Below are 281,698 nucleotides of genomic sequence, written 5' to 3' on the forward strand. Positions count from 1 at the left end.
CCGCTGTCCCCCTGTACCTCCCTGTCCCCTTGACTTATCCCCCCTTGTGTCCCCCCCCTCACCCGTATTCCCTCCCCGCTGTTCCCCTGTACTCCCGCGTCCCCGGCATGTCTCCCCGCTGTGTCCCCCCCGCACGTCCCGTGTCCCCTCCCCGCGTGTCCCCGCCGCCCCGCGCGCCGGCGGAACTGTGGGATCGCCGCGCACAGGAAGTGGCGGGGCGGCGCGGCCGAGGGCGGAGGGCGGCGGGCCGGGCGGGGCGGGATGGGGGCCGGGGGCGGCGGGCGCCGCACTCGCTGAGGCCCGACGCAGGGCCGGGCGCGCCCAGGGCCGGAGCGCAGCGGCCGGAGCGGCCCGGAGGCGACGCCGGGGCCGAGCGCGCGACGAGCAGGTGGCGGCGGCTGCAGGTGAGCGGCGCGGCCCCCGAGGTCGGCCCCCCGCCCGGCCCGCCGCCCGAGGTCGGGGCTCCCTCCACCGCCGCCCCAGGTCGCCCCCGACCCGGGCCCCGCGCCGCAGTGGGCCGGCCGCGCTCCGCCCGGCGCGGGGCCTACGGAAGGACCGGGACTGGGGCCCGCGGGCCCCGGGTCCCCTCCCGGCCTCCCCGGGGCCTCGTCCGGCCAGGCGCAGGCCCCGTTCCCCTCCCCGTCCCCGCAGGCCCGCCTGGGGCGCTGCAGCCGGGCGCGCGGGTCCGGGCTGGCGCGCGGCCAGGGCCGGGGCACCCCAGGAGGGGCGGGCGACCCGGCTGGGCGAGGGCACGACACCCCCGCCCCTCTCCCCGCGGGGTTTCTCGGGCCCCGCTGCTCCCCGCGGATGCGACGTGCCCCCCCCCACCCCCCCGGTTTCTGGGCGCTGGGGACCTGGGCCCCGAGCGCTCCCCCGACCCTGCGCTCTGCGGCCCGGGGTTAGTTTCACTTTTTGCTCGGCCAGGAGGGAGGGCTGCAGGTGGGACTGCGCAGCAGTGGTGGGTGCTGAGTGTTCAGATTTGACTTTGGCGCTTGGACCAAAGGCCGACTGTGAATTTCCACGGTTCCAGTCAGGTGATGAGGCCGGTCAGTAACCCAAGAGGCATTTGAGAGGAAAACCACCGCCACCCCCAGGGCCGCCCAGAGCACCCAGGTCGGTTGATCCTGCCCGAGGGTCTCAGGAAGGAAGGATGATCTAGCAGTTGAAGCTACCTTGAAAATATTGTGCAGGTTCTCTCTTTCTTTCTTCCAACTTTTTTTTTTTTTTTTTGGCTGTGTTGGGTCTTCGTTGCGGTGCACGGCCTTCTCACTGTGGTGGCTTCTCTTGTTGCAGAGCACTGGCTGTAGGTGCGGGCTTCAGTAGTTGTGGCATGCGGGCTCAGTAGTTGTGGCTCACGGGCTCTAGAGTGCAGGCTCAGTAGTTGTGGCGCGCAGGCTTAGTTGCTCCGTGGCATGTGGGATCTTCCCGGACCAGGGCTCAAACCCGTGTCCCCTGCATTGGCAGGCGGATTCTTAACCACTGTGCCACCAGGGAACCCCCCCCCCGCCAGACTTTTTTTTAAAGCACACTATATACAGTCTCCTCTAAGAGAATACTAGAGCAGTTAGGTTCCTTTTCATAGGAAATATGATCTTATGAGAAGGAAAAATGAGGTGGGCCGTTGGCCTTGAGATAGACTGGAATGAGAATTGCCACCCATATTAAGGGTGGAAACCACCCAGAGATCCCAAACCCCTAGTGGTGTGTGGTGGCCTGGTGATGGCTGTGTGCTGAGGGGCCCAGTGATGTTGGACTAAGCTGGGGGGGATCCCCTACGTGTTCTGAATTACAGCTCTGCAGGCTGACTGTACTCATTTAGGGACTGCTAATCAACGTTTTCTCCATTTAAAAGCTTCATAAGGGATCTCAGTGAGATTCTGAACATTCTCTAATTTGATCATTTCCTTACTGCTTTCCCTCCCCCTTTTCTGGATCATCCTGACTCCACCCTCCTTTCCCTCAAAGTTGCAGAGTTGGCCTGTTACAACTCACTTCTGTACCCCTTTCTCAGCCACTCTGAGGGAATCTTCGTGATTACATTGTTTAAAAAAAGGTGCTACATGTGATTGACATTCACACACACACGTGATTGACATTCAGAATGCCCACACATGTGGCTAAGGTTCAGCATGCACAGGCCCTCCTCTTGGCCTCGGAAGGGGCAGGCCTTGATGTTCTGAACCACACTTCACGGGCACGCAGACCGGCTGTGTTGGCCGGGGCATGCTGCTCACCCCACCTGCGTGGGGCCTGCGGGGGCATGTCTGCCAAGAGGGCTGAGGCTGAGCAGTAGCCTGGAGAACGTGCGGGGGCAGGGTTAAAGTCCCTGTCGTAGGAGGTGAAGGGAGGTGCAGGAGGGACACTTGCATTGCCAGGGTGTGGACTCTAGAAGCCGCCTCCCGGGAGGATGGTGCTACGCCCTGGCCGGCAGACTGATGTTCCGTGTGCCTGTCTCACGTCTAGGTGCCAGGGCCAGGGAAGCAAACTGAAAGCAGTTGTTTATTTTGGAAGTCAGAAAAAGTGCATCCACCAAAGTGATCTGGTCTGTCCATTTTTACTCCAGCGTCCCACGTTAACTAGCGTGGGTCCTGATACACAGGGTTAGCCCTTTATTTACATGTGACACCTCTGATGGCACTTCCACCTTGGAAAAGAGTGGTCTGAGAAAACCCAGAGGTTTGGTTACCCCCTGAAGGTTGGGTCGCAAATCGGCGTGGCCAGAATTTAAACTAAGTTCTATGGACTCCCACCCGCTCAGCCCCATCTGTCTGCTAAAAGTCTGGAAACACTTTTATCTCTGGTCAAATCAGAGGTAGGAGGGAAATGTTGAAATCAACATAAACAAGGAAAATGAGAAACAGAAATTGTGTTTGAGAAGAGCCAATTTACTGGGTTTCCCGGGGCGGGGTGGAGGGGAGGGTGTGGTCAACGTGTCCAATCGCATTGGACCCCCAAAACACGCATCTTCCCCTGGCTTTCAGCCTGACCTAGCGTGGGAGACAGGAGAGGGGGCTTCAGTGGAGATCAGTGGCGGCCCCTCGCTGTTAGCAGTTAGCCCCTGACCCCATCAAAGTCCACCTGGGGCAAAAGCAGTGGCTTCTGCTTCCATCTTTTTCTTCCCTCTCTTGGGCCTCATCAGAAACTCTTAATATTTTACTGTTAACAAGTTGTGGCGGATTGATATTTATAGAGCAAAGCATTGGATGCAATTGGCTACATTTGTCTGTTCCTTTCTTAATGATTTGACTATATGACATAAGATCTTTAGTTACTCAGTCTTCTCATTGAGAAATGTGTGTTACAGTCAGATTGGACTGAATTTTGTAAAACAATTGCTTGGAAATTTCATGGATTTTACTTTTGGTTGACCAAGGAATGCTTGAGGTTTTAAATGAGTTGTTTCACATTGTAAAGCAAAATGACTCTGACTTAATCTGTTGTTTCTAAAACCACTTCGTAATAATCTTAAACTAATCCTAAATTACTAATTTCAAAATGCTGGATTTTAGGCAAACACATGAGTGGTTCAGCCTGGGACAGTCTCTCATTTAGTTATTTAGAAGAGTTCACCATGTCCTGATTATCTTTGTGGAGCAAAGTGCTAGAAACCGAAACACGGATCATCTGGGGGTGGCATCTGTGTTTCTCTTTGGAGGTGGAGGAGCAGATGCCCGGGGAAAGTTGGCCCAAGTTCCCACTGCAGGGCTGCAGCCTTTGGCCCTGGACGCTGTGCTTTAATTCGCTATGTCTTTCCGCAAGTGCAGCCAGAAGGTCACAGATAGGATACATTTTAAATACTAGTGTTGAAAGAAATTGTATCCTTCAGTATGTGACAGGCAGAAGTCTTCTTCCAGGCAGGAATGCTTTGCGTCGCGCAGGACGACAAACCGAAGCTGAAGCTGGGCGCTCCTGGTGGGGGCTGCCTGCCAGCAGCCGAGAGGCCTGTCCTCAGGTGGCCCCAGGATGCCATGCATCATGGATGTGGCTCTTCTCAGTTCCCTCTGAAAGTGGGTGGGGAATGAAGGCAGCGATAAGAAGGATGGTAGTGAGTTCTACCGTGAGCAGCAGTGAGAAGCTGCAGCGAGGAACACCTTTACCGATCTGCTCTCACGGGGCCTGTGAGCCCCGCTGGCTGCATCCCAGGGGGCGGGCGTGGGGTGGGGGGCTGAGTTCCAGAGCTCCAGCAGCGGGGGCTCTTTTTCTCTTCATCACTCGGTTTGCTGACCTGAAAACTTTATAAGTGTATGCTGACGTTCAGTGTGTCCCTGCTTTGCGTCTAGTCTGATGACAACAGCTCCAATTATTGCATCTCCATGAGGCGTCTTATGGGCTCATTATGTTGTTTCTGTGAGGACAGGGTATTGCCCCATTACACAGTTGGAGGAACTGGGTGGGAGAGCTTGGCCGCAGTCCCTCGGCTGGCAAGTGATGCCTCTAGATTTCCAACAAGGTCTCATTGAATCCAAACCAACGCGGTGCTCAGAAAACTCAATCTATGAAAATCTGCATTTTTGAAGCAGAAACTCAGTGACTGGCTTCACAGAAGTATTCATTTAAAAAAACCTTTTCGCTTGTAGGAGGCAGGCGAGACTTGGTGGACTGGGGCCCAGAAACCCCCACTGAAGACGATAGAAACAGGTACACGCTAGAAATGATGTTGCCTGGGGAAGAAAGAAATTCCATTTATGCAGATTCATCTGTGCTCAGCTTTTCATTTTCCACTCTGTAGCAGTAAAGTGAAGAGCTGCCTATTGACTCTTAACATAAAGAATGTGCTGATGATTGGGTTATGCTTTTCATACATTGATTTCTAATTAGACCATCGTCCCAGGCTAATTGGAGTGATTGATTGAATGAATGAATGAAGATACACATCATCCTTATGTTCAGAGAGAAATTAATCAATTGGTATACCTTCCAAAATATGGCTTGCTAGGAGTGATTTTTGCCAAAATAAGACAAGTCAGATTGTTAGATGAAGCCGTCACCTGTTTGGGTTCCACGTGAGGAGGACGCAGGCACCCCCCAACCCCCGGAGGCAGCTTCTCTCCTGAGGGGAGTCTGAGTGTCAAAGCACCCTGACAACCTCAGAGACAAAGTTTAGTGACTTGAAATCCACAAAAGTAGAAATAAATAATCGCAACAGTAAAAATAATCCCAAACTGTGAACAGTCCCTTGGCCCTCGGCAGCGTTTTGGTTTAGTTTTAGGAAAAGCCCTGCAGTCTGGCAGGTCCCCTTGAGCTGTTATTTGGGCTCCTTTGCTATAACTAGTGGTGAGCTGGTACACAAAAGTGAGTGTCCAGCGATGAAAGGAAGCAGAGTGCTTCTAGACGGGGGGCAGAGGTCAGAGCACACGCGTGCTAGCGCACGGCAGGCAGCTATCTTCAGCTTCCTAAATCGAGGCACTAACTACCGTAACTTTAGTTCTAGAACGTTTGTTAGAAAATGCTTTGGTGGCCTGCGGTGCAGTTCTAGCTCCAAGCCAACAGGGTGTTTTCCTGGGGTCCCAACTGCTTTGTACCTGGCACTTCTTTAAATTTTAATGAGTTATTGGGTATAAATGTTTCTACTTTGGTAAACAAAGCTATATGTGAAAGCTGTAGACACACATCTAACAAGTGCCAGGCAGGGCTGGCCATGCCGATGAGTGATGACTGTACGTCTGTTTTCTCGGAGGTGCCTTGCCTGACCCCCAGCCTCTGACCCCTCTGACCCCCAGCCTCTGACCCCTCTGACCCCCAGCCTCTGACCCCTCTGACCCCCAGCCACGGACCCCTAGCAGACATGCCAGGCAGGTACGGGACCAAAGTCACTAGCTCTTTGGTCTGCTGAGACAAGACAAAAATCTAGATCTTTCTATGCAATTATTTATTTTTAACAAGCTGCAGGCAAACGAAAAAATGTTCCTGCCTGAATTTAGCCTCTGGGCCACTATTTTTACAACCTCTGGTCTACAATATTTGTTTAATTTTCAAAATAAAGTAAGTGAGCCAATTAAATGAGGACTAAATGGGCACTTTCAAAATGCATGCAAGAGAAGCAAAACAAGAATAACAGAAACCCAAGACTTTATGTACGGATGAAAACCAAAAGAGTTGTCTTTCTTATCTCAGCCATGGCTGCTGGAAACAGGATGGGGTTACGTGATACTGGGTAGAGGAAAAGAGAAGATGGTACCCAGAGGGGTGTCAGTCTGGGAACAGAGGAACTCCATATGTCTCCAAGTGTGTGCAGGAGGCCCTCCTGAGGTCCATGGAAAGATGAAGTAATGTTTACAAAATGCATCGGGACTTTTACCAGAAGGCACTCCTCATCTTGCTCTGTTTTGATGGCATGTTCTGTGTCCACGCCTCTCGTTACACGTGTAGAATGGGACCACTGGGCGGGGAAATCCAGGCAGGTTAAAATTTACACAGTGATATTTACACTGGGCTGTTTCCCAGAGTGATGGGTAAGACTCAGACTAAGGGTGTAAGTGGACCCACATACTCCATAGCACGTGGTATTGTCATTAATTTTTGCAAATAGATTGGATGCAAAATGTTACTGTCTGATTGTGGCCTTGATTTGTGTTTCCTGGTAGATGGAGTTGATACTCTCCCTATATTTACTGGTAGACGTGTTTCCTCCCTTGTGAATTCCTTCACCCATTTTCCTGTTAGGTGATAACTTTTTCTTATGTATTCCTTACATATAATTCTATATGATATGTTTCCTTATGTATTCAGGATAGTGATCCTTTGTTGTAATGTGTTCATCAGGTACCTTTCCTAGCCGTGTCTTGTCTTTTTACTTTATTTTGAGGAATAGAAATTCTTAATTTAATGTAGAGTTTATCCATCTTTTCTTTTGTGGCCTTTCGAGTGTTGCTGAGAAGTCCTTCCCAGCCCTGGGGTCACTCGTGTGTTCTCCTGTGTTTTCTCGTGGAAGTTGTAACGTTTGCTTTCCATGCTGAAGCCCTTAGTCCCTCGGGAGTGGACTCTGTGGTGACGAGTAGGGAGCTCTGTCCCCATGTGGAGAACAGTTGTCCTGACACCAGCCTCAGCCGCTCGGTCCTCTTTCCCTGCTGACCTGTTGTGCCACTGCGGCCATGTGTCCAGTCCCCTCGGTTGGCTTGTCTGTCCCGCCGGTCCGTGTGTCTGTGTGAGTCGCGCCTGCCCCCGTTGCTGTCTGGACATTCTCCCCGCTACCGCCCCGCTGCCCCCTGGGTTCTCTAGAGTGCCTGGCTATTCTTGCTCTGTGTTTATCTGTGTTAAAATCAGCTTGTCAGGTTTCATGAAAAACTTTGTCAGGATTTAGATAGAAATTGCACCAATTCCATAGATCAGTTGAGGGGAATTTCTATTTTATAGTATTAAGACTTCCTGCTGTAAACGTGGTGTGTCTCAACTAATGTAGATCTTCTCAAATGGCTTTTAATAAGGCCCTGTATATACTATAAGTATATGCTCTTAGACTCTGTGGTTAAATTTATTTCCAGGTGTCATTATTTTTGTTACTTTCATACGTGGTATTTTTAAATTTTATTTTTTTATTTAAAAATGTTTCTAACTCTTGTTGGTGTTGAACAGAAATGCAGTTGATTTTGGATATTGATTTTATATCCAGTCACCTTGCCAATCTCTATTTCTTATAATTTACCTGTACATTTCAGGGATTTTCTGCATAGACAGGGAATGGTGATGGCTTCATTTCTTCCTTATCCCTTTAATATTTTTCCATCCTGTTTTACTGCCTGGGCCAGGGCCGTCAGGACCGTATTGAATGGAAATGTGATGGGGCGTTTTTGTCCTATTCCTGATTTTCAGGAAATGCTGCTCAGTTTTCCCGTTTGGTGTTGGTACAAACACGGAGGCCGCTTAGTTCAGAATCTCCCTATGGCTCCTCCTGGGAACAAAGGAGCAAACAGATGGAAGGAAATAAGAGGAGAAGAGATTCAAGACTAACCTTCATGGGTCATCAGGGAGATGCAAAAATAAAAGCACAGTGAGATGCCGGCCTACCGCACCGGGGGAGTCAGAACGTAGAGAGAGTGCCTGGGCCAGGTGTGGGCACAGACGTGAGTCAACGGAGCGCAGGTGTGGGTGTAGACTGGTGGGCCATGTCTGCACAGGGGGCTTTCACCTCTTGGCGCACCTGGCACGTGGTCCCCGGGACCTCTGGGCGCCCCCAGTATGGGCAAGGTGTCCCCAGCAGCACTGCTTACTAACGGCCCCGGGGACACTGCTGGGGGAGAGGCCGGGGTTAGGGCTAAGCATACGGCATGGGGGCCGGTAAGAACACCTTTTCAAATTTCTTGTATTGAAGTGAGGATGTACTGGGAGGAGACTCAAGGCTTCACATAAGGGGTGGGAGGGTGCAGCGGGGAGGGGCCGCAGTGTGTTATGTACCTCCTTGGACTATGTTACCTGTTTACAATAATGAAATTATAAAAAAAAAAAAAAAGAGAGAGAGAGAATGCTTATTTTTCTTTAGATGCCCCCTTTCCGGTTAAGAAAGTTGTCTTGTTTATACAAATATTTGATTGAAAATGTTTTATCAAAGACTTTTTCTGCATGTATTAAGCTGATTGTATAAGATTTCCTCCTTTGATAGGTTGATTTGGTGAAGTACATGAATAGATTTTCTTGCTTTTCTGGAAATGTCCCATCTCGGCCATGATATATTATTTTGTATTGCATTACCACGTTTGGTTTGTTAATGTTTTATTTAGAATTTGTTGCACCTTTGTTTAGAAGTGCGCATGGCTTGTAATTGTCCTTTATTATACTGTCCCCGTCTGGTCTGGGTTTGGTGCTGGCTGATACTGGTCTCACCATATGAGCAGCCAGGATTGCCTCCTTTTCTGTGGTATAAAAGAGCTTATGTGAAATTGAGGTTATGCGTTTCTTACATAATTTCTTGGTCTGGGCCTGGCTTTCGTGCAGACAGATTTTTACATCCTGGTCGATTACTTTAATAGTACAGATCTGTTCAGCTTTTCCAGCCTTTTAAAAATAAGATTTGGTATTATTTTCTAGGGAGTGATCTGCATTAGTTATCTGTTGCTATATAACAAATGACCCCAACACTTACTGGCTGTCAACAGCACTTACCATCTCACCGTTTCTGTGGTCCAGGAATCCAGGCTCAGCTTAGCTGGGTCCTCAGGCCCGGGGTCCCTCACAGGCGGTGAGCAAGGTGTCGCCTGGGGCTGCAGTCTTATCTGAAGGCGCCACGGGGTAAGGATCCCTCTTCAAGTTCATTCATGTTTCTGTCAGGATTCAGGTCCTTGCCAGTTGTTCCTGCATCAGTAATGTTTCCTCTCTGCTGTGTTTGTGGTCCCTTTTACATCCAGTATTCTTCAATTTCATGGTGGCATCTCCGGGGTGGATTTCTTCTTATTTTCCTGCTTTGGAGTCAGTGTGCTTCCTGAGGATAAAGTTTTGTGTCTCTCAGTAATTCTGGAAAAATTTCAGCCATTGTTTTGTTGAATTTTGCTTCTACCTCATGCTTGACTTTCTCACACCATCTTCCGAGCCTCTTCAACTCTTGTTCATGTCTGTCTTTTAGTCTTTTTTTTTTTTTTTTTTTTTTTTGCCACATTCTGGGTGATTTCCTCAGCTTTCCTTTCCAGTTTTCCAGCTCCATCTTCATCTCTGTCTAATCTGCTGCTTAACCTGCTCATTAAACTGTTCATTTCGGTGATTATAGTTTTCATTCTCAAATGTTCTCTGTGGTTCTTTCCAAACCCGCCTCTTCTCTTGCTTGGTGTTCTTTTCTTTGCACATATTTCAATTTCCTTTTTTATCTCTAAGCATATTATTCTATATGCTGCAAAGAATAATGCCAAAGTAATAATAGTGCTCCAAGTAATACCGAAGTCTAAACGTCTTGGGGGTTGAATTCCACCGTTTGTCATGCTGCCTCTCACTCCCTGAAGCTAGTTTCTTGTGTGCCTTGTCACTTGGACTGTGATCTTGTATTCAGGAGGACTTTGTCTGCAGATTCCCTGGAGCACATCTCCCTGGACAGGTTCTGCCTTCAGGAGTGCTGCCTGCTTCTGTCAGGAGCCCAGGAGTGGGACTGATCTGGAACCATTATAGGTTAATTTTCTGGACTCATAAAAGGGAACTTCTGAAGACATCATTGACAAAGAAGGAAAATGATCCCAAAACAAAACTCTGAGCTTGAAGAGATTGCTAAGGTGAATCGATACAAATCCTGATGAATAAACAATAATGAAAGTTAAGGAATGCCGTAGGTTCGAGTATACCTAAGTGACTAAGCTAACTTGGGGTAAATTTTATCCTGGCATACAACTGCCTGGTGGAAGACAATTGTGGTGTCCAGGGAGCTTAAAGCCGGGGGCCCCTCCCTCCCAGTGCACATCTTTATCAAACGCTTTAACCAGTTTGGGACACAACTGCAAAACCTGTCTCAGATTTTGTCTTCAATGAACTTAACTTCCCGTCAACTTCTCTGTCATCCGTACAACTGAGGTGGTGTCTGCTTTTTTAGAACTGGAGACTAAGCCACCATCCAAACAGTTTTCTTCAAATGACGTTTTTGGTAGCTGGAAAACTACCTATACATGTGCAGTGTGCAGTATATGCCAGTAAAAGTGAAAGGGCATGATTTTTTAAGATGCTTAATACATTTTAGCATGTCTGATTTCAAAACTGGAAAATAAATGTCGGGACTTCCCTGGTGGTCCAGTGGGTAAAACTCTGCGCTCCCAGTGCAGGGGGCCCGGGTTCGATCCCTGGTTGGGGAACTGATCCCCGCATAGAGGCCGCAACCAAGGAGTCTGCACGCAGCAACTAAAGATCCCGCGTGCCGCAATGAAGATCCCACGGGCCACAACTAAGACCCAGTGCAGCCAAAATAAAATAAATAAATAAATAAATAAATATTTTAAAAAAGGAAACTAAATGTGAAGGGAACGACTATTAAGCATCTGGGATGGTGTTATCTGGGGGGCTCTGCCTGAGGTCGTGTCTGCCAGGGGCCTCCCGTCCCTCCTTGTTGTTTTAATTACCTGCGAGGCCGTGACCCCAGCTCTCTCTCCTCTCAGCTCCGAGCCCTAAACCTCAGGCCCACAGGTTCCCCCGCAGGCTGTGTGTCCTCAGCCCAGGCGCCTGATCTTTGCAGGCCTCCCCTGTCCACCCGCAGCTGTGAACCACCCCTACCCTCTCCCCATCTCCTGCGGTGAGGTCACCGTGCTGGTGTCCAAGCCAGGCCCCTGCCCCGCCGGGACCCCTTCCTCCGTGTCTCTCCCCCAAACCCCCACTGTCCCTCGTGGAACCTCACTGATTCCCCCCGAGACAGGCCACACACGGGCTGCTCCGGTGCCCCCAAAGGCCCCCAGCCTCCAGCTCTGCTCCCGCCAGATTCCTTCCCTAGGGCACGTCGAGGTTCTGTTTCAGTAGCCCCAGTACTGTTGCCGTCACTCCCTGGCTCCAGCCCCCGTGGTGACGCCCCACCGATGCCTGCTCCCCTTCCTGGTCCTCGACGTCCCCCAACCTGGTCCCGGCTTCTCCCCCGAGGCGCGCTGCACCTTGGACCTCTCACTTCACCAGGAGGCCTTCCCCATCCCGAGTGTGAGTCGGAATGCACACGCACGCACACATGTGCTCACACATGCACACACGTATGCTCACATATACCCACACGTGGACCACGTCATACAGGCTGTCTTTGCGGCCCACTTTCCTTGGTTCACGTCACACTGCTGACCTTTGCCATCTGCCCCTGTCCCTGGGTAAAGACCGCGAGGGCCGTGCTTGACTCCGTTGTGTGGACAGCGACGCCTGCAGCCAGCCGTGCCGGCGGCACCGAAGCTGTTTCTGTCTCCCTGTCGGGAGTCCGGCGGGCACCCTGCACGGCTCTTCCCTGGTCGGCTTCCTGAGGGCAAGTCCTCCCGGCGATCGCTGAGCCAGGGTCCTCACGGCCAGACACTTCCGAGCCCTGTGGCCGACTTACCCCCAAAGAGACCACGCCTGTTTCCACTCACACCAGTAATACTGGAAAGAATAACACCATTCTAGGTGCCTAATAGTTTTCTCATTTCCACTTTGTTTTGCAGTTTTGAAATCCAGCCTGCTAGGGCTTTGTCCCTGCGTTTCACCGTGCACTGCGGCAGTAGGCAGTAGCATAACCGACGCTGTCCCCTGCGTGTTAGGCCCGCAGTGCAAATACGTGGCAGGTGGCTGGCCTTTCCCCGTGGGAGCTGCGGGATGGGCCGCGGGCTCGAGTGGCTCCCGGGAGGCGACTTCATGCCTCTCGGTGGTGGCCCTCTGCTCATCGCTCCCCCAGGGGCTGGTGAGGGTTAGAAAGCATCACGTGTGAAGGTACTGTGCAGAGCGGTGTCACACACGAGGTGCCGCACGCGTGTCGGAGCAGCGATGCCGCGTGGGGGGGTGAGTGGCGCGTTCCGGCAGGGCCGCCCGGGGACAACAGCACGTGGACAAGCGACCCGAGGCCGTGAGCGCCGCAGGGAGGGCAGAGATGGACATGGCTGGGCTCTGCACAGGCTCGTTCCCAAAACGGCCACCGTGTCCTTAGGCAGCTGACAAGGGTCCCGGCTGCCTCTCGTCTGGTGCCCCTCAGGTGCAGAGCAGGAGAATGGTGGGTTTTGTCCGTCCGCGTTGCTCTCCGTTTTTGCAGAAGCCTGTGGCGGAGGCCTTAGGCTGCGTCCTGCTGTGTCCAGCGCGTTTCTGGAACACGGGAGAGGCCGCTGTCCTCCAGCCCGCGCCCAGACCGAGCGCTTGTCTGACGTCGCAGAAGTGCTGGCTTTCTGTGCCAACTTGACGTGTCCCTTGGTGCTGAATCACTTCATGGCTCAGCACACCCGAGAGGAGCTTCTCTTTCCTCTAAAGCATCCTGAGGGCAGCAGGGATGCTGGCCGCCGGGCCTCAGGGGCCACCTGCCCTCTGTGTGGCGGGAGCGGGCAGGGCACCTCGTCTGTCTGTCCCTGTGTGGCTCTGAGGTTGCTCCTCGGGGGTACGAGGCTGTGTTTGTGAATCACTGGGAGAAAATCAAGCCGGGACTTGGCATGGAGTCCTGATTGTTTAATGCTGCGAGTTCAGTTTCAGGCCTTTGGTGGAGTGGGCCTAAAGGAGCCTGCCCCGCTTTGTCCTCAGGGACTCTGATGGGCTCAGAGTGGAAAAGCTCCCTTTCTCAGCAGTTTTCTTGCCATGTGTGTGTGTGTGTGTGTGTGTGTCACATACACACCTGTGGCCCTTTGAAAATAAATGTCAAAATGTGCAATCACGTGGATGGTAGCACAGTTGTATTTAAAGCAATGACTTTTGCCAGTTACTCTTCTTATTCACACTCACATACATCCACCAAAAACCGAAATAAGCACATAGGTAGAGGGCGGAACCCGACCCCAGTGCGCTGACGTGCAGGGAGCAGGCGGTGGTGGCCTGGACGTTTCAGGTGAGCTTTATCGGGCATCGTGTCTAACTTGACACGTGTGACAAGTAGCAGTGTGTTAGCCGTGCTCAACGAGAGAGATTTGTTCTGGGCTCGGGGTGTGATTACAGGGTTGACCCTTCCAACCTGGGTGATGGGGGGACGGGGAGAGAGACACAGAGACAGGACAGAGACAAAGAGAGACAGGGAAGGGGAGAGGGAGAGAGAACATGAATAAGAGAGAGGTTTCTTGTAAATAAGACTTTTTTAGGAAGAAAAGAAAATTGAAGAGGAAGTGAATTGCTAGGTGTTCGTGCTTTGTCAGGTACAGTGTATTTATTTCCAGAGAGGGATCGGTTTCTTCTTCTCCTTCCAAATTTTATACAAGGAAAAGAAAATTGGAAATATTTAATAATTTTGTCATAATTGTTATTTGTAACTTGTTGATTATATTGTACTTCCAGGAATGGGTTAGCTTCTTTTTTTCAAATTAAGAAATGCTTTAGTATCTGAAACACATAGAATACTGAAGCCCCTGTACCTACCGTCCAGTGGAGGAATTAACCATTGTGGATACATGGGAGGCCAAAGAGCTGGTGGAACTAAAAATTTCTAAAATTCTTAACATGTAAGCAGAAAAGGGAACGAGAGGGAAATAACAGCAAGTATGTTGTGTCTGAACCTGTGAGGCCACGAGCCACAGAGCCACACCTGAGACGTGGCTGGTCTGGATTGAGATGTGCTGTTAGGGAGGAATGCACTCTAGGTTCACAGACTTAGTATGAAAAAAAAGTAAAATATCTCACTGATTCTTTTAGATTGAATAGATGTCAAAATGATAATATTTTGGATATACTGGGTTAAATAAACTGTATTATTAAATTATTTTTGCCTATTTCTCTTTTTTATTGAAGTCTAGTTGATTTACAATATTGTGTTAGTTTCAGGTGTACAGCAAAGTGATTCCATTTTTTATGTATATGTATACACACACATACACACACACACACACACATATACTTTTTCTCAGATTCTTTTCCATTATAGGTAATTACAAGATATTGAGTATAGTCCTCTGTGCTATACAGTAGGTCCTTGTTGGTTATCTATTTTATATATAGTAGTGTGTATCTGTTAATCCCAAACTCCTAATTTATCTCTTCCCCTCTTTCCCCTTGGTAACCGTAAGTTTGTTTTCTATGTCTGTGGGTCTATTTCTGTTTTGTATATGAGTTCATTTGTATCACATTTTAGAGTCCACATATAAGTGGTATCATATGATATTTGCCTTTCTCTGTCTGACTTACTTCACTTAGTATGATAATCTCTAGGTCCATCCATGTTGCTGCAAATGGCATTATTTCATTCTTTTTTATGGCTGAGTAATATTCCATTGTGTGTGTGTGTGTGTGTGTGTATGCATGTATATTTCAATATATACATATATATATCAATAATATATATATATTCTTAAACCAGTCGTCTGTTGATGGACACGGGTTTTTCCATGTCTTGTTTGCCTGTTTCTTTTTACTTTTTAATGCGGCCCTAGGAGATTTAAAATTGCATTTTGGCCCCTGTCATGTTTCCCCTGGACATGCTAGTTGTGGTTCTGAGTGGCCTCATGAGGGTGGAGCTGTATGACCTGGGCGGGTCCTTCATCTTTGGGCCCCGCGCCCCAGGAGTCACGGGAGGTTTCTCTAGTGTGTAAGTCTCTACCCTGCGGGACCCTGTGCCTCTGGCCAAGTGCACTTAATACACGTGAAATGCTCAGAACAGGGTCTGGCAAATACTAACCACCAGGTGTGTCTCATATTATTATTAATAGAATATTTGGTAAGATCTTCTTTGCTGTGTAGAAATGGATTTCGTAGATCGTCCACACCCAGAATTTCAAAAGGATGGGTGTTCCAGTCCGGAAATGCCTGGGCGGGTCGGAACCCCGGCCCTGGCGGCTGTGGCGTGGTAGGGGGACAGGCAGAGGACGCCCCCGGGCGTGTCTCCCGGGGAAGTGGCTGCTTTCCTGGACTGGTCAGCGTGTGCAACAACCCGGTCGTGGTGTTTGCTCCAAGTGGGGTCGGGCCGTGAACTCTTGAGAGCAGGAGTCCAGGGGGACCTGCCCCCCAAAACCTGCAACAGGCACCGACCCCGGTAATGCATTCCCTGCACAGCGAGCGGGAAGGTCCGGGGGCCCCGCCGGCCCGAGAGCCCCTCGGCGCGGCCCAGCCCCACCCTTGTCTGTCCTCGGGGCCCTGGGGCTGCAGCCCGAGCCCGGCCTCGCTCTGTCCTTGCTGCGCGGCCCGCGAGGGCCCCGCGGAGGCTGGACAGCTGGAGGAGCAGCGCCTGCCTCTGTCGTGAGAGTTCGTGCGGGGCGCTCGGAGGAGAAGCCGGGGCGCGCGGGGCTCCTCCTCGTCCACTCCTGGCGGGGATTCTGGGCGGGGCTGGGGCGCAGGGCCCCCACGGTCTCAGGGAGGGACGCCCCCAGGGTCTCTGGGAGGGACGCGCCCAGAGCGCGGTGGCCGTGGCTCCGGGCTCCTGAGGCCCCTGTAGCCCCGCTGGGAAGGCCAAGGCCATCAGCCCCGGGGCAGCTTCTCCTGCCGCTCAGCCGCCAGCCCTGGAGGCTCTGCCGTGGTCCTGCTCACACCCCCTGGGGGGCACGGGGCCCTGGGGACCTTCCTTTCCTCTCTGCCGGGGGCGTGGTGTCTGTCTCCTGAGACACCCTTGACCCAGCTGGGCGCCGCTGTCACCAGGCATGTGCTACCCTGTCCCTGACAGCCCAGAAGAGTCCCTGGGCTGGGAGGACTGGGGGGGGCTGGGGGCCCCTCCCCCGGGGGCCCCTCCCCCTTCCCTCTTCTCCAACCCCACCCTTCCCCTCCCCCCTCCCCCGTCTGTGTCATGAAACATTTGATTGTGAGCCGGCGATGGGGGTAGTACCTTTCTCAGCATATAAGCTTTCATGACCAACTCATCGATGGAAACATGTGGAACGTGAATCTCGTCTTTGTGTACCTCCTACTCGTGCTTCCGTATGTTCAGCGGCTTCTCACTGGAGCGCGATGGTCTCCGCAGCTGAACGACCGGCAGCCCGTCCCGCCCCTCGCTGGCCTGCGTGGGCCGTGCGGGCTGGACGGGGCGGGCCTGGCCGGGGCTGCGCTCTGGGGCAGTTGAGGGTTGACCTGGAGCGCGGGCCTGGCCTGGGTCGGCGTTGGCGGCTCGTTGTACATGTTGACTCTCTGTCTCTGTCCTCGCTTCTCCCCCGTTACCCTTAATAATCAGCTAACAGTGAGGCTCTGTGTTTCCTTCAGAAGCATAACCTTCACCCCCAGAGACCTTGTTGGAATGGAAGCACTCGTCTTACCGAAGAACAGGGGTTTGCTCCAGCCAGGGGGCGGGCGTGGCAGTGGGACTGGGGTCTGGACAGTGTCCCCTGGCCCCGCAGGTGGCGTGGGGCTCGGGCCCGAGGGAGCCCCGGGTGTCCCGACACCCGTTTCGTGCACAGCTTGCTCTGTCTCCACCGCGGTGAGATTAGATCTCCAAGCTCACACTTGGTTCTTGAGTAACCAACTTTCAGTTAAACGTCTTCTCCACTCGTGATGGCTGGTTTCTTACACAAGGCGATTTGAGGGAGACGTTGTCATGCTGTCCTTTGGGTCTGAGGGCCCAGGCTCCAGCCGGGCAGGCCCAGGGGTGCCGGGCGTCTGTGAGGGTGGTGGTCCCCAGGTGAGGGGCACAGGCAAGGGCCTAGGTTTCCAGGGTCCTGGCGGCGGCTTGTGACTTCTGCTTCAGGTTTTTAAAGTTAGCCTGTTCTTTGGGTTTTCTGTATCTTTTTGGTCAATTGCTCTTCCTAGGAATTTGTCCTGTTAGCTCTGTTTTCAAGTTTATTGCTCCAAAGCTGCTCATAATTCCCTCTTAAAAATTTCCGCAGCGTTTGCTTATACCTCCTCCTCCTCGCTCCTGACGTCGTCCATGCCATCTCTCTCTTTATCTTGATTCTCTTGCCAAAACTCTGCCACTTGTACTGATCCGTTCAAAGAACCACCTTTGTGGTTTTCTGTATGCTTTATATTTCATTAATTTCTGCTTTCTAAGTTATTTCCTTCCTTCCTTTTGATTCACTTTCTGTTTTTCTAACTTATGTTTTAGGTCATTTGTTTTCAGCCTTCTGAAATTTTCTACCACACGCTTAAGTATAACCTTTGATCCCTTTAAGAACTTTTAGCTGCAGCCTATAAGTCGTGATATGACACATTTTTGTTACTCTTCCATTCAATAGATTTTCTAGTATCTAATTGATTTATTTTTTGATTGTCAATAACTGTTTTGAATTTCTAAGCATATGAGAATTTTTCCAAATATCTTTTTGTTGCCTTTTTTTTTTTTTTTTTTTTGCATCAGTACATTTTGGTCTAAGAATATACTCTGATACTGATGCCTGTCTTCTGAAATTTGTTAAGACTTGTTTTATGGCCCAGCATATGGTCAAATTTTGGAAATGCTCTGTGCATCTTTGAACAGACTGTATTCTGCGGTTGGTGAGATTAGTTTTGGTAGGTTCGTTATCATGCTATTTAAACTGTCTATGTTAGGCCTCGGCAAACTGTAGCACATGGGCCAAATCTGGCTCGCCACTTGCTTCTAGAAATAAATTCTTATGAGATCACATCCACACCCATTGGTTTATGTATTGTCTATGGCTGTTTTGCACTGTGACTTGGTTGAGTAGTTTCAATAGAGACCGTTTGGCCCAAAAAATCTAAAATATTTACTATTTGGCCCTTTCCAGAAAATGTTCGCCAACTCTTGTATCCTCGTTGATTTCTTGTATCTATCTATTTTATCAAATACAGAGAGAGGTCCGTTAGACTCTCTAGTCATCACTGTGTATTTGCCTATTAATTCTTGCATTTCTATCAATTTATAAATTGAATTTTTAAAAATTAATTAATTAATTAATTTTCGGCTGTGTTGGGTCTTTGTTGCGGCACGCGGGCTTCTCACTGCGGTGGCTTCTCTTCGTTGCGGAGCACGGGCTCCAGGCACACGGGCTTCAGTAGTCATGGCTCGCGGGCTCTAGAGTGCAGGCTCAGTAGTGGTGGCGCACGCGCTTAGTTGCTCCGCGGCATGTGGAATCCCAGACCAGGGATCAAACCCGTGTCCCCTGCGTTGGCAGGCGGATTCTTAACCACTGCACCACCAAGGAAGTCCATCATTTCTATTAATTTTTGCTTTATATGTTTGGGGCTGTGTTATAGTAATGACACAGTTTTTAAATTGTGGTATCTTCTTTATGAATGAAGTATCTGTCCATCTCTTCTAGTGTTTTTTGCCTGTAAGTCTGCTTTGTCTGAAATTCATGTAGCTGAACCTTTGGGTAGTACTTGTCTTGTAGACTCTTTCTATTCTTTTATTTTTAACCCTTTTGTATTTTTATGTCTTAGATGTACCTCATAAACAGCATATAATTAAAGTGTTTTTTTTAACTGAAGTTTGATAATCTTTTTAAAAAATTCTGACAATAAAAATTTTTTTAAGCTGGAGTCTTTATTTGGTTTACTTTAAATGTAATTACAGATAGATTTGAGTTTAAATCTACCATCTTATATTTTACTGACTGTTTTATCTGTGCTATGTTTCTTTTTTCTTCCCTTCTCCTTTCTTGGTTTTTTTTGAATTGATGATTGATCCTTTCTTTTTTCTTTGTTTCTTTTTTTTTTTTTTTGGCCACTACCACTAGGAAGTTATAGACTCTTTCTGTTCCTTTGATGGTTTTCCCAGAAATTACAACATTCTTACTTATCGAACATCAAATTAACTAGTACTTTACTTTTCAGGGGCGATCCAAGGACTGAGATCACCCCTAACTTTCCCTTCCAACTCATGTGTTATTGTGTATTTAATGTTTTTAACCTCACAAACCTTTGTTGCTGTATCCTTAGTATTACTTCTGTTTTTGATTTGTAGATATATCTGCCACTTTCTTTGCTCTTTATTTTTTTCTCATCTTTGACTTTCCATCTGAGATCACTTCTTCCTGCTTGAAGTGTACGTGCATTAGAAATTCCTTTAGTTAGATTCTGCTGGTGGCAAGCCTTCCCCACTTTTGTTTAGTTTTCCCTGCTCCTTCAGAGATACATTTGCTGGTTGTAGACTCTGGGTTGCCAGTCGGGTCCTTTCATCACACTGATGACAGCCTGTGCTGGCCATTGACATCCTTCATATGCGAACAAATCATTGTCAGGCTGTCTCTCCTTTGCAGGTAATCCGCCTTTTTTCTCTGGCTTCTGAGATCAAAATTAAAAGCCTTTGTGCTTCAAGAAAGTGAAAAGACAACCCACAGGATGGGAGAAAATATTTGCAAATCACACATCTGACAAGGGGCTGGTACCGGAATGTAGAGAGTTCTGACAAGGCTGAGCGGTCGGTGCCTGCGTGCCAGGCCGTACGGAACGTCTCAGGAAGGGGCAACAATGGGGAAGGCCCTGCCATCTGCCGCTGGTTCTGAGCTGCGCCCTCCTGCCTCGTGCTGTCGCCCCCCCCCCGACCCCCCTCCATCCACCCGCGTGCAGGAGAGTCGCTGGTCGTCTCTCCAGACGTTGCAGGCTTCTCCGTTCTGTGCAGCTGCAGCCTCTGCCTCTGACATGCTGATCAGCACTTCTCAGCTAAGGTGCAGCGGTCACGTCCGCTAGCGCTGCCCACTATGGATGAGTGAGAAATGGAATGAAAATGCAAGATCCCAACATCCACATCTAGCCGTGATGGGATGAAAGGGACCAGACCGCACATCCCACCTTAAACAAAGGAAAACAAACAAAAGTGTGTGAGGCTACCGACTTCAAACATGCCCAGCAGGAGCACCGGACGGTGACCCCACGAGAGGGTGTGAGTGGGGCACCCCTCTCCCAGCTTATCACCTGCAGCGGCCAGCTGAGCACAGGGAGGGCAGGTGGAGACAGAGGCTGGCGTTCAGGGACTCCGTGAAGGCTGGAACTTGTGGGGATACCGGAGGGGATAGGATCGCATGACTCAGGAGCTCTAGAGACCTGAGAACGGTACCTCCCGACTCGTTCTTAGACTGTGGTGATCTGCGCACGTGTGTGGGATGCCACCAAGGTCGGGGGAGCCTGGAAAGGAGTAGATAGAACTGTTCCCTCAGTTCACACGGGCTGTGAATGAAGTTGTGTTCTCACCAGCCAGGCGGAAAGACCTCACAGCTCAGAGGGTGTCGGGTAGGGACCTCAGAGGCCATCGCCTCCCCCCGAGATGCAAGCCTGCTCAGGACCCACAGAAACAAAGCTTGAGAAGGTCAAACAACTCTGAGAAAGTTAATGACACTCCCAAACAAAGCCTGACAATATTTGAGGGACCACGACAAGCTCACCCCCCGACACGCCATGTTCACAGTGTCCAGGAACCAAGCAAAAATTACTTGTCATGCAAACAGGTGGGAAAACATAACCCAGAAGTCAAGAAAAATCAACTGGAAACAGATCCACGTGGATCCACAACTATCCAGATGGTAGAATTAGCATAGAAGGATGCTAAAAATGTCTGTTATAAATATGCCCCATGTGTCCAATGACACAGAGAAAATATGCACAGAATGAGGAGAAAATAGAAGATATAAAAAAGACCCAAATCTTCTAGAGAGGAAAATGCACTGGGTGGGGTTCATAGTGGGTCAGACACTCAGACCCAATATTTATCTTCAGTATTCTTGAAGACATGTCACTAGAAACTTTCTGAAATGAAACACAGGAAAAGGACAGGGGAAAAAAGCTGCAGCATCAGTGGAACCGTATAAAAAGGGATAACAAACATGAAATTGAATTCCAGAAAAGAGGTGTGTGTGACGGAAAATATTTGAAAAAAATAATGGCTAAAATTTTGCAAATTTGATGAAAACTGATTTTCAAGAAGATCAGTAAATCCCAGGCAGAAGAAACATGAAGAGAACTACACCCATGTACATCAGAATCAAATTTCTGGAAATCTTAAAGGCAGAAGATCTTAAAAGAAGCCAGAGGCAAAAACCTACACTGTACAGAGGAAATAGAGATGAAGTCACAGTGGACTTCTTGTCAGAAGTGGTGCAATTCAGAAGAGGATGGAAGGGCATCTTCAAGATACAGAAAGAAAAAAAGCTTCAGCCTACAATCCCGTAGCTAACAGAGTCTCTTTCCAAAGTGAAAGCCAAATAAAGACTTTTTTAGACATTTAAAAGCTGAAAATAATTTATCACCAGCTGACTTGAACTCCAGAAAATATAGAGGAAGTCCTCTGGGGACAAGGAAAGTGACACCAGACAGGAATTTGGATCTGAAGGAATAAAGAGTAGCAGAAATGCAGGAAAATGTAAAAGAGTTTTGTCCTCTCATTTTAAAAAGTCCTTTAAAAGATAATTTACTGTTTAAAGTAAAAGTACTAACAATGTTTTATAGAGTTTATAAGTAGAAGTAAGAGGTATGGCAGTAATATAGCCGAAAATCTAGAAGTGGGGAAATGGAAACTAGTAAAGTTCTTAAAATACATGTGAAGTATTATAATATTATTGGAAAGTAGACAGTGATATACTAAAGATATACATTGTAAATTCTAGGGCAACCGTTAAAAAAACAACAGAGAGGTATAGCTAATAAACTAATAATGGAAATAAAATGGAATCTTAAAAAAATCCCTAATCCAGAAGAAGACAGAAAAAAGGAGAAAATGAAACAAACAAATCCAGATAGGACAGATAGAACGATAATAGATTTAATCCCAACCATATCAATAATCACATCAAATATGGATGGCCTGAAAACTCCAAATAAAAGGCATTTTGTCAGAGTGTCAGAGCAGATAGAAAAGATTAGGTAAAAGTGCTTTCCACATTAAATATGAAGACAGAGATAGGTTAAAAGTAAAGGGTTAGAAAGATAGATACCATGCCAACATGAATCACAAGATAGCCCAAGTGGATATATTAATATCAGACAAGTTATATTTCAGGACAAGAAATATTGCCAGGGAAGAGAATGTCTCCTCATAGTGATAAAAGGGGTCAGTTCATCAAGTGAACATAATATATTGAATATATGTGCACTTAACAAGAGCTTCAAAATACATACTGCAAAAACTGATAGAACTGAAAGGAGAATTAGACAAATCCACAATTACAGTTGGAGATTTCAACACGCCTCTTTCAATAACTGACAGAACAAATAGACAGAAAATCAGTAAAGACAGAGAAGACTTGAACAACACCATCAATCAGTTTGACTTGACTGGTGTTGATAGAACACCCATCCAACAACAGCAGGACACATATTCTTTGCAAGTACACATGGAGCTTTCACCAAGGTAGACCAACTTCTGGCCCATGAAAAAAATCTCAGTAATTGAAAAAGGACTGAAACCATAGGAAGTATTTTCTGTGATCAACAGAGAATTAAACTAGAAGTCAGTGATTGAAAGATATCTGGAAAAATCCTCAAATATTTGAAAACTCAATAAAGACACTTTTAAATAGACCATGGTCAAAGAAAAAGTCACAAGGGAAGTTTGATAACATTATGAACTGAGGGAAAGTTAAAACATAAGGTATCAGAATTTGTGGAATGCAGGTAAAATAGTGCTTAGGCATCTATAGCATTAAATGATCATATTAGAACATAAAACAGTTCTCAAATCAATGATTTAAGGTTCAACCTTAAGGAAAAGTAAACCAAGGAAAGAAATAACAAAGAGCAAAAATCAATGAGATAGAAAACAAACGGTAGAAAAATATCAATGAAACCGAAAGTTTGTTCTTTGAAAGAATCATTAAAATTGGTAAACCCCTAATTAGACTGATCAGAAAAAAAAGAGAGAAGAAAAACTACCAAAATCAGAACTGAGAGGGGAAGAGTCACTAGAGATCCTAAGGGAATATTCTGCAATGCTCCATGCCAGGAGATGTGACAACACAGATGAAAGGGACACATTCCTGGAGCAAAAGAAATCACTAAAACGTATTCAAGTCAAAATAGATAACCCAAATAACCCTGAATCTATCAAAAAATTCAATTTGCATATAAAAACCTTCTAACAAAGAAAACTCTTGGCCCAGATGACATCGTTGATGAATTCTATCAAACATTTAAGGAAGAAATAGTACCAATTCTACACAAAGTCCTCCAGTAATTAGAGGAGGAGGGAACACTTCTTAGCTCATTTTATGAGGCCAGCATCACCCTGGTACCAAAACCACACAGGCTATGGACCAATATCCATTGTGAACAAAATCCTGCCTGAATTAGAAAATTTTAGCAAATCAAACCCAGCAATATGTAAAAAGTCTACTGCACCATAACCAAGTGGGATTTATCCCAGGAATGCAAAGTTGGTTTAACATTCAAAATCAGTCATTATAATTCACTTTATTAACAGACAAAAAAGAAAACCATATGACTATCTCAGTGGTGAAAAAAAAAAAAAAGCATTTAATACTCATTTGTGGTAAAAAAAAAAAAAAATCTCTCAGCAAACTAGAAGTAGATGGCCTCAGTCTAATAAAGGGCATCTATGAAAAACCTACAGCTAACATCCTACATAATGGTGAAAGACTGAAGCTTTCCTTCTATATAGGGAGCAAGGCAAGGACATCTGCTCTTATTCACCACTCTCATTCAACATTATACTAGAAGAATAAGGCAAGAAAAAGAAAGAAAAGACATACAGAAGGGGAAAAAAGAAGTAAAAATATCTTTATTCACAGATGGCATGATGGCCTATTTGGAAAATCCTAAGAAATCCACAAAGTTACTAGAACCAGTAGGTGAGTCCGGTGAATTTACAGGACACAAGGTCATTATAACAAAATTAATTTTATTTCTACATACTAGCACCGAATAGTTAAAAGCTGTAACAAAAATATGAAATTCTCAGGGATAAATATAACAAAATAGTGCCAAGAGAAATTAAAGCAGACCTAAATAAATGGGGAGCTATACTATGTTAATGGACCACAGGACCCAATGTTACTAAAATGTCAATTCTACCAAAACTGTTATATAGATTCAGTGCAATCACAATCAAAATCCTGGCAAGGCTTTTTTGTAGAAATTTACAAGCTTATTCTAAAATTTACATTGGAAATCTAAGGACCTAGGAGAGCTCCAATAAATTTGAAGAGGCAAAGAAAAGAGTGCCTGGCTTTAAGACTTCCTCTACTTCTATGGTAATCTAGACATTGTGGAACCGCAAAAAGGTATACATGCAGATCATTGGAACGGAGTAGATTCCAGAAACTAACCCACACATTTATAGTAAATTGATTTCCAACAAAAGTTTCAACGTAATTCAGTGGGGAAGGGATACAGTATTTTCCACAGCTGCTGCCAGGACTATCGGACAGCAACACGCAAAAACGGTGAACCTTCGCCCAACTTCATCCCATATTAAAAAACTAACTCAGAATGGTCTGGTCACCCAGACCTAAATGTGAAAGCTAAAGCTATTAGGTTTATAGAAGGCAAAAATGTTGTATTTGCATACAATGTAATATTATTCAGCCTTAAAAGCAAAATTATGACACATGCTACGACATGAATGAACCTTGAGGACATTATGTGCAGTGAAATAAACCAGACTCAAAAGGACAAATACTGTGTGATTCCATTTATATGAGGTCCTTAGGGTCATCAAGTTCATAAGGACAGACAGCAGGACGGTGGGGGCCAGGGCCTGGGGAGGGGATGGGAGGGAGTGTTTCATGGGCACAGAGTTTCAGTTTGGGAAGATGGAAAGTTCTGTGGATGGACCGTGGTGATGGCTGCACAACAGTGTGAATGGACTTAACCCCACTGAACTGTACACTGGAAAATGGTTTAAATGGTGATTTTTATGTGTATTTTACCACAACTCAAAACAAACAAACAAAAACAAGGACTAAAATTAGCCAGTAGGCCTGGGTTTGGCTTTATCAGTGGCAGGCTGGGCTGGCCTGGCGGGAGCCCCTCCTGCAGGGTTAGTGGGTTTGGGAGGGAGGAGAGTGCAGGCGAAGTCGGCACGGTTGCCGTCCTGGGAACGGGAGCCTCAGCGCCCAGAGGGGCCGGGAGGCCTGGAGGCTGTTCTCCTTGTCCATCCGTCAGGAGGTGGCCTACCTTCAGCTGTTCCTGTGAGCCTGCAGGGGAGGTTGGAATTGCTTCGCGGTCCGTCCTGGGGTGTGGTCCCTGCGTCTCTCTGGTTTGTTCATTTATGGGCCATCTGTTGGGCCTCCTTATCAGGCGGGGGGAAGTAACAGCACTTGGAAAGACCTGATAGGCTGTGTCCCTGGTGTTTGCTTAAGTTAGTGGACCGTTCAGGTCATCGGGACCTGAATCAAGTTCATTCATAACTGTCTGCTTGCCTGATGTGCAGTCTTTTTGATTTTAAAGTAACTGCACGTAGTTTATTCACTGGGTATTTTTCCAGTCCTGCCTAAGTACATTTGTGTTTGTCTTTAACTCTCAGGCCTTCAAGTTGGAAACCTCTGAGGACGATTGCTGACCCCGCTGACCCTGCTGACCCTGGGCCGCGGTGAGTCAGGAGAGGGAGGCACCTGATGCTTGAGCCGTGTGCGTGTGTGCGTGCGTGTGTGTGTATGTGCGTGCGTGTGTGTGCACATGTGTGTTTATTCCTGTTCCCTGGAGCAGCCCTGGAGTGGGTCCTGCCCCAGCGGTCTGGACCTGGCTCTGTCAGCAGACACAGAAGTCTATCGCCTTGAGAGCCAGGCTCGCTGATCCAGCTTCAATGACATTGAAGGGACCGAGCAGGGCACAGCCGGGCCTTAACACATTGTTGGATTTTCTTAAAGGTGTATATACTTTAAAGTTTTCTTACAGCCAAAGGATATTTATTATAATCTGAATACAGATGAAAAAGTCCAGGTAACGCGGTTCCCCTTCTGTTTGTTCCTGGAGGGATGAGTGAAGGGGCCAAGCTAAAACTGCTGCTGGGTGGAGGGCATCTCGGGAAGTGAAGAATGGGCGTCCCCCCAGCAGAGCTGGACCCCGCTTTTGTTAGCAGACCTGCAAGTCCGTGGGTCTTTTGGAGATGGACGTAGCTGTCCAGCTGAGTCGTCCAGGGCTGGAGTGTGACCCGGAGGTCGGGGAGCATGTTTGCCGTCAGGATGTTCTGCTCCTGTAGATAGATCCTCTGGGAAGCCCAGTGGTAATCGGCAGCTGTGGCCGAGAACACTGGTCAGGTGGCCTTGGTTCCTCCGGGGCTGAGGACAGAACCTGGCCGCAGAGTGACCGCCAGTGACCCGGCCCTCTCCTGTGCTCCCGTGTCCTGGCTTCGGGCCGTCCAGGACCTGCCTTTCAGGCTCCACGCTGACCTCACCTTCTGCGCGCAGACGTGTTCTCGGGGATCTGCTGCGTTAGGTGACTGGGTGACAGGTTCCTTTTGTATTAATCCAGCCTTGACCAGAAGGCCTCCCCCTGCCATTTCTTCTTTGGACCCAGGAGACATCTGTCACTTAAAGTGCTTTCTGCAGAGAGCGAGTGCAGCCATTATGTTTGGAAGTTTACAAGTTTCACTGCGGGATCCCAGCTCTCGGTGGGCAGGCAGTTTCCCCTCATGTGTAATAGTTACACGGTGTGCTGATAGCGACTAGCCTAGCCGGTTAAGAACAAGCGCTGGGGATGTGAATAGCATGAATGCAAGCCGGTGTCAGTCGCATACTTTTTATATTTATAGTCATGGCTTATTGAAAATAATGTTGCTTAAATATATGAGTGGAGCACTGCAGTTAAAATTACTTTGTTTAGTGTCTCTTTATAATTAAGTATTTTATTATGAGTGCTCACTGGATAACTGGAAATATAAATATGACGTACATGGCAGCTCTCAGCTACTGCTTTCTCTGAGCACCTCACCTCCAACATTCTGAATCAACAAAAGTTTATTTGCTTTTTTTGCTCATTATTGATTGAGTACACAGCTTGTGGTTTTAGCTGTTAAATTGTTGCAAGCTTCTGTTCTGTGCAAAAGAAAATCAAACTACATTGTATCCTAAAGTTGAGCTCTCCATGTATTCCCTTCCTTTTGATTATCATCTGGCAATGGGTGAACTATACTTGGGGCTAAAAGGATTCTCTCCCTCGTAACTGCCACTGCCCAAGATGTGGCCTGCGATGGCCGCGGGGGCTGTGGGTGGCACCAAGAGCCTTTTGATGTGTGAAGCATGTTGCATCGTACGTGGCAGGCATGTGTCCTCAACACTGGTTTGTTTCTGGAGGAGAGTGACCGGGGGCCCTGGTCATCAACCAGACCTCTCCCAGAAAGACGGGATTGGGGGAGGTTGGAGATGGAAATCAGTTTGCTCTCCCTCTTTTCTGGGGACGGGACCTCAAAGTTCTGTAGCAATTGAGGGCTGGGAAAAGGGACGGGGAGAAGAGTGGTAAGTTGGAGACGTGCTTTTCAGCTCCGGGACAGTCAGATTTATAACCAAGCATCCAGCAAGATTAACTCAACATTTACAAAAAGAAATGACTTTTCAGTTATGCATTTACGACTTACCATTTTTTAGAGGCAGGAAAGATATAACCACCCGCCCCCCACCCAAGCTAGTAATCATCAGTATTGAAATTTAAGGCAAATCATTCGTTAGTGACTTGAACTGGCACCTCTCAAAAGATGTCCAAATGTTTAATAAACACCTGAAAAGATGTGCAACTTAATTAGTCATCAGAGAAATGGAAGTTACAAACCACAATGTGGTTTGATGAGTGGAAGGATGAGGTGAGTGGAGCAGGGTTGGGGGGCAGCGGGGCTCATCCATCACTCTTTTTTTTTTAAACATTTATTTTATTTTTTAAAATTTATTTATTTTTATTTTTATTTATTTTACTTTTGGCTGCGTTGGGTCTTCATTGCTGTACGCGGGCTTTCTTTGGTAGTGGCAAGCGGGGGCTATTCTTCGTTGCGGTGCGCGGGCTTCTCATTGCGGTGGCTTCTCTTGTTGGGAGCACAGGCTCTAGGCACATGGGCTTCAGTAGTTGTGGCGCGCAGGCTCAGTAGTTGTGGCTCGTGGGCTCTAGAGTGCAGGCTCAGTAGTTGTGGTGCACGGGCTTAGTTGTGGGATCTTCCTGGACCAGGGCTCGAACCTGTGTCTCCGGCACTGGCAGGTGGATTCTTAACCACTGTGCCACCAGGAAAGCCCCTCATCCATCACTCTTATCATTGCTATTATGCATGTCGGCTCTGAGCTGAGCACTTAAAAATCCCTCACTGTTCAGTTCTCTTCCCATCGTGTGGAGCGAATGTTACTTGTGTTTTTCTGATGAGGACGCAGGCTCAGGATGAGTCCTTTGCCTGTGCTCACGAGTGGCCCCCTGGGGCTCAGAGCCCTGCCGTGCCCTGAGGGCAGGTGTATGTGGTCCTGTCCCTGCCGGCCCCTGGCACCCTGGTGGACACTTGTGCTGGTCGTCAGGTCCTGCGCCAGCCCTGCAGGATGTGCGGTTGCTGCCCGGGAGGGAGAGGCTGGGGGAGAAGCCGGGAGAGTGCTAGGACCTCGGCTGCGCGGACCCTTGGGCTCTGGGACCTGAGAACGCCCGCCTCCAACGTGGCCCCAAGGCAGCATGTTTAGTGGCTGGCTCTGTGGCCCCCCTCACTGATGAATGGTAGAACAAACAAAACATCTCTCCTACGTAGCTTATTGCAATTTTAGCTCCCACGAGTTTTCCATTAACTTTTCTTACAAGTTTTAAGATGACTGGAAGGTTTTCCTTAGTCTTTCTTAGGTACTGATGCTGAAACAGTGCCTTTCCCTCCCCCGCTGTGGCCCACGTGGACTGCAGACTCAGAACTCAGTCCAGGGGTGGGGGGAGGGGGGCAGGGGGAGGGGCTGCGAGGGTGGGCGAGGTGGGAGGCCCCCGTGTGCAGCCCCCTGCGTGGCCGTGTTTGAGGAGGGGTTCTCTTTGCTCTAAAGGTGACACGAGGGGCTGAGCAAAGGGCTCAGACTTTGACGGGCCAAATTGTGTCTGGAGGAGCCCGGTATCCTGCAGGGTAAGCTTTTTCCCTTAAAAAACAGTCTTAACAGTGTTCAGCATAATTGTTTAGACTTCGAAACCGCTGGAGAGACAGAAGGTTGGAGCTTTATAAGCCAGGAGGTAATTTTTTGTTAATATTTAAATTTTAATTAAAGAAGTGATACGTGCTTATAAAAATTAAACGCAGAACCAAATCTAATAAGTAATCAAAATTCCATTCTTTACTCCATCCCAAATCCCACCCTTTCTCCTGGAGGGAACCGCTATAAATGGTTTGTGGTTTATCCTCTCAGAGCTTGCCAAAATACACGTAAGAACACACGGGCACAGAGTTCCTAAAAATGTGTTCATGTGTCGTGATATCCATCTGTGCAACTTAATCTTAACTTGCTTGGGGGTCTTTTACTACACATAGATCTACCTCGTTTAAAAAGACTTAGCTTCCTCTTTCATGCATGTTCTAAAGAGCATGGCTATATATACATATACGTACACACGGGTGCACACGCTTTATAAGAAGTCTTGGTGACAGTTCCAGAGCACAGTTACCCGGTTATCTGTTTCTCAGAGCCAGAGTGTGCTTTCAAGACTTGAGATGTGTTTGTGTGTCTCAGAAAGTGTCATAACTGGCACACTCATTCTTGTATTGAGGGGCTGGGGGGGTTGGGTGAGTGCAGGGGAGACAGTCCTCCGGGAGGGTGACGATGGGCCTCGAGGCTCTGCAGTGTCTGAGCGGCCCTGCCCGGCCCAGATGCCTGACCTGCTGGAAGGTGGACTTTGCCCCCTGCCCGTGTGGAGTCTCTGGCTGGTGCTGTTTGTAAGGGGGGTGGGGGGGTGGGCGTGGGTAGGCTCTATATGGACAGTGGCCTGGGCCGGATTCCCTTTCCACCGAGGAGTGTCTGTTTTCTGGAACATTCCAGGCTGCGTTCCTGTCATTGGGACACATGTAAAGGGTTGTGTGCACACGTGGTTACATGCGCTTTATCGCCTGGCCACCAGTGTTCGGTAGCAAAGCCGGGTCCTTCACGTATCTAAAGTGCAAGCACAGCAGAAGCAGAAACGGGCCGGGGCCTCCGTCTGGCTCTGCTTGGCCACAAGGCCACCGTGTCCCACAGACGCCGTCTGCTGGCGGCTCCTTATCTCTCGGTGAATAGAACTGAAAGTGGAAGAATCCTCTCGAGCCAGGACGCTTGCTGCCGGCTGGCCGGCTCTGCTCCACGGGGCCGGAACAGGACGAGCGGGGATGGGCGTCCGGGGAAGCGCCTTCTGGAACCGGGAGTTCCTGCAGCCGTCTCGCGCAGGCCTTGCCTGACGTTGTTTCACACTGGCTTGTGTGTGAATTGAAATTAGGAAGCGTGTCCATGGAAACATAGAAACCCCAGGACCGAGGCAGGCGAGGGACAGTCCAGCTTGCACGGCCCAGCGCAGGTGCTGGAGAGAGGCCTGGCCCACGAGTGCCTGTCGGGTCGCGCACGTGTGGCCCCTTCTTGGGTTTAGGGCTGCTGGGCTGTCTTCCTGGTCCCCCCAGTGACGTGAGCTTCTCTCAGGGGAGCTGCTGGCCGGGAGCAGACCCGGGAGGAGGGAGGCCCTGCCCGGCTGCCCACCTGCCGGAACCCTCGCTGCCCTCCTGCCATCGCCAATAACCTGCCTCAAGAACTTCCTGGATTTCCTGTGTAGACAGTCATATCACCTACAAGTGACGAAAGCTGGTTTCCTTCTTTTTAACCCTGGTTTCTCTTATTTCTTTGCTTGTCTTGTCACCGTGGCTGCAGTGAGCTTTCTGGGGAGTCGGGGCCTTGACGCCGGACGTCCTTAAACAGTTATGGGTGGTGCCGAGTGTCATCAGCTGCTTTTCCTGAATCTCATGAAATAATCGTGTTGTTTTTCTTCTTTTGTCTCTGTTGACAATCACTAGACTAATTGACTTTCTATGGTAGACCATTCCTGTGTCCTATCATAAACCAAATTTGGTCATGATGTTTTTTTTTCCTAACTATGTGACTGGAATCAGTTTGCTAAGGTATGTTTATTGAGAATGTCCAGTCTGTGTTCACGCATCTGATTGGCCTGTTACGTAACAGGCGTCTTGTCTTTTTCCTGATGTTTGCTGGATGCCTCTCGTGTTTCTCCATTAAGTAAATGCTGATTTGGAGTCTTAGATGTTATCACCTCACGGAGAAGTATATGGTGAGTGTATCATCTTAGGGGGAAGCATATAATGAGTGTATGTAATAATTTTAAATTGCTCCTACTTTATTGAGTGTTCTCATCAGGGAGTGAGGTTAGATTTTGTTAAATTACCTGCCCAGAGTTCTTTTTACAGAAATATAATGGATTTTATTAATAGATTTCCTACTATCAAACCATCCCTGCATTCATGGAGCAGACCCCACTTGGTCATGATGCATTATCTTTTTAATGTGCTGTTAGATTCTGTTTGCTAATTTTAAAGGAATTTTTGTATTTATATTCATAAGTAAAGAGCAGTGGGTCTCAAACTTTTGGTCTCTTTACACTCTTAGAAAATTATTGAGGACCCTAAAAAGCTTTTGTTTTTGTGAGTTATAGCTACTGTGGTTCTCGGCTGGGGGTGATCCTTCCCCCACCCAAGGGGACATTTGGCAACACCAGGAGATGCTTTTGGTTGACACAACTGGTGTGGTGGGGTGTCTCTACTGGCATCCAGTGGGTAGAAGTTAGGGGTGCTGCCGAATATCCTACAATGCACAGGATAGTCCCCTGACAGAAGAGTATCTGGTCCCAAATGTCAATAGTGCCGCATTTGAGAAACCCTGCTCTTGATAGGTAATAGTTTAGAAATCAACACAGAACATTAAAAAATTTGATTTAATAATTCATTTAAAAGAGCAGCAATAAACCCATTACATGTTAACATAAATAGCATTTTTTAATGAAGAAGAACTATATTTTCCAAAGCTGAAAAAAAAAATGTAATGAGGAGAGGGCCATTATTTTATATTTCCACAATGTAATTAATCTCTCAGGCATCTGACCTAATAGGAGACCCCTGAACTATCTGCTTCTGCATTCAGTCTGTTTTACTGTGTTGTTTGGTGGAGCTATGTGATGAAAATTCTGCTTCACCAAGTATGTGCTTGGAAAACAGACGACTCTCAGCCTCCTCCCACCCCACCCCGGGGTCCTCACATCACACTTGAGAACTGTTGATTTAGACAAGTCCCCTTCTTTCTGCTTTCACTCTCACATTGTGGATTCAGCGTCACACTTCCTTCATAAAAAGGCATTTGGAAATTTCCTTCCTTCTCTGTGTTCTGGACAATGTTAAGTTGTGTCAAGATAATCTGTTCTTATAGGATTGGTAGATTTCTCCTGTGAGTCATCTGGGTTTGGTGTCTTTCATTAGAGGTAACTCTGACAGACAACTCTTTTAATTCTATAAAACTAGGTCTGTTCAGACTTTCTATCTTTTCTGTGGTCACTGTTTTTGTAAATTTTTCTCTCTTAGAAAATTATCCACGTCATCCAAGTTTTCAAGTTTATTTGCATAGAGATGTACGATTATTTCCGTGATTTTTAAAAAACTTTATTTTTTTGATGGTTTTTCTCTCTTTTCTTATTTTATGTATTTTTATTCCCCTTTTCTTAATTTATTTGTATTGCTCTAGGGGATGTATCTGTTTTATTAATATTTTTGAAAACCAGTTTTTAAAGATTTAACTATTATAATGCTTTTTTTTCTAACTCATTTTTTGCTTTTACCTTATTAATTCCTTCAGTTACTTTTGTAATTCTAACTTTCTGAATTGGAGGCTTAACTCTTATTTTCATGCTCTCATTTCTAAAGATTTAAAGTATTTAATGTGATAAATTTTCCTCCAAGCACTGCTTTAGTTTTCATTATGTTTTCTAGAAATTCTGCAGTTTGGGTTTCTACTTCCCCTGGAGAGGAGTGTCTAAGAGGAAAATATTCATGTTTGGGGCAGGCAGTGGGGTGGGAAAGGCCTTTTCTGTTTCCTGATTTCTAGGCAATATTGTTTGTGTTTTAATTACTGTTTGGGATTTGTTGAAAATTTCTTCGTTGCTTAATTTATGGGCACTGTTCATGAATGTTTCTGTGAGCAACTGAGAAAAAGTGTGTCTTCTCTTATCAAGTGCAGGATTGGCTACCTGTCCTAAAGATCCACTTCATGTCTTGCTGCTGCAGCGTCTGTGGTCTCTCTTAGTTCTTGACCACTGTTCTTTCTTGGATTAAAAGAGATGTACTAACATCTCCTATTATTAGCATGCTTTGATTTGTTTCTGTGGCATCCCTGTAATTTCTGCTTTATGAAAAGTAAAGCTGCATTATTTGGTACATAGATATTAAACTTATATCTTCCTTGAGAATTTTAGTTTCTAGAATTATAAATAGTCCTGCTTTGTCTCATTAATTTCATGTGCCTGATATTTTATTCTCTGATACCAAGATTTTGAACCCTATTTTTTGGGCATTTCCCAGTATATATGTATTCATTATTTTCGACCCTGATGAATTGTTTTGGTTGAGGTATTCTCTTACACCTAGCAGAGCTGAATTTTTTTTCACAAGCCAGTATGAAAATATTTCCCTTTTTGTAGCTGATCTTAGCCCATTTGTATTGACTGATATGATCTATGTGTTTGGATTAGTGCTGTCCCTATTTTGTGTATTTCAAGGGTAAATACAGATAGAATGATGCCCATACATAAACACACTCACTGATTCTGTATGTGGTGTCTGTTCTTAGCCTTTCTGGTGCTTTGTTTTGTGTTTGGTAGCCGATAGATGGGAAAGTGTGTTTCGCCTTAGTGGTCACCGAATACAAGTAGCTTTATGTCAGATCCTGGGTCCCCTCCTTCTGGATAATGTCTATTGTTTCTCTAGTAGGAGTGACAGTAAGATGCCCTGAGACCTCCCCTCCCCGCGGCGTTCCCCTGCCTGGCACCTGCTCCCGACGCCCCTGCACGCGGGCTCCCCGTCGGTGTACCCGCTTCTGCCCGCAGAGTGACGGGTCACCCTGCTTCCACCCGCCCCACCCCTCCCCCGACTGTCCTGCTTGGCTGCCATCCTGTCGGGTCAGCCGTCTCCACCTGGTCTTCTCTCTCCCCTGGAACACGCCAGAGCTCCTTCCGGTGGCCAGGGCGTGTCCTCCAGCCGTGTGGTGGGCACAGGTTCAGAACCACTTGTCCCCATGTGCCAGCCCCCTTCATGGCTTAGGGCCTCTCTGCTTCAAGTCTGCTTCTCCATCTTCCTCTGCCATACCAGCATTCTTCCCATGGGTGTTTGTCTGTGTGTCTCTCCTGTGCCTTCAGTTTCTGTCTTTCTGTGACATCGCGTCTTAGCTTTGTCTCCTGTAAATCTAGCAGACAGCCGGAGTTTTAGACCGCTCTTCATACTTGTCGTGATCAAGTGATATACTTGTTCATCACTGATAATGAAGGACTTTCTACTTCATTATCATCACATCATCATTATTTACCATCCTTTTCCCTTGCTTTCCTGCCTGTTCTTGAATTTAACCTGTTAAATCTGTTCACCTGTTCCTCTCCGTGGAGTGGTACCCTTCTGACACTAGGATGCCTGGAGACCGAGACAAATGGTATCTGTGTCTCTACTTTCTTCCCAAATAGTGTGAAGACCTGAGAACCAGGATTTGGGCTCACGATGTTTTCACAGCTTCATTTCTGGGCACGTACGGCACCGTGCCAGGCGTTTGCACCTCTGCTCTCTCAGAGTCCCTACCGTGGCCGGACAGGCTCTGGGCATCGTCTGCAGATGAGGGACCGAGGGACCGGGAGGCCGGGGAAGTGATGCTGGAGCAGATGGCAGGACACACGGGCCCCGGCTGTGTCACTCCCCGCCCACTTCTCACTTTCCACCCCTGCCCTCCCCGGATGCTCGGCCTGCCTTTTTATCCTGTTCTTTCTCTATCCCAGATGCCCATACAGTTCTGATTGCAGCAGCCCAGCGGACGCTGAAGTCCACGACCAACCACAAGCACCACATTCACCGTCGCCCGCACCCCCGAGCGTGGGGACCCTTCCCAGGGCAGCCTCTGCCACCGGCTCATTCTTCTGGGGGCGTGTGTGTGTCCCCCTGTGGGAGGGTGGGGCTCGGGGCTGCCCGTCCCATCCCGGCTCTGTGATGCCAGGAACTTGGCTTTATCAGGGCTTTATCACGGACCTCGGAGCAGCTCCGCTGTTCGGCGCCCGACAGCTTGTTTTCAGTTGATGGTTGTGCTTCTGTTAATCAGTAACCAGCCCCGGGCTGTTGGTTCTCTGAGGAGTCTCCAGGGGTCATGCTTGTGACCCCTGACCTCTGGAGTCTGGGGATGGGCCAGTGGGTGTCTGGGGAGGTGGGCGTGTCCACAGCCACGCTGCAGGACAGGTGTGGTGAACATTCCAGGAGCACAGGGGGATGTCACGGGAGACCAGCGGTAGGTGCGAGTGTCAGGATAGTCCTTTATGATTTCTCTGTATCTTGATGCTGTTTTTGTGAAGGTTTAACAAACACTTGGTAGATTGTTGTGAGGATGTAGGCTTCTTTATTTGGGGTAAATTCTGTCTAGTGAAAACGATTTCCCCTTTAGTAAAAGAAAATCCTCACACCCAGGATCTGGGTGTGGGGAGCTAAAGCTTGAGGAAGGAGGGAGTTTTGGTGGGGACATGGGACATCCATTTGGGTGTTTTTTCTCTGCTCTAGGTACCTCGTGTTGGACGTGCTAGAAAAATACCTCCACCAGCAACACGTGTTGTCTTTCTCAGAAGCCATGTTGCTCATAAAGGACCTGCCGTTTAATGCTTTGCAGTAAAGACAGACTCTGATCTGGGGTTTCCGGGGCCGCTGGGAGGGTGTGTTGCTCTTTGGGGTTGCAGCCTTGGTGTCCACTGTGCTTTGTCAGTGAGGAGAGGACCCGGTCACCATGACCGTGCACCTGCCCAGGCCCCTGGCGGGCCGCCCCTGCGGGAGGTCAGGTGCCCAGGTGGGGGAGGGACCACGAGTACCTCGTGGGACTCCAGTGCATACCCGAGGCACGGTCCTGCAGGCCGGCGCCCGGAGCCCACAGGTGAGGGCGGGGCTGGTGAGCTCTTCCCCAGCAGAGCCTTCCTCCTCCCTCTCGTGGGGAGAGCGGATGGGAGTTCAGGGCCGTGCATCTCAGGCCCGCGGTCTCCAAGTCTGCACCCCCTGTGGGCTCCCCTCTTCCTAAGCTCTGGCTGCAGAAGAGTGGGGTTGGGTTAGTTGTTTATCCAGGGATCCCTCCCCACCTTGGCTGGCCTCGAAATTTGAAAATTTGCTCCTTTTTAACGTATGGAAGGTCCCGCAGTTTGTGTGTCCTAACCCTGAGCTTCAGGAGACGGGCAAGGACCGGGGACATTAGAGGTCTTGTTTTGACACGTCGTGTGCCCGACTCCAGTGCTTCACACTCGATGCTGGACTCCGTCAGGCTGTCGCAGCAGATTGATTTCTGGGTCTGTAGTGTCTCCCTGGTCAGGGTGGTCAAGAGCTTTCTTCTGCCACAGATGTCACGTGAGTAACCGGAACGACAGAGCCCGACGGTCCAACGTGGGACCCCACGGCCCACATGCAGATGCTGAGCCCTTGAAAGCCGAGGGGCCGCGAGAGTTAAAAACATACACGGACTTCAAAGACCCAGACAAAGGGGTGATATACAGCATCTCATTATTGCCTTTTTAGTATTGACTGCATGTTAAAACGATGATATCTTGGCTATATTGGGTTAAATAAAATACATCATTAAAGTGAATTTCACCTTTCACTTTTTAAATGTGGAACTAGAACATTTAAATTACACATGGGGCTCACGGTGTCTCCCTTGGCCAGCCCGCTTTGCCTGCGACGGACTCTGAGTCTGCTGAGAGAGAAGGGGGGCCGATCGGCTGTCACTCCTGCTTGCGCCGGCTGAATGGCCGTTTCTTCGGCCATTAATGCATCCATACGATGAAATACTCTGCAGCTGATCTTGCAAGAATGAAATCGGTGAAGCTGATGCTGACACTCCTGGGCCCTGGGCCTGTCCCTCCTCCAAGTACTTTGCACGGTTCGCTCATTTCACCTTGTCTTCCCCACTGTACAGATGAGGAGATGGAGGCTCAGAGAGGTGCATAACTTTCTCAGGGTCACACAGCTCGTTGGTGGCGGGGCCAGGGCTCGAACCCAGGTAGTGCTCTCCTTGCTCTCCACTACTTTTGCAGAAGAGGAGAGGTTTGTACTGACCCGAAAGGCTCTCCTGCTATAGTGCTTAGTCCATTCAGGCTGCTATCACAGACTCCCATAGACTGGGGGCTGATGAGCACAGACCTTTATTTCTCACAGTTCTAGAGGCTGGAAGTTCAAGATCAAGGTGCTGGGACTTCCCCAGTGGCGGAGTGGTTAAGAATCCGCCTGCTAACGCAGGGGGATGTGGGTTCGATCCCTGGTCCGGGAAGATCCCACATGCCACGGAGCAACTAAGCCTGTGCGCCACAGCTACTGAGCCTGCGCTCTAGAGCCCACGAGCCACAACTACTGAGCCCACGAGCCACAACTACTGAAGCCTGCGCGCCTAGAGCCTATGCTTCGCAACAAGAGAAACCACTGCAATGAGAAGTCCGCGCACCGCAACGAAGAGCAGCCCCGCTCGCCGCAGCTAGAGAAAGCCCGCGCGCAGAAATGAAGACCCAATGCAGCCATAAATAAATAAATAAAAATTTAAATAAATAAATAAATATAAAGACATAATTAAAAAAAAAAAGATCAAGGTGCTGGCAGATTCGGTGTCTGGTGAGAACCCACTTCCTAGTTCACAGCCGGCCATCTTGGCACTGGGTCCTCACATGGTAGAAGGGGCAGGGAGCTCTCTGGGGTCACTTTTATAAGGGGCTACACCCTCATGACCTAATCACCTCCCAAAGACCCCACCTCAAATGCCACCCTACTGGAAATGACTGGGATTTCAATGATGAATCTGGGGGGAGACGAAACCATTCAGTTCATAGCACAGCGCATGGAGGGAGAAAGGCAAGTTACAGAGCCCACAGTATCACAAAGTGTGACCATTTGAAATCACCACATTTGAAAACTACAAGCGTCAGAAGAAGAGACACCAGACTCCACAGCAGTCAGCCTGTGGGTGGGACGGGGCCGCGGCAGACACTTCCCTTCTTACTGTGCACTTCTGCACGGTTTCACATTTTTACAGCCCAAAATTCCTTACTCCCTGCTCATTTACAGAACCTTGTTAATTTGCAAAATCTTTTAAAAAACAGAGTTCAGAAGCTGGGGTGTTGTCTACTGGAAACATTTCTCTGGAGCTGGAGAACTGGGCGGGCTGTTCTCCCCCAGGCTAAGAGGTGCAGCCTTGCGTGTCCCGCTGAGTGGGGGGTCCAAGGAGTTTCCCCCGTCACTCAGGCCTGGTTTTAGGAGTCAGTGAAACAAAGCTACTTCTCTAATCTCCTTCCACCCCACCATCTTCTCTGCTCCCCGCAGAGACTAGCAGGTTTCTTTGCAGCTGTGAGGCTCAAATGTTCTCAGATCCAGGGGAAATCTGCCTTTCAGTGGATGTGGGAAAAATAGTTATTTCCCGAATGTTTTGGTTGGTTTTTGCTCCTTGCTGTTTAAGACACGATTCCTATTTCTGGTTTTGCAGTTAGCTGGCCTGGCTTCGACTCCTGACTCTGCTGCATATTTGCTGTGTGACTCTGGGCAAGTTGCCTAACCTCTCTGAACCTCAGTTCCCTCATCCATAACTGAAACTCCTAGGAGTGCCCGCCTCCCGAGAGAGCTGTGAAGAGTGAGGGAGCAGACTCGCAGAGCCGCCAGGACGCACAGGGATGGTGACCTGCGTGCAGGGCGCTACTTACAGACAGCGGTCACCGTCACCGGGCAGGACCGTGAACTCCAGCTGGTGTTAGGGGTGTGGACTGAAATTCTACAACTCAGGTTCCCCCTCCAGTGAGCTGGGAGGGTGGGGGGTGGCCCACGCTGGCCTGCTGCTTGCGGCAGGGGCGGGCGGGTCTGCCAGTGTGTCCAGCTGCCGTCCACTGGCTGGGCCGCTGAGCCACCTGTGGATGCAGCGGGCTCGCGTGATAGCCACCCAGCCAGTGGGGGCAGCTGCCCCCGAGGGAGGAATGAAGCCTGTCTGCAGGTGAGGGGGGGCTTCGTGGTTCCATCCTTTCAACTCAGCAGCCTCGAAGGTCCTTCTCTTTGCTACTTCCTGGAGCTCAGAGCAAGTTGGTGGCTGTGTGTCCCGTGTCTGGGAGCAGTGCGGGGACGGGGCCGGGCACGGGGGAGGGGAGTCCCTCCCCACTGTTGGGGACGTGGGAGGTTGGGGTCCAGCCCGGCTCCCTCCTCCTCTTCCTGTGAGAGGCTGCCCAGCCCCCCACCCGGGGCAGGCATTCTGCCACTAAGAGGAGTACACCGTGTGCGGTGCCGTCGTGTGCTCGCCCTTATTCTCACTGAGTACATCCAGGGTTGGATAAACCCTTCCCAGGCTGCTTCAGGGTTTCTGTCTACACGTCATTCGAATGGATGCAGAGTATTAAGTCACTTGGGCACATCCTTGTTGTAGACACCTGGCTCGTTCCTGTGCTCTGACATCTGTAAGCATTGCGGGAAGAGCCTTGATGCTTGCAGCATTATGACGTTTACAGCTTCCCGTGTCTGTTTTCTTGCACTGGGATAACTTTCACCAGGAGGTTGTGAAGACCAGAGTGAGGGTTATGTACACCCCCGCCTGGGAACGGGGGGCCCACAGGCTGCGGTGTCCGTATGCCGGTCACTTAGCTGAAGGTTAGATAGAAATTTTAATAGTGATTCTTCGTTGAAACGATTAGGAACAAAGCAAGCTGATTCATATGAATTTTAAGAATCACGATAATTGTTCAAAGAGATTTCATGACTGAAACTACGTTTTGTTTTAAAATTGCTTTCCCTGTAGGAGTTTTCTTTCTGGGATGAGTTTCAAACGGGTGGTACTAGTTCCTGGAAACTGTGAGATTCACTAAGAAGGGTGTACACGTGTGTGTAAACTCCGTGCAGGATGCTGGGCTGTTTAATGTTATCTCATAATGAACTGAAATTGTCCGCATGCCAGTTCTCTTGGTTACTGTGCTGTCATTTTGCTTCTTTAAGGGCCACCAGGTACTTCTTGCAGGGGCTTCCATGCTCTGTGCACGTCTTCCTCACCATCACCTACCACTGAACTGTAAGTGCCTTTGGAAGGCCTACCAACCAGTCCTGACAAAAATAAGGGTGTCCCCATTATCTGAACGCCCGAGGTGGCCGAGGGCCAGAGAGCCTGGTCCTTAGAAGGCTTAGAGGGCTTTGCAGGCGAACCCCCTGACTCAGAGGGAGTTGGTCATCTAGCCCCCCTCCCCACGTAGCAGAGCTTTCCCAGGACACCTACTGTGGTTGCCCCCTCTGCCCTAGTTCACCCGACTGGCCCGCACAGATGCTGCAGAGTCACTGCGGCCGCGCGGACGGCGCTGGGGGAGTTCTGAGCTGCTCCGCAGCACCGGAGACCTGGCCGCTGGCTCTCCTGGGCTCACACTTCAGGCTGTTTACTCGCGTTTGGTTTGCATAGTAACCTGTGTTCTCCAAGGTCCCAGTTTGGTTTGGAAGGCTGTTGTATCAGTGGGTCCCTGAGAGCCCGGCGGCCTCCTTCCTGGGGCCTCTGCCACCACCGGCTTGTTTACCCCAGAGCTTTTCACGCATGGGGTTTATCTTTGTTATTTACATATTTATTCGTGTATTTAAAGCTGTGGGAGGGCAGATCGGGTTGAGTGAAATATAAAACCTCCAGGTGAGAGGGCAGGAGGTCGCCTCCCCCAGGTGCCACCATGTGTGTGTCCCAGGCCGGTTCCCAGCAGAACGTGTGGACGGGCCCTCCTCCAGGACGCGTGGATGGGCGTGGATCAGAGCACCTTCTCTGGGAAGTGCTTGGGTTGCAGACGCCACAGCTGCCTGCTTCCTCTGGGACCAGTGGAGAAAAACCGAGAAACTCACGCCCTTTCCAGTTTCGAGCTGCCTGCAGACACCAGGAGCTCAGCGTCCAAGCGGTCAGCGGGAGGGATGCCCTGGGCATGGGAACAAGGTGTGGGGGGGCGGGGGGAGGGAGGGTGGTGTCCTTGGTGGGAGGGAGCCCAGCAAGGCCTTCAGGGGCCCGGAAGTCATGAGTGAGTGCTTTTGGCAACGTGTCCCCTGGTTGACCCTGAGGGTTCTCCCCCAGCTCTGGTGCCGAGCTAACTGGATAAACCAGCGCTGAGCTGGCCCTCCCAGTGGGCTGGCGGCATCTCGGCAGCAGACTCCGGGAGCGAGAGGCCCGCCACCTGGGACAGAGCAGAGGAGGATCCGAGCTCTTTCCTCCCCAAACCCGTGCCTTGTCGCTGCCCTTCTGCGTGTGCGCCGGTCCCATCGTCCTGAGCCAGGGTGCTGGGATTGACACAGTGTCTTTGGGGAAACTGGGCCAGAGGGTGATTGACTGCCATTTAACAAGCGTCTGAGGCATGGAGACGTGGGGACCAACTCCAGGACACCCCGGCCCCTGGGGACTGCAGGAGACAGGATAAGCCCAGCTCGCTCATTCCTGGGGCGTCTTGGGTTGGACCGGCCGGCAGGGGGCAGCAATGTGCTCAGAGGCCGCCTTGACCAAACTGGTTTCAAATCCTGGTGACCTTGGGCAGAATTCTATGGAGTGGGCAGCAGTATGGAGATCGTGCAATGAGTAATCCTTGTACAGTACCCGTCAGCTAGTGTGACCTTGGTGTGGCCCCCGTGGCCTCCCACCCACGTGTCTCGGCATGGTCTACTTTCAGCTTAACTCTTGGCTCCTTGTTTCTGGGTCAGGAGCTCGTGGGCCTGCAGATACCAGGGAAGCGGTTTGCCTCTCGTTAGGGCTCTACCTTGCCTGCTGCCTTGCGGGCCCTGCCAGCCAGCCTGTGGTCCTTGGGGTCCGCCACTGTGGGCAGGCAGTGTGGGGTACCCTGCTGGATGAGGGGGGTCAGCGGGGACGACAAAGAGGACTGCTGTTTGAAGCTACACAATGATAACTGCATATTCTTCATATGTGCCCAGGTGTGATGGGTGTAATGATTACTACTAGTTTAGCAGGAATAATTAGTTATACCTTGAGTTCTGCTGAGCTGCGTAAGAAAGGGAACGTGGAAATGTCATGAGAAGAGTCATCAAGTCAGAAAAAAGGTTTCACCAAGTTTTTAAAACATTCCTTTTATGTTGCTGCTGTGCGGAAACCGCCAGGAAATTCTAGCAACATTCTCCCTGGTCTTTTAATACTTTGTATAAATCAGTAATTTTCAGGTCCAGGGAAATAGAGCCATTATATTCCTGTGTCATTTTCTTGTGTAGTATTTGTTCTCCTTAACTTCAAAGAAGAGACGTGGAGAACCAAACCCGAGTAGTTATAGTGAGTGACGCTGGCCTGTGGGCCGCTCTCAGCAGAGGACGGAGAGGACCCTTCCCTCCGTGGGTCCCAGTCACACACAGCCATGCAAGCGCAGACGGGCCCCCCACGGGGAGTCTCCGTTCAGCAGAAACGCTGCTTATAGCAGGAGGGTTTTGGCAAAATTCCTATGCCAACCTTTAATTCAAAATAAATAAAACCAAGTTACTGAATGTTCTAGGTTTGGTGTGTTTTACACAAATCACGTAAAGGGCGTCATAAAAACCTGCTGCAGTCCCCACGTCCCACGTGGTCAGTATAGCCAAAACCAGGGTTGAGGTTTTGCTTCCCCTCTGCTTCTAGCCTGGAGAGACATCTCGGGTATTTCTTTAATCTCTGCTGATCTGTTGCCTCCAAAGGAAACGATTTGGGGCCAATGAGGTTGTCATCGTAAGGGCTAACTGCTTTTGGCATTTGCCATGTCAGGTGTTTCTCCATGGGGCCCTTGACATAGTAGAGTGGTCACTCCCACGTTACAGTGGAGGAAACTGAGGCTCAGCCGGGAAGCGGGGGCGGGGTGCAGGGATCGGAGCCCAGCGACAGCACGTGTGTACTGTGCACCTCTCCCTGGGGGCTCTTTCTAGGACGCGCTGAAGACCCCAAAGGTCCACAGCCCAAAGGAGGGCAAGGGCCAGGGCTGCATCTGCCAGTGAGCCGCCTTCCCCAAGCCGGGACTTGGCAGGCATAGGACCAGTGGGCTCAGCCTGACTGTTCTGTTCTGTCCCCGACACATGGCCGGAGAGTCTGGGCCCAAGGGGCCATCTAAGGCCCGGGGCCGAGGGCAGGCCCGTCACTGCTCCCCAGGGTCCAGAGTCCAGCGCAGAACAGAGGAGAAGCAGACACGACACAACCCCCGGAGGAGCCCCTGGGGGTGCGGTCTGAGGACAAGGGCGCAGAGGCGTGTACGTGGGGTGCGCAGGGACCCAACCCCACCCCACTCACCCACCTGCCTGCCCTCCGAGCTTGGCTCCAGCCCTGAGAATGTAGCAGGAGGCTGGGGACAGGACAGGACTTGGGAGCGTCCCCAAGGCCTGGAATCGAAGGTGACCGTTGGGATGCTGGCAGTGGCAGCAGGGTGGGCCGTGGCCTGATTTCGCTTCAGACGAGCAGTTAGTTCTGGCTGCGCGTGGAGAAGGCCTGGAGAGCCTGTCAGGAGCAGGGCAGAGCCAAGTGGGGCTCAGGAAGTCCTCACAAATAGCTTTTTCTTTTTTTAAATTTATTTATTTATTTTTGGCTGTGTTGGGTCTTCGTTGCTGCACGCGGGCTTTCTCTAGTTGCTGTGAGCAGGGGCCACTCTTCATTGTGGTGCGCGGGCCTCTCATTGCAGTGGCTTCTCACGTTGCGGAGCACGAGCTGTAGGCGCATGGGCTTCGGTAGTTGTGGCATGTGGGCTCAGTAGTTGTGGCTCGCGGGCTCTAGAGCGCAGGCTCGGTAGTTGTGGTGCACGGGCTTAGCTGCTCCACGGCATGCGGGATCTTCCCGGACCAGGGCTCGAACCCGTGTCCCCTGCATTGGCAGGCGGATTCTTAACCACTGTGCCACCGGGGAAGCCCCACAAATCGCGTTTCAAATGGTAACTGGCCTCAGGGGAAAGGTTGAATCCAGGTGCTGCCAGTCAAGGGTCAAGTCAAGGGCGACTGCCGCCTTCCCTGGAGACCCGGGAGAGACCTCCGCTCGGTGACAGGTCACAGCCTCACCGGCAGCATCCTTGCCGCCCCACGAGCACACGCACCCAGGGCCCCAGGCTCTCAAGGCTGCGTCTGCCCGACTTTGGGGGCTGGCTCTGCGGACGTAGATCACTGGGCAGCTCTGGGGGAGGAGGGCTGTCATCACTCATTGGGAAGGCAGAGGCGCGTCCTCTCCTGGGGCTCCGCGCGTCTTCCGAGGAGCTGGCCTCCCAGCTCAGCAGCTCCTCCACTGCTGTAGGGATTGAGGACTGGAAAGCCTTAGCCAGTGGGACCATGCTGGGCTGTGCTCGGAGCCCCGCCCGTGGGCTCAGTGGCCGAGTGATGACTGCCTCCTCCCCTGGTAGCTTCTTGGGCCGGGAGCCAGAGGCTGGAATGGCAGAACCGTGCATCTAGAAGGAGCCTTACAGAGCCTGTCCAGAGGCCCCAGGTCAGCTGCCTCAGGTCACTCGGGGATGTTCACACCCCGCAGACTCACTGTGGAGCTCGGGGCCTGAGCAGGCTTCTCCCGCTGTGGGTCCCCCCACCATGCAGGGCGCAGGGCTGCGAGGGGGCCAGGCAGGCGGCAGCCGGGGCAGCTGCCGGTTTGGAAGACGGTGTTTTGTGCCGAGTGCCACGAAGGTGGACAGTGTAACGACTGCCGTCCCATCCCAGTACGGCGTGAAGAACCCTCAGAAAGACTTCCGCCGCTCCTCGCGTGTCTGTGCCCTGGGAATGGGATTCGCGGGGGCCACCTCTGCCCCTGGGTCACCTCATCTCACCTCGGACCCTCGCTGCAGGTTCAGACATCGCAGGCTGGGGAGGCATCGGAGGACAGCAGCCCCCAGTTTGCTTGTTCCCTTATTCAGTTCATTCCACATCCTTCCCAAGAGCAAGAGGGGCAACTCCTCCCCACGGTTCTTTGCAGAGACGGGGCCGGAGCGGCCATGCACCCAGCGCCCGGACTTGGAACTGGGCGGCGCGTGTGGCCTGGCGTCCGGGTAGGGGGCTGGGGAGCCCGTGAGCCCGGACCCAGCCCCGCATAGAGGACCTCTGCCTGTCACCTTTCCAGCCCGGGGGCCGAGCCAGGCCCGCCCGGCTAGCTCACCGCGTGACCTGCCCCAGGCCCAGCGGGGTTGGGGGGGTGTTGCGCTGTCGGGGTTCCCGCGTGTGCCCTCCATCCGCAGTCGGGTCGGGGGCTGGGGGGGCCCGCTGACCTGTCTCCTGGCCGAGCCCCGTGACGCCACCCGCTTACGTCGGCTCCAGGCTGCAAGCCGCTTACTGGATTAGCGTGCGCCCGCAGCGCCCCCGCCGTGGCCGAGGAGAGGCCCGCAGTTTCTGCCTGGCTCCAGAAGCTCCGTTTGCACCTGCGCTGGGGCCGCTGAGACCCGCAGGCCGCTGCTGGGAAGGCGGGACCCAGAAGTGCTGTCCCCTCTTTGCAGGGCAGATGGTCTGCGTGGCTGAGGCCCGACAGACCCAGGCCGTGTGGGCCTGGCCGTAATCGCTCTTCTCATCCTCGGCTGGAGGCTGACCCGCCCCCGCTGCCAGTCTCCTTTCGCCGACTTTCAGAAGGATCCGAAGATGCTGGCCAGCTACTCGGCCTGCCTGTTCTGGGGGGTCTGCGCCGCCCTGCTGGCCGTGGTTCTGGCCTATTATTTCTACTGGTGAGCGTGGCCGGCGCCCGGGCCGGGCTGTCCCGGGGGCGGGGGGCGGGCAGGGGAGACCGTGCTTGCTTCTGCTTTTGCTGCGGCTCTGCCCCCTCTGCTCTCCGCACTGACAAACAGTCCCTTCCCTCGGTGGGGGCCTGGCAGCAAACAAGGGAAGCGGGTCACCAGAGCCAGCTGCGTCTCCCCGAGGCGAGGCTGCCACGGCTGCTGATGTACACGGTGGTCTGTAAATTAAGTGGAAAACAGGTAGTTTCCATTAAAGGGATGCCACTCGTCGTAGCCGTAAAGGACGAGCTGGCTTACGGCGAATCACCCGGACCCTGTGCACAGTCGCGATGGGAGTGCCCACCAGTTCTTGCTGTGAACGCAGGGAGGTGGCGAGTCGGAGACCACACCCGCCTGGGCTCCCGACGCGTCTTTCCAGCCTGGCCCCTCGCGAGGCTGGGATCGTAAACGGGGCCTGTGAGCTCCAGGACCCCAGTTTCCGTCTGGAGAGCGAGACACCGATGTCCCGTCTCTGCAGGTGCCAACCTCGTGCAGGGGGCTGACGGTGATGCCACCGAGTTCAGGGAGCGACCCACACAGGGCGGCGCCCACCCGACAGCGGCCGCTAGCGGGGCGGCCGTGCGGAACCCAGACCCCAGGTCCGGGGCTGGCTTTATTTGCTAGAGCTGGAGAACGGGGTAGCTTCCCGTGAGGAGACATCTGCTCTTTTGAAGGTTCTGTCCCGGGATTATTTTTGTTTCCTTCCTTTTTGTACTTGTCTGATTGGGAATTCAGTTCTCTGATCTGGAAGCTTTCTGTCCCACAGATCCGATTAGTGCTGGTTCTGTTTCTGATGACGAGGAGGGACCAGGCCTGCAGGCGGCAGGTGGGGAGGTGGGGGGGCTCCCCCCACCGGCCCCGGAGAGGCTTGTCCTTGGCCCCGGGCTCTGCAGCACCACCCCCAGAGTTAATACAATTTACAAATGAGGATTACACAGAGCCAAAAGATAAACACATGAGTGTGGGGAGGAGTTAGCCCTAATTCCTAATTAGACTTGTGTCCCTTGTTAAATGGGTCCCTGGCCTCTTCTGAGGGTGAGTAGCAGCGGTTGTTGGCCAGGAGTGGCCCCCAGAGGAGGAGTGACCAGTAACCTTACCACAGACTCCGGGACACTGCTGAGGGTGAAGGACCACGGCACAGGTGTGCAGCACCACTGCCCACAGGTAGCCTCCGCGGGGGGCCGGCCTCGGGTCATCATGTCATGGCAAGTCAAGGCGGGGGCGGGGGGGCAATTTGTGCACTCCTGCTGGGCGTGGGGCAGGGGAGGGTGGCAGCCCTGGCCAGAGGCTGCATCACGCGGGGGAGGGCTGGCTGGTTTCTAGTCTGGTCTGTCCTCCCACGTTCCCTCCGCCGACGCTCCTTCCAGCCACTCAATGGTTGCTTGATCCACAAACGGGTAGAGACCCAGTTCAAGGAACATTCTTGAAGCAGCCATGATCCGACCAGAGAGTCTGGCAGCCCCTGTCGGGGGTCCCCGAGGCTGAGAACTGAGAGGGGGTGTCTAGGTTTTTATTCTCTGGGTCTACAGACCTGTCCTCCCCAGCCAGTGCTGGACTCGAGCGCCGCCTTCTCCATGGCCGTTGTCCCCAGGGACCCCGCGCCCTGCTCCGGGCGGGCACGGGATCAGCGCTGGCGGAAGGGCCCCTGCGGAGGGGCGACTGGGGGCTCGCAGCTCGCTGGACAGACGCAGCCCAGCTCCCGGTCGGAGGGTGCGGGGAGGAGCGTCCTGCTCCGCGAGAGGCCGGCGCACCTTCGTGGACGTGTGCACACTTCAGGGCCGGGGTGGCGGCCTCCGTGCTGCCCATCATGTAAGTCTCGGCTCCCCCTAGGGAGCAGCACGGGAAGTCCAGCGGGAGGGAGCTTCCCCTGGCGGGCCCCTGGGTGGCTACAGTCACAGCCGCCCGGGCCGTCCCAACACCCAGGACAGAGGCCTCGCCTCCTCTGGTTCTCTCCGTGGGCAGGGACTCCGGCCAGAGCGGTCTCCGTCTCCTGCTGGGTGTGAACCCGCCACACACAGGGCGCTGGAAGCGGCCAGCATGGTCTGGGGGAGAAGGCGCCCTGCCCCGTGAGGGGGGCCCCTTTCGAGGCTTTATGCGGGGGAGTCTGGTCTGGCAGCCCTGCGGGGTCACGGAAGGTGCTACGCAGAACCTCTGACCGGGGAGTGAGGTGGCGGAGAGCCGCCACGTCTGGGCTCCGGGGCCAGGATGGAGGCCCGCTTTTCTCAGGAAGCCTTGCTAAGTTTGATAAGTTTCCCTCCCTGTTGAAGTGTGTTTATCGCTCTGGGGTTTTGGGGTGTTTTGGGGGGAGAAAAAAAAAACCTAGCGCTGAAAACCTTGTTTGAAATTATAATGGTAGCTTGTTTTTCATGTTAGTTATTTATAACCATGTCTAATAATCAGATTTCAACCACGCCCTTCGAAATGAAATGTGTAGAGAATAATTAAAACCTCATTAATGTAGAGCGAGGAGGGAAAGTGAGTCTGAATTAGTGAAACTGGCAAACAAGAGACACTAAGGCTTCACTGAGCTCACAGTTTGGGAAGCAACTGGTCAGCCCACCTCTTCCCTGCCGAACGTCTCAGAGTGTGTATCCGTTATCTTCAGTGTGGAGTGGGGCACACAGGATTTCCCAAACTAATCTGGCAACAGGACCCTCTTGTACAAGCCGTTTCTTGGGGTTAGCAGCTGAATTATGCGGTTTTACAGACGCTCAAAATGATTCAGATATCTATAATTTGTAGGGAAAAATAGCACCTTTGTTTGCTGACCTGGGAACTTGAATGCCCTTTAAAACTTGGCTTACAAAGGCTGTTTCAGACCTCAGCTGTTTATAAAGGAAGGAGGGAGGGAGGCTTATTAACCCTCAGAGCTGGCCTGTGCTACTGCACGTAAAGGCTGCCTCATCCCCACCTTCAAACAGATACAGAAATTCAAAAGGATCACGTCACCTGCTGAGGCCACAGACACGGGACAAGAATGCAGTCCTAAGCCCCAGTGCCAACACACTCCTTTTTGGTGGAGAAAACCGCGGCGGGCGGGCGGGACCCTGGGCACTGAGGGTGGACACTGACACATTGACAGAATTCATCTTCAGAGTCGACACTGAGAATGAGTCCTCGGGCTCGTTCCACAGAGTTTGCACGTGCCTCTCTCTCTTGACTTAAACTTTATCCAATTCCCCGACAGATTTTTACTGAGTATCCACCGTGTCCCAGGCACTGTACTAGATTTCTGGTTATCAGTGTGTAAGATGGACCTTTAAACCCCCATCCTCATCAGCGGTACCTGTCGACTCCTCACACTGAGTGATGAGGGATTTAGTCAACTTACATGCCTCCCACCTTCTCTCCAATGCTGCCACTAAGTTTTGTTACTCATACTATTGTTTTTAGTTATTTTACTGTTCCCTTAAAACTTTAATGGATTCAAATTTCCACTTTTTGTTGGATCAACTTAGACAAAAATCTCTAGACCCCCATTATGTAAAATAATTTGGGTTTATGATGTTCATATTCTGTTGTGTAATTATAATTAAGTTCTCCATGCTGCTTTCGTAGGTTGATTGTAAATATTAAAAGTCCAGAAACAGCATTCACAATAAAATTTTTAAAAATTGGTTGCTGCAGATGCTGCAAAGGAAGAACTAGAAATCTAAGCCCTTAAGTCTTTGCTGCTTGAAGGAGGAAGTTTTAAGCACCTCATTAAACCCCCCTGTTAATTTGATTTACATTTGGATCACAATTTCCTTGCATAGCATTTTTATGACTTGAAAAATCTTAATTGGTTTGTTTTTTATTTTTGAGAAAAGAAACATATTCCTTCTTCAATACCAAAAACTTCCAGCTCCTTAGTTATATTCTTTGTTGAACAAATTCTATTTTCTTCTTGAAAGATTTCCTGTTTTAATTTGGACCAGTTTCTTTCCAGGCCATCTATAAAGTTGTTATCTTGGCATTTCTTTTCATTGCAGAGCTGCCTATTTCTTCTTCTTCTTAAATTCCATGTCTTCCTCTTCATTAGATTCCTTCTTGTTTTGCTGGACTACATCCTCAAATAATCTTTTCACAAAGGATGAGTGGAAGTTAAATTTTCTGAAACCCTGCCTATCATGAGGTTGCCATAATTTTTGTCTCCTTTGTATGAGTCAGCGTCCTGATAGAAAACAAATGTGTGAAGGGAGGATTAGTAAAGGGGCTGCACAAAGGTGTAGGCAGAGATTAAGAAAGCAAGAAGAAGGTAAAAAAGAACTTGAGTTAACAAGTTCTTGCAGATAGTGTGACTTATTTCAGCACATTTTTTGTGGGGAAGGAGAGTCCAGGGGAAAGTAGGAGGAGAATCATGGAATTAAATTTTACTGTTCTTGGTCACAGGGTCCAAATTCTGTGAAATTTGTAAAGTGACCACATTTTGGATTGTGCTCAAGCATCAAATCCTAGAGGAAAAACCTGCTGTGTTCCACTGCTATTGACCTAAATAAAGGTTTCAACCTGAAAGCACTTAGGAAGCGGCTGCTGCTGGTAGTGAGATAACCATTTCAGTACATTTAATATGAAAATAAAGCGTTTGTCGTACAAATGTATGATTATTTCTTGGTTCAGTCAATAGACCCGTCACTGGTATGTATGTTACAATTTAGAAAAATCCATAGAACGGGAGTGAGCGAGCTGTGCAGGAGATAAGAAGGAGCAGCTCAGAGAGGGCGATCGTTCCCGGTGCTTTTTCCAAAGGGAACTGGACAGAGTGCGTGGCCATTCATGCAGGGGCAGGGGGCGGGGCGGGGAGCGCTCCCGCCGTGTTGGGACCTTCCGTCAGCAGCGCCAAATGTAGAGGGACTTGGAGTTTCTATGCTGACTGGAAGGGATTAAAACTTCATAAGCAATTTAACATTTTAAATGTTGCAAAAGCATTGCCACCATAACGGGGTATCATTTAGTAGATGAAATGAATCCTTAGTGAATCTTTGCCATTTCATGAATTTAATTTTCTTTTCTTCCGCTCAGTGCATTATTCTATCTTGATACTTGGTCTTTCTGTCAAGTAGAGCATCACGTCCTGAACTTAGGTGGTCTGCGCCATTATCTCTTGGGATGCAAAAACTGGCTGCCCACAGCAGGTGCTTCGTAAGTATTTGTTGATAAAGGAGAAAAGTCCAGCGCTAGAAAGAGCTAGAAAGGTCATCATCTGTCTTCTTGCTCAGGCTTCGGTATTAACTCTCTGTCACAGCTGGACAAATCTGTAAAGGTCACCAGATTCCCTGGTAACTCTTTCCGTGGCTGTATTAACATTAAACTCAGAAAATGTTTATCTATTGTGCCTTTTAAATACTAACAAATTTTGTTATAACTCATATCTCTGGAAGTAGATGTGTTACCTTACATAATGGGGCCATCGGAGGGAGGTGTGTGGCTGGTACCTTCACATACAGGATTCGTCATCAATTCCTGTGCTGTTTCTGTTGAGGGCTGGGTGCTGGGTGAGGTCGGGGCAGAACGGCAGCCAGTCTGCTTGCTGCAGGTTTGCCCCGACGTTTAGGGAAGGACACTGTGGGACGAGGTCTGTCCTAGAGACAGTCGTCCTCCCTCAGCTGCTGACCTGTCCTCCCCGAGCAGGATCATCTGAAAGTGATCACAGAAAGAGGTTGGTTCCCCGCAAAAGAGCAAAAAGCAAGGCCTGTTCCTCAGATACAGCCGTGCTCTTTCTAGGGCGCCCTGCAGGCCTCTGATTGCGTCGCGTCCAGTGGTCTCGGGTCTCCTCCCCCACCCCACCCCCTGATGCGCCCGCGTTGCCCGCGACCCAGCCGTCCTCAGGTGCTGCTGTCGGTCTTGCCTGCTGTGGAGAGGTGTCCTTGGGGTAAACTTGAGAACAAAGGGCTTTGGTGAAACTTCTCGGGATTGGGGGGAAAACAGAAGAAAGACAAAGCCTGAGAAAGGGGTGAATTCAAGTTCAAGGAAACGAAGTGAGGAAGAGTTTAGGATTTACCTGTCTGTTTATAGATCACCTCTTACCTCCACCAAAGGGTGTGAGGGAGCCAGTGGCACTGCCCATAAAATCTCATCAGACTCCACTAGCGGTTCCCATTTGTACTGGAAACACTGATTTCAGGGTGAGAAGCTCCGTTGTGGGGATGCAGCAGGGAGGGGGCGGCCATCGGTTCCCGGCACCTGCCCCCCACGCACAGGAGAGGTCTCCCCAGCGTCCAGCGCCCCCTGCCCCGCCCGGGACTTGTAACCCGAGCCTCCAGGTGGGGCAAAGTGGGGGTGGAGCAGCCCTGGAGGCGGGAGTGGGCTGCTGCCCTGTGGCCTTGAAGGCTGCTGTCCAGCCCCACCACAGAGGTTTTCCACTTTCCAGTCCGGCTACTGGTAGGAAAGGGAGGAGGAGCTCAGGGCTTGCCTCCCGGGGTCCCGGGGTCCCGGGGTCCCGGGGCTATGCCTCTGCTCTGCGTCAGGCCGTGTGCAGCAAGTGGGTGCGAGGCGTTCGTGACAGTCTTCGTTTCACTTTCTACCTAACGTTTCTACCTAACATCTGATTAATGTTCTCGGAAACCATCCTCTACTTCACAACGTGCATGTCTGAGATGCTCTGAGTTTGTGCTCTGGCCAGAAGCTCAAATGAGAGGCAGACGGCTGAGTGACAGGCGACCCTCGTTCTCCGACTTGGGGTGAGTCTGACCTCTTCCGAACGCCTCTGGGTCGCGGCTGCTCTGGGACCCGCGAAGTGGGCTCTTCCCTCTGGACAGAGGCCGAGGTGGACATTTGAAACCCGTCGTGTTTACTCCATTTTGAATCCTACCTTTCTTTTTTTTTTTTTTTTTTGAATTTTTGAATTTTATTTTGTTTATTTTTTATACAGCAGGTTCTTATTAGTTATCTATTTTATACGTATTAGTGTATATATGTCAATCCCAATGTCCCAATCCTACCTTTCTAAAAATCTTATCTTTTTAAGTGTGTGAAACATGATGCCTCTTTAATGGCAAATGTGACATTTTTTATCTTTGTAAGTGGCCTTGTTCATCCTTTGAGATTTGTGTTCTGCTTACTTAAAAAGCACTGTCAATTACCTATAGATTCTAGAGTTTGTGTAGGAGAAGCCTTTCCCAGACTCTCTCAGGCATGCTGGTTGGGAGTCATGGAGAAAAAGCCTGCGGGAGGGGACACTCCCTCCGCACTGGCAGCTCTGGGACCTCACACCCTCCCCAGCTGCGTGGCCTCCTGTGACCAGCTCCTCCTGGGTCTGTCCCCGGGAACCAGGGGCTCAGTCCCGCCCCCTGCAGGCGCCCACCTCACTCCACATTTTCTGTTAATTGCGTGTCCTGTGACCTCACATCTCTGATGGGGTCAAGAAAAGCCATGAACTTGCAGTTTGTCTGGCTTTATCTTGTTGCAGGCTGGGAGTGACAAGCTCTCTGCATTCCTAAGGGAACACCAGGACTCGATGTAACTTCTTAAATTGTGAAATATATTGTACATGTAGAAAAGTGCATTAACAACCAATTTACTGAATAATTATAAAGCAAACTCCCATCTGTTTCTCTAAGAGTAAAACGTCTTTATTATAAAGGGCAGATCATTGTCACAAAGTTACATCCAAGGCAACTTAGCTGTGCCTGTTTTATGTGTGCACGTGCACACATGTGAGCGCACGTGAGCGCATGTGTGTGCATGTGCCTACAGGCCAGGCAGCCACCTTGGTGTAGGGGGTGCCTGCTGTGTCCTCAGGCCTAGAGGCTTGTCACAGGCCTGCTGTGCAGGCATCGGGCCTGGGAGCTCTCCACGTTCCTCCCACCCTGCACCGCAAACATCACCACTTTGATGTTTAACTTCCACTCATCCTTTGTGAAAAGATTATCTGAGGATGCAGTCCAGCAAAACAAGAAGGAATCTAATGAAGAGGAAGACATGGAATTTAAGAAGAAGAAGAAATAGGCAGTTCTGCAATGAAAAGAAATGCCAGGATAACAACTTTATAGATGGCCTGGAAAGAAACTGGTCCAAATTAAAACAGGAAATCTTTCAAGAAGAAAATAGAATTTGTTCAACAAAGAATATAACTAAGGAGCTGGAAGTTTTTGGTATTGAAGAAGGAATATGTTTCTTTTCTCAAAAATAAAAAACAAACCAATTAAGATTTTTCAAGTCATAAAAATGCTATGCAAGGAAATTGTGATCCAAATGTAAATCAAATTAACAGGGGGGTTTAATGAGGTGCTTAAAACTTCCTCCTTCAAGCAGCAAAGACTTAAGGGCTTAGATTTCTAGTTCTTCCTTTGCAGCATCTGCAGCAACCAATTTTTAAAAATTTTATTGTGAATGCTGTTTCTGGACTTTTAATATTTACAATCAACCTACGAAAGCAGCACAGAGAACTTAATTAATTATAATTATAATTAATTATAATTAAGTGTTTTTTTTATGTGGACCATTTTTAAAGTCTTTATTGAGTTTGTTAAAATATTGCTTCTGTTTTATGTTTTGTTTTGTTTTGCTTTTTTTTGGCTAGGGAAGTCCCAACTGTATCCTATTTATTGTACACACAGTAAAAATACAAGTCTGCCTAAAGGCAAGTGCGAAGAAAGCCAGTCATGTGAGACGTGTCCTGTGTCGTCTGCTCAGCCTGCAGCAACACTCAGGCCACACGGCTTCCATGGCTCCCACCGGCGGCTGCAGGCTTACCTGCTCTAGGTGCCCAGGGACTCCAGGAGGCCAGGTCCACACTCTTAATAGCAGAGGCTTCGTTGTATGTGATCGTATCTTGCAGGCTGTTCCCTGGTTCTTTCTCATGGTTGTCTTGGTTTTCTTTCCTGTTTGTTTCTCCATGTGGAATGCAGAATCAGCATTTCTAGCTCCAGGGCTGAGGGATGGGGGACCTGTTGGTATTTTAATTAGGGTTCAATTACATTTGTAAATTAACTTAGAAAGAATGGCTTGTGTGTTATTTATGTATTGCTATCTAAGAAACCACCTCAAAAGGTTGTGATTGAAAACAACCAGTTTTCTTAGCTCACAGCTGCGGGTCAGCACTTTGGGCTGGGCTCAGCAGGGCGGCTTTCTGCTCGTCTCACCTGGGGTCATTTGCGAGGCTGCGGTCAGCCGGCAGCCTGCCTGGGGCCGTGGGTCCATTTCTGCTCCATGTGGGCCCACCTTCCAGCTGGCTGGCCCGAGCTTCCTCCTCTGGTGCCTGGAGGGTGCACGGGGAGATGCAAGGGCTCTGAAGGCCCAGGCTCGGGAGTCAGTCGTATGACGTAAGGCCCACTCCAGTCTGTTTGGGGGTGAGCCCTGTAGCCAGCCTGCGTTCCGGGGCCGGGAAGCCGACCCCACATGTTGATGGGGAGAGCGGTGCTGCTTTACCCGGCCGTGAGCACAGGGGGGCAGTGTTGCCCCGGCTGCACAGCGTTTTCCCATTTGTTTAGTTCTGCTTTTGTCTCTTTCTGGATGTTCTAAGGTTTACCCGTATAAACCTGTTTATTTCTTCTGAAGTTTGTGATTAGGTATTTTGTCTTTTTTACTGCACATGTACACAGGGTCTTCTTCACTGTGTCTTCTGTTTTTGTGTGTTCATGTGGAAGTGTGCCCGCTGGGCCACACTCTCTGCTGGCCTGGACATACAGCAGGGCTCTGTGTCCTCATCGTTCTGGTCACCAAGGGCTTGGATCGTGAGTTTGCACCCCTCTTGCTTTAGAGGAAATGCCTAGTCCTGGACTTCCAACTTTACCCCTTTCTACCTGCTAGAGAGGAACGGTGGAGCAACCCAGGAAGCCATGCATTGAAGATGGCAGGGCTCCTGGCAGCCTGGGCCCCAGATGGCCAAGGGGGGGGGGGCGGAGCTGCCAGGCCGCATCTTCAGTGCATGGCTTCCTAGGTTGCCCCATTGTCCCAAATAGCCATCTGGGGCCAGCGACCTGGATCTGTTAAGTCAGAAAGAAATAAACTTCTCTACTGTCTTAGTGCCTCCTAATTACTTCAGGTAGAACTAGTTATTGAACATTATTAGAATGTTGACTTCTGCCATTGTATTAATTTCATCCCGTTCAACATTACTGTAAGCCTTTACTGTTTGTAGTGGCACTTTGGTTACAGTGGACTCTCTCGGGTCTATACAGTACCAACCCACCAGCTGCAAGCAGGGATGATTTTACTCCTCCTATTCAATTTTTAGGCTCATGAGGTTGGACCAGCAACACATGATTATTAGCAAAGAAATGTCATATTTTTCAGCCTTATTGAAAGACAAGGTGGTCCCTGTAAGTGAATTTACCCAAGAACTGAAGCCAACCCCTTTAAACCTCAAAAACAGGATTGTGTTGGTCTAATCTAAAATTTTCGTTAGACTCATGAAAATCCTTCTCTGCCCCTCGGCCGCCATCAGTGCCGCGGTGAGTGGCGCAGCCCCCCTTGTGCGGGGGCGAGGTCAGGGTGGACAACAATTGCTGCATTATGTTCTCATTCGTGATGTCATCGTGGGGCCGCTGGGTCTGCGAGCTGCCCCAGCCCCGGATGCCCTCCAGGTGGTGCTGTCTCCGGTCGCGGGCTTGCCTCTGCCCTTGTGCTGCCGTCAGCAGGATGCCTGCCTCCAGCGCCCGCCGCCCCCTCTTTTCTCGTCTGGCACTTCGGCTTGGCTGTGGACCAGGAGAACACGCAGTCCCACACGTCCCAGCTGTGTTGACAGCAAGAGTGGGGAGGAGCCCATCTAGGAGCTAAGGAGTCCCTGTGAGTGACGTGTCTGCGTCCCTGATACCCAGACTGGCTGCTCAGAAAGCGATGGAGGTTTATTCCCATTCTTGGTTATGTTCTGAACAGTAGACGTTGCCACCTAAATTATCTTAAGATACTTTAAAAATATTAGAGATAATGTTATCTCTCTACTGTCCTTTGTTTCCAGTAGTCAGTCTTGTTCATAGACTTTTTCTCCGGTATTTCCTGACTCGGAAACAACAGAACTGTTCACACGCAAAACAAAAACCTAGGGCTTGCCCCCACTTTGCCCCCCATGCAGCCAGCCAGCGTGGCCTTTCTGTTCTGCTGCCTCATAGCAGACCACGTCTGCTCTGTTTACTGCACATATAGGCACTCAAATATGGGACAGATGGATGGGTGGGTGGATGGATGGATAGGTGGATGGATGGGTGGATGGATGGGTAGATGGGTGGATGGATGTGTGGGTGGGTGGGTGGATGGGTAGGTGGATGGATGGATGGGTGGATGGACGGATGGATGGAAGGATGGATGGATGGATGGATGGATGGATGGATGGATGGTTGGATGGATGGATGGATGGATGGATGGATGGATGGATGGATGGACGGACGGATGGATGGATGGATGGATGGATGGGTGGGTAGATGGGTGGGTGAAAGGATGGATAGGTGGATGGATGGGTGGATGGATGGGTAGATGGGTGGATCGATGTGTGGGTGGGTGGGTGGATGGGTAGGTGGAAGGATGGATGGGTGGATGGATGGATGGGATGGGTGGATGGGTGGGTGGATGGATGGATGGGATGGGTGGATGGGTGGATGGATGGATAGGTGGATGGTTGGATGGATGGATGGATGGATGGATGGGTGGGTAGATGGGTGGGTGGAAGGATGGATGGGTGGATGGATGGATGGGATGGGTGGGTGGATGGATGGATGGGATGGGTGGGTGGGTGGGTGGGTGGATGGGACAAAGGAATGAAGAAGGGAAGGTAACAGCCTTGGTTCTCCTTCATTATGGACTTTGAATTTGGATCACATATAACTAAACCGTTCTTTTAATCCTATAATCCAGACTTCCTATCTAGAACATCAAAAACGAGGCACTTTTGGCATGTTTAATGTCTTCTCCCTTCACCAGCCACTGTGCTCAGGGTCAGATCTGCTCAGGAGAGACTGCCCTGACAGGGCAGGGTGAGGCTGCCAGGCCTTGACCTCAGCTCCGAGAGGTGGTTGGCCCAGAGTGGTTATCAGTGGCGATGCCTTCTCCCTGGATCTCAGGAACAGGGCAGCAGGTCAGCTGAGGTGGCGTTCCCCAGAGCTGGCCAGGTCCTGCCCCAGTGGAGAGCCAGAGTGCTGGCTGTTTCAGGCTGGGGGTGCAGTTTCCGATCAGGTGCTGCTCCCCCAGCTGTAAGATTAGACCGCGTTGGCAGAGGCTGGAGGGACTGATGTGGGCCCTGTGTGTAAATGGAATAGCGGTCTTCCTCGTGCAGAGAGAGCCATTCACCTTCCCTGCATGGAGCAAGGAAGCACTCTGATGGGCCCTCGACTACAAGTTTGGTTTCTGTGGAAAGGCGTTGTTGGAAAGATGAGGGTTTGGGCAAAGATGGGGGTGTGCCTGGTAAGGAGATCTGAAGACCGTACCATCTGACGGGCTAGTTCTTGAGGAAGAGGGACAAAGGGACCAGTGCCGGTCCTATGGGCATCTGGGGGTGGGCCCTGAGGCAGGTGCAGGGGACGTGAGCAGGGTGAGGCTGGGCCAGGGTCCCCGGCAGACCCCGGGCCTCCTGGGCAGCAGGACGTGGGAAGGGGCCTGTGCATGCCCAGAATTACGGGATCTGGGAACAAGGCCTGCATACTTCTAAGAGCTGTGTTCCTCTGCTCGGGGGCCCTGACACACACCGCAGGCTGCGGGCTTAAACAGCAGACATCAATTCTCCCTGTCCTGGAGGCTGGAAGGCCGAGGCCAGGGTGTCGGAGGCTGTGAAGGAAGAAGCTGCGTGTAGAGACCGCCTCCACCCTGTGTCCTCACGTGGTCATCCCTCTGCACGTCTGTGTCCTAATCTCTTCTTATAAGGCTGCCGGTCAGATTGGATTAGGGCCCACCCTAGTGCCCCCGTTTAACTTGATTTCCTTTGTTGAGACCATATTTCCGAACACAGCCACACGCTGGGGTGCTGCCGTTAGGACCCCAACATACCCTTGTGAGGAGACACAGTTCACTCGTAACAAGAGGTGCCAAGGTCGGGGCTGGCAGTGGCAGCGGCAGAGCCCAGCAGCGGGCCGGGCCCTTGGCGGGGTAGTGGGGAGCCGGTCCAGGCGCTCCGGGCTCCCAGGTCTCCCCTTCACCACCCTGAGCCCCGAGCAGCGTGGCCACGGGAACTAGCTCGGAGCTAGCAGCCAAAGCCCTGGAGGGACAGTGTCAGATCCACGAGGGTCCTGCTTCTGGGGCGGGGGAGTGGGCAGTGCTGGAGCTGGGGGGAGGGTCTGGTCTGGCTCCCGGCCCTTCCTGCCCCACCGGGGCTCTGGCAGCTCCCGAGAGGCCCCGGTCGGTGTCTCTCAGGGGACGCGTGTCGTGTTGCAGCTCCGGGAGCCTTACTCGCCTGCCCTGGAACTGCGGGCAGCGCGGCTCTGCCGAGTGCCTGGCCCCTCCGCCTCCCCCGGCCGGCCTCTGTTCTGTGCCCCTTGTCCCCAGGTGGCAGCACCACCCTCTGGCTCCCCTTTGGGGAGGGTGAGTGCACCTCGCCCCCTGCCCCAAGAAGGTGGGGTCCCGGCAGCTTGTACGGGGCCCCAATACCCTTAGGACCAGGCTGTGCAGGTGCCAGGCTTCTGGAATGACCTAAACTCTTACCTAATGATGGGACTTGGGCTCAGGTTTCCTTGCCAGCTCAGGAACAGCATCTGAGTATTAATGAAAAGGGGCCGATGTCTTATATTTTAAAACAAAACTTTGTGGAATAATAGCGGTTATCTTGGGGGTGTCGGGGCATGGATGGATACCAATTATGCCTCATAATTTCTACCTTAGGTGCATTCTTTTATTCTAGGACGTATCACGTGTCTTCTAAAAGCTTACACCAACGTCAGTGGAAGAGCTGCGTGTTGCTGCAGTTTTGAAGCATCTCATTTGTGTCGTGAGGTTAAGTGCATCACACGGGCAGGGGTGGTCCCTACAGCACCCATTACAGGGGAGTGGTTATGGACCAGGACAAGCTCTGCCCACTTAGCGCTCAGGATGTGAGAGTTAGGCGTGAGGAGGCCTTGACGGAAACTGGGGTCAGAGATGATTGGGGGTGGATATCAACTCAAACGTCTCCCATCAGATTGGGGGGTGAGCCCAGCAGGCTGAACTTTTGCCTTCAGACACCTAGGGGCGCTGCCTTCACCAAGCTGTGGCAGGAAGGGGACAAGGGGCAGTGCCCCTGGTGGGACGCCTCCAGCGTCACCCTGAGCATGAATTAGTCTCAAGGAAGCAGAGCCAGACTGCGGACTATCTACAGGACAGCTGTCCCGGGCTCTTCCAGTGGGGGTGGGAGCGTGAGTGTGTTAGGTCAGAGGAGAACAGGGGCGTGCGATCGAATGCCACACTGGCCCTCGACCGGGGCCTGGACGGAAAGGAGTGACACAGGCCATTTTGGGGACCACAGATGGGATATTCAGTAATATGCTCACGTCAGTGTTAAATTTCTCAGATGTGATCATGGCGTTGTGGTCAACCAAATGCCCAGATTCTAAGGTGACATAGGCGGAACTGGTTAGGAGTGGATTTTCATCATATATTCCAGAAGAAGTTTTTAAACTTAAATTTAGCCTATGCACAAGAAATGTAAAAATTAAATTTAAATATTCATACATATTTTTGTTACATAATGTTAGGTTAAGATGATTGGTAAAAGACTCTCAGTCATAATAAACTGTATTACAGTGAGATCCTGTAGAGGACGTACAATGGAAATACCAATTCAAAGAGAAAAGGGAATGAATTTCCTGACTTTTAAAGAAAAGCTTGCTTTCATGTATTTTGAAAATGGCTGGTGACATGGCTATCACATCACTGTGGCATTTAGAGCCCATTTTCTACATTTAAAAGTATAAAGTCCCTGACTTACGATGATTCAGATTATGGTATTTTGACTTTACGATACACGTTCAGTGAAAACCATCCTTCGAATGGTGAATTTTAACCTTCTCCCAGGCTGGCAACACGCGGTGGGATCCTCCCGCTGATGCTGGGCAGTGGTGGCCGCAGCCCCGCCAGCCCCGCCAGCCCCGCCATCACGAGGCTGAACAACCGGTACACTGACGACCATGGTGGACCCGGAGAGCCATTCTGTTTTTCACTTTCAGCACAGTATTCCATCAGTTACAGGAGATATTCACTTTACTATAAAATAGGCTTTGTGTCAGATGATTTTGCCCAACTGTAGGATACTGTGAGTGTTCTGAGCACGTTTAAGGTGGGCAAGGCTCAGCTTTGATGTTTGGGAAGTTAGGTGTATTAAATGTATTTCAACTTAACAAGATATTTTCAACTTACGATGGGTTTATTGGGATGTAACCCCACTGTAAGTTAAGGAAGATCTGTATGTTTAAAAGTAAAAGTTCACAGTATGACAGAATTTATGCCCCTTGCATATTTAAACTTGGGTTTAAAAATGTAGAAATCAACTTAGAATTGTCTGATGAGATATATATATATATATATATATTTTTTTTAATGTTTTCAAGGGCTACACACAAGCCAGTGCTCTTGGGGGCTGCCGAGTCGATGCTTTCCTGCTTGACAGTCTGCAGGCCTTGGGGGAGAGCCGGGGAGGGTGTGGGCTGAGTGGGGAGCAGGGTGTCTTCTGCGGGGGTGGGGGGGGCTGGTCAGCCCCCCCCCCCCACCGTCATTGAAGGTCCTCCAAGTTAGCACGTGTGACTGACGTGTTACCAAGACTGTCAGGCCCAGCTGCGTCAGAGGCGGTAGGCCGAGAGACAGCCATGTCCAAGCAGATGGTGGGCACTGGTGCTCCTGTGGCGGGGGCAGGTGGGAGGGGCCTGGACTGCAGCTGCTGACGTGCCTTAGGACGGGGTCTGGCCCACAGGGAGCGAGGACACCAGACCCACATCTGGGCACTGGGGACAGACTGACAACCAGGGAGGACAGCCTACTGCAGCCAGGAGCCCCGGCCAGGCTCACCTCCAAGCGGGGCTGGGGGGCCATTCCAGATGGGGGTGCAGCTCTCTGGGGCCTCTGGGGATGGACTTCCTCGACCAGAGATTCAGGAGATGGACCAGGGACTGGCGCTTGTTAAATAGATTCCCGAGTGAAGGCCTGTGTCCGCACAGAGGCTCGCTGGGGAAAGTGCGGGGCCAGAGGCTGCACACCTGCTGCCGTCGGCAGGTGAACAGGTGAGCGGACAGACTGGAGACCGCCCTGCCATCAGAGGCTGGACTGCAGCCAGGCAGGGCCCTTGGGCAGATCCCATGCGGTCCTCTGTATGTGAATCTCTAGCAAAGGAAGATTGATCCAGTGTCAGAAAGCCCAGAGGGGCTGCCAGGGGCTGGGGGGCGTGGACTGGGGGGGTGATGGAGCTGCTCTGTCTTGATCGGGCAGCAGTCTGACAGGTGCCCTCACACTGCGCATGTGTGAGTGATATCTCTGTGAAGCTGATTCTCCAGCAGGTCTGGCACGGACCTGGGGAACCTGCTTTTAACAGCATCACAGCTGATGGGCCGGTCTTTGAGCCGGCTTTCGGGGACCCTGGTTATTGTGGCCCACACGGGTATTGTGTCTGACCCAGGATGGCGGGGTGGGGAACAGCCTGATCTCCTGGGGCCGGGGGTGCAGGGAGCCGGCCGGGTGGCAGGTGTGGGCCCAGATGCCGGGCGGCAGCGTCAGGTCTGGTCAGAGCCGTTACCTCTGGTCCCAGAAGGCAGCTGGCCTCAGGCCTGGCCTGGCTGATGTGGGAGCCTGTGCGTTACAGAGGGGTCCCCGCCCACGGGGGCACGGACGCGGGTCTCCCTGCTGGGACTGGAGTCCGGCCCTCCTGCTTTGCGCTGCATGGCCCTGAACAAGTCACAAAGCCTCTGTGCTTCCTTTGCTCACCCGTCACATAGGGGCAGTGACGGCGTCCCCTGGGGTTCGTGCGAGTTTAGGAGGCGGTGGCAGGAAGTGTGTGCAGCGCCGCACGTGCGTCCTCTCGGGGCCTCTTGGGGTCAGAGCTTTGGACACGAAGGCCGGGGGCTGGGGCTCTCGGGGGCTGCGGGCATCAGAAGGCCTGCCCGGCCCTGGGGGCTCCCACACCCGGCGCCAGGCCTCGGCTCCTTCCCTGTCCTCCCGGGCATCCTCCCCACGTGGCTGCCGGCTTATCCACCCCCCCCGCCCCCCACGCAGCCACTCGGGGCCAAGGGCGGACGGAGGGCGTCCTCTGGAGTCACGCGGCCTCATGTCTGGCACAGCAGCCAGGCCCTTGTGCCCCGGTGCGCCCAGCGTGGCCACCCTGGAGGCCTCTGGAGCCCACTCCACCCGCATCGCAGAGAGCGTGGGGCGCGTCTCTGGAGGACCCAGCCGCGGTCGGGGCAGGCGGCCACCAGGCTGCGACGCTGCCGGCTCTGGGAGCGCCGGGGCTCCGCCACAGCCGTGTGCTTGCTTCTGTCCACACGAGATCAGGGCAGCTCGCGGAACAAGTACAGCCATGAAATGCGAGCCTCCGGCTTCATCTCTGAAACCAGGAAACCAGTGTTGAAGGGAAGCGGGAGACGCTGGCTGAATCCCGGGGGGTCACCGCTTCTGCGTTAGAGACCAAAACAAAAGCCTTTCAGCTAAAAAAGGGTACAGCAGCTTGGGAGTTAAAAGACAGTAGTTGAAATGTTTTTATAGAGATTGAGTGTGCAGTTTTGATCTTTTAAGTAAGATGCTAAAAAAAGAAAAGAAAAATTACCCATCATGCCTTTACCTAGAGATACTCACTATTAATATTTGTGTGCATTTCTTCTAGTCTTTTCTTTCTTCCTTTCTTTTATGCATGTGTGTATATGTTGTGTGGTGTGTATGTAATGTGTGTGTGTGGTGTGTGTGCATGTTGTGGGTGACGCCTGCGTGCACGATGTGTCAGCTCCCCCGTCTGCCCCATACGTACGTCGCTCTCGGGAGGCAAGGGCCTGAGGACGCCGTGGGGGGTAGCTGCAGATCTGGGCTCTGGCGTGAGCACCGTGGACCCCTCCTCCGCCCGCAGCCCCTCACCCCTGGGGTCCCTGGCGCCCCACCTGACCGCCGGCCCCGTCTTTGCAGGACGGCCGTTCTCAGTGAAGGGCCCTGCACTCGCTACTGAGCTGTGGCCATGGGCCTGCTTGCCTTCCTGAAGACCCAGTTCGTCGTGCACCTCCTCATCGGCTTCGTCTTCGTGGTGAGCGGGCTGATCATCAACTCCGTCCAGCTCTGCACACTAGTCCTCTGGCCCGTGAACAAGCAGCTGTACCGCCGGCTGAACTGCCGCCTCGCATACTCGCTCTGGAGCCGTGAGTACCACCCGCATGTGCACGGCGGGGATCGGGGGGCCACGGACAGTCAGGACAGCGACCTTTCTGCTGGATGATCCCAGACAAACCAGTGCAGGGCCCCTGGGGGTGAACGCCTGTGGTGGTGAGATAAGACGCAGTGGGCTGGCTCTCGCTCCCCGGCAGGAACTGGGGGCTGCTCCTGGCCAGTAGATGTAGGGGGGGCAGGGTTTGGCCCGAGCTTTTCACTGGGCTGAACCACGTGACGTCCCAACCCCTGAGCCTCTGGACCCACAGAGGTGGCAGTTCCACATGGTCTCACACGGTACTCTGGATATTTGAAAACGAGCAATGATAAAGTCTGTTCACCATGACCAGGCCCTAACAGCTGCCGCCGGTACGTGGCCAGTCTTGGGTCACCAGACCCCCAGTCACCCTAGCACCAGAGTACAGTGAAGCTACCCTCGGGGGGCCTGTCATCACATGTAAATGTTGCGGTATCTCTCTGCGAAAGGCAGGGACTCTCACCCGTCTCTTAATTAAATGTATGTGTTTAGGCATGTACAGGTGTTACCGATACGCCCTTGTGATGTGTGTGCATTTGTACGAATAGAATCAGTCTTCACCCATCAGCTGGACAGAGACTTAGAAGCTGCTGACGGGGGGCGGGGGGGGCCGCTCGCCCTGCGGGTTGGGGTCACGGGGCAGATCTTTGGACGGCAGTTTGCCGGTAGCAATGCACAACTTAAACGGTTCCATTTTTTGACCTAAATATTCCACCAAATAAGAATGTAACCTAGAAAGATATCTGCAACAGTACATATGTGTGCAGATATTCTCATGTTACCACTTTTATATTAGCACAAGACTAATATAAAAATGAGCAGCCTAAATGCCCATTAATGGAAGCTTACTGTGGTGTGTCCCACACGGCCACTAAGAACAACAGGGAGAACCTCTCTTTCCTGATAGAGAACCAAGTTCAAGGTACATTTTTAAGTGAAAACGGAAGCTATAAAACAAAGCACAGAGGGTGCTTTGCCTTTATTTACTTTTAAAAGACATGTGTGTGGGCTTCCCTGGTGGCGCAGTGGTTGAGACTCTGCCTGCCAATGCAGGGGACACGGGTTCGAGCCCTGGTCTGGGAAGATCCCACATGCCACGGAGCGACTAAGCCCGTGAGCCACAGTTGCTGAGCCTGCGCGTCTGGAGCCTGTGCTCCGCAACAAGAGAGGCCGCGATAGTGAGAGGCCCACGCACCGCGATGAAGAGTGGCCCCCGCTCGCCACAACTAGAGAAAGCCCTCGCACAGAAACGAAGACCCAACACAGCCAAAAATAAAAAAATAAAATTAAAAAAAAAAAAACTCAATCAGAAGGGTTAAAAAATAGGTTGAGAAAATCTAAAAAAAAAAAAAAAAAAAAAAGACACGTGTGTGACGTGTTTGCACTTGTGTGTGGCCACCCCTGCTTAGAGAAAGCTGAAGGGTGAACAGAAAACGTAACTACCGCGGGAGTGAAGGAAGGCGGGGACTCATGTTTATTTCATACTGTGTGCTGTTTACACTTCTTAGCATAAGAACACATTTCTTTTACAATGAAGAGAAAATAATAGACATGTTACTTCCTGTGGGAAGTGGTGAGTCTGCGTGCCTGTCCCTGTGACCCCTCCCAGTGCGGGAGCAGGAAGAGGGCAGCTAAGCAGGCCGTGGGAGTGTCCACGCCCAGGTGTATGTGCCCCACACAAGGGGCGGCAGCCCCGCCCATGCTTCCAGCCATAAATAGTTTAAACTGCAATAAATAGCATAAACTGCCATAGTTTCAGTTCCCAGGTGGTTTTTTCCTAAATAAAAGGCCACCTTTGTGTGTGTGTGAGAAGGAGAATTAGAAATCCTATCATATAGGACATACAGGTGAGTTATTTACGAGTATCACCGTGGGGGATGAGTACATACCTAAAGGGCAATAGCCAACTAGATGAAAATCATAGACTCCACCTCCGGCAGTGTTCTGAAGTTAAAACACTACAAAACAGCCAAATTCTGGATTAAGCCAGCTTTTTAATGCATTGCTGTGTTCATGGTAAGTAAAGGCAATCCCTCAGCCTCGCCCCCACCCCTTCACAGAGGAGGGCACTAAGGTGGGGTGTCAGCACTGCTTGCCAGGGGCCCTCGCCTTGGCAGCTGCAGGAGAGGGGCTGAGTCTAAACCAGGATCCTGAGGATTCGCTGAAGTGAGCAGGTTAGCAGTGCCCACGAGGTCAGCAGAGGCAAATGGACATGTGCTCTCGGGAGTGTCTCTGATTCAGGCCTGAAGAATCACACAGATGGAGACAAATCATATATGAGCTCCGAGTCAAAGAACAACAAACATGCAACAACAGATTTAGACAAAAGACTACCCAAAGTCACCAGATTGGAAAAAAAAACCAAGTAGAACTTCTGTGAATAAAAATTGTAATTATAATATTTTTTAAAAGTAAAAGCTTAGTGAATGAATGTTACATCAGATTAGATACAGCTAATGAGAGAGTGAGTGAACTGGAGCTTACTATGAAGAAATCATCCCGATTGCAGTAGAATGACAAGATGAAAAATATAAAATAGGAGTTAAAAGATGTAAGGGGAGAGTGAAAGTCTGTGAAACAGGTCTTGGACTCCTGTCCCCGAGGAAAGAATAAGCAGAAGCACCATTGGAGGAAATGATGGCTGAGAATTTTCCCGAACGGATGAAAAACAAGATTCTGTAGCTCTAGGAAGCAAATGTATACGAAGCAGGGTATATAAGCTGAAATTCACACTTAGACCCATCACAGAGAAATCACAAACCACCAGAGACAAAAAAGAAGATCTTAAAAACGCCCAGAAAAGAAAGCTAGAACACCTACAAAGATTGACAGACTCCCAGCTGACTCGGCAGAATGTATGTAATCAGAGCCAGAGGCAGTGGGCTGTCTCCAGCCTCGGCCTAGAACTCTACATCCAGCAAAGTGACCTTTCAGGAATGAGAATGAGATAAAACAGCCTGAGGGGAACAGAAAGTGAGCATATCGTCACCTGAAATTTTTTTAAAGAATATTCTTTAGTAAGAACAAAAGCCATCAAAAAAGTAGGGTCTGAGTTACCAGAAACACTGGTGGACTGAGAAATTGGTAAGTAGGTAAATCTAAACAGTCATATAAAATAATAACGATGCCCAACCCGCGTGGCTGCGAGCAGACAGGACCAGCGGCAGGCAGTCTGTCAATCAGGAGTGGGGACCAAAGTTAGGACTCCATCATTCTTGTATTTGTCAGGAAGACAGCAGAGATCTTTCCTTAAGACTTTGTTAACTAAGTATAGGGTAGAAAACAGAAATCAAACATAACTTCTCAACTATTTGAAAAAGATGGATTAAAAAAGCAAAGACAAATTCATTTTTTAAGACAAGAAAGTATAAAAAAGCATAAAAATAAGAAAACTTGAGATTTATGTAAAATCCCACAATATTTGGAAGGAACACAGGTGCCCACTGAACCCACGTGCTGTGAGAGTTTCCCCCAGGACCCGGTGAATTTGGGGAGCTTCTCCACTTGTTTATTTCTTAAATACACGAGCAGGAGTCCTTCCCAGATTTGAGCTGGTGAAACCTTTCCCCGATTCCGTGGGCATGTGGGGTGAGCGAGAGTCACACAAATGTGTAGACCAGCGGTCCCCAACCTTTTTGGCACCAGAGGCTGGTTTCGTGGACGACAGTTTTTCCACGGATGGAGGGCGGTAATGCAAGCGATGGGGTTTGCTGGCGGGCCAGCCGCTCACCTCATGCTGGGCGGCCCGGTTCCTAACAGGCCGAGGACCGGTACTGGTTTGCGGCCCGGGGGCTGGGGACCCCTGGTGTAGACGACCCTGAATCACTGCTTTATTTTCAACTCTGCAAGCATCCCTGTGTTCATTCTGTGATGCCAGGTGTCTTTTGCTGTCCCCCCGAGCCCAGGGTGACTCTGTCGTCCTCAGGCCCGGGGAGTCTTCGCGCTGTGTTAAGGGCACAGATGTGGAACCAGACAGCTGGCTGGGGCCCTGGCTCCCTGCTGACCTCAGCCAAGGTTCTAACCCTTCTCGTCTGTGAAACAGAGACGGTACCTCTCAGCTGGACCATCAAGATTAAATTAACGCATAGAGTGTGCGTACAACACTGCTCAATACACGATTACTATTAGTAGGCAAGTTTGAATTTTTCAAAACATCATTCGTTGAAATGTGCAGAGCATGGCTTGCTCATGTGTGTAAGGGCCAGCATACGTTAGAATGAAGGAAATCACAAAAAAAGTCCTCATTCAAAATGTTCTCCAAATTGACCGTGAGAAGATTCACGGCGTCAGCCCTGGCCGCGTATGTAGCGATCTACGATCTATGATCTACGAGAGAAAAAGCGACTGGATGTGACTGGAAATGGGCTGAGCAGCCCACTGGGCCGTGCCGGCAGCTGGTGGAACAGAGCTGCCTTGACACGCCGCTTCCCTGCAGGCAGCCCTCTGCTGGACCCACTCTGCGGGCGGGGAGGGGGCAAAACGCCTGCAGGGGCTGCCTGTGTTGTCTTCAGTTCATTCCTGCTCACCCGCCCCACCTGGGCCAGACCTCTCGCGCTGGACCAGAAATGCCCAGGTCCCAAGTGCTGCCAGGAGAGGGTGTGCGGCCAGGGGAAGGCACCCCGCCCGCACCCCATGCGCACTTTCTCCCCTGCATCCTGGCTGCTGGCCGGAGCTCCCGCCCATAGAAGCCTGCCGTGTGGCGAGGAGGCCGTGTACCCGTGCCGGCCGCCCAGGGATGAGCGCACAGTCCTCGCAGTGGTCCTCGTGTGCCTCGACGGTGCCGCGGGGTCGCAGCTCCGGCGTCCTTTCCACCTGTGCGTGGCCAGCGGACATGGTCCGTCCCCCGCAGGTGGCAGCTCTGAGCCGGCGCTGTGGTGTCCAGCAGCCTGATTTGCAGGTCATCCTGGGAGGCAGTCGTGGAAACAAGGGGCCTTTAGATGCGGCGTTGGCGCCCACGTGAGTGAGGCACGTGTTGTCAGGCCTAAGTGAAGAAATGACTTTGAAAGTAGCTTTTTTAGCAAATTCCGTGTCTGGGGGGTTCTGAGACTCGCACCCCTCCTCGCTTCGTCCAGGGCTTCCTCCATCACCCACGGGGCGGCCGGGAGGGAGAGCCGGGTTCACTGGGGTCCTGGGCACCCCCGCGGGCTCTGCATCCTCCCCAGAGGGCGGCTGAGGTCCCTGCTCCTCAGATGAGGGGCCCGCGGGTTGGAGCAGCCCATCCAGGCCGCCACCCTCCCTGCCGGGTGAGTTTTACATCAGCGGGTTGAGGCTGTACTGATTCCTCTCAGACTCGTGGTGAGAAAGCATCGCAGGATTTCCCCATCAAAGAGACGGCCACACCTCAGTGTTAACTGAGGCATCGTTCACAGTAGCCAAGATGTGGAAACAACGTCCGTGTCCATCAGCAGACAGACGGACGGGCAAAATGTGGTCTGTACGTGCAAGAGAATATTATTCAGCCTTTAGGAAGGAAATCCTGCCGTACGTGACAACATGGGTGAACTTGGAGGACAAGATGTGGCGGAGCCAGTCACAGAAGGGCAAACTGCACTTATCCCTCTTATATGAGGGGCCTAACGTAATCGAGCTCAAGGAAGCAGAGGAGAGAACGGGGGCTGGGGGAGGGGAAGGGGCGAGCGCTGTCCGATGGGTGTGCAGCCTCAGTTATGCACAGTGAGTAAGTTCTAGAGCCCCGCAGTTACCAGTACTGTACTGTCCGCTCAGAATCTGTGAGGAGGGTAGGCCTCAAGTTAAATGTCCTCACTACAGGCTTCCCTGGTGGCGCAGTGGTTAGGAATCCGCTTGCCAACGCAGGGGACATGGGTTCCAGCCCTGGTCCGGGAAGATCCCACATGCCTCAGAGCAACTAAGCCCGTGCGTCACAACTACTGAGCCTGCGCTTTAGAGCCCGCGAGCCACAACTACTGAGCCCGTGAGCCACAATTACTGAAGCCTGCGCGCCTAGAGCCCGTGCTCCGCAGCAAGAGAAGCGACTGCAATGAGAAGGCCGCACACCGCAACGAAGAGTAGCCCCTGCTCGCCTCAACTAGAGAAAGCCCGTGTGCAGCAACAAAGACCCAATGCAGCCAAAAATAAATAAATAAAATAAATGTCCTCACTACAATAATGAATAAACCCTTCCTTGTTCCCAAGCAAATTGCTTCAGAAGCAGCGGTCTCGGCCACAGGCTCCTACTTGACCAGCAGACACATGGAGGTTTGCCCAGGCCTCCGTCATCGAGAAAGGAGCAGGCCATTGCCGAGCTGCACGCGGGTCTGTCTCAGCCCTGGTTCCCGCCGCCTGGGTGGGATGGTTGGCAAGCCCCCAGCAGCTGCCTGTGCTTCCAGATGGACAGGTCAGCCTAACCTTGGGCCTCTTTATTTCTTTTTTCTTTTTCTTTTAATATTTATTTACTGGGCTGTGCCGGGTCTTAGTTGCAGCATGTGGGATCTAGTTCCCTGACCAGGGATCGAAGCCGGGCCCCCTGCATTGGGAGCGCAGAGTCTTAACCGCTGGAGCACCAGCAAAGTCCCTGTTTCCTTCTGCTTTGTAATTCTTAAACAGCTATCGGGGGTGAAATTCACCCATTTAAAGCATGCAGTCCGGCGGTTTTAGTGTATTCACAGAGTCACGTGCCCATCAGCACAGTCTAATCGTAGAACATTTTCACCCCATAAAGGAGCGGTCACCGCCCCCATTCTGCCCCCTCCCCAGCCCCTGGCAGTCACTATTCTACCTCCTGTCTCGGTGGCTTTGCCTCTTCTGCACGTTGCATGCAAATGGAACCATGCATTGTGGTCGTCGTGTCTGACTCCGTTCACTCAGAGCTCGTCCACACCGTAGCGCGTGTGAGGCCCACGCTCCCGCGTCACTGAAAGACGTCACCCTATATGGATATGCACTGTCTGTTCATGCATCAGCTGACGCACATTTGGGTTGCTTCCCCTTTGTGGCTTTGTGAATAACGCTGCCATGAACATCCGTGTTCAAGTTTTCGCACAGACATCTGTCCTCATTTCTCTTGGGCATCTACCTAGTGGTGGAATTGCTGGGTCCTCTGGTTACTCTGTCTGGAACATAGTTTTCCAATGCGGCTGCACCTTTTACGTCCCCACTGGCAGCGTCAGGGGTCCTAGGCACCCTGTCCTCACCAGCACTTGCTATTTATTGTCTGTCTGTTAGATGACAGTGTCCTGGTGAGTGTGACGAGTTTGCCTCGCCGTGGCTTTGGCCTGCACTTCCCCGATGACTGGTGATGCCGAGCATCGACGCGTGTGCTTGCTGGCCGTCTGTAAATCGTCTTTGGAGAACGTCTGTTCAGGGCCTCTTGTCTTTCCATTCCTTGGGTCTTTCTTCGTGCCTTGAATGCTGGCTGGAAGTGGCCAGGCTAACAGGTTTATCCCGGGGGGGAGTTTTCCTCTGTTGACCGGGCCTGCGTCCCCTCAGGGCCCTCTCTGGTCCCTTGATGAAGCTTATGGCGAGCATGTCCTGGAGCTGACCTCTTTATGACCCCTCCTCTGACTGCCCCGAGGGTAGAAGGGACCGCGGTTTGTGGTTTGAGAGCGTTCAGGTGTTACCTGAGTCGGCCTTCCGTCCAGTCCCCGCCTTGTGTAGAAAAGGAAGTTGAGACACCAGCACGTGGGGTGGAGCCGTGTGTCCCCCCACTTCCACGTGGGCTGGTGGGGACACTAAGTGGAAGGAGAAACCAGGCCCCGTGCCGAGTCCCATGCAGTCCCCCACAGCCCTGCGAGGAAGCCACTACTGTCTCCTGTCAACAGGGAAACTGAGGCCCAGGCAGTCAGGCTCAGAGCCCACTGTCTAAGCGCTGGGCTGTCCTGCCCCATCAGCCTTCCCTGGCCTCCCTCCCCAAGGGCCGGTCTCCGGAAAACCGACGGCTTGGTGTCCAGCAAACAAAGGACAGGCTGTCTGGTGGGCGTCCTGAGCCTGGGAGCCATGCTTCCTGGTCTGAGGCCACCGTCCTCGGGCGCCTGGCCGTGGTGGGTGTGATGCTGGCTGGCTGTGGGCCTGCAGCCTCCCCTTCCTGCTCTCCTGGGGATGGAACGTGTGCTATCCCGTCGGTCCACAGCACCTGTGAGACCTGCAGTCGGACATGACGATAAAGGTATCCACCTAAACTCTTGTAAAGAGTAATGTGGGTAAGAGTAACAGTGCTTAACATACATAAACTGAGGACCCCTCTGTAGCCCGATGAGGACCCTAGTCTATTTGTCTATTTCTGTGTTTTTAAGCTTCCTCTGAAACTTTCCACAGAGCCCCGGGCTCAGTGTGTTGGGCTGAGATGGGAACTCCACCACTTTTTATCTGTGCTTTGGGAATAATAATAGCACTAACTCAAGTCGCCTGAGGAGTAGATGACATAACGTATGTAATTTACATAGCAGAGCACGTGGTATACTGTCGGTATTCGATAACTTGTAGTTGTTGATAATAATAGTAATATAATGATGATGGTGTATTCTCTTAATAAGCGAATGCTTTGCTCACCATGCCATCCTATGGGATATTTGATTTTTAAGAAAAGCGAAGATCTGATTTTTAAGAAAAAATATTTTAAATTAAGTCCTTTAGATATGTTGGTCAGAAAAACATCCACCTAAAGTGGGTTCCCTCCTCCATCTCTTGTGCTTTCATTTGACTTCTCCCCTGACTTTTGCTTAGAGAAGCGTAATTAGAATTTTAGAAAACTTAATTTTAAACATCAACATAAACCATCAACTCATTTCTAGCCGAAAATCCCAGTCGGGCTGGTACCGTATAAGCCCTGCCCACGTCAGGGAGCGGGGAGGGAGGGCCCGGCCGGAGTGCGTTGGTCTGCACCTTGCCGACGTTGCTGCCTGTGCGTCCGCAGAGCTGGTGATGCTTCTGGAGTGGTGGTCTTGCACGGAGTGTACCCTGTTCGCCGACCAGGCCACGGTGGGCCACTTCGGGAAGGAGCATGTGGTCATCATCCTCAACCACAACTTCGAAATCGACTTCCTCTGTGGGTGGACCATGTGTGAGCGCTTTGGCGTGCTGGGGGTGAGCGATGTGGGGCTCCTGGGAGGGAGTGGGGTGCGAGACGTGGGGGTCGCAGGAGGGTGGGGTAAGTGACATGGGGTCCCACGGGGGTGCTGGCATGGCTGCCTGGGGTCTGGCCTTCCCTCTGGGCTTAGCCCCTGGTCCCTCCAAGCTAGGAGTCCGAGCATGGCTGACCGCAGGGCACCTGGGACTGCAGGCTGCCCCCAGCTGCCCCAGGGCTTGCTCATGAGACCAGGTGTTACTGCGTTTCCTCTCAAATCCTTCCTCCCCCGGTTGGCTCAGCTGCCTCAGATGAGACAGGATGAGGGGTCCCCTGCGGTGGAAGCGCAGTGCGTGGTGGCCCTGGCATCTTCCTCGGGGAGCCCCGGGCCTGGCGGCCAGCGCAACCTCTACGTCCTTGGCTCCCCTCCTGCCCGCCTGCCTGCGATTTCCCCGTCTGGCGGTGCCTGCACTCTGGGTCCATGCTTATCCAGGGCGTCACACTCAGAGGCAGGGTCTCCCGAGGACAGCCAGGCCTGGGGGTGGCCTGCGGGGACGTGCCCTCGGGGACCTTGTGGTCCTGATGCGCTGGCTGCTCTGCCCTCCCCCCAGAGTTCCAAAGTCCTGGCTAAAAGGGAGCTGCTTTACGTGCCCCTCATCGGCTGGACGTGGTACTTCCTGGAGATCGTGTTCTGCAAACGGAAATGGGAGGAAGACCGGGATGCCGTCATCAAAGGGCTGAGGCGCCTGGCCAGCTACCCCGAATATGTGTGGGTGAGTGAGGGGTGAAGCCACACGGACTGTGTTGTCTTGAGTCTCAGGGGCGCAGCCCGAGTTCTCAGTGGCGAGCCGGCAAGAGCCTCTGAGCACCAGGGAAGCTGTCTGAGGCGGGCCGGGGCCCCGCCCCTCTGAGCCTGCAGGCTTGGGAACCCCTCTTGGACCACCTGCTCCCACCTGCCCCAGGTGGGACCCGCCACGCCAGGGGCACCGCCGCCCCGCACACCCGGCCCCACTCAGAGGACAGCCTGCTCGGCTGAGCCGGGGCTCCCTGGAGACGTTAGCTGGCCGGCTGCCCAGCGCCCAGGCTGTTCTGCCGAGTCAGGGCTCAGGACAAGCCCTCGTGAGCTATAGTTCTATGGGTTGACGTGGACTTCAGTTGCTAGAAGGTTTGCGCTGCACTTAAAACAGCCACCCTTCAAGGGCAGGGCAGGGCCCTGGGGTGGGGCTCTGGTGGTCCTTTCTGAGCCCCTGGATGGAGTTTGATGGACAGCCATCTGAAATGATCGGTATCGATCAGTTTGCATATCAGTTCCGGTCTCTGACGGCAGTTCTTTGAGAACTGGCTACTTACTTATTTGGTGTTTGTAACTCATCAAGGCAAAGGGAAAGAAGACTTTGTTTTCCACTCGCCATCGGAAGGCTGCTGCCTAGGGACACCTTGTCTCACTCTCTCCAGGAAGTGTCTTTCCATTCCCTGAGAATAGGTGCAGGGCTGTCGCTGTCTGTGAAGGAGTTGTGTGCGGAGTGTGATTGCGGCATCTCTGGTCATGCCCCGCACTGGTCGCTGGGGGGCGTCATTTCCACAAGACTTTGCCGCCAGGCGGGGGGCACGTGCAGGGGCGATGAGGAGCCTGTGGGGCTCCAGTCCCGGTCGCCAGCACCGCACTGACCTCCGTCCCCTGTCTGTGTCTTAGTTTCTCCTGTACTGCGAGGGCACGCGCTTCACGGAGAAGAAGCACCGGGTCAGCATGGAGGTGGCCGCCTCCAAGGGGCTGCCCGTCCTCAAGTACCACCTGCTGCCTCGGACCAAGGGCTTCACCACCGCGGTCCAGTGCCTCCGTGGGACAGGTAAGAGCCACCCGCTGGGACTGTCTCCAGCCCGGGCTCCGAGCAAAGCAAGACGTGAAATCAGTGATTTGCCAAAAACCAGATCAGTGAGTTCCGTGTAAAATACAGGATGCCAGTGGCATTAAAGGGAGAACTGGGTACTCGGATTTACATGTTGTAAGATTCTTGTATCATTTTTTGAGGTGATAAAATACTAGTTAATGGAAAACAACGAAAATGATAATAAAAAAGGTATATAACTGAAAACCTTATAAAGGAAAAAATATATATCCAATTAATCCAAAAGGAAAGCAAGATGAAAGGGACAAAGAACAGGATGGATAGGAAACGGTGGCTTTAAACACAAACGTGCCAGTAAGTACAGTAGATGTGAATCAACTAAATGCCCCAGCAATCCAGGTAAAGAGCCGCGGGGGGCCCTGCTGCGGGGTGTCGTCTAGCACCTGCCACCCTCTGCCCCTCTCCCTGCAGTCGCAGCTGTCTACGACGTCACACTGAACTTCCGAGGAAACAAGAACCCGTCTTTGCTGGGGATCCTCTACGGGAAGAAGTACGAGGCGGACATGTGTGTGAGGTGAGCGGGCAGGCGCCCACAGGGGCGGGGCCGGCAGGTGGGCGGGACTGGGGCCGGCTCCTCCCACCTCCTGGAGGTGGCCGGCATTCCACCCTCCAGGGCCGGCACACGGTGGGGACAGTACAGAGCAAAGGAGTGGGTGCGACTTACAGGAGGAATGTTCCAGAAGCTCCAAGGGAGGCGTGACCCCTCCCACTGGAGGGAGCAGAGGCTTTTTGGAGGAGGCGTCTGATCTAAAACTTGGACAGCAAGTAGGACTTTCATAGGAGAAGGACAAGCTGTCCCCGTCTGAGTGGGACGCACACGTGTCCCCCTTTTCATGGTGTACAGCCACGCAGACCACCTAGGAGAGAAGGTGGGTCAGGGCCACGTGCTGGGCTTCGGGCTCCTGGCTGCCCGGTCTGAGCTGGGAGGTTCCACCCCGCCAGCCTCCACCCCATTGGCTCAGAGGCAGCCCCGCCCGCACTGGTTAACGCAGGGCAGCTCTGGATGGCCGCCGCGGGACCCCCGAGGATCCCCGAGAAGCGAAACCCAGCCCGAGGAGGGGCCCCATATGGCCCTTAAAATGTCCCCAGGTTATCAGAAACTATTCCCGCTGGTCTGTGCAGTGAGCATTTATTGCGTGTCTGCTGTATGCACAGTAAGGGGGTAGAGGGATCAGAGAGAAGGGAGCTTCTGAAAGGATTCACTGCTGCAGAGGCAGAAACGTGCTCGGTGGGCGGGGCAGCTCCCAGGACCCATCCCAAGCCCTGCCCTGGGGCCGACGATGCAGAAATGTGCTCGGCGGGCGGGGGAGCTCCCAGGGCCCATCCCAAGCCCTGCCCTGGGGCCGGCGATGCGGAAACTTGCTCGGCGGGCGGGCGGGGCTCCAGGCGCCACTCTGGGAGCAGAGGAAGGGAAATGACAAAGTGACCGTCTTTCTCTCTAGTTTGTTGGGCCATAATGGGAGAGGCCACCTGCACCCTGTCCTCCCACCTCCGCGGAAGCCCTTGCGGCTGGCTCCGCCCCCTCCCCGCCCCCCCACGGTGCTGACCTTTCACCCCCGGATAGAAACCCGCATCTCTCTGAGCTGATCGGTGCAGGGTCTCCGTCCCGCGGAACCTTACGGCCTGACGCTGCACTGCTTATGGCGTGACTTTTTGCTGGCACTGGTGGCTTTGGCCCAGAGGGGCAGGGATCTCAGGGTCAAAGGGGAACAGAATCCCTTTTGGGGGCCATCCCGAGTGACTCGTGGTCTCGGTGAAATGTCCAGACGTCCAGGGCCACCGGCAGAGCCTGAGGCGCCACTGGGAGGGCGGGCTCCATGTCTGTAACACAAGATCAAGGTCAGGGACTAGGGCTGCGGCCGGAGGTCGCCGTGCCTCTCCACCACGCTCTGATGCTCCGCGTTCCTCTGCCTCGTGAAGAGAAGATAATCCACCCAGAAGTGTTTTTACCTTGAAGCACAGCCTGGGGGCTGCTCTGTTCATTAAGCGGTGTTCTGACCTGATTCCAGCTCCAGGCCTGATTCCAGGCAGGCCCTCCAGGTCCGCGTGTTGTCTGGACCATCCTGCTTGAACTCGTCAGTCTCCTGTTTCACTCACATGTGCCCAGAAAGGCAGGACGTTCCTGTGTGTATAAACCACATAGCCCCGTCTCTGTGTCAGCCCCATGTCGGCCACTGACCACCACCGACTCGGTCAGTCTGACCCAAGGAGGCTCTGACCGGCCCTCTTCATGTTAGTCTTGAGAGCTTGAGCCAGGACAAGTTTAAAAAAAAATACCACTCAGTTCTCCTGCCCCAGTGTAGGAAGTTTCCAGGAATAATTTTGTGAAGATAAACCGGAAGCTGGGTGGCTTTTTCTCTCTGACGTTCACAGAGGACTAGCTCAAAGTCGCTGTAGGGTCTCTTATTCCATCCCGGGATCAAGGGAGAGCCCAGGACCCTTGCCCTTAGCTCTCTAGAACCCCTGGCCGGGGGCTGACCACCGATGGCCAACAGGGAATGGGTGATCTTTCTGGGGCCCTGGATGGTCCCGGTCATCTTCACGGGAGCCCTCAGAGGCAGATCCTGCTCTGGTCCCTGGGTAGGAGGGCTCTGGCAGCCTTAGCCGCCCGAGAGCAGAGCTGGTAGGTGGCAGAGTGGGGGGAGCCCGCCTGGTCCAGCTGCAGGCCGATGCTCACACCACCCTCCAGGCTATACCGCCCCTCCACGTGGGCACTCAGCTCCAGCTGGAGAGGAGTGGTGCTTTAATCTGCTCATTTTCCCCTTTGTTGCAGAAAATGTGAGGCTATATTTCACCCAATCATATCTTAATAAATGTATTCTTAGAATGTCTAAAAGCTTCAACTTATTGTTTTGTATTACCAAACGGGTGTCTTGAGTAAAAGCAATATCCCAGTGAGTCCAAAACATACCTGTAATCAAAGAAGACAAGGTTCCTGTGACCCAGTGGAGTTGTGCCTCATTTCCCCGGGGGCCTGAGACTGGGCATGGCCAGGGCCTTGGGGATGGTGGCTTGAGGCTCTCCTGTGTCCATGCTGGCAGTTGGGGCCAGCGTCCTCAAAGTGGAGTCAACTCCAGAGTTGTATTTATGTTTTATCTCATCATTTAAAATTCTTATTTTATATATTTTGTCCTGCATATAACAGACATACAACAGAACCTGTATGTGGTAATGTGAAATCAGAGGAGAACGGTCACGTGAGTTTGACACTTTTGGCCGTCATCTCTCTGTGGACAGACCCCTTCCAACTTCCTTTCCTTCCTGAGACAGCACCTGTGGCAAACCCTTCAAGCGCTACTTCTCACCGTGTACTCCTGGAGGTCCCCAGCACCTTTCGGGTCCACAGAGTTAAACCGTTTTGTTTACTAGGAGGTTCTAAGTCTTCTTCTCTCCTCTGAGCCTACAGCGGAGTCTCCCAGAGGCTGCGTGACATGTGGCCCAGCATCGCTCGGATGTCTGGTTGCGTGTGTGCTTGTAAAACTGGGAAGTTTTACAAGATGGATGGTAAAGATGGATCGGTATAACCCACAAAAACCAAAGTTCTCAACTTTTAGAGACAAGAAGGTAGGGCTTTGGGCTTTTTGGTGGCACAGTGGTTAAGAATCCGCCTGCCGGGACTTCCCTGGTGGCGCAGGGGTTGAGAATCTGCCTGCCAATGCAGGGGACACGGGTTCGAGCCCTGGTCTGGGAAGATCCCACATGCCACGAAGCAACTGGGCCCGTGAGCCACAGTTACTGAGCCTGCGCATCTGGAGCCTGTGCTCCGCAACAAGAGGCCGCGATAGTGAGAGGCCCGCGCACCACGATGAAGAGTGGCCCCCACTTGCCGCAACTAGAGAAAGCCTTCGCACAGAAACGAAGACCCAACACAGCCATAAATAAATAAATAAATAAATAAAAATTTAAAAAAAAAATCCGCTTGCCAATGCAGAGGACATGGGTTCGAGCCCTGGTCCTGGAAGATCCCACATGCCGCAGAGCAGCTAAGCCCGTGTGCCACAACTACTGAGCCTGTGCTCTAGAGCCCGCGTGCCACAACTACTGAAGCCCGCATGCCTAGAGCCCGTGCTCCACAACAAGAGAAGCCACCGCAATGAAAAGTACCACACCGAAGAGTAGCCCCCACTCGCCGCAACTAGAGAAAGGCCGTGCGCAGCAACAAAGACCCAACGCAGCCAAAAATAAATAAAAATAAATTTATTAAAAAAACCAAAAAAACCCCAAAAGGTTGAGATCCCTAAAAACATGGAGATTTGCCTCTGGCCGTGGACTTGTCTCCTGGCTCTGCTCTCACTCTGGCCCCTCTGAGGTGGGCAGCCAGCCCCCGGGATGACCGCGGTCCCTTGTTAAATTACCGTTGCTCACACGTGCGCTCAGCGGCCCCTCCTGGCGATCCCGGGGTACTACAGTTGCCGTAGAAAGCGGTCCTTGCCCTGCTTGTGTTACCGGGTAGACACCTCCCCTCCTGGGGCTGGTGATTCAGCTGGTGATAGGGCTTGTACAGAAGTCAGTGTCACAGCTGGTGATAGGGCTTGTACAGAAGTCAGTGTCATCATTGAAGCCAGCCGTTTGTTAATTGAGATTAAAGTTTCGAAATCTCTACTGCTTTTCATATTTGAAGCAAATGGATTTCATCTGTGAAACACAAACTCTTCTTTGCCTCATAAAAGACACTCTCAGCCATGGTCACTCCCAAAGAACAAACTATTAAGAAAGACCAAAACTGCTTAATGAACGGTCAGTTTTCCCAGTGGAGCTGGGGGCACGATCTGCTCAGCTGACTGCCCCTGGGTGTTCCCGGGCAAGGCTTCTGCGCTCCTGGGCACGTGAAGCACCTCCCGGCCCCTCCCTGGTTCCCTGCAGTCCCACTGGGCATGGCGGAATGCCTGAGAAGTTACTTTGATGTGTGTGTGTTTTTAGAAATTGAGAGTCAGATTTGAATAGAAAAGGCAGGGCTGACAAGTAACCCTGACGCATAATGATTTGTTTTTCCCCTTTTCAGTTTGATGTCATCTGGTAATTCACTTTGCTTTCAATCTTCTTAATAAAACAGGAGATTTCCTCTGGAAGAGATCCCGCTGGATGAAAAGGAAGCGGCTCAGTGGCTTCATAAACTGTACCAGGAGAAGGTAAAGGCGCTCAGCTCTCCCCACACCCACCTTCCTCTCGGGGTCTCACGAAGAGGTTTCAGAGGGGCAGCTAACGGGGCAGGCAGGTAGCACACTGGCTTCCTCTGGAGACAGGAGCGCTGTGCCACTCTCAGATTCTTCTTTCCAGTCCTCTTCTTCGTCTTTCATTTCTCCTAACTTTTGAGGAATTAACAAACTAGAGAAAAGTGTAATGGATATCATAATGCTTGTATAACCATTGGCAATAACATTTTATCACATTTGTTTCATTTTTTCATGGAAAAGAAATTACAGACATATAACACGCATTATGTATGTGTGTATGTGTATATATATGATTTAATAAGTAAGGCACAATATAGATGATGTGACAGGCTTCTTATGATGACCCCACCCGGTCCCTCCCCCATCCCCCCAACATGCCTCACCCTCGACTTTATACTGTGTGTATAAAGTTTATTTTATACACAAACAAACAGGACACTAGGTTATCACCTTCAGCAATAGGGGAGGCTTGGATAATCAGAAAATCCTTCTAGTATAAAACACATATCCTTTTAGATGCATTGACAAGTGCTGAAGAAAGTAAGGGAAATCTCTAGGGAGCAAAAGAGGAGGTGGGACTGAAATCCAGGTGGGAAGGCTGCGAGCTGAAGCTCGTGGAGTTTGCCGGTCCACCCAACCTGAAGTCTTGAGTTTTAATGCCTACATGGAAGCAGAGAACAAAGATTTGACCTCACTTGGGGCTGGAAGTTGGAACTGAAGACCCTAATGAAGCTGGGACCCTCCGGGAGTTTTGCCCTCAAGTGGTTAAACTGGAAAATGTAACTGCCAGCATAGGAAGTGACTTTGAAGTTGCCTTTCCCCCTTGGTCTCTAAACGTCCCCCTGGTAATTCATAATCACAACACTGTCCTCAAACAGGTGTGGGGATTGAAGTTATACTAACAGCATAGTTCAAGAAGAACTAAGCCAAAATATCAGCATAAAAAGTGGTTCTAGGTGAATCTCTCTAGAGTCCCTGAGAAAAGCACATGTAAAACTAGAGGAACACGACTCCAAACCTAAGCTGCCCGAGATTTCTTCAGAAAAATTCTGCTGGAGATGCACTCATAACCAAAATCCACGATGGGCAAGTACAACAGACAAACAGAAAAATTAAACCCTCCCGAAACTTCAGCTAATGGAACTACCAGGCAGAGACTCAAATCAGTATGTTTGAAATGATTAAGCAAAAAAGAAGGGATTGAAAACAAAAGAACAAGACCTATTAAAAAATGAGACAGATTTGAGAAAAACCAAGTAAAATGTATAGGCATGAGAAATCTACTAACTGACAGCAAAATCTTAGTTAACAGATTAGATAGCAGATTAGATACAGCTGAAGAGACAATTAGTAAGCTGGCAGGTTTTGAGGACATTACTCAGAATGCAGCACAGAGGAAGTGAAAATGTAAAAAGGAAGTTTAAAAGATCCACAGGATAAACAGAGGTCCAGAATGTAACAATTAGAAAGTCCAGGGGAGAAGGTGGGAAGAACGGTGAAGAGCAGTTGTCAGAGATAACCGTAAAACTTCTAGAGTTGATGAACGTGGGTTTCATCAGCTTCAAGAAACCCAAGTCTGGAATAGGATAGATAAAAAGAATGTATATAATGTACATATACGTGTGTACACATATGCACACATATACATTATTACAAACATACACAAGATAGAGTAAACCCAGAGAGAGAACAAAGAAAATAAAAATAGCATAAATTATTTAAGCACAAAGCAAAGCTACAAAAGAGTGAATCTACTGCACCAAAAGCTTTTCTTTAAAAATATTAATAAAATAGAAAGCCTTGGGCCAGACTGACCAATTAAAAAAGAGTGCCGGCATTAAGGGGAATAAAAACGGTGACACAACCAAAGAGCAAGGAGTGAAAATAGTATGAGAGCAATATGACAACTTGATGCTCCTACATTTGAAAACTTGGATGAAATGTGTGATTTCCAAGAACAATAAAACTCTCCAGAAGAAAAAGAAACCTAAATAAAAAGGAATAGAGTGTGTGTGCATCATATGGTGGATGGGCAGAAAGACGTTGTATACACGAGGCTGCAAAAGAGAATGCATCTCTGGATCAGGGTCAAGTTTTAAAAGTTTGAAGGGACTTCCCTGGTGGTCCAGTGGTTCAGAATCCACCTTCCAATGCAGGGGACACAGGTCCGATCCCTGGTCGGGGAACTAAGATCCCACATACCGCGGGGCAACTAAGCCCGTGTGCTGCAACTACTGAGCCCACGGAGCTCTGGAGCACATGAGCCACAACTAGAGAGAAGCCTGCGCGCCGCAACGAAAGATCCCGCGTGTCACAGCTAAGACCCGACGCAGCCAAATAAATAAATAAATAAATATTTTTAAAAAAAGTTTGAAACTCTTACAAAGAGTGACATTTGCAAGCAACAGTATTTGTTTAGCAGGAAATGAGAAATAACCTAAAAGTGCCTTATTAGGAAGTAGATACATTATGTGTATTCATTTAACTGTGATTCAGTTAAAATGAATGAACTGCATATTAGCAATCTAAATGAATCTTGAGAAAGTAGGTGTTAAAAAAAAGCAGCTTGCAATAGGCGTATAGTGTGATGCTATTCACAGAAAATCACAAAGCGCAGGCGCAGTACCGTGCATTATCGTAGAGGTACCCGAGCACAGGAGTGCAGGTGTAAGCCCTTCCTGGGGATGGAGACCACCAGCTGAAGTGTGATGACTCCTGGCGGGGATGGGACCACAGGCCTTGTCTTCATCTCTAAGGGTTACTTTCTAAAACAACCTGATGCAAATACAGCAAGTGACAGGTTTTGACATAACTGATTTATTTGGGTATTTTCTATTATTTGCTATGTTTTTCCGTAATATTGAAACATATACATTTTTTATCGCTTTTCATGTCACTTACACTGTAATTTGCATCAGGGACCACACTGTGTGTCACGTTGTCCCATTTATTCTGTTTTTAGTGACCATTGTTTGTTACATCTGCAACGTTGACATAGATTTAATTCACCCCTTTAGATGCTGTGCTCCACCATGCGTGTTTCCCATGTGATGACGCCCCGTTTTGGCTAGTCGTCTTCCTACCTGTGAACAGTTATGAACTTTCTGCTGTTCCCTGTGCGGCAGGGCACGTGTGGGAGCGTTTCTGCCAGATGTTAACGCTGTGACTGGTGGTAGGAGGCTCTGGTCCCTTGTGAAATGTCTCTAAGTTGTGCTTCAAAGAGCCTGCCCGTTATGTCCCCAGCTGAGCATGAGAAGCCCTTTCTCCCCGTCTTGTGAGTAGGGGGTCTGCACCGCCTTCGGCCCTATTGCCCCCTGCCAGGGAATACGCAGACCCTGAAGCAGCCAAACTGGGTGCTTTGGTCCTGCTGTAACACACGTGTTTCTGGAGACACTGACGCCTCTGGTCACTTACCAGTGAGCTCCGGTCGTAATGTGGAAACAGACCTCGGTGTCACCAAAGGGCCTTGAAGGTCATTCCAGACAGTTTCCCCATTTTGCAGATGTGGGAACTAAGGTCCTGAGAAGGAGGTGACTATCCTGTGGGTGAAACTGTCCCCAGGTCTCCCGGCCTCTGCCCCTCCGCCATGCTCCCCCATGCTTGCTGTGCTGACCAGGCGGGGTCGGTGAAGGAAAGGGGCCTGTAATGACAGAGGGCCTGGAGCCCCCGAGGGATGGGGCGAGGGAGGGACTGGAAAACGGTGAGGGAGGCTGGAGATGTTGATGGTTTAGGTGGTGTCAGTTTCTCTAAAGTTCCACAATAAGCACGTTCAACAGAGGTTAGAAAGAGGAAAGAGGAGATTGGTCAAGCAAGGCATCAGGGTTAGGAGAAAGGACGTGATATTTGAGTGGCACGGGCAGCAGTGTGTGTGGCAGGTCCCTCCCCAGGAGAGCGGGTGCTCTTCCCCTTGTGTAACCCCACCTGCACCTGCGAGCAGGACACGGACAAGGGAGCTCTGCTCCTGGAGTTGAGTACCTGGCTGGAGGTGGCCGGACTGGCCTCTGGACCCTGCTCTGTGCCCTCCCGGAATGACGGGGCCCGGGAAGGGGGGAATCAGGGGCATGTGGAGAAACGTCGGGGAGCAGGAGCAGGCCCGTCGGGGGGCGCAGGGTGCTGTCTGCTGGTGGGAGGGGCGGCGACGGGGGAAGCCTTTGGGTGTGTGTGGAATTACTGACAGGTCAGGACGGGACAGAGGCTACCCCGACTGCCTGGAGGCCCACCCCACAGGGAGGACGGCCAGGCGTGGGTGCCAGTGGCAGGCAGTGGGTGAGATTGCACATGAGCATCTGCGTTAGGGTCACATGTGTTTTATTCAGGTGATCAAAAGGCCTGTCACAAACTTGGTGCAAATCTGTAACCACAGTGCACTCTCCTGCGGGGCTAGGTCCTGCCTTCTTGTCTCTGGGTGGCCTCCGGGCCCGGTTCACCTGAACCGTGAGCTCGCCGAGAGCCCCAGGGCGCCCCTGCTTTCCTCCCAACAGGTGCTCTGGGAGCAGGAGGCATGGCCTGTCTGCATAGGGGCAGGTGGTCAGAGCGGAGCTGGCCGAGCGAACCAGCTTGAAGACGTTCTGGAGCTGCACAGGGGAGCGCCTTCTGGGGGTGGGGGGGGCTCGTGTGGTCGCCCGGAGGTGTACACACGGGCGTAAGGGTCTCAGCGGCTCCTGACCACACAGGGCCTGTGGTGCCCGCCCTGTGCCCCGTCGATCAGCAGGGGCAGTTGGTGCCTGACCACAAGCTGCAAGAGGCCGCGAGGCTGGGCATTTGTTAATCCCCCTGCCCTGTTTTTATGTAATACACAACACAGCTGTAGAAAGCTAAATGCAGAAAATAAAATAGAAAAACAATGAGGGCAGGTGAGATTTACTCCCCCGGGTAATTAAGATCGTGTGGGTGTGCATCTTTCCAGACTCCGTCCTAGACAAATATATAGGCGTACATATTTTTACTGAAGTGGAGTTATGTGGCACTTAACTTCTTTCAGAAAACAAACTATCGTGAGTGTATCTCCTTGTTAGCATGTCACGTGTCGTGGCTGCAGAGAAATCTCTGTCAGCCTCGCCGTTTCTCAGGCAGCTGGTGCTCGCTGTTGAGCGTGTGTCCCGTTTCCCTGTTGAGGATGTTCTGATGTCCTCACCCGGTCCTCTGTCCGCCCATCATTAGCCACCAGGACGCGGAGGAAGGAGAGGTTAAATAGCTTTCTGTGGGTGACACAGCCGGCGGGGGGTGCTGCCAGGCCGCTGGACCCCCAGCAGGTGGTGGCCGCCACCCTCGCCCTGGAGATGTCACAGGAGACAGCGAGGGGCCGGCCGACACCGCAGTCCTGGGTGTTGCAGGTGCGTGTCGTGCACCAGGCACCGGCTGACAGTTTTCCTAGGCAAGTTGTCCTGTCGAAGTTTGTATTTTTCAAGCTTTTGGTACAAGCCACCGAGGTTCTCCACAAAGGTCATGCCAACTTCATCTGCCACCCGCAGCCTGCATGGTCCGTCTACTTTATTTATAGGGTGAGTCATTTTTCACTGTGGGGTTATAACAACAGCACACGAAGAGGCCACTTTTCTGGTTGACTGTTTCAGGATGCGCTGCAGGAGATGTATAACCAGAAAGGTGTGTTTCCGGGGGAGCAGTTCAAACCCGCCCGTCGGCCGTGGACACTCCTGAACTTCCTCTTCTGGGCCACACTTCTCCTGTCTCCTCTCTTCAGCTTTGTCTTAGGCGTCTTTGCCAGTGGATCCCCCCTCCTGATCCTGACGTTCCTGGGGTTTGTCGGGGCAGGTAATGAACGGGCACGATGGCGTGGCTTGAGGTTGGGAGACTTCCACGTGCCGGCCGCGGCGCCCAGGCCTGGAGATGGTCGGCCACCTGGGAGCCGGGATGCAACCTGAGCCTTGCCGGCCTCAGAGAGCTGCTCTGGCCACTGAGCCACAGGGCCGTGAAGGCCACAGCCAGATTCCAGGGCCATCTGTCCAGAAAGCTGGCCGGCCATCCGCCCGCCTGGCATCTCGTTCTGAGAGCTGTGTGGGGAGGGCCTGGGCCACCGGTTTGCATTTGGGCAGTTAGGGGCGTGGGCTGGTGTGACGGGCTGAGGTTCCCAGGACGCCTTCGAGGCCCTGCAGCCCCGAGTGCACTGCTGGGCACCCGGTCTGTCGGGCACCTGGCTGGGCACCAGGGCCCTCAGCCCCGGCTGAGAACTGCCCCCCGCAGCGGGCGCACGCTTCCCTGGGCTGGCGGAGGAGCAGAGCCGGCCGCCGCCCGGGGACAGGCTGAGTGGCCAGGCGCAGGGAGGGGGCGGAGGGGGAGAGAAGGCCGGCCTGCCCCCCCCAGGGAAGTCTGAGGCCGAAGGTCCGCCCGCCCCCATGACAATTTTTCCAGCTTGCCAGCAATCAGTCTAACCTCACCTGTTTCCTATTTTAAAGCTTCCTTTGGAGTCCGCCGACTAATAGGAGTGACTGAAATAGAGAAAGGCTCCAGCTATGGAAACCAAGAATTTAAGAAAAAGGAATAATTAACGGCTGTGATTGAACACACATAAACCTGACGGTGGTATCCAATTAACTCAATTAAAAACAGAACAACACACACAGAGCGGGGGGGTAGGAAAAAAAGACACTTAGAAACTATTTTTCTTATTAACTGGTGACTAATATTGACCAATAAAACTTGAACCGAGAGCAAAGCAGTCGGAAGGCCTGCAGATGGAGACAGACGCCAGCCTGGCACCTGCGCGTCCGCTGCCGGCAGAGCGGCCCGGGGGGGGACCCGCTCCCGGGACAACGGGTCTCACCCCTGCCATCCGTCTAGAGCTCTGCCTGACTGAGGCAGCCTCTGGATGCTTTCTCTTCTCACACTTAGATCCAGTTTTTGGTTTTTAATCTGTTATCTCGGGAGTTTCCCCCTGCCCCTCGCCTCCTCCCCTGTTCTCCCTGCAAACTCTCCTCCCCCGTCTCCCCGGGGACGGTGTGCCTGGGTCCCGGGGTCCCCAGAGCACCCGCTGGTCCCGACCTGCTGGCGCCTCGATTCCAGGCGATGGGGGCGGGGCTCGGGGGCGTCCCCTCGGCGATAAGCACACTGGGCGGGGCTGGCGGCGGGACACGCCCCCTGGTCGTTTCCGGAGCGTCCTGGCGCTTCCCACCTAGGCCTGCCTGACACACCTTAAATCGGTTTTAAAGTGAGTGGAGCCCGAGAACGCGGTGAGATGTCGAGTCCTTCCCGAGCCTGGAGCTCGGCTCCTCTGTCCCACCCGGTCGCCCCGCCGGGAGCAGGGGTGCAGGGCGGCCCCCTCCCCAGCCGGCCGGAGCCGGAGGCGCTGAGTGCCGGGGAGACCGCAGCCCGCAGCCCGCAGGACTGTTGGACTTTTGTAAAGTCAGTGTCACCATCACCCTGTCTTCTGAAGGAGGCTGTTAACACGGAGCTTTTAGAGAGTTTATTTTCACAGTTGATCTGTTGATGGCTCTCAACTTCCTGATGGAAACTAGAGGTGGTGAGCCCTCCCTTCCTCCGCCACCCCCCGTCCGAGCAGATGCACTTGTCCTGGGGGAGGGTGACCGGAGTGCCCTGGCCTCGTCCCCCTCCAGCCTGCTGCCCTGGTGGGAGCCACTTCTTCCTCGGAGGGAGGTACTGCGTGCGCGCTTGGCCGCTGGCCTGGCCGGGCTGGAAGCCGCTGGGCTGCTGGGCAGAGGTGGGGGGGGGGGTACTGGGACGCCCTCCCGGCTCCCGCCGGAGCCCCGCACTCCGCCAGGCCATTCCACCATCACCCTGCCTGCATCGGACTTTCGTCTTAAACGTTCAACTTGGGTTTTTTAAGTCACATTCCCCTCATCTTTTTTAGCAAGGGAAAGAAAAATAATGGGTGTTATCTCTGATAATACTGTAACCAGCGTTCAGAATAGAGGCAGGTTGAATTTTCTAGGGGAAAAAAATGGAAGAGGCATGGAAAACATTATAAACTAAACTGGAAAAATGCATTGGCCCTAAGTATGCATTCTGGGGAGACCTATGGAAATGGCATATACCCTTCATAATGACACTACTGAATTGTGCATGGTGACCTTGGTGAAGGGACCAAGGTCACAGGGAAGCGAATCACAGTTCCGGGCTTGCTCATGAGTGGTAGTGAATGCACACAAGTCCTCATGAGGTTGAAAGACAGCTTTGAAGTGCTTTCTCAGAAGAGAGCTTCCCTCTGCCACAAAGCACGTCCCCCGCTTCCCTTGGAGCCGGAACCGAGCAGGGGAGCTGCTTCCACTGCGGTGAGCGGCACCTTAGATCTTATTTTTCTTCACACGGTATGCTGCTCATCTGTCTCTGTGTGTCTGTGTCATTTGCTAATTCACTAATCCCTAAAAATCTTAAAGGAAAAAGTTGAAGGGTACTACTGTGAAGATATACTACCTGGAAAATGCGAATTTAGATCTTTTACCATTTAATTAATAGTTCTTGCTTCCCAGCTAAGTTCCCTCCCCTTGAAATTAATACACAATGTGTAAATTCTATACTGAGTCAGTGACCAGCTGTGAAGACTCCTAGATGAATGGAGATTGAGACCACATGTAGGTTTTAAATCTCAGTGACTTCCTTCTGATTTAACAAAGATTAGTTTGTGCATTTGAATACCAAGCCCTCTGAGAGCAATAAAAACTACACCATGAATGTTTGGGTTTTTTTTTTTTTGGAGGGGTGGATTTTGCTTTTCATCCACTTCAGAAGGGAAGGGGGAGGCTCCTTTCATTTTTTAAATGAATAAATCCCAGAACAGTGTTTTTCTTATTTCTTTTCCTTTACCCCCTTTTGTTTCTGATGTTACCATTGTCCAAATTCAGGCTGAATGTTGGGACAGTCGTGCTTGTCATAGTCGGGGAGGGTGTGCTCTAGATTGAAGTCGTTGACAGCCTACACGCTAGGCCCTGGGTTGGGCAGGGCAAGAAATTTCTGTGGTGTTTGCTGACCTCTCTGCAGGGGAGGGGTCTGCTGACCTCTCTGTAGGGGCAGCTCTGTGGCCTGGGGCAGTCTCCAGGGCCAGCCCCCCTCCCACTGGAGATACACAAAGGGCAGGGCCTCAGGCCTTGGGCCCCTCCCACAAGTGCCCGATAGGCTGAGTTCTGAGCCAGGGGGCTGCTGGCCAGCGTGTTTCTCAGCTCAGGTCCTGGTGCTGTGTCTTTTGTCACCTGCATACATATCCTGGTGCAGCCTGGCGAGTAGAGTTTGGCTTCTGGGCCCTCCCCGTGTGTCCAGCAGTCCCCTCTGGGAAGTTCCAGGGGGCTTCTAGGGTGCCTGCGGCATTTCATGGTGACCTTGTGACAGCTACCAGCACCTGGGGACTTTCTGGCCCCTCTCGGGGTCTTTGTGACAGCACTGAGCAGAGATGGCCTCACTCCTGCAGGTGAGCAGACGCTGGGGAAAGGCTTATCTGGTCGGGGAGACCACTGACAAGAGTTTTAACCCCAAAGGAAGAAGTGATGCCGGTCATCTGGTCTTTGGTGATGGCGTACGGGATGCATGGCCCTGTCTGTCCACAGCCGCTGCCTGAGAAGCACAGAGTCAGGCTGAAGAGTGGTCTCTATACAAACCACTCAGTAATGACACAAGTCAGCGACGTGAACAGAACTTTCTTGCAAAGGCAACGCAGGCATGATGGCCAGTCAGTTTGGAATCTCCACCCCGTTGGCCCCGTCACCCCCGTGTGCACCGTGGCAGACGCTCTTTGTCACACTAGTTACTGAGCACCGAAATCGATCTGGGGAGAAAGCGGTGCGTGCAGTCACGTGCAGGTCAAGAGCTGTCTCCAAGCCGTCCACAACCATGGGACCCCCCATTTGTGTCAGATTTGGGGTGAAGAATAAGTATCTCTCTGCATGTTGCTTTGTCTCTGCCCAAGACACCTATAGACAAGCCAAATAGAATCTTCTCAGCCCAACTGATTTTCAGCTGAATTGTCCGACCCTGTGTGTGAACTCGTGCTGCAAATTTCTCACCCACAGCTGCATGCAGCCCCGGCATGCGACACAGCGGGCAGTGGTGCCGCGTGGCTCTCAACCCTCTGCAGTGTAACCAGGCTTAGGGTTAAAACCATGCGCCTGACGTGCCTACCTGCCTTCCGTCTGGAGACAGCATGTCCCCGGCCCACGTGTCTGCCCCTCTAGCAAGTCAGCTCCCGAAGCAAAGGCAAGCCTCTCCCCAGCACCTGGGTGTGGCCCGTGGCGCCGGCCTCACCCCGGCCACGGCCCTGACTTGGCCCCACGAGGTGAGTGGTGCTGCCGGGTGTGTGCAGATGTTCGTGCGGGTTCTGCAGCCTTGCATATCAGGGCCAGGACACAAAAAGGCAGGGACATTTTTCGGGTAGGAGATGTCACACTGCACTCTGCTTGATGGAAGGGGTGGACACACGTGAATTAAGTTCACTGCAAGCATCAGCCACTAGCTAACTCAGTGGCAATGGTGGCGATTCCCACAAAGCACTTCGGGGAGCCCAGGCAGTCACAGGGTTGCTGACACCAGTCAGCCTGGCAGCGGCCGCATATTCTTTTCAAAGACAATTGAATCGCTTTAAAGTTTTAAGCTTTGTGATGACAAGTTCACTTGGAGTTTTCTTTTCCCATAAACGTTTCAGTTTCTTAACTTTTTGTTGCAAAAGTATTTTGGACAGAAGTTGAACTGTGAATGAGATGCTGAAATGCACTAAATTGTATTAAACTGGAGTTACTTGATACCATGAAGAAATGCATCTGATCTACTTGTATTTATTGTCTCAGAATTGTACGTGGTGACAATCAAATGATACTTGCCTAAACGCCAGGAAATTCAACTGGCTTCTTAATCATAAGGGTCGTCAGCAAGTACTGTAGCTGTAAATGAAAATATGTCTCTTTGGAAAATCACACAAACCATCGACTCAAATGTGTGGGACAGATGTCGGGGTTCTTTTTCTATTATCGATCCTCTGCCGTACCTGACCGTTGGCCAGCTTCAAAGGGTGATAAATTGTATACAGGGTGCAAATGTATTATATGGATGCTTCCTTTTGTACACTTCACTTTTACAATTTTGCTACAGCTTTGTGTAGTTGAGGAGAGCGGTATTTTTGGTCTGTGGGAGCTTGTGGGGGGAGGGAGTGGGGGGAGCTATAACTTCGATTCTAAAAGCCTGTATCCCGAAAAACTGGCTGCATTTGCCGTGTGCTTGCGAAGGTCACTTTGTACACAGGCGTGCTTGAGCCTGCCTGAGTGGCAGTATTTTCTAGATAAAATGCTGTGGGCATCATACTTGTTTATTAAAATTGCTGCTGTGAAAGAGAGGGATAAAATATCCCCGCTACAAGAAAAAGTGACTGCCTGCCTCCTTCTGTCCCTTTGCTTCTGGCCCGCGAAGGGTTTTCCCGGGGAAGGAAAGGCCCTCCAGTCACATCCTGGCCCGCGGGGTCCTCGCCTGAACAGACCCTCCCGAGGCTAGAACTGTTTCTCCGAGGCTGTCTTGTGAGGACACTTTCTGAGCCTTTCCATTTCATGTAAGTTCCTCTCGGAAGGGAAATGGAGAAGGAGAGCGATCCTCAGGCAAAAACAAGGGGGAAAAATCAGTTGGTGCATAAAGCATGCTAAGTGACCCTCTGCCTAGAAACGGGTCTTAAAAGCCATCCAGGACTAAAGGTTTCCAAAGTAGGCATGTATATATCAAAAACTATTTTTTTGTAAAAACAAATGCATTCTGTGGAGAAAACCCAGGAATGCTTTTTCTTCTTTATAAAGAAAAGAACTCTTGTCAGAACCAAGAGCTATTCCAGGGTCTGATTTGTCTGTCTTGTGAAAATAAATCGAGCTAAAAGAACCGTGGTGTCACTTATGCTCTGGGAACGGCCCCTGAGTATGTGCTTTTCTGCTCTGGGGCCGGTGCCGGCAGTGGGGACGGGCCCACGTCTGCCCTGCGACCTGGGAAAGCCGGGCTGGGACCGGCGCTCCTGACACGCATACGTCTACCCACAATTTAGCTTTAAAAATATAGCCTGAATTCAGAGCATGCGTGTACCAGCACATGCCTACAGGCGCCCCCCCATACACATGTGTATGGGCACACACACACAGGGACACACACACCCCAGAGAGCAAGGGGAGAGCTTGGGGTGGTCATACAGGAACAGCCCCATTAGGAAATGGGATGACACCCCAGGCCTGCACTGGGGGCTACCCCCTCCCGTGTCTTCTCCCAGCGTGGAGCCTGAGAGCACAGCCTGGTCCAAGTGGCCGCACAGCAGGGGGTCTGAAAGTGCTCCCCAAAGGCTGCAACCTCAGTGGGGAGATGGAATTGTCCTGTGACAGCTCAGAGGAAGGGGGCGATGTTGCGTGCTCTGGGCTCCAGATCCACCAGCTGGTGGGGATGGTCCCCCTACAGGAGCCCCGACGTCCTGCCAGGGGTCAGAGACTTGGAGGTACTCCAGGTACGGCGAGGCTGGGAGCCGCAGGGCAGGGGTGCACTGTCTGGGAAGGTGCTGCTCACCGGCCCCAGGGGCTCCGCCGGCTCCCCCCACCCCAAGCTCCTCAGTCATGACTCGAGACCAGAAGGCCTCTGGAACATAGTTCCCCGCAGACTGTGTTAAAACATCACCACTTACTGGTAAAGGATTCCACTGATGTCTGAGTAAACAGTCGGTCCCACCTGCCCAGGACTTTGTAAGAAAGCTGCCCCACTGGGCCAGCCCAAGGCCATGGATATGCCCTCCACCCTATGAAAGGCAGGGCGCTGGCTGCCACCCTGGGACTGTGCCATCCGGACACAACACGGAGCTGTGCTCCTGGTCTCAGGATGGACCTTCACTGCCCAGAGTCAGCCGGGTAGGTAGGCATTGTCGGCCGCCCCTCCTGCTCAACCCCGTTTTCTGCGGCTCCAAACAGAAAGTAGGGTTTGGGGCCAGCCTGCATCGGCTCCTTCCCCAGGGAACGATTTGGTGCAGAAGGAGGTGGCGCTATGGGCCCTGGTGAGGCTCAGGGCTTCGGGGGGGTGCGTCCGGCATGGGGCTGCCCCTGCGGTCACGCAGGACTCCGGGTGTGGAGCGGCGCCCGCCCTTGGGCGTGGGAGATACGTAGTCCAGACGCCCCTCCCCAGCCCCGCTGTTCCCCCGGGACAGCCCCGCACATCGCCAGTGTCCTCGGCGCCCGGATGGCGCTGAGTCAGGACAAGCGTGAGGAGAAGCGTTTCTTCCTGGCGGCTCAGTTTGCTGCACACTCTCCGGGACCCGATGACCCGCAGAGCTGCTGGGGGTGGAGGTGAAAGCACACACGTGCCGCTCCCTGGCAGCCCGCACGGCAGACGCGCCGCAGGGTCTAGCCCTGCGCAGGGCCATCGGAGTTGGGCTGACGCTTCTGTTGTTCCCACGCCCTGTCCCCAAGGAGGGAAACTCATTTTACTGTCCTGAACGCTGTTCCCACTTAGACTTCTTTTTTTGGCTGCACCTCGTGGGATCTTATTTCCCCGACCAGGGATTGAACCCATGCCCTCGGCAGTGAGAGCACAGCGTCCTAACCACTGGACCGACAGGGAAGTCCCCCCACTTAGACCTTTTGCAGTGCCTTTTCCAGTGTCCTTAGCACGAGTGAATTCCGTCCTCTGTCACAACCACGTGTTAACAGATCACCGCGTGGAATCTCCCGGGGAGACCTCCAGAAGGGCCCTCGCACTTGTAGGATGTAAGTGACCCACGCGGCATCGTTGGGCATTCTTCCTGCTCGTCCCAGAAAGGGCTGCTACCCCACCCCAGGCGGGCGCTGGCCCACAGTCTGGAGGTCGAAGGCCGCCCTCCCCCAGGACACAGCAGCAGCCAACAGGGCGGACGCCTCTCGGCCGGGACATCCAGGTCTCCAGGGTTGGGGGAAGCAGGGGGCCGGGAGACGTACCTTGGGTCTCAGCCAACAAATGGCTCCCGGGTCCCTCAGGCCTGCAGCACCCAGAGAAGCAGGAGAGCTGGCCTCGTGCCGGGCACGCCTGGCGAGACCTGTGCTGTCGGCTCTGTCCCAGCAGGAGACAGACAGAGACGCGCCCGCCCAGTCAGGAGGGGTTAATAGGGGGCCGCTCCCGGGACACGGTGGTAGCCAGTCACCAGTCAAAGGCGGCCAAGACAGGTTTTCTTCCGCGACAGCTGCTGCAGGAGGGGGAGAGCCAGGGGGACCTGAGCCCTGCTCCCCACGCCAAGGCAGGAGGCTCCGGAAGGCTGGGCGCCCCAAAGGAAGGGCGCGGAGCAGGGCGGGGGCCGTGAGGCCAGGCCACCCGGGCGCGCTAACTGGACGTGCCCGAGGCACCCTGTGGACAGGAGGCCGTGGTGCGCCTGGAGCGAGGGGCCCGGAGGGTAGGCCCTGACCTCCCCCGGGACGGGACGGGATGGGGAGAGCGTGGGGTGCCCTGAGCATTTGCTCCTTGGTCCTCAGGGCAATGGCTCCGGGCGGGGAGGTTTACGTCTGAAGGTGAAGGGCGGGGGAGGATTTGTAACCACAAGCCGGCGAGAAGCCGCCCTGAGAGGGGCTCCAGGGGCCCCCGCCTATCGCCAGGTGGCGCTGGAACAGGCAGGGGTCAGCAGAGCCGGGTCAGTCTCAGTGTGGGGTTTGGACAGAGCCCTTGGTCCCAGCGTCTTTGCAGATCTCACCACCCTGCGGAAGGAGCTGCGGGACAAGGGCCATCCTGCTAGCTGCCCCCTGGCGTGGTGCATAGGGGCACGGAGCCCCTGAAGTGGGGTCACCCGGGCTGGAGAGCAAAGGGAAGCCAACCTGCACAGAAGCTGCCGGAGGGAGCTTGGGAAGGTCACGGCAGAGTGGGAAGGCGGGGAATTTCCAAGGGGAATCGCTCCACTACAGAGGAAGTCCCCCCGCAGCACGCGTGACCCGCGCTCTTGCTCTCCCAGGGCTGTTCTGTGTCGCTGTAAAGGCCTGGAGCTGGGAGGGGGTGGGGTGGTTTGGAAAGGAAGCCGCAAGATGAACTTTCGGAAGGAAAAAGAGCTGAAGTGAAAACAAAGCACCCCCAACAAAGCAACCATACAATCAAGCGTTTGAAACAGACAAAAAGATGGAAAGAATAGTGAAAAGATTGCCCATGTGCCCGTCCCTAAACCATACAGCCTCGGGCGTCCTGCCCATCCTAGCCGGAGGCCCATCCGTGGTGATTTCCGTGGCCAGGCCGTGCTCTGGGCGCTTCACATGTGGTAACTCAAATGTCACATCAAACCAGGAGGAAACACTGCCGCAGTAGGTGGCAGAGCTAGAGGGGCCGGGCCGTGGTACCCCGGGCCTGCAGCCCCTGCCTTCCACGGGATTGGTTCTCAGGACGTCACCCAGGTGAGCGGCATGGGGTCGCACTGAGGGGTCACCCTGCATTTTGCTGTCCTCCAGCGTTGCTGGGGGGACTCACGCAGGAGCTGTGGTCCAGCTTTGCTGCCGTATCATGCTTCTTTGTGTGAACATGTCAGAGTCTATTTTCCTGTTGGACTCGCACGTGCACCATTTTTGGCTGCAGTGAATCTTCTGTCCACGTTTCTCTGCACTCTGGTTCTGATGCGAGAGCCTCGGGTGTATGTTTGGGGCTGGAACGGCTACATCTAGGAGGAAGGAGGCCCTGCTTTCCCAGATCTTCCCTTTGTTCCCAACCCCCAACCATGGGTGTGCGGTCACAGGTCCACGGCGAGGGCAGGTGCTGCCCCTCCAGGGGTGCGAGGGGTCCCGTGTGGTTCAGCCTATGTCTCCCTGACCACTGCGGGGAGGGGGCCAGCCCCAGCACATGCGTCTTGGCTGTGGGAGCTTCCTCTGCAGAGGTGTTGTAACTTCCCTCCCTTTTCGAATTTGTTGCTGGCCTTTTGTTTATTGATTCCTAGACTTTCTTTATGTAAGTTGGATGCACTCATTTTTTTGGCGGCGTTATTCATTACCAAAGTCTTCTCATTTCTGCTTTGTTTTTTCCCTTGATTTTTGTGTCTTTTGATGCACAGAATTTTTTTCATTGAATGGAACTGAATGTATTCATCGTTTCCTTTGTGGTTTTGGACTCTGTGTGTCTTGCTAAGAGATCCGTTCCCTTCCTGAAGTCATAACTGATTCTCTCACACTCTATTTTGAAAATTGTAATGTTTAGCTTTCATTTGGAACCGAAATCCACCTGGAACTGAATTTGGGGGATGGCAAATAGAAGTAAGTATCCTATTTTATTTTACGTTTTCTGCCTGGGGAACAGGTCGCCCCAGGACCATTTGAAGATCCTGCCCTTCCCCACTGATCAGCAGGGCCCCCAGGGTCACCGCAGGCCTCCTGACGTGACGTGCGGGGTCTGCTTCTGGGCGCTTATGTCATGCAGTTGGCCCACTGGCCCCGCGTTTCTGATGGCTGTGGCTTCACAAGAAGTCCAGGCATCTGGTAAGGCAAGCCCTTGTGTTTTATTCTTCAAATTTTTCTTGGTTATTCAACAACCTTTATTCTTCCACACAGATTTTAGAATCAGCTCCTAAGTTCTATTTAAAAACCAACAAACCCTGTTGGAACTTTCCCTGGCATTGTGAGGCTGGATTAACCCGGGAGGATGGCCGTTTCCAACACTGATTCTTCCTGTGTGTGAGTATTCTATTCCTCCTCTCATATAGTCCTCTTTCATGTCTTACAATAAAGTTTTATGATTTTTCCATATAGATTATGCACACCTCTTGTTCATAAGTACCAGCCACCCATTCTGGGCTGTAGAGTCTCATGTGTGTCCCTGAAATCAAGCTCGCTACTTTTATTTTTGCAATTTTCTATATCCTTGCTCATTTCTACCTGCTAATCTATCATGAAGAGAAGGATATTAAAATTCCACACAAAGTTGGCATTGTCCATTTCTCCTTGAAGTTCTATCAGTTTTTGTTTTCTATGGCTTGGTGCCTATGAATTTACAATTGCTCCGTTTTCTTGGTGAGCTGCTTTTTGCTCTAAATCTAATCTAATGTTAATAGAGCTACATATTACTTTTCTTGCCTAGTGTATAACTTTTCCTTCCTTTTAACTTATCTGTGTCTTTATATTTTGAGGTTTGTCTCTCGTATCTGTTGTAAGCATGTAAGCAGCAGGTACTGGTCTATTTTGGTATTAATCCAGTAAGAAAATAAATACCTTTCAACCGGTGAGCTTAAACTATGTACATGTATTTTTATTATGGACTTTATTTTTACCATCTTTTCAGCATTTTCTGTGTGTCTCTTTTCTGCTTCCTGCTTAAGGTTTTTTCCCCCACTTTTCCTCCTCTACTGGTTATTTTTATTCTTTTAGTGGCTACTCTTAACATACTTTTTCTTCTTTAAAATTTTTATATTGAAGTACAGTTGATTTACAATGTTGTGTTAATTTCTGCTGTACAGCAAAGTGACTCAGTTATACACATATATACTTTCTTTTTATATTTTATTTATTTATTTTAAATATATTTATTTATTTATTTTATTTATTTATTTTTTGGCTGCGTTGGGTGTTTGTTGCTGTGCGCGGGCTTTCTCTGGTTGCGATGAGCGGGGTCTACTCTTCATTGTGGTGCGTGGGCTTCTCATAGTGGTGGCTTCTCTTGTTGCGGAGCATGGGCTCTAGGCGTGCGGGCTTCAGTAGTTGTGGCATGCGGGCTCAGTAGTGGGGCTCGTAGGCTCTAGAGCGCAGGCTCAGAAGTTGTGGCGCACGGGCTTAGTTGCTCCGTGGCATGTGGGATCTTCCCGGACCAGGGCTCGAACCTGTGTCCCCTGCATTGGCAGGCGGATTCTTAACCACTGTGCCACCAGAGAAATCCCTATTTATTTATTTTTATTTTCATTTTTTTGGCCGTACTGCATGGCTTGCAGGATCTTAGCTCTCTGGCCAGGGATTGAACCCAGGCCCTCGGCAGTGAAAGCACAGAGTCCTAACCACTGGACCACCAGGGAATTCCCGTACATTCTTTTTTATATTCTTTTCCATTATGGTTTACCCCAAGATATTGAATATAGTTCAATACTATACAGTAGGAGCTCGTTGTTTATCCATTCTATATGTAATAGTTCGCATCTACCAATCCAGAACTGCCACTCCACCCCTCCCCCAGCCCCTCTCCCCCCTTGGCAACTACAAGTCTGTTCTCTACGTCTGTGAGTCTGTTTCTGCTTTGCAGATAAGTTCATTTGTGTCATATTTTAGGTTCCACATATAAATGATATCATATGGTATTTGTCTTTCTCTTTCTGACTTACTTCAGTTAGTATGACAATCTCTAGGTCTATCCATGTTGCTGCAAATGGCATTATTTCATTATTTTTTACGGCTGAGTAGTATTCCATTGTGCATATGTACCACATCTTCTTTATCCATTCATCTGTAGATGGACATTTAGGTTGTTTCCATTTAACATACTTTCTTAAGGTAACGAGCCCTGAGGTTCATGGGCATTTTTCACTCTCCTTCCTACCAATGCATGTGCCTAAGGCAGTGTCACATCTGTCGCTCCCCTTCCCACCCCGAATATTTTCCAGCATTTGCAGTTCTTTCTCATTTTTACCCCCAAAGTCACTGTTGCTATGTTCAGAGAGTTCCCATTTGCCTGGATTTCCCCGCATCTGCAGCTTCTGGGCTCCTCGGCCCTCTTTCATCTTAGGACCCCACCCTGGGCTCATTCTCCTCGAAACAAACCTTTGGGAACTTCCTAGAGTGGGTCCGGTGGTAGTAAACATCTCAATTTTAGCTTTTCTGCAAATGTCTTTATCTCATCCTGGTTTTGAAATGGGAGTTTAGCTGTGCAATCATTACAAGGTATCATTGCTTTCTCTCAATATTTTAAGACATTTTCCACTTTTCTTGCCTGGAGGTCAGCGGACAGGATCTTATCGTCCCCCCCTCACCGGTTGCTAATCCATCCTTTCTCTCTGTCTGATCTAAAATTCTCCCCACTCTTTATCTTCGCTGTCTGTAGTGGCACTAGAATATGTCTGAGCATGAATTTATTTTTATCTGGCTTGAAATTTGATTTGCCCCTTGCATCTGAGAATATAGTCTTTTATCGGTTCTAGAAATTTCTCAGCCATCATCGTGCTTCACATATTGCCTCTGTCCCATTCCCTCTCGCTTTCTCTCTGCAGCTCCAGCCAGGTGTGCTATACCTGCCTTTCCAGCCCCAGGTCTCAGACCCTCTTTCCCAGGCTCCACCTCTGTGTCTCTCTGCACTGCATCACAGACATTTCTGTTCACCTGTTGGTTTGCACATTCTCTCAGCTGCCACAGCTAATCTGCTCTCTAAACTGTCCACCGAGTCTTAAAATTTACATTTTTATCACTATGTTTTTTTTTTTTTTAAAGGATTTTCTTATTTATTTATTTATTTATTTATTTATTTTTGGCTGTGTTGGGTCTTCGGTTCGTGCGAGGGCTTTCTCCAGTTGCGGCAAGCGGGGGCCACTCTTCATCGCGGTGCGGGGACCGCTCTTCATCGCGGTGCGCGGGCCTTTCTCTATCGCGGCCCCTCCCGTCGCGGGGCACAGGCTCCAGACGCGCAGGCTCAGCAATTGTGGCTCACGGGCCCAGCCGCTCCGCGGCATGTGGGATCTTCCCAGACCAGGGCTCGAACCCGTGTCCCCTGCATTAGCAGGCAGACTCTCAACCACTGCGCCACCAGGGAAGCCCCCTCACTATGTTTTTTTAAAAGAGAAAAAACACTTCTCTTTTTCATATAGTATCATGTTTCCGCCTTGTGCTTTTTCTGTTCTTTCAACACTTGAAACATCTTGGACCCACAAAACCACGAATGGCTAAGCCCCAAGAGTCCCTGAGTTCTGGAAATACTCCTCCTCACCCAGCACACTCAGGGCCAAGCCGTTCTCCGGGGAGGTACCTCCTTTCTTGGATTATGAGGCCGTTGGCATGAGGAACGCTAAGTGACCGGAGGTGGCCGTAGCTTTATTTCTGTGCAATACTTAGTGTATCCCCCATGGAGTATCCCCCACGTTTCCCCCAAACCAGAACCTCTAACCCAACAGGATCCAAGGTCACAGGGATGAGAAGCACACATTTTGCAAGTGGGTTTCTGGGATCGATGGTGAGAGGACCCAACCCTACCCCCCACCGTGGGTCCCTGATGGCGTATTACTGGGGAGTCTGGTTATGGGGAGACATTACTGTACATTCCGCTATTGGCTAAATACATAGACCGTGTCCTGGAGCTTAACGTCCTACCCCCGCAGTCGCTGAGCTTTGGCTCCGCACGGCCGTTTTCTGAGGCTGGCTGCCCTGGGGGATGGGGAACCAGTGACAGAGCAGTGGTCTCTGTGGTCACAGCTCTTCTGCTATGAAGTGAGTCCCCGACCTGAGGCTGTGATGCGTGAGGTCTCCTGACTGTGAACTCGGCACTTCAGGAACCCTTGGATAGCAGGGCGGGCCCAGGCCCTGGGGGCAGGAGAGCAAGCCCCTGGCTGGAGCTGATGTCACCTCTGGTGGTGACGACTCGCTGCCCTCTCCAGTGTGGATGGAGGTCTCCTGTCACCAATCTACCCCCAGCTGGCTGGTTGGGCTCCTTGGGAAAGAGACCACTGTCACGGGCTCAGCATCAGAGTCTCCTGCTGGCAGGCTGGACATTCGGCCACACCATCCTCAGAGAGCGGGAGGAGGAGCTGTCTCGTGCAGGGGCCAGTGAGTGAGGTGCTGACACCCGCCCGATGGCCCGATGAGCCACCTGTCCACCTGGTTTTCTCTGCGGTGGAGGTCCTCTGTGGACGTTGGCGGGACACAAAGGTCCACACGTGTTGTGCCACCCCCTTAGACCAATCCACTTTCCCTGAGGCATCCCACGGATGCCTTTCCCCCAAACCGTCTGGATCTGGTCTTCCGATTTCGCTGCTTCCAGGCAACTGAGTAGTGAGCCAAGCCATTCATCGCTGCCCAGAAGTCCTCCCATGGCATCACCTGAAGCCACCGCTCCCTCTGTCCACAGGCACGGCACAGTGATCCCTCCAATCGCTGCCCACTGGCCTTCGGGGCCACCTGCGTGCGCTGGGGTGCAGTCGCTGCGCATGTTCCTTTGGCGTCATCATACCAGGCTGAGCCACTCATGAACCAGACCTAGGATGCTCCCTCTAGCAGCGTCTTAGGACTTAGGGGACACCCCCAAGGGGCAAGGTGTGGCTGAGAGGGAGGTGTCACGGTGACAGAGGTGACACGAGGGGCGGGACCATGGTCTGTGTAACTTCTTCGTGCTCAGGCTTCATACCAAACATCCCATTTCCATCTTGGGACAGACGCTGTTGCACCTGCCCATCCTGTGACCCAGGGGTTTGAGAGCACCCAGCTTGGGAAGGACGGTGGTTTGGTTTGAGAGCACCTAGCTTGGGAAGGACGGTGGTTTGGTTTGAGAGCACCTAGCTCGGGAAGGATGGTTCCAGTCACACCTGACATCCCATGTTGAGGCCATCAGGAAGTACCAGGACCCAAGACCCGCTTTGCAAACAGTGTTTAGTTCCCTGATGCAGAAGGCATGGCATCACTCCAGAGTCCTAGGGTCCTGGGCTGTGACGTTCCTGTGGGGCTGTTCCCGCTGCCACCAGGGAGCTGAGGTTGGTGGAAGCATCCTCGACCACCATACTGGCCGCGGAGGGCGGCCACCTGAGCTTCTCCGCGATGGCAGTGCCCCATGCTACTGCATCCCCTCTGCCTTAGTGGAGTGGGGGGCACCTCTGACCTTCCTCAGAACACTAGTCAGATGGCGGGTTCTCCAACCGCACGTGTGAATCTGCTAGAACTCTTCACCTCCTGAGCCTCCAGGCCCCTCCTCCACACTCTGCCCAGGCAGTGCTGGCATCTCCGTGTGCTACAGGGCGTCACCATGGCCGTGCCCCAGGGCAGCCCGTCCACAGCACGTCGGGAGCACCCCAGACACCCCACCCAGCATGCTAGTGATCCCGAGCTCTGGGGCAGAGCGCCCAGCTCCTCAGCCACTTCCCTACCCGGCCGTACGCTCTGCACCCCTGCCCCTACCGTCCAGCCCCCTAAGGACCACTGCCACGCAGGAGCCAGACGCTGCAGCGAAGCGAGCAGAGCCCGCGTTCCCCGGCTCAGGCTAGGCTCAGGCCTGGCCCTCGTGGCTGTTCTGGAATCAAGGACTGGTGGCAGCTGGGGGACGCCTGACTCAGGGGAGGCCCCTGCAGGTCTCCAGGGAAGGGGGAATGCTCTCCCGCATAAGGGAGACGGAGGCTGCTTTGCCGGCCCAGAGCTCGGGGCAACTTGGAGTTCACGACTGGGTGAGCTTTTCCCTCCTGAGTCTCAGGGTCCCATTCCCACCCCATGCCTTGTCCTCAGCACAGGAGACCCGTCAGAGTCGCATGGCTAGATCGCCTTGCGGCTGTGCCTCTCTCGTGATTCAGGTGACCAACCATCCCAGTGTCCCTGAGACTGTCCTGATTCTAGCCCTGAAAGTCCCACATCCTCGGAAACAAACGCCCCGGTCACGGGCAGTCAGTCACCTGGGCCCGATTTTCAGGACAGGCCAATTACAAGTGGGGTGACTGACTGTCCAGGGACAGAACCCGAGAACCCCGCTGAGGGCCCGGCCAGTGCGCTGCCTGAAACCAGAACCAGCCGGGACCATCATCATTTAAACCAGGGAGACACATCTCATAACTAACAACACTGTGTTCAGATAAGGGGAACCCGAGGACCCCAACAGTGAGCAACAGGTGGTTTCATTTACTTTAAAAATGCCGAGTTCAGAATTCACAGATGTACAGGGGGTGAGACTGGTTAGTTCGGGAACCGAGGTTAGATTCACCTGGGGGACTCGACTGTGTCCCGGGCGCAGCGTTCCTCTCACTCACAGCCTGATTTTCCAGCAAAGATTGAGAAGTCATCTGGGGACACGGACAGAGCGAAGATAATAAGCACAGAGGCCTGTTTCTGGAGGGGTAACCACATCCTGCAGCCGCCCAGGGCCTTCCTGGCACCCAGCTGGTGCGTCCGTGGCCGCACAACCCACTTAGGGGGTGGCCCAGACTAATGGCCACTTAAAAACGCATGACCTCGGCTCCGGCCAGGTGCTGGGTGGTGTTGGGAGGATCGATCCCTGAGGTCTCTCCCGAGGGCCCTGGAATCAGCATCTGCTCCACCTCCTGCCCACCTTCCCTCGGGGCAAATGCTGCCGCCCTGAGCTTTGTCACCGGCTTCTCTCATCTCGGGGGTGTCTGCCGAGCGAGCGGGTTTTAGGGTCTGCACGGGTACACGGCACCGAGACGGACGCCGGGCTGCCAGCGCTGAGGCTACCGTTTGGCCCGTTTCCCACCCGAGTGCACCAAGAGCACCACACATACCGTTTCCCATCCCTGCCCCCTGCGGCTCCCAGTGAGTCCCAGCCTCAGCCTAGGCTGCAGGATCTGGCTCTGGCGATCCTGCGAGGCGCCAGGGTACGGGACACCGTGTGGACGGGGGTCGCAGCTCCCGGGCGGGGACGGAGGCTCCTCTCGGGTGGGAGCTGCCTCTGTGCGTCTCTGCTTTCACAGTGGCCCCTCTGGTCTGAGTCCAGCCTTCTCTTGCAGGACTTTGCAGTGACCAGCGCAGCCCAGAGCACCCTGCCGTCACCTCGGGGCCCCAGCCGGCCACGCTCTGAGCCCAAGCCCAGCAGGTGGCGCTTTGTCTGAGTACTTAGTCATCACAGAGCACAGCCCGCTCTCATGGCGTTAGCTGCAAGTGATAGGAACCCTAACAGTGGCCTAAAGAAGGAGTGAGTCATTTGCCCGCAATGAGAACAGATCCAGGTCCGTGCTGACCTGCTCTGCAGCTTGACAAGGTCAGGGCCAGCGCGTTGTCTGTGCAGCCAACCCAGGCTGGAGGGCAGCTGGACACGTGCACGCGTGGCCTGGCAGTGTCCACGGCAGAGGCCGTGACAGGCTGTGGGGTGTCAGGCGACCATCTCCCCAACGGGTACGGCCTCCCAGCACCTGTGTTCTCAGGAGGGCTGCCTGGAGGGAGTCTTAAGAGCCCCAAAGCCCTCTAGGCTGAACCTCCACTGGTGGAAGTGAGTCCTGAGCAAACTGGCTGGCGAGGAATTTGGGAAGTGAGGGGCCCGTGGGCCCAGGACCCTCCAGTGAGTGACAGCAGGAAGTGACAACTGCCTGCGAAAGGCTGGGTGCAGCAGTTGCCGTGGTTACCATACATCCTCTGCCAGGGACACAAGGGCTGTGCCTCTGAGGAAGGGGCCTGCCTGCTTTTAAAGACAGTCCTTAAGACATCGCTTTATTATAAAGAACCTCAAACCCACCCAGTTTTATTGAGTGGGATGTCTGTCTGCGTGTAAAGTTCAGATGAGAAAAATCACTCCATTTCGAGGAGGGTTCTTTTTTTTTTTAATTTTATTTATTTATTTATTTATGGCTGTGTTGGGTCTTTGTTTCTGTGCGAGGGCTTTCTCCAGTTGCGGCAAGCGGGGGCCACTCTTCATCGCGGTGCGCGGGCCTCTCACTATCGCGGCCTCTCTTGTTGCGGAGCACAGGCTCCAGACGCGCAGGCTCAGTAGTTGTGGCTCACGGGCCCAGCTGCTCCACGGTATGTGGGATCTTCCCAGACCAGGGCTCGAACCCGTGTCCCCTGCATTGGCAGGCAGATTCTCAACCACTGCGCCACTAGGGAAACCCTCGAGGAGGGTTCTTAAATGAGAGGAAAGGTTAAATAAAGTCGATCCAGTTTTTCTGAGTAGTTAATGCACTCTCCCTATAACCCAGCACGCATAGAGAGGTCCCAGTCTCCCAGGGCCTGTCTGCCCGTGTCTCCTGCCCCTACTCCCCATCTACAGGCAGGCTTGGCGGCCACACCTCCTCTGAGCAGCTGGCGGTCGGATCCGGTGGTGCTGAAGGCTCTGCCATTTTGATGGACACGCCAGTCCACACCCACGGAAGTGGCGGCATTTCCCCCTTCCACCAGCATTGCACGTGAGGCCGGTTTCCCACCCTGTCACCCATTCAGTGTGTTGTCAGACTGGATTTTTGCCAGTTTGATGGGTGTGAGATAACAGAAAATTTATATTGGGCTCTGTCCTGGGTTCATGGAACAGAGCTCCTGAAACCCTTGTCAATTCCCCAGTGACAAGAACAACAGGAGCATCTTTTGTCCTAATGAGGTGACTCTGGGTGGCTCCTGGGTGGGGGCAGGTCATCAGAAAGACCAAGCCAGGATGAGGACCTTGGAATTTTCAGCCTTGCCTCCCATCCTCTTGAGGAAGGAGGGGGCTGGAAATGGAGTTAGTAATCAGTTACACCGATGTGAGGAAGGCTCCTAAAATCCCACTAGTGTGGGTTTGGAGAGCTTCCAGTTTGGTGGACACGTCCACATAATTGGAGAGTAATGCACCCCAACTCCCCGGGGACAGAAGCCCCTGCACTCAGGACCCACCCAGACCTCGCCCTGTGTATCTCTTCATCTGGGTTTTCATCTGTGTCCTTTATCATATCCTTTAATAAACTGGTAAATGAAAATAAGTGTTTCCCTGAGTTCTGTGAGCCACTCTAGCAAATTATTTGGACTCAGGAGGGGGTCACGGAAACTTTCAATTGGTGGCCAAGTTGGGCAAAAGCTATGGGTAACCTGAGGAACTACTTCTTACAAACTGGCTTGGGGGTGGTTCCTGTCTTCACCTCTTTTTATTGGGTTATTCTTTTTCTTCTTGATTTGTAGGAGCTCTTTATATATTATATATTAGGAAGATTAGCCCTTTATGATATATGTTACCATTTTTTTTCCAGCTTGTCTTTTATCTTTTGACTTTGCTTATGATATTTTTTCCCAGGCATATGTTTTTATTTTTACCCAAATTCATCAATCTTTTATTTTTTGGTCTCTGGATTTTGACACATTAGAAAGGCCTTCTTCACTCCAGGGTCATAAAGAAATTTGCTGTGTTTTCTTCTAATGATTTCGTGGTTTCACTTTCTACTTGTACATTTTTAAAAATTCATTCATTCATTTTTGGCTGCATTGGTTCTTTGTTGCTGCACACAGGCTTTCTCTAGTTGTGGCGAGCAGGGGCTCCTCTTCATTGCAGTGTGCAGGCTTCTCATTGCAGTGGCTTCTCTTGTTGTGGAGCACGGGCTCTAGGCAGGCAGGCTTCAGTAGTTGTGGCACACGGGCTCAGTAGTTGTGGCACATGGGCTCAGTAGTTGTGGCTCACGGGCTCTAGAGCACAGGCTCAGTGGTTGTGGCGCGCGGGCTTAGTTGCTCCATGGCATGTGGGATCTTCCCGGACCGGGGATCAAATGGAATCCCTGGCGGATTCTTAACCATTGCACCACCAGGGAAGTCCCTTCTACATGTAAATTTTTGATCTCCCTGAGGCGAGGATTTAATCTGATCTTTTTCTACTTGGGTACTTAGTTGTCCCAACATAATTTATTAAATGTCTGTCTATTTGATGACTCTTTTTCAAATATCTGATAAGCCTCCCAGAAGCTTTATAAGATTGGTATTGATTCCATTTGATAAATAGATCCAAAATGATACAATGGAGATAAGAGCTATTTTATCAGTGGTTGGGATTCAATTAGATACATGTATGTAAATCCCTTAGCACACAGTAACTGCTAATAGATGGTATTTTAAAAACTCACTGCAGGGCTTCCCTGGTGGCGCAGTAGTTGAGAGTCTGCCTGCCAATGCAGGGGACACGGGGTCGAGCCCTGGTCTGGGAAGATCCCACATGCCGCAGAGCAACTGGGCCCGTGAGCCACAGCTACTGAGCCTGCGCGTCTGGAGCCTGTGCTCAGCAACGAGAGGCCGTGATAGTGAGAGGCCCGCGCACCGCGATGAAGAGTGGCCCCCGCTTGCCGCAACTAGAGAAAGCCCTCGCACAGAAACGAAGACCCAACACAGCCAAAATAAAATAAATAAATAAATAAATTTATTAAAAAAAAGTTTTAAAAAAAAAAACAACTCACTGCACTCAATGAGAATCACTCTGAGACACAGAATCACAGAATCAGCCCGGGTGGTGTGGTGGCCACAGGGCAGCAGGCAGATAAATGAACAGGAAAGTCTTCTTGCTTGTGTTGTTGCACTAATTCGGCCCCATTGCTGAAAATAGTTATAAAAAGAACAGAAGTACACTCTATACTTCTTTATTCAGTGCCTCTCAGTCTCTCCTTATACTTCCAAATGATTTTCATTTAAGTCCATTTTTTTACCTTTTGATTTGAAATTCCAACTTTATCACATACTAAATCCCCATATGTATTTGGGTCTATTTCCGATTTTCTAATTTTGTTCCACTGCTCTGTGGGTAGCACATAATCCCTTGCACTCGTTTTAGTTACTAAGGCTTCGTGGAATGCTTTACAAGGGTACTTTAGGGTTTGCTCGTTACTCTTCTTTACAGGGTTTTCCTGGCTGTCCTCTTTTGTTTAGTTTTCATATCATTTTTTTGAAATCAGCTTTTCTAGAAGAAGAGAAACAAGCTTGTTGGTACTTTTAATTATAAGGCTTGCATTAAATTTAGAAGTCAATTTAGGGAGAATCAACTCCACGATGTTGAGTTGTCCCAGCCAAGAGCATGCAAGTCAACTTTGGGGTATTTGAAGGTTTTTCTCATACATATTTCACACATTCCTTGTTACAGGTATTCACAGATACTTTAACTTTTTTGTTGTTGTTGCTATTGTGAGGTTCTCTCTCCCATATCTTCTATACGGTACACACACACACACACACACAATCTGCCGATCACTATAGACATATATGAAGTCTACTGTATATTAACACAATATTAATTAATTTTAATATATTATTAATTCTAATATATTTTAATTTATTTTGGGGGGGCTTTTTTTTTAACTTGCTCCAGTTTATTTTATTTTATTCTTTTGTCTGCGTTGGGTCTTCATTGCTGTGTGCGGGCTTCAGTAGTTGTGGCACGTGGACTCAGTAGTTGTGGCGCACAGGCTTAGCCATTCTGCGGCATGTGGGATCTTCCCGGACCCGGGCTCGAACTCATGTCCCCTGCATTGGCAGGTGGACTGTTAACCACTGCACCACCAGGGAAGCCCTTATTTTAATTTTAAAAGAAATCTGCTAAACTCTCTTATTATTCGTGCTCATTTAAAATGGATTCTTTATTGAATCTGATTTCCAAAATAGTGATCGTTTTTATGCCCCTAATTTCTTTCTCTTGCCTGATGGCGCTGATGATGGGTATCTATTCAGTGTTACACAGGGGTAATGGTATTGGGGATTCCTGTCTTGTTTCTGACTTTAATGGGAATAAGTCCAGAGTCTCCTCATTACGTACAGTGCTGAGTTTGGGGCTGGTATTTATATGAGTATAATGTTATACATGTGGCTAAGTTAAGGAAGAATCTATCAATTCCTATCTTATGAAGCATTTTTTTTTAAATTCAAGAATGATGAATTTGGGAAATGCTTTTTCTGAATTAATAGAGATAATCATAAGGGTTTTATCCTTAAATCTATTAATATGATGGGTTATATGAATAGATTTTCTAATATTAACTTGCCTTTTCACTTTTGCTTCGAACTCTACTTGGTAATAGATTATTCTTTAAGAGTTGATGGATCGGACTTCCCTGGTAGCAGAGTGGTTACGAGTCTGCCTGCCAATGCAGGGGACACAGGTTTGAACCCTGGTCGGGGAGGATCCCACGTGCCACGGAGCAACTAAGCCTGTGCGCCACAACTACTGAGCCTGCGCTCTAGAGCCCACGAGCCACAACTACTGAGCCCGTGCGCCACAACTACTGAAGCCTGCACACCTAGAGCCTGTGCTCCGCAACAAGAGAAGCCACCACAATGAGAAGCCCATGGACCGCAACGAAGAGTAGCCTCTGCTCGCCGCAACTAGAGAAAGCCCGTGAACAGCAACAAAGACCCAACGCAGGCATAAATAAATTAATTTAAAAAAAGAGAGTTGATGGATCCTATTTGCTAATATTTTATTTAAGGGTTTAGCGTTGATATTTGTAAGTTACACTGATTTCTAGATTTCTCTTTGTGTGCAGTCTTCATCAGGTTTTGGCATCAATAGTATACTTCTTCAGTTAAAAAAAGTTGCAAGTTTTCCTTCTTTGTCTATGTTATGGAGTAGTTTAAAGATGGGTAGACTTTCCCTGGGAAACTGTCTGATTGGGTGGGATTTTGGGGTGGGTCTTAAACTACTTTTTCTATTTCTTATTTGGAAATTATCTGTTTGGTCTTCCTATGTTTATGAGTCAATTTTTTCCTAGAAAATTAAATTTCATCTTGGTTTAAATTTTATTTTAAACAAATAGTTGCTTAAATTAATTAGTACAAATTAGTCATTTAAATTAAAGACATGTTTTTGTCTCTGTGGTTATTTCTCACCTTGTCATTTTTATTTTGTATATTTGTACTTTCTCTCCCCTTTTCCTTCACCCAATTAGCTAGTCACTTACTTATTTTTTCCAAAGTGCCAGATTATTTCTTTCTACAGCTTTCTATTTTATCACCTCTTTTGTCTTTATTAACTCCTTCCCTTTTTTTTTTTAAACATCTTTATTGGAGTCTAACTGCTTTACAATGGTGTGTTAGTTTCTGCTGTATAACAAAGTGAATCAGCTATATGTATACATATATCCCCATATCCCCTCCCTCTTGCGTCTCCCTCCCACCCTCCTTATCCCACCCCTCTAGATGGTCACAAAGCACCGAGCTGATCTCCCCGTGAGATGCAGCTGCTTCCCACTAGCTATCTATTTTACATTTGGTAGTATATATATGTCAATGCTACTCTCTCACTTCGTCCCAGCTTCCCCTTCCCCCTCCCCGTGTCCTCAAGTCCATTCTCCACATCAGCATCTTTATTCCTGTCCTGTCCCTAGGTTCATCAGGACCATTTTTTTAGATTCCATATATATGTGTTAGCATACAGTATTTTTCTCTTTCTGACTTACTTCGCTCTGTATGACGGACTCTAGGTCCATCCACCTCACTACAAATAACTCAATTTCGTTTCTTTTTATGGCTGAGTAATAGTCCATTGTATATATGTGCCACATCTTCTTTATCCATTCGTCTGTTGATGGACACTTAGGTTGCTTCCATGTCCTGGCTATTGTAAATAGAGCTGCAATGAACATTGTGGTACATGACTCTTTTTGAACTATGGTTTTCTCAGGGTATATGCCCAGTAGTGGGATTGCTGGGTCATATGGTAGTTCTATTTTTAGTTTTTTAAGGAACCTCCATACTGTTCTCCATAGTGGCTGTATCAATTTACATTCCCACCAACAGTGCAAGAGGGTTCCATTTTCTCCACACCCTCTCCAGCATTTATTGTTTGTAGATTTTTTGATGATGGCCATTCTGACCGGTGTGAGGTGATACCTCATTGTAGTTTTGATTTGCATTTCTCTAATGATTAGTGATGTTGAGCATCTTTTCATCTGTTTGTTGGCAATCTGTATATCTTCTTTGGTAACTCCTTCCTTCTCTCCTATCAGTTATTTTTGTTTTTCATTTTCTAATCTTTTAATTCAGTGATGAATTCATTTGTTTTCATTCTTCCTCTTTTAAAAATTGATATATTTGAATTTAAGGCGATGTGTTTTCCATGAAGCACTGCTCACAGGTCCTAACATGTAGTGCTTTCATTATCTTTGATTTTTAGGAATTGTGCAGTTGGCTTTATATTTGCCCTTTGACCCAAGTTGTTTAGGAAAAAATTTGTAGATTTCCAAGAAGGATGCCTTTTCTGTTTCCTTATTTTGTTATCAATTTCTGGTATTATTGCATTATGATCAGAAAATCTTGTATTTTCCTACAGTTTGGAAAGTTACTGAGGTTTTCTCTGTGGCTAAGCATACGGTCGGCATTTGTGAATGTTCCAGGGCCACGTGGAGAGGTGGTGCCTGTCCCTTAGCTATGCTGGAAATGCCTCCCTCACGTCCACCTTTCTGATCATCTTGTTGGGCTGTGAATATGGTTGCTTTTGCACTGGTTCTGCCATGGACTAAGAGGCAGAGTCAACGCCCCTCTTACCAACAGAGCCAGCATTTCTCTGTGTCTCCTGACATGAGGATGTATCTTTTTTTGGGTTTTTTTTGGCCATGCCGCGGCATGTGGGATCTTAGTTCCCTGACCAGGGATGGAACCCGTGCCCCCTGGAGTGGAAGCGTGGAGTCTTAACCACTGGACCGCCAGGGAAGTCCCTGAGGCTGTATCTTAAACAACGGTCTACTCCTTTCCTCCATGCAGTAGCCTTGAAGAAAGAACATGCTCTGTCTGAGGTTTCTGGGAGGACAGCGTATCTTCCTTCCCCCACGCCATCTTATCTGGCTGCCTGGGTCTGTAGAAATCTCTGCAAAGGAAGGGCAGGGGCGAGGAAGAGCCGGGGGTCAGAGGTGGCCGCTGGGCCTGGGGAAGCAGCCCTGGGGCCCAGACAGCAGCAAGGACCCCAGAGACAACAGCGAGCCCCTCACTCAGAAAACCTACCTGGGGCCTCTGTGCCAGCTGCGGCAAGAGCAGGGCAGACAGACACTGGCAAGCTCACCACCGACACTGTGTGGGCCCAGCTCTGTCGCCTTCCGTCACCTTCGTTCTGGAGCTCCTGGCCTGTCCGGTCAGGGACAGCTGACAGAGACGTGAGGGCGGCCAGGCCATGCCAACTGCCAAGCCTCCTTCAGGGCCGTGTTCCTCAAATATTGCTTCCACATTCATTAAAGGATTCAAGGGAAAAAAGGGTTTTCTATTTATTAAGTACTCTTGATGTTCAAAACAAAGCATTTGGGGACTTCCCTGGTGGTCCAGTGGTTAGGACTCCGTGCTTCCACTGCTGCGGGCATGGGTTTGATCCCTGGTCAGGGAACTAAGATCCCACAAGCTGCGTGGCAAGGCCAAAAAAAAATTTTTTTAAAATAAAAATACAAAGCATTTATTACGTGTGATTTTTCTGAGCCAGCCAAGTTCCTGGTCAGCACACTAAACATGTAACATTTAAGTAATCAACGAATCACTGCTTTTCAGTGACCAGGCCATGGATGCGTCTCTTTCAGACTTTAGGGCAGCACGCCTCCTTCACGACACGGAACAGGCTGCGTCTTAGGTCGGGTGTGAGCCAGACTTGGCGCAGGTGGGTTTTCTTTGTCGGTGGCCCCAGAAAGAGGAGGAAGAGCATGGGGGAGGGGGGGGGGCAAGGACCAGGCGCGCGACAGTGACTGTCATTGAGCTGGCTGTCTCCGTGGGCTCGACCCGCCGCCGGGCCCACTCGGGAGCCGTGCACCCCACACCGTGAGGTTTGCACATTGATCCCCCAACTCACTGAGGGAGGGCCTGCTGGTGTCAGTTTCCCACCACTTCCTGCTCAGCCTGCTCTGGAGGCCCCAGCGGGTCCTGGAGGGGGCACCCTACCCGTGCCAGGGCCGCCCAGCTGCAGTTGAATCAGAGCGAGCTGTGGGCATGGGGCCTGGGGCACCCTATGCGTCTGCTGGAGTCTGAGTCACCACGCAGGCCACTGTGACCGGACGATTACGGGGGAAGAGACACACCCGGAGATCTGGGTTAGCTGACCCCACCCTTCCTGCTTATGCCCATGGAGCTTGGTGCCTTTGGAGGCTGGCATTCTGGGTGGTTCAGCCTTCCCGCCCACCTCTCTCTTCTGCCCCCGGTCCCAGATATTAGGTGTGCCAGGAGCTGGCACAAGAGCCACTAGCCCTGCTCCCACAGCTGGCTTCTGCCACCGGGGAAGAGGGCGGCCCCCTGGGCTGGAGAACAGCCCGAGCAGGTGGAGGGAGGACGTGTGGGGACCTCCCGCACGGTGGTGGCTCCCGCCCCTGCCTCCCGTCCGCATCCGGCAGGGACCCAGGTGAGGGACAGGAGGTTTGGGCACGGAAAGGCCTCTTGGGGGATAACCTCAGCTTGAAAGGAGAGGGCGAGAATCCAGGCTGTCGGACAGCCAAGAAAGAAGCAACTGAGCTAAAAATAGGAGCATTGAACAGAATGTCCGGAAATGCCACCCACAGTGCCAGGCTGGATTTCATTATCGCTAATTATTTAAGTCACATTATGCAGAATAAAACCTGGGAAGAGGATACTGTGTCTATACAAACAAATGTGGAAAGTAATGCACAAAGCCAGTAACAGTGAACAGTGAACTGAGCCCATTATTGAGACTAAGAGGAGGGCAGGTGGGCTGGGGCTTCCGCCCGGTTTGTCCCCCAGCTCTGCCCTTTAACCCGCTGTGCCTCGGGTTCCTCGTGTATAAAATGGGATGAGGTGAGGCACCACCTCCCGGAGCTGTGGCTTCCGGGAGCTCCCGAGCGCCACTCACCGTGTTCCCGGAGAGGCCCAGCACCGGGGGCTCTTCTCTGAGCTGCCACCCGGCGAGCACTTCCTCTGTCTGTTCCTCCACTTCCCCATCTGTGAAATGGAGATAGGAATACCTGTCTCAAGGATTTTGAGGGAATTAAGTGCATAGCACACGTTTTGGAGGGGAAAATTCTATCACGATCCCTGCTTTCAGCTGAGAAAATTGAGGCTCAGGAAAAGGGAAGAATGATTTGGAATCCAAGTATCCTGCTCAGAATCAGCTACCTAACCAACGGTGCAGTGCGGCTCTGTTCTCTTTTGTACACAGTTGGGCTCCTTACAGACAAGTGGAAATGCAGATAAGGTGGAAAAAGGGCGAGGAAGTCACTGCCAGGGCAAGGCAGTTTGATGCATTTCCCTCCAATCTCTTTTGAAATAGTTTTTTTCTTTTATTTTTTTACTTTTATGTAGTGGTGATCATATCACACTTTCATGTTTGTTAAAGACTTTTTTTTTTAAGCTTTTTAAAAGCCAATGTTTATTCCTTTTAAAATGCTCCAGAGACTTCAAAAAGGTCCAAAGGCCTTAAAGATATCCAGGTTTCAGATAAGATAACAGGCAGGCGCTGACTGTTGGTTTCTCTGTTGCTAAAGCCTCAGTTTCAACCTGTTCAATTCTATCTCTCCACGACTCTTCCAGCTGGGGAGTGGCGGATTCCTCCGACTTTCAGCATACGTCATCAAAGGTACCACGCCAATAAGGAGGGGAAATACAGTGCTAGTAGCAATCATCGTCATGGCAAGGGAGAAAGTTTTATGATCCAGGGATCCACTTTAACAGTCAACATTATACGATTTTCCAGACTATCATAAACACCTTCTAAACACTATTTTGATGGTGACATAATCGTTCATCAAATAAACACAGCATAATTTATGTAACACAGTCATTTTTATTTATTTTCATTGTTTTCAATGTTTGGCTACTGCCAACAACGCTGCCACGTGTGTTTTTATCCATAAAAGTTTGGGAGAGACTGTTTCCTTAAAGAGATCTAGAAATGGAATTGTTGGGTCAGAGGATGAAAGGGTGTTACTGCTGTTTGAAAAGGTGGCATCTCAGAGAATCCACCGAGGCAGAGAAACCGCTGTCCAGGTGTGCTAGGCTGCTTGCTTTCCCACACTCTCACCTTCCTCAGCCTCCCCCCACCCCCCAAACAAGTTTTTATTAATTTAGTAGAAAAAAAGTTTATATGGCATTTCCTCTATGACTCATGAGGGAGATTATTTCTCCACATAATTATCACTACTCTTATTTCCCTTTTGTGGACTATTTGCTCCCCTGAGGCTACCATTTAGGGAAGGCTTGGTTAAATGTAAGGAAACACCTGCCCCAGAGGGTCAGGACCACTCTGCCTTGCCCAGCCGAGCGCTGCCCGTGGCGATGTTCCTGAACATCTGGTGAGTGAAGGAGGTGCAGTTAGAGGAGCTGGCATCTGTGTGGAACGGTAAAAGCAATACACAGTTCACCTGGTGGATTCTTTGGAAACTCGTGTGTTACATCTTGAAAGTCAGTTGAGTTTATCAAACTTCTATTTTGAGACCATGTAGATTCATATGCAGGTGTATGTAGAGCTCCCACGCACCCTTTATGTAATAGGGAAAAACAAATCTGACTTCATACTGGATCTTTCACTTTAATCTTTATGTTCTATTGCTTTTGCTACAAGTTAATCAGTAAAGGGATGTTGCCTATAACTTAAGGTAAACATAATGGCCCATCTCTGGGAACCCTGCCTCCCATGCGTGAGCTTAAGCTAAAATACCTTTTCTTCAGTGCACCAGAAACACCCTGACCAGGCCCACCTGTAAATGGCTGCAGGAAAGCAGAAATTGACACATCCCCTCCGGGAGTCTGGCTGGAACCAGGAAATATTTGCAACAACTTACAGCCTTTATAACTTTACCTCCTCACCTCCCCCTCTTTGCTCTATAAAAGAAACTAGCATCCAAACCTGGGCAAGACGGTTCTTTGGGACACGAGTCCACCCTCTCCTCTGTCTGCTGACTTTCCCAATAAAGTCGCTCTTCCTGCCCCAACACCTCATCTCTCGATTTATTGGCCTGTGTGCGGCAAGCAGTACGAGCATGGACTTGGTAACATTTACCCAGTTTCCCCCAGAGGCAGCGTCTTGTAAAACTCTAGCACGATATCACAGCCGGATGCCGACACTGGTGCCGTCCAGACTCACAACATTCCAGGCACACAAGGTCCCTCCTGCTGCCCTTTTACAGCCACATCCACTCCCTCATTACCCCCACACGCCCCTTAACCCTTGGCAACCAATAAACTGTTCTCCACATCTATAATTTTGTCATTTCAAGGCTGTTCCATAAAGGGAATCATATAATATATGACCTTTGGGGGTTAGAGTTTTTTCTTTCTTTTTTCTTCTTTAAAAAAATTTTTTGGCTGCATTGGGTCTTCGTTGCTGCGCGCGGACTTTCTCTAGTTGCAGTGAGCGGGGGGCTTCTCTTGTTGCAGAGCACAGGCTCCTCACTGCAGTGGCTTCTCTTGTTGCAGAGCACGGGCTCTAGGTGCGCGGGCTTCGTAGTTGCAGCACGCAGGCTCAGTACTTGTGGCGTGCGGGTAAGTAGTTGTGGCTCGCGGGCTTAGTTGCTCCGCAGCATGTGGGATCTTCCCAGACCAGGGATCGAACCCATGTCCCCTGCATTGGCAGGCGGATTCTTAACCACTGCACCACTAGGGAAGTCCTAGAGTTTTTTCATTCAGCATAATTCTGTCAAGATCCATCCAGGTGGTTGTGTGTATCAATAGTTCAGTCTTTTTTGTTGCCGCGTGGTCTTTCACAGTGCCGGTGGACCACACATCGTTTAACCAGTCAGCCATCAAAGGACACCTGGGTGGTTTCCAGTTTCAGCTACCAGTAATAAACCTGCTGTGAACATGTGCTGGCTCACCTTCGGTTTTAGCACAGCCCTCTGTGGAGAGGGCCTGAGCAGTGGGGCAGAGCAAGCCCAAGGGGGCCTCCCCTTAGACAAAGCATCTGCAATATCCCAATACATAATTGAACAGGCTCTCTGCAGCCTGAAGACAATGTAATGGGCTACCAGGAAAGAGCATTTGGGCTCAAGTTCCAGCAACCTTTAAAAAAACAAATGCTGTCTCAGCAGAAAAGGATCGGAAAGAAAAAAGAATGGACATCGATTAATAGAAATAGCATCATTTTCACCAATATTGAAAGGAATTGCTAAACCAGTATGTGTGCTGAATTCAAGCATTTTCTAAATTCCCATGTGAAAAAAAAAAAAAATCTCTGATAGGTCTGCTCGGGGAATAAATAGCCCAGGAGTCCCCTTACTGCCTTTAAGCCAGAGTGTTGCCTGGTACAGAGTGGAAGAGCTTTGACCTCCCCTTCCCTCCATCCAGAAAGAAAATTCTTCCAAACAAGAGTTGGCCAGTGGGGCCAGGCCACAGCATTGCCGTGAAGGAAGAATTGTTAGTGTCTGTCTTCTCAGAGTCTCTCTGGACTTAGTTCTCTGTTAGAATAGACTAAAGACGTGGAGACCTGGCCTTGGAGTCTACATTTGGTATCTTCTGTTTCATATTTTATTTTTGTTATTTGAGTAGACGTGAAGTGATATGTCGTTGTCACTTTAATTTGCGTTTCCCGGGTATCTAATGGATGCTGAGCATCTTCTCATGTGGTAACTGGCCATTCGTGGTGGTCCTCTCTCTCTTTTACCTTTTATTATCTTTTTATTTTGGCCTCACCGTGTGGCACGCGGGATCTAGTTCCCTCACCAGGGATTGAACCCGTGCCCCCTGCATTGGGAGCGTGAAGTCTTAACCACTGGACCGCCAGGGAAGTCCCTCTTTGTAGGTATTCTACTGAGGTTTTCCTGAGTTTCTCGATCTGTAAGTCAAGAATTCAATGCTTTCCATCAAATTTGTGGATTTCTGCCCTCTTCTCACTGTCTTCCTGGTAAGCCCTGTGGAACCTCATCCAGTGAGTGCTGAGCACAGCTGAGGCTGAGCACTTACACTGAGCCCCACGCAGACTTCTGGCTCCCATCCTTACCTCCTTCTTCTCCGCTGCCCTGCCTCACCGGCTCCAGCTGTCCTAGACCCTGCCCTCTGCCTGCTCACCCAGCCTCAAAGCACAGCGCTGCCCTGTGCACGCACATTTAGCAGCTGTGTTCACACTCAAACTGTTTCACATACATTTACCTTATTTCATTTGCAAAAGTTACCCCAAACCTACTTTCCTTGCATAAGAAATGTTCATGCAGTTAAAGTAAGGTTTTATTTTGTGGCATTCCCGTAAGGTGCCTACTCCGTGGAAGGCCCTGTGTGGCTGGGTGTTGGGGGTGGGGACACAAGTAAAAGGCAGCCCCTAGTTCAAGAATTTTACAGTGTCACGGAGACAGGAAACTAGTGGGAATGCAGAGAAAGGTGGCTGCTTCCAACCGCGGGTCAGAGTCTGTGGGAGTCGGCCTCCCAGGTGCGCCTTGAGGAGGACCGGGGTGCTGGAAAGTCTAGGTTGTACTGAGAAGATATATAATCTTGTTCTACTTCATGGCAGCAATCATAAAACCAATGTAACGAGAAACACAAGACCAAGAGTGTTGCAAGGGGTAACTGCCATTCAGCTCAGTGGTGGGAATTAACCCGGTGTCCTGATTCCCCCGAGGCATCAGGCCTCTGGTAGAATAGCAATGCTAGGCTATGGGCGGCAGTCCCACACAGGTGAGAAATGGACACGCTCGTGTCCACTTGCTGATGTCGGTGACTCCCGGGGTCCATGTGTCGGTGTCAGCGACCCCCAGGTGGTCCCCGTGTCCGGGTGTCTGAGACCCCCGGGTGGTCCCCGTGTCCGCACGCGGCTGTCAGCGACCCCCGGGTGGTTCCACGGGCCCCCGGTCAGCGACCCCCGGGGCCGTCCTCGACGTCGGGCACTCCTGCGGGCGATGCTTGTGGGCGCCCCGCGGCGAGTCCCGGCTGCCCCCCCCCCCACGCCAGCCCCGTCCGCCCGAGGGCGCCGGCCTGGGGAGCGGCTCCCGGCCGTCCAGTCCCTACGGTACGGGCCCCACGCGGCACCCACAGCCGCCCACGTCCGGCCCGCGCGGACTTCGGCCCCGAGGCGTGGAGAATACCTCCGCCGACACTCGCGCAGCCCGGATCGCCTTTCAGTCGGAGGACCGCGTCCGCGCGGCGGAAAGGCCTCCCCTTTAAGGTGCGCGCCCCGGAAGCGGTACCACCGCGCGCCGGCACCGGAAGCGGATGCGGCCGGCGGGCGGCGACGGCGGGCGGCCGGTTCGGGAGCTACCTCGCGCGGCTGGGCGGGCGTCGCTGTCGCGGTTGCGGCGCCGCTTACGCTCGGGCTGGCCCGGCGCGGCCTCGGGCTGCCCATGGGGCGCAGGAGGCCGGGCCGGTGACGCCGGACGCCCATGGACGCCCCTGAGGAGCCGGTGCCGCCGGTGATCTACACCATGGAGAACAAGCCCATCGTCACCTGTAAGTGCCCGGCGGCGCGGGAGGGGGCGGCAGCCGCGGCGTGCAGCCCGGCCCCGGTCGCCGGCCCCTCGGCCCCCGCGGCCCGGCCCCCGCGCTCTCGGCCGGGCCGCTTCCTGGAATGGAGGTGTGGCCGGGGCGGCGGCTGCGGCGGGGCCCTGACCCCGCGGGCGACCTCTGACCTCCCCGGGGCCGACTTCATATCTCTCACTCCTGGAGGCGACCTCTGACCTCCTCGGGGACGCTCTTCCGGTTGTCCGGCTGCAGTTGGACAGCGCTCGGGGCGCGGGCGCCCAGGACGGAGGGCGCGCCCCGAGGGGGCCCCGCTGTGCGCCCCGTCCGGCCGCAGGCTCGGCAGCTCGCCCCGCGCGGGCCGGTCCTTCCCGGCGGGGACGGTCTCCTCCAGGCGCACTGTTTGCTCCGGTCCCGCAGAGGGTCTCCCGGCTCTCGGTTGCGAGCGTGGACGAAGTTTGCGTGCGGTTGTCGTGTTTGTTAGGAGACGGGGGTTTGTACTTCAGTAACGTGTTAAGTAGTGTAAGACGCAGGGGACCCGTCGGCCGTGCCTAGCTGCACTTGCCTGGGCACAGCGGCTCTGCTGGGCCGGGACCGCGACCCAGGGCTCTTCCCCGCAGGCCGCTCAGGCACTTCCGAGACGCTGGCACAGAGCAGAAACCCATTTCACAGATGAGGCTGCAAAGGTTCGGTGAGCTCATCCACGCTCTGGACCAGTGGACTGGTGCCTCTTCAGTTTGAGTGTCGGTTTTTTTTTTTTTTTTTTGACGCCACATTTACGCATCCACAAAGGAATTGTTTTTCTGTTACAGAAAATTTTCCTCTAATTTTTACAGCCATAACTTCGGAATTAAATACTTTGAAAAACACTGAGCTTATGGAAAGTGTTGAAATGTTGGCTGACATTTTGATGACTTGCAGACAGTTGTTTCAGACTATTAGGACTTTTGACCTTTGACAGTGTTCTTATCTTCGGTTAATTTTTTCAGATGGTCTTCCACACTTTGAAAGGAAGCACTCTTTCTACAGCAACATCCGGGCAGGCACTTAGGCCTTAGTAGATGGTTCTGTAGGTCTTGAGCCCTCTCTTGTTTCTTTCTCTCTCTTTCTTTTTCTTTTTTCTTTTTTTTTTGATTAATGGATACTCTCTTTGTATGCTTTCTCTTGTCAGATCCCTGAGAAATTGTATATTGAAAGTTGAAGTTTGTTGCTTTATCTTTAGCTGATAAATTTTCTCCGGGAAATGGACGGTGTCACATCTAAATTTGGACACTTGCATAGTTCGAAGCTGTTTTCTCTTTTCACCAGGACAGCTGCAAGTCTTGCTCAAGACTACACCTTTAGTCGAGAGAACAGGTGTGTGTAGAGCTGATCTGGAGGCCCTGCAGTTAATTCCCAGGTGCTTTCTGTACCCTCAGGGAAGAGGAGCCAGGCTCGGGGTGGTCTTACTGTTAGGTTTCAGTGTCTTCCAGACCCTGGAGACTCCTCCCCACGTGCCCTGCACACTGTGAGTGCTGGGTCAGTATTGCCCGTAGAGACATTAACAACTCTAATTATATCTCATACATACCTCTTAGCTCTCATCTCATAGCAGTGTTTCCATGGGCGTTATGTAAATACATATCTGAAGAGAAAGTTCAACCTTGGGTTGGGTTCAACCTTGACTAAACAGGTAAATCGTTATCCTAGTAGTGTTTGAGATATGGGTCTAGTGTTTAGTTTCATACCCGCATGTATGACAGACAGCTAAAGGATAGTTTCCTTTCCTACAGATTTATTGTAAAAGCTATGTTGGTGGAGGTTTTTCCGGTGTTTAAAACTGTTGTCTGTACTGATGGTATCTCTGTTTTAAAAGGCACAACCATTCATTCATTGGAGTCTCAGAAAAGAAAGTGGCTTCAGTAAACTTTCAGAGAAAGTTACCTTGAAAAATAAAGATCCCTTTAAAAGTTAAAGATTTTTTTAAGTTTTAGGAAGGCTGACTTCATTTTGGTGTGTCTGGGACTGAAGCTGCGGTAAAGCACTTGCTGTCCTGGTTTCACGTTATACTTTCTTTATCTTGTTCCATTCTTTCAGCTGTACATGTGTTGAAGGGAGCTGCTAGTGTAAGCAATGTAGACAAAGGTAGTAGGAAAATTGCTTTAAAAAAATCCATCTGGGGCTTCCCTGGTGGCGCAGTGGTTGAGAATCTGCCTGCCAATGCAGGGGACACGGGTTCGAGCCCTGGTCTGGGAAGATCCCACATGCCGCAGAACACCTAGGCCCGTGAGCCACAACTACTGAGCCCGCGCATCTGGAGCTTGTGCTCCGCAACAAGAGGGGCCGCGCTAGTGAGAGGCCCGCGCACCGCGATGAAGAGTGGCTCTCGCTTGCCGCAACTAGAGAAAGCTCTCGCACAGAAACGAAGACCCAACACAGCTAAAAATAAAAAAATAAAAAAAAAAGGAATTCCTTAAAAAAAAAAAATCCATCTGGAGGCTTTGCTGTTGTGTACATAGCTCCCTTAGTATGCAGCATTTTAGTTTTCTGTCTGTTTAATACTTTTCCAGCCATTGCAGACCTCTGAGGAGGTCTGTGTTTGTTTATTGTAAAATGATAGCAGAGTTTGTGCTCGTTTTCCTTTTTTTTCATAGGATTTAGAACGTTTTACTTTGAGTGAACGCTAATTGTGCATCAGCCTTTCTGAGAAGAATGTAGAATGTTACCAGTTCAGGTAAATTTAGGAACTGTTCATTTGTGGCCATGAGAAGAGTGGAAAGTCTCCAGAGATTAGGGGTAAACAGAATACATCATTCCTTGAAAACCTTGCTAAATTATTTTAATAATATTCTGAAGCTACCTGAAAGTATTAATGGCCTTTAGTCTGTAGTTAAAATTTCCCGAAGCTGCTGCCTGCCTGCCTCTGGTGCAGAGTGACTACCTCTGTGGAGGATCTGCTTAGGCTCCCAGGCCTGGTGAAGCTTCTGAGTACTGGAGGCTGTGTCTGAAATGCACAGCGATGTCCAGCGAGCAGTGTGCGGTACTAGTGGTGTGATGACATTGGGCGATAAATCACCTGGTCATAGCAATGTGAATACCTGTAGTATAACTGACTCATCATGGAAGATGCACAGTGAAACTGAAACAAATCCAGCAGATCCATTTGATCTAAACTTAAGTTAGAGCTTAGATTTTTTTTTTTCAACCACTGGATCAGTTCTCTGCTTTGGAATAAAGACTGAGGTTTCTGATCCAAGGGTATGTTAGGAAAGAGATGTTCCTTTTCCAGCTATCTCATTTAGTAGACAAAACTATTGTAATTCCACTGATTTGTGGCTTTTCTTTATTGGCTGTTGGCATCCTACCTAAGATAGCACATAACTATCAACGTGGAATTGTGTAGTATCTGAAAAACAACTGTTCATTCGAATGATCTGTTTTCACCCAGTCACATCGGATGGTGCTGCTTTAATTTTTCTCAATCTCTATATTTAGGGTTCCGGATCCGACATTATGAATTTTCAAAGGGGGAAAAACGCAACATATCTGAGCAGATCCATAATGCTTTTTACCTGGTTGGGTTTTGTTTTTTTCCCCCCTGTAGGTTAAAGTTTCTAAATTTGCACATTGCAGTTTTCTATCAAGTGTGAAAGTTTGGTGCTTGTGATTTTACCACTCTCAGTTTCATTGCCGGAAAAGTAACTTAAAGTGTTCTCTTTTTAAACTGATACACATAAATGCAGGTCTTGGTCCATATTGAATCCTTAAGCCAGTAGGGAATCAGCTATTGAGAAGTGGGAGAAACATTTCTCCTTAGGAAACCTCGGTTCCATGGGGTGTATTTGGAGGGCAGGGACTGAGGCATTAGTACCTGTACTTCCCTTCATTTAGAAATCACTTCAGACTTCCCTGGTGGTCCAGTGGTTAAGAATCCGTCTGCCAGTTCAGGGGACATGGTTTCGATCCCTGGTCTGGGAAGATCCCACGTGGTGCAGAGCAGCTAAGCCCGTGCACCACAACTACTGAGCCCGTGCTCTAGAGCCCGCAAGCCACAACTACTGAGCCCGCATGCCACAACTACTGAAGCCCGTGTGCTTAGAGCCCATGCTCCGCAACAAGAGAAGCCACCACAGTGAGAAGCCCGCGCACCGCAACAAAGAGTAGCCCCCGCTCGCCGCAACTAGAGAAAGCCTGCGTGTAGCAACGAAGACCCAACACAGCCAAAAATAAAAATAAAAATAAAAAAATAAATATTTAAAAAAAAAAGGAAGAAGAAGAAATCACTTCTACCTGTGCGTGGTTAGAAACAGGCAAGACTTACTGTGTGACTACTTCCTCATCTGTGAAATAGAGGCAGGGATGGTACCAGTCTCAGAGGGTTGATATGGGGATTGAATGAATATGTGTAAAGCACTCAGAAGAGTGATGAATGTGCAAAAAGAATGTTAGCTACTCAGGAGGGACTTCTCGGTTTTCTCTGTTCATGGTGGCCTTAGTGTCTTCAGTAATTTTTTCATGGCACCTCTAGGCTAAAAAGAATATTTAGTGATTCTATTTATTAAGTAGTTAGGTTCAAATAATTTTATTAAGTATTATGTCCTAACAGTTACTTGAAAAAAGATACACGTAAATTGGAAGAAAATTTTTATTTCATTCTTAGATAACCACAATAACATATTAGGGATGGTTGCACCTGTTGGGCACTGCACAACTTCTCTAACCTGGGAATCAGATTGGACACTGCTGCTTTGTTTATTTGGCGGGGGGTGGGGTGGGGGGGTGGGGGGTGATTCTTGGCCTTTCATTACAGCAGTTACCCTGTTTTGTGATGATAATGATGTCATTGAAAGAACTGTAGCACGATGTAGTATTGAGACTGATTAACTCAGCTGGGGCCTGGGACATCTTCAGTATTGCTCTTTCCCCTCAGAAATTTGGAACATCCTTTGGGCCCTCTCTGGGTTTGCTGCGGTACCCTGAGGCACCTGGGTACACATTTGGGAACCCATGTTACTAGTATGTTAGCCCAACTCTAGGGTGGATTCAGTTGAACCAATAATTCAGAAGTCAAAAGCTTCCTTTTCCACTTGAACGTCAGCTCATGTGCCTGATTTACAAGATGTGTTTCTGAAGAGTTTCTAGTAAAGTTTGGTTTATGCAAATGAGACTCAGGGGTCTGATTTTTTTTTTTTTATTTAAGCACTGATGAATCTTTGAAGTAATCAAGCATGGCAGACATAACACATGAGCCGGTCTTTCCCTAGAAAGGAACTGACAGCATGGTGGTTGGTCCACACAACAAGAGGTAGGAAAGGCCACCTTGGTTACCTTTTATTGAAAAGGCCAGTGACTTAACGAAAGAATTTTTTGTCTAAAAAAACTTTTTTGTCAGTTGACGGAGTGGAGTGTCTTTTCACATGGATTGCACAACTTGGTGCGTGGTCTCCCAGGGGCTCCCTGTTGATCTCCAGGCCCTCTGCTCTGGCCTGGGGGCTTCGGATCTAGATGACAGACCACGGGATGGGGACCGCGCAGCCTCAGATTCTCCCGATCACCCCTCTCTCTCTCAGCCTCCTGGGCTTTCTCTCCTCCCTTTATATCACCTTTCCTTCTGTCTTTCCTCCCTTCTGTCCCCGCCTTCAGTCAAGTCATTCCTTTGGAACTGCTCTTAATGTGAATTTAAATGTATTCACAGTATTTTGCACTTAGAGAATATTTGGTTTTTAAATTTAAAATTGATGGCCTTGTAGTCATTCCCAACTTCTTTTTTTTCTCTCACAACCGACATTCAGTCTACCAGCAAATAGCATTCTGTCTTTGAATTGATCTAGAATTCAGCCCCTTCTCCCCACCTTCACTGCTGCTCCCCCAAACCCTGGCCCCCTTCATCTCTCCCTGGGACCCCAGCAGCCTCCCAGCTGGCCACCCCATTTCCAACCTGGCCCTTGAAGCTCATTCTCTCTGAGGTTGAAGGCAGTCTCTCTAAGAGAGAAGTACAGCATGTAATTCCTCTGCTCAGGCCCCTGCAGGGGCCACCCACCTTCTCAGCGTAATATTCCCAGACCTTCCCATGGGCTCTGAGACCCTCTGTGGCCTACCGCTCCCTGGCCCCAACACTGGCCTCCTGGCTGTGCCTTTTACCACTCTGTCCCTGCAGCCCCTGTTCCCGTGGTGCCCGCATTGCTCTCCTGACCCCATGGGTGCTTCCCTCCCGCTCCCGGGGCTGCTCATGTGCCACTTCCCAGGCCTGCTTAGGGTTTGGCATCGCTTCGACTTTATTCAGTCTTATTGGCTCAGCACCCCCATGATAGAACATTTGTTTTTTCATGGTTGATTGTTTCTCTTCACCCCTAACCCAGGCTGCCCGCTCACTAGAATGTGAGGTTCAGAATTGCGGGAACTTTATCTGTTATGATCACTGCTGTGTTTCTGGCACCTGGACGGTGCAGAGCACGTAGTTGGTGCTCAGGACGTATTTGTTGAAGAAATCAAATCAATAAATGAGTAAACATTACTGTAAAGGAAAAATTGTGTTATGTGTCATTGAATGCTTCCATAAGGTAGGCGCTTCTGATGGTGTAAAGTTACTTTCTTTAAATACACGTCTTCATCAAGATCGTTTTGTAGAGTTTGAATCCTGATCGCTCAGACTTGTTTTTAGGTAAACTGCTGTGCCCTTAGTTTGTTTTTTTCTTTTTGATACTGGGACATTCTCTGTTTGGAGTTTTTGAATTGAGGAAATACATGTTAATCCAGTAAAAGAAAAGCTCAGTCGTATGGTAGGGACCATAATCTTTGACATGGTCCTTCTGAGTTGTGTTCAGATATGTTTTCTTTACTACAAGTCAGTAGAAATTTAACTATGACCAAAACAAAGCATTCTCGGGTCGATCATTCAGCTTCTGCTGTGGAACATTTAGGATTGAGGGACTGTCAACCTGGCATTTGGATGAAGCCTTGAAAGAAGATACAGCTGTAACTTTTCGAAATGAAACTTTAACCTGAAATGTGTATAAATAAAAGCAGGAATACATTTTCATTATAAAGAATGGAATCTGGAAGTGTAATTGCTGGGTCAGAAGGGGGGAGCAGTTTAAATTTTGAAACCTGCTCCTGAATGACCCTGTGAAAAAGCTATCCTCTGCCCCACTGGATGGGAGTCATCTTTTTAATTTTTGCCAGTCTGATGGATGACTTTTTCTGAACAGCTTTATTGAGCTCTAATCTACATACTATAAAATTAATATCCATTGTACATGTACAATCCTCTGACTGCTAGTAAATATTCAGAGTTGTGCAGCCATCACCGTAATTCAGTTCTAGAACATTTCCATCACCCCAAGAACTTCTTAGTAGTCAATCTCTGCTCCTATCCCCAGACATAGGCAGCCACTAATTTGCTTTCTGTCCCTATAAATTTGCGTTTTCTAGACATTCCAAAGAAGTGAATCATGTAATATGCTGTCTTCTGTCCGGCTTCTTTCACTCTGCAGTGTTTCTGAGGTTCATCCGTGTTGCACCAACTATAATTTGCTCCTTTTTTTTATTGCTGACTAGTATTCCACTGTGTGGATGGACCACATCTGGTTTATCCATTCGCCAGTTGATGGACATTAGGATCGTTTCCAACTTTTTGTCATGAGTAATGCTGCTCTGTACATTTGCACGAGTTGTAAGGTTTCGCTATATTTTCTTGATATATGTCCTTTATCAGATATATGATTTGCAGATATTTGGTCCTGATCTTTGGTTGTCTTTCAGTTAATGTGTTTTGAAGTACAAACATTTTAAATTTCGATGAAGTCCAGTTACCTTTTTTTTTTTTTTCTATGGATTGTACTTTCGATATCATACCTGAGAACTCTTTGCCCAGCCCAAGGCCATCAGAGTTGTTTTGGTGTTATATACCTGACAATTAATGAGGTTCTTTTTATGTGTTTATTCGTGCTTGGACCTCTTCTGAATTGCTTGTTCGTCTGGGTTTACTTTGACATATGAGAAGTATGGCCAAAAACATACCTAAAAGATGAATTGGTATAGCACTAGGAAAGATGTACATTCTATTTTTGTATTTTATACCATATGTATTAGTTTTCTAGGGCTGCTGTAACAAGTTACCGGAAACTGGATGGCTTAAAACAACAGAAATTTGTTCTCTAACAGTTCTGGAGACCAGAAGTTGAAAGTCAGGGTATCAACAAGGCTGTACTCCCTCCCAAGGCTTTGGCGGGGGCGGGGGGGGGGGGAATCCTTTCTTGCCTCTTTCCAGCTCCCAGAAATCCTTGGCATTCCTTGGCTTGTAGCCACGTCACTCCAGTCTCTGCCTTGTCTTCACACGGCTTTCTCTCTCCCTGTGTTTTCCCTTCTGTTTCTTATCTGACCTGACAAGTGACCTCTTGTCATTGGATTTAGGTCCCATCTGTATATGATCTGGAATGATCTTATTTGAGAGCCTGAGCTTAATCACATCTGTAAAGACCCTTTTTCCAAATAAGGTTCATTCTCAGGTTCTGGGGGGGTCAAGACGTGGACAGATCTTTTGGGCGCCCCGTTCAGCTCCTTCATTACAGTGTCTGCATTGGCATTCAGGTGCACATCGCCGGCATCCATCGTGTGTCTTTGGTTTTATATCACTTCTTCTGTCCTTGGAGGCTTGTCCTCATTGTGCTCCGGACCAAGGAGCAGTTCCCTGGTATCTGGAATTTTGGGCTTGAGATGTTGATACAAGGTGGGATGATCTCTTAGGAAAAGATGAACCTTTTCTGCAATCTCTCTTTCCCTCTTTTTTCCCCTAGGGAAATAAATGCTTTTGTCTTCCTGCACAAGTGTTACATGATGTTTCATTCCTCAATATTATTTTAGGCCTTTGTTTGCAAAATTTTTAAAAAAGTGAGCAGAGAAATTATGAAGAAACTGACAATAGGCTTAGACGTTGGTTTCACCAGGGAGTGGGATATGTTTGGAAGTTTTCTTATTTTTAACAGATCTGTTTAGTGTTTGGAAGTTGTTGCATAAGTTTCAGAGCTGAAATTTTAGGTAGAACCTTGTAACTAACAGTAACCCCTGTGGTAACAATTTTTACTACATCTGTGACTCACCGTTTGTAGGCACTCTTAGTCTGGCTGGGTCAGCTCAGAAGTTTCTAGGCATTGAGGTGCACAGTGGGAAGGGCTGTCAGGTCATTTTGAGGTTGAAGACCTGAGGGTCAATTTCGCTGTGCCTGACCAGGACCCCTCAGTGTTTGGTGGCGCGGCGAGGACCAGCAGCCAGGTGGCGACTCCTCCTCCACCACGGCCTTTCTTCGTGGTCGGGGTGTCAGACACTGTCTGCCCACACGGAAGGGGGGATTGTCCCTAAAGTCACCCCTGGGAGAAAGCCTTTGCCATAGAGTTAAGTAAAATAAAAATATCACTTCCTTTAGTTCAGCAGTCGAAGAACTGAGTAGGGCAGCCGTACTGGAAATTTTTAGTGTAATCTTACTCATTCTAAAATTAAATTCATACTCTGAGAACTTGACAGCCAGCACCGTCATTGCATCTGCTGTAGGATATCCTGTCCTTTGGGGGCCCTGAATTGTCTAGCGTAGAACGTGAGGGAGTTGGGCTAGATTCGCCATCCGCGAAGGTGTACTCAGCATCTCTTCTGTGCCAGGCGCTGTTGCAGGTGCTTGGGTTACACCTGCGAGCAAAGACCCCAGCCCTCTTAGAGCTTACGTTCCAGCAAGAGGAGATAGACAGTGTACATACATAGTAAATTATGTAATGTAATAGGTGATACGTGCTAGGCAAAAAAGGAGAAAGAGAAAAGGGTAAGAGAAATGGCAGAATTGTTAACATTTCAAACTTTTTATTACAGAAACTTGCAAATATGTAAAAAGAAATAGAATTGTGTGAAGAAACCCCACAAACCTATCACTCAACTTCAACAATTGAATGAATGTCAATCTTGCTTCTTTATACCCCCCATTCCTTACAATCCTGTGTTATTTTGAAGCAAATCTCAGGCATCACACATTTATCGGTAAATGTATGTGTTATGGACTGAATATTTGTGTGTCCCGCCCAAATTCATATAGTGAAGCCCAAGCCCCTAATGTGGTGGTATTTGGAGATGCGACCTTCTGGGAGGTCGTCAGGTTTGGCTTGGGTCATGAGGGTGGAACCTTATGGTGGGGTCACTGGCCTCATAAAAAGAGGAGGAGAGAGTGGGAGGGCGCTTGCGCTCTGCAAGTCAGGAAGGAGAGCCCGCCCCGGGGGCCCAGGCAGGCGCCTTGCACTGCAGCCTCCAGAACGAGGAAGACACTTGTGTTGTTTAAGCCGCTCCATCTGGGGTGTTTTGTCATGGCAGCCTCAGCTAAGACAGTATGGATCTCTAAAAGATAAGGACTTCTAAAAAACATAACTGCAAAACTTTTGTGGCATCTAAATAAAACAATTCCTTAGTATCAAATATTCAGCGTTTACATTTCCAACATGTCTGAAATGTCTTTTTTAAAAAAATTCTTTGAATTATTTAGTATCCAAATAAGGTTTTTAGATAAATGTCTTCAGTCTCTCTTGACATCTTGATTTCCCCCCATCCATCTTTTGTTCCTTGCAGCTTCTTGAAGAGCCCAGGGGGTGTGTCTTGTGGTCCCCTCCCTGGACTGTGCCAGCTGTGTCCTGTGGTGTCCTTGAACACCATCCTCTGTCCTCTGTTTCCTGTAGGGTGTCAGAGCCCGAGTCTGGATCAGAATGCAGTTGGGATTTTTCTGGCAAGACTTGCACAGGTGGTGGTGTGTTCTTCCGTCAGTAGGCGCAATAATGTCTGGTGGTCTCTTTGTGTTGTTAGCAGATATTTATTCTCACATCATTAATTCCCTAAGGGTTGCAAAACCGTGCTATTTATTCTAATTTTACCGTTTCTTCATTTATTATCTGAAAGATTTCTGTAAAGAGTGTGTATTTGTACACACACACACACACACATTTGTTTATGTTACTCGGTTACCTAGTGGTATAGTTTGTATAGGAAAGGCAGACCAAATGCTTGATTCTTCTCCTTTACATAACTTCTCAAAATGAGTTAGTTCACTGGTATTCTTCATTGGTGATCAGTTAGCTTTTACTTATTTTTATTTTATTTTATTTTTGTAGTATCATTATGAACTTAAGGATTTAAACGTGCTTGGTTTGTTTCAGTCCATCGCACTTGTTATCCTTACTGATGGGCAAGTGCCCTCTTTGCCAGCGGGCTTGTGAGTGTAGGAATCTTTGTTAGTTTCCTTGCTCTCTGGTATGACGCAATGTTCCGGACTCATTTTATGCATTTCCTGCCCTGGACCTGGAGTAGCCATTCTCCAGGGAGCCCTGATTACTTCTAGTGGGAGATGGTATTTGGAGACCCCAGTCTGTGTGCTTGGGCTTCAAGTTGCTGCTGGGCTTTTTCAGGGGGCAGAGCTAGGAATTTAAAGGTGGAAGCACCTCCTGAGTTCACTTTGATCTTTTCAATTCAAATTCAGGACTTCAAGGTTTTATTTAACCGCTCTGTCCTCTGTATTTGCTCTCTTCCTGCTCTTTTATGTTTTCTTTCTTCCAGTTTTCAGGGATGCTTGGGGATGATAGTGTTAGAGCGAGGTTCTCAGACTGGATCGGAATCCAGTAGAGCGCTCGTTGGAACCTGAGGCCAGGCCCCACCCCAGAGTTTCTGACTGAGCAGGTACGGGGTGGGGCCTGGGGGCCAGCACTCGCAACAAACACCCGGACAGTGCTGGTGCTGCGGGTCCGGGGAACTGCTTACTCCACCTTCCACAGCCTCTGAATAACACTTTAACTCTGCCATCAACAGTGTGACTAGTGAAGACAGACTTAAAACCTTTTCAGTAGTTCTTTGTGGCATTTGGATCTGTTACCCCACTAGGAATGAATAGTCAAATTTCTGCCAACTGCACATACATTTAATAACCTCATTTGTTTTATTTTTTCCTGATATTTTTAGGGAAAGCTTTTTTAAAATTTAATTTGTTTTATAAGTATATAAAATACATGCTTCCAAAGGCAAGTCTACCAACACGATACATTTAAAACAATCTAGCATATACCCCTGTCCTCTCTACCCTATCCCTGCCCTTACCTAAATAGTCTCCTTCTATAGGAGACATTCATACATATTTGTATTTCCCTTTCTTACATAAGAGATTACAAACTACATACACATTTTCCCACTTCGCTTTTTTCCCTCAATGTTTCCTGGTGGACATAGCGTGTGGAGATCTTTCCCATTGCTTTTTATAGTCCCCTAGAACTCTGTCGTGTCCGTGTGCCGTGGTTTATTCCACCGGTCTCCCATCAGTGGAATTTGAATGGTTTCGTCTCTTGCTGTTTGACATAGTCTTGCATTGAATAGCCTTGCGTGTGCGTCTGTCTTCTCACCTTCCCTGTGTACCTGTGGGGTAGAGCGCTGCAGGGATTGCTGGGACTGTGGTAAACACTTAGTTTTGCTAGATATTTTCACACCCCCTTCATAGTGGCGCACCTTTTGAAAACTGCAGTTGGACCACATTGAGAAAGAGAGTGATCTTTGAACAGACCTTAAGGAGGTGAAGGGGAAATCCAGGGAAAGAGCGGTTTGGGAACCCTTCTATCCAAAGCCTCGGGTCAGGGGCGTGCCTGGAGTGAGCAGAAGCTCTTCCTGAACTTGCAAATGCTGTGATTCAAACTGCTACAATCTTACTGTATTTCCTTTATTTTAAAAATATGTAAACCTTCAAAGGCTGATTCTTCAGTCTTCTCATATTTAGATGCATTTATCCGATCTTTCTTTTTCTGTTGCAACTCTTCAGTTTTAAGTCTAGTGTGGTGTCTGAGTGCTAGAGAAGGTGACTGCTGTCCCCCTGGTTAGAAGTGTGTACTCAGACCTCCTTAACGCTTGGCATGTGTGCTAACTTGTTTCATGTCAAGAAAGAAAGACTTCGGGACTTTCTGTCTTGTGAGTGGTCTCTGTGTATTGGTTGTGGTTCCTTTTCTGCAAACTCCCACAGTATGAAACTTGATTAACACTCACATTGTACTTTGTCCCTTTGGTCACACCTGCGGGGTGGTGACTGTTGCGTAGACTGGGTACTAGGAGTGAGGGACACAGGGTGGGGGAGGGGAGCACATGTGTCTGTCACAGTCAGGCTCGGGGGAAACCTGGATGGAACAGCCTAACATGAAAGCTAGTGATGACATGGCAGGGCGTGCTGAGTTGTGATTTAACATCACCGTCATTTTGGAAGGCCTGACGCAGGGGATCTGTGACGACTGACGACCAAGCGTAGACGATTCCCATCATGTCGACTGGAGGAATTACTGTCCTTTAAGCTTGGCCTGTGCGGCGCAGAGCTGTGGGAGGGTTCATTTGCTTTTCCTCTCAGTATGTGCCTTCCAGTAAAGGCAGCGCAGTGTTTACGCGTAGAAATGGGCCATCAGTTGCCTGGTTGTTTTCGGGCACAGGCTGAACCTTACTTTCTTTTTTTTTTTTTTTATTTTTTATTTTTTATTTATTTATTTATTTATTTATTTATTTATTTATTTTATTTTTGGCTGTGCTGGGTCTTTGGTTCGTGCGAGGGCTTTCTCCAGTTGCGGCAAGTGGGGGCCACTCTTCATCGCGGTGCGGGGACCGCTCTTCATCGCGGTGCGCGGGCCTTTCACTATCGCGGCCCCTCCCGTCGCGGGGCACAGGCTCCAGAAGCGCAGGCTCAGCAGCCGTGGCTCACGGGCCCAGCCGCTCCGCGGCATGTGGGATCCTCCCAGACCAGGGCTCGAACCCGTGTCTCCTGCATTAGCAGGCAGATTCTCAACCACTGCGCCACCAGGGAAGCCCTGAACCTTACTTTCTATCAGTACTTGCAGAATCTGGATACCATCTGGGTCTTTTTTGTTCTTTCTCATTAGCCTTCACTCCCTGCCCCCACCCCCAAATGTGAAAGCCTTTCATGTACAGATATGCTGGGAAGACCCCTGGGGAGGGCTTCCGTGTTCCAGGAGTACACATTTGATATTAGTTTTCCCCATGAAAGAGCTACCAATTTGAGGCATTAATTCAATTTTATTACTACATTGACACTACACATAAATTATGGCAAATACGTTTTACATATTATTGAATAGGCTGCAATGACTTCCCAGTTTGTGACTTTGGACATTTTTTTGTCCATTTGAAGGTCTGTTGTACTAGAAGCTGCTGAGGAGAAATTAAGGAACGTACGGTCTGAGGGTGAGCGCACGTGTGCTTAGGGTTAAAGACAGTGCCCTCCTTAACACTTATTGTTTTCAACTAGGAGTCAGCTGCCTAACTGTGAAGCGTAGCTTTATTTTGTTAACAGCATATTTAAAGAATGGCTGTTTTTATAAACTTTTATATAAAGCAAATATTAGATAAATTATATATTTCCTCTGATTTTTTTGAAGTAAAATCATAGCATCTCTTGCTTGGAAGGGCCTGAGGTAGGTTACCTGGTCCGAGTCCGGCCACTCCACAGCGGCCTAGTCTCCAGAGACCCAGCTAGGAGATCGTCAGGTGCGGATGAGCCAAAGGCAGGTCCTCTGTCTACACCACACACTTCTTCACGTGGAGCCGCAATCCACCCACCAGTGCTGTGGAGCCTGCGGAGCCCTAAGGGGTAAATCTGACCCTTTGTTTTTAAGTTGAGACGTTGCCCGCTAGATAGTTGAAGACAGCCATCGTATTAACAGACTAAGTAATCTGGATGTCTTCAACAATTTAAGATAAAACGCGAGATGCATTTTATTAGAAAAGTTACTCTTTCCTTTTACTGAGATTACTTACACTAAAGAATTTGAAGAAGAATTGTACTGTATGAGAGTATCAACAAATATTTAAAATCTTTATTTAAGATCTTTTATCCAACATAAGTCTCCGAATAAAGATACTGATATTGAAAATATATGGTAGCAGCTGTTTAGGAAAGCTGTACCTCAGCGGCAGATTGGCTGAACACTGGGTTTTATTTGCCACTTTCTCATGGTTGTAACTTCCTGATCCTTTCATACTTTTGTGTGAGGACCTTCACAGTTTGCATGTTTAAGCACTGGTAACAGTGGGATGCCAGTGACAGAAAGGTGCACTCTTGTTGGTGGAAGGTCTTCTGGAACCTGTGTTTTCAGCCAAGCGGTGTCAACACAGTCACTGCAGATTCCTTAGGAAACAATAAAATGAGGCAGAGAAGCAGCTCGGAGCGGCAGCCAAGAACGTTGAGTTCAGAGTGGGCTGCCTGGTGCGGCTGGGCCCAGCTCTGGTGCTCGGGAGCCGCTTGACTCAGCCGGGTGGGCAGATGCCGGGTGCCTGGGCCCCCACTTGTGGGGTGGCCCTCGGTCCTGGGGCTGCTGGGAGGGCTCGGGGCGCCTGTGCAGAGTGCTATCCGCGAATGCACGGTAAACAGACGGGCCTTCTTTTGACTTTCATTAGCTAGTTCTCACCTGGGGCCAAACCCTCTATAGTTAGCACATCCTCCCGGATCATCAGATCAGATTACATAGTTTTTTTTGGGGGGGGGCCGGGGGGCGGCAGTGCAAATCAAATGCTTTTAGTTTTCCCTTTTAAGTCTGTTATATACTCTTTTCATAGTTGTGTCAGTTTTTTGCGGCTACTGTAACAAATTACGTAGACTTTGTGCCTTAAAGTAACACAGAGATATTCTCTCAGAGCTCTGGAGACCAGAAGTCTGAGGTGGGTCTAGTTAGGTTAAAATTAAGATGTGGGCAGGGCTGATCCTTCCCGAGGCTCCAGGGGAGAATCCATTTCCTGCCTTTTCTGGCTTCTAGAGGTGCCCGCGTCCTTGGCTCTCTGGGCCCCTCCGCCTTCAAAGCCAGTGACACCAGTTCAGTCTTTCTCGTGATGCCATCTCTTTGGTTGTGGCTCTTCCGCCTCCCTCTTCCCTACTTAAGGACCCTTGTGAGTACAATGGGCCTGTCCAGATAATCCAGGATCATCTTTTTAAGGTCAGCTGACTAGCAGCCTTAATTCACCTGCAGCCTTAATTCTCCCTCACCATGTAATGTAACATGTTCCCAGGCCCCAGGGAATAGGCCAGTTACGTAGATTTCCGACTGCCCGTAACATGCGTCTGGGAGAGAACCATTGGAAGTAATGATTCTATAAGTATGAAAACCCTGTGTCTTTCCCAAATGAGAGGTGACTTTTTTCAGTTTCCCCCGAGGCATAATTGGTAGCTCTGGAGCATTCAAACCACGTTTGGTAACTTACGCTACTTTTTCTGCAGACTGTTTAGTGCCAAATTCAATCTTATGTCATAACCGAGTCCTAAAATCTTTAAAAAATTATTACATAAACATTATAGGAACATTAGCAACAACGAATGTATGGCTTTTTGAACATAGATACAAACATTTTTCTTCTAGATTAAGAGAATATGTGCCTTTATTTTAGTCTAGTTTGGACATCGCACATTCCTGAGATGCAGACTGTGAGCCCCTCTGAAATCTCCTCCCCCTGATGGAACCACTTTGCGCGGTTTGGTTTGGCTGTAGATTTCCAGGAGGATGAAGCACTCACTGCCTGCTTGTCTGCGGGAGGCGTTTTCACACCGAGCAGGGCTGTGGACTCAGTCCTCTGCTCTTTACGTATCAACGTAAGACTGATTCTGTTCTGGTTGCAATTGACTGTTAAGAGTTGAAAATCTGAATTTTAAAAATGCTTTGACACTAAGTAACTTTGTGGATTTGCAGTTCTAGTGGACCCTAAAATAAAAGTTTTGTGCGTAAAATGATTGAAAGTTTTCATTGCTCTTTAGGTTGGTGAAGGGTGCAACAGATGATGTGTGACTGACAGTTTGTGACTGGCCCTGGCCACGGCCGGCCGAGCTGGGTCTGCCGCATCCTCATGCGTCTGTCTGGGCCTGTTACTTAGCTTTGCTTAGACTCTCATCTTAGTGATAGCATCTTGGGTCTAAAAGACTGTCTCGCCTACACGTTTCTATTTTTAGGTATAATCGACTTCTTTGAAAATTAGAGTTGTTTCAAAAATAACCAGCTTTTTACTGTCTTAGTGTTGGTCATCTAAAATCCAAATGAGGGACTTCCCTGGTGGTTCAGTGGTTAGGACTCTGCGCTTTCCCTGCTGTGGTCCGGGTTCAATCCCTGGTTGGGGAACTAAGACCCCACAAGCCGCACAGCGTGGCCAGAAATAAACAATCAAATAAATAAAATCTGAATGATACATCTTTATCTGTAGTTATTTATGTTTTGTTGGACATGTGTTAGTGTCTTTTTATGTTGGTAAAAGTTAACTACTTTATAATTGTTCTTCTGTTTTAAAAATTTTAAGAAAATGTTAAGCTGAGTTTGTTGAAATATGACCCATTTATGCTTAAGTCACTGAAATCATCTTTCTGAATTCTTCCCCCCACCCCGTGTTTAATTAGTTCTTATCTGCTTTTAACATAGAAAGTTTAAAATTACATGATTAATACATGAAATGTGTGCTTCTAAAAATCTCAGAGCATGCAGTCATAATTCAGGAAATAGTGAAGATCTGCATCAGGCATCTGATTGCATGGAACAGCAAATCTAATCGCAACTGGCATAAATAAGAAAACAGGTTCAGATAATCAGAAACCCGGGGCTCTGCCCCCCTTTCTTGGGGAGCGTCTGAGCTGGGCTTTCCTCAGCCTTTGGGCTTAGGCCCAGCCTGGGGTCAGGTGCCAGCAAGCCTGGGCACCATCCAGATGGAGTGCCTGCGTCCCTTTGCAGAGCAAGGCCACTGTCCCTTGATGTTTCCCTTTACGTTTGAGTGGCCCCTCTGCCTGTCGTCAGTCATTGCTCCTGCCTGGGTGCTGCCACGCGCCGATGCTGACGGTCCGCAGATGCCCCTGGAGCTGCCTGTGGGTGCCCTGACTTGCCCCAGCCTCATATCCACGTGTCCCCAAGTGAGTGACGAGACACACACGCACACAGGGAGAGAGAGATTTATATTGGGTTGACCGAAAGGTTCGTTCCGTTTTTTCCGTAAGATGGCTCTGGTAGCGCCTAATTGTCTTTAACTTCATTTGAAACAATTTGGTAGATTGTATTGTGACGGCTGTCATATCAGCGTGCGTTTTAAAAAAAAAACTTACCAAAATTGGTGAATTTTTGTGTAGCCATTTTAATGTTGAAGGTGGAAGAAAAACAACATTTTTGGCATATTATGCTAGATTATTTCAAGAAAGGTAAGAACGCAACTGAAAACACAAAAAAAGATTTGTGCAGTGTATGGCGAAGGTGCTGTGACTGATCGAACGTGCCAAAAGTGGTTTGCGAAGTTTCGTGCTGGAGATTTCTCACTGACCGATGCTCCACGGTCGGGTAGACCAGTTGAAGTTGATAGCGACCAAATCGAAACAATAATTGAGAAACAATCAACGTTATACCACGCAGGAGATAGCCGACATACTCAAAATATCCAAATCAAGCATTGAAAATCATTTGCACCAGCTTGGTTATGTGAATCGCTTTGGTGTTTGGGTTCCACATAGGCGAAAAAAACCTGGACCATATTTCTGCATGCGATTCTCTACCGAAACATAACGAAAACATTCCGTTTTTAAAACAAGTTGTGATGGGCTGTGAAAAGTAGATACTGTACAATAACATGGAATGGAAGAGATCGTGGGGCAAGCGAAATGAACCACCACCAACCACACCAAAGGCCGGTCTTCATCCAAAGAAGGTGATGTGTATATGGTGGGGTTGGAAGGGAGTCCTCTATTAAGAGCTCCTTCCGGAAAACCAAACGATTAAGTCCAACAAGTACTGCTCCCAGTTAGACCAGCTAAAAGCAGCACTCGACGAAAAGCGTCCAGAATTAGTCAACAGAAAACACATAATCTTCCATCAGGACAACACAAGACTGCATGTTTCTTTCATGACCAGGCAAAAACGGTTACAGCTTGGCTGGGAAGTTCTGATTCATCCGCCATATTCACCAGACATTGCACCTTCAGATTTCCATTTATTTCGGTGTTTACAAAATTCTCTTAATGGAAAAAATTTCCATTCCCTGGAAGACTGTAAAAGGCACCTGGAACAGTTCTTTGCTCAAAAAGATAAAAAGTTTTGTAAAGATGGAATTATGAAGTTGCCTGAAAAATGGCAGAAGGTAGTGGGACAAAATAGTGAATACATTGTTCAGTAAGTTCTTGGTGAAAATGAAAAATGTCTTTTATTTTTACTTAAAAACTGAAGGAACTTTTTGGCCAACCCAGTATTAATGGGATTGTGCTTTGAATTACTTTTTTTTTTTTATAATTTTTTTAAATTTATTTTTATTTATGTATTTATTTATTTATGGCTGTGTTGGGTGTTCGTTTCTGTGCGAGGGCTTTCTCTAGTTGTGGCAAGCGGGGGCCACTCTTCATCGCGGTGCGCGGGCCTCTCACTATCGCGGCCTCTCTTGTTGCGGAGCACAGGCTCCAGACGCGCAGGCTCAGTAATTGTGGCTCACGGGCCTAATTGCTCCGCAGCATGTGGGATCTTCCCAGACCAGGGCTCGAACCCGTGTCCCCTGCATTGGCAGGCAGATTCTCAACCACTGCGCCACCAGGGAAGCCCTGAATTATTTTTACAAATTAAAGTCTCCCCTCTCTCACCAAAAAAAAAAAAAAGAAAGAAAGAAAGAAAGAAATCTTAGTTGTTGAAATAAATAGTCTGAGTTGACTCTTTTAATAGGCCTCTTGGGTAAGAAAAATAAACACAGCAGTTTTCTGAACAGGGTTCTCTGAACATATCAATCTTAAGCCTCATTTTTGCTTCTAGTAGCTGTTTTCTAACAACTGAATCCTTATTGGGTTTTCTCATGCCCCTGTTGCCCATGGGATCAAAACGGAGTGGCTCTTACAATTCAGACCTCAGAACTCGAATGGCTTTTCTGCTAGGTGGTTGGGCTATTTTGGGGAGCTACAAAGTATACACTGTTAATTTAATTACCTATCACATAAGCCTAGATTTAATTCTTTTGGGGTTTTACACCTAAGCTCTTTCCTGTCCCTTTCTTTTAGAGCTCTGGCTCTCTATAGCTCATTTTCAAAGACATCTCTATTTTTCATAATACTCAATATAAAGACTTAGGAGTATTATCGTTAATAATAGCTATATATTCTGAGAAAATCATGGAGGCTTTTCTTCATGTTCAGTCAATGTAGAATTTCAATGGGTGAGAAGAATTTGACCTTCAAATGTAAATCAGGGGTGCTGTATCAGTTGCCTAGGGCTGCCATAGCAAAATACAACAGACTGGGTGGCTTAAACAACAGAAACTTGTTTTCTCACAGTTCTGGTGGCTGGAAGTCCAGATCAAAGTGTCGACAGGGTTGGCTTCTGAGGCCTCCCTCCTTGGCTTGGAGGTGGCCAGCCTTCTTCTTGCTGTGTCCTCATGTGGTCTTTTCCCACCCCAGAGTCTGTGTATCCACATTTTCTCTTATAAGGATGCCAATCAGATTGGATCAGGGCCCATTCTAAAGCCCTCATTCTAACTTAATCAGCTTTTCAAGACCTTATCTGCAAATACAGGCACATTCAGAGGTACTGGGGGTTAGGATTTCAACATATGAATTTTGCAGGGACACAGTTTAGCTCCTAACAGGCGCTGAGATCAAATGGTCACTTGTTAAGTCCCCAGTTATTGTCAGATGACGTCTTTGCCCTTGACAGATGTGCTAATTGACCTATAATCTTTTAAAATTAAATTTAGGACACAGATTAAAGATTTATTTCATGATTGAATATAAGAAAAATTGTTACTTTATAGTCTCCACTTAGACAAGTTTTATATCGTATAACAGGATTTCCTGTGGGGGACACTTGGGAGGGGGCGTGTAAGAGGCACTTCATTTGTTTACTCTGTACATAGGTTTTTCTTTTCTTTTCTTTTTTCCCTTAACATCTTTATCGGAGTATAATTGCTTTACAACGTTGTGTTAGTTTCTGCTGTATAACAAAGTGAGTCAGCTATACGTATACATATATCCCCATATCCCCTCCCTCTTGCGTCTCCCTCCCACCCTCCCTTTCCCACCCCTCTAGGTGGTCACACAGCACCGAGCTGATCTCCCTGTGTGATGCAGCTGCTTCCCACTAGCTATCTGTTTTACATTTGGTAGTGTATATATGTCAATGCTACTGTCTCACTTTGTCCCAGCTTACCCTTCTCCCTCCCCGTGTCCTCAAGTCCATTCTCTACGTCTGCATCTTTATTCCTGTCCTGCCCCTAGGTTCATCAGGACCATTTTTTTGTTTTAGATTCCATATATATGTGTTAGCATACGGTATTTGTTTTTCTCTTTCTGACTTACTTCACTCTGTAGGACAGACTCTGGGTCCATCCACCTCACTACAAATAACTCAATTTCGTTTCTTTATATGGCTGAGTAATAGTCCATTGTATATATCTGCCACATCTTCTTTCTCCATTCATCTGTCAATGGACACTTAGGTTGCTTCCATGTCCTGGCTATTGTAAATAGAGCTGCAATGAACATTGTGGTACATGACTGTTTTTGAATTATGGTTTTCTCAGGGTATATGCCCAGTAGTGAGATTGCTGGGTGGTATGGTAGTTCTATTTTTAGTTTTTTAAGGAACCTCCATAGTGTTCTCCATAGTGGCTGTATCAATTTACATTCCCACCAACAGTGCAAGAGGGTTCCCTTTTCTCCACCCACTCTCCAGGATTTATTGTTTGTAGATTTTTTGATGATGGCCATTCTGACCAGTGTGAGGTGATACCTCATTGTAGTTTTGATTTGCATTTCTGTAATGATTAGTGATGCTGAGCAGCTTTTCATGTGTTCCTTGGCTATCTGTATCTCTTCTTTGGAGAAATGTCTATTTAGGTCTTCTGCCTATTTTTGGATAGGGTTGCTTGTTTTTTGGATGTTGAGCTGCATGAGCTGCCTGTATATTTTGGAGATTAATCCTTTGTCAGTTGCTTCGTTTGCAAATATTTTTTCCCATTCTGAGGGTTGTCTTTTCGTCTCGTTTATGGTTTCCTTTGCTGTGCAAAAGCTTTTAAGTTTCATTAGATCCCATCTGTTTTTTTTTTTGTTTTGATTTCCATTTCTCTAGGAGGTGGGTCAAAAAGGATCTTGCTGTGATTTATGTCATAGAGTGTTCTGCCTATGTTTTCCTCTAAGAGTTTGATAGTGTCTGGGCTTACATTTAAGTCTTTAATCCATTTTGAGTTTATTTTTGTGTACGGTGTTTGGAAGTGTTCTGATTTCATTCTTTTACATGTAGCTGTCCAGTTTCCCCAGCACCACTTATTGAAGAGGCTGTCTTTTCTCCATTGTATGTTCTTGCCTTCTTTGTCATAAATTAGGTGCCCATATGTGTGTGGGTTTATCTCTGGGCTTTCAATCCTTTTCCATTGATCTGTATTTCTGTTTTTGTGCCAGTACCATACTGTCTTGATTACTGTAGCTTTGTAGTATAGTCTGAAGTCCGGGAGCCTGATTCCTCCAGCTCCGTTTTTCTTTCTTGAGATTGCTTTGGCTATTTGGGATCTTTTGTGTTTCCATACAAGTTGTGAAATTTTTTGTTCTAGTTTTGTGAAAAATGCCATTGGTAGTTTGATAGGGATTGCATTGAATCTGTAGATTGCTTTGGGTAGTATAGTCATTTTCACAATGTTGATTCTTCCAATCTAAGAACATGGTATATCTCTCCATCTGTTTGTATCATCTTTAATTTCTTTCATCAGTGCCTTATAGTTTCCTGCATACAGGTATTTTGTCTCCTTATGTAGGTTTATTCCTAGGTATTTTATTCTTTTTGTTGCAGTGGTAAATGGGAGTGTTTCTTAATTTCTCTTTCAGATTTTTCATCATTAGTGTATAGGAATGCAAGAGATTTCTGTGCATTAATTTTGTATCCTGCTACTTTACCGAATTCATTGATTAGCTCTAGTAGTTTTCTGGTAGCATCTTTAGGATTCTCTGTGTATAGTATCACATTATCTGCAAAGAGTGACAGCTTTACTTTATCTTTTCTGATTTGAATTCCCTTTATTTCTTTTTCTTCTCTGATTGCTGTGGCTAAAACTTCCAAAACTATGTTGAATAATAGTGGTGAGAGTGGACAACCTTGTCTTGTTCCTGATATTAGAGGAAATGGTTTCAGTTTTTCACCATTGAGAACAATGTTGGTTGTGGGTTTGTCATATATGGCCTTTATTATGTTGAGGTGAGTTCCCCCTATGCCTACTTTTTGGAGGGTTTTTATCATAAATGGGTGTTGAATTTTGTCAAAAGCTTTTTCTGTGTCTATTGAGATTTTCATATGATTTTTTATCCTTCAATTTGTTAATATGGTGTATCACATGGATCGGTTTGTGTATACTGAAGAATCCTTGCATTCCTGGGATAAACCCCACTTGATCATGGTGTATGATCCTTTTAATGTGCTGTTGGATTCTGTTTGCTAGTATTTTGTTGAGGATTTTTGCATCTGTGTTCATCAGAGATATCTTTTTTTGTGTCATCTTTGTCTGCTTTTGGTATCAGGGTGATGGTGGCCTCGTAGAATGAGCTTAGGAGTGTTCCTCCCTGTGCTGTATCTTGGAAGAGTTTGAGAAGGATAGCTGTTAGCTCTTTTCTAAATGTTTGATAGAATCTGCCTGTGAAGTCATCTGGTCCTGGGCTTTTGTTTCTTGGAAGATTTTTAAATCACAGATTCAATTTCAGTGCTTGTGATTGGTCTGCTTATATTTTCTATTTCTTCCTGGTTCGGCCTCGGAAGGTTGTGCTTTTCTAAGAATTTGTCCATTTCTTCCAGGTTGTCCATTTTATTGGCATGTAGTTGCTTGTAGTAATCTCTCATGATCCTTTGTATTTCTGCAGTGTCAGTTGTTACTTCTTTTTCATTTCTAATTCTGTTGATTTGAGTCTTCTCCCTTTTTTTTCTTGATGCGTCTGGCTATGGTTTATCAATTTTGTTTATCTTCTCAAAGAACCAGATTTTAGTTTTATTGATCTTTGCTATTGTTTTCTTTATTTCTTTTTCATTTATTTCTGATCTGATCTTTATGATTTCTTTCCTTCTGCTAACTTCGGGTTTTTTTTGTTCTTCTTTCTCTAATTGCTTTAGGTGTAAGTTTAGGTTGTTTATTTGAGATTTTTCTTGTTTCTTGAGGTAGGATTGTACTGCTATAACCTTCCCTCTTAGAACTGCTTTTGCTGCATCCCATAGGTTTTAGGTCATTGTGTTTTTTTATTGTCATTTGTTTCTAGGTATTTTTTGATTTCCTCTTTGATTTCTTCAGTGGTCTCTTGGTTATTTAGTAAGGTATTGTTTAGCCTCCATGTGTTTGTATTTTTTACAGTTTTTTTCCTGTAATTGGTATCTAGTCTCATAGTGTTGTGGTCGGAAAAGATACCTGATACGATTTCAGTTTTCTTAAATTTACCAAGGGTTGATGTGTGACCCAAGATATGATCTATCCTGGAGAATGTTCCATGAGCACTTGAGAAGAAAGTGTATTCTGTTGTTTTTGGATGGAATGTCCTATAAATATCAGTTAAGTCCATCTTGTTTAATGTGTCATTTAAAGCTTGTGTTTCCTTATTTATTTTCATTTTGCATGATCTGTCCATTGGTGAAAGTGGAGTGTTAAAGTCCCCTACTATTATTTATTGTGTTACTGTCGATTTCCCCTTTTATGGCTGTTAGCATTGCCTTATGTGTTGAGGTGCTCTTGTGTTGGGTGCATAAATATTTAAAATTGTTATATCTTCTTCTCGGATTGATCCCTTGATCATTATGTAGTGTCCTTCTTTGTCTCTTGTAATAGTCTTTATTTTAAAGTTTATTTTGTCTGATATGAGAATTGCTACTCCAGCTTTCTTTTGATTTCCATTTGTATGGAGTATGTTTTTCCATTTCCTCACTTTCAGTCTGTATGTGTCCCGAGGTCTGAAGTCGGTCTCTTGTAGACAACATATATACGGGTCTTGTTTTTGTATCCATTCAGCCAGTCTATGTCTTTTTGTTGGAGCATTTAATCCATTTACATTCAAGGTAATTATTGATATGTATGTTCCTATTACCATTTTCTTAGTTGTTTTGGGTTTGTTTTTGTGGGTCTTTTCCTTCTCTTGTGTTTCCTGCCTAGAGAAGTTCCTTTAGCATTTGTTGTAAAGCTGATTTGGTGGTGGTGAATTCCCTTATCTTTTGCTTGTCTGTAAAGGTTTTAATTTCTACATCCAATCTGAATGAGATCCTTGCTGGGTAGAGTAATCTTGGCTGTAGGTTTTTCCCTTTCATCACTTTAATTAAATATGTCCTGCCACTCCCTTCTCGCTTGCAGAGTTTCTGCTGAAAGATCAGCTGTTAACCTTATAGGGATTCCCTTGTATGTTATTTGTTGCTTTTCCCTTGCTGCTTTTAATATGTTTTCTTTGTATTTAATTTTTGATAGTTTGATTAATATGTGTCTCGGTGTGTTTCTCTTTGGGTTTATCCTTATGGTACTCTCTGCGCTTCCTGGACTTGATTGACTGTTTCCTTTCCCATGTTAGGGAAGTTTTCGACTATAATCTCTTCAAATATTTTCTCAGTCCCTTTCTTTTTCTCTTCTTCTGGGACCCCTATAATTTGAATGTTGGTGCATTTAATGTTGTCCCAGAGGTCTCTGAGACTGTCCTCAGTTCCTTTCATTCTTTTTTCTTTATTCTGCTCCCTGGCAGTTATTTCTGCTATTTTATCTTCCATCTCACTTATCCGTTCTTCCACCTCAGTTATTCTGTTTTTGATTCCTTCTAGAGTATTTTTAATTTCATTAATTGTGTTGTTCATCACTGTTTGTTTGCTCTAGTTCTTCTAGGTCCTTGTTAAATGTTTCTTGTATTTTCTCCATTCTGTTTCAAGATTTTGGATCATCTTTACTATCATTACTCTGAATTCATTTTTAGGTAGGTTGCCTGTTTTGTCTTCATTTATTTGGTCTTGAGGTTTTTACTTTGCACCTTCATCTGTAACATTTTTTTGTCGTTTCTTTTTTTTTTTTTTTTTTTTTGATGGGTGGTGCTGTATTCCTGTCTTACTGGTTGTTTGGACTGAGACGTCAAGCACTGGAGTTTGTAGGCAGTTGGATAGAGCTGGGACTTGGTGCTGAGATGAGGACCTCCAGGAGGCCTCACTCCAGTTAATATTCCCTGGGGTCTGAGGTTCTCTGTCAGTCCAGTGGTTTGGACTCAGAGCTCTCACCACAGGAGCTCAGGCCTGATCTCTGGCCAGGGAACCAAGATCTCGCAAGCTTTGTGGCACTGTGAAAAAAAGAAAGAAAGAAAGAAAGAAAAGGTGCAATACAATATCAAAGAATGAAAAAATAAAATTGGAAAGATAAAAGATATATTAGGAAAAATAAAACTATAATTGAAACAACTGCCACAAGGTAAAATAAAGCCACAACAGAAAAAAGAAAAAAAAAAAAAAGAAAGAAAAGGGGGGTCGAACAAGCCAAAAGGAGAAATCACTAACAAAGTATAAAGAATAAAATAAAATTAGAAAAATAAAAGATTTATTAGGAAAAATAAAATTCTAAAAGAATTAACAACAGTGAATCAACAAGGTGAAACAGAACCCCAGTCTAAAAGAGGGAAAAACAACAACAACAAAAAGAAGCCTTGGCTATGAGGGTGGAGTTCAGGTGGGGGTGGAACTTAGGCAGGGGTGGGGTTTAGGGTGGGGCGGGACCTAGGCGGGTGCGAGGGTGACGCTTGAGTGTGGGGCGGGACCTCTGCTTAGGGCGGAAGGGGACAGGCAGCACGTGGAAGGAGGGGCTCTGGAGTGTGGAGCTCCGGAGTCTGGAGGTAGGGCCCATAGTGGGGGTGTGTGGGCGGGGCTTGGTCCCAGTGCCTTGGAGGGGGTTTCAGAGGGGGTCTCCGAGTGTAGGGGCGGGGCTTGGGCTCTGCGCAGCAGGAGGGAGGCTGGGAGGGCAGAGGATTAGGCCCGGGAGCCCAACAGGCTCCCTGGTGCCTAAGTGGACAGGGCAAGTACTGGCCCCGTTCCCGTCCGTTCCTTCGCACCGCTCCCCACCATCTCTCCCAGGATCTCCCGTCGCTGCTGGATCCCTAACCGTGGGTGGGTCCCGCTGGGTGTAGGAACTCCTCCCCTCCCCCAGCCGCCCCTCAGGGGTGCAGGTCCCGGAGGTCCAGCCTTTACTTTTGCTCCCCCTTCTCTCCCTCCCATTCCCTCAGGACCCTCGCGGCTGAAGGAGGCCTCGGTGGGCACAGGATTGGGCCCGGGATCTCAGCAGGCTCCCGGGCAGGGGCAACCTGGCCACGCTCTCTTTTGATCCTCTGCCCTCCCAGTGGTCCCCCAATTTCCCCCTTCAGGCGTGGGATCCCTTCCCCTCCCCCAGCCGCCCCTCAGGGACGCCAGTCCCCTCCTGCCTCCACTTCTCCTCCCCCTTCACTCCCCCCATGCCCCACGTCCTACCCGGTCGCTGGGGGTTCCTCCCGTCCCCTTAGGTGTCTGTGGTCCCCCACCGGTGCCTGGTAGCTGCCCTAGTTGTGCGGAGACGCGAATCCGCGTCCTCCTAGTACGGCACCTTGACTCCGCCCTCTGTACCTTTATGTGAGACTTTATTGCAAGGACCATATATATATATATATAAGACCAAGTGAAAGAGGAGAAAGCTTCTATGTGTTTGCCCTAATTTCTATTTAGCAAAGTGTAGTGACTTTTATATGTTAATCTTAGAACCTTTAAAAGAGACAGCAGGGGTTGGCACTCAAAGATAAGAAATCTGAAGCTAACTGAAGGTTTTCTTACTTTGATTTCTAAGACAACTACCAAATAAATGAACATGATGAAAAATGATGAGTTAAAACATAAAAGTTGTTTTTATGTCAACAATAAATTATTAATAGTAACCCTTATTAAGGATTTACTTTGTGTCAGGCCTTGTTCAAGGATTTTTGTGTTGACTCACTCAGTCTCACCACAGCCCTGTTGGAGGCTGTTCTTATTTTCCCATTTCACAGATGGTCCCCGAGGCACAGAAAGGCTCGGTGGTCTCCCCGTGCGTACTCAGCTGGTAGGTGGTGGAGCTCAGGTGGGAGCCAGGCCATCAGCCTTTCAGCATCTGTGTCCAGTCACCGTGCCCCACTGCCTCTCGGATAAGCAGCTCAGCTGCCCAGAAACACCGTTCCTCTCAGCAATCACTTGACAGTGTTATGTGGTTTGGGGAAGGTTTCGTTTTGTTTTGGTTTGGTTTTTTTGGGGGGCTCATGATAGCAAAATAAGCAAATGTGTTAATGGCCCACATCAATTCCCAATGATTTCTTTAAGATCAATACAAAAGCAAATGGAAAATGGTTTTGCTTAAAGTTAGAGGATCCTCTGAGTATAAGAATTTGAGTCATCTACTGAAAGGTTCTTTTTTTTTTTTTTAATTATTTATTTATTTATTTATGGCTGTGTTGGGTCTTCGTTTCTGTGCGAGGGCTTTCTCTAGTTGTGGCAAGCGGGGGCCACTCTTCATCACGGTGTGCGGGCCTTTCACTATCGCGGCCTCTCTTGTTGCGGAGCACAGGCTTCAGACGCGCAGGCTCAGTAGTTGTGGCTCACGGGCCTAGTTGCTCCGTGGCATGTGGGATCTTCCCAGACCAGGGCTCGAACCCGTGTCCCTTGCATTGGCAGGCAGATTCTCAACCACTGCGCCACCAGGGAAGCCCTGAAAGGTTCTTTTTAAGCCTAAGTACGATATGGTTATGCTATCATTTTATGAGAGCTAAGTGGATTTTTCAGTTCCGTCAAAGCTAGGATAAAAGAGTTGAATTCACAGCTTAGCATGCGAAGTCAGACACTCCTGGGTTCCTCAGTGGTCTCCGCAGCCAGCCAGCTTCGTGCTCCCCCTCCTCGGCCGTGAGGTCGGGTCTGCCTCCAGGACTTCCTGTGTAGACTGGACGAGAGCAGACGTGTCCGGTGTCCTGGGTGGCATGGGCACAGAGAGCGTATTGTACTTCTCGGCTCCTAGTGGCATTTGGATGCGTATCGAGCTTATTTTGGTGAAGAAACTCATGTTCACTTGTCCGGGTTTCCTACTCTGCCTGGAGTTGCATGGCTGTTTTGTCCAAGTTGAAGAGAGCAGCGGCTGTGTGAGCTGACACAGAGGCGAGGCTGGCTGGAGCTGGGCCCGCTCCGCCTCTCCTTAGCTTTCAGACCCCAGGCGGGTGACTCCACTTTCCTGATACTCCTCCTCCTCCTCGTCCTCGTGGGGAGAATCATACCCACCTCAGAGAGGCCAGGCGAGGGTTAGTTAGATCACATGTCAAGTGCTGGTTTTCTTGAGACCACTTATTTAAAGATATGAAAAAATCTTGTTTTGTGATGTCATTCTGCTAAATTATTAAGTTGCCTAAAAATACCAATTCATAAATTTTAGAGCCATTTTTCCTATATTTACCTAAAAATGCCATTTTTATCCCTGTTGTAGGTGCTGGAGATCAGAATTTATTTACCTCTCTCTATCCGACGCTCTCCCAGCAGCTTCCAAGAGAACCGGTGGAATGGAGAAGGTATGGCGCCTCTGGGTGTGCTGCATCTCCCTCGTTTTGTGGGCTTTTGTGTGAGCAGGTGAAGTAGTGAGAGTTAAAGGCTAAGTTCTCAGGAAACTGAGTGGAGCCACGTAATCGTGGGCCTTCTTCTCTAAGGGATGTGTTGATTTTCTTGACAAGCCATAGGACGGTAGAAATGGGACACTTCTTCTGAGCTGAAGGCCCACTTTTATAGGAATGGCTTCTGATCCCTCATGGCATTTTGGAAAGGAGACGCACACTCCGATTCCACATTAGAGCAGGTGCCTCTGTCTGCTGTCTTATGAGGCCTTCTCTCTGCCCTGAGCTCCTGGCTCTTCTCTCAAGGATGAGAAAGTGTCCAGAAAGATGTTACTTAAAAATTAGGAAGGAGGGGCTTCCCTGGTGGCACAGTGGTTAAGAATCCGCCTGCCAGTGTAGGGGACATGGGCTCGAGCCCCGGCCCGGGAAGATCCCACATGCTGCAGAGCAGCTAAGCCCGTGCGCCACAACTACTGAGCCTGTGTGCCACAACTACTGAGCCTGCATGCCACAACTACTGAAGTCCGCACGCCTAGAGCCCTTGCTCCGCAACAAGAGAAGCCACTGCAATGAGAAGCCCGCACACTGCAACGAAGAGTAGCCCCTGCTCGCCGCAACTAGAGAAAGCCCGCGCACAGCAATGAAGACTCAACACAGCCAAAAATAAAAATTAAAAATAAATAAATTTATTAAAAAAAAATTAGGAGGGAAACCAGATCAATCCTCCCGTTTGCCCTATTGTTTGTAATTGTTCCTCTAATGACTTGTTCTGAGGAAATAATTGACTTTGAATTATCTTACTGGAAGACTAATTTCTGGTAAGATTAGATATTATTTGTAGAAAATGTTTGGATTGTGACTTGTGAATACCGGTAATCTGATTTTAACCAAGGTGTATGAAGAATTTCTTGTTGTTACTTATGTTCGTGTAATTCTGATTCTTGCTGTGTTATTCCTTTCTGATCACCAGTTTGTAATCTACTAACGTGAAGAGTTAACATTCTAGGTGACTTATCTAGGCTCTCTAATGAATCTAGTCTAATTTTTGTGCCCAATTATAGTGTTACAAGGAATGTATTTAATTACCTACATGTAATATGAAGAATGTACAGAATGTGGGAGAATTCTCTTACAGAAAAATTATTCAACATCTCAAGAGGCACAGTGCTTTGAATGAGAGAAAACAGTCCAGCAAACGGAAGAGTTTTAATACCTGAAGAAATGGAGTAATCTGTAGAGGGTTTCCAATAGTATATGTTATTTAAACATTCAGAAAGATAGAAGAAACAGGAAAGGGGGTTATGAGGAAAAAAATGAAATAGAGACACTGCATAGATTTAATACGTATTTTCATCTCTTCACCTTCTTGAAAACTAAATGAGAAAAAAGAACGAGAAATGTTCAAGGACAGAGAAGGGCAGAAGTGGCGGCAGCAGAGACGTGGATGCCTCTTTGGGAGAAGGAGGATGGACAGAGGAATAGGAGGGAAAGCTGAGCCCATGTGTCTGCAGAGGTGGCTCCCTGAGAAGCAGGCGAGTCCCTGACAGGTGACAGGGCCCAGGGCCCAGGACCTTGGTAGGTGAGGGGTAGAAAGGGGTGATAGAAGGACTGGGCAGGGTTCCTTCTGCCGTGTGTGTGTGTGTGTGTGTGTGTGTGTAAAGCTCTTTAGTACTATTTGACATATTAAAGTGTATATATATTACTTTGATGAAATTTTAAATTAATTGATTAGATCTTCGGGGAAAAAAATTGAAGCAGAAACTTTACTTGATGCAGTGAACTGCTGTGTAGCTGAAAAGCAAAGTAATGAGTTGGGAGATTGCGTTTGGAAACTCTGGAGTTGAATGCTGAGAGCTGGAGTTGGAGGTGTGAAAGGAAAGCTGAGCCGTGAAGGCCAAGTCCAGAAGTTTCAATGTCCCTGTCGAAGCTGTTTCAGAAGGAGAGTATAGAGAGGGTGGAGGACAGGCGATACTTGAAGAACTGGCATCAAGATTTTCCCAGCAGTGAGTTCGGAGATTGCAGGGGCCGCTGAATGTCAAGCGGAATGGAAACAAAACAAAGCAAACAAAAAGCCATGCTAAGCAACAAGGAGAAAAGAAAAACCAAATTTGCAGTCTCTAACAGCATTTAAAATGTAGCATAAAATATAGCATTTAAGAAGAGTCTTGAGGGCAAGTACCTCTGAATCTAGAGTTCTGTATTATTGACACTCATACAAGCGGGAAGACTGCCTCAGCCTCCCCCGGGCCTTGGGAGAGACAGGATGCCAGCTGGGCCCAGGATGGCTGGGGGCCCTGATCTGCCGCTCTGGCCGCACGGCACCACACGTGTTCTCTCCAGAGTGCTGCTCACATCTTACATTTGCTGCTTGCCACTGGACGGAGATCGTTGGGAAACATTTTCAGACATGTATGATCAGAAACTGTACTACTCTCTGTGAAATAATTAAGGAATGTATCTCAAGAAAAAGGGAAATGAACCATGAATTCACAGGATAAAGGAAGCAGCTGCCAGCAAGCAAGTCATAAATACTGTGCTATATTATGGTGTCAATGCTTTTAAGAATTAAAAAATCTAAAATTTCAGATTGTGGAGGAAAGCAGAGAGAAGACAGTGTACCATCTTTGTCTTGTTCAAGGAGAGGTAGACATTTACTGCAGTCTTTGAGAGGGAAATTTAAGTTTATGCATATTAAAAACTAAAATGTAACCAACAGCAGAAAAGAAATAGATGGTTAAGCTTTCAAACTAACAGAGAAAAAGGATGGAAAAAGAAAACTTGATTAATCTCTCAAAGGACAGAAAAAAATAGAGAGCCTGAAATAGAAAATCCACAAGTTCAAGCATAATCACACATTAAATTTGGTTGGTTTCAGCTTATTAATCACCGAGACTCCTTAGATTGGATAAAAAGTACAAAATCCAGCTATAGATATTTAAAAGAGATACAAGTACTAGAGGTGGAAAATAGAGGTATGGAAAAAAGATGTATGTAGCATAATTTATTTTTATAAGTATAATAAAACAGCATCCATACCCTCTGATAGCCATAGATTAGATGAGTGCAGCTTGTGGGATTTCTCTATGTGTCCTTTGTTCTTGGGTTGAGAAAAAATGGAGGAGGGTGGTTACCACTATTTTATTTATGCTATGTGAACGAAACCTGTTCTTTTTCACCAGACAGTTCTCTTTTTTGGATAATATGGGTTGTCACAAAAGTATTAGAGCAGTTTAAAGCTTTGATAGCTTCACACAGCACTTTTGACAATTGGGAAACTCTTTTCTTCTTTAAAAGTGACTGTAGGTTAACATCCGTTTTTCTTAGAAGTCTGTGTTGCAAGCAAAGTAAAGCCGACAGATTTATGGGGAGCCTTGACATGTCCATGTGGGCTGTGTTTAAACTAAGTTACAGCGTCTTTTCGGATAGCATATGTAATCGCTACAGTTCAGGCTTAGTGCCCTATGTGTACTTCTGAACTCATAGATATGATTAAATTGTTGTTGTCGTTTTCTCCTTTTCTTTCTGCTAAACATTCTCATTTTTCTCAGTGACTTGTTAAAAATTGTTTATAGGTCCTATGGCCGAGCTCCAAAGATGATTCACCTAGAATCTAACTTTGTTCAATTCAAAGAGGAGCTGCTGCCCAAAGAAGGAAACAAAGCTCTGCTCACGTTCCCCTTTCTTCATATTTATTGGACGGAATGCTGTGTAAGTATTCATTTAAAGGGAAAAGTTACAAGAACGTGTCTTGGAATGGGGTTAAGAGTCAGAGGTCTGGGTTTTGCTAAGACAGCTATACTTTTTGAAATTTACTTTTTAATTTTAATTTTTTGGTAGTCTTCTCTTTTCTCCATCCTTCAGCCAAGCGTGTGGCTCTGCCGTGGCCTATTTTCTGCTCTGGCCCAGTGCGGGGCACTCGTGGTGATCACCAAATATAGTCTTACTTGTGTTTCCAGTTCTTGTGAGCCATCTCACTGTGGCCTAGTGGGCACTAGGTATTTTTAATATTTACTTTGAGCTTTGTTTTCATAACACCCTGTACTCACCATCATGACAGTTACTGTACTTGCGAATCCTTGTTTGTCTCTGGTTCTGGTTTGCGGGCTCTCTGGGGGCAGGGGACTGTGTCTCCTAACTCACGATCCGTGTCTGGTGCAGGAGGCGCTCTGGGACGCCCATTGAGGGAGGGGACGCTGCAGCTGCGGGCACTGCGGCCTTTACTCGTACTTGGCAGTTCTGTGTTCGTGAACCCATTCTTGACGGAATTCTTCTTTCATGAACGAATAGAAAATTCTGTGGGTCATTTCTTCCTGTCTGTTTGACTGTAATAAAACAAGCATTTAGCAGTATACAAAATATATAAATCGTTACATATTGTGACATTTTAACCTGAAACTGAGGATACAGAAGTAGTTTTTGTAGTTTTAATGAGAAAGGACTTGAAGCTCACGCCTGTTCTCCCCTTCACACCGTGCACCTGTTGCCCTTGCTGACTTTGCTTTGTAGCCTTTCCCAGTGGAGTCATGTGGGATGTGCTTCCTCCCGAGAACAAGTGTGATAGCACATGTGAGATGCTGTCCACCAGGGGAGCTCGTTGGGGACTTGGCGCCCAGGGTTTTTATTGGGCCAGGCACATAGGCAGCCTCCGCCTGGCACACAGCAAAACTCCAGGGGTGGCTAGACTCCCGGGGGAATGCAGATGTTCAGCATAAGCCATGTTGTTTGCACAGTTTACGCCCAGGGAGGCACCCCTATCGCACAGTGACGGGAACCCCTCCAAAATCCAGACTAGGTTTAGCCCCCAGTGATGATTCTTCCTGCACCAGTCATTACCAAAGCTTGCACATACCACTTCCCCAAATTTATCAGTCAGCTCTCTACTCTAGGGAAGAGCCTGTGTGGGCTTCTGTTTTATTTAGTGCTTTATAGTCAATTATCCTTACTTATTTTGATGTTCAAGTTGTCCCAGATTTGGCCAGTGAGAGTCACTTCAGTCTGGCTCCTGTGTCCTTTTGAGCACTTTCTAACTTTCCGGCACAACAGGGTATTCTGGGTTCTTGTCCCTTTGCTACCCTTGTGCTGGCATCAGCCATTTTTTCACAGAGCCCTGGTTCCCTTGGCACTGTGGGAGTGTCCCCGCTTCTATGCCTTTTGACTACACAGGGCTAGGGAAGCATGTGTCTTAGAAATCATGAGTTAATACTGATGCCTCTGATTTTAGCCTAACCCCACAGGGCTCTTTCTTGCCTTACCCTGTTCCGTGTTTATATCTACCCTGGCTCTGACGCATCAACACGTTCACTCATCTGCTCAGTCCTGCAATATGCACAGGATAGTTTCAGAATTGCTACACCTGTACTACAGCCGGAAACAAACCTGCTGTGAAGAGTTCAGAGTTTGTTTGCAGTGCTTTCCCTAGACTGACAGTCCACATTCATACCTGCTCGGTCTGGTCCTCTCTCAGGGGTCATGCTCTTCAGTGTTTGCCTAGTTGCTCTGGCATGTTTATTTTTCCACATGGATTTTAGTATCAAATTACTTTTCTAAGTATTTTACTTTTTAGTTGCTATTGTCAACGGGGTTTTCTCTCCCATTATATCTTCTAGTTGGTTATTTTTTTTGTATATGAAGACATTGATTTTTTTCATGTTAACCTTGCTGAATTCTTTTATTGCTTGAGTTAGTTTTATCATTGGTTCTCTAGGCCCCAAAGTCTAGGGTTTTCCAGATATCCTATCCTGTCACCTGCAGAGAGTCTTATTTCTTCCTTTTCAGTTCTTATGCCTCAAATTACTTTTCCTGTTGTAAGACATTGTCTAGTAGCAGTGGAGACAGTGGGTATCTTTTCCTTGTTCCTGACTTCAGTGGGAATGCCTGTGGTGTCTCCCCACAGTAGGGCGCTGGCTATGGGAATAAGGTAAATTTGAGCGAGTGTGTGAAGGAACTTCCATCCGTTCCTATTTTCTCGAGGGTTTTTATTAGGAATACACTGTTGAATCCTATTAAAGGCTTTCTCATACCTGGTGGAGATAATCATATGATTTTTCCCACTTATGTCTACTAATTTGTTGAATTACATTAATGGGTTTCTTATTATTGAACCATACTTGCATTCCTGGTATATTCCACTTGGTCAGAGTATTATTTTCTTAATGTGGTATTGGTTCACATTATTTAGGATTTTTTGCATCTATCAATGTATTCACAAGTGATTGGTCTATAACTTTTTTTTCTGCTGTGTTTATCAGGTTTAGGTATCAATGTTATACTTGATTCATAAAAATAACTTGGAAGTTTTTGTTTGTTTTCTATATCTGAAACAATTTATGTAGCACTAGTACTGTCTGGTCTCTAGGGTTTGATGGAGTTCTCCTGAGAAACCATCTGGGCCTGGTACTTTCTTGTGGGATAGTTCCTTGATCACTTTCTGTATCCCTTCCATGGAAATTGGTCTGTTTCAGCCATTTGTCAATTTTGATAAACTGTATTTTTCTTAGAAATTATACATTTCAGTTTTAAAATTTCTTTTCATTGAGGTGTATGAAGTGGTCTTTTTTCAACTTTTAAAATATGCTCTGTGTCAATAGATATTTCTCCATCATTATTTCTTTGTATATTTGTGTTTTCTTCCTTTCTTCCTTGATTAAATTAGCTAGTTGTTTCTTCCCCCCCCCCCAGAGAAACAGGAGTTTTATTTATTAATCTGATATACTAGTAGCATGTTTTCTATCTCATTAATTTCAGCTTCCATTTTTATTATTTCCTTCCTTTTGTTTTCTTATAGTTTACTTTGTTCTTTTCCTAGTTTTTTTAAGTTGGGAGTGCATTTATTTTCATTCTTAAATTTTTAGTGATATAGGTCTTTAAAGATGTGAATTTAAATATATCCCCGTGTTCTGTTATTATTTTTCAGAAATTCTCTATTTTCTGTTTGTATCGCCCCTTACACTCAGTAGTTTAACAGAAAGTTTTTTAATCTCCAGAAGGAAGTTTAAAAATATTTTCACTTTAACATTTCTAATTTTATTGCATTGTGATTAGAGTGGTGTTTTTAATATTTTCTGCTATTAGGAAAATTTTTTTTCTTTGTGACCTAATAAAGTGTTTGTGGATGTTCCATGTGTACTTGAGAATGTATTTTCTTTGTCTTTAGATTGTAATATTAAATACGTACCCATAAGAGCTATTGTACTGATTATGTTGTTGAGGTCGTTTGTATTTTGTTTTGTCCACGTGATCTATCTTTAACTGACAGTGGTATGTTAAAGTCTTCTATTATTAGAATGTTTCTATTTCTCCTGCATCTTCTGTAGTTTCTGTTTCATATAGGTAGTTGATGTATTATTTAGTGCATGGATATTAATAACTATTATAATCTTTATGGAATGAAATATGTCATTAAAAACATGGTTTCTGAGTAGTGTTTCATGTTTAGGAAGGCCTTGTCTATCTGAAGATAATAACTGATTTTCTCCTATATTTTCTTTTAATATTTTTATAATTTGTGTTTTATATTTGGATCTGTATAGCTTCAAGTTATTTTTGTATATGGTAGGAGCAATGTGGGTTCAGTGTCTAATTTGTAGTCTAAATGGGGAGCAACTTGACCCAATATCATTTCATAATCTACCTTTTCCCCACTTATTGAAAATGTCACCTTTATTTTATTTATTTATTTATTTATTTATTTATTTTTATTTATATTTTTTGGCTGCATTGGGTCTTCGTTGCTGCGCGTGGGCTTTCTCTAGTTGCGGCGAGCAGGGGCTACTCTTCGTTGCGGTACACTGGCTTCTCATTGTGGTGGCTTCTCTTGTTGCGGAGCACGGGCTTTAGGCACGCTGGCTCAGTAGTTGTGGCACACGGGCTTAATTGCTCCGCTGCATGTGAGATCTTCCCGGACCAGGGATCAAACCCATGTCCCCTGCATGGGGGATGGCAGGAGGATTCTTAACCACTGCGCCACCAGGGAAGTCCCGTCACCTTTATTTTAAAGCAGTATCCTTTATGCACAATATTCTGGACACATCAGTTCTATTAATCATTGTCTGTTCTATGCCTGGACTAGACTTTTAATTACATGTAATTACATTTTTATAATATGTATTGATATCTGTTCTTTTAAAATAAATCTCTTGGCTAGCATGCATTTTCTCTTTCATATGAATTTTAGAATCCGATTGTTAAGTGTACAGATTTTATTTTCCAAAAATGTCTGTACGAGTATCTCCCATCCCACGTGTTCTTCTCTGCACGGCAGTGACATTCCTGCCATGAAAGCCTGGGTCTGTGTTTCCTCCAATTGAATCTGCGTGGGTCTCACTGGCAGAAGGGAAGCTGTGACTCTTGAGACTGTCCTGAAAGGGAATATATCTTCTGCTGCATCCTCTTGGGATGCTTGCTGTCAGATCCCGGCCACCATTCTCAGAGGAAGTCAGTGCCCCTGTGGGAAGGCCATCTGGAGGTGTGCACTGCCAGCCCCAGCAGATCCTGTCAACAAGCTAGCGTCCACCAGCAGACGTCATTGCCTTCGCGCTCCCAGCCTTCCAGTGCCACAGCTGACACCATGTGGGGCACACGAGCTGTCCACCAAATCTCCAGGGTGCAGGTCTGTGAGCAAATCTTCTGGACCACTGCGTATTGTAGTGGTTCGTTACAAAGCCATAGGTAACTGGAACAGTGACTGAAAAGAAAACAACAAAAGACTGAGGTGTTTTGATTGGGATTGTCTTGAAAGAGTTACACGTTCATCTGAGAAGAATTTTAATGATCATGAATCTTCTCCTCTGGGAACCTGGTTTGTTTCTCCATTCTTTATGGCTTTTATATGTTTTCATAACATGTCATAATGTTTTTCATAAAAGTCTTGCATTTTTTTGCTAGGTGTAGTTTTTGTGGGCATTATGGATGATTTTTTTTTTTTTCCTTAAACTTGTTTTCTAGTAGGGAGCCTGTGGGGTTTTTTTGTTTTGTTTTAGTTTTTTGTTTTGTTTTATTGATAGTCTTTTAAAATTTTAATTTAATTTTAATTACTTAATTAATTTTTTTGGCCGGGTTGGGTATTTGTTACTGCGCGCAAACTTTCTCTAGTTGCGGTAGTGAGGGCTACTCGTCGTTGCGGTGTGCGGGCTTCAGTAGTTGTGGCACGCGGGCTCAGTAGTTGTGGCTCGAGAGCTCTAGAGCGCAGGCTCAGTAGTTGTGGCGCACGGGCTTAGTTGCTCCACGGCATGTGGGATCTTCCCGGACCAGAGCTCGAACCCGTGTCCCCTGCATTGGCAGGTGGATTCTTAACCACTGCGCCACCTGGGAAGTTCCTATTGATAGTTTTGATTACCATCTGTTAAGAAAATTTTTTGGAGCAAGTTGACAATGTTTAGGAGTTTAGATTTAAAAGTAAAAGTCTTTGTTATGTTATTTCACTAGTTGCTTTAGGGTTTATAGCAGCGGTCCCCAACCTTTTTGGCACCAGGGACCGGTTTCATTGAAGACAGTTTTTCCAAGGACGGGGGGTGGGGTGGGGGGATGGTCCAGGTGGTGATGCCAGTGATGGGGAGCGATGGAGAGCAACAGACGAAGCTTCGCTCGCTCGCCCGCTGCTCACCTCCTGCTGTGTGGCCCGGTTCTTAATAGGCGCGGACCGGTACCAGTCCTTGGCCCGGGGGGTTGGGGAACTCTGGTTTACAGTATGCACTGGAAGTTACACCTCTTTCCTCCAAGTCATATTATACTACTTGAGACATAGTTCCTTCCCTTTCCATCCTTGTGACTCCCCCTTCTCCGGCTTGGAGAAGCCAGGCACTCATTATCCGCCGTAGATTTGCTTATTGGAATCATCGCTGCCTGTGACCCTTCTCCCGTCACTGTCGTCCTGCTGCCCTGTGGCGTGGGGGCCCCCCCCCACCCCCGGCTCTGGGGCTGACGCTCTGCTGGATCACCCCCTCCCCACCTCATGTGACCCATGACCCCCCTCGGAGGCCCTGTTTGCCCTACTTGGCCTGGGACACCCCAAGCCAGCCCCCAGTCCTTCGTCATCTGCTCTATGATGCCCTCCTCACCTGGCTTGGCTCTGGCACCGGGGCGGCTGCTCCCCACTAGGACCCCCTCGTCCCCCTTCCTTCCCTGTGATGGCGTCTTCCTCTCTTCGCTGTGGTTTCCTGAGAGACCCTTAACCTCAGTGGCTCAACTTGGGTTCCTCTTCTGCAGAGTCAGCGAGTCTTTTTAGGAACGTTCGCTGTTTGCTCACCGTAGTGAGTGATGGACTGGGTTCTGTCCTCCCGATTCCGCCAGAACTTTGGGGGACTCTGTCCAGCCGGCTGCTCAGCGAGGCCTCTTCCCGAGAGTCCCCACAAGCTGCCACAGGATGTCCCCAGGAGAGGGACTGGTGTCCCCTTGGGGTGTGGCCACCTCTCCTCAGTGTGGATTCTGGTGAAGGGCGCCCTGAACTGGCCCCGGGACGGCCTTGGAGCTTGTCAGGGCTCCTCACCGCCCCTTGTCCGCCCTGTGATTTGTGTCTGCGCCTTGATTTTAAAGCTGCCGGGGTCTGTGGCTGCAGCCCCCTGGCCTTTTGGTTTCACTTTCCAGGCGTCATGCATCTGGGTTTCGACAGAACACCAGCATTGTAAAATCTAAGCTTCCAGTCCTAAGCACTGCCATTGTATGGAAAATATGCAGTATATGTGTATGTTACTGTTGGATATTAATTCACAGAAATTAGATTTTTGCAGGATGGTTTTCCTTTTAATTTTTAACCAAAAGATCTTTTTCAGATTGTACTTATTTCAAATTTAAACTGAGGACATAGCAGTTTTTAAAATTTTTAAGTACTGCCTTTTGGAACTTTTCACTATTAATTAAAAGAAAGGAGGGACTTGATACAGAATTTGAGATTTAACTCATTCATGGATCAATCACATGAGTGTTGCTCGATAGAGCCTGAAAAATCCGGAGAAAATATAGGCAGGATAGTAAGGAATCTTTCTATTAAAAGAGGGGAAAGCATATATTTAGACAGTAGCTATTAATTATAGTTTCCAAAGGTTTTCAAGTGCCTGATATTGAAATGAGTTAAGCATCTTGGTTTTTTCACTCTGAATCTGCTAAGTGGATTGATGGAGCATAACGTCAGTCGTAAACAGTTACAAAGCAAGGAAGACTTCCGTTTCCCTGCTTCTGCCTGGAAGAGAACCGAGGCTCGCCTCGTTGGCGTTCGTGCAGGCGGGGGGCGCTCTTTAGCAGGCTGGGGTGTGGTGCTCTGAGTCAGGAGCAGCTTTGATTTTTAGGCCCAGGCCGGCTCCCCTATCGGTCCACGTGAATGAGAACAACTTTCACAAGCCCTAGAGTGTCCTCTTTACTCGGGTTCGCCTCTGAAGCTGCCTTGCCCCTGACGTGGCCTGCACGTGGCATTGAGGTTAGAGTGGTTCTGGGGGCTCCCAGAGTGCTGAGGGGCTGCGGAGGAACCATGGGGCGGCTGCCCCCCCGGGATGGCAGCTGGCCTGCAGTGGGACGAGCCACTCGCCTCTCCCATCAAGGCGGGGCTGTGACTGTGTTGGGACCCTGTTGTGCTTGGGCCCAGGGCCTCTGGCCCTGCAGACCTGGGGGGCCTTTTAAAGTCCCAGCTTACTTAGCAGACTGTGTTGCTGTGGGCAGCTTGCTCGGCCCTCTGCCTCTCCACCTCTTCCTCTGAAATGCTGGAAGACCTCCCCTCGGCGTCCTGGTCTGGGGGACGGTGCACACCTGGGGCGTGGTGCTGAGCCTGCCCGGAGCGCCAGCAGCCGGGACCAGCGCCGGGCTTTCCGTGCAGTCTCCCCGTCCCGGAGCAGAAAAGCACGCTGTCTTCTGTTATTAGACACATTTGGCATGTAAACTAAAGGATATTAATTAACGTGCTTTCACAGTGAATTATTTATTTTCAGGATACTGAAGTGTATAAAGCTACAGTAAAAGACGACCTCACCAAGTGGCAGAATGTTCTGAAAGCTCATAGCTCCGTGGACTGGTTAATAGTGGTAGTTGAAAATGATGCCAAGAAAAAAAACAAAACCAACATCCTTCCCCGAACTTCTATTGTGGACAAAATAAGAAACGATTTTTGTAATAAACAGAGTGACAGGTAAGTGTATGTTTCATTTTACCTCTTTGGGCTGATGTCTGGATGATATAGTTTACTGGCTTCCAGGTAGTAGTAAATATTTGCTCTGTGAGCACGTGTCCTATGCCTGACACTTGAGCATGTGATGGGTGCTGAAGAGAAGACCAGGTCCCTCTCCTCGTGGAGTTCCTGGCTGGCTGGCGAGAAACTCTGAACAGTCATCTGCAGCGGGTTGCCTGGCAGGGGAGGCCCCGAGGCCTGGTGACCGTGGGAGAGACCACAGTGGGTCCCCTTGGAAGGCCGGTGATGGGTGTTAGCACAGGAAGGGCTCTGAGAAGTCTGCAGCCTGTGTACAGCAGGGCCCCTTGGGCGTTCCTTGGTGCTGGGACCCTGTGTTTTGTTTACCTTAACACCTAGTAAGAGTTCCTTAAGACAGAAGTTATAAAATGCTGGCTTAATCTTCTTCAGAAACTTTAAAAGGGAACCTGAGACGTTGGTGGCTACTTCAATGCCTGGACTGACTTTCCCCTCTTGCTCAGCCGTGTCTGGGCCCTGTTCTCTCCTGCTGGTAGCTCACTTCCCGCCTCTCCAGTGAGTCCACGCCTAGCCGTGCCGGCCTGTGCCTCTCTTAACACCCGGCCAGTTTAGCACTTGAGGTGCTGGGGATGCAGTGGTGAGCCTCGTCCCTGCTCTGGTACTGCGTGGTCTAGTGGCAGAGGCGGGCATTACTTCACACCCAAGTCATCACACTTGTGGTCACCACAGTGGCAAATGCTCAGACAGAAGGTTCCAGAGTGCGGCAAGAGCTAGGAGTACGGGAGCTGGCCTGCTCTGGGGGCTAAGAAATGAAGGACGTGCGAGGAGTTAAGGGAAGAGATCCTGGGTGTGTGCGGCCAGGAGTCCCAACCAGACCCTGCCACGTGGCTGCCACATGACCGCATCCTGTGTCAGGGCCACCTGATGAGCTGACAGTTCTTCGGGGAGGGAGCCATGTGTGGGCTTCCTTTCTGTGTTCCACACAATACTGGGTACACAGTAATGTTCACACTTGCTTTATTTAAAGTTTGAATTAGATGGTTGAGCTTACAATTTATCTTAGGGAAATCTCACTCAATCTGGACTTCTGGAGATTTTTTTCTGAGGTCTGTTATTCATACGTTAGTTATCTCAAAGGAATCAGTTTAACATTCTGCTAGATGCTCCATTACTGAGTGTCCTTTTCCTCTCTGTGGTTAGGTGTACTAACATTTTTGTTCTGAAAGAAGAGTGGACAGCCGTAAGGCCTGGAGGGAAGAGAGCAGCTTTACCATCTGAGAGGAAGTGGGCCGCAGGGAATGCTGAGATGGGGGGAGCCCAAAGTCAAACCCGAATGGCCTCTGAGTGGTGTTTTTTTGTTTTGTTTTTTAATTAATTAACTTATTTATTTTTTGGCTGCATTGGGTTTGCGTAGCTGCATGCGGGCTTTCTCTAGTTGTGGCGAGCAGGGGCTACTCTTTGTTGCGTTGTGCAGGCTTCTCATTGCGGTGGCTTCTCTTGTTGCAGAGCACGGGCTCTAGGCATGCGGGCTTCAGTAGTTGTGGCACAGGGGCTTAGTTGCTCCGTGGCATGTGGGATCTTCCCAGACCATGACTAGAACCCATGTCCCCTGCATTGGCAGGAGGATTCTTAACCATTGCGCCACCAGGGAAGTCCTTGAGTGGTTTTTAATATAACAAAAGAAATCATATTTGTTTGGGATTTTGTTAAGTAAATAAATTGGTACTAATGGGGTGTGTTAGTCTAAACTTACGAAAAGTTCAAATTGTGTAATAATTTTTTTGAAGTGCTTATTGATTACTTTTGTCTACGTTATAATTTTATCTAATTTCCAAAAGTATGTTTCTGCTAGGCCCATTTAAAACTAACTTGCTTTTAATGACTATTCTTTATACGAAAAATTTAACTTACTAAAATTTTTAACATTTCATCTTCAGTATTTAGAGATGCCTTCTAACATTTTGATTTTCATGAATTTGCAAAGCCACCTTTGACAAATCTGTACTCTTAAAGTATATATTTCACTTAATACAAAATGTTTTCTCTGAACAGTAACTGTGTTTCTACGCTATTATTGTTAGTTAGTATATAGTAGTCCATAGTATTAATGCACTGTAAGTTATTTATACAGTCCTCTGCTGGACTTATAAGTTATTGCTTACTTATTATTATAAAATTATAAACATCATTCTAGCTCAGATGTTATCTACATCCTTAATTATTTCCTTAGGATAACTCCCTAAAAGGAAAATTGCTTGGTGAAAGTTTTTGTGCATTTTCAGGCTTTTGGGAAGTGATGCTGAAACAGAGGGTCGTGTGTTAATTGTCTGTCCCAGCAGCGTCCCCGTGACTGGCGGAGACCCTGGCCTGGAGCTCCCTGCCATGCAGCCACGTGCCCTGTGGGCGCTGCTCTACTCCAGATCGGACTCCACCAGCCCTGACTCGAGGGGCTGTTTTGGGTTCTCCCTTTCTCAGTTAACGACGCTCGATGTGAATTTCTGAAGCATAGTTTGTTGTGTTAATTAATAAGAGAAGAAGAAGATGTAGTAGAAACAGTAAATGTTGAAGGGCATAATAAAGGATGGAGAGTGTAATGAATATATTTTCTGATGGATAAGCTCCAGGTCACTGCAGGAAAATATCGTTTTGGTGATTGATGTTTGTGTCAGTTTCCTTTTTCATCTACCCCTTGTAGGTATAGAGAACTCTGTGTCTGGTCAGGAATAAACATGGATTATACTCCTTGAGAATGCCTTAAGAGAAACTACTGAGCTGATAGACCCTCGCAGCTCATATAGTGAATAAATACACGTTAGTCCTTTGAGGGAGGGGGCTTAGGAGTGAGCTGACTGGACCCCTTTATCTTTCAGGGGAAGAAACAGAATCTAGTGGGGATGGAATGACTGTATTAAAGCCGGCCACCGACTTAAAAATTTTCTTCTTGGTACTGATTACTCACCTGGTGGACCACCTAGACTATGGCTGTTTCACCCTTTGTCCACTGATTTATAATCCATAGCTTTAGTCCTCCCTCCAAGAGGTATGATGGGGCCCAGAGAAAATGAAACTTAGAATCTGTTCATTTTGCTACTTGCTGGTAGTTCAGGTAAAATATTTACAGAGGAGGAATGTTGAAACTCATAGCATCAATATTTAAAAGTTATTTCTGTGTTCAGATGTATTCATCTTTCTGAATTATTGTTATCAAGGATAAAGAAAGTTACCTCTTCCAATCTCTCGGATGAATGTGTTGCCTTTTCCAAATCCATTGGAAACACTTGTAATTTTATGCCTTTGATATTTTTACACCATGCATACAAAGTCTTTTTGTAGTGAAATTGTATTATACCTACAAGTTAAGCAATATCTTTCTAAGCCTTTATTTATCAAGTATTTATTAACGCTGCTCTCGAGGAGCTCACAGTCTGGTGGGAGAAACAGACCAGCAAAGAGAGGAGGCGTTTCCAGGGCACACTGACTGCTGCGGTCGTGGAATCTTGGAATCGGCAGTGGGGCCAAGCGCAGCGCAGCGGGGGCGGGGCTGGGGGAGAGGTTCAGTGAGGGTGTGTCGGCTGAGCAGGGCTGTGCGGGGAAGGTGCTGGGTAAAAAGACGGGAGAGCATGAGAAGCTGAGAGGGCTTGAGCTGGAGATAGTAGGAACCAAAGCTGGACAGCTGGGTTGGTCCGTGTTGTCATGGGCCTCGTGTGCCATGTTAAAACCTCTAAAGTTTAGTCTGTCAGTTACAAGGAACCAAAAGGTTTTTGAAGGGGGCAGGGCAAATGGGGTTTGGGAACTGAGTGAGATACTATCACCTTATTTTACAGAGAGCCCTGGAGACAGGATCTAAGACTCAAGACTCATCATAAATCCCTCTCCCCCTTTCCAGTCCATTCTACAGCAACACTCTTGGGAACAGCACCGACTGCTCATGTGGCATTAGACCAGTTCACGATGAAGCCTTTTCCTAATCTGATTTCTCACCACCTGCCTAATGTTTTTTACCCGTTAAAGAAAGAAGAAAGGAAGGGGAGGGAGGAAGTCAACCTGCAGCCCAGGAAAGTGGTAGCCGTGGGGCAGCGGTTCTGTGCTTGCGGTGGTTTCTCCACAGTCCGTTCATCTCTCCACAGGTGTGTCGTACTCTCCGACCCCTTGAAGGACTCCTCCCGAACTCAGGAATCCTGGAATGCTTTCCTGACCAAACTCAGGACGTTGCTTCTTATGTCTTTTACCAAAAACCTAGGCAAGTTTGAGGATGACATGAGAACCTTGAGGGAGAAGAGGACTGAGCCAGGCTGGAGCTTCTGTGACTATTTCATGGTGCAGGTACTTGGCTGATAATATAGAACTAGGCTGTTTCCTTCTTCTCTCGTTCCCTCTTTCATTCTTTATGAATAAGGCAGCTCTCTTTTGGTAATTCATATTGACATAGTTTTTAAAACCAAAAGACAATACAGTAGGTAACAAATGATGCTTCATTCTCTTGGCTTCTTAAGCAGAGGATCAGAGATGGTCTGCTGAGTAATCATTCTGTCAGCTGCCCTGCTGCTTCAGAGCTTGGCATCTAGACTTCTATGAAGTGGCCTTGTCCTCAAGAGTAATTCTGGTTTTGTTAGTGTCTCGGGCCTCCTGGGGTGTCTACCGTGGACATGGCTTAGGCAGAGGAGCCCCAGCAGTGGTGATGATCCTGATGATAAAGACGTCCACTCCCTGCCTGGTGCTGTGATTAAATTGTGACTTCCCAAGAACGTTTCCTCTGTAGTTTTGTTTTATAACCTTGGGTTCCAATAAAAGATTGTCTTAAGCTGGTTTCTTTACTCTAGTTTACAGAAGTATGGTCTGTAATCAACTCTTTCTCTCTTTTTAAAAAAAATTTATTTATTTATTATTATTATTATTTTTGGCTGCGTTGGGTGTTCATTGCTGTGTGCGGGCTTTCTCTAGTTGTGTCGAGCAGGGGCTATTCTTAGTTGCGGTGCACGGGCTTCTCATTGCGGTGGCTTCTCTTGTTGCAGAGCACGGGCCCTAGGTGCGCGGGCTTCAGTAGTTGTGGCTCACGGGCTCTAGAGCACAGGCTCAGTAGTTGTGGCACACAGGCTTAGTTGCTCCACGGCATGTGGGATCTTCCTGGACCAGGGATCGAACCTGTGTACCCTGCATTGGCAGGCGGATTCTTAACCACTGTGCCACCAGGGAAGTCCCAACTCTTTCTCTTTTAAGAAGAAAAGTCTTAAGAGAACAAAGGGATGTGTAATAGAGTAGTTTGGGGGAGGAGACCGTCTTAATACTGCAGAGTGATAAGAATGTTGCTCTTAGGGTTCCTTGTTCTTGTTCACCGTGTTTTGACTGAAAAAGTGTAATTTTCATATTTAAACATCACTTGTATATTAATCACTGAAGAAATAATGCACTTTGAATAAGTAAAAGACCAATTCTCATTAGAAATTTTGAAGTTTATCTCTTATTCTGATGCTTCTGTCTTAGTGGTATTTGGATGATTTTGGTCACATAAGGGAATTTGAATGTGCTCATAATTCCCTGTATGCTTGACCAATGACAGATCTTTCAGATTTCCCTGTCTCTTTACCCTTCAAGCTTATTAAGCTTATTTTTTAAGAGTAACAAACCAGGAAAGAGGGAGTCTAAATGAACCCAGTGGTGCTGGTTTAGAATCAGTGTGAACCCATGGTTGGATGGCTGCTGGCTAGATAGATTCACAAATACAGAGGTATGTGTAGGTGAGGATTAATACATATACATCTATTTCCTTGCTTTCTCCTCTGATGGGGCCTAGAAAAAAATGACACCTCAGTAGCAATGAACACACTCAGTGCCAAGATCTTGGTTTCTAAACTGCATTCTCCAATAAAAGGTGCCAGGGCTCCTGTGGAAGTGGTTGATTGCAGGGCTGGTGTAGGGAAAATACAGTATCGTGTAGAACCAGAAAGTTAAGAGGTGCACAAGAAAGGTGGAGGTCTGTCAAAAGAAGATATGCACCACCTCCAGGAGCCCCCTCAATGGCCAAAGCGGGAACAGTTTGTGCAACAAAATAAGTACTAACAGACTTCGGTTTTAACCCGTGGGGTAAAATTCATATCCATGAGTCTATATAGATATAAATAAATAGGTAAATGGAGGAGAAAATTCTGCTCTTCCATATAGCAGAATTCTAATGAAAAAGTGTGTGTCTGGGGGCCAGGGAAATACCGAGGACGAGAGGCTGACCAGTCAGGCCCCGTCTGCTGGTAGGTCACGCAGAGACTCGGGGGATCATGTTGGCCGTTCCCTGCTTCTTTCTGGTCTTCTCTCTGTGTGTGCATAAATGTTGACATGTGTGGTCATTAAATTGATCTTTTCTTGGTGTAGCACAAGCGTTATTCATTATGCTGCATGCTTTTCTCTGTTGTAATCTTTCATAGCTACTTGTTTCAAAACACTGATTTATATTTTTGCTTTTTTTTTTTTTAACTTTTTTTGGGTAAATAGGAGGAACTTGCCTTTGTTTTTGAGATGCTGCAGCAGTTTGAAGATGCCCTGGTGCAGTACGATGAGCTGGACGCTCTGTTTTCTCAGTATGTTGTCAACTTTGGTGCTGGGGGTGAGTAATGAAATTTTAGAAACAAATTCTTTTCTCAGTATAGCTTTCCCCGCTTTTGAATAGTATGGAAGCTGCTGTTTATTTACCTAATGATTAACTCATCTTTTGTTGTTGTTTTTTAAAAAACATTATATACAATATATTCGCATGGTTCCTATAGGAAATGAAATGAGAATTAAGAATTAGTCACCTACACTTGTAGAAGACTCTTGAGTAATGAAAGTGTTTAAGAAGTTGTTTTTTAGATATAAAGTGTCATTTCTACAACCTACAGCTGGCTAGTGAGGCTTCTGATTCTGTGTCTCCTTGCTAGCATAAGAGTGGGAATCTTTTTCTTCTGTTGAGAGGTTGTCTTTGTAATATTTGAGAGTTCATTACAGTGAGTCCTACATGACACCATTGTAAAGGGTGTTCATCTTTCTTTTAAACTTTTAAATGATGTCTTAAAGTCTTCTAAAAATACAGAACTAGCACAGTGACCCATATACAAAGAAAAAGTTTATAATTGTGCTCACTTTTCTTTGCTTGATGTTTATTTTGAAGGAAATGGCATCATATTATCATGACCTTTGTCTGTAGCTTGTTGTTCTTACTAACAGTCCATCACAGGCATCTCTTCAAGCTAACAGATCAGGTTCTAAGCTATTTCTGATAATAGCTGCAGAGTGCTTCACGGTGTGGATTCATTAGACTTTATTCAGCCCACTGGTGTTGGACATTTGGGTTGTTTCCGCTCTTGCTACCACAAGCAGTGCTGTGATAGACATCTTTGTTGGGGGTTCTTTTGAGAAGCCTTGTCACAGTGTCTGAAGAAAGGCACGATTCCAAGGAGCCACCGTAGTGTCTGCTAGGAGACCTGTAGGGAGTGAGGTGCTGGGACAGTCAGCGTGGGCTGTGGGCACTGCCCTTGTTCTGGGAGTGATGAAATGTCACCCATTGAGTCCCACCCCAAAACAGTTTTTATGCAGTTCAGGTTTGGATCTCCTTACTTTGCTGAGACACAAACATAAGCGTATAACCAAAGCAAAGTATTTACCAATTAAGTTTTAAAAATTTAGAAGAGGTAAAATTCCATTTCTTATATCTTACATATCCATATTAAACATGTATATCTCAAATAGCTCACATGTTTCTTACATTATATTTCACATAATTTCTTTGTCCTCTCAGTTTTAAAATAAACCTGGAGCAATTTAAAATCCAAAAGTAAGCCTGGACCAACTTTAGCAGCTAAATAATATTGTTCATTTTTGTTCATTCATACAACAGATACTTCCTGAGAGCCCACTCTGTGCCAGGCCCTGTTCTAAATACAGTAGGGAACAAAACAAAATTCCTTCTTTTATGGCGTTTACGTGAAGGGGAAACAGAAACAGAAAAACAAAAGTGTGACTTAAAGTCAGGTAGTGAGACTAGTAAGTGTGGCCTGCAGAAGAGGACACAGGTGCAGAGGTAGGGTGACGGTAGGCGCTGTTCAGTGTTAGACAGATGGCCTGGGAGGCTGTCCGAGGAGAGGCCTGACTGAAATGTGGGGGGAGCCAGGAGAGTGCTGGGGATGGGGGCCCCGGCAGAGGGACCTGCTGGGGAGGGGACCCTGATGGGTGGGGGACACCTCACTTAGTGGGCACTGAATCAGCTGAGTCTAAGTTCAGATCAGTAAAGGATGCTCTGCTGTATTTGGCACTTCAGACATATAGTAACGTCAGTGTGCCAGTGTTGAGTCACTTCCTGAAGAGAACGTAGAATTAGATGGCCGTGACACCTCTCTTTTGGAGTGAGAAGGGTAGATTAAAAAATTTTTCATAAAGATCGAGTGACTTGTTATTGTAGATTCTTATATTTATTTTAAGATCACATTTGAGTCTTAGGGCTGTAAGTTAAAATCGAGGAGTCTTATTGGAAATTTTTGACAGTTAAAGAATTTTTCTCCTCTGCTTCCTGCTACTACGTCTTCCTTGTGCCTGCCGTCCCTTCCTCTAGGAGCGTGACTCAGGTATTGACATGGTTGAGCTGAGGCAGGCACGAGGCTTAAATAAGTCAGGAAAAGTGTGGAAATGAAGGAAGATGAGCCGCACAGCACACTCAGCCTGCTCCCGCCCGGGCCTCGCCCCTCCTCCTGGGGCCGACCGACCGCAGAGCCTGAGGTGTCCCTGACCCTCGGCCTGGCAGCCTCTGGTTGCATCCTGACCTGCTCAGGACCTTCTGGGCCTGGTACGGCGTTGTGCCCCGTGGCCGACGTCCTGTCCCCCAGTGCTCGTCACCAGGTGCCAGGTACCCAGTGGGTGTCCTTGCGGTCACCACCCTGTCCCACATCCCTAGACGGGGTCCCCGCAGACAGAGGGGTGGGCCGGCGCTTCGGGCCTATCCAGTAGATGAGCCGCCTGTCGGTCCACGAGGGCTCACGGTCCTGCGCAGTGAGGTGGAGGAATCTGCAGTCAGCGCCTTTCACGATGTGTGTTTGTTTAGATGGTGCCAACTGGCTGACTTTTTTCTGCCAGCCGGTGAAGAGCTGGAATGGATTGATCCTCCGAAAGCCCATAGATATGGAGAAGCGCGGATTGATACAGAGGCAAGAAGCCACCCTGTTAGATCTGCGCAGTTACCTGTTCTCTCGCCAGTGCACCCTGCTCCTCTTCCTGCAGAGGCCGTGGGAGGTGGCTCAGCGCGCCCTAGAGCTGCTGCACAGCTGTGTGCAGGAGCTGAAGCTCTTGGAAGTGAGTGGTCTCTTTTCCCCATTTACCCGCTTCCCGACTGTTGGCGTAGAAAAACGCGGAACCTTCGATCCCAGGCATTGAACTGTATGTGCTTAGGAAAGAGTTTTGTTTTTGTCAATGTCCTTAATTTTCACTATATTATTTGCATACTTACTCTTTACACTGATTAACTAATTGCTCGAAAATGTAATTTCTGCTCTCAACACGGTGGAGCTCACTCACGTTGGCCCAAAGCGAGCCTCTTAGATCACTTTCTTTTTAAGGTAACTTTGGCTTATTCTGTGGAAGCTGGTCTTCACCGATAAAGCTTACTTACCTGGTGGACACACAGAGTTAGGTTTTGTAGGTAGACGTTTGTTTTATTTCAGAACTGTCTCTTCAGATAAATGATTTTGCACGTGAACGTGCCGGTAACAACGTGAGTGATACACAGCAAGCTGTACCATGTCACTTAGCAGCACGAAGTTTCACGGAGGTGTGTTGTGAGCGCGTTATGAGCGCGTGTGTGCATGTCTGCAGGAAAGAAACCAGTTAGCGAGGCCTTACATTGTGTATTTATAGTGAAATATTTGTCTTCATAGACCAATATCCCCCAGGGCTACTGAACTCTTTTCTTGCCCATAGCATCATAAACATTTTAGTGAGGTAAGGGAACTTTAATGACTGTCCAGTCTGAGGGTTCTCACCTTTTTTGTTTCAGTGACCTCTTTACACGGAAAAATGCACATATGCACATACAAAATGTTACACATAATTTCAGAGGATTCATAGGCACCCCCATTCCCTGGTTAAGAACTAAGTGGATGGTCTAATTCCATCTTGTAAATGAGGAAGGTGGGTCTGGAAGTGGTTAGGTGACCTGTAGGTAACATAGCTAGGCACAGAATCAGATCCTCCCAGCCAGGCCACTGTCCTTTCTGTCGTGCTCCACACCAGGGCTCGCAGGGGCTCAGTTACGAAAGACCCAGGGTAGCCGGCGGTAGGGGTAGTTTTCATGTTATAGTAATTTCTGTTTTGTGTTCCCTAGAAAACTAAATAGCTGGCTCAGCACTTAGTTTGAAATGACCTTAAGAGGTCTACACATTTTTTTTAAAACCCAAATGAAGAGACACTGTTTTAGTTAATTTCTAAGGAAGAGCTGCCTAGCCTAGCTGAGTCACAAACTTGAGAATTTAAGACTTTTTATCAAATTATTTTTTTTCCTTGGACATCTAATCAAGCGTATGAGGAAAAATAACATTTTCAACCTTGAGATGATATACTTGTGGCTGCCTGTCACCGAGTAGATTTCGATAATCTGCTTTGGCTACTCCTGTGTAGCTGTACAGACTGGGGTGGGCGGGGGCTTTGCTTCATTTAATGGGGCAGGGCCGCCTGTGTTCATGGGTGCCTAGAGAGTTTACTGACTTAGAGATTTTGTCTTGTTACTGGATTGGGGAAAAACATGGGATGTGTATTAGAGTCCAAGCAGTTCAGCTGTGGCGCTTTCAAATTGGGGTCACCCCAGGAGGGACTTTCAGGACGTGCACGGATGTGGGCAGGTGTGGGAAGCCACGGACGGTGGTCGGAGCCAGCCTGTTCAGTGCTGGGCCCAGCCGGTCACAAACTCTTTTTTTCAAATTCTTTTTCTTGCCTTAGACAGTTGACTAGTCAGTCAACTGCCAGGCTGCAGAGAGGAGAGGGAGCGTCGGGGGGCCTCTGGCCCTGCAGGAAGGAGCAGGGTGCCGCCCACACTTCTTTCTCCTCCCCTCCAGGCCTTCTGGAAGCTGGAAGGCAGGGCGCCCGGGGACGGGGTACACTCAGCTCCGAGGCAGGCGGCCAGGACAGCCAGCGTGGAGCGGACACTAGCATCTTTGCCCGCCGCATGTGGGGACGGTGTCCTACTCACTTGCTGTGCGGTGGGTCCCCTGGCTTGGCCTGTGTCCCGAGTTCTGTAGAAGTCGCTGGAACGGGTCAGTTTTTACCCTCTTGGCTGGAAAGAGAACCGAGTGAGTGGTGGCGGGCGGCGTGAGCCAGGGCGGGGGCAGCGGCCGGGACGCCGGTCCTCCAGGGCGGCTGCTGCCGGGCCGGGTGCTCCCTGCAGCTCCCGCCCCGGCTGGCGCTCTTCCCCTTCCCCAGCGAGCGGGTGGTCGCTCCCTGCGTGAAGGCGCGCCCCCCGCTCTTGGTGCTTGTCTGCTGCCGCTGCAGAGCGAGCTGGGCGCTGACGTCGGGGAGAGGGCCGCACTGTGGTCCCCTCCTCCCCGAGGACACGGCTTCCCGTTCCCTGTCCCCCTCATGCTGAGTGACCGTGCCCCGCTTGGTGTCCCCTGGTGTCAGGGCAGCAGACGGGGCGGCCGGGCCCGTTGAGGTGCCTCCTCAGCCACCGTCGCTGGTCCCGGCGGGCGCCTGGCATGCCCCGGGCGCGGCGCTCCGTGGGGCCGCCTGTCCTGTCTGCTGAGCTTCAGAGGTGCCTTCCGCTCTCGCCCCAAGCCTGGCTCCTGTCCCGAGTCAGGCACCCTTCGTGAGGGGCAAGCTGCAGGGCAACAGTGCAGCTCGGAGGCCAGCAGCGTGGGCCCCGAGCAGCCCGCCTGCACGGGACGCCGCCCGCCTTCCCGCTTGGCCCTGCGGATGGGCGCCCAGCAGTGGCTGCCTGTGGGTCGGGGACCCACGAGGTGACGCGAGTTCAGGGCGGTCAGCCCGTGGTCCTCCTTCAGGCAAATGAGGACACTCCTTACCGGCGTCCTCTTGGCTCTTTCTCTGAAAAGATGACACTGCAGAGGGCCCGCAGGGCTTCACACGCACAATTCTCTCAACTTTCTCAGCTGAGGTTCTTCCTCTAGGTAGTTTGGGGGCGGGGGGTTGTTACAGCTTAAGCTTTGCAGTTGGCAGTTAACCCGAAAAGTTTATTCTTAGAGTTTCTTTAAATTTTTATGGAAACAATGAAAATTCAAGACTCAGAATTGTTTACTTTTTCTGTACATTTGATTGTATCCTCCAAACTAGACTCATTTCCTGTGTCTGGCTAGCTTTCTGGTGACTATTGTTCACAGTCACGTCCACGGCCAGAGGCCGGCATGGAGCCTTGGGTTCTGCTGCACAGGGCCTGGCGGAGCCGCGCGGGCACAGAGGCCAGGGCGTCAGGCAACGCGCAGGCTGAGCCGGTACGTGGTTCTTCTAGGGTTAGGCCACGCTTGTTCATCCTCTTAAAGCCAAAAGCCTAAGTATTGCAGCCGTCTTGTGCATTTCTCATTGTAGCATTTCTTCTGCAGAAAATGCTGTGTGTGTTTGCTCTTGTGGCTTGTAAAGCATGCCCTGGTAACTTCCTGGTTGGCTTATCAGTTGATTTAAAGTATCTTCCTTGAGTAGGAGGCACTGTGGTGGCCAGATGCCAGCTCCGGGGTGGGGCCTGGAGTCACACCCCAGGGGTGCTACCTAAGGCCTGGGGCCAGCTCCACGATTGCAAATGTATGAACATGGAAATTGTACCTACCCCGTACAGCTGCTGGGGTCAAGGAAACCCAGAAAGTTATGTCAGTTCTGTGTGAGCTCCAGTGACTCCATTACAGAGTATTTCTTTTTTGTCTACAACGTTTAAAAGATTTCCTCCCCTTTACCAAAAGTTGAGTATATTTTCTGTATAAATTTGGAAAATACAGACAAATATACAGAAGAAAATGTCATTGCTTATTCTTTTTTTTTTTTTTTTTTCATTGCTTATTCTAAAGCAAGAGGTTCCCTTTTTGGTCTGTGGCCTTTCTGTCTGGAGAAGAGCTGCTGTTTGTTTAATTGGTCCTGTTTCGGATGTTTGGATTGTTCAGCAGTGTCTGCAGTTGCAGGAGTGTGTATCCTTGTACATCACCTTTATGCAGTGCATTCATACAAGTAGAATGGCCAGTTCAAGGATGCATATGTCTTTAACGCTTTTAGTGTACATCGCCAAATTGCCTTCCAGAAAGATCTTCCCATTTTTAGTTACACTAGCAGTGCTATTTTCCTGCATCTATGGTAAGAAAGAAAGTAATGTGTGTGTATATTTTAATCTTTACCAGATTGGTAAACGAGAACAATATACGGAAGATATCTTCTAGAAGGCCGTTTTATTTTTGTCACAATGACTGCCCAGAGGATTTCTGTTTTAATGTGTCCGCCTCAGCTCTGACTTGTCTGTTATCAGCTTCGGTTCTGCGTATGTTCACAGGCAGGGCGGGCCAAGAGGGATCAGCACTCTTCAGGGTCTAGAGACAGGCCGGTGCCGTGTGTGCGCGGCCACTGCCCCGCTGGCCGTGTGCGCGGGGCCGTGTGGGGCAGACCCTCCAGGCTGACCCGGAGGGGTCAGGCGAGCCACCCAGGCCTGCCAGCTGGCATCGCTCTTCCAAGGTTCAGGCCCCGCAGAGGACAAAAGCAGAGGTGTGGCCGAGGAGCACACCTCGGGGTCGTCGAGTGCTTGCTGTGTACCAGCCACTCTGCTGGGCTCCTCCCCACGTGGATAGGTGGGGGTCGTTGTGTGACCTTGAGCCCTGCGGCCCTGAACTGGGAGAGCAGTAGGGGCGGACAGGAGGAGGTAGCCGTGAAAGGTGTCGACACCGGTGAAAGCCAGTGGTTCCCAGGAAAAGGGAAAAAGCGTTCGAGGGGGAACTGCCCAGTACCATTCAAGAAACAGTTGATTACCTGCTGGGCACTGTGGTAAACACAGTGGTGGGGGAGAGGGCCCGCAAATGTGCAAAAAATGGGTCCCACCTACCCTCAAGAGACCCGCAGCGGGGCGCGCGGGGCCAGCAGGTGAGCAGGCCGGCAGCGCCCGGGGCCGCCAGGCCATGAGAGCGGGATGTCCGGGAGGTGGCGGGGTGCCAAGCAGGGAGGGGCAGCTTGCGTGGGCGCGCCGCAGCGCCTGACGTGTGCCGGGGAAGGTCTGCAGAGGTGGTCTTGTGTGAGCTAGGTTTTAAAAGATTCATTCATTCGGCAGTTAGTCGTTGAGCACCTGTTTTGTGCCAAGCAAGCATTTATTCTAGGCACTGTGTTTTTAGCAGAGAGCAAGACAGACCAACCCCTGCCCTGTGGAGGAGCTTTGGTTTTCACGGGCTGAGTCAGGATCCACAGGTGGACGTGGCTTGGGTGGCAGGTGCAGAGAGAGTAGAGTGTGTTTCAGGCAGATAAAATTCACTGTTATTTAAAGAACTCTAAAGGAGCTTAGTCTTGCTAGAACTTAAGGGGTGAGGCAGGGCTTGGAGGTGAGGCTCCAGAGGTACCGGAAGCCGGGTTTTGAAAGTGTGCGTCATCTGGAGGGTTGGACTTTATTCTGTAGCTGTTGGGAAGCCCTTGTTGGGTTTGAAGCTGGGGTGCCGTGCAAGGCGTTAGGACCTGGAGGTGGAGGTGGAGAGAAGCGAAGGGTTAGGAGGAGGCGTGGAGAAGAGTCCAAGGTGCAGCCGGAGTCTGAGGAGAAGCTGAGGCCTGAGCCCAGGCGCTGGGGTAGAGTCTGAGTGCATGAGGTAAAACTTATTCAGTGAATACACGGTTCCGAGTCAGCTGAGTCTCACACCAGCCACGAGTGATTATTATTTTATGAAAGATAAAACAACAAAGCTTCTGCAAGATAATATGGGAGAGCATCTTTACGTCCTTGAGGTTACCAGGTGGTTCTTAAACAGGACAGAAAGGCACTGGCCAGAAGGGAGTGCATGGAAATCAGAGCTGCTCTTCATCAGTCAGCACCACGGAGGGGGCGGCGGGGCCGCAAGCTGTGCGGGCTCTTACCCAGGATATGGGAGGAGCTCCTACAGATCAGCTTAAAAGACTGACAATACAAAATAGGCAAATGAAGCTATCCAGATGGCCAGTAGGCATATGAAAAGGTGCTCAATCTCATTAATTATAGTGAAATGCAAACTACCACCACAGTGAAGCCCCCCCCCCAGTGGCTGAAGTAGAAAGACCTGACAAGTGTTAGTGACGGGGGAGGAGCCGGAATTCCCTCCTTGACGAGTAGAGTGGGAGTTGGCGCCACGACTTTGGAAAACGGTTCGGCGGTGTCTGCTGGAGCCAAACCTGCGCGTGCCCTGTGAGCCGGCAGTCTCCCCCAGGTCTGCACGGGAGGGTGTTCACAGGTGTCCAGGAGACAGTGCCGGGATGCTCGTGGTGGCGTCATTCGTGACTGCTAGAACCGGAAATAACCCAAATGTCCATCACGTACGAGGGAAACGGTGACTGCCGTCTGTTCAGACAGCAGACTGGCGTCTGGCAGTGGGAACGAATGAACCTGGAGTCTCATGAACGTCAAGTTTAGCTGGAGCGGTCAGACGCCGAAGAATACCTGCCTGTTGATTTCGTGTACAGGTGCAAGAGGAAGCACAGGTGTTGTGTCGGGAAGCGTGTGGCAGCCGCGGCCCTCCAGCGGGGCGGCCCCGTCAGGGTTCACGTTAGGATGCTGGGTTTTTCAGTATTTGGGTTATATTAAAAAAGGTAGTTTTAGCAAAAGAGAATGAAAAGAATGCCTTTAATTGTATGCTTGGAAAATGGTAAAGCGGCTCTTGCCGTTACCAGTAACACTGATAGCAGAAGAAGAGAGAGGCTCGGAGAAAACTAAAGGGTGCATGTTAAGGAGTCAGTTTTAAAAAGTCTGTTGTTCACGAAGGAAGTTGTCCAGAGGGACCCGGAGCCCATGGAAAGGCACCCGCGCCCTTCCTGTTAGGGCGTGTGAGCTGTGAGACGCCGCAGGGTTCCGGCCGGGGCTTGGCCCTCGCGCGGGGGCAGGGCTTGCTCTTTGCCAGGTGCAGGCAACGTGGGTGCTGGGGTGGGTGGCCTTCAAAGGGACATGGGCTGCTGCCATCTGTAGACGTGTGGCTCCTGGGTGAGAACCTTGTGGGCCGTTGGCACGCCTCGTGTGTTTGTTGGAGTGCGTGCGCCCACCTCGGCTGCGCGCCCTGCGGAGCTCGCCCAGTTCGATTGCGGGGAGGTGCGTGCTCTGTCCAGGGTCCCCGAGCTGCATCCTACCGACCAGCGCTCTGTGCGTCCTTTTGAGGGTGCTCCACTCTGGGCAAGGGAGTCAGTTGTACCACTTTATGAAAGTTGCTTCTGGTCATGTAATTTTTTTTCTGTACTGATTTTTTTCAAAGGATCTAAGCAGTTTGTCTCATTTTTCAAAGACTGGGTAATTTAGCGTTTGTAGGAACGTGAGGTAGCATCCTCTGTTCTCTCCGGTTGGTGCCACGTCCTTTTGCTTGTGCTCAGGGTGTGTTGCAGGAGTCCTTCTTACATGAGTCAGTTTCATCAGCTTATGCGGCTCTTCCCTTGTCACCTGATGCAGCAGCACCTCTTACTTTCCCACTTTGAATAGGACTAATTAGCGTCTCACCAAAGCTGGGACACCAGTTGTAAGATACCTCATGATATTAGTGCCACCAAGAAGACAGTCTACTCTGCCAAGTGTGAGTGTTAAGATGCCCTTGACTGTGAGGCATTCCTATGTCAAAAACACTGAAATGCAGAAAAAAAGTCCATCTGAGAATCAATCACATACGGTAGATGCTTTTGAATTTCTGATGACATTTTATTGTATCTCTAAGCAACAGGTGCTCTTTTTTACAAACATAATTACACCTAAAAAATTAATAGCAATTTCTAAATATCATCCAATATTTATTTAATGTTTAGATTTCTAGCGTTGAATGTGATCTTCTGAAATGTGATCAAGTGGTCATCTGAGGTCTTAGCTTCCCACCTTCACCTTATATGCTCTTTAAACTGAGAGGTGACCAGTGTTCAAACATAGACTAAGTGATGACAGTCGGCCTTTTTGTAGGCTTCTTTTGTTAATAAGCTTTTAAAGTACATTATTGCAAGTTATATCCCTGCCAAGTCACTCAGTATCATCAGAAATATGACACCAAATAGAGTATTTGGACACAGATCGCTCCTTTCCTCCCGTAGGTGGACTGCTGTACAGGTCCCGTTTCTCTTTGCTGTAGTTTTGCAGAGACTGGGTAGCTGCTTGGAGGGGCAAAGGAGGGCGAGCGGGCGTAGGTGCTTCCCCCAACGCTCTCCTCACGCGCCCGCGCCTGTGCCCCCAGGTCTCCGTGCCACCCGGTGCCCTGGATTGCTGGGTGTTCCTGAGCTGCTTGGAGGTGCTGCAGAGGATAGAAGGGTGTTGCGACCGGGCACAGATAGACTCAAACATCGCCCACACCGTGGGTCTGTGGAGCTACGCCACAGAGAAGGTAACTGCCCCGGTTCAGATGTGAGCCTCGGCCGAGGCTCTTCCTGCGGGGCTGGGGGACGGAGTTAGCTGTTTGGAGAAGTGCTGCTCACTTAGTCCCTGCACAGGCAGCTCTGGCTACTTCAGGGTGCGTCTGGAGCAGCGTGGATGCAGTCGTTCCCTGCCGGTATCACTGTATCTGGCAGACATCAGACACTCGCTGCGCTCGTGCTAAAGGCGGGCTTCTCCAGGAATGGGTGGGGGACAAAGCAGGGTGAGCGTGCAGCCGTGTGCAGAAGTGCAGAAAATGACAGTAGTCCCGAGCGTGCATCAGGAAGGCCTGCCGCGGGAGGGGTTGAGGTGGGGCAGGCGGAGTGGGAGACCTTGCAAGCTTGGGAGAGCGTGGTGAACAGCACAGGCTGGCAATGACCAGTGTCAGAGCCACTCTGAGGATGATTACGTAGAAGGTTTGAGTTTGAAATGATCCCAGTAAGATATATTTTCATATCCAGATGAGAATCATTTGGATAGGAAAGCTAAATTTCTTCTAGTATTTAGATGGTTTTAACTTTATATTTAAATTTGTAAATTCTCTGCTGACTTACGGCAAATTAATTGAAATTTGGGGGTTATCTCAACAGCTAAAGTCCTTGGGCTATCTGTGTGGACTTGTGTCAGAGCAGGGACCTAACTCAGAAGACCTCAACAGGACGGTTGATCTTTTGGCGGGCTTGGGAGCTGAACGGCCTGAAACAGGTACCTTTTGAGATGTCCCCGTACACGTGGTGGAAAGCAACGAGAATGTCGGCTGTAACTGGCACATATAATTTGGGTTCCGCGAAATAATTACTCACCATTTGGGAAATTACACTCATTATTAGCTGACCAGATTAATACATAGGATATTTTACCTTTTAATAGCATAAAGAAATGTCAGAAATAGTTTAAGAAATTGTGGGACTTGCCTGACGGTCTGGTGGTTAGGACTTCGCGCTTCCACTGCTGAGGGCGCGGGTTCCATCTGTGGTCAGGGAACTGAGATCCCACATGCTGCACGGTGTGGCCAAAGAAAAAAAAAAGAAAAAAAGAAATTGTAACGATTCTTAAAAATGTGTCTTGAGTTTCTTATAGGCTTAAATGAGCTGATCATGACTTTTTACAGCCCACATGAAGTTTAAATGCACCAATCTTCCTCTGAATTACAGATGATTATTTTTCTAACGATATGGCCCGACAAATCCTTTTATTGAGTAAATTACCCCTAGGTAGTAAAGCACTTTGAAAGGAACGTTACTAATTCTTTTAGGTACGAACACAGTGATGAGTATGATTTAGCAAAACCGTTGCTGAAGTAGAGCATACCTAATGGCCTGAGAGGCCTCTTGCTGGATTGAATCAGTTTGTCAGGGAAAATGCGTTATGTGTATATTACACTGTTTCCACCTGAGACCACATCAGATCATTTCGGAAGTAATTTAATTCATTGTAGGATTTGTAACATGTACTTAAAAAATTCTAGTCTCTATTAAAGATAAAAGTATTACTTGAAGGATTTAGACTATTTCATGAGTATATTAATTAGACAAGAATGTAAGTGATAACGTAGTTTCAGTCGGCGTGGGCTGTTTGTGATTTCCATAAGCATCAGACAAAGTCCTTTAGCTGCGACATGTGAGGTGGAGTGTAAGCTCACATGACTGGACACGGTGAAGATGAATAAGGGCTCTTACTTCCTTCTGTTTAAGCCAACGCTGCTCAGAGTCCGTACAAGAAGCTCAAAGAAGCGTTATCATCAGTAGAAGCTTTTGAAAAACACTACTTAGTAAGTATTACAAATCCTCCCTGTCTACCCATGGCAGGAAGCCCGCCTCTACTAGACTTTACTACTTTGTGACCTCTTGAGTTGGGAGTGAGCTGGTGTTTGGAACCCCCTTCTTGTTGGCCTTTGAAGTTTCTGCGCTACCCTAGGGAGCTGTGCACGAAACCTGGGAGCGCTGGTCTGTTAGTACCCACGGTGCCATAGTTCGGCATCAGAGCATCTTGAGGTGTTTATTCTTTTGTTCACAATGGTGTTGCTCACTCAGTGGAGCAGAGCTTGTAAGACAGGATAGTGAGTGGTTTCCTGTGCACAGAGGAGCAATTTGAACCTGAACAGAGCTATTGTACTTGATTTTAAAGGACTTAAATTTGGACAGCCTTAGAAAGCAGTGCGGTAGAAGCTCGGTGGACCGCCTGCCTTCCCGAGTCACGGTTAATTCACCAGCATTTGACAGTAGTCTATAATACTGTCTCTGTCATCCAAAATGTGAGAAAGATATTAAAAATGTTACCCACAGGTGGAAAATACTTCGAAAAAAACTATTCTGTGCCTGCTGAGTTCACGTTTCTTTTATTACTATGCTTTATAGTTTATGTACAAGTTAATGACTTTGTATAAATCACTATTACATAAAAACTCAAATAACACAAAAAGAGATACAAAGTAAAAAATTATGTTATATTAATAAGGAAGTCTTTTGCTTCAGCCTTGGGTAAATAAATGTAGGATTTGTCTAACATTAAAGTTAAAGTACAGAATTATTTGGTTCTTTGCTTTTCCGCAGGACTTGTCCCATGCCACCATTGAAATGTATACGAGTATTGGGAGAATTCGATCCGCTAAGTTCGTTGGAAAGGATCTGGCGGAGTTTTACATGTAATTGATTTTGAACTTTTCTTTGAATTTCAGACATCTCACGTGTAGTAAGAGGTTTGTTATGTAGGAGTTAATATGAAGTGTACATAGCTTTGTAGAACAAAAAATGTAAACTGTTAACCAATCATCATTTCTTAAGAGAATTTCTTTGAAAACCAGAGTGAGTTCAGCTTATTACCCTTAATAATTGTTACTGATCTTTGTGTTTCCTTCATTTAATTAATTTAATGAACTTACATGTAAATATTATATACATGTAGATAATATATATACTATTATATGCAATACATAGTATGTGTTCTATAGCATTTTCTCTAGTTGCTGTTAAGTGCCTCCTCAGAGGATTGAAAGCCTCCAGGTCAGTGACGTGAAGCACGTGATGTGTCAGGTCCGTGAGAGAGGGCTGAGCCGTGAGTGCTTGTGAGCTGGGGTGTGCAAACACTGTGAGCATTTCTAGTCTGGCTCCAGCTTTGGAGTGGATTCCAGAGAAAAGACTTAAAACGTGGCATATTTCTCACGTGTTTGATAAAGAACCCCTGCTGCCAGTGTAACTGCTAGTTCAGAGCACTGGGAAGAGATACAGATTATGAGGGAAAAGATGTTTACATTTTCTCAAAAGAAATGTGTGTTTGAAATGGTACCTTGAAATCTATAGTTAGTCATTTCGTTAGATGAAACAAGAAAGAATAATTTACTTTAACTGATTGCAGGGCTCCGAAGGGATTTGTAGATCATCTAAGTGAACTTCCTAGTGTTTCAGGTGTGATTGGAGCAGGGAGTCAATTGCACAGCTGAGTAATGCTGGAGCTGGAGGTCGGCTCTCCTGAGTCTCCAGCTAGTGTATCTCATGACTGAATCAGTAGCCATGTCCTCAGGTGCTGTGAGCTGAGGCTTGGAGCTGCAGTGGGGTGATGCTGGCCTGCTAACTGGAGACTTGGGTCCTGGTTCTGGCCTGACCATGGACTAGCCAGGTGACCCTCGGCCTGGGTCTCCAGGGACTGGATGACAGATGGTCTCCCTTCCAGTGTAAGTGTAAGAATCTTTGGCTGGAGATAGTAACTGAAGAAGTATATAGAAGGTTCTGACCCCTTTAAAAAATGGGGGAGGACTTCCCTGGTGGCGCAGTGGTTAAGAATCCATCTGCCAATGCAGGGGACACGGGTTCGAGCCCTGGTCTGGGAAGATCCCACATGCCGCGGAGCAGCTAAGCCCGTGCGCCACAACTACTGAGCCTGTGCTCTAGAGCCCGCGAGCCACAACTACTGAGCCTGCGCTCTAGAGCCCATGAGCCACAACTACTGAGCCCGCGAGCCACAACTACTGAAGCCCACGCACCTAGAGCCCGTGCTCCACAACAAGAGAAGCCACCACAATGAGAAGCCGTGCACCGCAACGAAGAACAGCCCCCGTTCGCCACAACTAGAGAAAGCCCACGCACAACAACGAAGACTCAATGCAGCCAAAAATAAATAAATTTATTTTTAAAATTAAATAAATAAAATAAAATAAAAAATGGGGGAGGGGACCACAAAAGTCTAGAGAAACCAACACATGTAATTGATAGGTTTAAAATTTATTTGAGAATTTGGGAACTCTCATTGCTTCAGAGGTAAGCCTGGGGTGTTGCCCCAGGATGCTTAGAGAGCGAGTGCTTGTTTGGTGCTGGCCTTTGCCCCGTGAAGTCAGTAACCCCAGCCCTCTGGGAAGGGCCAGGGCATCCATGTTGTCACTGAGGCTTTGACAAGCTCTCATTAATTGGGTTTTAAACTTTGTTATATTCTGAACGTCTTGAGGGTTTACATTTGGGTGATAAGTGTTGATATTTAAATTCCTCATAGTTCTCTGTAAATCTTCGAAACCTGCTCATTGCTTTTGCCTGAGTTTCCGACTTGAGTCAAGCTCCCCTGTCGGCTGGCCTGTGTAGACCACTCTGTGCTGGCCTGTCTTCAGCAGGTAGTGTGGCCCCGAGCCCAGGTTTCGAAGCTTCCTCCATAACTAGTTGTGTGCCTGTAGACAGAGCCTTCCGCTTTCTTCACGCTTGGTGTTCTCATGTCAGCTTGAAATCGTGAATGATGCCCTCACGTTCTTATCCGGAGATTCAACTCTGAAGGCTCTTTGGCTGGTGTAGGATGCTGGGCAAACAGCGTGTGTGGGATTCTCAGCCTGAGCGCATTTCTCTGGTCCTGTTAGGTGTTCCTGATTTCTTGTTCTTTCTCGTATGGGGGGTGGTGAGAGAAGGACTGTCTGCAGGTGGCACGAGTTTCATGGTGTTGGGGTTGTCACGGGTGGAGAGCAGGCCGTGAAAGGTTATGTCTGAGTTTGTTGATTATCACGACCCATAATGAAAGCTTCTGTTTGTTGATTTGCAAGGAGGAAGAAGTCTCCCCAGAAGGCAGAAATCTATCTTCAAGGAGCCTTGAAGAATTACCTGGCTGAGGGCTGGGCACTGCCTATCACACACACAAGGAAGCAACTAGCTGAATGTCAGAAACACCTTGGACAAATTGAAAAGTATCCTTTAAGTTGAATACGTTCATGAAGTAGGAGGATTGCTTTCTCTTTGTACGGCAGCAGTGCTCAACATTGAGGGTTTAATGAGTACCTGATAACTGGGGAAAAAAGCCTGCCTTGACACGCGTACCGTGTTGGATAGAAGCTGGTGCCTGGTCAGCGTATCTGACCTCTGCTTGAGTTCCTAATACCCTAGAGAAAGGGGAACCGCCGTCGGGATGCACCCTCTGGGGACTGGAGGGGCTGTGGGTGCAGCGCCCCAGCGTGCGGTCCTCTGAGGCCCCTTGACTCTGCACTCAGCTACCTTCAGACCAGCAGCCTCCTGGCCAGCGACCGGCACCTGACTGAGAGCGAGCGGGAGCACTTCTGCAGAGAGATTCTCAGCTTCGCCAGCCGGCAGGCAGACAGCCCAGGTAAGGCTTGTTTTCAGACATTACTATGAAAAATTTCAAATGTCACAGAAAAGCAAAAATGATAATACAGCGTGTGTACTCTATACTGACCACCTAGATTCAGCAGTTGTTAACATTTTGCCATGTAGCAAACGTGTGTCTCTATCTTTCTTTTGTCTTTTTGCTGAACTTCAGAGCAGCTCCAGACCCTGGAACAGTGTAGCATCTTCTGAAAACAGAGGTGATCCCCTCACCACCCTGCCCACAGCTGGACAGGGTTCTAAGTCGGGCTACCAAGTTAGCCCCTCTTCAGGTCTCCCCCATTGTCGTGAAAAGTGTTCTTACAAATTATTTTATATGCAAAATAATTGGACTCGACTAGTCCACTCAGGGGTCACACACTGCATTTGATTGTTGTATCTCAGTTCTCCTTTAACTTAGAACAGTCTTTCCATCTCGTTTTCTTCTTCTTTTCCGGACACTGACCTTTTAAATTACAACAGCTTTATTGAGATAGGATTCACAACGTGCAGTATACGACTCTGTGGCTTTTGGTGTCGTCACAGACACGTGCACCCGTCCCACGGTCAGTGTTAGAGCATTTTTATCACCCGAAAGAAACCCCACACTTATTTCCTCCCAACCTCCTACCACCCGCCATCCCCCGCAAGTCCCCGGGAACCACTAATCCACTTTCTGTCTCTGAAGATACGTGTTCTGGATATTTCACATAAATGGAATCATACAGTATGTGTTTTGTTGTGACCGGCTTATTTCACTCAGCACAATGTTTTCAGGATTCAACTATGTTGTAGCGTGTGTCAGCATTTCATTCCTTTTTGTGACTGAATAATATTCCATGGTATGGATGGACCACACTGTGTTCATCCCTTCAGCGGCTGTTTGACAGCAGGGTTGTACGGCACTGACTTTTTAAAGACATCGAGCCACTTGTCTCATAGACTGTCTCACCGTCTGAAGTTTCTTGAGTATTTCCTTATGGGAATGTCCAACAGCAAGGTAGATCTCAAAGCCTTAGGTTCAGGCTAAATGTTTTGGCAAATATACTTTAAGAATTGCCGTGTAGTAAGATTAAATTTATTGTAATATTTAGCTTCTCATGTTCAGTTTATCAAGAAGAGTATTTATTTAAAATAGTCACTGTCTTAGCTCGAGCTGCCATGACAAAATGCCACAGACTGGACGCTTCAGCAGCGGGTGTTTATTTTCTCACAGTTCTGGAGGCTGACATCTGAGCTCAAGATGCCAGCAGGGTGGGTTTCTGATGAGGCCCCTCTTCCTGGCTTGTCCCTTCATGGCAAGGGGTGGGGGTGTGGTGGAAGAGAGGTGGAGAGAGAGAGACTCAGAGAGAGGGAGGGAGCGGGAAGGGAGGTGCGGGGAGAGATGGGGGAGAAATGGAGAGACTCAGAGAGAGGGAGGGGGGAAGGGAGGGGGAAGGGAGGTGGGGGGAGAGACGGAGAGGGCTCTCTGGTGCGTCCTCCTGCAAGGGCATGCATCCCTCATGACCTCATCAAACCCTAACTGTCTCCCAGAGGGCCCACTGGGGGGTAGGGCTTCCACTTAAGAATTTTGGCGGGACCGCATTCAGTCCATAGCGGTTGCTAACTGCTTGAAAGCTAGTGTTTCCAGAGGTTTTGGCTTCGGGTTGCTGTGGTCGTTGCCTGCTGGGGTGCGCGTCACGCACGTCGAGCCATCTGCATGGGTCTCTCAGGGGCAGCGTGGCACTGATTTGTGTTTTAGAGCCTTTAATTTGCCCAGACTGGTCATTGTAGAGCTGTGTGCTGAATCTGCTGTGTGTGGCACGTGCGTGAGACTGTGCAGTTACGCTTTTCCTGCCAACTTTCCGTGGCGTCTTTGTGAAGAAAATATTCCGTGATTGTCCTCCTTGTGATTTTATGGCATCAGTCTCGGCACCGCCTCCCTTACCGGTCAGTCCGGTGGCCTTGTGGATGTTCTGGACACACCAGTGCTTGTGGAAAGGAAATTGGAGGATGCAGTGGGTTCCCCCGTGATGGTGCCTGTGGGGCTGGGGACCCGCTGCCCTCCTGGCTCCTCACTTCACTGGCTGACCTCACAGGGTGGCACACACCTGGGTTTATTTCCAGATGTACAGGGGGATTGGGGCATCTTTACTGGAGAATCTTTATGTGCGTGGGAAGGTGGTGGAATTCCCTGAAACAGCTCTAGGAATTGGACTTTACAAATCTTGTTTTGAAATTGAGGAGTTAGTTGACCTGTATTTCTCTTGGGTTTGCCAAAGCAGGAGTTAGAAACGTTAATTTCTTCAGGTATTATGATTTCCAGGAGTTATCTAGGCATGTGTTTCTCTTCTCTTTTTGACAGAGTAACTCTTTTTGGTGTGTGAAGAAGGCACAAGGTTGGGAGGGTCTGAACCATCTCTTTTGCACGTCATTGCTCCCTGCGGGCCCGATAGTGGCCCAGTCCTGCAGTCTCTGTAGCATCTGGAAGTGTGACTTAGGAAGTAAAACATGGTACTGTGTATTTACAGGTCACAAAATAGTACTCCCTATGCATTCTTTTGCACAACTGAGAGATCTCCATTTTACCCCTTCCAATGCCGTGGTCCATGTGGGCGGTGCCTTGTCCGTGGAGATAACCGTGTGCAGTCAGATGCCCGTGCCTGTCCACGTGGAGCAGATTGCCATCAATGTCCACTTCAGCATCGAGAAGAACAACTACCGGAAGACTGCCGAGTGGCTCACCAAGCACAAGACGGCCAATGGGATTGTCAGCTTCCCGGCAGAGACCGCGCCTTACCCCACGTCCCAGAACAGCCTGCCCGCGCTGGAGCTGTGCGAGATGTTCGAGAGAAGTCCTTCCGACAATTCCTTGCACACAACGGGGATTATTTGCAAAAACGTCCACATGCTCCTAAGGAAGCAGGAGAGCGGCGCGTCCCTGGAAGCGCCCTCGGGTGCCGCTCTGGAGGCTGGGGCCCACGTGCTGAAGTGCAACGCTGTGACCCTGGAGCCAGGGCCCAACACGGTCACGTTCAGGACGCAGGTATGTGTTGGGCTGGGGAGTTGGCTTCAAGGGTGGTCGGGAGCGGGTGGCACTTGCGAGAACCCTCTGAAGAAGCTGAGAAGCCAGTAGACACCTCTGTTCTGTTAACCTGACTTTGATTTTTATCCTTAAAGAAAAACAGAGTGATGTTTTGAAAAAATCTTTTGTACTTATATAATTTTAAGGCAGTTGATAAATTTTGAATGAAGTTCTTGACATAGGTAATTATTTGTGTTCTCACGGGATTTAGTTAGACTTTTTCCCTTTGTATTAGAATACACCCTCATTTGCTAAAATGAGGAAGTTTCAGAGAAGATGGCACTTTCATGTTAAACTCTCTTTTCCTTTCGTGGCTGCATGGATGGATGTCAAAACAGTTGCTTCTGCCCCGCTGCGATACAGATCTTCCTCCAGTGCAGCGGGTTCTGTTCGTTCCACTGACCCAAGAGGCCAGTGGAAAGTACAGTTATCTGCCACGTGTGTTTTTAGTCTGGTCTTAGAGCAGGTCTTAAATTTCATGCTCCCTGTCTCCATTAAATACCTTTTCCAGAAGAGAAAGCCACAGATAAAGCTTATTAAATTGAGAATGCATTATTAAGCGTAAAGTCAAACCTAAGCATCAGTTACTCAGAAAATCCTCCATTGAGAGATGCTGAGGGATCTTTTGAACAGCCCGCGTGTAGACGTGTTAGCACAGAGCAGCAGGATAAAGAGGGTAAGAAAAACGGTCACTTCAGAGATTCTGGCTCAGCCTCCCCTTGAGAAGCTCGTCATTGCAGGAACAGGGACACTGGGACGGCTGTGCGAATGCTCGGTTTTGCCCCCAGGCCAAGGAGCCAGGAACCTACACGCTGCGGCAGCTGTGCGCCTCGGTGGGCCCGGTGTGGTTCGTCCTCCCTCACATGTACCCGCTGGTGCGGTACGAAGTGTACTCGCAGGAGCCGCAGCTGCACGTGGAGCCGCTGGCCGGTGAGTGGGCCGCGGGGCTCTGCGGGGCTCTGCGGGGTTCTGCGGGCTGTGCGGGTTCTGCGCCGCACTTGGCTCCTTTACTCTAAGGCAGCACGTGGAAGGAGGGCTTTCTGCAGCGTCGCGCTTGCGGCCCTCTGTAGCCGTGTCCCTCTGTAAGAGACACTTCGGGGAGCCTCGTGGAGGTTTTGCCGGGGAGCTGGCTGTGGCTCTTTTGTTCATCTGAATATTTGCTTTTCTGTAATTGCTGCTTTCATGTTTACTAAACATTAGCTGAGAAAAATGAGCTAAATCTCAGCTGATGTCTGCTGCAGAGAATTTAATAAGTAAATACAATTTCCTGCTTAGAGTTCCATTTCAGAGGCTGAATGCTAGATTAGTTATGGTCTATGCTCTGATCAAAAGTCTTTTCCTTTGAAAGTGTTGATTAACCTTGACACCCCCCCCACCCCACCCCCCCCCCCCCCGCATGGCATTTCAGAAATTCAGTGCTGCTGTCCTTTTTGTTAAGTCCTACAATTAGGAGGAGTTGGTGTAAACAAATTATTGAAGACCACAGGGCACTTCAGTAAAACACTAATGAGTGAGTGTCTCTGTGGTTTAGGCTAGAAACAATGTGTTTATTTGCTTGCTTCTTCCATTTGGGAAAAAAAAAATCAAGGAAAGCTTTTTTTTTTTCTATTTAATCTCTCTAAACTACCTATTTTTATGCTTTTAAACTTCTCCCCTGGCTACCTGGAAAGGCCCTCAGGTGTGGAACACAGCAGTCTCTCAGTGGTTCTTCCCTCAGAGAACCTTTTGTGAGAAAGGCTGAACCCTGCGGCTGGGAGAGCCTGAGAGGTGCTGGCTCACGCCTCCGCCCTGCCCCGGCCCGCACTCCCTTTCTCACCTCCCGGCTCTCCTCCCTCTCTCCCTCTTGTCTGTTATTCCTTCTCCTTGTGTCTTGTCTCTTGCCTTCTTCCTTCTGCCTTCCCTGGAACCGATTCTTAGAAACCTCAGCCCATTCCCGCCCTCCATTTCCATCCAGGAGAAAGTGTACCGTATCTTCTATCGAGCTGCTCTGAACCAGAGATCTGGAAGAGGCCTAACCTGGAAAGGCCAGAGGAAAATCTGAATAGCAGCAGCACATGCGGTTTCATTAGTTTTTTCTTTAGTGTCATTATCTGAGTTTCTCTCAATAACTGGCTAGCGGGTAAATTTTGAGACCCTCATAGACACGGTTGCCACCACGATCCCTGACTCTCTAAACTGAAGTGGTGATAAGGTCCCTGAGGCTCTCAGATTCTCCTGTGCCTAGCGAGGACCCCCTCAGCGCTGCAGACCGCGTAACTGAGATGAGCAGTCAGGGTGGGCGCTGAGCGACTTTGTGGATATGTACAGTGAGCGGGTCTCTCCAGTAGAAGACACAGCGCTCCTCTGACCCACGGGAGGCCTTCCTCTGGTGCTCTTGGTTGGGAGGGGTGCTCATGGCTGTCTTCTTCCCTTTAGATAGCCTTTTGGCTGGTATTCCTCAGAAGGTCAAGTTCACTGTCACTACTGGCCATTACACAGTAAAACACGGGGACAGCCTTCAGCTCAGCAATGTGGAAGCCATGCTTATCCTGTGTCATGAAGAGAGCAGAGCGGTGATCTATTCCAACATGAGAGGTAAGGCAGCAGTCACCTGGAGCAGGTGGACTCTTGACGTTGTCATGCACCGTGAGGATACGAGGAGCCTGTCGTCCCCGCCATCCTCAGGTGGCATCTGAGGACCGCTTCTCCTTGCAGCTCTTTCATGGCCACGTTCCACCTGTAGGGGGACCGTAGCCCTTCCCCTCGGTGGGGCGTTACATTTGAGGGGAAGAGGCTTAGAGCCGTGCACGTGCCCAGTGGCCAGGTGGTGCTGACCTTGCTGTGGTCTTGTGATGCAGCGTTACTGCCTGGGCTCATGCTCCGTGGTGGTGCCCTGTTGGCCTCCAGCCTCCTTCCACCCTCCTCAGCTTTCCTCAGCAGAAAGAAAAAGCAAACCAGCCTTTTAAGACACTGGTTGGAAGCCCTAAAAAAGTCCCGTCTCCCCCAGTCCCCAGCCACGAGGTACGGAGAGGGAAGGATGCAGCCCTCTTTCTGAGTGGGAGCATGTCCTGTGGGGACACGCACAGTCTCGGGCGGGCTGTGTGAAGAGCGTCTCTTTCCTGTCTTCAGACTGAGCACGGTGGCGGTTCTCTGAGCCGAGCTCAGCCGGACAGCTTTCACGCGGTGCTGCTCCCTCTTCGGGGGTTCTGCCCCTGATTCTCCTGCCTCCCCCCTGTCATCCTTCCCGGTTACACTCCTGCGTGTGTGTACGGGCAGCAGGAGCTGGGCTGGAGCTTCACTCCTGGGCCCTCACCTACGACAGGAGAAGGAGCACGGAAACAGGGGGGCTGTGTTACAGGTGACCTCTTCTGTCTCCCCTAGAAAAGGCTTCTGACGCTCCGCTCCGGGTTCAGTCGTCTGACAAGGTCACGAGCATCAGCCTGCCGGCTGCGCCTGCATACCACGTGATCGAATTTGAACTGGAAGTTCTCTCTTTACCTTCAGCTCCAGCAACTGGAGGGGAGAGCACCATGCTGGGGATGACAGAGCCCCATGGGAAGCATAAGGACACACACAAAGCTGGCCCCTGCATGGCTACCATGGACCACAAAGTAAGGGGGGGCCGGGACGGTGCAGCCCTGGGGGCAGCCTCTGCGTGTCCTGCTTGCTTTGAAAGACAGTGCACACAAGATGACTTCTGTCGGGGTGGCAGGTTTCCAGTCCCTGTACCACAAGCTCGGGTTGGGTTTAACATTTATGGCTGTGAATCACCCCTTCTTAGATAAGGGGTGCATCTTGCAAAGACAAAGACAGACCGGCTCTTAACTTTTCTGTCCCAACTCGAGGAAGGATGGTTTATTGTAAGAGATACAGTTTTTGCTTAGAGGGCTTTGCCTCTGTGGTCCATTTGTCCTGGTGATTAGGCTAGAGGGAGTTCTGTGTCTTGGTGTGCTTTACTTTCTGTTCCCTGAAACACCACATCATACTTAGCAAGGAAGAAGTGCTAAGATTTTATGCTTTGGTGCTGGTACGTATTGACAGTTATTTGAGAGATCCATGACTTTGATCCTAAATCCACAGTCCGTCAGCTCACAGAACCAGTCACTAGCATCATGCTTTTTCTGAGTTTGTCCATGTCTTATAATACAGATATCAGTTCTGAGGGCTTTTGAACAACCCAAGTGTAGAAGTGTGTGTGCTTGTGGTCCCATGGGACTGTATTTTTTGCATACTGTTAAAAGCTGCTCCCTGAGGGTCTGGCTTCCAAACAGCCTGAAGGTAGTTGCTGAGACCCTCCCCTCTGGGACACTGACAGGTCTTGGCACACCCTCAACTCCTGGGAACCACTAGAAATACAACAGGCTGCTTGGACGAGCACAAAGGTTTGAGAGACAACCAAGAGCTGGGGCAGAGTTGAACAACAAGGTTTATCTCCTACACGAGGCCACTCCTTGAAGAATGGAAGAGGTGGTCGTTTCCTCTACTGTACGGAAAGTGACACAGACAAGCAAAATGAAGAAACAGAGGAACATGTTCCCAGATGAAAGCACAAGATGAAACCTCAGGAAATAACCTTAATGAAACAGAGATATGTAATTTCCCTGGTGAAGAGTTCAGAGTAATGTTCATAAAGACGCTCATCGGACTGGGGGGGAAAATGGAGGAAGACCGTGAGAACTTCAACAAAGAGATAGAAACTTATAAGAAAGTACCAAATAGAAGTCTCAGAGCTGAAGAGCACAATAACCGAACTGAAAGATATGTGAGAGGGGTTCAACAGCAGACTAGATGAAGCAAAGGAAGGACCAGTCAACTCAAAGACAAGGCAGGGGGATTTGTCCAATCAGAGGAGAGAAAAGATTGGAAAAAATGGAAGATGGTTTACGGGACAACATCAGACAGACAAACATTCACATCATAGGGGTCCCAGAAGGAGAAGAGAGAGAGCGAAAGGGGCAGAAATTTTATTTGAGGAAATAATGGCTAAAAACTTCCCTACCCTGGGGAAGGAGAGAGACATTCAGATCCAGGAAGCCCAGAGAGTTTCAAACAAGATGAACCCAAAGAGACTTACACAAAGACACATTATAGGTAAAATGTCAAAAGTTAAAGACAAGGAAAGAATCTGTTATGTGCAAGAGAACCCCATAAAACTATCAGCAGATTTTCAGCAGAAACTTTGCAGGCCAGAAGGGAGTGGCACAATATATTAAGCTTGCTGGGGGAGGGGGTGGGGGACAAACAACTTCCAACCAAGAATACTCTGTGTGGCAAAGTTATCCTTCAGAATTGAAGGAAAGATAAAGAGTTTTCCAGACAAGTAAAAACTAAAGTTTATCACCACTAAGCCAGCCCTATAAGAAATGTTAGAGACTTCTTTAAGACGAAAAGAAACTGTGCTAATGAGTAACAGAAATACATGAAAGAATAAATCTCATTGGAAAGGTAACTGTTTGATAAATGTAGTGGATTAATCACTTATAAAGCTGGTATGAAGGTGAAAAAAAGCAGTAAAAATAGCTATGATTACAGTAGTTAGTTAAGGGATACACAAGATAAAAAGATGTAAAATGTGACATCTCAAAAACAAAATGTTAGAGGGGGGAGTTACAATGCTGAGTTTTAGAATGGGATCAAACTTAAGTTGTTATCAACTTAAAATAAGCTGTTATAGATGTAAGTTACTACATATAAGCCTCATGGTAACCACAAAGCAAAACCTATAGTAAATACACAAAAGATAAAGGAATATAAACATACCACTAAAGAAAGTCATCAAACCACAAGGAAGAGAGCAAGAGAAGGAGACAGGAACAGAGAGGAACTTTAAAAACAGCCAGAAAACAATTAAGAAAATGACAATAAGCACACACCTATCAATAATTACTTTACATTTAAATGGCTAAATTCTCCACTCAAAAGACAAAGTGACTGAATGGATAAAAAAATCAAGACCCATCTATAAACTGCCTACAAGAGACTCACTTTAGATGTAAGGACACACAAACCGAAAGTAAAGGAATGGAAAAAGATATTCCATGCAAATGGAAACGAAAAAAAGCTGGAGTAGCTACACTTATATCAGACAAAATAGACTTTAAATCAGAGACTGTGGTAAGAGACAAAGATGGGTGTTATGTAATGATAAAGGGGTCAATCCAATAACAAAATGTAATGTTCATAAGTATTTATACACCCAACATATGGAGCACCTAAAATAAAAAGCAAATATTAACATATCTAAAGGGAGAATAGCAGTGTAATAATAGTATGGGTTTTAATACTCCACTTACATAAATGGATAGAACCTCCAGAGAGAAAATGAATAAGGACACATCGGCCTTAAATATGTTAAACTACATGGATTTAACAGATATTTACAGAATATACTGTCCAAAAACAACAGAATACAGATTCTTCTCAAGTACACATGGAATATTTTTCAAGATAAGATCATATGTTAGGCTGCAAAACAAGTCTTAATAAACTTAAGAGGATTGAAATCATATCAAGCATCTTTTCCAACCACAAAGGTATGAAACTAGAAATTAATTACATGAAGAAAACTGCAAACTGCACAAATATGTGGAGATTAAACAACATGCTGTTGAAGAACCAATGGGTCAAAAAAGAAACCAAAAGAGAAATAAAAAACTACCTTGAAACAAATGAACGTGGAAATGTAACATATCAAAATTTATGGGATGCAGTGAAAGCAGTTCTAAGAGGGAAGTTCATAGCAATAAATGCCTTCCTCAAGAAACAAGAAATGTCTCAAACAAACAACCTAATTTTACATCTCAAGGAACTAGAAAAAGAACAAAGCTCAAAGTTAGTGGAAGGAAGGAAATAACATGATCAGAGGAGAAACAAATGAAATAGAGACTGAAAAGATAATAGAAAAGATTGGGCTTCCCTGGTGGCGCAGTGGTTGAGAGTTTGCCTGCCAATGCAGGGGACACGGGTTCGGGCCCTGGTCTGGGAGGATCCCACATGCCGCAGGGCGGCTGGGCCCGTGAGCCACAACTACTGAGCCTGCGCATCTGGAGCCTGTGCCCTGCAGCAGGAGAGGCCGCGATAGTGAGAGGCCCGCGCACCGCGATGAGGAGTGGCCCCCGCTTGCCGCAACTGGAGAAGGCCCTCGCGTAGAGACGAAGACCCAACACAGCCAAAAATAAATAAATAAATTAAAAAAAAAAGATAATAGAAAAGATCAATGAAACTAAGAGCTGGTTCTTTGAAAAGATAAAATTGACAAACCTTTAGCTAGACTCACCAAGGAAAAAAGAGAGAGGACTCAAAATCAGAAATGAAAGAGATGTTACAAGTGACACCACAGAAATACAAAGTGTCATAAGAGACTAGTACTATGAACAATTACATGCCAATAAATTCCTACCAAGACTGAGTCATGATGAAATAGAAAATCTAAACAGACCGATTACTAGTAAGGACATTGAATCAGTTTTCAAAAACCTCCCAACTAACAAAAGTCCAGGACCAGATGGCTTCACTGGTGATTCTACCAAACATTCAGAGAATTAATACCAGTCCTTCTCAACCTCTTCCAAAAAATAGAAGAGGAAGGAACTCTCCCAAACTTGTTTTACAGGCCTGCATTACCCAGATACCAAAACCAGACAAGGATGCCACAAGAAAAGAAAATTACAGGCCAGTATCTGTGATAAACATAGGTACAAAAATCCTCAACAAAATATTAGCAAACCAAATTCAACAAAACATGAAAAGGATTATACACGATGATCAGGTGGGATTTACTCCAGGATTGCAAGGATGGTTCAACATCCACAAATTAATGTGATACACTACATTAACAGAATGAAGGATTAGAAATCATGTGATCTTGTCAATAGATGCAGACAAAGCATTTGACAAAATTCAACATCCATTTATGATAAAAATTCTCAACAAAGCCAGAATAGAGGGAACACACCTCAACATAATAAAGGCCATATATGGCAAGCCCACAGCCAACATCGTAATCAACGGTGAAAAGCGGAAAGCTTTTCTTCTGAGATCCGGAATAAGACAAGGATGCCCACCACTTTTATTTAACATAGTATTGGAAGTCTTAGGGCAATTTGGCAATAAAAATAAATAAAAGTCATCCAGATTGGAAAGGAAGAAGTAAAACTGTCACTATTTGAAGATGATACGATATTATATAGAGAAAAATCTAAAGACTCCCAACACAAAAAACTGTTAGGACTAGTAAGGAAATTCAGTAGTTACAGGATACAAAACCAATACACAAAAATCTGTTGCATTTCTTTACACTAATAATGAACTGTCAGAAAGAGAAATTAAGAAAACAATCCCATTTTCAATTGCATCAAAAAATAAAATACGTAGGAGTAAATTTAACCCTGAAGGTAAAAGACTTGTTTATTGAAACCCAGAAGACATTAATGAAAGAAATAGAAGAAGACATAAATAAATGGAAAGATAGTCTATGCTCATGGGTTGGAAGAATTAATATTGTAAAATGTCCATACTACCCAAGGCAGCCTGCAGATTCAGTGCAGTCCCTACCAAAATTCCAATGGGATTTTTCACAGAAATAGAAGAAACAATCCTAAAGTTTGTGTGGAACCACAGAAGACCCCAAATAGCCAGAGCAGTCTTTTTTTTTTTTTTTTTTTTTTTTCACTGCGTTGGGTCTTCGTTGCTGCCCGCAGGCTTTCTCTGGTTGCGGTGAGCGGGGGCTACTCTTTGTTGCAGTGAACGGGCTTCTCATTGCGGTGGCTTCTCTTGTTGTGGAGCACGGGCTCAGTAGTTGTGGCACACAGGCCCTAGAGTGCATGGGCTTCAGTAGTTGTGGCGTGCAGGCTCTAGGGCGTGCAGGCTTCAGTAGTTGTGGCGTGTGGGCTCTAGAGCACAGGCTCAGTAGTTGTGGCACACAGACTTAGTTGCTCCACAGTATGTGGGATCTTCCCAGACCACGGGTTGAACCTGTGTCCCCTGCATTGGCAGGCGGATTCTTAACCACTGCACCACCAGGGAAGTCCCCAAAGCAATCTTGACAAAGCAGTACAAACCTGGAGGTATTATGCTCCCTGATTTCAAACTATTAATATATTACAAACCTATAGTAATTAAAACAGTATGGTACTGGCATGAAAACAGACACATAGATCGATGGAACAGAATAGAGAGCCCAGAAATAAATCTACACATGTATGGTCAATTAATTTATGATGAAGGATCCAAGAATGTGTAATGAGGAAAGGACATTCAGTAAAAGGTGTTGGGAAAACTGGAGAGTCACATACAAAGGAATGAAACTGGACTTTACACTGTACACATAAATGAACTAAAAATGGATTAAAGACTTGAAAGTAAGACCTGAAAGCATAAAAATCCTAGAAGAAAACACAGGTATTAAGTTCTTGACGTGGGCCTTGATGTTGATTTTTTCAATCTGACACCAAAAGCAAAAGCAATAAAAGCAAAAATAAACAGATGGGACTCCGTCAAACTAAAAAGCTTCTACACAGCAAAGAAACTATCAACAAAATGAAAAGGCAACCTACTGAATGGAAGAAATATTTCCAAATTGTATGGCTGATAAGTGGCTAATAAACAAAATGTATGAAGAACTCAACTCAATAGCAACAACTCAATAGCAAAAAAACCAAGCAATCCAATTTAAAAATGGGCAGAAGATCTGAACAGACATTTTTCCAAAGAAGATATACAGAAGGCCAACAGGTACATGAAAAGATGCTCAACATCACTTAATCGTCAGGGAAATGTAATCAAAACCACAATAGATAATCATCTCACACCTGTCAGAATGGCTATTATCAAAAAGACAACAAATAATAAGTGTCGGCAGAAAGGGAGCCCTCATGTATTATTGGTGGGGATGTAAAGTGGTGCAGCCACTGTAGAAAACAGTATGGAGGTTCCTCAAAAAATTAAAAGTAGATCTATCATACAATTTAGCAATTCCACTTCTGGGTATTTTTCTGAAGAAAACAAAAACACTAACTCAAAAAGATATCTGCACCCCCGTGTTCACTGCAGCATTATTTATAATAGCCAAGATATGGAAGCAACCTAAGCATCCACCATGGATGAATGAATAAAGATGAGTGTACACACACACACACACACACACACACACACACACACACACACAGAGGAATATTATTCAGCCATAAAGAAGAATAAGTCTTGTCATTTGCAACAACATGGATGGATCTAGAGGGCATTATGCTAAGTGAAATAAGACAAAGACAAATACCATGTGATCTAACTTATATGTGGAATCTAAAAAGTAAAAATAAAGACCAAGCTCATAGATAAGGAGGACGTATTGGTGGCTGCCCGAGGTGTGGAGTAGGCATTGAGAGAAATGGATGAATTGTTTTTTTGTTCTTTTGTTTTTGTGTTTTAGTTTAAATAAATTGAATAATTAAAAAAAAAAGAAGTGAATGTGCAAAAGCAGTAGGATAAAAGGCTAATAAATGCAGTCATTTCAAAGGGATTATGGCATAGAATACCAGACAAGGCAGGATCTCAAAAATAATGTCTTAATTTTCAGTCCTTGGAATTTCTTCCCTCTTTATCTGATACAGAACTCAGGAGGCAGAGATGATACTTACAGCAATAAGCGCACGTTCTGTGCTCAGTGTATTCCTTTGTTCCGTGGGGGGAAATAAAATACAAGTTTGGGAACTGGTTTCTGCCCTTAAGGAAGTTAATAGTTTGGTCCACACGACAGCCCCAGATTGGTTTTCAGTTATGTATTCAGTGTTTTGTGGATTGAGAGTTTGGGTAATTCACTTGATTTGTAATAGTTAATGATTGAATAGTATCATCTGCACATGAGTGACTAAAAGCACTTTGTCATAACCTCCTGCACATTAAAAACACATTTGGCGTTGTGGCCACACGCCCGTGAGAATAGCGGGGTAGGGTCTGCGTTGCGGGCTGCGGCGTCTGCTCGGAGCCATTGATACCGTGCTGATGGCTCATTTTTCTCTCGTTTGTTTGTGTGTATGTTTAACGGGGTTTATCTCTCTGGATAAGAAACGGTAAAGACATCAAACATCTAGGAAATTGGCAGCCACCACAGATCTGGATGGATGGTGGTGGCGGTGCCTGTCCCAGGTGATGAGGGGTCTGAACACCTGTCCCCACCCCGTCTCTCCTCAGGTGTCCATCGATTGCCCGTGGTCCATCTACTCCACTGTCATCGCGCTGACGTTCAGCATGCCCTTCGGGACCACGCACTCCCTGTTGTCATCCGGGACACGGTAAAGGACCCCAGGCCCCTTTCCCAGGCTCCCCTACCTTCAGGCCCTACTGTTCAGAGCTTGGCTTTGGTGACACTGAGCATGTTTTCTCATAGCCATGATGCCACTGTCCACCTGTTAAAATTCGCAGTATTTCCCTGGGTCCCATAGCGCCCAGCCCATACTCAGATTTGGTTTGTAGGATGTGGGATTCAAACACAGTCCCCTCTGTTTCTGAGATCCCTTCTTATCCCTCCTCCCCCTGTTTTCAAGCCATTGGCCCTTTGCCAGACTTGGGTCAGTTACCATTCTGGATTCCCCTGGTCACGTCCTCGTGGGTTTTTGTAAGTAGCTCCCTGTCAGCTGCTGTCTGTCACCTCTAGAGGGGGCTTGCAGTCTCAGCACTCCCGACGCTCGGTCAGATCCCTGTGTTGTGGCTGTTTGGCAGCACCCCTGGCCCCCCGCTTTCTGCCAGGGGCACTCCTCGCCCTCCGCACCCTTAGTGTGAGCCACAGATGTCTCCAGACATTGTCCCCAGTTGAGATCTGCTGCTTTAGAGGCTTGACTAGGTTCAGATTCAGTTTTTGGACCAGGAAGTCTACAGGTGTCATCCTGTGCTTCACCTGTCCCCACATCAGGAGACCCAGTGTGTGGTGGTTAAAAACACAACAGCTCTACAGAGAATCTGGGTTGCTGTATTTGAGCCTGGCTTTTCAAAACCCCTCTTTACGTGTAACAGAAATTCAAGTGAATTCTGTATTGACCTTGTTTCTCAGTGAGTATGTTACTTCTATAGATGAAGAGTAATTGTTACTCTTTCTTCCATGACTCATTGCAAGCTATTGTATGTTTAGGAAAATCAGTTACAGTCGTGTAATAATGTATCCAAAATAGAATATTCTTTGACCCATTTTTCCTAAGAGATAGCTTGCTTAGAAAGATTTGTCTTTTTCTGACACTTTTACTTGTGAAATTAAAAGTAGAAATACATGTTAACAACTGGTTCTTATTTTCCTGTGTCACTTTTTTGATTCCTTACAGAGCATCTTCTTAATACAGCCAAAATATATTTAATAAAGCTCTTAAATGGCAAAATCTTATTATTTTTCTCCTTTAGGAAATATGTTCAAGTGTGTGTCCAGAATTTGTCAGAACTTGACTTTCAGCTGTCAGATAGTCATCTTGTGGATACTGGTGATAGTACCGACCTGCGACTAATACCGCTGAACACGGAATCCGAACAGGTGACCGTTTCCTAGAACCCAGCACGAACCTCTCAGCAGAACACAGAGGAGAACGAGAGTGTAGTGATGTTGATGGAAGTGACCGTGTGCTTCAGCTGAGCCTTTCCGTGTAGGGAACGACCTTGCTGGTGGTCAGTGGGGAGCGCGCCCTGCCGTGCAGCTGCGTTGCTGCCATGCGCACGTTTGCGGTCTGCTGTGGGCCGGGTGGCCCAGCACGTGGAGTAGGAAATAGGTTGATACTTGTATTTTTAGAAAAATTAAATCTTACATTTGTCAGACTCCACACACAGATTTATTCCAAGCTTGTCCTGATCAGTCTCACGCTGAGTGCGTGGACGCCGTCACCCCCAGAAACAGTGGCTGCTGTGTACGTGCCTGCCTTGCCCAGCGACGGGCTCTCAGGGGTCGGGGTCGCTCTGTAAAGGAGTCACGTTCATGTTCACACTGCCTGGCTGAATCCTGGCCCTGCTTTTTCTGTTCATTGGTTGCATGTGTTTTTAGACAGTCAGTGCTGAGTGTTTAGAAGATCAAAGGTTTTCTTAATGGACGTCTGATCTTTAGCATTTTCAAAGGATTTTCCCCAACATTTGACCCATTTCGAATGCTTCCCGGGTCTGTCACTGTGCCTACAGGTACGGACTTGTTGCCTGAGGTGGTGCCGGTTCCCTTCCTCACTTAACTTAGTGGCAAATACACAGTAGTTGGCGTGGGTGTAAGGATGTCCCTTTAACTGTTTGATGACATTTCTCACTTGGGGAACGTATGGGATGCTGGATACTAGTAACTGTTCTTTATGCTTTTTAAAATAATTCCCTGTGCTGTAGAGCTTATGGAATCACAAAGGCTGAAACCCTTTTCACCAGCTCGGGGCAGCCGAGGGCAGTGCTGGGGAGGCGGGCGCGGCAGTGCAGGCGGCCTGTGGGGAAGCGGGCCCTGGGGGACCGCCTCCCCGACCCTCCCGCCCCCCTGGCGGGAGGCGCCCCCTGGGACTGAGCGCCTGTGTTGCGCGCGCGCAGTGACGGCCGACTCTCTTGCAGCGCATCCACAGCAAGCAGGCGGTGTTCTTTGTCTGGGAGCTGAAGTGGACGCAGGAGCCTCCCCCCTCCCTGCACTGCCGGTTCTCCGTTGGATTCTCCCCAGCTTCTGAGGAGCGGCTGTCTGTCTCCTTAAAGCCCTATACTTACGAATTTCAAGTGGACAATTTTTTGGTATGTATTGCCGTATTTTCTGGCGGGGTTGTGTGGTGGCAAGATGGAAGAAGGCATCATATTCTTTACCTTCTGTAAATCAGACAAAAGCTTTCAATATAATGAAGCAACCAGTCGCAGAAAAGAGCCAGCACTTGGGGCGTGGAGGCCCTGCCTGGCTAGTTAGAGCCCGCGGTCCGGTCAGGTGGCGTGTCCGACACTCGTGCCCTCCTGCGCGGCTCGCGCTGAGCGTGATCATCTCCAGAGGCAGGACCCCCGCCTCTCCTCCCTTCTCTCTGCCTCACGCTGACTCAGTCGTGTCCTGCACCCGTTTCTTAGAGTCCTTTCATCTTGAGCATTAGCTGCTGCGTCTCTAGTTTTTTAGAAGAAAAACTGGAAGTATTATGGAAACTTACTTAAAGCAGATTTTCTTTAACCTGCACATTAGGTGTGGAGCTAAAAGCAGCCTAGACCTAGGTGAGTAAAGGCAATAGTTGTGTTTTGTTTCTTTAGTGAGATGATTGGGTTTGGTGTTAGGTAAATCAAAATATGGATACACAACTTTGTGGTGTTCCCTTTTCTTCTCTTTACGACTGAGATCGTCAAACACTTTATTTGAGAAGGTGTTTGTATAGCTCTTGACGTTAGCAATTTTTTCAGCACCTCCTTCCAACCAAAAGACTATTTGTTTCGACCCTCCTGTTTCCTTGAGCTCTCCTTATTAGCTTTAGAGTTAAACATAATCACTAGCATAGTTCCTCTTTTTGTTGGGCAAACAGATGCCTTTTTGATGTGTTAATAGCAGCGGAACATTAAATTATTCGTATGGTAAAGAGTCTGCATAAATTTAATCTGGTTTCCTTACTGCAGATGATGATTAACACTAGTTATCGGTTTCCACTATTTTCTGTCTTTCTTGCTTCCTTTTCAAATAGAGCATAGGAAAAATTTTCCTTTAGAACTGAACAAGCTTAGTTAAAGGCCAGAGAAAAATACCTGGTGGATTGCTCTCTTCAAAACCAGTATTCTGAGGATGAGAAATACAGATACCACTTTTCTTTTTTGGCTGCGTTGGGTCTTCGTTGCTGCGCGTGCGCTTTCTCTAGTTGCGGCGAGCGGGAGCTACTCTTCGTTGCTGCTCACGGGCTTCTCATTGCGGTGGCTTCTCTTGTTGCGGAGCACGCGCTCTAGGCATGTGGGCTCAGTAGTTGTGGCTCACGGGCTTTAGAGCGCAGGCTCAGTAGTTGGGCGCGTGAGCTTAGTTGCTCTGCGGCATGTGGGATCTTCCCAGACCAGGCAGGGCTCGAACCCGTGTCCCCTGCATTGGCAGGCAGATTCTGAACCACTGCGCCACCAGGGAAGTCCCCAGATACCACGTTTTTTAAAAAGCTTCATTGAGATTTAATTTCTATACCATGAAGTTCACCCGTTTGGAGTGTGCACGTCAGTGAAGTTAGCGTGTTGACAGAGCTGTGCTACCGGCACCATGATCGTGTTTTAGCACACTTTCATCCTCCCAAGAAGAAGCCTGTGCCCCGTTCACACTCACCCCCTCTCCTTCCTCTTCTCACCCTGGGCCACCCCTGATCCAGAGGCAAGTGTGCCTGTGCTTTGCCTGTTCAGGTGCAGTCGTGTTATGTGTGATCCTCTCCAGACTGGCTGCTTTCACGTGACAGGATGTTTCCAAAGCTCATTCATTTCACAGCATGTTCAGGACTCCATTCTTTGTTGTGGGTGAATAATACTCCATTGTGTGGATAGGCCACGTTTTGTTTTCCGTTTACCTGTGGCTGGACATCTGGGTTGTTTCCACCTTGAGACTGTTATGAATAATAATGCTGTGAAAATCCTTGTGGAGGTTTTTATGTGTATGTATGTGTTCCATTCTCTTAGGTAAATTCCTCGGTGGAGTTGCTGGGTCATATGGTAGCTCTATGTTTAACTTTTTGAGAAGCTGTTAAACTGTTTTTTAAAGAAACATCGCTGTATATTCTCTCGGGCAACCTGTGAGGGTTCCAGTTTCCACATTCACACCAACACTTGTTCTTGCTGCCCCTTGATCACTGGCATCCCAGTGGGCGTGAGCTGGCCTCTCATGATGGCCCATGATGTTCGGTATCTTTCCTGCGCTTTTTGGCCGTTTCTGTGTCTTCTTGGAGAGATGTCTATTCATATCCTTTTCCCGTTTTTTAGTAGGGTTGTCTTTTTATTGAGTTGTAAGTGTTTCTTTGTATGTTCAGTCCCTTATCATACATATGATTTGCAGATATTTTCTCCCATTCTGTGGTTGTATTTTCACTTTCTTGATGGTGTCCTCTGAAGCACAAAAGTTTTTAATTTTGGTGAAGTCCAACCTTAGTCTCTTATTTCTTGTACTTTTGGTGTAGGATCTAAGAAATCATTGTTTAGTCCAAGTTCAATAAGATTTCCTCCCATGTTTTCTTCTAAGAGTTTTATAGTTTTAGCTTTTGCATTTCAGTCTGCGATCTACTTTGAGGTGACTTTATGTATGGTGACAGGTGGCGGTCCAGATTCATTCTTTCCATGTGGTGCCCCTGTACCGTTCGTTGAAAAGACCCTTCTTTACCCGTTGGCTGGTCCTGGCACCCTTGTTGTGAAAATCTGCCGAGTTGATTTCTGGGGAGCTTACTTCCAGGCGCTGTACCCGCAGCCTCTGCGGCTGCTGTCAGCGGGCCCCTTGCTGCTGACTGAGGCTCAGCCGCCCCTCCTTGCCGAGCGCGGCCGGAAAGCCGTGTGCGAGGACACACGCCTAGGAGCGCAGCTGCCCCGTTGCTCTGTCCCTTGGAGCCGCCTTTCCAGCCCTCAGCACAGTCGTGCTCGTCCGGCTGCCCTGCAGCCCTCGCGGAGCGTGCGGGCTCCGGCCGTGAGCTTCTCGGGCCAGGGCCTCTTCCATCGGCCCCTGTGGTGTTGCCGTTCTCTCCTTCAGAATGGGGGCAGCCGCGTGTGGGGGGCCCGGGCTGCGATCCCTTGTGCGGGCTTGGGGCCTTTGTCCCGGGTGGTGGGCAAGTGTGAACACGTGTGACTACCAGGCAGGTCACGGAGAAAGAAGCATTATGGAGAAGGTTCATTATGGGCCTTGCCAAGGAACTCCCGTTAATTTTGCTAGTTGAGATAATGGCATTGTGTTTTGTTAAGAAAACGTCCATACTGTTTAGTAACGCATCCTGAAGTATATATGGGTGAAGGGACAGGTCTGGAATCTGCTTTAAAGTAGCCCGGCAGATAAATCAATGTGGATCGATGAGTAGCGGAGGCTCATGAAGCAGGATCTGACCCTGACTGTGGGTGACAGGCCCACGCAGAGTCGCGGGCCGTCCTGCCTCCTCCTGAGGTGCTTGGACGCGTTCTCGTTAGGAAGAGAGTGTAAGGCTCTCGCGGCGGGGCTTCCCGAGGGCACCGTCTCTGCAGGGGGTCAGCGGCCAGGGGGCGCGGGCGCACGGCTCCTGCTCTGGTCCGTTCTCTCTCGAGTGTGCGGGCGGCGCCGTGGTGGCCCCAAGCAGCATTTCTTCAGGTGGCTTACGTGTGTCCTTGGCCCTTCTCTCTCCTTTCTTGCGCAGACCTTGTACAGCGTGAGGGCGGAGATATCGCCCCCGCCGGGCGCGGAGCTCTGTAGGACGGGCTCCCTCTGCTGCTTGGAGGTGTCGGTCACGCGGCTCTCGGGCCTCTCGGAGGCGGACAAGGACGAGGCGCTGACAGAACGCGCCGAGTACTTTTCAACGAAGCTTATGTATGAAGGTGGGTCTGGAGGCTTCTTTCCCCTGGCTCTTGTGCGCATCCCTGCCGTCCACAGGGTGTGGTGTTCCTCGTCTGGAGAGAGAGCGTGCTAGAATTGAAAGAGCACGTCTGAATGTTCCCGTGTATGACCTGGTCCTGGGCCCGCAGGATGCTGAGCCTGCTTACTGTGGAGTCATTCTGCTAACAGGCACTCGAACAGCCGTGGGGCTCGGGGCTGAGCACACCGCGGTGCCTAGAGCTGCGCGGTCCTCTCTCCCCGGGAGTCAGGCCCGTCCCCCCGAAGCAGAGCCCAGACCCCGTCGCTTAGCAGGCCGGGCGCCCTGTGGTCATGCTCCTGCCCTTTCCCTCCAGCCTCCTTCCACTCCCTTTCCCCGCACCCCAACCCGGACCCCGACCCCGACATGCCCGGCCCTCCTCCCTCCCCAGTCTCTGCCAGACACCCCTTTGCAGCCCCCCTCCTCCTGGGCCTGGGCCTGGGCCTCTTCAGTAGCGGTTCTCAGGTTTGGACGTCAGGCCATTAATGCTCTAAAAGTAATTAAGGAGGCCAATATTTATTTACTTATTTTAAAATAATAGGGAAGCCATTACCTGATAGTACTCTTGAAAAAGAACTATTTTCCAGAACAGTAAATAGAGCGAGAGAAGACTGGCGTTTTGCAGCCTTTCAAATCTCTTTAATGTCTGGCTCATGGCAGGTACTGAATTTTCCTGTCTGCTGCATTCAGTCTGGTGATGTCCTGTACTGGTTAAGGTAGATGAGGAAACTCCAGTCTCGCACAGATTTGTACTTGGTGAAGGGAGCTCTCTTAACAGCCTTCAGATACCTGTGGACGTTCCCTGATGCTCCCCCAAAACTCAGCAAGCGGTGGTTTTTGACAGGCTGGTTACAACGTGGAATCTGAAATCACATGAGTGAGCGTTTCGTGCTGTTTCATTCAGTCCTGTCATCTGCCTTGCATTTTGGAAGGATCTTTTACCCGGGTACATTTTGTAGCCCCACACCTCCGTCATTTGTGAAACACGGTTCCTGAGTTGTGCAGCCCCTTTCTTTGTTCAGGGCCACAAACTCGTGCTGGTCTCAGGCTCACGCTGGGCCCATCACGAGAGTCTTGGAGTGCCGGGACCCTGCCAAGCTCACAGTGGCAAAGGCAGGTTTTCCAAAATGCTAACTTTTGATCAGAGTTTCGAACTGTATCACGGGCAACTTCTTTGAAGTGCCAGGCTCGTGCCATTCATTTACAAGCGGGCGTCTGCCGGATGCCTGAGGCCGGCGAGCTCGCTGGTGAGGCCCCAGCGAGCTCAGGGGCCCGGCGGCCCGCGCTGTGCCCAGGCCCGCTCCCCGTTACGGGAAGTGGGGTGACGGGTGCACGGACCTCTCTCCGCAGTCCTGCAAGTTCTTGTGAGTCTCTGATCATCTCAGAATTCAAGTGAAAAGAAGAGATGTGTACGAAAGGGTTGAATTAATAAAATTAAATTGATTTTGACTGCTTCACGAGGGCATCCTTAACTAAAACTGGCGGTCTTTTCCTGCAAGTTTCTGGTGGCGAAGAACACAGTGCCTTGACTCTGAGTGCACGTGGGGCCCCGGCTCACGCTCCGGCCCTCGCGTTTCCCACCAGAGGGCGTGCCAACACTGTGAGGAAGGCAGGAATGTGCCCTCGCGGGTGCCCTGAGGACCAGCTCCGAGAGCCGCTGCCTCGTGTGCCCCTCCCCGACGCTGCTTTGGCTTCTGCCCGTCCTCGAAGGTCCCCCAGCCCCACCTGTGGGAAGTTGGTCCTCTGCCACCCCTTCTTTGCTTGTGGAGCGTCTAGTCACGTGCTCCTGGGCTCGTGCTTTGTGTCCCATGGCAGGGGTGCTCTGACCTCTGTGCAAGGTCATCCGCTGCTCGAGGACAAGCAGCACCTGTTCTGCTTAACTTCTGCATGACTGCTGGGTTAGGTGTTTGAATCGCGCTGCATTACATCCCGGTCGTGGTTTAAGTTAACGCTCGTAATAGCACCTGCCATATAGTAAGCCTCTCCGAGGTGCACGTGGAGGAACTAAGTGCTTTACCTGCATCTTTTCTTCCCGTCCCATCAGAGGCTTCTTTGAGTGGCAGAGTTGGGGTCAGACCCACCCCCAGAGGAGCCAGCTCCCTGCCCCGCCCCCATTCTGCAGCCGGAGCGACCGTGCTCTTGAAGCATCACACGGCGCTTTCAAGGGGATTTGAATGCAGAATTGAATCACTGCTCATTTATTAACTTGAGGAGGAAAAAGTGATTTTTCCCTGTGCACCCAACCTGTATCTTGCTTATTAAATCAGATGTGTTTTACTTTGAGGTGCAGTTACAAGGCGTCGAGATACAGAGTATACGCTCCGGTTCTGGACTTCACATTGTGGAGTGTGAGACTGCTGATGTCTCTTATTTTGGTGTGAACGCTGAAGGTCCTTTTCTGGGGTAAAAACGGTGCTTTCCCTCCTTGTTTCAGTTGTCGACAACAGCAGCAACTGGGCAGTGTGCGGGAAGAGTTCCGGGGTCATCTCCATGCCTGTGGCTGCTCGGGCCACTCACAGAGTCCACATGGAGGTGATGCCCCTCTTTGCGGGTTACCTGCCCCTCCCCGACGTCAGGCTGTTTAAATACCTGCCCCATCACTCTGCGCACTCGTCACAGCTGGATGCTGGTAAGGGCTCTGCGGTGAAGGCACCGTCCGTGCGGAGCGGCCGCAGGCGAGCATGGGGACAGGCTTGCTGCTTCACAGCCCGGGTCCAGGGCCAAACACTAGTCAGGGGTACGCGTCCTGGGCCCTGGTCTGGAGAGCAGTCCGCCCAGGACCCAGGCGCTAGATTCTCTTCAAAGGCGAGGCCGCCGTTGACATCCTTGTGCCCTGAAGGGCGACTCGGGAGGCTGGCGGCTCCCCGGGGTGGGGAGAGGTCGGCGCGGGGCAGCCTCCGTCTCACTTCCTGTGCGCTTTGCAGATAGCTGGATAGAAAACGACAGCCTCTCGGTGGACAAGCACGTGGACGACCAGTTGGACAGCGGCAGCGTCCAGAGCAGGGGCGGCATGCGCTCGGTGGCCAGCAGCGAGCACAAGGGCCTGCCCATGCCCCGGCTCCGGGCGCTGCCCTCCGGCCAGGCCTTCAACGCCAGCGCGGGCACGCAGGTCCTGGTCATCCCCAGCCAAGACGACCACGTTCTCGAAGTCAGTGTCACGTGACCACGCCCGGGGTTCACACAGTCCCCAGACCGGGCGTGCGTGCGTGCGGGCATGCGCACGCTTGAAGGGATCCTGCCTCGATTGTAACTTTCTCGCTCTAACCAGACTTTTGGTGATTCTGCCTGGCCGTGGATGCATCAGAGAATTTCAGTGTACAGCTGGTCAGCTGAGTTGCATCGTTATTTGTGTGCTGTCTGGGGTGTAAGATGCCTTGTTGTTTTCTCATCTCCCCGTCCCTGTGCTGCTGTCCTCCCGTGTTTGCCCAGAGCCCCGCTTTTTCCCTCACCCTCTGCTCAGGAAGGAGCTTCTAGTGCTCTCACCTGAGCAGCCTGCCACCTGCTGGTTCTCTGTGGAAGCCCAGGGGTCTTCCAGGTAGACTCACAGCAGGCCTTGCAGGCTTATTAGTGACACGTGTGTGCCTTTCTGGTCACACGGCTGCCCGATTTCTGGACCAGGTGGATTTGTATGTCTCCTAAGGGGTAAAACACAGTTCTTTACCCCAGATCATCTAGTTGTGCTTTTCTAGAATAACACCCTTTCTGGGCAGGGGGATGGCGCTGGGGGGTGGGTGGGGAAAGAACAAAACCCCTTCTGTGCCTTGGGATGTCAAACTGGGTGGACCTGGAGCATTCATCAGCTGGAGCCATTTTAAAGGTACTTTAAGACTAGACCAGGGCATGAGAAAGAACTCAGTATTGAAATAATTTGGAAATAAATGTTTCTGGAACCCTTTCTCCCTTCTCCCCCGATGTTGATTAGGTATTATATGCACATGGAATTAAATATATATTTATTTTAATTGTAATTGTGTCTGTGGGGGTTAGTATGTTGTTTTTCTTTCACCTTTAAACTTAGTCTTTACATGTAACTGTAACTGTATAATGAATATTTTTCTTTTGCACCTTAAGTCTCAGAAATTAAGAGGTTCCATTTAAATGACGATTAGAGGGGTCTTCTCAGTGTATTTCTAGTCTGGTTGTAGGAAGGACGAAAGTCTTGGACTGTTATTCTCTGCTCTCCACTACATTGCAGTCATACCATGCAAATGGATTAATTTGCTCTAGGTTGTAAATTTAATTGTACATATGGTCGATTTATTATTTTTAAAAGTACAAACTAACTGATGTAATGTTTAAGTTGCACCAAAAATCAAAGACAAAATAAACGTGTGTTTGTTTTTATTGGTGTGAAAGTCACAGCTTGTAAATAAGTATTGTATGTATTAAACCTTTTCCAGCTCTCCAAAGCGATGTATTTTTGTACATAAGAAATAGAGAACTCTTAATTCACTGGGAAAGTGTGGTTGGAATTGAACTTGACCAGATGAATGCGAGTGTAGCCGGTCCAGCAGAGGGTGGGGCCTCATGAATAACCTCAAGCGTGTGAGTGGTAGGGAAGAAGGAGCCTTCTGCAGCAGCTGCCACTGTCCTGTCATGCCACTTGCTGGTGGTGTGGGGCAAGAAGGGACAGGGCAAAGTGAATGTAGAGCAGAGCAGTTGCTTCCTGTGCGTGGTCTTTAGCTCGCTTAACAAATAAAGGTGGTGATCCCCGCCCCCCCACGTGGTTTTCATTTGTAGAAATTGGAGAAGTGTACAAAGAAGATAAATGCTTGTATGTTTAATTAAACTTTTCAGAAATTTACCTTCCTTATGTGCAGTTTAAAACTAATAAACTAGGCAAATTAGAAGTTCACAATCTAATGATAGTTTAGGGTTTCTAACATAAGTTTGTTTTATTGTAAAAATTGATGATTGCCCTACAGATCCACCAAGCCTTGTGAATGAAGAGATCTTTGATATCTGATTCTGTCAGAAAAGCCTCTCATCCACGTGGTGAGCCTCGGAGCCCAGGGAAGGCGCCCTTGCTTCGTGTGTAATGTAGCGTTCCCTCTCACCTTCTGGAGGGGGAATGTGAGTCAGTGCTTCCCTGATTTTTGGTTGACTTTTGTGCTGGGTTCTGATCCCAGGATGAAATTCTGTAACTACTTACATATTTAGAGGAGAAAAAAATGGAGGGGAAATCCAAAATGTTTATGGTAGTTTCTTATGTCTGGAAATTGAATGAAGTCAAATTTATCACAGGTTTGTTTTTTACCCCCTAATTACCCAAAAGATCTTTTGCAATCTAAGTTACATGGGTGCCTCTGTTGTTGTTGTTGTTTTTAACACAAATGAAGAATGTCACCTAAAACTTCGTCTTTTTTTTTTTCCAACTAAAAGGCTGTAATTGGATTTTTGTTTTGTTTAAAATAAGGCTTATGTGTTTGAGACAAGCTAAGCTGGTTTTGTTGGTAAAGGTGTAGCAGCTGTTAAACAATTGTGAAGCCAGATACTGAATGTGCATCAAGAAGCAGAATATGCAGCCATTTTACAAATATCTGTGGAAGATGTAAATACTAGCAAATGAAAAAATAAGTTATAATTTTGGTGAATTTCATAGGGTCTCCTATGATTGGAAAAATTATAACTCTTCTGATTGTAATGTGGAAATTGTATTTAATCTGAAAATGACTTCTACCTACAGTTCCATTGTCAGCCCAGCCTGTAGTGGGTCGGGTTCCCATATTCGTCTTAGTTGATGGGGCTGGGTATCCCATAAATGGTTAGTGGAGAAAAGACACACAGGCTTCTAGTCAATTTTTCTTTAGTGTTTAAAATAGAGTTATAAAATGAAATTAAACACTCCAGGTGTGTACATAAAATGAAAACTTATACAACTTTTTATAAAAGAACAAACTAGGCTGATCAAAGTGTTTTTATTGTCAACTGTGATCTTTAAAAGAAATCTCCTATGTGATTTTAAAATTTGATTTTTCATGAAAATGCCCCTTTCTCTAAATGTATTCATCCTGTGCGTCAGGCTGTAAGACCCAAAAGCATTGTTGATATGGTTTGCTGGGATTCTGTGGCTGGAAAAGGTGACAAGTTGGTGACTTTGATACTGCAGGTATTAACTCCATTTTCATGGTTTACTATGAAAGTCATTTTTCACATTATTCTGTAATATATTGTTAGACTAAAGCCATTGTATTAAGACTGTTTAAAATGTAAGCATTATAATTCTGAAAATACACATTTTAAGAAGAAACTTGCTGCTGTGAACTTCATTCTTTTGCTGTGGAGTGTGAAAATTGAGTGTCTAAAGTTAAAGAACTTTCTTGTTTTCTTTCCCTAATCCTTGTTCTTGACTCTAAGCATAGATTATTTACTTTTGGGGGAGCATTAGGGATTTTTTCACAACGTATTACCCAGTAGCTCACTAGAAGTAAGACATTTCAGTGTTCAGAGTTCTCGAGTTTTTTGTAGACCTATTTGCCAGCCTGAAGTTTGACAAGGTAAAACTGCCTCTGTCATGTTTGGTAGCATCGCTAATACAATTTCTTTTCTTCGGAAAAGGTTTTCAGTTTATTCAGTCTCGTTGTTTTGGTCCCCACTTCATAATCGAGAGCTTTCGAACGAATAAGCGTGGGGTTGGACCTTCTCACCCTCCTTGGTGCCTGAATGGCTCGTCAGGGCCCGGCCCAAGCCCGTGAAGATACAAGACTGGACTGCGGTGGGCGGTGCGGGCGGGCAGGAACCCACGCCTTGGGGCGTGGCCGGCGGGCTGGGGCTCCGCCTCGGGGGCGGGGCCACGCCTCGGGGGCGGGGCCGGCGGGCTGGGGCCCAGCCTCCGGCGGCGCAGCTCTTCCGGGCCCCGGGGGGCGCTGTGGTGCGTTGGTGCGGGACCGCTCTCCTGCCCCGGAAGTGCTTGCTGCAGGCCGGGAGGCGGGGCGCAGAGGCTGCAAGCAACACACGTGTGGCGGCCGCGATGAAGTTCGCGTACCGGGTGAGCGCGGGCCGGGGGTGGTGCGGGGTCCTTAGACCGGGGTCCCGGTGGGGTCGGCTCGAGACTGCTCCTTCGGGGCCAGGGAGCCGGGCCTGGGTGGGCTGGGTCTGGCAGCACCGGTCGGTCCCTCACCGTGCAGCCTGAGACAGGCCGGGCGAGGGGCCGCAGCGCCCTGGACTGGGACGGAGCGGCGGGCGTGGGCGGGAGGAGCAGGAGCGCTGCGGGAGGGTCCGGCTGAGCTCCGAGAGGGCAGCGAAAACCAGCCCGGACGGAAGTCCTGGTTCCCGGAGCCCGCAGCGCGCGACGTGGGGAGGACGCGGGGACAGAGGGCGGGGGGACAGGCGCCGAGCCCACTGGAGCGCTTCTGCATCTTCCCCACCTCTCGGGACCCTTGGCACAGTGGGCCACCCGCGGGTTTGGAGCTCTGGGCGTTTGCGCGGCCCCGCCCGCTGCTGCCACTCCCCTGAAGGCTGTTCCTCCGCAGGGCCGCCGCCTCTGGCCTTTCCCCCTCCGTCGGGTCTCAGCTCCTTACAGGCTTGGTCTGGCCCTGGCCACAGCGCGGGCCTCCAGCAGCTCCACCCCACACCCACGCTGCCCCCACCCAACCTGGTCTTCCCGCTCAGACTGCTTCCCCACTGTGACCCAAACCTCCCGCTGACCAGCTCCTCTCGGGCCTGATTTCATCCACGCTCTCCATTCCTTGGATCATCTCCCCAGTTCCGACACCATTGTCTCCTGTGTGGAATGGCACCAAAGGCTCACCGACTCCCTGCATCTTCTCTGGCTCCCGGGGTCACTTAGCGTGACCTTCGAAAAAGGGGGTCGATCATGGTTCACCTCTGCTTAAAACATTGGCTGACCGGGCTCTCCTTGTGGCCTCCTTGGGGTTCTCAGGGCCCTGCCCGCCTGCAGCTCCAGATGCTCCTTGTCATCTGGGTTCCAGCTCAGGTGGCCCCTCTGAGGGTCCTTCCCTGACCACCCTCTGAAGTTCCTCTCCCTCTCCTGCCGACGGGGTTGGCTGTCTGTGCAGCCTGGCGCCCTTGCAATCACAGCTCTGTCTCCATCGCCCGCCTGCCCGACGTGGAACCTGGGGGCGGCTGATAGTTGAATGAATGATTGAATGGATGGGCTGCAGCAGGTTACCCTGTTCAGGAAGCCTTGAACCCAGGCTGCACTTGCGATGCTGTTCCGTTGTCACAGCTGTTCTCTTCCTGCAACGTGGGTGCTGTCCTGTCCTCCACCCGGCAGACACCCTGTCTAGAGGCTTCCCCGCGCTCACCGTGCCCCTTACCCACCCCAGCGGGAGCTCAGGGCCCCTGGGGACTGGGCTCACTTCCTCCTCTCTCTTGCTTAGGGCCTGGCCTTGTAGGTGCCCAGGAAGTGTCCCGGGGGGTGGGGGGTGGCTAGCGGGACCCCAGGAATGATCAGGGAGCCTGCGGGGGGTCTCTGCGCCATCTCTGACCGGAGACCTCGCTTAGCCCTTTCCCGGAGTTGTATTTTCTTTGTGTTAAGACAGCTTTGTTTTCTTTTCAGTTTTCAAATTTGCTGGGGACAGTCTATCGGTGTGGAAACTTAAATTTTACGTGTGATGGAAATTCAGTTATCAGTCCCGTGGGAAACAGAGTCACTGTGTTTGACCTAAAAAAGTAAGTTCACTAAAATGACGTTAACAGCTGTGATCATTGTAGTTGGCAGGTAAAAACACAGTGTTTTCCTCACCTCTCTTTTTAATAGCACACCTGTTACTATTAAACAGGTGATGGAGACAGAGCCCCCTGATAGGGGGCTACGGGATTTACATAGTGCCGATGGGTCAGCAGTGGGACTGGCTGTAGGGATCCTGGTTTCTCCCTTCTAGTCTCTCAGCTGAACCCGATGTGATGAGGTTGTTGATCTTCCCTTCAGGGTAGTAGCTCCGTGTCACTTGGCTGAAACGTTTGGGAGGGGGTGCCTGGGGCGTGGGAGCCACCCTGGACTGCCGTCCGGCCGGCGTGCTCGCCGAGACCAGCTCTGTATGCTCAGGTTCACTCTGTCTCCTGCTGAGCAAGCACGTGGCTCCGTTTCTCTCTTCTCGGGGGGAGGCTGTCACCCCTGTGCAGACATGTGTGGCCTGGGCGAGACCCTCCTGTTGCAGAGGCTGCCTGGGTCTCTGCAGGCCTCCGTTTCCGAGTCTGTAAGATGGGGCCGTAGTACTTGCCTTGCTTGCGAGTTGTTTCCTGAAGTGCAGGGTGCACCCAGGGCCCGCTGCTGGCGGGGTCATCACTGGTGTCGATGGTGACGGGGCTATCTAGAGGAATGACCACGTGGTGGCACTATATAATAAAGAACAAAATTAGGGTGTAATCCGGTGGTTGTTTATTTTTATTTAGCTTTCCATTTTTCTGTGTTTTTGCATTTCTGCAAAAAGCTTTACCGGGCATGCTGTCCCTGAGCTCACCCTCCCGTTGGACAGCTGGATTGTTTCTGGTTTCCTGACTATATGTTTCCAGGGTCCTCTCAGGATGAGGTCCTGGAAGCAAAATTGACATGTTCAAAACCCCTTTTTAAGGATTTTACATGCTTAGCGAAATTTTCTCCAGGACGTTGTCTAATTTCTTCTCCCTCTCGAGGGAGGGGCGGTTGAGGAGTCCGGGGCTGTGGCAGGCCTGGGGGGTGGGGAGACAGGTGCAGGGTGGGTGCTGCTGGTCCAGGCTGGCCCGGTCCCCCACCCCCGCCTGATGACACCAGAGCAGCAGCGCAGCTCTGGTTTTTTGTCTCCCAGCAACAAGTCCGACACTCTGCCTCTGGCCACTCGGTACAACATCAAGTGTGTGGGGCTGTCCCCGGACGGCCGCCTCGCCATCATTGTCGATGAAGGTAACCGCGCTCGGCCGAGAGGTGGCGACGGCATGGGGTGGTGACTGCGGGGCGGGTGGGGCGGGTGTCCAGCTGACCCGAGGCCGACACTAAGACCCCTGGGGGTCCTGGCCCGCATGGTCCCTTCGCCTCCCTCGGTTGCTTCCGTGTCTGGGGCCCCGGTGGGCCTCGGGCGGGCATGCGGGGTGTCCTCCCTGGCCGTGTGCCGCCGGCACCGCGGGGCCGGGCCTCACGACCTGATGCCTGCGTGCGACGTGCGGGGCCTCGCTCTGCTCTCCCTTCCCGCAGGGGGCGACGCGCTGCTCGCCAGCCTGGTCTGCAGGGCCGTGCTGCACCGCTTCCACTTCAAGGGCGCCGTGCACAGCGTCTCCTTCTCCCCCGATGGCAGGTACGCAGCTGCGGGCGGGGCGGGAGGTGTCGAGCTGTAGGCTGCCTCGCGCCTGGTGGGCTCGGACGTCACCGCGGCGGCCACAGGCAGTCCCTGAGCCCGCGCCCCTCTGGGTCCCCCTCTGGATCCGGGCTGCACAGGCCCCTCCTCTCCTCCCCGGGGCTGGTGCTCACACCTCGAGTGGGAGGTTCTGCAGGTTCTTGTCCAAAACCGTCTCCAGGGAAGCTGTGCCCCCAGCCAGCGGGGTCATGAAGGAGCCCTGGTGTTGAGCGGCACCGACCCCGGCCTTGACCCCCGCAGGCAGGAGGACGTGGCGAGTCCCGGGGCTGCTCTGGGCTCCAGGGCTGTGGGAAGGGGGGCTGTCCCGGCTGCTCACGCCCACGCTGGCCGGCTGTGCCGGGGAAGGGGCGGCTCCAGCAGTCAGCCGTGAGCCCCGCCCCACGTCCACCCTCAGGGACCCCGGAGAAGGCGTCCTGGGCAGGGACCGCGCCCGGGTCCTGTCACAGGGCCTGTCTGTGTCTTGCGTTCGGTTCCACCCGGGGCTGTCTGAGCTTGGCCTGGCCTTCGTGACTGCCCCCTGGGCCGACGGGAACACCTGAGGGGGCTCTGCCCCGGGGCAGAGGTGTGGCAGGGCCCGGGGTCTGTCCACTTCTTCCCTGACTCTGTCCGCCCGGAGAAGGGGGACTCGGGGCCCGTGAGAGGCAGGGTTAGGGCCCCAGGTTTGCTGCCTGTAGGGCTGGCCTCGGAGCAGGAGAGCGGCCCTCTCTGGAGCTCTGCGCTGGGCTCGGGGCCCTCCCTGGCGCCGGATGTTGATGGCACCCGTTTCCGCGGCAGGAAATTTGTTGTCACCAAAGGCAACCTTGCTCAGATGTACCACGCCCCTGGGAGGAAGCGGGAATTCAACGCGTTTGTTCTGGACAAAACCTACTTCGGCCCGTACGATGAGACCACGTGCATTGACTGGACAGACGACTCCCGGTGAGGCCTGGTTGGGGTGGGGCTGGGCATAGGAGGGGCCCGAGGGGAACCTGTAAACAGCACCTTGTTGGGGAACTCGGAGTGACTTGTCGCATCCCCGTCTTGTTTTCAAATGGTCTCTCACGAGCCTCGTGTGGCACAGGGCGCAGGCCTGGCTCCTGGGTCTGAGTCAGGTCTGTCTGGCCCTTGTCACCGGAAACCAGAGCAGAGCGCGGCCCTGGATGAGGACCGCGACCAGCCAGCGTGCGGTGGCCCAGCTTCCGGGGCAGCTGCGGGCAGGAGGGGAGCTGGCGGGCATCGCCCAGCCGCCCCTGAGAGGGGCTGGCTGCGTCCCCGCTGCCTGGGTTCTGTGCGCCGGGAGCGGGAGGGGAGGCTGGTGGCGGCCGCCACTTCATGCCCCAGGCGGGCTGTTCGCACGTGGTTGGCCACAGTGCGGGGCGCGCGGTGCGTCCGCGGGAGACGCGGGTGGGCTCCTCGGGGGTGGGTCTGCGGGGAGGACCGGGCGCCCCGTAGCCAAGCCTTCCTGCCCTTCCGCGGGTCCTGGGATCGAGGGCGGGTCAGGGAGGCGGGAAGAGCAGGGTCCCCAGGCAGCCCCCCACGGGCTCAGTGGTCGGTTCTCAGGCTCCCCTGGGCTGCCCCCCGAGAGACTGCTTTGCTCGAGGGACGGTGACACACGTGCAGTGAGGCTCCTGGTCCCGGGAGAAACACAGGTGGAGGCAGCAGACCAGAGCCGTCCCCGCCTGGAGCCTTGGGCGTCTCCCCTGTGCCCGGGGACCCCCCGGGGAGGCTGACACCTGCACGCCCGAGGCTGAGCTGTGACTCCCCGTCCCCCAGGTGCTTTGCGGTCGGGAGCAAAGACATGTCCACGTGGGTGTTTGGGGCCGAGCGGTGGGACAACCTCATCTACTACGCGCTGGGGGGCCACAAGGACGCCATCGTGGGCTGCTTCTTCGAGTCCAGCAGCCTGGACGTACGTCCCCAGTCACAGCCTCGAGTGGGCGCTGGGCCCTCCCCTGAGGCTGCTCCCGGCTCCCTGGGGAGGCTGGGGCCGCGGTAGCCGGGGCAGGCTTGGGAGGTGCCTGTGCAGCCTGGGCCGCCGTGGGCTGGGGGTCAGGGCGACCCAGGCTCTCGCGTCTCCCCCCGCAGCTGTACACGCTCAGCCAGGATGGCGCCCTGTGCGTGTGGCAGTGTGACACCCCCCCTGAGGGCCTGAGGCTGAAAGCCCCCGCGGGCTGGAAGGCGGACCTGCTGCAGAGGGAGGGCGAGGACGAGGACGAGGACGAGGACGAGGACGAGGACGAGGCGGAGAGGGAGACCACCATCCGCGGGAAGGCCGCCCCGGCTGCCGAGGAGCAGCGGGGGAAAGTGCAGTACTCGCGGGTGGCCAAGTAGGTCTCCCGCCTGCACGGGGTGGGCCTTGCGCCCTCTGGGGCGCATTGTGATTCCTGCCCCGGGGCCCCTGGCGGGGGCGGGCGGGTGAGGAGTCGGGGGTACCTGGGGAAGTGCGGTCCCAGGCAGACCAAGGGTCAGGAGGTGGGAGCGCAGAGCTGCGAGTGTGAGGACGTGGTGGGTCGTCCTCAGGATGAGGGCAGCGCTGTCAGGCTGCCCTCTCTCTGCGTGCCCTGGGGGTCGGGGTGGGGCTGTGGGACCGGCCGAGCTCTCTGGTCCTCTTCCCACAGTTCTTGTGTCCCTGCCTGCTTAGGTACTTCTTCAATAAAGAAGGGGATTTCAACCATCTGACAGCTGCAGCGTATCACAAGAAGGTCCACCTCTTGGTCACTGGTTTTGCTTCCGGAATCTTCCACCTTCACGAGCTCCCGGAGTTCAACCTCATCCACTCCCTGAGGTCAGCGACTCTGCTCTGTGTGGTCACGTGTGTGCATGCATGTGTGTGTGTGTGCGCGCGCGTGCTCTCTCTCAGTCCGCCGGCGGGCAGTGGAGGAAGGTGGAAGCCGTGCTGTGCCCGTCTGGACCGAGGGCCGTGGAGTGGCCAGGAGGCCCGTCCAGCCACACGGATGGCTTCCCAGGACACTTGCCCCTTCCTCTGTCCTGGATTAGAGAGATTGGGGACGCTGCTGCCCTGCCCCCATCTCAGACGTGCAGTCCCCTGGGCCCCATCCACCCCCCAGTCAGAGGGAGCTTTGGTTCCACGTGTAGATCACATTGTTTTTATTTCCTGTTCTCATTTTTCTTCTCTTGCATCTTTGGAACGTTGAGAAAACTAAAAGTATTAGTTTCCCGAAGTCACGCAACTTCGAGGTTTTAAACGCGGGGCAAGAAAACTCTGGGTTTTCTGATGCACTCAGTGAAGTGAATCGTCTGTGTCTAGTAAACGGGTGGGGAGGAAGTGGGTGCTGCTAGCAGGGAGACCTGGCCCTGTCCTCACTCGCAAGGCCACCCCGGGGAAGGGATGGGGGCCCTTGCTGTGCTGACCGAGCCCCGCGTTTCTCCGCAGTGTCTCGGATCAGAGGGTCTCGTCCATCGCCATCAACGGCTCTGGGGACTGGATCGCCTTCGGGTGCTCAGGTTGGTACCTGGGTTTGTGAGGACAGGATCGGGACTCTTCCTCTGGGAAGCCTGCCGGCCATCCCGCCTCCCCCCAAGGTGCTGCGCCAGGCCAGCAGCCAGGTGGCTCACTACGAAGGAGCAGCTGCTGAAACTTCCTGCACAAAGGCTCCTCTGAGTCCTGAGTCCCGTTGCCGCCTGAATCCTGGCCTCCCTCGGCAGCACCTGGCCTGTCGCCTTGGCCTCTGGCGGGTGATGCGGGAGGTTGGCGTCTCCGTGCTGGGGCCCCTCGTTCAGGTGGAGGCTGACGGCACCTGCCTCAGGCCAAGACGGGCGAGCGGTGTCGCGAGCAGTCCCCGTGTGCCCCGCAGGCCTGGGCCAGCTGCTGGTGTGGGAGTGGCAGAGCGAGTCCTACGTGCTCAAGCAGCAGGGCCACTTCAACAGCATGGTGTCCCTGGCCTACTCCCCCGACGGGCAGTACATTGTGACCGGCGGGGACGACAGCAAGGTGGGCTGCGGGGGTGGCGAGGGGGAGCCGGAGGGGTCCTGTCCCCGTTCTGCTGGCCTGGCTGAGGCGGGGTGCAGCACCGTGGCCAGGCCCTGACTTGGGTTCAGCCTGGAGCTCCAGAGCCCACCGGCCTCATCTGGCTTCCCGAGAAGCCGTTTGCAGACTTGCCCGGTCTGAGTGGAGAGGCTTTGGGTGTCTGTTTCCCCCTTTTTGGCCCGGTTTTCTGGGCACGTCTGAGGGGTCCATGGTGCCAGCAGCTGCTCTCTGACGTGGGAGGCTGTCCCCCCCCGCCGCAGCCCCCCAGGCCTCGCTCGCAGGGGCACCGCCGTGGGGTGTCCTGAGCCGTGGCGCTACCCGCCACAGGTCAAGGTGTGGAACACCCTCAGTGGCTTCTGCTTCATCACTTTCACGGAGCACTCGAGTGGGGTCACCGGCGTGACCTTCACCACCACTGGCTACGTCATCGTGACCTCTTCCATGGACGGGACCGTGCGCGCCTTTGACCTTCACAGGTGACCTTCCTGCGGGGATGCCTGCCCCGCAGCCTCTCCCCGTGTGCTGGGCTGTGAGAGCGAGGCTGAGGGTTCTGGGCTCGTCGGTCAGACACAGGGTGAGGCCCACGAGAGCTCGTGGGCCCTGGAACCGTCCCGACCGGGCTGTCCTCCCACAGGTACCGCAACTTCCGCACCTTCACGTCCCCGCGCCCCACCCAGTTCTCCTGTGTGGCCGTGGACTCGAGTGGGGACATCGTCTCTGCTGGGGCCCAGGACTCTTTTGAGATCCTCATCTGGTCCATGCAGACAGGCAGGCTCCTCGACGTAAGGGCCGCGAGTCCAGGAGCTGCGCTCTTGGCCAGGGGCTGGTGTGGGGAGGGGGCCTGGCTGACCTGAGAGGAGTGGGGGACGGAGTCACATCCCGGGCACGGGCAGCACCGTTTACACGCGTTTCCTGGGTGGGCTCCCCTTCCTGGCCCACATGGCAGCCCAGCGGCCACGGCCTGTGCACCCCGGGGTGGCCCGCTGGGCGTCTCTCGTCCTCAGAGCTCTTTTCTGAACGGCCATAGGTTCTGTCCGGCCACGAGGGGCCCATCAGTGGTCTGTGTTTTAACCCAATGAAGTCGGTCTTGGCCAGCGCCTCCTGGGACAGGACGGTACGTCTGTGGGACATGGCGGACAGCTGGAGGACCACAGAGACGCTGGCCCTCACCTCCGACGGTAAGCGGCACCCGGGCACTGGGGGGAAGGCCCGGTCTCGGGCGCATGGTTGCATAAACCCAGGGCTCCAAGCGCCGTGGGCTGTTAGGGTTGGCGGCCTGGTTTTGTCACTTGGCATCGGGCTCCCCCAGGCGAGCAAGCCGGGGGCCCTGCTGTAGCAGCTTCCTGGGCGTGAGGCCCTGTCCTGGAGCCCCACTGCCCGCGCTCAGGGGCAAAGCGTCCTGGTGCGCAGCCGGCCGGGCTGCAGAGCTGATGGGTCATGGCGAAGACCGAACTGCCCGTGTCTGGCCCTCACGGAACCCGGTCGTTGGCCCCGGGGCTCGTGGTCTCTGTGGTGGTCTCTGCTTCCTGCCACCCGACCTGGCTCTGATTCAGGCTTTTAGCCACTGGCCCCCTGCGTCTTCTGGGGGCCTCTGTACCACCCCCGCCTCCAGCTAGTCTGTCTCTAGCCTGCCCGTGACCTCCATGTGACGCCTCCCGCCCAGAGCCCTCCACTGGGCTGCCCCTGCTCGGTTATACCTTGTGCGCGTCCTGCGGCCCCCAGGCCCTCAGGGTGCCGGGATGAGGGCAGCTCAGCGTGGCCCATCGCCCGGAGCCCAGGGTCTTCCTCGGCCCTAATTCCACGCCTCTTCTCAGCTCTGGCCGTGACCTTTCGCCCTGACGGTGCCGAGCTGGCTGTGGCCACGCTGAACTCGCAGATCACCTTTTGGGACCCCGAAAGCGCGGTGCAGACGGGCTCCATCGAGGGCAGGCACGACCTCAAGACGGGAAGGAAGGAGCTGGACAAGATCACTGCCAAGCACTCGGCCAAGGGGAAGTGCGTGCTCGGTGGGGCTGTCCCGGAGCCCAGGAGCTCCTCAGCGGGGGCCCCTCCCGGAGGGAGCAGGGTGTTGGCGGGGTCCGTGTGGATGAACAGGCTTCTGTATCCTCCCACCCCGAGGACCAGAACCTGTGGGCCCGTTTTCAGTTCTCTCGGGTGCATCCCTGCCAGTGTCATTGCCGGGCCCGCTGGTGACTCCGTTTCACCTTTTGAGGACCACCCCCACCCAAGACTGTTTTGCAAGGAGCCTGCACAGTTTACATCCCCCCAGGGCAGGGGCTTCCGCTGTCCCCACATTATTAGCAATGCTCCTTCCTGCCTGTTTTTAAAAATCCCAGCTGTCCTGGTGGGTGTGAGCTGGTGCCTCATAGTTTTGGTTTGCGTTTCCCTGAGCAATGAAGTTCTTGGCATCTTTTCACGTGCCGGTGGACCATTTGTGTGTGGGCTTTGGGGAACTTTTCTTCAGAGCATCTGCCTGTTCTAATGGGCTGTCTGTCTGTGTTGCTGAGTTGTAAGAGCTCTTTGTGTACTTGAGACATGAGACCCTCATCAGATATAACCTTTGCAAGTATCTTCATCTTCTTCCTCCTGTGGCTCGCTTCCACTTTCTCGAAGGTGTTGTTTGAAGCACGTTTTTAATTGTGACAAAGGCCCACTTGTATATTTTTTCCCTTGTCACTTGTGCTCTCGGTGTTGTATCTAAGAATCCTCTGCCCAATCCAAGGTCACCGTCTCGAGTCCTGTGAGCCAGCAGGGCAGTGAGCGCCGCTGTGAGCGGGGCGGGTGGGTGCCCCCTCCCCGCGGCCCTTCTGGGAGCCGCCCTGCCTCTGGGAAGCTGCAGCGTTGCCCCTCCTCCAGGCGCCGTGCTGCCCGGAAGGAGCCTGGTGACTTGGCCACGGGTTCTGACCCCGCAGGGTTTAGGCCAGAGCCCTGGAGGACGCTGGGGAGGGTGCTGTTCGCCTTCTGGGTGGCAGCTGAGTCCACGTCCCCTCTGCGCAGGGCCTTCACCACTCTGTGCTACTCTGCGGACGGCCAGAGTATCCTGGCGGGAGGGATGTCCAAGTTTGTGTGCATCTATCATGTCAAGGAGCAGATTCTCAGGAAGAAGTTCGAGATCTCCTGCAACCTCTCTCTGGACGCCATGGAGGTGAGCGAGTGCTGCAAGGCCGCAGAGCAGGGCCCGGGGGCTGCACGGGACCCCTGTGTGGTCCCTGCTGCGAACGCCCGGGGCTGCCCGGCCTTGCCCATGGCCCAGCTCACGCCCCGGCTCCACGGGGACCTGGGGGGGGGTGGGCCTCTGGACAGGTGCGCCTGCCCAGGTTCACCTGCTCTGGCTCCCCTGCCGGGCGAGGGGCACCTGCGTGCGGCTGTAAGCCCGCCCCCCTGGGTGTTCCGGGGTGGGCTGTCCTGGTCATGTCCCCGGGGACGCGCAGCAGGACGGGCTGTGGCAGGTGGCAGCAGACGCCACCCCACGTGCGGCTCCCTCGCAGGCTCACGCGCGCTCTTCGTTCGGCTGTCGGGTTAGAGAATCCGCCCACCACGGGGCTGGCCGCGGGAGCCCGGGGGAGGCGCTGCCCTGTCCTGTCTCAGGCTCCGTGTGCCCCGTGGGGTTGCACGCCGGGCTGGCCGCCCCCCAGCCTGTGCTGGCGGCACAGGAGGGAGGTGGGGCAGACGAGCACAGCCCCCCTGCACCTCCCGCAGTGAGATGTCCGGGTTTCGCCCTTTAGGAATTTTTGAACCGAAGGAAAATGACAGAGTTTGGCAACCTGGCGCTCATTGACCAAGACGCCATGGAGGAGGGCGGGGTCACGATACCGTTGCCGGGCGTAAAGAAGGGTGAGCAGAGGGTCCTCTTGTGTCCCCCTGGCCAGGGCACGGCAGGCCGCCCTGCTCACCACCTGCTTTTCCTGGGGGATGGCGGGCGGTGTTGCTCTCGTCGGGGCTGCAGCGATTGACGTCCAGGAATTCTGGCGCTGGTGGCCAGGGCGCGGGGTCCCCCCTGCGAGTGGCTGGGCATCTGGCCGGTGCCCAGCCCTGTGCCTTGCGCCTGCTCCCGGGGGGGCTTCAGGGCAAGCCCAGTGTCGGGCTGGCAGCCTCCCCGGCCTGAGGGCCCTGAGGGGCTGGAACCACCTGCCTCGCAGCCTGGGCCGGGCAGGGCTTTTCTCCGGAACAGACATGCCGGCTGCTGGCCAGGCCGGAGCCCAGAGAGCGGCCGCCCTGAGGGCTCGTCTGTGGAGGCCGGCAGCGCCCACGAAGCAGCACCTGAGGCCCCGACACGGGGCTGCTGCTCCCGCTGGGTCCGCAGGGCGGGCCTCCCTTTGTGGGGCGAGTGGTGAGGGACGTGCTGCCCTGTGACGGGCGGTGCCTCTGTTCCCAGGTGACATGAGCTCCCGGCACTTCAAACCTGAGATCAGGGTGACTTCGCTCCGCTTCTCTCCCACCGGTGCGCACTGGCTGTCGGGTCACTGATGTGGGAGGGGTGGGCTTGGTCCCGATGGCCTTCCGGGCCTGCGGTGTGCACAGTGGGCCTGTCAGCCTGCTCCCGGGGCGAGGGCAGCATGGAGCCTCTGGTCGGCTCTGGGCACCGCCGACCCCCGGGGGTGAGACGTGGCCATCTTCGTCCCCGCTGGCGGACGGCCATGGAAGCTGTGGCTTCAGACACGCCCAGCTTCCAAGCGGGGAGGTAGGCATCTGCCCTGAGCGCCCTGCCCGTGTGCCTGTCGGCCGACCCAGGAGTGTCCGGCGGGGGAGGGAGCAGGACGGGGCTGCAGCGGGCTGACCCTCACAGGGCGCTCCTTCCCAAGGGGCCGGTGTCCCCCAGGCTCCCTCCCCCCTGTTGCACTCAGGACCCCGGGGACGTATTCAGTACCTGTTCTTCGAAAAATGGGGAAAAGCGGAAATAAACGTCCAGGAAGCCTTTGTTAAGTCTGCTTGATTTCCCAGGGCGCTGCTGGGCGGCCACCACCACCGAGGGGCTCCTTATCTACTCGCTGGACGCCCGGATGCTCTTTGACCCGTTCGAGCTGGACACCAGCGTCACGCCTGCGCAGATGCGGGCGGCGCTGTGCCAGCGGGACTTCACCAGGGCCATCCTCACGGCCTTCCGGCTCAACGAGAGGAAGCTGCTGCAGGAGGCCCTGGAGTCGGTGCCCTGGGACGAGAGTGAGCCCGGGCCAGGGCTGGGGAGGCCCGCGGGGCCGAGGGGGCCCTGCGGCTACACGCGGCGGCCGGGTCTCTGCTCGTGCAGAGCTGTGAGCGCATCTCTCCTGACAGGTTCTTCGCGGGCTGAGTGGGACTTTCCTCCTTCTCTTCCAGTTGGGGTCATCAGCTCCTCCCTGCCTGACTTGTACGTGGAGAAGGTGCTGGAATTTTTAGCTTCATCCTTCGAAGAGTCTCGCCATCTAGAATTCTACCTCATATGGACTCAGAAACTGCTTATGGTCCACGGACAGCAGCTCAAGTCCAGGTACGACCCGCCCGCCCCCTTGGCCACCTGTCACTGGGCCAGCTGTCTGTGTGGATGCACAGACCAGGGGAGGCTTTCACAAGCGCACAGCGCGGAGCAGGTCCGGGTGGCCTGGTGGTGGCCGCCACGCTGAGGGACGTCTCCTTTCCAGAGTGGGGACACTGCTGCCGGCAGTTCAGTTCCTGCAGAAGAGCATCCAGCGCCACTGGGACGACGTCTCCAAACTGTACGTGTGTCGGGAGTGGCTGACGGGCAGGGCGGGGCTTCCACTGGCACCAGCAGGTTCCAGTTGGTTCCACGCCAGGGCCGCTCCCTGTGTCGTCTGACGTGGGGACAGAAGGCCTCAGTGTCGGTCTTACTGATACGAGTCCCGTGTGCCCTCGGCAGCTGCGACTGGAACCGCTACAATATGCAGTACGCTCTGGCCGTTTCTAAGCAGCGGGGCCTGAAGCGGCCCTCGGAACCACCAGGCAGCGAGGAGGAAGCAGATGCATCCGAGGACGATGACAGCAGCCTGCACCTGCTCAGGAGAGGACCTGGGGATGGAGATGGGCCGCTGGCCTAGGGCCGGCCACCTGCAGCCCTGCTGGCTTCGGTTGGGATGTTGGGCAAGGTGGGACCTCCACCGCGGGGGGCAGCCGGGACGCAAGGGCACTGTCGCCAGGACTCACTCTTCTGCAAGAACCACACGCGGCCACGGGGTCAGTGCGTGAGCTGACGGGTCCCTGGCAGGCACGGGCTTGGCACCCAGGGCCCAGGAGTGTCTGCCACCAAAAGCACCCTGCAGAGAGGTGAATGGGCTCACGTGTATAGACTCAAACTTTGTATGAGTTTTTATGTTTTTAATACAAAGTTTTGATAATTTTAGAGATGAAAAAGATGTGTATTTCTACAATGTAGGTATTAAGTCTGATCTCTGAATTTGAAATGTTTGTAATGTATCCTGGGTGTGATTGTCGTGCTGGGGGATCAGGGCCACCTGCCTTGCTGGCACCTCTGTGCCAGGGAACAGGTGAGCAGGGCAGGTGGCTCACCCTCACAGCCCCAGCCTAGGCTGCCAGCCCCATCATCCCTGCACAGGGTCTGGCAGGGAACATCTGCTTGACTCTGACCTTGGAGAGGGGCCTGGGGCTGGGCCTGGACAGGCTTTCCAGGGAGACCCATCAGACCTGCTGGCCAGCTCTGGGAGGAAGACTCCATCCTGCGATGCCCCTTGGGAAGGGTCACTGTGAGGGCAGCCTAGATCACAGCCAGGCCCCTGGTCCCTTGGTAGCTACGGCCTCCAGGGTCAGAACACAGGCCCCAGCCTGCAGGTCACCAGAGGTGCGGCCACAAGTCACTGGACCATTATTAGGATGGATGGCAGGCAGGTTCTTGCTAGTCTGGTGGGGCTGTGTGCTCTTCTATCTGCTTATGAAACGCATGTGCTATCTCGGGACGGAGTCATTTCCTTTGTAAATATGATGATGTCTATCAGAGCCTCTTCTGTTCTTGGGTATTAAGGTAGAAAATAAATACATTGATAGTCTTGTATTTTCAGATGCAAATAACTCATCTGTAAACTATCCCCATGGTCCTGAAAGGAACTGGGATGGACCCTGTTTTTCTCCTCCTCCCATCTTCCTGCCAGGGGTTGTCACACACCGAGCTTGAGACACAAACACTGACTCACCTCTCAAAAGCCACTGCAGCAGGGGGTGAAAGGCAGTGGGGTCTGTCATCCTAACCCCCAGTTGGGGAAAGATACACTCAGCCCTGCCAGCCCTCTCCCAGGCTCCCCCACTAATGATTAAAGGAGGACTAAATAATATAACCTTGACGTTCTTCTAGAGGCTACCCTAATACCCACTCCCGAAGCAAAATTCTCGTGTAATTTGACCTCCCTTTGCACCCTCTACAGTTCACGTAACGATGTACTTAAATGCTTCCCTACAGAGCTCGGACCACCGTTCATCCACAAGCCAGGACACCCTAGCAAGTGGGAGCCACTGAAAACTATAACCTTCCAACTTGTAACTATTCTGTGGAGAAACCTAAAATGAGCCAGAAGAGGAACTGACCCAAACCAAAGATGGTCAAGCCTTCCAAGGATACTCCCAACTTGCCTGGAGGGCCTTAGAACACACTGCCTCCCAAGAGCCCATCAAATGGCAAAAATGGGTTCAAGCACACCAAAATAAGAGTTGGTGTAATAGGCTCCCAAACAAAGAAGGCTGCAGCTCACCAGACCCTACAAGCTGGCCCCATTCTCACGCCACTCACGTGCCACTAACTCACTTTTGGCCCCAGCCCGCTGGCCTCTGCAGAAACACACATGGATGACGATGTGGACATCAGGAGGATGTGTGTTCCTCTGTGGGGCCCAGAGAGCCAAAACCTAAAGGAAATGTCCCCAGCAAAGCCCACTGGGGTCCCCGGGAAAAACAGGATGGAATCCAGGTGATACGGTCCAACCTCTTTTGTGTTTATTCTACTTTTACTTGCCTGTAGGGGGCCTCGTGCAGAGGCTTCCCACCTAACATGTCGGATTAGTGTTCCCAGTGCAAAGCGGCTCTGCCTGACAGCCCGACTAGGTGAGCCGTGCGCATAAGTGCTGCACCCGCCTGACCCACAATGACTCCACCCCTCCCTCTGCCAGAACCCTATAAAGCAGCACCGCCCCTGAGCCTTTCAGGGGAGACCCTGTGCTGTAGAGCAAGCTCCCATCTCTCCATTCTTCGATCAAAGAATACAGCTTTCCTTTGCTTCTCAACTGAACTTGGTCTCTGTCTACTGGTGCGAGTGACACTGGGCAGAAGGATGCTTATTGGTGCCCGACTCAAAAGGGTCGGTAACACGTCCACCCCAGGAGAGCAGACAAAAGGGAGGCGGCCTCAGACTTAATAGTCACGGGCACGGGCTTAGCACCAGGATGAGCAGCCCCACGGGGACGGGGGTGCCTGTCACGAGGCCACCCTTCAAAATCTACCTGCCTCAGTGGAGGAACTGGCCAAAACGCCAGCCTCTAGCTAGACTGACTGAAGATCATGGTGAGTTCCATAACCAAGGTAGTAATGGATAACCGAACAGCCTTCAGTTACCCCGTGGCAGAACAAGGCGGCGTCTGTGTGGCTGCAACACCTGCTGGTGCGTGTGGACAAATACCACATACCACCCGGTGTAAAGGAAGTAACACCAACAGGCCAGCTGGTGACACAGCATTGGTAATCGCGCCCCGGAGGCATGGAATTCTATAAAGGGCTTTCTCCCCAGTAAGTCGGCCATTTACTCCATCCACTGACACTTCCTTGAGTCACAGCGCTACTGATTCTTCTGTTGGGCCTATAATTCTTAACTTCCATGTCAAGTTTGTCTCTCAAAGACTGCAGGCCACCAGATTATGCCTCTGTCGTGTCAACCCTGAACTGGGGGCATACCAACACCTCCAATAGTCCAGTTTGAATACCCTAGAATGTGTACAGCTAGACGCCAAACTGTTTCATTCCTCAAGCCCCTGCTGGGCCTTCATCCTTAGCAGCAGAAAGCGGCTAGAGCGGTGGTCACCCCTCATCCCTCAAGATTGAGGAAGGATCCAAAGACAGGCATGGACTGAAATCACCACTTGTGAGTTATAAGGCCCACGAGGTAGAAACAAAATGACACAGAGAACACCAAGCTCCTGCAGAGGACCAGGGAAACAAACTTGCTGACAGCCCCGCCGACTGAGCACTGCGCAGCCACACTGAAGGACTAGAACGAGGGACTACAATAGTGACCTTTAGACGTCACGGGCCAAAACCCCACTGCATGTTACACCCGGGACCGCCAATTTGCACCCGCAACCGGTCACAGGCTTAACGAGCAGCCCCAGCGCCTGCGCAGGAGAGCTCTTGATACTTACACTGAAACTTACACTTACTTTCCACCAATCATATCCGAGCCCCCTCCCCTTCTTGCTCCCTACTTCCTGATAAATAACCCCTCAGCAGCCCCCGGGGACACAGATCTGAGCTTTGCACCGCACCTCTACGTCCGTTCTTGCTTGGCACCCCCTATGATAAACCTCTTTCTCTGCAAAGACCTGGCCTCATACCTGGCCTTTGCTCTCCACAACCAGCTGGGTTACAAAAGGACCCACGTCAAGAGAAACGCGAAGAGCAGCAGGGGGAGGGGCGCCGGACCGCTGCAGCGGGAGGGCCTCACTCCGGCCCGGACTCAGCGGCCGGGAAAGGGGGGCGCAGATGAGAACTGGACACTTGGGCGCCGGCCACTCGGTGTCGCGGAATCACGTTGAGGCCTTCTGACGACACTGAAGTTAACTTTCCAGAGCCCGTATCTCAGCGCAGCGCTTCTCGGCAACCGCGACCCTGCGCGCCGCCCGGTGACGCCCCCGCGGGGCGGGACGGGGACGGTGTCCGAAGCCGCGCTGACCCACTGCAGAACCACGCCCCCTTGCCGGGCTGAGCGCGAGCCACGGGCGACTGCGCAGGTGCGGCCCCGCCCACCGGCGCGCTCGCGGCCAGGGCGGCGGCTGTGCGCAGGCGCGCCCCCGCTCACCGTGACCCTGCGACCCCGATGTCCTCGCGGAGGATGGCGGCCGTCCGGGCTCTGGTGGCGTCCAGGCTGGCGTTGACCCCCGCCTTCGCGCCGCGCCCCGGCCTGCGTCCGCTGCCGTTCGGCGGACGGGCGCCGTCTCCGCGCGCGGCCCTCCACGCCTCCGCGCCGCGCCCCGTGGCCAGGGTCGCAGTGGTGAGCGGACGGGCGGGGCGTGGGGACGAGGGGCGGATCGCCGAGGTCGGCCTTCCCACCCTCCCGGTGCTCGCGGGCGGCCCCTCCGCCGCCCACCGCCTCCCTCGCGCTGACCTCCCTCCCCTCCAGGTCGGCCCCTCCCCCCCGCTGGAGGCGGTCGGCCCGCACGGTGGACCGCGTGACCCCCGTGACCGGCCCTCCATTCCCGCAGGTGCTGTCCGGATGCGGGGTCTACGACGGGACGGAGCTCCACGAGGCCTCATCGTAAGCCCCTGGGCGGCTCGCCCGCGGGAGGGGCGGTCCCCCTTTTCCTGAACCGTTCGGAGAAGCCTTCCTGCTGGTTAGGGAGGCAGAGGACTGCTGGACGAGACTCAGGGAGGCGCGAAGGACAACGTTTAAACTCAATGCGTGTAACGTACAGGGAGACACAAAATGAGCTTAAATTTTAGTATCATCTGTGATGCTGTCACACAGTGGTAGCCACTTACATCTACTCTGCTGTTTTTCCACACCCACGTGTTGTAAACATTGGCATCACACGGTCCTGCGTGTTGGAAATCAGAGAGAGCTCTTTTTCGTCTTTACAGCATGATTTTTAAGGGCTGTGCAGTGACCCGCTGTAGACAGATGTCACTGGGGTAGCCTGTCATCTGTTGCCGAGCGGTCTGTCCTTTGACTGATTTATTTTAAAAGTTCCTGCGAGCAGGACTGAGGGGCTGTCAGGTTCAGAGTTAGTTGAAGGGGACGGTTAGGTAGTGGTTGGGGAGCACGCCCCTCCCAAGCGCGGGGAGGAGCCTGAGGCTGGGGGCTGGGGGTGGCCGCTGGGCGTGGCCAGCGTGTGCTGGCGGAGGCCGGACAGAGAGGGAACTTTGGAGCGTGCTGGGCTGGTGGGTGGAGAGGGCCAGGAGTTTCCTGAGGGGGACTGAGCGGGGTGGGGCAGGAGAGAGGAGGAGGCGAGGAATAGCCAGCAGCTTGAAACCTCCTGGGCAGAGCCAGGAGTTGTAGGTCGAGTGCCCGCGAGGTTCTGAGGAGCTGAACCCAAGTCCAGGGGTCCCAGCCCTGCCATGGGACGGCTGTGATCTGTCTTGGGGTCTCGTGTCTTCTCCCTCTCTGGAAGTGGGTAGTGACAGCACTGCCAGGGACAGATTTTGTGCCAGTGTTTGGACTCGGACCTGCCGCAGAGCAACCCTTGGTAGATGCTGGCATCGTCAGAAGCCCCCAGGGTCGCCTGCGTGTCTCCCACCCCCATGAGGGGAAGGTTGGGGAGACCAGGAACTGAACTTACTTTGGAGACAAAAGCCCTCCTCAACCTCTCGAGTTGTCAGTTGGCCCATGGGAGGAAGAACACCCAGAAGGAGCCTGGGAATGCAGACATTCAGGCTGTGATAGTTGCCGGGTCACCCATCCCTACAGCCTGGTTTGTAAAGGGAGCTTGGGGGGGCTAGCTGGTCTCCACAGGCCAGTTCAGTGACAGCAAACTCAAATAGAGGGCATTTGGGTCGTTAGCAAGCCAATCGTGACTTTTTGCAAAGCAAGGAGGTTGTTAACCTATGTGAGAAGTGTATACCTGTCAGTCACCTAAAACCCTGTTTTTAAACACCCGGTGGCAGGTAAAGTTGGGCCAGGCACATGTCAGAGTTTGGCCTGATTCCCTCCTGTGCAGGATACTGGTTCATCTGAGCCGTGCGGGGGCCGAGGTCCAGATCTTTGCTCCTGACATCCCTCAGATGCACGTGATTGACCACACCAAGGGGCAGCCTTCTGAGGGCGAAACCAGGTACGGGCCCCTCCTCCTCGTCCTTGAACGTGGACGAGTTGAAACTCCCCGAGAACCTGCGTGCGGTTGCTTCATCTTAGCTGGGAGCCGAGTCCATGTTTAAGTGGACTTCACAGCAGTGGTCCTGAGGCTGTGCTGGACCTCAGGATGTTCCTCACCGTCCAGCACTGTTGGAGCAGTGGAGGAAGGTTCCCCAGAGTGAGCTCCTCGTACCTTCATTCTGACCCAAGGCCTGTGCGTTCGTTTGGTCTGAAACCTCATCCACCCGTTTGGACCCACGTATCTGTGAGCAACTCCCACCAGCATTTCTGTTCCTGAGGGGTGTGTGGCCCTGGCCTCGCGTCCCCTGAGACCCACCTCCCCACTCCGGCCTGGCCCAGACTGCAGGGCTATGACCCCTGGGGGCTGTGGTTCCCAGGTGCCCTCCAGCGGGTGCAGACAGTGAGAGACGGGGCGGTGGGAAGGAGCCGCGGTGCCGTCTCCTGGGACTGCGGCCCAGTCAGGACCCTGGCCCTGGGCCGCGCAGCCGGGGCTGGGAGGAGCTCCCTCTGCGGCCGGTCCTGGGGCTGCCTCACTCGTCCCTCGAAGTTGCTTCTTAACGCTCCCCCGCGGTTCCATCACCATCCATTCCCAGCGCTCCGTGCTGCCTGGTGGCCCTGCCTGACGCAGGAGTCCGGGTGACTAGGCGTGGTGGTTCGGAAGCGCCCGTCGGAAAGGGCTCCAGAGGGCGTTTCGAGCACAGACCCGCTGTGGTCAGTGTCGCTGTGTCGCCTTTTCTAGGGAGCGACCCGCACTGCCTGTGAGCCGGGAGGACAGGTCCTCTTGTCTCGTGGAGGCGCCTTCCTGCCCCGTTCTCCCATCTGTGCACACCCTGAACCTTCTGGGGGCCTCTCTCCGCCCTTCCCCAGGAACGTTCTGACTGAGTCCGCGAGGATCGCCCGCGGCAAGATCACCGACCTGGCCAAACTCAGCGCTGCTGACCACGACGCGGCCGTCTTCCCCGGGGGCTTCGGAGCCGCCAAAAACCTGTATGTGTATCGGCTTGGGGCTCTCCTGCTTTTCCCCTGGACTGTTAGATGGGGACGCGGTGGTGATGGGAGCAGCTGTTGGGGGGTCTGGCCCAGCGACGACGCAGCTGCCCCATGACAGGGAACCCCGGTGGGAGGAGGCTCCTGGGACCTGGCCATCCAGGTGCGGTGCTGGGGGTCTCGTCACGTCAGAACCCGTCCCTGTACGTGTTCCCCGCAGACACCTGCTCTCCTGTGGACCTTGCAGCGCGGAAAGGTGCCTTTCCGGTTGGGCCGTTTGGAGGACGGTCCTGACCAGAGAAAGGGAGATCTTTCTTTTTTTTGCTCTTTGGGTTGTTGCCACGGTAACCGGACCTCAAGCCTGGGAGGCCATCACACCACAGCCATGATGTGCTCTGGGTTTCAGGTTCTCTCTTTGTTCTCTCGTTCCTTTCTTTCTTCTCCGCGTTTCACAGACATTCTCTCGCGCTGGCCTTGCTGGCCCAGCACATCCCTTCCGACACGGCGCGGGGCTGCTGCTCCCGTGACGGAGGGGGCTCGAGGGCTGCGGGAAAGCACCCAGCAGCTGCGCCCCGCGGCTTTGGGGCTTTAAACACGGTGCAGCGTGCGTCACAGCCCGGACTACATGCGTTTTGGTCAGTTGACGGCTTGATCGTTGAGGTTCCCGCAGCAGCGCGAGGGCCTCCCAGCTGGTGCTCTGTCTGTCCGGGCGCCGTGCACCCAGGAGTGGGGGCAGAGGCGGTTATGTTCCCTGAGGTCCACCTCTGCTCTTGGTCCTTCCGCATCCTGACATCTTGAGGCTCCTTTCTGCTTGCGGGCGTCACCAGAGTACCTCTTTTCTCCACGTTCCCACCGGTTTTCCCACAGTCCTTCCTCCCGCCTGGACCCCTGCCCCGCCTCGTGTCCACTCCCTCTCCCAGAGCCAGCCTGGGAGTGCTTTCCCTGCATCGCCATCCTCCTGAGCCCCCTGCGGGAGACGGTGGATCACAGTCTGTGTCGGCTGGGCTTGTCCTTCTTACGGGACCGGGTTTCTTTCTCTGAAAGATGAGCTGAATTCACAGACCCCGTGCCTTCCCTCAGCCCTTAGACCTCGCCTGGCGTGAGGGTAGCTTGAGGGTTCGTTGGGGTTATGTCCCTGGCGAGGCTGACAACCTGCCTTGGGTGACTTAGTGGTGGTGCGTCTCGGTGTACAAGGAAGCAGGGCCTTGGGTCAGCGTCCATGTCTGTGGCCTCCCAGACCCCTGGGGGAAGCTGTGATTTCTGGCCACTGGTCCCAGCCTTCCTGACCTTTCCAGAGGAAAGGCCGGCTCCACATCAGCGGTCTGTGCGGTGCACAGGGGCAGCAGGCAGGGTCAGTGTGACGTATTCACTGTGGAAACCCAGTTCTTCCTGCTTGGGACCCCAGGATCACCTCCGGCAACGCTGCCAGCTTTTCATTTTCCGAGAGATTCTCGTATATGTCTGCGTTAAAAATCCAACCAGATGGTAGCCTCTCGTTCTGCACTTTGTGTCTTTCACTTAACGCTGAGGCTTTTTCCTTAAATGTCTGACAGCCACACACGCAGATCCCGTTGTGTAGGCGACCCAGTGCTGATGGGACTCCGGGACTGCCCGTTCTCTCTTTTGTCTTGATAGCTTTTGGAGGTACGACTGATGTACATGTATTTGAAGTATATGATCTGACCTGTTTTGAGACGCTTGCGCACCGAGAAAGCACTCCAGGGTGGCCGGCATCCCTCACGCCCACAGGTTGTCCCGTCGTGCACGCGACGCCCCGGGTGCCCGGGGTAGAGGCATCGACCACGTGAACGAGGCCGAGGAAGCCCGGGATGGGGCTCCTGGCAGAGAGGCGTGGCTTTTGAAATTTGATGGGTCTGAGTTTGCCTTCCAAAGAGATGGTACTGGTGTGAGCCCACCGACTGGGAGGGAGACCGTTCCAGACGCCCCAGCGGTCTTGCTCTGGTGAAGAAGACGGGGTCTTGTTTGATTCGGGTTTCTTGTCCTTGTTAGTGAAGTGCAGGATCTGTCACTGGTTTTGGGCCAGTGGCATGTCCTGCTGTTCCTGGGTGGGCCGAGCTCACGGCCCGAGCGCTTGCGTGTCAGCTTCCCCTCGCCTCTGCTGGCCTCCCTGCCTTCACCACCCTCCCATGCCGCTTTTATGTTTCAAAAAACAGAAAAATACACACGTCTACGTGTAATTACATGAAAGGCCGTATACATGTACCTGCACACACGTGTTACTCTCTGCAGTTGCTGAGAAGTTCGCGGAGCACACAGGATCCCGGGGGGTGGGGAGTGGGGCTGGGGGCTCCCCAGGCAGGCAGATGTTGAGCCCTGCGGTCTAAGGAAGCCTCTTCTCGTGGCAGGAGCACGTTCGCCGTAGACGGGGGTGACTGCAAGGTGAATAAAGACGTGGAGCGCGTCCTGAAGGAGTTCCACCAGGCCGGGAAGCCCATTGGGTACGTGCGGCCCAGCGGGCCCGGCAGTGGTGGAGGGAGGGCGGTGGCGGAGCCCGTGGCCGAGGCCGTAGCTCACAGCCAGGAGATGGCGCCTGGAGCTGTGTGGTCTTGGAGACTCTCAGCCCTTTTCCTTGTCATAACTGAGGGGGTTTCGTGTGATCTCACAGGTGCCTTCCAGCTCTGAAAATTCTGTGGTCGTATGGTTACGTTAATTTCTCTTGATGACTTAGGAGGGGAGGGGATGATCCTCTCAGGGTCTAGAAGGCTCCCCAGTCCTTCCGTGGCCCCCAGCCTTTGCCAGTCCTCTCCCGATGCCTGGCCTCCGCCTTCCCGTCCTGGCTTGGAGCAGTCCCTCGGCTAGCTGGCCCCTGTCCTTCCTCGTGCCACGGCTGCCGTGAGCACCATTCCCGACCCCTGTCGCTCTCAGCTGCCCTTCTTTGGGGACTGGATCCTGCGGTGGCCACACCCTGGGCCCACACTCACGGGCCCAGCCACTGCTCACAGCCCGGCCCGGGGTCCTCGGCCTGGCAGACAGGCGAGGCCAGTCGTAACCCACACCAGGAGGCGCTTGCGGATGAGTGACAGCGACCCCATCGTCAGACCTGCTTGTCAGGCTGCCCTTCCCACGAGCGTCCTGGGGGAGGGCTCCTCGGTGCTGCTTTGCCGTGGGCGTCGGCGCACGACGCGGTGCTGGAGCGTGTGGGTCTCACGCTTTGGAGTCATCCCTGGCCGAGGAAGTCGTCCCAGGAGCACAGCGGTGCACAGATGCGCTAAAAACAAAATCCGCCAGGCTCTCCATCACATGGCTACTCGCCGCCTCCTGTTGGAAGCTGGAGAAGAATGAGGATGTTAGAGCACTGGGTCTGAACGGGGCACAGAGGCTGCAGCGGACAGTCCACCAGGGGCAGCGTCCTTCCCAGGCTTGCAGCCACTCACTGGAGGCCCTGCCCGCTCAGCGTCCCGGGCACCCCCCACCAGCGGCCGTAGCCCAGGAGCATGCCTGCCCTCGCAGCGCCCAGCCGATCACCTCCCGGGGGCCCCGCCGGGGCAGCACCGGTGTGTGGGGGCGAGCGCCCGGGGCGGGGACCCAGCTCCCTTTCTTTAGAAAGTCAGCACGACAAACGGGACAGAAGCCCAGCAGCTTGGCCACCTCACGGCAGGCACCGTGTCCTCTTGAGTGAACAGACATTTCTCAGCTGAGCTGGAGAAGAACCTGGCCCGCCCTGGGGTGGGGGGTGCAGGATGGTGACACGGTCCTGTTCCGGCCGCCGTGTCACCGTGGGCAGCTCCATTCAGCCCCTCGTGCAGCAGGTCACTTGTCTGTCTCCAAAAGCAGCAGCGTCGTCTGGCCATGTGCGAAACGCCCTTTCTGGGCCAGGGCACCTCTCACCCCCATTCCGGGCCGCCCTGTCACTCCTTGATCTGCTCATCAGAAGCACAGACAGAGCGAGGGGTCCGGCCAGCTCTGCTGCCGGGCCCGTGCTTCCCTCCCCACCGTGCGGGAGCCCCCAGCAGCCTGTGTCGGCGTCCCCGGCCAAGGACGGGCAGGCAGCCTGGCCTTCGTCTCGGGCATCGCCCGCAGAGTCAGGTGCCTGGGGACCTGGTGACGTGACAGATTCCCGAGATGGCCATCCCGATGACCCTCACCTGCTCGGGGCTGAGGGGGTTTGTCTCGTGGTCCCTGAACAGGGGTTGTGGCGGTTGTCTCGGCATTGCACGAGCGTGTAGGTGTGTTCTCGCCACATTGTGTTGTGTCAGCTCAGAGGACCAGCTGAGCAGACGGGGAGGTGGGGCACGGCCCAGAGGGGTGTGGACCCCAGGGGAGTGGGGACCAGCCCGGCTGGAGCAGCTGTGGCAGGTGTCATGCGTGTTCTCGCTGGGGGCAGGGCACTGGTGAGGCCTGGCTGCTGGAGGCCTCCGTGTTGGCTGATCCAGGGGCTCAGGAGCTGCCGGTTGGGGGGCCCCCTGGTGAAGAGCAGGACCTCGGAGGAGCCCCGAGGGCAGGCGTCCCGCGTGAACCTGCAGGGCTCGGACGCCTCTGGGGACAGCCTGCTCACGGGGGGTCGGGGAGGGTTCGGCACGCTGCTAGGACGGGGCCCTTGGCTCCGCACTGACGGGTCAGACGAGGCTGCTGCTTGGACCGTGTGCCCCGGTCCCCTGCGCCCCCTCCAGAGAAGGCGTGTGAGTCTCAGCCGGTCAGTACAGCTGGGCTTCTCAGTGGCTGTGCGACAAACCACCCTAAAGCTTGGGCGGAAGACAGCGCCGCCATCTGTGGCCTTCTCTCCGGGTGGACCTTTGCACCCTGGGCGCCGTGTCAGGTGCCTGGTGCGTGTCCGGCAGCCGGGGCTCAGCTGGCTGCCCTCCGCCGCTCTCCAGCCTGGCGCCGGGTGCCTGGAGGCTCCGCCATGCTCCACCGGTCACAGCCGCCACGGGCAGCCCGGGGGCAGGGGCGGGCTCCAGCCCGCGGAGCTGGCAGAGGCTCTGGCACTGGGTCCTCCGTCCCCGCGGCACTGGTGTCTGTGCCCCTTTCTGAGGCTGACCGCGTTCTCTAAGCATGCCTTGCTGGGCCCCCGGCCTGGCGGCCACATGCCCAGCCCCGAGCTGACCCTCCTTTCCTCGCCTTTCAGCTTGTGCTGCATCGCTCCCGTCCTCGCCGCCAAAGTGCTCAGAAGTGTCGAGGTCACCGTGGGCCACGAGCAGGAGGAAGGCGGCAAGTGGCCGTATGCCGGGACCGCGCAGGTCATCAAAGCCCTGGGTGCCAAGCACTGTGTGACGGGAGTGACCATATCCTTTCAGCAGCGGGGGCGACGTGGGAAACCCCCCTCTGGCCCCTTGGGACCGCCCTGGGGTGCTGCACAGCCGGGGCGCCCAGGGCATGTGCGTGGAGGGGCGTAGCGCCCGAGGCTGTGACCCCCTCCGCTGTCCAATGGCCACGTTCCCAAGTCCCCACAGTGACGCTGGCTGAGCTCAGCACACCCCAGGCCCGGGGCTCGGTGGGTCGGGTGAGGAGATGGCGTGGGCTCGTGGGGGGTGGGGTAGGGCGCTGCCTGTGGCGGAGGGAGAGTGAGTACCCGGTGTTGGGCCGGAGGCTGGGGTGGAAGGTGAGGGGGCTGCGCGTCTTTATCTGGTGGCAGTCCCCTGGGTGGCACAGATGGAGAGCCGCCCCCATTCCTCCCGCAAGCGGGGTCCTCTGTGTCCCGAGGTCACCAGGGTGCGCTGCGGGTGTAGAGGGCCTCAGGCCACAGGCTGCCCGCCCTCCAGCTCTGCGCCTGGACCCGAGGGTCTCCGTGGGGGCTGGAGTCAGGAGCAGAAGAGCGCGGGGCCCCAGGCGGCGCAGGAGACCAGCCTGTTATCCTCCGGCGTCTGTCCTGGCCGGGGCGCGCACTCCTCGGTGTGTCTCTACTTGCAGGCAGTTTCAGGTGTGAATATCCCTCCCCGTCCAGCACAGAGCGGCCAGCCCCAGGCCTGGGGCTTGGCGTTGGCCCAGGAAGCAGGTCTCAGGGAGGAGGTGAGGCACCTCTGTGCAGAGGCTGGGGCCCGGGTCCGGTTGCCGCGTGCTCACAGCAGGCATTCGGACAAGCCTCTAATGCAGTCTCTCGATGCGAAGGATGGCGGTGCTGTCGCTGCCTTCAGGGTGGCCCCGGGGTCCCTGCTGGTGCTCGGGCGTCCGGCCCGCGTCTGCAGCCATGGGTCCCGTGAGGCCCGCTGCTGGGACGTGTGTTAGGAAGCGGCCCGTGGGGTCAGGTTCCAGGGTCTTCAGTTAAAGTAGCGCAGGGGGTGCAGCAAGCCCCTTCCAGGTGCCGTTGGGGTGGGGGTGGGATGCGCACCTGGGAGGGGGTGGGCGGTGCTTGATGCCACGTGCGCTCTGCCCTTGGTCGTGCAGTGTTCTTCCATAACCTGTGTGCACGAGGCCCACGTGGACCAGAAGAACAAGGTGGTCACCACCCCGGCCTTCATGTGTGACACCGCCTTCCACCACGTTCACGACGGGCTCGGGGCCATGGTGCGGAAGGTGCTGGAACTCACCAGCACGTGAGGCCCTCGGTGCCGGGGCTGCTCGCCTGTCAGCTTGGAACCGGGCAGGAACTGATTTCTTCGCTTAAACCTGCAGGCATTGTCTTTGTAAGGAGGGCGCTCGCGACATGCTCGGGGTCGGGGTAGACTCCCTCTCAAGGAGTGAGGCCAGGGCGGCAGGGCCCACCCTCTGAGAGGGGCGCTGGCACCTGGACTCGTGTGCAGCTTCAAGCTTAAGATCAAGTCTGCTTTTCTGCGCCAGCAGAAGGGAGAGAGAGGACCACGGTCCTAGGCCGGACTCGCTTCAGAGCACCTTACTTAGTGTTTGGAAGGAAACATTCTTTAAGTTTGCAAATCTAATCGGGAAACCAGAATACCATCTCATTGACGATTAAAGCTTCTCTAACCTGGAGTGAGCACGTATTAATTAGAACGGTCAGCGGCTTTCTAGAGCAGGCAGGCCCTTTGGCTGGGGAGAGGAAACTTCTTTCCGAAGCAGACATGGGCAGCTCCGTTCCAGGCCCCCTGAGCCCAGCAGGTGAGGGGCACACACGAGGCTCCATACCTTAGACTCAGGAAGGGCGGGTGCAGGTGCTCAGCCTGTGTGTGGACCTGCAGGAGGAGCAATGAAGTGTGAGCCGGCAGGCTGGCTGGCGCCTTTCCGGGGGCGTGTGGTTTCTGTCCTGGGGGCTTCGCCCGTCACAGCACAGCCCCGCCGGCCTGTCCTCCGTGACCCAGGATGGCGCCCCGGGTGCTCGGTGCCGCCGCGTCCTCCTCTGGTCCTGCGGAAGCTGCCGGGGCCGACGCCGCGGGCTGTTTAGTCGGGTCCAGCGCACGCTGAGCTGTGTCCTGGTGGCCCGGGGGTGGAGTGCAGTCACAGGTCCCCCACGCCGCCCCTCACCCCGCTCCACCGCCACATCAGGTGAAACGACGGACGCGCCTCTAGCAGCTTTCCAGGGTCTCGGGGAGCTCGGGGAGGGCCGGGCCTGTGGAAGGAGCCGTAGAGCCTGAGACCACGCCCCCCTGATCGGCTTAGCTCCCTTGGTATCTCACGTCAGGCAGTCTTCCCTGCATGGGAACTCTGTTCTCTGGTGGCCTGTCCTTCTCCCACGACGCTGGGTCCCATGGGACGCAAGCCCCCGAGGCACACCTGCAGGCACCAGCCACACCGGCCAGCGTCGTCCTTGCTCAGGAGAGCCTTGCAGGGCCCGTCGGAGTTCGGGGACCCGAGGGTGACGGCTCACCCTAAGAAACTTGTTCACGGAAACATCTTTTACAGATTTGTGTGTGTGTGTGTGTGTGTGTGTGTACGTGCACGTGCACGTAGAAGAAGGCAAAGTCACAGGTGTGCACCTCGGTGAGTTTTCATGGAATGACCTGCCGCCTGGATCCAGAGACCACAGCATCACCAGCCCGGGTCCGCTCGGCTCCAGGGGGGTGCCCAGGCGATGGTGTGTGTCCTGGCTGCGAGACTTTCCTTTACAGAAACGTTTCTGGAGGGTTCTCCGCTGGCCGTCCATGTCCCGTGAGCGTGGCCTCTGGGGGGCGTGCCGAGGGTGTGGCCCCTGGGCTCCGGGGGTGGAGTGGCGTGTTCGGCTCCCGTGTGCCCCGCCCCAGGATACAGGCCTCTGGCCTTGGGGTCTGTTGGACCTCCTTTTTTCATTCCTGCCACCCCGGTGGCTGTGGAAGGTGTTCCCGTGGTTTTCTCTGGCCTCTCCCTGATGTCTGCTGAGTCCCATCTCCTCTCTGTTTATTTCCTGGCCCTTTGGGGACCCTCTTTGGCAAAATGTCTGTTGGAGTTTCGGGCCGTTTCGCTATCGGTTGTCTGTCCGTGTTTGGTGATTAGAGCTACTTTGTGCTGTGATTACAGGTCCTTTGTCAGTTAAATGGATCACACATGTTTTTCCCACTTTGTCTTTTCGTTCCAAGTGGTCTCGATGAGCAGATCCTCCTGATTTAATGTTGGCCTGTTGATCACCCTTTACTGTTTGTGTTTTTCTGTCTTTCTGTGGAAGAAAACTCCCTCCCCCAGGGAAGAAGGCATTTTCCCGTGTTATCCTCTGAAATCGTGTTAACGGTTGTTTCACCTCCATGTTTAGATCCGCGGTTCGTCTGGAATTGGTGTTTATGAGTCATCCTGCCCTGCATTTGATTCATCGCTTCTGGAAACGCCAGGGGGTGTGCCCGCAGAGCAGAGTGGGCTGCAGTGGCCCGAGAGCTGTCACTGCGAGGCCACCTGGGGCCCCACTTGCTTGAGTTTACCTCGCAGGAGCGGGGCGGGGGCGGTCTCAGGGGCGGTGGGGCATCAGTGCCCGAGGGGCGGAGACCCCCGGGGAGCAGGCGGCCTGGATTGCACCTCCTCTGCCGCCACCTGCTGTGACCCGCCCGAGGGCCCGCGACCAGAGGGGGAAGGGCAAACTCTCAAGGAAGCCCCCAGAGAATGTTTGTGTGGTCGCTCGGTGTCACCTCACAGTTCCCTGTTGTCCACCCTGGACTTTTCCACACGACATGCCCGGTCGCCCGGTCCAGGATGGCCACCGCGGGGGTGAAGTCCGGTGGCAGCCAACACGCTGTCCTGTCGGCATTGCATCTGCCCTCTTAACCCTGGCGCCAGTCCTGGGAGGGGGTCCCCGAAGGGGGGGCCCGGCTCAGGCAGAAGGACCGGCAGAGAACCTGGCTCTGGAAACGTCTGAAACGTTCCAAAGCCCGAGAGGGGCCCCAGCAGCCCGGAGCCAGAGGGAGTCCAGGCACGAATTCGCTTGACGAGGATTGAGCGCCTGCTTCATGCCAGGCAGCGTCACAGAGCGGGGGGTGGGGGGGAAGGGGACAGGGACACGACCCTGCCCTCCCGGGGCCTGGGCTGGGGGACGGCGGGTCCGCGAGCAGGCGAGCCAGGGGCCCGAGGGTACCGGGGGACCTGCCGGGCAGGAGGGTGCTCAGGGAGGGGACAGGCACCGTCTCCGCGAGGACCAGAGGCGGGGCGAGCAGGTGGCTGTGTGTGCAGAGCGGCCCCAGCGGGCGGCCAGGCAGCTCAAGGACAGCCGGGGCCGTGTGGGTGCCTGGAGGCTCCTTGGCGGGGGCCAGGCCGCCGGGGCCGCTGCAGAGCCATCCTTGGGTCTGGTGCAGGCTCCCAGGGTTGAGCAGGCCTGGCTGGGTGGCCTCGCTGAGCCTCCCCCCAGCCGCCTCCTGCGGGCACCGCGGGGACAGGGCTGGTCATCTGCCCGCGGCCCTCCTGGACCCCACCGTACCTGCCCCCTCCCCTGTCTGTTTGGGCCCCTTCGTGGGCGCCTCTTCACCACCCCTGGAGGCCCTTCCACCTGGAAAGCCTGGCCCCCTGTCTGTATTGCCAGCCCCCTCGGCCCTCAGCTCCCTGCCCCAGGGCCCCTCTGCGGAGGGCTTGCCACAGCTCACGGTCTGTGGCCTGTGTGTGCGCACGCTCACGTGTGCATGCGTGTGAGGCTCGCTGGCCAGCGTGGGGTTTACTCGGAGGCCCCGGTGCTGCCCTCAGCCCAGCTCCAGGCCGCCCCCGTGGCCCCTCCGCCGGACGGCACCTGCCCTTCCACAGCTTCCTTTTCCTGCAAGACTTCCTTGATAACACGTTTTCTGGTTTGTTTTATATAAACTTTATTCTTCAGAGCAGTCTTAGGTTCACAGAAGAGTTGACTGGAAAGCACAGAGTTCCCGTACCCTCCCCCGCCCCGCACACAGCCTCCCCCATTGTCAGCACCCCCACCAGATGGTGTGTCCGTTACAGTCGATGCGCCCGCGCGGATGCGTCGTCCTCACCCCGGGTCCACAGGTTCCATGGGGCTCACTCTTGGCGTGCGTCCCATGGGTTTAGACAGACGTGTGATGACGCTTACCCACCACTGTAGTGTCGGACGGACTAGTTTGCTCTAAAAATCTGTACTCCACCTGTTCTTCCCCCCCTCTTCCCACCCCTGGCAGCCACTGATCTTTTTACTGTCTCCATAGTTGTGCCTTTTCCGGAATGTCATATGGTTGGAATCATACAGTATGAAGCCTTTTCAGATTGGCTTCTTTCACTTAGTATATGCGTTCAAGTTTCCTGCACGTCTTTTCTTGACTTGGTAGCTCATTTCTTTCTAACGTTGAAATGATACACCATTGTGTGAATGGACCACAGTTTATCCATGCGCCTATGAGTAACGTCTTGGTTGCTTCCAAGTGTTGGCAATTATGAAAAAGCTGATGTAAACACGTGTGCAGGTTTTTGTGTGGACGTAAGTTTTTAGCTCCTTTGGGTGAATACCCAGGAGCACAGCTGCTGAATTGCATGGTGAGAGCGTGTTTAGTTTGGAAGAGACCACCAGTCAGTCTTCCCCAGTGGCTGCACCATTCTGCATTCCCACCAGCCGTGAATGAGGACTTCACGCCCTCCCCAGCATCGGGTGTTGTCAGGGTGTGGGATTTTGGCCATACTAATAGGTGCTGAGTGGTAGCCTATTTGATTTTCCCTCCCTAATGACGTTATGACGTGGAGCATCTTTTCATATACTTGTTTGCCATCTGTATATCTTCTTCGATGAAGTGTCTTTCCAGATCTTTTGCCTGTTTAAAAATCTGTTGTTCATTTTCTTTTTGTTACGTTTTGAGAGTTGTTCGTATGTTTTGGGTAACAGCCTTTTCTCAGATATCTCTTCTGCAATTGTTTTTCTCAGCCCGTGGCTTGTCTTCTCATTCTCTTGACTGTGTCTTTGTAGAGCAGAAGTGTTTGAGTTTTTTTTTCTTTTGGCCGCACCGAGTGGCATGCGGGATCTTAGTTCCCCAACCAGGAATTGAACCTGGGCCCTCGGCAGTGAAAGCACGGAGTCCTAACCACTGGACCGCCAGGGAATTCGCGGAAATGTTCAGTTTTAATGAAGTCCAGCTTATCAGTTCTTTCTTTCATGGATCATGCCTTTGGTGTTATATCTAAAAAGGCATCACCATATCCAGGCTCACCTAGGTTTTCTCTAATGTTCTAGAAGTTTTATGGTTTTGCATTTTATGTTTATGCCTGTGATTCATTTTGAGTTAATTTCTGTGAGGAGTGTAAAGTCTCTGTCCAGATTCATTGTTTTGCATGTGGCATCCAGTTGTTCCAACACCTTTCGTTATCTTTGCTCCTTTGCGTTGCCTTTGCTGTTTTGTCAAAGATCAGTTGATTTATGTTGGTCTATTTACATGGGTCTATTTCTGGCCTCTATTCTGTTGCATTGATCTAGTTCTCTGTTCTGTTACCCATCCTACACTGTCTTGATTACTGTAGCTTTGTAGTAAGTCTTGAAGTCAAGTTGTTCTCCTTCCGTATTGTGTTGTACATTAACCTTGTGTCCTGCAACCTTGCTGTAATTACTTCTTTGTTCCCAGGAGGCTTTTTGTTGATTCTTGTCATCTGTGAATAAAGACACTTTTATGTCTTCCTTCTCCATCTGAATAACTTTTATTTCCTTTTCTTGTGTTATTGTATTAAGCAAGGACTTCCAGTATGATGTTGAAAAGGAGTAATGAGAGGGGACATCTTTCTTTACCTTTTTCCTGATCTTAGTGGGAAAGCTTCTAGCTTCTCACCATTAAGTATGATGTTAGCTGTAGGTTTTTGTAGATGATCTTTATAAAGTTGAGGAAGTTCCCCTCTGTTCCTAGTTACTGAGAGTTTTTTTTTTTTAATTATTTATTTTATTTTATTATTTATGGCTGTGTTGGGTCCTCGTTTCTGTGCCAGGGCCTTCCCCAGTTGCGGCAAGTGGGGGCCGGCCACTCTTCATCGCGGTGCGCGGGCCTCTCACCATCGCGGCCCCTCCTGTTGCGGAGCACAGGCTCCAGACGCGCAGGCTCAGTAAGAGAGTTTTTATCATAATTTGGTCTTGGAATTTGTCACATGCTTTTTCTGTGTCAATTGATGTGATTATGTCATTTTTCTTTTTTAGTCTGTTGATGTGATAGGTTATATTAATTGATTTTCAAATGTTGAACCCATCTTGTTTACCTGGGAAAAGTCCACTTACTTGTGGTGTATCATTCTTTTTCAATATCGTTGGATTTGATTTGCTAATTTGTTGAGGATTTTTGCATCTGTGTTCATGAGATTTATTGATCTGCAGTTTTCTTGTAATGTCTTTGTCTGGTTTTGGTATTAGAGTGTCACTGGGCCTCATAGAATGAGTTAGCAAGTATTCCTTCTGCGTCTGTCTTCTGGAAGAGATTGTAGAGAATTGGTATAATTTTTTCTCTAAATGTTTGGTAGAATTCAACACTGAACCTATCTGGGCTTGGTACTTTCTGTTTTGGAAGATTTTTTAGTAATTGATTCAATTCCTTTAATAGATAAAGGTCTATTCAGATTGTCTATTTCTTCTTACGTAGTTTTGGCGGATGTGTCTTTCAAGGAATTGGTCAATTATATCAAGGTTAATTTGTGAGTATAGATGGTTCATAGTATTCCTTTATTATCTTTTTAATGTTTATGGGATCTGTAGTGATGTTTCCTCTTTCATTTCTCATATTAGTAACTTGCATCTTTTTTTTTTTCTTTTTAGTTAGCTTGGCTAGAGGCTTATCAATATTACTGGTTTTTCCAAAGAAGAACTAGCTTTTGGTCTCATTGGTTTTCTCTGTTAACTTAACTGTTTTCAATTTCATTGATTTCTGCTCTAATTTTTATTATTTCTTTTCTCCTGCTTGCTTTGAATTTATAATTCCAGCTGTCTTTGCAGTTTAATTTCACTGTGGTCTAAGAGTATGATTTTTATTCTTTTAAGTTTGTTAAGATGTGTCTTATGGCCCAGAATGTGGTCTGTCTTTGTGAATGTTCCATGTGAGCTTGAGAAGAATGTGTGTCCTGCTGTTGTTGATTGAAGTAGTCTAGAAATGACAATTATATCCTGATGATTGATGGCGGTGGTCAGCTCAACTGTGCCCTTACTGGTCCTCTGCCTGCTGGATCTGACCATTTCTGAGACAGGGGTGTCAGAGTCTTCAGCTATCTATTTCTCCTTGCAGTTTTATCGCTTTTTGCCTTATGTTGTCTGATGCCCTGTTGTAAGGTGCGCACACGTTCAGGATCATTAAGTCCTCTTGGAGAACTGACCCTTTATCGTGTGTGGTGCCCCTCACTGTCCCTGACCACTTTCCTTGCTGTGAAGCTGCTCTGTGTGAAATTAATACAGCTACTCCTGCTTTCTTTTGATTAGTATTCACATGGTAAATCTTTCTCCATCCATTAATTTTAATCTATATGTGTCTTTATATTTAAAGTGGGGTTTTTGTAGGCTACGTGTAGTTGGGTCTGACCGTCTCTGTGTTTTAATTGCTGTATTTTGGCCATTATATCTGTCATACTTGTTACTATTTTCTGCTCATGGCCTTTGGTCTTTGTTCCTATTTTAGTCTTCTACTCTTTTTCTGCCTTTTATGGTTTTAACTGAGCATTTGATATGATTCCAATTTCCCTCCTTCCATAGCGTATCAGTTTTACTTCTTTTTTACTTGTTTCGGTAATTGCTTTAGAGTTTGTGATAGGTTTACATCTCTTCCACGTCTACTTTCAGATAACCCTGTGCCAATTCATGGGTAGTGTAAGTACCTCAGAGCATTCCCCACTCCTCCCCCCACCCTGGTACCAGTGCTGTCCTTCACTTCACTTGTCCGTGAGCCACAATCATTGGTCACCTTGTTGCTATTATTATTTTGAACAAACTGCCATCTGTTAGATCTACTGAGAATAAGGAAAATAAAAGTTCACAGTTTCACAGGGTATAGGATTCTAGGTGGGTTTTTCTCTCAACACTTAAAATATTTCACTCGACTCTGTCCTTGCTTACGTGGTTTCTGAGGAGACGTCAAATGTAATTCTTATCTTTGTCCCTCTGTAGGTGAGGTGTTCTGTTCTCTGGCTTCTTCTGGGATTTTTTATTTATCTTGATTTTCTGCAGTTTGACTGTGATGTGTTTGGTTCTAGGTTCTTGGCATGATGTCACCTTTAACCTGTGCTGTGATAGGGGTGAGACTTAACCCCTGGGCCCCGCATCCAAGTCAGGCAGACGGTTCTGGACTTGGCCCTGGCCTTGGGCCAGCGTTGCTGCATGCTGGGTACCTTTGCAGGAGGCGGGGTGCAGTGTTGGAAGCTCTGTCCTGTTGTGTTTTTTTAAATATGTATTTATTTACTTATTTATTCGGTTGCACCGGGTCTTAGTTGTGGTAGGCAGGCTCCTTAGTTACAGCACGCGGGCTCTTTAGTTGTGGCACGCGAACTCTTAGTTGCAGCGTGCATGTGGGATCTGGTTCCCTGACCAGGGATTGAACCCGGGCCCCCTGCATTGGGAGCGCAGAGTCTTACCCACTGCGCCACCAGGGAAGTCCCTCTCTGTCTGTTCCTGACAGACCTGGAAACACTCCCGTGAGAAGGGAGTGGGTGGGTGCTGGGGGAGGGGCATGCTGGCTTTGGAGAGCTGCCACGGCTACCTTGGTGAGGGGCGGGTGGCAGGCGGGTACCGTGTGTGCCAAGTCCTTCAGCCCTGCCTGGGCCCAGAGCCGGGCCTTGGAGATGAGGAGCATGAACCCCTGTGGTCCTGCTCTCAGCGGGGGGCTGGGGTGTCTGCACTGCATGTCTTTGTAACTGCAGAGCCTGGCAGCTGCACAGACAGTGACTGTAGGCGTGAGCGGCCCTGGGGGAGACCAGCCCGCACCGCCCGCTTGCAGAGCCATGAGCAGTGAAAGGATGGTTGTCTTAAGCCACTAGATTTTTGGGGTGGCTTGTTACACAGCAGGAGATAACTGGTACACACATCCCACAGGCTGGGCTAGAGGCCCGTCCAGCAGGCTGCCCACGCTCAGCTCCCCTGACGTGAGGTCTGTCCCCTGGCCCGTCTCCCCACGGACAGGGCTGTTGCTCACACCGAGTCCGACCCCCCGGCACAGGGCCTGGGTCAGGAATGCGCTGAGCCAGGGTCTGTGGCGTGAGCGAGTGGCTTGAATACCCCAGGGCTCCCACAGCTGCCCCACAGGAGCCTTCCCTGACCTGACGAGGTAGCAGGGGTGGGATCTGGAACGGTCTGTGCCAAATGTCAGCAGGTCCCCAGACACCTGTACATCGGGGGGGTGATCAAAGGGAAGGCTGGGGTGCAGCAGAGGCCGCGCGCCTCCGTGGTCCACAAAGGGACAGATCGTCTGTGGCTTTGGTGAGCACCACACCTGCCCAGGTGGGGCTCGGGCCTGTCCTGCCTGCGTGGGTGGCCCTGCTCACCAGAGTCTGCCCGCCCCCCGCCCTGCCGGCTGTACCATATGCGTGCCCCCCGGCGGGGCTCTGAGGGTCAGGAGGAGGGGCCTCGCGGGGCAGGGGGCCCTGCAGCCAGGTTGCTGGGCGAGTCCCCAGTGAAGGGAGTGGTGAGGGACTTCGGAGGGTCACAGATGTGAAAATGCAAAGCCGCTGTCCATCCAAGAGACAAGTAGAGTGGTTCCACTCTAGAAGGAAGAACTACCTGAGGTGCTGTGTGTGCTTGGGGCTCATCCACGTGTGGACAGGAGCTGCCAGGGTGGGTGCCAGGTGTTTCTAGAACAGGTGTCCCCAGCGAGGCAGACCCGGCTCCCCGATGCCCACCCAGGTGGCCACAGGCTCTGCAGTCAGGTCCGGCGGCCCCACGCGGGTCGCCTGGGGACTGAGGTCAGGTGCTTGGATATCCGGGAGGGGGACGGGTTTCCCAGGTAGGCCTTTGGCACCAGCCTGAGCAGTGGAGGAGGTCGGGCGCTCCGTGATCCGCTGGCGCCGCTGGAGGAAGACCGGCGCCGTGAGCGCACGAGCCCCCTGGCCACCAGCAGCATCGCCCCAGCGCCCAGGGCGCCGCTGGGCAAAGGCTGGATCCTCTTCCCTCCTCCCGCGTGACCTCAGGCAGGTCGCGTGACTGCTGAGGCCACAGGGAGATGGAGGTGACAACGCCTGCTCACGGGGGCTTGAGAGGACTTGGGGGGTGTGTGTGCGTGTGCACATGTATGCACGTGTGTATAGGTGTGTATGTCCGTGTGGGGGGCATGTATGTGTAGTTGTGTGGATGTTGGCACATGCATGCATGTAGGTGTGTGTGCACACGTGTTATGCGTGGGCACGAATGTGTGCACATATGTCAGCATCTAGGATAGAGTCAGGGAGATGCCAGCCTGTAGGCATTGCAGAAACAGTAGTTACTTTTTATTTCACAGCACGAGTTACCTTCTTAGGAAACCAATACAGCCACAAGAAAAACAATCACCATTCAGTCATTCGAGCCCCTGGACTTGGCGGCCAAGTGCAGCAGAACCTTGTGTGGGGAGCAGGGTGGGGGAGGGGTGTCACTTCTGACCTCAGGATCCAGCTTTCCCTGTTGCTGTGACAACAGCAGTTCAGAGCCCCACCCCCGCCTCTGCCCGGCTCAGAAGGGCTTTCGTGGCTCCTGGGGGCCCCGGCTAAGCCGGTTCCCACCTCTCTACCTGGAGGGGAGGGGGACTTGGGGGGCTGGCTGTGCTGAAACAGGAAGCCAGAAGCGTCCTGACCCCCCAAGGGGTGGAGGCTGCTTTTAAAGGTGAGAATCAGTGATCTACTCCTCTGTGATGGGGCCTGGCCCAGCCCCCGGGGGCCCTTGAAGGCGCGGGCCCAGCCTCCTGCCTCTGCCTCCGGACTATGGGCCATGGGGCCTCGAGGTACCCGGTTTGGAGCTCAGGCTCTGATCCCTGCCCATCGTTTCCCACACAGAGACAGCGGTGGGCCCTGGCCTTTCTGGTCTGCGCTCCAGCCGCTTGGATCTTGTGTCTCCGCTGCCCGCCCCTCGCACGATGTGCAGCCTTACTTCTTGGCGCCAGAAGGGTGTTCCCGCTGGGGGCCGAGGCCCAGGGACACAGTGGGGGACTTGGGAAGAATTTATGGAATTCAAATATCATAACCTGTGGCTTCTTTTAAAAAATGTTCTCTTTAATATTTTGTCTCATTTTCATGCTTCCCTGCACTTCCTGGTTTGGGCTGAGGTCAAATAGCAGAAGTACTAAAATATTTCTCACCAAGTGTCTCTTGGTGCTCGGATCCGGCCCCGAACAGGAAGTTCCGTGAGACTTGTCGCCGGAAGGCTCCGCGTCCACCGTGGGCTCTGTGCGCGTGACCTGGGGTCCTACAGGGACACTGGGCTCTCAGCCTGAGGGGCCCATCCCTGGCTTGGGGACAACACCTGTACCTTACAGGAATCAAAGGGGAAGTTAGGAAGCTGCTCATCTCTGGCCGTCGTAACACACATCACGGATGGGGCGGCTTACACAACAGAAGTTCATTCTCACAGTTGAGGCTGGAGGTCTGAGATCAGGTCGTCAACAGGGTCCCTCTGAGGCCTCCTTCCTGGGCATGCCCGTGGCCGTCCCCTCCCTGTGTCCCCATGCGGTCGTCCCTCTGTGTGCGTCTGTGTCCCGACCTTCCCTCTTCATAAGGACGCCAGTCAGGTTGAATTGCACCCACCCCAGTGACCTCATTGTAACTTAGTCACCTCTTAAAGGTGTAACCTCCAAAAGCGGTCACATTCTGAGGTGCTGGGGGCCAGGCTCCAACAAATGGATTTAGGGTACACAAGTCAGCCCATAAGACCGTCTTTATTTATTTGTTTGTTTATTTTTGGCCGCGTTGGATCTCGTTGCTGCGCATGGGCTTTCTCTAGTTGCGGCGAGCGGGGTATACTCTTCGTTGCAGTGTGTGGGCTTCTCATTGCGGTGGCTTCTCTTGTTGCGGAGCACGGGCTCTAGGCGTGCAGACTTCAGTAGTTGTGGCTCGCGGGCTCTAGAGCGCAGGCTCAGTAGTTGTGGTGCATGGGCTCAGTTGCTCCGCGGCATGTGGGATCTTCCCGGACCAGGAATCAAACCCGTGTCCCCTGCATTGGCAGGCAGATTCTTAACCACTGCACCACCAGGGAAGCCCCCAGACCGTCTTTTTAAAAAAGTCAATCCAGGGCTGAAGGTGTGGCTGTTGAGCACCTCGGGTCAGGCAGCGCCCCTCTAACAGCAGAGCTCGTTCTGGATCGGTCTCTGAATGAGGCTGCACCTGGGCCCTCCTGACAGGCTCGTGGGGCCCCTGCCTGAAGCCGGCCCCGGCACAGCCCAGGACGCAGGGCACAAGGGCTCCGGCTCCCCCGGCCCCCGGGCTTTCGTGGGGAGAAATCCCTTTACAGGGATTGTTGTTGTTTATAACTGTTACCACTTCAGCTGTTTTGAAGCGTACGGTTCGGTGGTGACAAGGACAGTCCCAGTGCCGTGCGGCCCCCAGAGTCAGTTCCGGGTCCCCAGATGCCACCCGGCAGCCGCCTGCCTGCCCGCCCGCCTGGAGGACTCGTCCACTCCGGGTGGACGTGGGTTTTGGATTGTGGACACCCTCCTGAGCAGGGGCTCAGAGAAGAAATTAAGAAAGAGGCCGCCTGGGTGCCGGGTCCCAGCTCTGCCCGACAGCGGTGGGGCCTCGGCCTCCGGAGTGCACTCGGCCTCTCCCCGCTGGTCCGAGAGCACGGCAGCGGGGCCCCGGCACCGAGCGGTGCTGCCTGATGGCCGCTTTGTCCCCAGGGCCCACTCTCTCGTGGCTGCCCCCCCAGGGCTGGGACATGACCCCGCGGTGCCCACAGGGGTTTCCTCTTCTCAGCCGGGGCTCCCACTGGCTGCCCTAGGCCACCTCCAGAAGCCACCCGAGACACGGCGGCCGAGGGATTGCTGGAGGAGTGGCGCACAGGGGGGCAGACAGGTGGGGAGGCCATCGTGGCAGGTCTGAGGTGATGACTGGCCCCCCGGGCCCTGGAGGGGCCTCAGGAGCCCCAGCTGACAAGGTGGGCGGGGCTTCCTTACCCCCGCGCCATCCATCAGGGACACGGGTTCCCAGATGCCTCTGCCCAGACGGGAGCCCAGGTGGGTGGGTGTCTGGGGGCACGAAAGGACGGAGGAGCCGAGAGGGGGTCTGGGAGAGTGCCGCCCCTCCAGCAGCCCGGGGCCCGTGCCGTCCCTGGGTGGGACCTACCTGGTCCTCTCACGGGCCCGGCTGCTCCTGCAGGGCGGGGCCGGCACTGAGTCTGGAGCTGTGGCGGCTGACAGCCAGCGTCAGGGCCCTCGGCTTGGTCTGGAGGAGGAAGTTGGTCTCGGGAGCCCGCTGGGGGTTTTGAAGGGGGATTTCCATCCAGGCGCCAGCCGTTATGGAGGTGCTATAGATGCTTCTGGAAGGTCAGTCCTTCCAGAGCTGCCCCTGCTCTTAGTTGCGGCACGTGGGATCTTCGCTGCCACGTGTAGGATCCTTAGTTGCGGCCTGCGGCATCTAATTCCCTGACCAGGGCTCGAACCCAGGCCCCTTGTGTTGGGAGCGTGGAATCCTAGCCGCTAGACCGCCAGGGAAGTCCCCAGGTCAGTCCCTTATCAAGTGAGTCACCTTAGAGCTTAGAGTCGCAGCTGCAGCATCTCAGGTCCCGTGCCTTGCCTTGGGGGGGGTGCTCAGCCAGGCTCCTGAAGGAGGACGGAAGACAAGGCCTCCCCGGCCGAGCTCCCCAGCCCCTCCAGCAGGCTGATGCCCGTCTGTTATGGTTCATTTTATGTGTCAACTACGCCTTGGGGCGCCCAGATTAAACAGGGTTTCTGGGCACGTCTGAGGGGGCGTTCGGTGGGCTTTCTGCCCTCTTCCCCAGCGATCACAGCTAAGCCAGACAACAGGAAACCAAAGCAAACACGAGGACCCCATGGAACCTCCAGCCTGGACTCGGGCGACCCCTCACTGGCCAAGTCCCAGGACGCCAGGGCTCACGGCACTGTCCCGATGAGGGGCTTGCCCGACACCCCACGGTCACAGTGGGCGGCTGCTGTCCCCCTCGGGCCTCCCGGGAGGCTGAGCCGGTTGAGGGGGGTCTTCGAGCTGTGAGGCCGGGCGGTGGGGAGCACTGCCCCTCGCCAAGGTGGGTGCCTGGCCGGAGGTGGTGGCCGTGCCGCCCTTTGCCCAGATGGACACGGAGGCGGTCCTCACTGTGGAAAGGCCCTTAGTTAACCTGGTCCCGATAGGGAAGAGCCCAGTCACGACGCCGGCATGGGAAGCCGAGGAGGGCCGTCCAGGGGCTCTCCGACAGCTGAGCTGCCCCGCCGTCTGCGTTCAACCGTGTTGTTACCGTCGGGGGCGCCCAAAGCAGCCTCGTCGTGTTTGGTGCGTTTCGTGCGCGTAGACTTGTGTGCATGACGCAGCCTGGGTGACAAGCCCTGTGCTCTCACGGCCTTTCTGACATCCCTGCCGGGACGTGGGGACTTCTGGACGGCCCCGTGGTGTTTTTTCAAGCGGCATTGACATAAAACTCCCTCCCCCGCCCCATTATTATAACTGACATTGGGGTTGTTTGCAATTTTCCTGATTAAAATGATGTTGGGAAGGATGTTTGGCCTCTAAGGCTTTTTCCTCAGGGTATTTTCTCAGAACCGGGGTTGCGGGATCATGGGTATGAACGTTTCACAGGCAAGCTGCAGGGTGGAGAGGTTCCCATGTGAGGGCTGCTCGTCGGAGGACGTTTCCAACGTGATGGGCCAGGACCGGGCCTGCCGGGGTCCCGGGGTCCTGGGGGGCTGGGCATCCTCAGCCTGGGCAGGAGGGCCCCCAGGCCTTCCCTTCTCCTGGGAGCCCCGCGCCAAGCCGCTGTGTCGTGGCCACGGCCGGTGGCTTGCCCTGGGAGTCCCTGTGGCACGTGTCCTCTCCAGTCCCACGGCCTGGGTGGGTGGCGCACGGGGGTCGGCTGCCGGGGCCCCTTTCTCTGTCCTAGTCTAAGAGGAGCCAGGTTGTGAACACGTTCAGCTCGACATTGTCTGCACGTGTGGGTGGGTGGCGGGCCAGTAAGTGAAGGTGGTGCTTCCGGGCAGGAGCCGGGGGCAGGCGGGGCCGCTCAGGACAGGCCAGGGCCCGCCTCCTGGCCCTCCGACCCCGTCACCGCGTTTGTCGTGGCCCACCATCACCCCCAGCTTCAGGCAGGCCAGAGCACGCTCGGGGTTCTGCGCCCTGGGGGCCCCGGGTGGCTGCCCCAGGCCCCGGCCCTCAGGGTCCCCTCCTCCCGTGAGCCTTCCTCCTGGAAGCTTCGGCCCATCGTGGTGCCTCCCCCCCGCCCACCCCCCCTCACTGTGTCTCCCAGCCCCACCTGCTCTCCTCTCCTGGGTGCCCTTGCCTCGTGCCCGCCCCCATCCAGCCTCAGCCTCTGTCCGGGGACAGATGTGTTCCTTCCTCTTCACACTGTGACCAAGAGCCGGGAGCTGGACAAACCAGCCAGGCTTCTCTGTGCCCCCAACTGGGACCCCCCCACCTCGGGCTTCCGGGTCCATCCCTGCCCAGTCCAGTCATAGCAGGAACCCTGCAGAGTCCGTTTGGCATCTGGGGAGAACCCCACCCTCCGTAGGTGGTGCATCTCCCCTCCCCCGCCATCCCCCAAGGTGTCCTGTCCGCTCGGGGGTCTCTGAGCAGCGAACCCCCTCTGTCTCCACGGTACTCGGGCTGAGCCGTGGTCCTGAGTGACTTCCTTCCCATGTTAACAAGCGTCGGAAGGCTTTCTCCCTCTGCAGGCTCCTTCCAGACTCAGCTGGGGGATCTGGGTCATAAATTACAACCGGCCCTCGACCCCGAGTCCTTTTCCAGGCGTCTGTCCCGAGCCCAGCAGCTGGCACTGTGAGCTGGTTTGGTTCCCGTGTCACACCCGAGGACTTCCTGGAGCCCCAGGGTTGGGGTGAGGACGAGGGAGAGCCTGGTTGGAGGGCACGCAGCGAGGGGAAGCCCCCAGGATGCTGGGCCAGCCCAGGAGGGCCAGGTCCACGGCGCCACCCACTTTGGGGGGGTGGGGGGGTGTCCAGCACGCATCCTGGCAAGTGGCCCTTCCTGTGCAGGAAAACGCAGGTTAAGCGGAGCTGAACAGGCGTCTTTATTGGAGAGCGTCTCAGGCCCTACGCATGCTTCCCAGGGACGCGCCTCCCAGGGTCATGGACCCAGCTGACCCCACCGACCCTCTTCTTTGCCCATATCTTGCTCCAGTCCTGTTCATGGAGACCTGCCCTGGGGAACTCTGTCCTGGGAACTGAACTGAAAGTGTAGGCATCCTAAACGGCCGACCCCCCCACCCCTCGGCTGTGATCTCACCGGGGGGCGCTGTCTGACCTTCAGTCCCCCGAAGGTGCTGGGCCTGCAGAGTGCAGCCCACGCTTGACCAGCGGACACGTCTGCCCCACAGCTGGGCACAGTCCAGACGCGGCTGCTTTTCCGTGCAAGGAGTATATTCGTCCCAGATCCTGTAGAGGGTTGAATTGTGGCCCCCCTCCGAAAGATACATCCACCTGGACCCCATTTTGGAAGTAGGGTCTTTGCAAAGGTGATTAAATTAAGGACCTTGTGATGAGGTGGTCCTGGTTACTGGGGTCAGCCCTGAATCCAGTGACGGGTGTCCCTGTAAGAAGTGCATGGGGAGAGGCGGCGGCTGTGTAAGGACGGGGCTGGACTGGAGTGGTGTGGTCACAGCCAAGGACGCCTGGGGCCACCAGGAGCTGCAGGAGAGGCTGGAGCGGGTTCTCCCTGAGTCTCCAGAGGGAACCAGCCCTGCAGACACCTAGGTTTTGGACTTTCAGCCCCCTGAATGCGAGGGGATGAATTTCTGTTGCCTTAAGCCACCAAGTGTGTGGTAATTGGTTACAGCACCTCTAGGGAGCTGCTAGGACACCGAACGGAGACCCAAGCCCCCAGTGGTGCGGGCTGCCCGCTCAGGTTAGCCGTGGCCACTTCTTCACGGTGATTCCCAAGTTCTCCCTAAGCAGCGGATCCCAATGCTGTTGAGCACAGAGTCGCTGGAACCCTCCTGAAAAGCAGACTGCCTCAGAGACTGGGCGGCCGAGACTGGGTTTCCCACTGGTTCCGGTGTCTCCGTGCTGGTGGGCTCTGGACCACGAGTGGCCGGGACAGAAACCATTTGTTACAGAACCTCTGACACAACTGGGAGCTTTCCAGAGTGCCCTGGGGGACCCGCCCTCACCGCCCTGCTTGGATTGGCCGGGGCGTGGGCTGGGCAGCAGGGTGTTCAAAGCTCCCCGGGGCCCCCTTTGCACAGCCAGGCTGGGAACCCCGTGCCCAGCAGCCCCAGTCCTGACGCTGAGGATGGCGGGTGCCCGCCTGCACCTGGAGGCCCGTGTCCCCGCAGGAGCTGCCTGCATTCACCGGGGAGGGGGGGTGGGGGGGCTCCTGACACGTTCTAGAACCAGCCAAAGGGATGTGACTCTGAGTGGAACACAGCCAGGTCACAGGAAGGTCAGGGCCTGACCCTGAAGCGAGAGACGCAGGTCAGGGAGGGAGCTGGGTGCCCGCGGGCAGCTCCCTGGTCGGCTTCGTCTCCCGGAGTCCACAGGGTCCACCAGGTCCTAGGACAGGCGAGGCCTGAGGCGGGGGCGGGGCTGCCGCATGGGGGCCTGTCGCCGGCAGTCGGGGTTTGCAGTGGGATCATCGCCGAGTGTGGGGACGGCCGGATGGACTCTCGTCCGGCCGGGGCCTCAGCCTCGTGTGTGCAGTCGCCTAGGGAGGGGTCCACTCCCCTACCGGAAGGTTCCTCTCAGTGACGTCAGCACAAGACTTCCCGTCTGCCCCGGCTGTTGAACTTGGACCACAGGCCGTCTTCTGTTGCGAAACAAAGGCCTTCATTGCTGCCTGACCGGGCGCCCTCAACCCTCCAGGACCAGACCCGGCAGGGAGCCTGGCTCATGAGAGGAGGGACCTGAGGGCCACTCCCTCCCTGACCTGACCGTGACCCTCGGTGTATCCACCTGGGGACTTCAAATGTGGATTCCGAATGTCTGCATCCGGCCGAAGTCACCACCACGGAGGGGTGGGAGGGATGGGGTGCTCTGTGCCGAGAGGCTGCCCCAAACCCCCGCTGTCCCCCCGCGCCAGGGCTCAGAGCCAGTGGCCTCGGGCGCCAGCGCCAGCGGAGGGTGGCCGCTGCTTCCATCTCTCCACTTGCCCGCAGTGACCTGAGGCGGGGGCAGAGGAAATGCCTCCCGTTCTGAAGGGTTTCGGACCCTGGGGATCCCACCAAGGCCATCCTTGTGCTGTGACCAGTGTGACCGAGGACAGCCTGTCCTCAAAGCCATGCAGTGACTCACTAGGAAGCACCGGGCTTGGGGCCGCCCCCTGCCGGGACCCCTGCCCTCCCCGCAGTGGGGTCCACCTGGCTCAGAGTGGCGTCCCCGCGAGCCCGGGGAGGGGACGCCCAGTTCCTGGGTCCAGTGCTGTGTCGGCCTCTTCCAACGCCTCCCTCCCCCACACCCTGCTGCCCTGGGTCCCCGTGCGTCCGGGTGCCCCTCTGACCCGCGCCCCCTCGTCGCCAGCCGGCACCGCACAGCCACAGCCTGACTGCTCCGTCCCCCTCCACCCCCGGGAGTGGCGAGCTGCCGGTCACCTCCAGAGGGGAGAGGACGTCCCTCCGGGGAGGGGGTGGGGCCTGCGGTGACGGGGCTACAGGGGCAGGCGGGTGGAGTGGGGGGGAGCCCTCGGTGAGCTGCTTCACGGAACCCCTCCTCCCCGTCCTCAGGGGGGCCCCCGCCCTTCCAGGGGTGCAGCCCTGTGGGAGGCCTGGCCGGAGGCTGGGGGGCCGTGATGCTGAGCGGAGTGCCCGCCCTGCCGACCCCCGCACGGCCCCCAGGGGCCCGGGGGTGACTGCGGCCGCCAGCCAGGCCCTGGCCCCGTGACGGCCACCTGCCCGGCCCCACGGGCCCCTCCAGGTTTGCACGAGCGAGGGATGGAGAGCACGGGCCGCAGGACTCGGGGTGGACGAGGCAGCTGCCCCTGGAGGGAAGTGGAGAGAAACCCCGGGGCTCCGAGCCGCGGGCGGCTGGCTGTGCGTGTTCCGGCCACAGGGGCTGCCGCCCTCGGAGCTGAGCATCGGGCCGCGGTCTCGGGGAATACTGGGGACGTGCTGGGAGGCTGGTGGGCGGTGGGGCCCGAACTTCAGGACCCCTGAGTGGGCAGCTTGCAGACTCGGGAGGGCAGAGGGGAAGTCCCCCCGGCCCTGCGGTGGCCCAGCGACGGGAGCTGCCAGGGCTCCGTTCCCCTTTCCCCCGAGCCCCGGACAGGACAGCCGTTCACAGGCTGCAGCCGCATGAGCAGGGCGGACGTGACTGGAACTTCTCTCCAGAAAGGGCCCTGGAGTCTGAGAGAGGGGTCAGCTTGAAGTTTTCTCCAGTGCTTTGTTAAAACTTTTTTTGGAACCAGTATTTCCTTTTTTAAAATTGTGGGAAAATGTACTTAATGTGAAACTTACCGTCTTATCCATTTTACAGTGTCCCGCTCAGTGGCATTCAGTCCATTCACACTGTTGTGCAGCCATCACCACCGTCCATCTCCAGAATTTCCATCTTCCCAAACTGAAACTCTGTGCCCATGAAACACTCCCTCCCATCCCCTCCCCCAGCCCCTGGCCCCCACCGTCCTGCTGTCTGTCCCTGTGAATCTGGCTCCTCCAGGGACCTCATGTAAGTGGAATCACACAGTGTTTGTCCTTCTGTGTCTGGCTTATGTCACCAAGCGTTATGTCCTCAAGGTTCATCCATGTTGTAGCTGGTGTCAGAATGTCCTTCCTTTTTAAGGCTGCATAATACTCCATTGTGTGGATGGACCACATTTCCTTTATCCATCCATCTGCCCGTGGACACTTGATTTGTTTCCACCCCTTGGCCATTGTGAGTAACGCTGCTATGAACACAGGTGTACAAATACCTGTTTGAGACCCTGCTTTCAATTCTTTGGGGTCTGTGCCTAGAAGTGGGTCATATGGAAATTCTATCTTTAATTTTTTGAGGAACCACCATCCTGTTTTCTACGGCGGCTGCACCATTTTACATTCTCACCAACAATTCGAATTTTTCCACATCCTCACCAACACTTGTGTTTCTGTTTCTGTCTTTGTTTTTATGTCATAACCTTCCTAATGGGGATGTGTTGTGAAAACTGCTAAGTGTCTAGAAAGTTTGAAGACCGGGAGACTGAATGCTCACATCCTTTATCCCAAGAAAACAGTTACCAAGTTCACTTTACCTCTTCCGATATCAACATACATGTTGTTTTTGGATGTACCATTTTAAAAGCAAGTTGTAGACATTTGGACACCAGATCCCTCAGCAGACTTCTGGGATAAGGAGAACGATACCGTAGCGACCTCGACGCCCTCAGGAGACCCGTGGCAGCAGCTGCCCTCCATCCCCACAGACGCCCGCCAGCCTGCGCACGGGGGTCGCAGCCAGCCTCGGGCTGCACTCTTCTTGATGACGCTCCCTTGGCTGAGGACAGTGTCCACACTCTGGGTCTGTCTCTCTGCTCCCCTGCAGTCTCCAGCTTGCCCGCTCTCTCCTGCCTGCTTCCCGTAACCTGGAGGTTGGCTCTAGAGTGGCCGTCCTTAATCTTCACTTTGCCCCCAGGAGATATTTGCCAACACTCAAGAGACATTTGTGGCCATCACACCAGAGGGGGTGCTGTTCAACGCCCTGCATCGTGTAGGACAGCCCCCCAAAGGTCAGCAGCGCCGCGGGTGAGAACCCCTGGTGTGGAGGCTGCCGAGCTCCAGGTCAGACGCCTCTGCCCAGGTCTTTGCAGCGAGTGCAGGAGGGCAGCCGAGAAGGAGCGCCTGTGACCCCTCCCCTGGGGCAAGTGCACCGCCCCTGCCGACTCCTAAGTCACCTGGGGCCCTGCTTCAGCCCCGAGAGATAGCTGGTCCCCAGGAGCCCTTCACCCGGTGGCTTCCGCCGCCGCCTCCGTCGCAGGAGGGGTGGGTGGGTGGTCACACTGGGGCCACAGGTAGCGATCCTGCCACTTCATCAGCGCCTCTGCGTTTATTGGCTGACGTTCCCCTGTAAAGAAGAGCCTCCTTTGTTTCCCTTCCTCCAGTCTCTTTTGCTTTTTTTGTTTAGATTTAGCCTTAGAGTTTCTAAAATACCTCTCTGGATTTACGGACTTTTATTCATTCGGAGCGTCACAGTGAATCACCGCCTTTACTCTGTTTGACGCTGGGTGTCCACAGTGTGGCCGCTGGTTCGCCCCCCACGGTCCCAGGGGGCGAGCTCCGTCCTCCCCGCCGCCCCTGTGCTCCCCCCTCGGGCTCAGGTCCACCACCTGCCTGCTTCCTTTCGGGAGGGAAAGGGTTTTGAAATCGAGGCCCAGGCAAGATCAGATGCCTCTGGTGTCATTGTTTCTAGACTGTTCCATCGAACTAGCCTAGAATATAGAGCACAGAGTAAACACACACACAGGTGAACACGTGCACGGCGCCTTGTCACTTAAGCGTAACATCAGGAGGGCGCTTGACCGCGTTGGTTGGCTGGCTGTGTGAACCTTTTTCTTGCGCTGAAACTCTCAGTTTCTAAGAACTTTGCGATATTACTCAGTTGCTCCATCTCACAGGCCTGGGTTCCGCGATACCAGCCTCGGTCTCCCGCACGGAGGCAGCCTGGATCTCCTTGTGGTTCTCTGTGCTCAGCGCGGGCCCCACTGAGGAGCGGCGGCCAGAAGCACACGCTCAGGGCTGCCTGCAGGGACTCTTCCCCAGGGGTGGGTGTTAGCAGTCTGAAGAGTGTTTGACGTTCAGCCATGTTTCCTCAAGATACCAAAAGCAATGCTTTGCACACAGACGTCTTTCCGCTTTTGAAAATGTTTTGACATTTGAAGTGTCCTAGGATGTCATCAGGAGCTGGCCGGTGTTGGGCTTTCTCCTGCCAAGCTGCACGCTTCCCTCTGGGGGGCACTTCCAGCTGGTCAGGCGGTCAGGCCCCGCAGTACTGAGGTGGGGGCCGGGCAGGGCCCCTTCTCTCTGAACGAGCTCCATTTTCCGCGCTGTGTGGCCTGGGGCAAGCCGCCCACCTCTCTGGACCTCGACGTCCTCACGTGTGAAACGGGGAAAATAAGGAAGCTGCTTCCTGAGGCACTTGGGGGTTTGGGGGGGTGGTCAGGTCTCTGCTGCAGGCGAGGGGCACGGGTGCCTCCAGCCTTGGGCCCTGGCACGTGAGGATTTGGCCAGGCCACCAGGGAGTGGACTCCGTGGGACGGGTCAGGGTCCTCTCACGTCTAAATGTGGCAGGTATCTACCGCCACTGCCTGCAAGAGGACGCCAGCCCCGTGCCAAGGGTGCACCCACCAGGGTGCAGACGGAACTAAGGGCACAGGCCAGAGGGACGACGGGGGGGAGAGCCACATGGGGCAGGGGGTGGGGGCGCGTTCAGGCGGCAACGTCAGAAGGTCACCCTGGAGTCAGCAGGGAGGGACGGTGGGAAGTGGCATCTAGAGGGTCGCCCGGCTGCCGTGGAGGGGGCCTGGGGAGGCCAAGCGGGGCGTGGGGCGTGGACCAGCGGTGGTCAGCGGGGCCGAGAAGACCAGCAGCGGAAGTCGGGGCTCGAGGGTCACTGGTTCTGGGGTGACGGGGGCTGGGTTCTCACCCCAGGTGACATCAGGGCGGAGGGAGCCCCACAGCCCGTCCACAGGTTGGACACGGGTTTGGAGATTTCCCTGGGGGAGGAGCGGCAGGAGAGGGCTGGCTGCCACGGGGGAGGGGCTGGCCCCCAGCAGGTGGAGGCCCCGGGGCAGGGGTCAGACGGGACCCCAACTGTCCGGGGCCCAGGAGGAGCGGCTGTTGAGCCTGGGGTGGTGGAGCGAGGTCCATCATTGAGTGGACGCTGGTTAGTGGGGTCACGTCGGGAGAACCCGAGCGCCTTCCACGTGGGCCCCACACCCTGAGGGAACCCTGGTCCCGAGGGCAGGGACAGAGCAGGAGGGGTGAGGAAGGAGCTAGGAAGGGCATCGTCCAGCAGGGACCCAGCTAGCGGGCAGCACGGGGGGACACGCTGACCACGGCCTCTAGGGGCGATGGTGAGGCCTGGGCTTTCTCCCTCGGTGAGGGGGGGTCCCCTCCTCCCTTCCTTCAGGACTGTGGCCTCCACCCGCCCCCTGGTCCACAGGAACCCCACGGGCGAGTGCGTGGGGACTCTGGAGCCCCAGCCATGCCGGCTGCCCCGTGCTCTCCGGAGCTGGCAGGCAGCCCGGGCCCAGGACACCCGCCATCCCTCGGCGCTGCGCGTGGCCCCCACTGCGCCCCTTTATCGCAGCCCTGCACCCCGCCTCGCAGCCTGGCCTGTGATCACAGCACAGCCGCCGTCCGTGCGCTGACCTCCGGCCTCCGGGGCTGCAGCGGGTGGGGCAGGGCCTCCAGGGTGAGAGCACCTGCTGCTTGTCACTCTGCCAGGCGCGCCCGCAGGCCCCTCCCCGTCATCCCCCACTCCAGATGCCCTGATCCTCCTCCATCACGTCACCCGGTGAGCTCTGAGCCCTCCTTCCGCGCCGACCCGCCCCCGTGCCTTTGAACCCCGCCTCGGCCACACGAGGTTGGGGGCGTGCTCCTCGCGCCCCAGACCCCGCGCCTCTGCTCTCGGCCGCCCCCTGCTCCCCAGCGTTGGGGTCACCTCCCAGAGGGCGACCCACTCTCGGGCCCTCAGGCCTGTGGGCCACGCCCACATCTGGACTGAGGGCAGCGCGGAGGCAAGGAGGCCAGCGCCAGGCACAGGGGTGAGGCCCGATGGAGGCCGCCTCCTGGGCCCGCTGGTGTCACAAGGGCTGGCGGCCGCGCGGTGCCTCCCCCTCTGCCCTCGGAGGAGCTGCAGCCCTGCACTCAGGAGTCCTGCAGGGCTCTGCTGGCCTGGCTTGCCCAACCTGGCCTGGAGCCCACTTGCCCTCATTGACTGTGGTCTGGGACTTTCCTGGTCAGGCTCCTTTGCCACAGAGACACTCCCGGGGAAACCCCGTGTGAAAGTGAGGTCACCAGGTCAGCCGGCGGCACGGGAGAGTGCTGGCCTGCCAGCGTCCTGGGGTACCCCGCCTGGGTCAGAGCCCCCAGAGCGCCCATCTCTGGGGCGTGATGCGAGCTGCTCAGGGGAGACATACTGTGCTCGAGCATTTAGTGCCCCCAGTCCTGGGGGCGTGCTGGGCGCTGGCCTGGGGTGTCCTGTCCCCCAGTCCTGGGGCGTGCTGGGCGCTGGCCTGGGGTGTCCTGTCCCCCAGTCCTGGGGCGTGCTGGGCGCTGGCCTGGGGTGTCCTGTCCCCCAGTCCTGGGGCACGCTGGGCGCTGGCCTGGGGGATGGCTCCTCTCCTCCTCTGTGGGTGCAGCCTCGTCGGCCCCCCTCTGGAAGCTCCGGCTCCGTGGCTGCAGCGGGATCTGGTGACGGGCGGCAGGGCGGGGTGAGGACACATGGCGGGCACGGCGCTGCCCGTCAGACCCCTCAGACGCCTGAGGAAGAAATCCCCTTTCCTACTTGGGCTGAAATAAGCCTTGAAAATGTCGGAGGGAGCGGGGCTTTGTCGGGACTTTCCTGGGAAGCGGCCTGGGGACTTGCCTGACTTTTTGTTTCTCCACATGGGAGCCGGCCCCTGGCACAGGCAGCAGGAGAAAGCGAGCTGCTCTCACTGAGCCCCTGGCCGGCCCGGCGCCGGGCAGGGTGGACGCCGCGGCCAAGCGTGTGCCCGCGCGCTGCCCGCCTCTGCTCCCGGCGGCCAGGGGCGCGTGTGCTGAGTGCCACGTCCCTGCGGAGGCGGACCCTGAACTGCTGGTCAGTGAGGTTGGCGGCGGTCGTCACAGAGGCACGTGCTCAGAGCCAGACCAGCAGCCTGGGCTTCAGCCCTCCTGGCCGTGGGAGCAGGCGGGTCCCCCCCGGGCCTCCCCCTCGCCGGGCCTCAGTTTCCTCCAGTAGAACCTGCAGCCTCTGGTCGCTGTGGCGGGGACGGGTTCGGGTGCCCAGCAGGCCCCTGGGGCTTCATCCACTCCGGCCCAGGGCCCCCAGCACTTGCCGGCTCTGGGGTGTGCCTGCCGCTCCCCGCCCAGCGCCCAGCGTACACATGGCATCCTGGCACCTGGGGAGGGGGAGGGTAGGTAGGTTCGCAGGTAGGTTGGGTGCTCCGGCCGTGGGAGAGTGGGTACCGCGTCCCTGGCCGTGGGCAGCCAGGCATAGTGCCGTACCGGCCTCGAGCCTCAGGTGAGGGAGGGGTGGGTCCGGTGGGCAGCAGGCGGGACTTCCTGGGGACAAGCAGCCTCCTGCCAGGCATTGTTCCTCGGGGCCAGGACCAGGGCCTGTTGTCGTTAGGGCAGCATCTGATTTCTCTAAAGGAACCCACTTGCAGGAGAATTTGGACAGACGACATTCCTTTAAACCCGGGGCGATCTGGAAGACCCCCGTGTGCCCCGAGGGTGGCTCAGACGAGCCTGCTGGAGGTCGGGTACTCACCTGGGTCCCCCTGCCCAGCCCTGGACCCCGCAGCGCCTCGGGCCCATCTCTTTTCAGGTGGTTCGGTCCTGGGACTTGTGTCCGCGCAGCTTTATTGATTTATATGTATTACGCATCATTGAGAAACGTCGGGTACAGCACTGACCTCCTTCCTCCGCAGAGTCCGTGGACTCAGGACGGGTCTTTCATTTGCAGGTGACAGGACACAGGCCACAGTGGTTCTGCAGGTGGGAGTTCCCACCGCGCACCTGGCTGCCCCGTGAGCCGGAGCTGGTGCCAAGGGTCCGTGCCTGGCGTGGCCCACGGGCTGCTCTCTGGGCCCGAAGACCGCCGCCCCGCTTTCTGCCGAGCAGGGCACCCGAGCCACCCGCAGCATCGCCCTCAGCACTTGGAGACGGAACTCGGACACGATGAAACCCGGCCAGGTGACTTCTCAGTGTGACATTCGTGACCAAGGATGGTGTGCTGGCCCTGCAGCTGTGACAGGAAGTTAGATGTCACCCGTGTTTTAGTGCAGGTTCGCTCCCAGACCAAGCGCTTTGCGGTGCGTTAAAAATGTTATCCCTTACAAAAACACGTGTTCTTACAGAAATGACATAAGCGATGTATGTCGCTCGTTGAGTGGAGGCTGACATTGGCCTTTTTTATATTTAGTTTAAATTTTATTAAATAAAGCTGTCGTGAGATGCAGATAGGAAATTAACTCTTTTTTTTTAGCCTAAACTCATGTCTTTATTGAAAACAGCAAAATGGTGAAGGGGTTTGTGAGCCAGAAAGGCTGGGGGACAGGGCTGGATGCCGGGGCTCCTGGGGCTGCTGGTGGGGCCGGGAGCGTGAGGGCGGCGTGAGGGCAAGCGCAGCCCTGGGGTCACAGTCTGCCGGAGAGGGCTGCTGGCTGCAGGCTGGGGAGGCCGAGGGCCCCAGCTGGGGGCCGAGCCCTTTCCCCCGCTCTGCGTCCTGAAGGCTTCCTCGTCCCTGCCCCAGGGGCAGTCAGGGAGGGGACGTGCCCCTAGGGGACTGGTGAGCTGTCCACCCGAGGGTCCTGAAGGTCCATCCTGGGGTCTGGGAAACTGCTCCTGCGGCAGCAGAACCCCGGAGTGAGGACGGGCGAGGGCCAGGACTTTGGGGGGTGGGGAACCTCCCCATACACCAGGCAGCTGAACCGCCAGCTGCCACCCCCAGCCTGTCCCCACCTTCAGCCAGGGACACAGCCGCAGACAGAGCCAGGGAACCGCCAGCCACTACCCCTCACCTGTCCCCGCCCACCGGGACCCTCGGCCTGCCCTGCTCCTCGGTCAGGGACCTCCAGCCCTGCCTGCTCTGTCCCCAGCTTGTGCTGCTGCCGTAGGTTGGGGGGCAGAAAATGAGCGCTGATTCCCTGTCGTATTTAACAGGCTTGCAGTCCTCACTGGCACAGTGAACATCTCCGTTATGCCATTCTATATGACCGGCCCTGGGTTAATCGAAACACCCCTCTGGAGTCTGGGCCGGAGCACACTGACAGCTGGCGGGGGCTGGCCACAAACTGGGGGATTTGGGGTTCTTCTCCGCGCTCTTTTAGACTTCCCAAATTCCCCACAAAGTGCATCAGAAACAATATCATGTATCCCAACAGCCGGGGAAAGGTGTGTCTTGAAGCCGCACACGTCCGCATTTGTGGTGTGACCTCACGGGAGCAGACGTGTCTCTGAACACAGGCCGGGTTCCCGTGCCCAGCGCTCACGTCCAGTGCGTCGTGTCACGCCGGGAACGCGGGCCCCTCTGCAGGTGTGCGGTGGCGGGCGGCTTCCCGAGCCCTGGCGGAATGGCCGGGTGTCCGTCCGCCCACAGGATCCTCCCTAGACCCTCCCAGAGCTGGTGCCACTGCGCCCATGCAGACCCAGGAGCCCACACTCAGCCAGGCCCGGCCCGCCTTCATGCGGGCTTCCTGCAAAAAGGAAAACTTTCAGATGAGAAAGCTGAGGCTGGGGGAGTGGAAGGGGGAGTTGATCACATTTCCAGTTACTTCGATGGGCAGAAAGAAGACTCCGGGACAAGCGTCTCGGTGAGGTCAACAGAGGAGCCGAAACACCCCCTCCCCGCCCACGCCCGTCTGGTCCTGGGGAGGAAGGCAGTACCCCCGTGGTGCGGCGGCCGCGCTCTCCCGGCCCTGGACTTCTGAGGCCCACGTGCATTGACGTGCAGGTGCGTGTGCCCTCGTGTTCGTGCGTGTGTGTGTGTGGATTCACATCTACTCAGAAACTCTGCTCCAGGACGGAGGCGTCTTTATCTGGAGGCTGTCATGGGCCCAGCAGAGCAGAGGTAACAGAGGCGTAACAGGTGCTGGGGAAGGTCGGAGAACAGCAGCCTTGCCACAGGCTTCTTGCCCTGAACCAGCAGTGCTTGCCCAGAGGGGCTGCCTGGGGGGCCCTCAGCAACGCCCCCCCGCCACTGCCAAGACAGGTCAAGTGCAAATCAGCCCCCTCCTGCCACTCCCCTGGAGAAACCCTGGGGCTGCAGGTGCCAGCCAGGGTGCCAGGAAGGCCTGGGGAAGGAGGCCGGCTGGCCCTGGCACCCAAGGTCAAGGGCGGGCAGACGCCTTCCTCTTTCCCGCCGAGCAGGTAGCGCCCGCTCGGGGCCCTCCGGGTCTGGAGGAGGGCTCGCTCACTTCCTCGCTGAGCCTGTGCTCGCGGGGGTGGAATGTTCTCCTGGAAGCTAGTCTCCATGTGCTGGGTGTGGAGTTTCCCAGGCGGCAGCCTCAGAGAAAGTAAACACAGCGGGGCTTGCCCGGAGGAAACGAACCGCCCCAGTGGCCGGGTCGGGGTTTCCCGAGGCTCCTATGACTTCTGGCCAAGACCCACACCTTCTCCAAGTGCTTCCTCAAAGACCTGAATTTGGGGTCCGTCTACCCACCACGTCTGGGGAGACGACAGTTCTGGAACAGAGCTGATGGTTGCACAGTTCTGTGGATTACTTGGTGCCACTGAAAAAATATTTAAAATGGTAAATTCATGTGGTGTGTATTTTACCACAATAAAAATAAATGAGTAAATGGGAGAACCCGCAGGCACTTATCAGCTCACTCTGTAGGTGGCAAGTCCAGCCCCGCGTGGCTGGGTCCTGCTCGAGGTCGCCGGCGAGGCCTGTGCTGGCCGGGCTGCGTCCTCGGCTGGAGCTCGGGGCCCCTTCCACGCTCAGTGCCGTCACTGGCAGAGCTCAGGTCCTTGCGGTCGCAGGACCGAGAGCCCCCTTTTCTTGCTGGCTGCTGGGCAGGAGCTGCTCTCTGACCTGGACGTCGTCCTAGGTCCTTTCCTGGTGGCCCTCGGTCCGCCAGCCAGCAGCGGCCCGTCGACTCCCACGGGGAGAACTCTCTGCTCTCAAGGGGCTTGTGTCCCGAGGCCCCCCGATCCTCTCCCTAATGAAGGTCCGCGGGGTCATAACGGAATCACAGGCTCGGATCTCTTTGCCAAGTGTCCACGATCACCGGGGCAGCATGGGCCCGAGACCCCCCAGTCCCCTTGCTGACGGAGCGCCGGGGTCGGCTTGCTGTCCCTTCAGCCTGAGTCCCTCCAGGCCTTCTCAGGAGGGACTGCGCCTGAGTCACGGGAGCCCATGAGACGCAGGTGCAGCTCGGGGGTCCGGGGTTACCCTCCCACGGCGCCCAGGCTGCCGTCCACATCCCTGAGCAGTGCGTCCAGAGCTCACACCTGTGTCACCCCCTCCCCACGGGCACTATCCGACCCCACCCCTGACCTGGGGCCGACGAGCCCCCCCTGCCCTCCCAAGCTGAGCTTAATGTGGCCCTCGTAGGAATATGGCTCTGCCCACCAGCTGCCATGCTCAGGAGGCTGTGTCTGTGTGTGTGTGTGTCTGTGAGTGTGTGTGTGGTGTCTGCTTGTATCTATGTGTGTCTGTGTTGTGTGTGCATTTGTGTGTGTGCTTGTATCTGTGTCTGTGTGTATGTGTGTCTGCTTGTATCTGTGTGTGCAAGTGTGTGCATCTGTGTGTGTCTGTGTGTGTGTGTCTGCTTGTATCTGAGAGTGTGTGCATGTGTGTGCATGTGTACCGGTGTGCTCTGCAGCCCGTGCAGACCCCGGGGTGGCAGAATAATGCTGGTGGCATGTTCCGGCCCCGACGACACCGCTGGGCAGGGCAGAGCAGGAATTAGCTGGTAATTAGCCCACATGGACCCCACGATCCCCGAGATCTGCCCCCTGCCCTTTGGGGAGAGCAGGACCCGAGCGGCTTCCAGGAGCCTGGGCTGCACACAGGGTGGACCCGTGCAGGCCTGCAGGCTGAGGCCCGTGGGTGGGGTGGCCCCGGGGGAGTGGGAGGCCCCCAGCTTCCGCTCTGTCGCTGCTGCTGGCTCGGTGCCTCTGTGCCACCGCGTCTCTGCAGCAGAGTCTGGTTGTGTGAGCGTCTTTCTGACTTTTTGCCCCTTTTTAACCATATCTGCTGTACCACTCAGGGTTCATTTCCCCCCCTATTTTACTGAGGAGCAATTGACACCCGCCAGGGTTCTCGGCTGCAGGTAGCGGAGGCTGTCTCGGCCTCACAGGGCTCTGGGGTCAGCGGGGAGGCAGGAGGAGCCCGGGCCTCGGCCGCCCACCAAGCGCTGCCCAGACGGCCTGCTTCTGGAGCACATGCACCAGACCCCAGGTTGGGCACAGGGATGTCCAGTGGCCAAACTCAGGCCCCAGGCGGGGCACACTGGGCCTTTCCGTGGCCCTCGAGCCTGCGTTTGCAGGATGCCAGCAGTTTAGTCGTGGACAGCAGCCTGTCCGTCTGCACAACGGCACTTCCCAGTTACATGGTGCGGTTGGCGTGGCCCATGCGACGAGAGACTGAGGACCTCGGGTCCCTGATGGCCCCGTGGACTCGGTGCCACCTGTGGCGCCCGCCCCACTTCCTGGTCCCCCGCCCCAGTCTGAGCAGCCCTGATCTTACCTTGGTGTCTCCTGGGCGAATCCTGCAGCTTGCGCCCCATCTCCACGGGTTTGAGCTTAGCCTGCAGGCAATTCCAGCCCTAGCCCTCCTCGGAGTCACCCACTGATGCCCACGGAGAAGGGGCAAGCTGGCCACGTGGAGCCCTGCCATGTTCCACCCACCAGGCTAAACAGACAACTGCCATTGCGGTAGCCACTGGGTTTTGGGGTGTCCACTGCAGAGCAGTGGATAAACAGAGCACAGCCAACAATCACATTTGTGAAGATGGGAGGTTGACTTTCAGGGGCCGTGTGCCGACATCTCAGTGGATCTGGTCTCTGCTTTCATCCTGCCAGGTCTTCTGGGGCCCCGGCCCCCCAGACGCTGGCCAGACCTGGCCCTCACCCCACCCCTGCCCGCTGGAGTATTTACACCGTGGCAAGAGGCAGATGCTAAAAATCAGGGCTTTTCTCCCAGGAGAGGCCATTTGGTCCCTGGGGTGGCTGGGCAGCAGAGCCTGGCGGTTCTCGCTGGCCCCCCACCGGGGACGCGGGTGGCTTTCTGTCCACCTCTCCCCCTGGGCTGGTGCTTGCGGATGTGCTGTGCTGGCCTCAGGGGCCGAGTTTGGGGCTGCTGCTCTGTGACCCAGGGTGGGACGGGTGCAGTCGTGTGAAGGGAGCCGTTTGGGGAAAGCGAGAGGCGTGAGCAGCACTTGGAGAAACGGTGTGTTGGTGGCAAGTCTGCCGTCCCTGCTCGGTCATCTCTGAAACATGATTCAATGAAGGAAGCTTTTATTGGGCCCACGCCGCTGTGGGGTGTGGGAGTGGGGGACCCGTGAGGTGCTGGGGGTCTCAGTGGAGTTCTTCAGCTAAAGTGGCCCCTGGCCGGGGTCCCACCCTGTCCGGCCATCGCCCTGCTCACCCGGGTGGGGACCGAGGCCCAGCAGCCGCAGAGCCCATGCAGGAGTCAGGCCAGCCACTCCGGAGCTGCGAGGCCACAACGACGGAGCCGGCGACGGGGAGGGTGGCGGCACGGCCCCCAGCTTCGCGCGCACCTGCCCTGCCGGTGTGCTGCTGCCCCGTGGACTCTTCACCAGTGGCTGCGAGTGGTCTTTGGACGGGCGGCAGGCGGGCCAGGGGCTGTCACTGTCCCGTGTGGTGAGCTGGCATCACTGACCGAAGCTCGATCCTGAAGTCGGCCTTCGCCCCACAAGGTGACGACTGGATTTCGTGTCTCTTACTGTGGTATAAGTCCACAAGTATCAGCTACGGGGCACTCTTGCCAAAACTATTTAACTTGAGTCTAACAGGCCTTCAGAGCGAACTTCCAGCTGCAGGAATGACAAGGGACAGGACAACCAGCGACCAGGCAAACCCAGGCAGGGGGGCTTCTCCCGGACACCGGCGCTGGCTCCACACATCAGTGTCATGGAAATGGCATGTGGTCTGGGAACGCCATGCCCGGGGCTGTCACAATCCGTGTGCGGTCTGGATCAAGTCCTCTTCGAGAGAGACCAGCTGTGGAAGATATTCTTGGGCAGTTTGGGAAATCAGGACATGAACTGGGGATTAGACATTATGAAAGAATTTGTCCTGATTTTGTTAAGGTGATGATATTCTTTGTCTATGGGAAATATTTGTATTATTTTAGAGATGCAAACAGAAGTATTTCAGGGAGGAATGGCATGATGTCTGTGGTGTGCTGTCAAATTCTTCAGCATTAATAAAGTAGAAAGAAAATATGCCAGTTTTTAGGGTGAGATTAATGCCTTTGGGGGTCCCCTTACCCCTGCTCCAACTATGTAATTCAGAATGAAACTTTATTTTTTTGAAATGTAATAATAAACATACACACAAATGGTAGAAATAACTCACGTTATGTGAGGTAAGATTAGGTGATTCACTCTTCTGAAAGGAGAATATTTGCCTCTCCTTATAATTTCTTCAACAACGTAATTTTTATAGGATTGATAAGGCATGATGGTTAATTTTATGTGTCAATTTGGCTGGGCCGTGGTACTCAGATATTTGGCCAAACACATCTGGATCTTGCCATGAAGATTTGTTTTTAGATGAGATTAACATTAAATCAGTAGACTTTGAGTAGAGCAGATTGCCCTCCAAAATGTGGGTGGGCCTCATCTAATCAGTTGACGGCCATAAGAGAAAACACACTGAGGTCCCCTGAGGAGGAAGGAGCTCTGCCTCCAGATGGCCTTCAGACTCGAGCTGCAGCACCCACTCTTCCTGGGGCTCCAGCCACCCTGCAGATTTTGGACTTGCCAGCCTCCACAAGCACATGGGCCGATTCCTTAAAATAAATCCTTCTTCCTCTCTCTGCATAGCTATATACCAATATAGATATAGATATAGATAGGGACATAGATGTGGACATATCCCCTATTGGTTCTGTTTCTCTGCAGAACCCTGTCTCATACACAAGAGAAATGGGTAGACTGAATGTTACAAGAAGCTGCAAATCCACAAGAAAGTATGGAGGGACCTGGCAGGAGGGAGGCTGCTGAGCTAAGGGTGCAGGTCATGGGAGTGGGATGGGGACCGGTGTTCCTTCTTATATGACCTGTGTCAAAGGGCCCTGGGGTGGGCAGGGGACCCTGAGACTCTGGTGCTAGCTGTGACCATGACAGCATCCCCACCACTCCCAGGTTCTACCTACCAGCTTATGCCTGTCTGCTAGGAAGTGAGACCCCCAAGAGCCATCGTTCCTTCAAAGGTGAAGGTTTTAGCTTTAGCAATAGTTCTTTTGTAATTTTTGGATTTTATTCACAAATTCTACTTGAACTTCACTCTAGCTTCAATCACCTTGATTCCCCCATTCACCATTTCCTGCTTGCCCTGACCTGTTTGTGGGTCTTTATTTTGAGTCACCTCTTGTTTGCCTGGGTAATTTTTTGAGTTGGTTTTTCAGGAAGAGAATGTTCTTAGCACAATTTCTGAGCCCCTGGTGCCTGAGAACCTTTTTTTCTGTTGCCTGCTCACGTGCAGAAGGTCACCCCACAGTGACCTGGCTGGGTACAGAAGTTGGGGCTTGCAGCCATGGCGCTGTGGCCATCCTCTGTTGTCTCCTGGTATTTGTGCAGAACTCTCTTGGGCCACTCTGAGTTTCTTTGTGTGTGCTTGCCTGATTTTTTTTTTTTTTTAAACTATCTCCTGCTTTAACCATGAACTCTTTTTTTTTTAATTAATTAATTAATTTATTTATTTATTTAGTTTTGGCTGTGTTGGGTCTTCGTTTCTGTGCGAGGGCTTTCTCCAGTTGCGGCAAGTGGGGGCCACTCCTCATCGCGGTGCGCGGGCCTCTTCACTATTGCAGCCTCTCTTGTTGCGGAGCACAGGCTCCAGACGCGCAGGCTCAGTAGTTGTGGCTCACGGGTCTAGTTGCTCTGTGGCATGTGGGATCTTCCCAGACCAGGGCTCGAACCTGTGTCCCCTGCATTGGCAGGCAGATTCTCAACCACTGTGCCACCAGGGAAGCCCATTGCCTGATGTTTTATACTTGAGATTTTCACCAGACTGTCATTACTTTTTCTTGGTACCCAATGAGACTTTCTGTTAAATGGATTGAGATTGGTCTTCAGTTCAAGAAAATTTCTTCTACTGTATCTTTGATTACTGTCTCTGTTCTTTTTGTTCATATTTCTTCCTCTGGAAGAGCAATTCTGTACCTGGCGAGTGTCTAGCTTTTGTCTTCAAATGTCCTTTCAACTCATGACTGTGTCTTTACTCCACACTGTTTCCCTAGTTCGTCTGCTCTCTTCTCAGTGGACATCTGTCTATCCACCAACTTGCGCTCAATTTCAGTCTATTTCATCTGCATCTCAGCCCTTATTTCCTACATTAAAGGATTTCTTAAATTTTATTGACTGAAAATAACAGCCCGGATGTATTATTCTTCCTTCAGAATTTTTTTTCATGAGTAGGTGCTGTGTTTTCCTGGGTTTATGAAACAGAATAATGAATGGTTCCGTGCTGGTTTTATTTTTCTTTTTACTGCTCCCTGGACAATCAGAATCTTACAGAGGCTGGTGTTTCCCCCGACACAGGGAGAGCGGGTCTTCCTGACCCGCCTCCGTTTGCATTTGGTGGCTACGTTCCTGGTTCCTGCTGTCACTTCGTGGGCGGCGTTTGCAGCTGCTCCGGGGACGGGGTGGAGGAGGGGCCCTGGGAAATTCCATGGTTCTCTGTCCTGTGGACTGAAGCCCAGCGTGGGCTGGGTCCACTGCAGGTTGGGTCCACCCTCCACCCCCCACTTGGGCCAGAAACTCCTCTGTCCCGCCTGAGCCCTGCTCCATCAGGGAGCTCGTGCCCAGACTTCCGGCCCAACAGGCACAGACCCAGCTCTGACAGGCGCTGTCAACGGTCGGGGAAGCACTTTGCTGCTCGGCCCCGCCGTGAGCTTCCAGCTCTGCCACCTGTACCCAAGGTGCTGAGGTCCCCTGCCCGGGCCCTGGCTGCCCTCGTAGCTCAGCCGCCACGCCAGGGGCGCTGGGGTCGCGGACGCCTCTCCCGCAGTTCCTGTTCTTCCTTTGAAACAATCACCTGACACCAGCGTCCAGGAGGCCCTGGGTGAGGCCTCCGCTCACAGGCCCACCACGCCTGGGCTCCAGTCAACGGTGTGCACGGGGCGCCCTAGCTCCACAGGCCCTGTGGTCTGTCTGCACTTTGGGGAGCTTTCCACCCAACCAGGTGAGCCTGGGTGGAACAGGAGCAGGGCCCTTGTTGCTGTCAGTGGGCCCCCAAGTGTCCCTGAACTACTGGCACAAGTTTGCTCCCGTGTACAGACACTTGTCCCAGAACTTTGGGACCTGGAGACTTAGGAGCGGGGGGCAGCCTGTAGACACAAGCCCTTGCACACCCAGCTCCGGGACCCAGCACCCCCGCCCCCTCCTCCATGCCCCATGGGCCCAGGAGAGCCCGGCTCACACAGTTGCACAGGTGAAGGTGTGTCAGTGAGCCTGGGCCCAGGGACAGGGGGGCTTCTCCCCAGATGCACTGTGCTGTCCTCACCTGTCACTTAAGCAGGCAGGTGAGGGGTCAGGAGCCCAAAGGGGAGCCTGGTCACGTGGGTGGCTAGTTGTCTGGCCGTGGGCGAGCTCTCTAACCATTCCCTGCCTTGATTTCCCCATCTGCAACTTAGAGACAGTCATGGTGCCCCTCCAGCGGCCGAGCGGGAAGGTTAAAAAAGCTGTTTTGCTTATTTTTACTAGTATCGTGACCACCAAATAAAGACGCAAACCACTCCATCTCCTTTGAGGCCCCAGCATAACCTTGGCTGATGTGCTCTTAGCCCAGCTTGCCTGGCAAGCCGTTTGCTGGCCTCCTCGGAGGGGCCAGGAGAGGACGCGGGTACGGGGGAGAGAGGTGGTCTCTGACCTGCCCGTCCTCTGCCTAAACTCCTGTCCATGGACAGCCTGGCCCTGACCTCTGACCACGGTGGGCACGGGCCCCAGAGGCCCATCAGACCCCTTCCTCAGGAACGTGGAGCTGCGGCTACAGCCGCCCACCCACGATGCCTGGACGGAGGGTGAAACGTTCTCAGATTGGGGGTGGCCCAAGTTCTCACCCTGCGGACTAGAGCAGGAGAGGGCGATGGGAGGGGGTGTCCTGCCCCAGAAAGGAGCAGAGAGGAGGGCTGAGACCAGAGTCCACGTGTTGGGCATCTGCTGCTTCCGGCCAGGGCTGGGACACCCCAGTCACCCTTCTCATGTATGCCCTGTCTGCATCTGCAAGACTGAGCTGCGTTCCGTGACCTGCAGTCAAACTGTCACAACCAAGAGCAAACCCTTCTCCTATGCTTCGGTCCCTCCAGCGACACGACGTTCTCCATCTCCCAGAAGTTTCCCAGCCCATCTGGACACAGGACTGATTTTTCACCTTCCGTGCCTTCACCGAGCCCCCTGGTAAGGCCCTTGGTGGAGGTCCTGTGCTCCTGTCACTCACCCACCTCGTTCACCCCTGGCTCAGGCCACAGACACCCTCTGTGTTCCCTCAGGCCTCCCAGGGGGCTTTTGTTCTCTGATGCTTAGCCTGGGTTCTCTGCATCTTCTTCCTTCACTGATTTTTCTTCTTAATGATGACAGTTGTCCTGCTTTTGAACCGTCCTTGCACTGCGAACATAAACCCTTCTTGGTGATTGTGTATGATGATTGGATACTTTGGCACAATGTTTAAATACATTGGTAGAGTCTTTTGGCAACTATTTGATCTAGAATGCTCGCATCAATAGACATAAGTGAAATAGCATCATTTTCACATGCTATCTTTATGAAAGTTATGTTTTCATAAATTAAAGGAGGCTTTCCATCTTTTTTCTGTGGCCTGGAAAAGTTTACACACGTTTTAAATATCTATTTTAAAAGTAAATAAAATTTAGTTGAATTTGAAATTCAGGACTGGAATTTTTCCAAAGATAGATCTTTAGTCACCTTTCTAATTTCTTCTGTGGAAGTTGGACTTTATAAATGTCCCAGTTCTTCTAGGATCAATTTTGGTAATTTCTGTTTTGCTAGAAGAGCAACCATTTCCTCCATATTTTCATGGGGATGGGCTTGACTCCCTCTTCTGCCCAGCCCCGCCTCCCTGCCCACCCCTCTACCACGACTCTGGGCAGGGCCCGGGCAGGGGCCATGGGTCCAGCTTGGGTCCGAGGTCTCCCTTTGGATTATGTCAGGTTGTCACATGGCTGTGCTTACTGATAGGACACTCTCACTTTGGAAGAAAACAATGGGGTGTGTTTTCAGGGCAGTACAATAACAGACATTTTTAGGGACAGGTGAGAAGGGCGTTATCTTTAGCATTGCCGTCTTAATCAGCAAATGCCATTCCTACCCCACCACTTTGGAATAGTCTTCACCAGATATTATCTTATTATTTGAAAACTGGTTAATCAAGTTCAGGGCCAGCAAGCTTGGATAATTTCCAGACTTCCTAATGCACAGCTCATGTCTTTTAAACACTGATTGTTATTCATCAGCTTTTTATAAAGGTTAAATTCCCTTTAATGTCTTAAGTTCTATTATAATTTAATATATTCTTTTTTCTTTTTAAGCATTTCAAATACCTGACAAGAAGCATTTACACCACAAACACACCAAACCTCTCAAACACTTAAATTACTCTTATTTATGTAATAAATTAGGCTTATAACAAATCAAGTTCACATACACATTCTAATACTGTTTTACACACTTAAATTATTTAACATCTCTCAGCTTAAAATCACAACTCTACTAGAAATAATAGGTCATTCCTAAACTTAATTTTAAAGAGAACTAATACAAGAACATTGATATAGTGCATTATTTCTATTAAATTTTTTTGTTGTTTCGCTACATTATAGCTTAATGCTAACTTTGATACCTCTATAGTGCATTATTTCTATTAAATTTCTTTGTTGTTTCGCCACATTATAGCTTAATGCTAACTTTGATACGTCTATAAAGAACTTGCTCTGTAAAGCTTAACATTCTATTATAAAATATATATGTAGTTAAGTTTAGCCTCTTTATTTTTTTAAATTGTGGTAGAATGTATACAACATGAAATTTACCATTTTAACCATTTTGAATGAGGAGTTCAGTGGCATTAAGTACATTCACTTTGTTGTGTAACCATCATTGTTGTCCATCTCCAGGACTTTTTCACGTTGCAAAACTGAAACTCTACACCTGTTAAGCAATGCCCATACCCCAGCCCCTGGCAACCACTGTTCTGGCTCCGTGAATTTGGCTCGTCCAGGGACCTCAAGTAAGTGGATCATACACGATTTGTCTGGCTTATGTCACTGAGCATGATGTCCTCAAAGTTCATCCATGTGGTAGCAGGTGTCAGAGTGCCCTTCCTTTTTTTTTTTTTTTTTAATTTTTATTTATTTATTTATTTATTTATTTATTTATTTTTATTTTTGGCTGTGTTGGGTCTTCGTTTCTGTGCGAGGGCTTTCTCCAGTTGCGGCGAGTGGGGGCCACTCTTCATCGCGGTGCGCGAGCCTGTCACTATCGCGGCCTCTCTTGTTGCGGAGCAGAGGCTCCAGACGCTCAGGCTCAGTAGTTGTGGCTCACGGGCCCAGTTGCTCCGCGGCATGTGGGATCCTCCCAGACCAGGGCTCGAACCCGTGTCCCCTGCATTGGCAGGCAGATTCTCAACCACTGCGCCACCAGGGAAGCCCTCTTGTGTGGTTTTGATTTGCATTTCCCCAGTGATTTGTGATACTGAGCATCTTTTCATGTGCTTAGTGTCAATTTTTATATCTTCTTTGGAGAAATTCCTATTCAAGTCCTTTGCCCATTTTTAAATCAGCGTTCTTTGGTTTTTATTGTTGTTGTTTTATAAATTCTTCGTCTATTTTGTATATTAGCCTCTTATCAGATACATGATTTGTAAATATTTCTCTCATTCTGTGGTTTGCCTTTTCACTCTGTTGATCATGTCCTTTGATGCACAAGAGTTTTAAATTTTGATGTAATCTAATTTCTCTAGTTTTTTTCTTTTGTTGGTTTGTGCTTCTGGTGTCAGATCCAAGAAACCATTGCCCAATCCAATGTCATGAAGACTTTCCTCTGTTTTCATTTAAGAGTTTTACAGTTTTAGTCCTACATTTAGGTCTTTGGTCTGGTTTGAGAAAAGTTTTGTACGTGCCATGTGTGAGGTGAGGGCCCAGCTTCATTCTTTTGCTCGTGAATATGTTGGTGGGCTTCTTCAGGAAGAATTAACTGTGCTTTTTCACTGGAGATTTTCCTGCGTTCTAGTTTTGCTTGCCTCCAGCTATGCTTCTGGCACATTGTGGGCCTGGGACAGAGTGAATGTTTGATTAAGACCATTTGTTTAATCTTGGCTTGGATTTGCAAGTAAACACAGAGACAGTCCTAGACATCCTAAACCACTTGATGAGTCTCAGCTAAAAACAATAAAAATCCACATACGGATGGAATCTGACAACGTCCTGCCACTGTACCAGTTCCTTGCTTGCTCACTGACAGTGGAAAGGCTGGATGAGGGCATGGCTTCTGGCTTGTTCACACTGTGGTACCCCCGGTCCCCGCTATCCTGAGGCTGCCCCGCGTCCCCCTCCCGCCTGGCCTCCTCCCAAGCCAGCAGCAGACAGGCAAGGGAAGTGGGATGCTGAGAAAGGCTGAGAGCCGCACGCAGCTCACTGGCCAGGTGCGACGGCCGAGGTTGGATGAGCTGGAGAGCCCAGCAGTGGCTGCTGAATGATGTTTCTCGTTCCTCTTCCTCTGCAAGGACTTGGGCTCCCTTCACCACGAGACACACCAGCCAGTCTCCTGGACCTGCTGGCCCTCCCCTCCTCGCTTGGCCATAGGCCTGGGCTGGTCCCTGCTGGGCTGCCCGGTCTGGTCACTGGTCCTGCCCTTGACGGCAGGTCATTCTTGGTCTCGTTTGTCACCCGGAACGGCTGCATGATACACGGTTCGCATCTCCGGGCCTGTGTGCTCTGGGCTCGGGCGCTATCTGGGGTCTCTGGGGAGGCGGCACCTTCTGTGGGCTGGGGACCGGGGGGGGGGCCAGGGAGGGAGCCTGTGTAGAAGAAGAAGCCCCTCCCTCCCTGGACACAGGGCTGAAAAGGCATCTCCCTCATCCACTGCTGTGATGTCACATGAATGGATGCGGAGCAGGGGCCCCGGGCACCGGGCGGCTGTGAGTGGGCCGGGGAGGGGGACCCCAGCTCGTCCGGGTGGGTGGCTGCGGCGGGGCACCGACCCCGGCTGGCTGTGCTTTGACCCTGCGTGCATGGTACCATGGTGACACCACACTGACGCCCCGGGGCACCTGTCGTATGCTCATTTTTTAGAGGAAGAATGTGGAAGCAGAGAGGGACGTGGCAGGGCCTCTGCGTCCTCACCCTCACCCTTACCAGGCCCGTCTCACACCAGCCTCACGGCCAAGAGACCACGGCGCCTCCTCTGGGCTCCCGCGTACGCAGGTGTCCCAGCTCTGGTTCCACAGCTCCAGGGTTCCAACCAAGATGGGTGCCCTCTTGGGGGTCAGGCCTGGGGACTGGACTTCCCTGGGGCAAGGGGTCCCCCTCCTCCCCCATGGGAGGGGCTCGTGTCCCTCCTCTGTGTCGCGGGGGCTTGGCAACACAGCTGGACAGGTGGCCTGCTCCACGCAGGGGGGCCGTGTGGACTCACGTCTCGGGCCGCGGGGCAGGCCCAGCTGTACATCTGCAGCCGGGCCCCTCCAGGTGCGGTCCTCTTCCGCCCCTGTTCAGTTCAATCCCATGGCATGTGGTGGTGACCAGACATAGGGCCACACCTAAGAAGGTGACAGGGGCTTTCTCACAGCCTCAGAAAACCCAGGTTCTGCCCCCGCTGCCTGGATGGGGCTGCCGGGCGCACCGCCCTCCGCCCACCCAGCTTCCGTCTCGGGACCGTCCAGCAGCTGCAGGCGTGGATGTAGCTCCCACGGGTCTCCCCAGATGCACAAGCTCAGACGTCACAAGCCAGTGCCCAGGGGTCGCCAGGCTTGGTGTCCAGAAAGGCCTTCCGCTCAGAGTTCCCGAAGCAGCAGAGAGTCTTTCTTTTCTGTCCCCACAGAGTCCCAGGAAACCCAAGAGGAAGGGCGCCACCCCAGATGGACCTGCGAGCAGCCCCGGACTGATTCTTGGCCTCCCTCCCCACCCCAGGCCCCCAGCACCCAGGACTGATGTCTTAGGGGCCCCTTGGGCCTGCAGGAGAACGTCCCACCCCAGGCACATCTGGACCTGAGGACCTGACCACCTTGGGAGGCAGCTCTTCTCAGGGTCCCTCTGGGAGAGACTGACCAGGTCGGTGATGACAGAAGCTGTTGGCTGTCCTGGCTCGGGGCCTCGCCTCCCCTCCCCTGCCCCTTCCTGTTCCGTCCTGCTCCCTGGCCCGTTTCCATGCATCCCATTTATGCTTTTCTGCTGGGGAGCGGGCAGGGAGGAGTGACCAACACCCTAATCCACCCGCTGCTGTGGGAGACATGGATGTGGCTTGAAGGAAGATGGATGGGGGAGTGTGGCCAGTGCACTGCTCGCCCACAGTGGTCAGTGTCTCCCTGACCCCACAGGCATTGAGCTTGACCACACGACTTGCTTTGGCCAGTGGATGTAGGCATGTCTGAGCCAGAATAGTCCACGTGTTCAGTTCTTCCCCTCTTGCTCTCTCGTCCATGGTGACAACAGAGGTCCCAGGAGATCCTGGAACAAGCAGTCACTTGGAGCCAGCCAAGCCCTCTGCTAGAGTGGACTCAGTCCTCACATAATGTAACGTAAGCCTCTGAGCTGCTGGGGCTGTTTGTTACTGCAGCAAACGCTGACTACTACAACAACCCAAAGGAAAGAATAGCTAACAGTAGAATTTGAGATGCCAAATTTATTTTGAGAGAGGATACCAACGTGTCACACGACAGAGGCCGTGAAATAAATGAGGAGGACACAGTACTTAGTGACATGTCACGGGGTGGTGAGCAGGGAGGACCCAGAATCCAAACTCAAGTGACCAGTGAAAACACACGAGAGGTGGTTCTGGGGATGACATATCATCTGATCCTGGCCAGCAGGGAGTTCCAAGGGGCAGGGCTGGAGATGGAGAAGTGTTCTCTGTCTCGCCTGTGACCCTGATGGCCTTCATGTGTACGAGGCTGGTCCTCCTTCTGGGAACAGGGCTGATCCATGCCCCAGCCTCCCACACGGTCAGGTGTGGGTCTGAGTGCAAGCTGGTGGCATTCAGGCAGAAGTGACGTGTCCCCCCCGGGCCTGGCCTTAAAGCCCTCCCCCGCCTGAGCCCCCAACTCCCCCTAGTCCAGTCTGGGTGCGAGGAGGGCAGAGCCATGAGAGGGGAGGAGCCTGGGACCCCAGGGGCTGCGTGGAGCCGACAAACTGGACTGGACTCTGACCAGGTAAGATGCAAACTTGCCTGGAGTTAAACCACAGGCACCCGCTTCCCCGGGGACGGGAGGCCTGCCTTGGCCGTAGGATGAGCCTGGGGTGGGGGGGGGCAGAGTGAGGCGCAACCCCCACCCCACCCCAGCAGGTGGCCGCCTCCTGTGTCTGCAGGTCCACTTGGGCCCCACCTGAAGCTAGCACGCTCTTCTGCAGGCACCCACCTCTCGCCTTCTGTGAGCCCCTCGGTCCCCGATGGCCCATGGGGTGACATTTGGGTGCTGAGGCTGACCCGGCTGTGCACGGGGCTGCCGCTCACCTGCCCCTGGGTCTCCAGTGCTGCCCCCCCATGCCCCCACCGACGTGGTCTCAGGCGGCCTCCAGACCCCTCCCCAGCCGGCACTGCCCCTCCCCCCTTTCCCAGACCAGTGTCCTTCACAGGCCCCTAAAGGAGTCTTGAGAAATTCTGTGGCCCCCAGTACATTTTTAAGTTAACAGCTGAGGAAACAGACAAAGACCATCCAAGTCAAAGGCTCTTTATTCAGGGTGCTGGGCAGGGACTCGCGGGCAGCAGCACAGGGGGCGGCCTGGTGCTGGGAAGGGGGAGTCGGGGAGCCTAGGGACGCCGAGGGCCTGGGGGGCAGGGGGTGTCCAGGAGCTGCCTGGCTGTCCCGGAGCACATCCGCTCCCTCCCGTTGGTCCTGAGTTGGAAGCAGGGAGAGAAATTAGGGAAGCTGGAGGTCACAGGTCAAGTCTTATCCATTCTCAGCTGATTTTTACTGGTTGTTATCTGGCTTCCTGGACTCGCAGATGACCGCCGTCTGGCCTTGAGCCGCTGTGACTCACAGGCCTGTCCCAGCTGGTCCTGGAGATGGCGGTTTGGCCACCCGGGCAGGTGGCTGCAGGTTGTGGGTCAGAGTTTCATCTTTTATGTTGTCTGGCCATGGTCCATGGGGAAATTCAGTGTCTAACAACTAAAATTTCTCCTCCTAAGTTTAAGTGGTAGCATCTGACACATTGTAGAAACCAACACTGAGACAATACCTCCGAGGTCATTCTTTTAACTGAGTACCAGCGTGTGTTGTATGGGCCAAGATGAGGGTCACTCGGAATTAACTTCCTCAATGAATCGTGAACACGGAGAGTCAACATGCTTTGTCCTGTCACCGTGTTTCAGCAACGCAATGTCATGCGTGGCTAAAGGGTGGGCTCTTTGTGAAGCGGGGGGCT

The 281,698-nt window shown here is 51.6% G+C and overlaps 4 protein-coding genes across 12 annotated transcripts; all 4 read left to right on the forward strand.

The window, feature by feature from the left end:
* The first annotated feature begins 254 nt into the window (after positions 1 to 254).
* AGPAT3 (1-acylglycerol-3-phosphate O-acyltransferase 3) lies at positions 255 to 89,214 on the forward strand. 5 transcript variants are annotated; one of them, XM_057545356.1, is made up of 12 exons: positions 270 to 404; positions 1,031 to 1,190; positions 4,578 to 4,638; positions 25,874 to 25,939; positions 64,198 to 64,424; positions 73,338 to 73,507; positions 74,099 to 74,260; positions 75,181 to 75,334; positions 75,806 to 75,908; positions 80,448 to 80,523; positions 86,142 to 86,340; positions 86,982 to 89,214. In XM_057545356.1, the coding sequence occupies exons 5-12, from the start codon at positions 64,247 to 64,249 to the stop codon at positions 87,068 to 87,070; spliced, it is 1,131 nt and encodes a 376-aa protein (XP_057401339.1). In that variant the 5' UTR covers positions 270 to 404; positions 1,031 to 1,190; positions 4,578 to 4,638; positions 25,874 to 25,939; positions 64,198 to 64,246; the 3' UTR covers positions 87,071 to 89,214. The 5 variants fall into 5 exon arrangements, with proteins under 5 accessions (XP_057401337.1, XP_057401338.1, XP_057401339.1 ...); XM_057545355.1 differs by lacking the exon at positions 1,031 to 1,190 and having other exon boundaries at positions 262 to 404; XM_057545357.1 differs by lacking the exon at positions 4,578 to 4,638.
* Positions 89,215 to 119,107: 29,893 nt separating this feature from the next.
* TRAPPC10 (trafficking protein particle complex subunit 10) lies at positions 119,108 to 210,917 on the forward strand. 4 transcript variants are annotated; one of them, XM_057545350.1, is made up of 23 exons: positions 119,108 to 119,342; positions 148,806 to 148,887; positions 152,499 to 152,634; positions 160,839 to 161,035; positions 165,178 to 165,373; positions 167,534 to 167,645; positions 170,112 to 170,359; positions 178,402 to 178,548; positions 179,168 to 179,282; positions 180,272 to 180,348; positions 181,130 to 181,221; positions 183,592 to 183,732; positions 184,033 to 184,145; positions 186,655 to 187,169; positions 187,997 to 188,138; positions 189,624 to 189,782; positions 190,569 to 190,798; positions 198,372 to 198,472; positions 199,569 to 199,695; positions 200,733 to 200,903; positions 204,461 to 204,638; positions 207,108 to 207,302; positions 207,598 to 210,917. In XM_057545350.1, the coding sequence occupies exons 1-23, from the start codon at positions 119,276 to 119,278 to the stop codon at positions 207,834 to 207,836; spliced, it is 3,780 nt and encodes a 1,259-aa protein (XP_057401333.1). In that variant the 5' UTR covers positions 119,108 to 119,275; the 3' UTR covers positions 207,837 to 210,917. The 4 variants fall into 4 exon arrangements, with proteins under 4 accessions (XP_057401333.1, XP_057401335.1, XP_057401336.1 ...); XM_057545352.1 differs by having other exon boundaries at positions 190,692 to 190,798; XM_057545351.1 differs by lacking the exon at positions 119,108 to 119,342 and adding an exon at positions 124,617 to 124,635.
* A 623-nt stretch (positions 210,918 to 211,540) lies between these two features.
* PWP2 (PWP2 small subunit processome component) lies at positions 211,541 to 225,274 on the forward strand. Of its 2 annotated transcripts, none has more exons than XM_057545050.1 (21): positions 211,541 to 211,661; positions 213,195 to 213,307; positions 214,423 to 214,517; positions 214,806 to 214,905; positions 215,740 to 215,883; positions 216,718 to 216,853; positions 217,030 to 217,271; positions 217,586 to 217,729; positions 218,339 to 218,409; positions 218,760 to 218,896; positions 219,260 to 219,408; positions 219,567 to 219,714; positions 219,960 to 220,110; positions 220,747 to 220,927; positions 221,930 to 222,077; positions 222,658 to 222,766; positions 223,308 to 223,373; positions 223,874 to 224,092; positions 224,204 to 224,396; positions 224,548 to 224,622; positions 224,784 to 225,274. In XM_057545050.1, the coding sequence occupies exons 1-21, from the start codon at positions 211,644 to 211,646 to the stop codon at positions 224,959 to 224,961; spliced, it is 2,817 nt and encodes a 938-aa protein (XP_057401033.1). In that variant the 5' UTR covers positions 211,541 to 211,643; the 3' UTR covers positions 224,962 to 225,274. The 2 variants fall into 2 exon arrangements, with proteins under 2 accessions (XP_057401033.1, XP_007172724.2); XM_007172662.3 differs by having other exon boundaries at positions 224,246 to 224,396.
* Positions 225,275 to 228,881: 3,607 nt separating this feature from the next.
* On the forward strand, positions 228,882 to 238,814 carry GATD3 (glutamine amidotransferase class 1 domain containing 3). Its single transcript, XM_057545051.1, has 7 exons — positions 228,882 to 229,124; positions 229,336 to 229,388; positions 230,788 to 230,901; positions 231,810 to 231,929; positions 234,296 to 234,388; positions 237,016 to 237,171; positions 238,295 to 238,814. Exons 1-7 carry the CDS (start codon positions 228,951 to 228,953, stop codon positions 238,422 to 238,424), a joined length of 840 nt encoding a protein of 279 aa, XP_057401034.1. The 5' UTR covers positions 228,882 to 228,950; the 3' UTR covers positions 238,425 to 238,814.
* Positions 238,815 to 281,698: the final 42,884 nt, after the last annotated feature.

This window comes from Balaenoptera acutorostrata, chromosome 4 (assembly GCF_949987535.1).
Source record: "Balaenoptera acutorostrata chromosome 4, mBalAcu1.1, whole genome shotgun sequence".
Taxonomy (NCBI): Eukaryota; Metazoa; Chordata; class Mammalia; order Artiodactyla; family Balaenopteridae; genus Balaenoptera; species Balaenoptera acutorostrata.

What these genes read in the sequence shown, in the direction of transcription:
- AGPAT3 (XM_057545354.1), top strand. Translation starts at nt 64,247, where the DNA reads ATGGGCCTGCTTGCCTTCCTGAAGACCCAGTTCGTCGTGCACCTCCTC. An exon ending in ATAAACTGTACCAGGAGAAG is followed by an intron (nt 80,524 to 86,141) that starts GTAAAGGCGCTC and finishes TGACTGTTTCAG; the next exon opens with GATGCGCTGCAGGAGATGTA. An exon ending in CCTGGGGTTTGTCGGGGCAG is followed by an intron (nt 86,341 to 86,981) that starts GTAATGAACGGG and finishes CCTATTTTAAAG; the next exon opens with CTTCCTTTGGAGTCCGCCGA.
- TRAPPC10 (XM_057545350.1), top strand. Translation starts at nt 119,276, where the DNA reads ATGGACGCCCCTGAGGAGCCGGTGCCGCCGGTGATCTACACCATGGAG. An exon ending in GTGACTATTTCATGGTGCAG is followed by an intron (nt 165,374 to 167,533) that starts GTACTTGGCTGA and finishes TTGGGTAAATAG; the next exon opens with GAGGAACTTGCCTTTGTTTT. An exon ending in CTCGTCACAGCTGGATGCTG is followed by an intron (nt 207,303 to 207,597) that starts GTAAGGGCTCTG and finishes TGCGCTTTGCAG; the next exon opens with ATAGCTGGATAGAAAACGAC.
- PWP2 (XM_057545050.1), top strand. An exon ending in CAGTACTCGCGGGTGGCCAA is followed by an intron (nt 217,272 to 217,585) that starts GTAGGTCTCCCG and finishes CTGCCTGCTTAG; the next exon opens with GTACTTCTTCAATAAAGAAG. An exon ending in AAGCACTCGGCCAAGGGGAA is followed by an intron (nt 220,928 to 221,929) that starts GTGCGTGCTCGG and finishes CCCTCTGCGCAG; the next exon opens with GGCCTTCACCACTCTGTGCT.
- GATD3 (XM_057545051.1), top strand. Translation starts at nt 228,951, where the DNA reads ATGTCCTCGCGGAGGATGGCGGCCGTCCGGGCTCTGGTGGCGTCCAGG. An exon ending in CCGTGGCCAGGGTCGCAGTG is followed by an intron (nt 229,125 to 229,335) that starts GTGAGCGGACGG and finishes CCATTCCCGCAG; the next exon opens with GTGCTGTCCGGATGCGGGGT. An exon ending in TTCGGAGCCGCCAAAAACCT is followed by an intron (nt 231,930 to 234,295) that starts GTATGTGTATCG and finishes TTCTCGTGGCAG; the next exon opens with GAGCACGTTCGCCGTAGACG.